This window comes from Macaca mulatta, chromosome 1 (assembly GCF_049350105.2).
Source record: "Macaca mulatta isolate MMU2019108-1 chromosome 1, T2T-MMU8v2.0, whole genome shotgun sequence".
NCBI lineage: Eukaryota > Metazoa > Chordata > Mammalia > Primates > Cercopithecidae > Macaca > Macaca mulatta.
In genome coordinates this window covers 25,144,916-25,433,273 of record NC_133406.1, presented here as the reverse complement: position 1 = coordinate 25,433,273, position 288,358 = coordinate 25,144,916, and the positions used below count along the sequence as shown (strand labels likewise).

The following is a 288,358-nucleotide window of genomic DNA, read 5'->3' as shown; positions in this document are numbered from 1 at the left end:
CCTTATTACATTGCAGACATTACACACTATGCATGTGTAAATATTACCCACATTATATCACAGTCCTGAGATATAGGCATCATTGTATCCATTTCAAAGATGAAAAACAAGATTCTGAGAGGTATAAGTAATGAGTAACAGCTAGAGTTATGGTTGGTGCTGTTAGTGTTAGCTTCTGCCTAACTAAACTTTGCAAAACTTAGAATTCTCACATGTCGTACCTGGTGGGATCATCAGCAGTTACACAATTAACTGTTTCTCAGCCTTCTTCAACCTAGGCCCACTTTTGATATTGTTAAAAATTTCCAAATAAGGCCAAGTGCAGTGGCTCATACCTGTAATCCCAGCACTTTGGGAGGCCAAGGTGGGTAGATCACCTGAGGTTGGGAGTTTGAGACCAGCCTGACCAACATGGTGAAACCCCATCTCTACTAAAATACAAAAATTAGCCAGGCGTGATGGCGGGTGCCTGTAATCTCAGCTACTCGGGAGGCTGAGGCAGGAGGATCACTTGAATCCACGAGGCAGAAGTTGCAGTGAGCCAAGATGGCGCCATTGCACTCCAGCCTGGGCTACAAGCGTGAAACTCCATCTCAAAAAAAAAAAAAAAATCCAAAGAAGTTAAATATTTTGTTGGGAAAAAAAATCAAAGTTATATAATACTGAATATTTTTTCTAAGTTAGCACCCAAGGAGTCTGATGTGTTATCCTTCTTGAGAAGGATGGGAACCCAGCCCCCTCTTGCATGCTGATTGGCTGTTAGAGAGGTGGGTCCCAGCACCTTTTTTTAGAGTAAGTCCGAACATCAGTGTGTTTCAGATAGAAAACAAACTGTATGTAGTATCAGGCGGAAATCAGCCTTGACAAATCAGTACAGCAGAGAGCGAAGATAAAAAATAAACTTTGATTGTATTACAGTCACTTAAAAGAAATGTGTGTCACTTATAGTTCATTTATACATATATTTTGTGTACGTGTCGTGTTATACAGTTAGACGTCTTCTGTCACTCGGGTACCAAAACTTTCATTTACCAACTTAAAAACAATGAGAGAAACTGTTGTTGGGATGGGATGTGTAACTGTCAAATGCGTACTTCTTTTCCCCACCCTCTGTTGTCTAAAATTCGACCCTAAGGGATTATTTTTAGTTACAGCTTCAATCTCTGCTAAAATGCAAATTATCCCAAAATAAGAATTATTAAAAGTATTCCCTGTTGCCCTTAAGTATACATAATTGAAGAAAAGGTAAAAATACCTTTGGGGACTGGTAGGACCATGTAGGGAGAAAAATGTTACAGACAGGCAAAAATTGGTGGTAGAACTTTCTAACTTTGGAAGAAGGGGAGTTTTGGAAGGCCCGAGCCCAAAAGAGGTATGCCATAATTCCTATGTAAAGTTTTAGAAGTGAGATTTTGCTCTGAGATAGTATAGTCCCACAAAGATTAAGATTTTTCCAAGAACCTGTGCTGCTGGGAAATAATCCAGAACTTCTTGTGCAAACCTATTCCTTGCCTTCTTGCCAGGACTGGCTGCTGGCCACATCAGCATGTTGGTCTTTGGAGATGAAACACACAGCCACTTTCTGGTGATTGGTCAGGCAGTGGACGATGTGCGTCTTGCACAGAACATGGCTCAGATGAATGATGTTATTCTGTCACCAAACTGCTGGCAGCTTTGTGACCGGAGCATGATTGAAATTGAGAGCATTCCAGATCAGAGAGCGGTTAAGGTGGGTGTGATGCCGCTACTGGCAGAAAAGTTCTGCCAGCCTGTAACAGAGGCACCCTGCCAGAACAGTCCCTGGGCACGCTGGTTTCATAAAGCTCCTGGGTTGGAGATTGGGATGGCGTCAGTCTGGGTTAGGCTAAGGACGCTTTAGTCCGGGGCAGCTCCTCTGGGAGGAGCCAAGGCTGGTTAGCTTGAGGAGGAAATGATTAGGCTTCTTTGTGGGTAACTGAGAATATGGAATTTGGGGATTGAGGCCTTTTGAGGGGCTAGTGACCTAGCTTAAGGAACCAGAAGGGTCTGCCAGTTCACCCGGGAGCAGAGGGGAATAGTTTTAAAGGCTGTCATTGATCCTCACTTTCTTTACCCAACACCCTCCTAACCCAGGGTGAGGGATCACTGAGGGTAAAGATTGGAGTTGAGCAAGTGTGGCGAAGTTCAGTGATAGAAGCGAGACTTTTCCTGTGGCTCTGCCTAGTAGAAAACATTGTGGTTAAGTTGCAGATTGACTATAAGCAGAACTGTCCCTGGGATATGGCCAATTAGAAAAGCTGTGCTTTGAGGGTATGAAAGTGGAAGAAAGGCCAGGCGCGGTGGCTCAAGCCTGTAATCCCAGCACTTTGGGAGGCCGAGACGGGCGGATCACGAGGTCAGAAGATCGAGACCATCCTGGCTAACACAGTGAAACCCCGTCTCTACTAAAAAATACAAAAAACTAGCCGGATGAGGTGGCGGGTACCTGTAGTCGCAGCTACTCGGGAGGCTGAGGCAGGAGAATGGCGTAAAACCGGGAAGCGAAGCTTGCAGTGAGCTGAGATCTGGCCACTGCACTCCAGCCTGGGTGACAGAGTGAGACTCCGTCTCAAAAAAAAAAAAAGAAAGTGGAAGAAAGATGTGCTGCTAGATGAACCAAAGGAACGGGACTACACGGCAGAAAGAAAGAAAAGACAAAGAATCTGTTCAGATGCTGGCCAAGATGGGAGGCACTCCCACACTCATGCATCAGCCTACAACCCTCACCACCACCACCCCCTCCTCACTCTTCCAGCAAGACATACCCAGCCTGCATGGCGTAGCTGGCTCATAGCAATAGCCCATTCCCATCCTCTTCAATCATTCTTTTTTTTTTTTTTTTTTTTTTAAGACAGAGTCTCGCTCTGTTGCCCAGGCTGGAGTGCAATGGCGCGATCTCGGTTCACTGCAACCTCCGCCTCCCGTGTTCAAGCAATTCCCTACCTCAGCCTCCTGAGTAGCTGGGATTACAGATGCCCGCTACCACGCCCAGCTAATTTTTTGTATTTTTAGTAGAGACGGGGTTTCACCATCTTGGCCAGGCTGGTCTTGAACTCCTGACTTTGTGATCCACCCGCCTCAGCCTCCCAAAGTGCTGGGATTATAGGTGTGAGCCACCGTGCCCAGCCTCTCTTCAATCATTCTTTATAACCTTTAAAAATTGTTTTAACTTTGAATTCATGTTAGACTTACAGAAAAGTTGAAAACATAATAGAGTTTCCATATATCCCTCACCTACCTTCCCCTAATGTTAACATCTTTCATAACAAGAGTGCAATAGTCAAAACCAGGAAATTAACATTGGTACAATACTACTCACTAAAGACCTTATTTGAATGTCACCAGTTTTCCCACTGTGGTCGTTAGTGGAATGTTCCAGGACTGTATGCATGATCTCACATTACATTTTGTTATTTTTGCTTAGTCTCCTGCAGTCTGTAATAGCACTTCAGTCTTTCCTTGTCTTTTATGACCTTGACACTTGAGAGTTGTCAGTTATTTTGTCAAACATCTCTCTGTTTAGTTTTGCCTGATGTTTTCTCTTTCTCTCTCTCTCTCTGTCTCTCTTTCTCTCTCTCTCTCTCTCTCTGTCTCTCTTTCTCTCTCTCTCTCTCTCTCTCTCTATATATATATATATATATATACATATTTTTTTTTTTTTTGAGGTGGAGTCTGTCACCCAGCGGGGAGTGCAGCGGCATGATCTCAGCTCACTGTGACCTCTAACTCCCAGTCCCAAGCAATTCTCCCACCACAGCTTCCTGAGTAACTGGGACCACAGAACTGTGCCAGTACGCCTGGCTAATTTTTTTTTTTTTTGTATTTTTGGTAGAGACAGGATTTCACCATTGTTACCCAGGCTGGTCTCAAACTCCTGAGCTCAAGCAATCTGCCCACCTCAGCCTCCCAAAATGCTGGGATTACAGGCCTGATGTTTTCTCTTTATTGGACTAAGTTTATGCTTTTTTTTTTTTTTTTTTTTTTGCAAGAATACCACAAAAGTGAGGTCGTGCCATTCTCAGTGTGTCATCACATGCGTCTCATGATCTTGATGTCTTATGACTGGTGATGCTCCTAATTTCTTTTTGGCCATCAGCCCCCGTCCTTTAACACTTATGAGAAAGAAATGGTGTGCAGTTTAACCAGGTTTTATTTGAATTAAAATGTTATGAAAGAAAAAAAGCAGGAAAAAGTTCTAAGGGTGGAAAAGTATAAGAGTAGTCCCCCTTGGAATGACCCTCTCTGTGCATATACCAAACATTGAGATCTGAGTGAATACTGTAATTGGAAAGACTTTTTAAATTTTTAATTTAAAATTTCAATTTTACAAAAGATTTTTGGTGTTTTAAGTGTGCCAATCACTGTGCAGTCAAAAGCATACTCTCTGACTTTCTGCAGAGAAATTATACTCCGAAGGATTAAACGGTTCTCAGAATAACTGAAAACTTCTCATTTTCTTTTATTTAGGTTAACTTCTTAAAACCACCCTCTTCTTTTAATTTTGATGAATTTTTCACAAAGTGTATGACCTTCATGAATTATTATCCTTCTGGTAAGCACAAAAGTAAGTACCCACCATGGAAAAAAGCCTTCGCCTCTACCAGTGGTCAGTAGGGTCTTATACCAATGCCAATAGCTTCATTACTAGTGGGTGAGCTCCTCAACACAGCTCCTGGTCCTTATCAGCACACAAAGGGTACCTACTTCTCATTCTCTGGGACAGCAGTTCTAAGTATGACACTCCCCATACCCTCCACCTCTCCCTAGGCACTGACTCCTTTCCCTCATCCATCAAATATTAATAAGTATCCCCTAGGATAAAAGAAAAAGTAAAGCTTCTTTGTGTGCTGCTTTCCCCTCCTAACCTTCACCAATAAACTTCTCAGAAAAGTAATCTGTAAATGTATTTATACCTGTTCTCGTATCCCCTTCTTTATTTATTCATCCAATAAATATTGATTGCAATCACCTTGATGTCTATGCTCACCTGCTCTTCAATCTTGCACCGCTGCCATCTATCTTCTGCCCTGGTCCTCTGCTGTCTACTGAGACTATTTATGTCAAGGCCACCAAGGACCATTAATTTGCCAAACCAGGTGACCTCTTCTCAGGCCTCATCCTAGGTGGTTGACTGTAGCTTACACTCTTCTTGGACACTACCTTCTCCTTTTTCCTTGGGTTCAAGAGTATTATTCTTTTCCAGTTTTGCCTTTACTTCTCAAATCACCTATTTTCAGTAATCTTTGCTTAGTTTCCTTCCAATTTCTTTTTTTTTTCTGAGACGGAGTCACACTCTGTCGCCCAGGCTGGAGTGCAGTGGCACAATCTTGGCTCACTGCAAGCTCCGCCTCCCGGGTTCACGTCATTCTCCTGCCTCAGCCTCCCGAGTAGCTGGGACTACAGGCCCCCGCCACCACGCCTGGCTCATTTTTTGTATTTTTAGTAGAGACAGGGTTTCCCCGTGTTAGCCAGGATGATCTCAATCTCCTGACCTCGTGGTCCACCCTCTTCGGCCTCCCAAAGTGCTGGGATTACAGGCGTGAGCCACCATACCCGGCCCCTAGGTGTCCCAGAGTCTCCTGACAACTGTAAAGACAGGACGGCCCAATGCCCAAGAGAATAGGGACTGGGAGACTCCTCTGGCTAGCACTGCAGAGCCAAACTTCCCTCTCTGAGCCTGCACCCTCCTTCTGCCTTCTTAGACCTCCTGAGGCTTGCGTGCACGCTGAAGCCTGATCCTGAACTGGAGATGTCCCTACAAAAGTATGTGATGGAAAGCATTTTGAAGCAGGTATTTTCATAATTGAATTTATAGGCTTTGGGGATGTCAGGGATCTGGACAGCTGGAGTTTTAAGATTTAAGTAAAAAACCCAGCAGCTACTAGTAAATAGTAAAATGTTCCATTAAAATAAAAAGACTTCCTTTTTTTTCTTTCTTTTTTTCTTTTTTTTTTTTTTGAGACAGAGTCTCACTCTGTCACCCAGGCTGAAGTGCAGCGGCATGATCTCAGCTCACTGCAACCTCCGCCTCCCGGGTTCAAGTAATTCCCCCGCCTCAGCCTCCCACATGTGCCACCACACCCAGCTAACTTTTTGTATTTTTAGTGGAGATGGAGTTTCACCATGTTGGCCCGACTGGTCTCAAACTCCTGACCTGAAGCGATCTGCCCGCCTCACCCTCCCACAGTGCTGGGATTACAGGCATAAGCCACCACGCTGAGCCTAAAAAGACATTCTCTATGTGTAGGTGACTGTGAAATTCATTGTTCAAATCTCAGTACTTTAAAAGAGGGCATTATTCACAATTATAATCTGACAACAGGCATAAAATAAGACTGCGTTGCTTATATAATTGGGCAAATGGGAGCTGTTGCAAGCATATAAGAACATGTGGGCACCCTTTCTGTATGCCACATTGCAGAAAGACTTCAAGTGGATGAACATTGGCACACTATTTCTCCAAGTCATTTGCATTAGATCTTAAGTTTTGAGATTTAACAATGCAGGTAATAAGTATACTCTGAGCTACCTCCACCCTCCAGTGTTTTCTCTTTTTATTCTCTTAATCTTGATTCTCTCAAATTTATTAATCCATGTGAATAATAACTGTCTCTGACCGCTCACCATATGCCAGTCACTCTGCTAGTTCATGTATTTATTCTTTACAGTCCTTGGTAGATATTTTTATCCCCATTTTATATGTATAAGAAAACTGAGACCCAGAGAACACTACAACCTTTCCTGAGGTTGTCAAGTAAAAGATATAGCTAGGATTTGAACCCTGGTCTGTCTGAATTCTACAATTTTTGACAGGCTATCCACCCTCCTAATATATGCCTGCTTTGATACTTAGTCCCATCAAAATGCTGTTGTGTCCTGGAGGAAATCTTTGTAACAAAGTCCTGTCCAGTGGGTAGCTGCCTTCATAAGTGAATTGGAGAGGTATCAGAATGCACCCTGCCACTTCAGCCCACTGTAAAAACATTACCCCTAGTGCCTGCAATTGCTTGATTCTTTATGGCTTTCGAAGCTTAAAAAAGTCACCCCATTCTCCCCTAGCCATTCTCAAGAGCTATAATACATTATGCTTCTTTAATTGCAACCAGCTGAAAACAAGGTCTTTAGCAATGGAATATAAGATGGACTCTGTGAGTCACTGGGAAAATTCCAGGTAGGAAAAATGTTTACCTGGTGAAGAGGTACAGCTAAGAGGGTTGAAAACAAGACCAAAGACAACCTTTTACAACTTTCCCAAAACCAGCCCCTGCACCCAAAGAAGAGAAGTCCTTAAAGATACTGTAGTCCTCTTTTCCAAGCCAAAACTCAGAATACATAGTCTGACAGAAGTTTTTTATTTACTTGTGAATGATTTTATTTGAAAAATCAAGGCCAGACTCATGCCTGTAATCCCAGCACTTTGGGAGGCCCAGACAGGTGGATCACTTGAGCCTAGGAGTTCAAGACCAGCCTTGACAACATGGCAAAACCCCATCTCTACAAAAATACAAAAATTAGTTGGGTGTGGTGGCATGTGCCTGTAGCCTCAGCTACTCAGGAGGCTGAGGTGAGAGGATCACTTGAACAAGGAGATGGAGGTTGCAGTGAGCCGAGATGGCGCCACTGCACTCCAGCCTTCGGGACAGAGTGAGACCCTTCTCGAAAGAAAGAAAGAAGGAAACCAGCACATTGGTTAATTAGAAATTATTAAATCCCTTTTATAAAAAGAATAAAATTACATGAAACCAGGACCTTCTAGGCAGTTAGGAAGCATGGCTGCATTATTCCCTATACCAATTCTTCTTTAATCTAGAAAATGTGCTTCACATTGTCGTTGGAGAATCTGACACTTCTGTGCTATTTCAAGGAGAAAGTGCAGTGATTTTCCCCCATTGGTTTGCTATGTACTTAATTAACAAAATTCAGGAGTGATGATTGGCAGGGATAATTTGGGAACATTCTCCTTTCTTTTCCTGTGCCTGTTGTGTTGGAGAGAAGAAATGAAATATACCATCACAGAGAGGCAGAAGTGTGTGGCAGATTAAATGTTGGATGAGCCAGGTGCGATGGCTCATGCCTGTAATCCCAGCACTTTGGGAGGCCGAGGTGGCGAATCACAAGGTCAGGAATTCAAGACCAACCTGACCAACATGGTGAAACCCTGACTCTACTAAAAATACAAAAATTAACCAGTCGTGGTGGCGCACACTTGTAATCTCAGCTACTCAGGAGGCTGAGACAGGAGAATCGCTTGAACCCGGGAGGCAGAAGTTGCAATGAGCCGATGTTGTGCCACTGCACTCCAGCCTGGGTGACAGAGCAAGACTCTGTCTCGAAAATAAATAAATACGTAAATATAAAAATAAATAAATAAATGTTGGATGAGGAGTCTGGAGATTTGGGTTCTAGTGTATTGTGTCCTTATGTGACCTTGGGAAAGTTGTGTTACTTCTCCATACATCAGTTATCTAATCAGTAAAATGGTGATAATGATACTGATTTCAGTTTGTTTGAACATAGTGTAGGATAGAATGTGAAAACATTCCAGAAAAAACCTAATGAAAATAGAAGGTTGAATTACATAGCATGCTATTCTTATTCCTAACTATAAAAATAAGAGAGCCAAACTAGCAGATGGCATCTGTGGACCTGTATGGGGCCTGAGGGAACTCGTCACCCTGAAGGGAAAGGACACGTGCCTGGCTGCCTTTGCCACCTGCTGATTGTAGAGCACTAGGGCCTTGAACAAAAATAGGTGGTAGCCTGGTAGTAGTCACAGTGGGCCTTGGGCAATATCCAGTGCTGTGCTGGCTTCAGGTCTGGCCCAGTGCAGTCTCAGTGATGGTAGCCACAAGGGTACTTGTGTGACTCCACCCCCAGCTCCAAGCAGCTCAGCACAGAGAAATAGAGACTCCGTTTGTTTGGGAGAAAGTAAGGGAAGAGAACAAAAGTCTCTGCCTGGTAATCCAGAGAATCCTTCTGGATCTTATTTAAGACCACAAAGGTGGTACCTCTATGAGTCTGCAAGAACTATAGCATTACTGCACTTGGGGTGCTCTGTAATGCAGATATGGCTTAGATCACAACACCCAAGTTTTTTTGAATATATGGAAAGCCTTCCCAAGGAGGACAGGTACAAACAAGGCTAAATGTCAAAGACTACAATAAATACCTAACTCTTCAATGTCCAGACACTGACGAACTTCCACAAGTATCAAAACCATCCAGGAAAACATGACCTCACAAAGGAACTAAATAAGGCACCAGGATAGAGAAACAGAGACATGTGACCTTTCAGACAGGTAATTAAAAAAAGCTGTTTGAGGAACTCAAAGAAATTCAACATAACACAGAGAAGGAATTTAGAAACTTTCAGCCATGCTAACTAAGAAAACAAGAGAAAAGACCCAAATAAATAAAATCAGAAATGAAAGAGGAGACATTATAACTGATACCACAGAAATTCAAAGGATCATTCGTGGCTACTATGAGCAGCTATATGCCAATAAATTGGAAAATCTGGAAGAAATGGATAAACTCCTATACACATGCATCCTACCAAGATTGGACCCTGAAGAAATCTAAAACCTGAACAGATGAACAACACGTAACAAGATCGAAGCCATAATAAAAAGTCTCCCAGCAAAGAAAAGCCTGGGACTCGAAGTCTTCACTGCTGAATTCTACCAAACACTTAAAGAAGAACTAATACCAACCGTACTCAAACTACTCTGAAAAATAGAAGAGGAGGGAATATTTCCAAACTCATTCTACGAGGCCAGTATTACCTGATACCAAAACCAGACAAAAGTACATCAAAAAAAGAAAGCTACAGGCCAGTATCTCTGATGAATGTTGATGTAAAAATCCTCAACAAAATATTAGCAAACTGGATTAAAAAGATCATCCATCATGATCAAGTGGGATTTTATCCCAGGGATGCAAGGGTGGTTGAACATATGCAAATCAAACACTGTGATATGTCTTATCTACAGAATGAAGGACAAAAACCATATTATCATTTCAGTTGATGCTGAAAAAGCAGTTGATAAAATTCAACATCCCTTCATGAAAAAAATTCCCAAAAAACTGTGTATAGAAGGAACATACCTCAACATAAGAAAAGCCATATACAATAGACCAACCGCTAGTATCATGCTGAATAGGGAGAAACTGAAAGCCTTTCCTCTAAGATCTGGAACACAAGGATGCCCACTTTACCACTGTTTTTCAACATAATACTGGAAGTCCTATGTAATCAGACAAGAGAAAGAAAGAAATGGCATACAAATTGGAAAGGAAAAAGTCAAATTATCCTTGTTTTCAGATTATCTTATTATATTTGGAAAAACCTAAAGACTCCACCAAAAAACCATTAGAACTGATAAACAAATTCAACAAAGTCACAGTATACAAAATCATCATACAAAAATCAGCATTTCTATATGCTAACAGTGAACAATCTGAAAAAGAAATCAAGAAAGTAATCCTGTTAACAATAGCTTAAAATAAAATAAAGTACCTAGTAATTAACCAAAGAAGTGAAAGATCTCTACCATGAAAACTATAAAATGTTGACGCAAGAAATTGAAGAGTCCACAAAAAAAAATGAAAGATATTCCATGTTCATAGATTGGAAGAATATTCGTACTAACCAAAGCAATCTACAGATTCAATGCAATACCTATCAAAATACCAATGACATTCTTCACAGAAATAGAAAAAAATTCTCAAATTTACATGGAGCTGCAAAAGACTCAGAGTAGCTAAAGCTATCCTAAGCAAAAAGAATAAATCAGGAGGAATCATATTACCTGACTTCAAACTATACCACAGAGCTATAGCAACCCAAACAGCATAGTACTGGCATAAAAACAGACACGTAGAGGAGTGGAACAGAACAGCGAACCCAGAAATAAATTCATACATCTACAGTGAACTAATTTTTGACAAAAGAGCCAAGAATATACATTAAGGAAAAGACAATCCCTTCAATAAATTGTGCTGGGAAAAACTGGATATCCATATGCAGATGAATGAAACTAGACTCCTATCTCTCACTATATACAAAAATCAAGTCAAAATGGATTAAAGACTTTGAGATCTCAAACTATGAAACTACTACAAGAAAATATTGGAGAAACTCTCAAGGACATTGGAGTGGGCAAAGATTTCTTGAGTAATACCCCACAAACACAGGCAACCAAAGCAAAAATGGACAGATGGGATAACATCAAGTTTTTTTTTTTTAGAATTATTTTATCAGATAAAAACTTAGTTTCATTTATGAGCTTTTTTTAATCTTTTATTTTTGTATTTTTTAAAATTATACTTTAAGTTCTAGGGTACATGTGCACAACGTGCAGGTTTGTTACATATGTATACATGTGCCACGTTGGTGTCCTGCACTCATTAACTCATCATTTACATTAGGTATATCTCCTAATGCTATCCCTCCCCCTCCCCCCACTCCACGACAGGCCCCAGTGTGTGATGTCCCCCACCCTGCATCCAAGCGTTCTCATTGTTCAATTCCCACCTATGACTGAGAACATGTGGCATTTGGTTTTCTGTCCTTGCGATAGTTTGCTCAGAATGATGTTTCCAGCTTCATCTGTGTCCCTACAAAGGACATGAACTCATCCCTTTTTATGGCTGCATAGTATTCTATGGTGTGTATGTGTCACATTTTCTTAATTCAGTCTATCACTGATGGACATTTGGGTTGGTTCCAAGTCTTTGCTATTGTGAATAGTACTGCAATAAACATACACGTGCATGTGTCTTTATAGCAGCATGATTTATAATCCTTTGGGTATATACCCAGTAATGGGATGGCTGGGTCAAATGGTATTTCTAGTTCTAGATCCTTGAGGAATCACCACACTGTCTTCCACAATGGGTGAACTAGTTTACAGTCCCACCAACAGTGTAAAAGTGTTCCTATTTCTCCACATCCTCTCCAGCACCTGTTATTTCCTGACTTTTTAATGATTGCCATTCTAACTGGTATGAGATGATGTCTCATTGTGGTTTTGATTTGCATTTCTCTGATGGCCAGTGATGATGAGCATTTTTTCATGTGTCTGTTGGCTGCATAAATGTCTTCTTTTGAGAAATCTGTTCATATCCTTTGCCCACTTTTTGATGGGGCTGTTTAATTTTTTTCTTGTAAATGTGTTTAAGTTCTTTGTAGATTCTGGATATTAGCCCTTTGTCAGACGGGTAGATTATAAAAATTTTCTCCCATTCTGTAGGTTGCCTGTTCACTCTGATGGTAGTTTCTTTTGCTGTGCAGAAGCACTTTAGTTTAATTAGATCCCATTTGTCTATTTGGGCTTTTGTTGCCATCGCTTTTGGTGTTTTAGTCAAGAAGTCCTTGCCCATGCCTACATCCTGAGTGGTATTGCCTAGATTTTCTTCTAGGGTTTTTATGGTTTTAGGTCTAACATTTAAGTCTTTAATCCATCTTGAATTAATTTTTGTATAAGGTGTAAGGAAGGGATCCAGTTTCAGCTTTCTACATATGGCTAGCCACTTTTCCCAGTACCATTTATTAAATAGGGAATCTTTTCCCCATTTCTTGTTTTTGTCAGGTTTGTCAAAGATCAGATGGTTGTAGATGTGTGGTATTATTTCTGAGGGCTCTGTTCTGTTCCATTGGTCTATATCTCTGTTTTGGTACCAGTATCATGCTGTTTTGGTTACTGTAGCCTTGTAGTATAGTTTGAAGTCGGGTAGCGTGATGCCTCCAGCTTTGTTCTTTTGACTTAGGATTGTCTTGGCAATGCGGGCTCTTTTTTGGTTCCATATGAACTTTAAAGTAGTTTTTTCCAATTCTGTAAAGAAAGTCATTGGTGCTTGATGGGGATGGCATTGAATCTATAAATTACCTTGGGCTGTATGGCCATTTTCATGATATTGATTCTTTCTCTCCATGAGCATGGAATATTCTTCCATTTGTTTGTGTCCTCTTTTATTTCATTGAGCAGTGGTTTGTAGTTCTCCTTGAAGAGGTCCTTCACATCCCTTATAAGTTGGATTCCTAGGTATTTTATTCTCTTTGAAGCAATTGTGAATGGGAGTTCACTCATGATTTGACTCTCTGTCTGTTATTGGTGTACAGGAATGCTTGTGTTTTTTGCACATTGATTTTAACATCAAGCTTTAAAAGTTTCTGCACAGCAAAAGAAACTGTCAACAAAGTGAAGAAATGGAAGAAAGTATTTGCAAACTACCCATATGACAAGGAATTAATCTCCAGAATATATAAGGAGCTCTAACAGCTCCTTAGAAAAAAGTCTAATAATCCAATTTAAAAAATGGGTAAAAGATCTGAATAAGGCCAGGCACAGTGGCTCACACCTGTAATCCCAGCACTTTGGGAGGCCGAGGCGGGCAAATCATGAGATCAGGAGTTCAAGACCAACCTAGCCAACATGGTGAAACCCTATCTCTACTAAAAATACAAAAAAGTACTTGGGTGTAGTGGCGGGTGCCTGTAATCCCAGCTGCTCAGGAGGCTGAGGCAAGAGTATTGCTTGAACCTGGGAGGTGGAGGTTGCAGTGAGCTGAGATGTGCCACTGCACTCCAGCCCGGGCAACAGAGTGAGACTACGTCTCAAAAAAAAAAAAAAAAAAAAAAAACTACATAGACATTTCTCAAAGAAGACATACAAATGGCAAACAAGTATGTGAAAAGGTGCTCAACATCATTGATCATCAGATAAATGAAAATCAAAGCTACAATAAGATTATCATCTCATCCCAGTTAAAATGACTTTTATCCAAAAGACAGGCAATAACAAATGCTGGACAGGATGCGAAAAAAAGGGAATCCTTGTACGCTGTTAATGAGAATGTAAATTAGCACAACCACTATGGAGAACAGTTTGAAAGTCCTCAAAAAGCTAAAAAATAGAGCTACCATACAATCTAGAAATTCTACTCCTAGATACATACTCAAAAGAAATCAATATATTGAAGAGATATCTGCACTCCCATGTTTACCGCGGTGCTATTCACAATAGTCAAGACTTGGAAGCAACTTAAGTGTCCATCAACAGAGAAATGGATAAAGAAAATGTGGTACATTTACACAACGAAGTACTATTCAGTCATAAAAAAGAATGAGATCTGTCATTTGCAACAACATGAATGGAACTGGAAGTCAATATGTTAAGTGAAATAAACCAGGTATAGAAAGAGAAACCGCGTGTTCACACTTATTTGTGGGTGCTAAAAATTAAAACTGTTGGGCTGGGCACGGTGGCTCATGCCTGTAATCCCAGTACTTTGGGAGGCCGAGGCGGGCAGATCATGAGGGCAGGAGTTGGAGACCAGCCTAACCAACATGGTGAAACCTCATCTCTACTAAAAATACAAAAATTAGCCGGGTGTGGTGGTACATGCCTGTAATCCCAGCTACTCAGGAAGCTAAGGCAGGAGAATCACTTGAACCCAGGAGGCAGGGGTGGCAGTGAGCCGAGATCGTGCCACTGCACTCCAGCCTGAGCAACAGAGCGAGACTCTGTCTCAAAAAAATAAAAATAAAAATAAAAAATAAAACCATTGAACTCATGGGGATAGAGAATATAAGGATGGCTATCAAAGGCTGGGAAGGGTAGTGGGGGATGAGGAGGAATTGGGGATGGTCAATGAGTACAAAAAATGAGAAAGAATGAGAAAGACCTAGTGTTTGCTAGCACAACAGAGTAACTATAGTAAAAAATAATATAATCATTGATATGATTTGGATTTGTATCCCCTCCCAAATCTCATGTTGAATTATAATCCCCAATGTTGGTGGAGGGGACTGGTAGAAGGTGATTGGATCATAGGGGTAGATTACACCCTTGCTGTTCCCATGATAGTGAATGAGTTCTCATGGGATCTGGTTGTTTAAAAGTGTGTAGCACTTCCCCCTGCTCTCCTCTGGCCATATAAGACATGCCTGCTTCTCCTTCATCTTCCCCCGTATTATAAGTTTGAGTCCTCCCCAGCCATGCTTCCTGTACAGCCCAGGGAACTGTGAGTCAATTAAATCTCATTTCTTTGTAAATTACCTAGTCTCAGGTAGTTCTTTATAGCAGTGGGAGAACGGACTAACACAACCATACATTTTTAAAATAACTAAAAGAGTATAATTGGATTGTTTGTAACACAAACAATAAATGCTTGAGGGGATGAATAATCCATTTACCCTGATGTGATTATCACACATTGCATGCCTGTATCAAAATATCTCATGTAACACATAAATATGTACATTTACTATAGATCTACAAAAATTAAAAAAATTTTAAATTTTTTTAAAAACTAAGAGAGCCAAAAAGAACAGTAGTTCTTTCCCTTATTGCGATGGCTCATATTGGCATGAGGAAGCCAGCTGTTGGGGTAATGGAGTGGTTGCTGGCCAAAAATTAGCACATGCATAAGTCCCCACTGGAAGAGAGGGATTTTGGTTCTATTTCCATCTGCTCGACTTCAGGCATGCTGGCTCTGTCACGTTTTACCTCACACATTCTGAGGTAGACATTCCCTAGATGATTTCAGGTATGAGGTGGGGGCAGTGTTGCGGGAGGGATCCACTGCCAAGGACACCTACAGAAAGCTGCTGTCTACTTTGCAGATTGATGACAAACAGCTTCAGGGCTATTTGTCTGAGCTTCGTCCAGTGACGATTGTGTTTGTGAACCTGATGTTTGAAGACCAAGACAAAGCAGAAGAGATAGGCCCAGCCATCCAGGATGCCTATATACACATCACATCTGTCCTGAAGATCTTCCAAGGCCAAATCAATAAAGTCTTCATGTTTGACAAGGTAAGTGTGAACTATGGGATGGGAACCTACCAATAGTTTGAGGTTAGCATTCATGGACAAGCACATTGGTGAGACGGAGAGAATAGACATGGGAAATTTAACCTAGAGGCTGGGCGTGGTGGCTCACGCCTGTAATCCCAGCTCTTTGGGAGGCCGAGGCAGGCGAATCACTTGAGATCAGGAGTTCAAGATCAGCCTAGCCAACATAGTGAAACCCTGTCTCTACTAAAAATACAAAAATTAGCCAGGTGTGGTGGCAAGTGCCTATAATCTCAGCTACTCAGGAGGCTGAGGCAGGACAATGGCTTGAACCTGAGAGGCGGAGGTTGTGGTGAGCCGAGATCACGCCACTGCACTCCAGCCTGGGCTATATAGTAAGATTCCGTCTCAACCAAACAAAAAAAGAAATTTAACCTAGAAGGCCAGTCTTTATAATTACAAATTCTATGGTGGATATGGCACTTACTCTGTGCCAGGCACTGTTCTCAGGACCTGATCTGTATTGACTCATTTCATCCTCATGACCACTCTGAGTGGTAAATGCTCTTGTCATTATCCTCATTATATAGATGAGGATGCTGAAACAGAGATTAGGATGCCAGGACAAGGTGAGATTACGTTTTGCTCATGATCATCAAGTTAGTAAAGGGGGAGGCTGGGATTCAAACCCAGGCAGTCTGCCATCCCTGTCTGAGCTCACTACGCTGGGCTACCTCTCACTACACGTAAGTCTCCAGCCCAGCGCATGATGTATTACCCAGGGGTTTCGGGTCAGAAGTCTAGCAACCTTCACACCCCAGACTTGTTTCCAAGAATGCCCACTTGCCATGTCAACACCTCCAGTTCCCCCTTTATTTTCATCCATGGTAGGGAGGGCACTGCCTCTGCTCCCAGGTGTTTTCACTCTGTTTTTTTTTTTTTTGAGATAGAGTCTTGCTCTGTTGCCCAGGCTGGAATGCAATGGTGCAATCTCGGCTCACTGCAACCTCCGCCTCCCGGGTTCAAGCGATTCTCTTGACTCAGTCTCCTAAGTAGCTGGGATTACAGGCATGCACCACCACAACCAGCTAAGTTTTGTATTTTTAATAGAGATAGGGTTTCGCCATGTTGGCCAGGTGGGTCTCGAATTCCTGACCTCAAGTGATCCACTTGCCTCGGCCTCCCAAAGTGCTGGGATTACAGGCGTGAGCCACCGTGCCTGGTCTTCACTCTGTTCTTAATCAATTCAGAGAAAAGTGATGTGATGAACAAAGGACCACAGATGCATATGTGAGAATTGATTTCCCATCTCAATTCCTTTTGTGTATTAAAAGCAGAGCACTTAATTACTGCCCTGCATCCACTCACTCACTAATACAACAAGCATTTACTGAGCATTTCATAGAAGATGAAAAACTAGGGCTGGGCAGCAGAGATGAGTAACACACACATTGACACCACTAGGCAGGAAGCATGCATTCCATATGAGACGAACTAACTCTGTGCTATGGGAGTTCTGGGAAAGGGATTACTTCCAGCCTGGTGCCTCCAGTATCTTCTTCAATATTGACTCATGGGTATCATAAGAAAAGAGTATAGAATCTAAGAGAACAGTCTTTCGTGTCTTGCAGACGTGGCTCCAAAGATTCCCAGCTGTGAGACTTAGCAAGTCATTGAACTTCTCTGAGCCTTGGTTTATTCCTCTTTGAATGGGGATAGTATTTGCCTCAAATGATTGTGGAAAGTTTTAAATAATGTAATATGTGTGAGGCACTTGGTGTAATGCCTATCTTAGAGTCAGCACGCAATAAATGAGAGCTGGGGATATCAAAAGCTCTTGCCAGGTCACTACATAAATTTGCTGGCAAAATGGGCTCCCTGCTTCCCCCAAAGGGGTGGCCCTCTTTACACATACCTAGAAGCAGGGTTTCTCCCTTCACGTCAAGGCAGATCCCAGTTCTTTTAAAGATCTAATAGTTGATCAAATTCTTTTGGACAGGGTTGAAGAAACTGAGGTTATTTTAGCATTCTTTGCATTTTATCAGGATGTAACATGTCAAAAACTCAAAATTTCAACCCGTCTTCCTTTATTCACAATGCCCTTTTCTTACAGACAACAGCACCTGACTGAGGTCATTTTTTAAGTGACTAATACTACAAATGCCAAGCTTTAGAATTGACTCATTGCATGGAACAGTTAGCTTTATGATAAGAAAACCTACTCGCAGCCTAAGCCTTTATCCCTAAGAATGATAACAGTATCTGCAAAGTACTTTATAGTTTACGATGACTTTTTGAATATATAACACATTAATTCTTTTAGTAGGCAAAAGCATCTCAGCAGGTCTACAGTATATCCATTTTCAGATAGATAAACAGAAGTTCCTAGATTGTAATTGACTTACTAAGTTTCCACAGTTGAGAAGTGGCTTGAGAACAGAGACTTTCTGATTCCACAGCTGGTGCCTTTTCCACTGCTCTGTGCTGCTGCTTCATAGACTTAAACTGAGCACCTTGCAGCATGGACCTTGGCCACAGGAGAGAGTAAGCTGGAGCATGCACACAGATAGCTCAGCCCTATTCACTACATCTGGAGCAAAACAAGCCCTTCTCCAGGGCTCAAGCCCTCCTGTTGATGATGCAGTAGAAGTGATTGAAGTGTACTAAAAATAAAATACTGTGAGAGAAATCATGATGAAATTTGATTCAGAAGCCGAAAATTGCCGCCGGCTCTCTGTTGAGCCTTCTGGCCCGTCAGTTGAAAGCACACTGTCCATCAGCTGTGGTTGCTGTCTCTCTCCCTCACAGGGCTGCTCTTTCCTCTGTGTCTTTGGCTTCCCTGGGGAAAAGGTACCTGACGAGCTCACTCATGCTCTGGAATGTGCTATGGATATATTTGACTTCTGCTCTCAAGTCCACAAAATCCAGTGAGTGTTGACCCTGGTCCCACCCAGTGGTCCCTGACCCTTTTGAGGCATTCGTAGGGGAGGGCATGCAGGGAACAGGAAAGAAAGAAGAATTAATTAAGAACTTAGTCCTGTGTCTTAAACTGTTGTTCCTCCCTCGCATCTCCGGGCCATGTAGAAATGCCATAAACTAATTCCAACGGATAGAGAAAATCCTTTCCCACCCTTTCCCAACCCAGGCATTATTTCCCACCCTTCCCACTTTCTCTATGCTCATTATCTTTGTCTCTTTCCCCACAAATCTTGTCTCCCCTGCACCAGAACTGTATCCATCGGCGTTGCCAGTGGGATTGTCTTCTGTGGGATCGTTGGACACACTGTGAGACACGAGTACACAGGTGTGCTGAGTCAGCTCATCTCCACTTTTCTTTCCGCAAACACAGCACCTTGCCACTGGGCTTTGTGGGAGGAAGCACAAAAATGAGTGAGACATGGGCCCTGTCCTCAGAAAGTCTTCCAGATGGAGCCAAGCCATGGAGCTCTCAATGCTTGCAGAGTGTGCATTTCTGGGGCTCCTCATGAGTATGAGAAATATGTAGTCATGGGAGGGGAGCAGTGGGAGGCTATATGTTGATGGAATGAGGGACTCCTGTAATAACTTCCTGTTAACAATAAGTAGTTACTTCTCTTAATTCCTGGAATAGGCTAGAACTCCTTAAAAATTATGAATGTTGATATTACTGAAAAATAGTGATACTCTCAAAAGAGAGTAGTAGTAAGTAAATGTTATCTCCAGATTTCACGACTCTATTACTTCCCTCTTCCATCCTATCAGGGTTTAAGATTTTCAGCAATAATGCGTCTAAAATACTGAATATATGTAAAATATCAAGATAGTTATGTCTGAAATGATACAATGCCTGAGATTTTCTTCAAAAGTACACAGGGTGGGGAGTGTATGGGGGTGAGGATGGGGCAGGATTGGAGATGGGCTAATGGCTTATTGGGATGGGGTGATGGGTATACGGAAATTCATTAAATTATATTTTATTTTATGGCCAAATTTCTCCACAATAAATAGTTTTTAAAAAGAGTATCTTGTTCAGAAGTATTCAAGTTTATGTTAAAGTGACACATTTGCTACCTTACTTGTAGTAATATTAATTGAGGGCTTACAAGCAGCCAGCCGCTGTTCAAAGTGATAAGCGTGTATTAACTCATTAATCTTCATAAACTACCCTCTGAGATAGATACTATTATCATCCCTATTTTATAGGTTAGAGAATGGAGGCATGAGGAGTTATTTAAAGTAATTGCCCCAAGTAATTTGCACATAGTTAGAGGTAGAGCTGGTGTTCAACCCTGCACAGTCTGCCTTCAGAGCCTGTGCTTCAATTCTCCATGCACGCCTCTTCTAGCCCATTTACTAAATCAAGAAATTGCCAAATGAAGGTTTATTCATAGGAGCATACAGACACGATTTTGTGTCTCATATGGGGATCAGTACCCCAGGCCCGAGCTTGTGTTTGTCCACCTTGTATTAGAAGACCAGTTCACACCTTCTGTGAGAGCCTTCAGTGCTGTGGCCATCCCACTTACAGAGCCTGCTCCATACTCAAGGCCCTTCCATCCCTGAGCAGATGATTCTCTTGGCCTCCCAGGTGAGGCAGAAACTTTGCTAATGGCTGATTAACTCCCTGGATATTTTGTTAACAGCCATTGGCTGAATATGGGTCTTGAGGCTAGACTTGTATGTCATTCATGAGCGACAAAGGGAGTAAAGGGTAAACATGCTATTTGGGGACAGTATGTTTCAGATTACATTCAGTTCAATGGCTGTTATTTCCCTGATCTTTGACTTTATCTTTCTTGTTATAGTCATTGGTCAAAAAGTCAACATAGCTGCCAGGATGATGATGTACTACCCAGGAATTGTGACCTGTGACTCTGTCACCTACAATGGCAGCAACCTACCAGCCTACTTTTTTAAAGAGCTTCCAAAGAAAGTTATGAAAGGTGTTGGAGATTCTGGACCATTGTATCAGTATTTGGGCCGTACTGAGAAAGTGTGAGTGTGGAGCATTAATTTTGAAGTATATTTTAGTAAAGAAGTCGGAGAATTATGATAGCAAAGCAATCACCTGTTTAAGATTTGGAGCCAATTCAAGAAGTTGAAATCTATGCTTTCCCCAGACCAAGTCCTAGACTTCAAAATCCTTAATCTTTCCTCCATCCGACTGACGCTATGGCATGGTGGAAGAACCCATTCTCTACTCAGATCTGAGAATATGAGGGTGATTCTTCAAAGTTGTACAAACCAAAGAAAAAATCCTCTCATTTGAGTATCTATTTGCACCCAAATGGGCCCAATCACCAACCATTAAATATTTACTAATTATGTCAACCATATGCCGAATAGGGTTAGAAGAGTGTAAGATATTTTTCCTCCTCTAAGTCTTTAGTGACATACATTCCCCAAAAGCTCAGCATCGATTTATGGGTGTCACTTTGAAGCTTAAAATCCTTCGATGGCTTTTAGTCATTTTCATGGTGATGTTCAAAATCTCTGCAATGACATACAGGGTACCACCTGCCTTTCCAAACTCATCTTCTCCTGTGCCCCCTCCTCTGGGTTGTTTAAGTAGATTGTCCTCATCAGCACCCACCCACTCCTGGTTTATTGGGAAAACCACAGTCAATTTTTGAAACCCAGCTCGAGGGATTCATAGACATTCCTCTATGAATTCCCCATCCCAGCTAGACAGTTAAGCTCTTTCCTCCTTTGTCTTCCTCCTTCCTCTTCCTTTTCTCCTCCTATAGCATATGACTCCATTAGAACACTCCTCACCCTATATCACAATTATTCACTTGCTATACTTTTCACTTGTTACACTGTGAACTCTTTGAAGATACTAATTATTTCTTTATTCTTATATCCCCAGTGCTTGATATACAGTAGGTCCTCAATAATGATGAATAAATGAATAGCACGGAAAGCAGAAAGTTGTTATTCTTTTTGTTAGCAAGCTAGAATCAAGGTCTTCAAGAGTCAGATAAGAGAACCAGGGCTGCAGTTGGGTCAAAGTGTCTTTATTATTCACTTCAGTATTCCTGAGGCTGAGCACTGTGCTTGGCGTACATAGGCCATCAAGAAAGTGCAGTTTGAATACATGAATGAATAATAATTTTTAGTGAGTACTTATTAAACATCAGGTACTTTACCTCAAAATATATAATTTAGTCTTAATATTGACCATATGAGATAGAAACTATTATAATTTCCATTTTATAAATTCAAAAACTGAGGCTCAGAGATGTTAAATGACTTGTCTATGGCTATATCTATAGTGTGCAATGGAGTCAAGATTCAGTCACAATAATGTGACCTTACGGGCAATCACAAAACCTCAGTGGTGTGCAAAAATAAACATTTGTTTTTCTCACAAATGTGGGGTTCAGTTGATCTTGGCTGGATTTGGTTGATCTTGTCTTGGCTTATTCACATGCCTGGGGTTCAACAGGCTATCGGCCAAGTTAGCGGCCTCAGTTGGGGTAATTAGGGCAATTAGGTTCTATGTGTCTCATCTTCCATCCAGTATGTTTGTCCTGGCAATATTGGAGGAGCAAGAGAGCAGGCCCAATGCAAAAGCATTTTTCAAGCCTCTTCTTGTCTTATGTTTGCAGACAGTCCATTGACGAAAGCATTCACAAGGCTAAGTCCAGAATGAGAGGACTCTGCCAAGTTACACGGCAAAGGGCATAGATACAAGTACTGGGGCCATTAATGCAGTCAGTTTACTATGCAAACCCAGGACTATCTTATCCCAAAGCCTGTACTCTTCATGATTTTTCTGTACCATCTCTGTAGATAAAAGAGTGTAGAAATACACATACACATATGAACAGGACCCAGTTCCTGCCTAGAAAATTCACAATAAAGTGGGGAAGACCAACATACACAAACTTAGCTGTACATTACATGGGAACCTTTGATATATGCTATAAGAGAGGCATAACAAAGTAGTATTGTAGTTCAGAGAAGGGCATAATCCATTTTGAGTAAAAGGCTTCTTCAAGAGATACTGTTACGGAGTGAGGAAACATATGCACCCTGGCCTATGCTGGGACACTGTCAGTATCCTGTGTTACTACCTGCTGTGGGGTCTTGTGCCTGAATTTCCTCACTGGCGAAATGAACATAATAGTCATACTACTTTTTTTTTCTTTCTTTTTTTTTTTTGAGATGGAACTTTGCTCTTGTTGACCAGGATGGAATGCAATAGCATGATCTTGGCTCACTACAACCTCCGTCTCCTGGATTCAAGCGATTCTCCTGCCTCAGCCTCCAGAGTAGCTGGAATGACAGGCGCATGCCACCACGTCCAGCTAATTTTTGTATTTTTAGTAGAGGCAGAGTTTCACCATGTTGGTCAGGCTGGTCTCAAACTCCTGACGTCAGATGATTCAGCTGCTTCAGCCTCCCAAAGTGCTGGGATTACAAGTGTGAGCCACTGCGTCTGGCCAGTAGTGCTTTTTTCTTTCTTTCTTTTTTTTTAGACGGAGTCTCGCTCGGTCGCCCAGGCTGGAGTGCAGTGGCGCGATCTCGGCTCACTGCAAGCTCTGCCTCCCAGGTTCACGCCGTTCTCCTGCCTCAGCCTCCCCGAGGAGCTGGGACTACAGGCGCCTGCCACCATGCCCGGTTAATTTCACTTTGTATTTTTGGCAGAGACGGGGTTTCACCGTGTTAGCCAGGATGATCTCGATCTCCTGACCTTGTGATCTGCCCGCGTCGGCCTCCCAAAGTGCTGGGATTACAGGCGTGAGCCACTGCTCCCAGCCAAGTAGTACTTCTGAGCAATGTTTTTGTCAGGATTAAAGAAAATGATGCATGTAAAGCACTTGGAACTGCACCAGACACATAGCATGTGCTTAAAAAAAGGTGCGCTATTATTGTTTAAGCAATTGGTGGAATTTTTGCAGAATGTGTGACTCTGCACCACATTGAAGTCTATTGGGCCGTATATCAGGTGTCTGATCTCCTTAGAAAGGGGTTTCCTCTACCAGTGCAGACTCAACAAGCATTTATTGAACAATGTGCCAGGTGCTATGGAAACAGATGCTTCCTGAGTTCTTTGGATTCTCCACTATCAAGTAAGACCTTCTCCTTTCTCCTTCTCTTGGCATTTGCAACCCTTGAGTCAGGGGATAGACTCATGTTAGCAATTGAGAAGGAAACTTTCTGGGGACTAAGAACTAGTCACTCTTGCTCTCAGTATTTCCCTGTTTTGAATCTAACATCTGTTTTTTTTTTTTTTTTTTTTTCCTTCTCTTCAGCATGTTTGGTATGGCGTGCCTCATCTGCAACAGAAAGGAGGATTACCCTTTGCTGGGTAGGTAGTAGGCCTTGATTTTAAACTTCTTTATTGAACTATAACAAAACATGCAGGAAAATACATCAATGATAAGTGTGCAACTTAATGAATTATCACAAAGTGAAAATATAATCATCGTTCAAGTTAAGAAATAGAAAAATAGGCCGGGCGCGGTGGCTCAAGCCTGTAATCCCAGTACTTTGGGAGGCCGAGACGGGCGGATTACGAGGTCAGGAGATCGAGACCATCCTGGGCAACACGGTGAAACCCCGTCTCTACTAAAAAAAAATACAAAAAACTAGCCGGGCGAGGTGGCGGGCACCTGTAGTCCCAGCTACTCGGGAGGCTGAGGCAGGAGAATGGCGTAAACCCCGGAGGCGGAGCTTGCAGTGAGCTGAGATCCGGCCACTCCACTCCAGCCTGGGCGACAGAGCGAGACTCTGTCTCAAAAAAAAAAAGAAAGAAAGAAATAGAAAAATAGCAATACACCAGGATTGCTCTTTCCTACTTCCTTTCCCCTGTTTAAAAAATTGATACAGATGGAATCATACATTGCATAATTATATATGCCTTATATATACTTTCTCTTACTCAATGGTGTGTTGTATAATTCATCCATATTGTTGGGTGTAGCTGTAATTCATTCTCTGTCATTACTATGTAGTATTCCATTTTTATACATATACAACAATTTACCCATTCTGTTACTGTACAACATTTGGGTTATTTCCAGTTTTTGGTTCTTATGAATAATATTGCTACAAACATTCTTACACAGTCTTTTGGTGAACGCATGTATGCATTTCTGTTGAGTACAATGTAAAATGTAGGACTGAAATTGTTGGGACAAAGGGTGCAATTTTGGTAGATGATGCCAAGTAGTTTTCCAAAATGGTTGTATTTCTTTCTATTCTGATCGAGTATGTTAAGAGAGTTCCAGTTGTTCTTCATCTTTGGCAACAACTTAGTTTAATTAATCTTTATCCTTTCAATAATTCTGTTGGGTATATAGTGGTATCTTGTTATGGTTTCCATTTGTATTTCCCTGATGTGGTTGAGCTCCTTTTTCATAAGTTTTTTGACCATTTGGACTGATTTATTTATTTATTTTGAGACAGAATCTCACTCTGTTGCCCAGGCTGGAGTACAATGGAGCAATCTTGGCTCACTACAACCTCTACCTCCTGGGTTCAAGTGATTCTCATGTCTCAGCCTCCTGAGTAGCTGGGATTACAGGTGCCCGCCACCATGCCCAGTTAATTTTTGTATTTTAGTGGAGATAGGGTTTCACCATATTGGCCAGACTGGTCTTGAACTCCTAGCTTCAAGTGATCCGCCCACCCCAGCCTCCCAAAGTGCTGGGATTACAGGCGTGAGCCACTGTGCCCAGCCCAGACATTTTTTTAAAGTACTTGTACAATTTTTCACCTACTTTTCAACTGGGTTGTATTTTGATTATCTTTTGGAATTATTTACACATTCTAGAAATGGGTCCTTTGTCATTTGTTTGTACTGTATATCACTTTTCCCACTCTGTACTTGCCTTTTTACTCTGTTATGCATTTAATATGCAGAATTCTTAATTTTAATGTAATCAAATGTACCTGTCTTTTATAGTTAGTGCTTCTGTATACTACATGAGATACCTTTCATTCCCCAAAAATCACGGAGATATTTTTCTAGCATTTTTTTCAGAAATTTTGTTTTTACCTTTTATATTTAAGTCTACAACCCATTTGGAAGTGATATTTTTGTGATTCCTGGTGATAGGGCCCTTATTGTACAAAAGATAATTCGAGATTAGACTGGAGTAGACCTAAAATGAGGCAGGGATATACCTATGAGAGAAGAGACCCAACGAAGATTGGCCTGTGGATTCTGAAGGCAGCCACTTCGAGTAGCACTTGTAATTTCCTTCTGTCAGACACAAACATCCCCAAAAGTCTTATCATAAGTTAAATCTTGGTCTTAACTGTGTTAAGGCAATTAAGAGAAGGCTCTGTCTCACACTTTGGAGAAATATCAGGCCACAATCTTGGTGTCAGCAGAGCCTGAAGGAGGGCAACAGTTCCAGAACTGCAAAAAACACTTGGGCCAGGAGAAATGCCTAACTTTCACTGCTTTCAGGTAGTTTTCAGGGTCTTCAAGCCAATCACTTCATTTAAGTCCAGATTCCAAAACTCCGGAAGCTAGAGAGAAGGAATACCCACTCTCGCCCTCCTCTGAGGCCTTGCTTGTCATCCTAGGATATACTTATTTTAATAACTGACAGCAACAGAATCCTAACCTTCTTTCTGTAAGACTGCAGACCCAACATGACAGTCACATTAGAACACATTATGTGTATATTTCTTTTTTTGTTTTTTTGAGACAGAGTCTCACTCTCTTGCCCAGGTTGGAGGCAGTGGTGTGATCTCAGCTCACTGCAACCTCTGCCTCCTGAGTTCAAGCGATTCTTCTGCCTCAGCCTCCCAAGTAGCTGGGATTACAGGTGCGCACCACCGCACCCAGCTACTTTTTGTATTTTTAGTAGAGACGGGGTTTCACCATATTGGCCAGGCTGGTCTTGAACTGATCTCGTGATCTGCCCGCCTTGGCCTCCCAAAGTGCTGGGATTACAGGTGTGAGCAACTGTGTGCAGCCTATGTGTATATTTCTCAGTCTGATGTAGTTGGCTTTTTGCCCTGATTCCACCAGTATGACAGAAAGATCAGGCCCACAAACCTTTCCTTCAAGCTATAACTAAACACAGATTGTCAGAGGCTAGCAGCATGGGAAATGCCCTTCTTTTACAAGAGCTGCTATAAATGCAATTGCAACAACATGGTTGACAACAAAACTATAATAAATAAATAGTGGCTTTTTAGGGTAAAAACTGCAGACAACAGTCCCCGATATTGAGGCTTTGCTTAGACAGAAACAAGGTGCAGGCATTTCAAGTGAAGGAGACCACCTCATTTGAGAATCCAGCTAAAGATAATCCATAAGGCTCTACCTGTAGGTGTTCTGTATGAATAGAACACAGGGAGCTGGAAGAGTCAGCTCGGCAGCCTTTTTTTTTTTTTTTTTTTAAGCTTCCTTAGGAAACTTTATTTTTTTATTTTTATTTATTTTTATTATTATACTTTAAGTTCTAGGGCACATGTGCACAACGTGCAGGTTTGTTACTTATGTATACATGTGTATATATGTGTGTGCAGCTATGCAGACTTTTAAGCCTCATCTTCTGAGTTCCTATGTGAGCTTCATTCAGGCCAAAGAAAAACGCAAAACATCTCACAAAATTGAGGTTCAAATGCATTTTCGGAAAGGGAATATTTCACCCAAAAGAAGCAATACGGTCTGCTGAGTAGTTCTCACTAAGCCATACTCAGAAATTTATATTACCAAGCAAAGCACTTAGCTTCCTTTTATTAAATATCTACACTTGGATTAATGGTCCTTCAACAAAGACATTAGATAATACCTGGATATTTATTTGTTCTATCAATGAATAACAAAATGGGCCTCCACATTCATCTGCCCAGCAAAGAAGGAATAGTTGGTTCTCAATGAGTCTCCACCTTTTTTGACAGAAATTGTTCACTGCTTAGAAATTACAATTCTTCCAACTCCTTCCTGTACACCCAGATTTCAAAGACTGTGAGCAGAGTTTCAGATTTCAGCCAGGGTTGTTACAGTATTTAAAAACACACAAGAAAGGCCGGGCGCGGTGGCTCAAGCCTGTAATCCCAGCACTTTGGGAGGCCGAGGCGGGTGGATCACAAGGTCAGGAGATCGAGACCACAGTGAAACCCCGTCTCTACTAAAAATACAAAAAAATTAGCCGGGCGCGGTGGCGGGCGCCTGTAGTCCCAGCTACTCAGGAGGCTGAGGCAGGAGAATGGCGTGAACCCAGGAGGCGGAGCTTGCAGTGAGCCGAGATCGCGCCACTGCACTCCAGCCTGGGCAACAGCGTGAGACTCCGTCTCAAAAAAAAAAAAAAAAACACACACACACACAAGAAAAATAAGGGTTGTAACCCAAGGTGATTTTTATTTTTTTCTTTTCCTTTTCCAAGTTTTCCATATTTTCTACAGTAAGCATATGTTAGTTTTATAATCAGAAAAAACCTACAATTTATTTTCACTAAGAATTTAAGTTGCTCTTATGATAGAAATAATCTGTACATGATTTCTGAAGGCAAATTGAATTTCATCCCTGGTAATGCTTTTTGTAGCCCTGAATTAAGTATAATTTTCATTTACAGAGGGCAAGTTTCCTTTATCACAGAATCAGAAATAAAAATATTTTATCCATAATTGTTTAATGTAGGAAACCTAACTTTGATAAATTTATTTCCTAATGCAATAGTCTACAGATTACTTCTAGTGTGTTGAAAACAAACAAACAACAACAACAACAACAACAAACAAGCTTTAGGGTTAGACAGCCTTGGCTTAATTCCTGATTGTGTAATCTAAGCACATCTCAGTTTTCTACACTATAATTAAACATTATAATGAGCGTTATAAGAATACTTTCTTTCACAGCTTCTAATCAAATAAAACTGCAAAACTACATGGTTAGCTTAAAAAGTGCATAAGGCTTGAAGAAAGTCTGTGAACAATGCCATGGAGAAATTCCAAGTTGGTTTCTTTTTTTTTTTTTTTTGAGATCGAGTTTTGCTTGTCGCCCAGACTGGAATGCAATGGCGCCATCCCAGCTCACTGCAACCTCCGCCTCCTGGGTTCAAGCGATTCTCCTGCCTCAGTCTCCTGAGTAGCTGGGACTACAAGCACCTGCCACCACGTCTGGCTAATTTTTTTTTTTTTTTTTTTTTTTTAAGTAGAGACAGGGTTTCATAATGTTGGCCAGGCTGGTCACGAACTCCTCACCTCAGATGATCCGCCCGCCTCGGCCTCCCAAAGTGCTGGGATTACAGGAGTAAGCCACCGCGCCTGGCCCAAGGATATTTTTAGAAGGAATGTTTCTATGTGCCTTTTTATATCTCTAGACTATTTTATGCTGATTGAGTTTGCTCTCTTTTAAAACTAAAAATAACAGGACGTAATAAAGAGATCAACTACTTCATGTGTATTATGAAGAAATTTTTGATGTCTAACAGCAGCCAGGTCTTAATGTATGAGGGATTACCGGGATATGGAAAAAGCCAGATACTTACGAAAATTGAGTACCTGGCCCAAGGTGAGAACCACAGGTGAGTGTCTTGGAATGATTGTTCTGTGTGAACCCATAGAATCCTGATTTATTTTGATGCTTCTCTCCTTCCTATAACTTGCCTTATGTAAATTATCCATAACCTACAATGATTGGATGCCATGACACTCGTGCTAAATAGATAACTAACAATAAACATACAGAGCTAAGAAAAAGAGAAACTGGGCTGACCCATGGATATCCTGATTTAATGCCAGGTAGGGCTTGGTTATTTAAAGTTTCCTAAGTAATCCCAATATTCAGACAATTGGCATATATGTTGAGATCAAGGCTAGATTTGGTCTGCAGAACAAACACGTAAGTTTATCCAGCTAGCTGACAGGGAATCACTAGTTCAAACCGTTTAGTCCTGAGACTGGGGATAGAGAATGAGAGGTCTTTGGATTTTTCCCTGGAAGACAGATCTAATATATTTATCTCATGTTGTTTATTTATTTTCATATAAGGAATATCATGAGGGCTATCTCTGGGACAATCCATTCTACTTCCTCATGGAAGTAGATAGTATGGTATTCAACAACAGTAGCAATGACCAGGACAATAATTACGGTGTCTCATATCCTTTCCCCAGCTAACCTAAACAGTATGAGGGGAAAATGCTTGTTAATCTTATAATATTCTTAACTATATCTCTATCCCACATTAAAGTTAGGCCTGAGAAAGGCCAGTTTTAAAATATCTTTACCATTGCTGAAGGGATAATTCACAACAGTCAGAAGACATTTGTTTATTCACGTATTCAATCATTTATTGAATTCCTACTATGTTCAGGAACTACTAAGTGCTGTATTCATTAGCCAGGGCCTCTGTAAAAAAAGTGCTACAAATGGGTGGCTTACAACAGAAATTAGTCTCATAGTTCTCAGGAGTAGGAGTTTGAGATCAAGGCATCTTTTCTTCTCTGGACCATGAGGAAGAATCTGTTTCATGCCCACCTGCTAGCTTCTGATGGTTGCTGGCAATCTTTGGTGTTTCAAAGATGGCTTGTAGAAGCATCACCCTAATCTCTGCCTTCATTTCACATGGCATTCTCCCCGTGTGTTGTTTGTGTCCAAATTTCACCTTTTTATAAGGGCATCAGTCATACTGGATTAGAGGCCCACCCTACTCCAGGATGATCTCATCTTAACTAATTGTATCTGCAACGACTCTCTTTTCAAATAAGGTCACACTTTGAGGTCCTAGAGGCTAAGAATTTAACATATGAATTTTGTGGGGACATGTGTCAACAAATGCCAAAGCCCTGAATATCAATAAAGTCTGCTCTCTGCTCTCAAGGAGCTCTCACAGAAGAGGAGGAGAGAGATAATGTGTTAGTCCGTTTTCACGCTGCTATAAAGAACTACCTGAGACTGGGCAATTTATAAAGAAAAGAGGTTTAATTGACTCACAGTTCCACATGGCTGGGGAGGCCTCAGGAAAATTAGAATCATGACAGAAGGCAAAGGGGAAGCAAAGCGTGTCTTACATGGCAGCAGGAGAGAGCGAGCAAAGGAGGAAGTGCCAAACTTTTAAACCATCAAATCTCATGAGAACTCCCTCACTATCATGAGAACAGCATGGGGGGAACCACCCTCATGATCCAATCCCTTCCCAACAGGTCTGTCTCCTGACACTCGGGGATTACAATTCGGGATGAGATTTGGGTGAGGACACAGAGCCAAACCATATCAGATAACATTAAAAGTTGAATGTAGTGAGGGCAATGATAGAGACATGCAATAGAGAATTGTGGAAGTTCAGAGAAGAAAGGATATGTAGCCAACCTTGGGACACTGATGACAGTTTCCAGGAGGCTACACCTGAGCTGAGACTTAAGATGAACATCAAATGAGGGGCAATGAGAAGTGATAGCACTCTGGGCTGAGGAGACAGCATAAGCAAAAGCATGGAGAGGAGAAACAGCTCTGGGTGTGCAGGGAACTCTCACCTGTTTGCTGTTGTGAAGGGTAGATTGCTCGGCAGAGAGTGGCAAGAAGGGATAGAATGAGGCTCTGGAAAGTCTTGTGTGTCACATAAAGGAGGCCTCGGTTCATGCTGTTAGGCAATGGAAGCTCCCAGTCAGAGTGGCTTGCTATTGTGGTAGTATAGGGTGGCAGTAGGACTAGAAAGGAGAGAATTAGCTAGGTTAAATTAATCAGGGCTTAGGAACAGGAGAATGAGGGAGTATATATATCAGAAGCAGCAATAAAGAACAATTGCCAGATAGGTTGGAAAATCTCCATCATTATAGCTGAATATGAGATGACAGAACTTTCCTTTAACCTTTATTATTTTCAAAAATATATATTTAAAAACTCTCTTCTGATTCTTGATTTTCTCACAAACAGGGTCATTGCCATTTCATTAACTAAGATCAGCTTCCATCAAACCTTCTATACCATCCAGATGCTCATGGTCAATGTCCTAGGCCTGGACACTTGTAAACATTATAAAGAACGACAGACCAACCTTCAAAATAAAGTCATGACACTGTTGGATGAAAAGTTCTACTGTCTTCTTAATGACATTTTCCATGTTCAGGTAACTAGCTAGTATTATACTTCTGCACGAATAACCATGGGCAGGCACAGCAACTCCTCTCTGGTACATTGTGACTCAGCATCTCTTTGGTCTGTATTTCTGGAGTATCCAGATGCTGAGTAAATGGCTCCCAATCCTCTTTGGATGTGCATCCACATTCTTCACATATTAGAGGTATATTGAAATACCATACTCAAAAAAATCCAAACGACCACCTGCTGACTCATTTTTTCTTACCTTTCTATCATAGCTATGCTAGCTACTCTGGGACACAAAGTCTCTCTGTTCCTACAAGTGATGCCAGTGCAGAGACTGTGCCCTGTCTTTTCCTGAATTATCTAACACAGGGGTCCCCAACCCCTGGTACTAGTCCATGGCCTGTTAGAAACCAGACCACACAGCAGGAGGTAACCAGTGGGTGAGCAAGTGAAGCTTCATCTCTATTTATAGCCACTCCCCGTTGCTCACATTATCACCTAAGCTCCTCCTCTTGTCAGATCAGCAGCAGCATTAGATTCCCATAGGAGCATGAACCCTATTGTGAACTGTGCATGCAAGCGATCTAGGCTGCATGCTCCTTATGAGAATCTAATGCCTGATGATCTGTCACTGTCTCCCATCACCCCCATATGGGACCATCGAGTTGCAAGGAAACAAGCTCAGGGCTCCCACTGATTCTATCTACATTACAGTAAGTTGTATAATTATTTCATCATATATTACAGTGTAATAATAATAGAAGTAAAGTGCACAATAAATATAATGCACCTGAATCATCTCAAAATCATCCCCCCTGCCCCAGTTCATGGAAAAACTGTTTTCCACAAAACTGGTCCCTGGGGCCAAAAAGGTTGACACCACTTATCTAACACATGAGGATTTTAAGACACAGAATAGTTAAGTGTTTTGCCCAAAGTCGCACAGCCAGTAGTTCCCTTTGCTATTTTCCCATGCTTCATATTCTCATAATTCTTTGTACAGTTTCCTGTTTCTCGGGAGATTTCCAGGATGAGCACCTTGAAAAAGCAAAACCAATTGGAAGTATTGTTTATGAAGATCTTGGAGCAGGTAAGAGCATCTGTGGGTCAAGAAGTTGGGGGAAGAAAACTGGGCAAATCACCACGAAGCCAGGTGGTTTGACTGCATTGGCAAGAGGTTTTTGCAGTATATGAAGGCTTTATCCTAAAGTACTTCATTCTCCTCCATCCTTCCAAACCTCAAGCTAAAGGTCTGCTTAGAATTTAGATGCCTTGAAAAGAGTCCCTTAACATCACTCCTAGGAGTCTGGCCTCTCTCAGCCCTCCTTTTTTCATGCTTTGTTGAGATATAATGTACCAAAGTGGTTACATATGCAGACTCTGTAGTCAGACCACTGAGATTTGAACCCCCAGGCCTATCACTTGCTACCTGAGCAACCTCAAGCAGTGACTTACCCTCTCTACGTTTCTGCTTTATCATCTATCAAATGGAGGAAAATAATAATACCTAGCTCACTGAGATGTAAGTTTAAATGACTAGATTATATGTAGAAACCCTTAGAACAGTGCCTCTTTCATAAGAAACACTCAACAAGAGTTAGCTCTCTCTCTCCCAGTAATATCATGACTGTCTGCTATATATGGATCACCAAATTTATATTTCAGTCCCCACCTCTCTTATAAACACTAAAACCATATTCCTAAGAACCTTCTAGATATTCCACTTGGATGTAGTGACTCACGCTGAGTTGAGTGTCTAATGCCAAATTCATTTTTTTACTATAGTGCCCTTTCTTCCTCATCCTGACCCTGATCCTTGATTTCATTAGTAGCAAATTATGCCATTCTGTATCATTTAAAGTTATCCTTACCTTCTTTGTCACCCACATTCCCACATTTACTCACGGCCAAGTCCTACTATTTTTACCTTAGAGAGTCTCTGGAATCTCCTTGTCCTCCCTTCCTATTGCCATAGTTCCAGGCTCTTATCATCTTTTCCTGGACTATTTCCATAGAGTTCCAAAAAACTCTGTGCTTCACACCTCTCTGCTTCAATTCATCCTTCATATAATTCTCAGAGTATATGCAAATCACACCAACCCATACTTTATACCCTCGAAATAAGTCCCAGTGGTAACAAGATAAAAGCCAAAAGATTTCTTTTTAACCTAGAGAAATGGTGCTCATCTTTCAATGTCACGTCTTTGGTGAGAACTTCCCCAGATCACTAGACATGACTAACTCTTCTTCCACCAGGCTTCTGTAAGGCTTTGAACACATTTCTAGTTATACTATACATTCTATACTATTACGGTATATTGCCATTCATTGCTTATATATCTGTTTCTCTCTCCCTCAGGAGATCGTGAGCCCTTTTTTTTGTGACCTAGTCTTGCTCTGTCACCCAGGCTGGAGTGCAATGGTGCGGTCTCAGCTCACTGCAGCCTCCGCTTCTGAGGTTCGAGCGATTCTCCTGCCTCAGCCTCCCAACTAGCTAGGACTACCGGCACGCACCACCACACCCAGCTAATTTTTGTATTTTTAGTAGAAATGGGGTTTCAGTATATTGGCCAGGCTGTTCTCAAACTCCTGACCTCGTGATCCCCACCTCAGCCTCCCAAAGTGCTGGGATTACATGTGTGAGCCACCGCACCCAGCCTGTGAGCTTCTTAAGAACAGAGAGTCTCTTAACATTTCTGTGTCACTATTGATGAGCAATGTGCCTCATAATTGTACATAATAAATGATCGATATAAGTTTATGGCATTATATCACATTTATAATACAGCTTTCTTCTTCTCCACTTCGGGTCATAGGCAAGACAATATCAGTAGTTTCTAAATGTCAGGCTTTAGACTGTTTGCATCACAAGTATTTACAAGAAGCTCCTTTAAAAATATGGATTTGTGAGTTCTAACTCTAAAGATTGAAAAAGTAGGATGTGGATTGGGCCTCGGAATCTATTTAGTTGTTTACTTTTGTTGTAAAACTTTTCAGTTGGTACTGAAGCAGAATCTTGTTTGGAAACTGCTACCAAAGCTGTGTTTGATTGTGTACTGACAAGTCTTTGGACCATTAACTATCTGTGTGACCCTGGGCAAGTTACTTAACCTCTCTGTGCCCAAATTTTCTCAGTAAATAGATTCAATAGTGCCACTGTATGTGGATGTTGTGAGGATTAAATGAGTTAATTATGTAAAGAGTATCCTGCAGTACTTGGAACATAGTAAGTACAATGTAAGTGTTGACATTTTTTTCACATTAGAGAGAACCCAATCCTCATTTTAAATTGGAAGAAACCAGGCCAATGTTTTATTATTGAATTCATGCTCTTTTGTTCCTGCTTTGTTCTCTTCAATTTATGAATAATTCATTAACAAGGCTATCCTAAGATTAAAACTTACATTTCTATCTCCCCATCTTTTTAAAGATACCAGTCAAAATCAAAACAATGTAGTGCTTACCTCCTCATTAAACTGTTCTCAGGGCTAGGCAAAGGGCTAAGTATCTGGTGACAGAATGGGGCTGCAGGAGTAGACTTATGTATATGTGAACAAGGCAGGTTGTAACACTTTGTAATGACTGTCAAGCACAAAGAGAAAGAATGGGTTAACTCAGTCTCTTCTCAGAGGGACACAAAAAGCAGCCATTAGCAGTCTGGAGCAGTGAGATTGGGGAGTGGGTTTTCTCCATTGTGACACCTTACACAGTGGTGAGGCAGAGCCTGTTACATAAGTGGTTGACACTAAAACATAGGCTCCATATTTTGTTTGAGACTGTATTCCCAGTACCTAGAACAGCACCTGACCCTCATAGACGCACAATAAATGCTTAATGAGTGAATAAATAATTCAGATTACTTAGGGAAGGGTAGTCTATGTGAGAAAAGGGACACATGATCTGTTTTTTAAGTGTAACACATACCACATTTCAAACTAGAATAGCATCAGCTGCCAGCAGGGCGAGGACTAGTTTTGTTTAACACCTAGCCCAGGGGGTGCTCAGTAAGCATGTGCTGAATATACGTTGGTTGAATAAATGTCAAGTAGATTTCCCCAGGAGAATTTTATTGTTCAATAGATTAAAATGACTCATAATTAACAAACCAGTTATTTTTATGTAATGGGCACTTCAGTTGGCTTTTGTGGGTACCCCTAAAACTCCATCTATCCTCCAAATTTGCACTATCTTTTTTTTTTTTTTTTGAGACAGAGTCTCGCTCTGCCACCCAGGCTGGAGTGCAGTGGCGAGATCTCAGCTCACTGCAAGCTCCACCTCCTGGGTTCACGCCATTCTCCTGCCTCAGCCTCCCGAGTAGCTGGGACTACAGGCACCCGCCACCTCGCCTGGCTAGTTTTTGTATTTTTTAGTAGAGACAGGGTTTCACCGTGTTAGCCAGGATGGTCTCGATCTCCTGACCTCATGATCCGCCCGTCTCGGCCTCCCAAAGTGCTGGGATTACAGGCTTGAGCCACCGCGCCCGGCCTGCACTATCTTTACACAAAGATTTGACGAAGAGTCCATTCCAGCCAGCTCTGTCCAAATAGCCACAAATTCTAAGTTAATGGAACAAAAAATAATACAAAGTTACTGGAAAGAAAAACTTGAACTTAGTTCTTTCCCTGCATCATAAGCAAACCCGGAAACTCAATGGATACATATGCATACCCATACATATGTAAAAAAACCTGACATCCTATAGTGTTTCTCTTTCTCTTTCTGTATCTTTTCCAGACAGTGAAAGAGGAATGGATTATTTTTATCATTCATGAGGCCCAGTTTGTGGATTTGACCTCCTGGAGATTTATGGAGAAGCTTATCCGGACTCTTCCTATCTTCATCATTATGTCCCTGTGTCCCTTCGTTGACATTCCCTGTGCAGCTGCCAGTGCCATAATGAAGAACAGGAACACCACCTACATCACCGTTGGTGCAGTACAGCCTAACGACATCACCAACAAGATCTGTCTTGACCTCAATGTGAGCTGCATCCCCAAAGAACTGGACTTGTAAGTAACCTCTTTCTATTCTGAACTCTTGACATCTGCATTCATTCCCTCGGTCCAGACTTCATCAGATTTCTTAGTATGTGTTTTGATGTGCCTATTTCAGTATCTTTCCTGGCCCCACCTTTAAAAAAATTTTTCTTTTCTTTTTTTTGTTTCCTTTTGCGACAGGGTCTCACTCTGTCACCCAGGCTGGAGTGTAGTGGTGCCATCATGGGTCACTGCAGCCTTGACCTCCTGGGCTCAAGCCATCCTCCTGCCTCAGCTTTCTGAGTAGCCAGAACTACAGGTGTGTACCCCTGGTAAATTTTTTATTTCTGTAGAGATGGGGTCTCACAGTGTTGCCCAGGCTGATCTTGAACTCCTGGGCTCAAGCAATCCTCCCATCTCAGCTTCCCAAAATGCTGGGATTACAGGCGTGAGCCACTGTGCTTGGTCTGGTCCACCTTTTGAAGGGGCCATTCATGATGCTTGGTAGGATGGATGTTGCTCACCTTTTCCATGTTGTCTCCCTGTTACACCTTCTCCAACTTTGCTTAGTGAAAGGCTCTGTTTCCCTTTCATCATGGGGGCTATGGGTATACTTACATTAACTTGCAGTGAAGAAGAGCATTGTTATGGGCAAGTGACAGGAAAGGCAAACTGGTAAGCGTTAAAGACTATGACCTGCAACTAAGCAAGGTCTTACCTGGCTGGCAATGGTGTGGTCTGGTATTGGTGTTCTCTGTCTATGGCAGATGCGGAAAGCTGACTCACTGGTGAGTGCTCTCTGAGCTTTTCAGTGGTTCCTCTCCTGGGTTTCCTTTGGGTTTTTTTCTTTGTTTGTTTTTTGTTTTTGTTTGTTTTTTAGACCTAGTTTCACTCTTGTTGCCCAGGCTGGAGTGCAATGACGCAATCTCGGCTCACCGCAACCTCCACCTCCCAAGTTCAAGCAATTCTCCTGCCTTAGCCTCCTGAGTAGCTGGGATTGCAGGCGTGCCCCACTACGCCCAGCTAATTTTGTATTTTTAGTAGAGATGAGGTTTATCCACGTTGATCAGGCTGGTCTTGAACTCTCGCCCTCAGGTGATCCGCCCTCCTCGGCCTCCCAAAGTGCTGGGATTACAGGCGTGAGCCACCAAGCCCAGTTCTCCTGGGGTCCTGACAGCAGTCACCTTAACAACATAGAATGTTTCTTCTTTAGCTGGCTGTTTACAGCCCATCTTAGTATCTGCAGTGAGGTTGCCGTGCTTCTGGAAGAAAGATGTCTTGAACAAAGGCTTGTTTAAGATCACTCCAGGCACCAATTTGGCCCTCACTCTCTCTGTCTCTCTCTCTCTCTCCCCCTCTTTCTCTCTGTTTAAATTGTATAGAACATGTATATCTTTCCAAAGCCAAAAAGATACATCCTTAGTCTTGCTTCCCTCCCTTATCCTATAGGTAACCATTTTGATTAGTTTTTGGTTTATCCTTCCAATGTCTGTTTTAAAAACTATAAATAAAGCGTGTGCACACTTATTGTATACACACAAAAGTGAAATAAAAAAACAAAGCAATGCCTCAAAATTGAAAACAAACAGAAACAAATGAAGAATGACAAGAAATTATTTTCGGCCGGGCGTGGTGGCTCAAGCCTGTAATCCCAGCACTTTGGGAGGCCGAGACGGGCGGATCACGAGGTCAGGAGATCGAGACCATCCTGGCTAACACGGTGAAACCCCGTCTCTACTAAAAATACAAAAAAAAAAACACTAGCCGGGCGAGGTGGTGGGCGCCTGTAGTCCCAGCTACTCCGGAGGCTGAGGCAGGAGAATGGCGCAAACCCGGGAGGCGGAGCTTGCAGTGAGCTGAGATCCAGTCACTGCACTCCAGCCCGGGCTACAGAGCAAGACTCCGTCTCAAAAAAAAAAAAAAAAAAAAAAAAAAAAGAAATTATTTTCAAGTGATTGAGAAGACTTAAATGTTTTTCCTTCCTAAAAGATGTATCTTCAATGTAAACAGATTGCCTTGTTTTCACTACAGGTACCTGGTGGAGGGAAGCTGTGGGATTCCATTTTACTGTGAAGAATTGCTTAAAAACTTGGAACATCACAAGGTACTCGTTTTCCAACAAACGGAGTCTGAGGAAAAGACAAATAGGACCTGGAATAACCTGTTCAGTAAGTCCTGCAGTGATGGTTCTTTCTTACTCTGTTCTGCCTAACTTAAGTTTTCATTCAGAGAAGGTAGCAAAAATGGGCTATTCCACAGGCTGCTTCCTGTAGAGTCAGAGGGTTCTGGGGAGCCAGGAATTATTGGATCTGATATTCCAGATTGTAAGAGAACTTAACATTGCCTGGGACTCACTGGACTTGGCTAAAGATTGTATAACCATGGCTGGGCACGGCAGCTCACGCCTAAATCTCAGCACTTTTGGAGCCCGAGGCGGGCAGATCACTTGAGGTCAGGAGTTCAAGACCAGCCTGGCCAACATGGTGAAACCCCATCTGTACTAAAAATACAAAAATTAGCCAGGTGTGGTGGTGGGCGCCTGTAATCTCAGCTACTCAGGAGGCTGAGGCAGGAGAATCTCTTGAGCCTGGGAGGTGGAGGTTGCAGTGAGCTGAGATTGCACCACTGCACTCCAGCCTGGGCAACAGAGTGAGACTCTGTCCCAAAAAAAAAAAAAAAAAAAAAGTAACTATAGTAGAAATGAAAGGACACTGACAAATCTTAAGGCCCAGAACTGAAGGGCCACTTTGATGTTATTTTCAAAAAGCTTTTCCTTTTTTGCCAGAGGCAAAATTTCTAGTATGAAGTGAGTTATCAACAAAGATCCCGTGCTACACAGATATACACGGGGATGAAATGTGAAGTGATGGCATGAAGGAGGCCAGTTGGAATTTTTAGGAAAATAATTTTATTGCAGGGAGAAGGGTGGGGGCCAGAGAATACAAGTTGGAAAGTAGAGAATTAAGGCTAAATAGAACAGGCTTTAAGTGGGACTTTTTTTCTTTGCACTCCCTTGGTGTTTCTGAGTTGCTAGACTCTTCAGCTCTAAGTCTCGGACATGTGAGGCAAAAAGAAAGCCCTGCCGTGGGACCCACTGCCACGTTTTTCCTTGGATCCTAAGGTCCCTAGCTGGTCTGACTTCTCTCCACCTTCAGTGTCATCTTCTGTTTGTTTTACACATAATGTCTAGGGGTTTTAATTATATTCAGCAGGAGGAATAGGGAAACGCATACCAACTCTCTCTTCCTGGAATCGGAAGCCTCTTCATTTTTTTGTGACTCAAATTAAGTGATAAGATGATTTAACAGCGATAAGCACAACGTGTATTAATATTACTAAACCTAGAGGGTCAAAACTTATTCCTCTGCGACTGAATTTAAAGACAAGAATATAGATGTGAGATCAGTGTCATGTCGAGGTGAATATGGTGCAATAAAGGACTTATGGTGCTGCTGTCTCTATGTAGCAGGATAGAAAATCACCACCTAAAGGTGACAATGAGGGACATTTCACAAAAAAGATTCCTCTTGCTTCCTAAAAACCCCTGCCTCCTGGGTGAATGAATGATGCTCAGATGTCCCTATCCATGTTTCAGTCTGTGCTGCATCTGTTGCCTCTCACTTCTTTTTTTTTTTTTTTTTTTTTTTTTTTGAGACGGAGTCTGGCTCTGTCGCCCGGGCTGGAGTGCAGTAGCCGGATCTCAGCTCACTGCAAGCTCCGCCCCCCGGGTTTACGCCATTCTCCTGCCTCAGCCTCCCGAGTAGCTGGGACTACAGGCGCCCGCCGCCTCGCCCGGCTAGTTTTTTGTATTTTTTAGTAGAGACGGGGTTTCACCGTGTTCGCCAGGATGGTCTCGATCTCCTGACCTCGTGATCCGCCCGTCTCGGCCTCCCAAAGTGCTGGGATTACAGGCGTGAGCCACCGCGCCCGGCCTGCCTCTCACTTCTTGTTCAATAGTATGACTACAGGACCATGTGGCCCCCGAGGGCACATCTGTAGGAGAAATGAGACAGATGGTTGTCTGAGAGAACAGGGCAAAGTTCCAACTTTTTTTTTTTAAGGAGCAAGAAACATAAGCTTGCTTTTTAAGGAAAGATCAATTTTTTTTTTTTTCTGAATGATTGTGATGCAAAAATAGAGAAGATTTTCTCTGGCCAAATTAGTTTTAAAGATGATAATGGATCATTATATCAGTAATGACTGCTATGATCATTATTTTAGACTAAATAATTCCATTATAATAATATTAAGATGTCAATGGATTAAAGGAAAGTGATATGTAAATATAAATACTGCGGAGTAAATATTATTTCTGAATTTTATACATTTGTTTACTTTGTTTATTTGTTCAATAAATATTTATGTAGTATCTGTTATGAGCTTTTTTTTTTTGAGACAGAGTCTCACTCTGTTGTCCAGGCTGGAGTGCAGTGGAGCGATCTCAGCTCACTGCAATCTCCGTCTCCTGGACTCAAGCAATTCTCCTGTCTCAGCCTCCCGAGTAGCTGGGATTACAGGCATGCACCACTACTGCCCAGCTAATTTTCGTATTTTCAGTAGAGACAGAGTTTTGCCACGTTGGCCAGGCTGGTCTTGAACTCCTGACCTCAAATGATCCACCTGCCTCGGCCTCCCAAAGTGCTGGGATTACAGGTGTGAGCCACTGTGCCTGGCCCTGTTATGAGCTTTTTAAAACATAATCAGGTGTCTTCTCTATTTAAAACCCTTTAGTGTCTTTTGTGTTTTAATTTTTAAAAATTGAAATTAAGGAGAGATTCTGGTTACACAATGTTGTGAATGCACTACAGGCCGCTGAATTGTATACTTTAAAATAATTAATTGCATGTTAGCTGAATTTCAGTTCAACTAAAAAAATAAATATGATACATAATCCTGGACTGTATCCTATACTGGAAGAAAAGAGAATGTTAAAGGATATTTTTTGGTCAATTCACAAAATTGGGATACGGACAGTAGACTAAAGTATTGTATCAATGTTAAATTTCTTTTTTTTTTTTTTTTTTGAGACACTCTGTCGCCCAGACCGGAGTGCAATGGCACGATCTTGGCTCACTGCAGCCTCCGCCTCCTGGGTTCAAACAATTCTCTGTCTCAGCCTCCCGAGTATCTGGGATTACAGGCAACTGCCACCACACCTGGCTAATTTTTTTTTTTTGCATTTTTGGTAGAGACCGGGTTTCACCACCTTGGCCAGGCTGGTCTTGAACTCCTGAACTTGTGATCCACCCGCCTCGGCCTCCCAAAGTGCTGGGATTACAGGCGTGAGCCACTGAGCCTGACCAATGTTAAGTTTCTTGAAGGTGATAACTATACTCTAGTTATATAAGAGAGTGTTGGCCAGGTGCAGTGGCCCACACCTGTAATCCCAGTTCTTTGGGAGCCTGAGGTGGCCAGATCGCTTGAGCCCAGGAGTTTGAGACCTTCCTGGACAACATGACAAAAACCCATCTCTACTAAAAATACAAAAATTAGCAGGGTGTGGTGTTGCACGCCTGTAGTCCCAGCTACCTGGGAGGCTAAGGTGGGAGGATTGCTTGAGCCAGGGAGGTTGAGGCTGCAGCAAGCTATGATCACGCCTCTCCACTCCAGTCTGGGCAATAGGAGTGAGACCCTGTCTCAAAAAAACAAAACAAACAAAGAGTGTCAATATTTTTAGAAAATACAGAGTTAAGTATTTGGGAGTATAGGGTGTGATGTGTGTGACTTATATTCAAATGCTTCAGAAAAATACGTACACCTAGAAGGAACCTAGGATATAGTAAATGGGGCAAAGGCTGACAACAGGCGAACCTGAGTAAAGAGTACATTCTGTGTATCACCCTTTTATTTATTTCACACAATTGAATTACATTATGAGATTATCCTATTAATGTATTTATCTATTGTTTAATGTTTGTCTCCCATTAGAATGTGAGCTTCATGAGCCAGGGAGTCTTGTGCTCTCCTGAATCCCCAATCCTAGGAAAATTCCTAGCACCTAGAGGCAATCAGTTAATACTGGCTGAGTGATGGAAAAAATGGTTGTGTCAGTGCGAGGTCCTGAAAGGGGAAATAAGCATAAAAGAGCAGGGACCACATCATACCCTTGAGCCCCACTCTCCTACTCCCAATACATACACATACCCACACACACACACACACACACACGGCCCCCTTTTTGGTATGCTATCCTCTCTTGGCTTCCCTGACCCCACACTCCTCCTGTTCCCCTCTCTGACTAGTCATCAGATGCTTCTTGGCTCTCTCCCTGGGTCTACTCCTCTTGGGACATTCTTCAAGTTCTATCCTTAACCCTCTCCTTTTGCTAGCTTGCCAGAATTAGAAACAACTCTTTCCCCAGTTGTTTTCATTTACTCATCTATTTCTCAGCCTTCGTGTGTGTGTCGAACCCTAACCTCACCCTTAGTTCCACACCCATATTTCCAATTGCCCACTGAACTATTCCACAGATTCCTTTAAACTTAATAAATCTAAAACTTCATGCATTATCCTCCCTCCTCAACCACCCCTCCTTCTGTACTCCATGTCTCTGTCACTTCTATCACTGTCTTGCTTAGGCCCCATTTCCTCCATGTCTTTAGTATTTGCTTTCTCCTTGCTGAACCACTTACCTGGTTCTATGCATCCTCACTTCTTGACATTCCATTATTATAACTCCTTACATAGTCTTCCCTGTCCTGGTCTCGCGCCTTTTCCATATGCTGCTTCCAGTGCTACCTTCCTAAATATGACTGGTTGGATTACTAGTATCTCCTCTTCAGAAATCTGTGATCTTTCCCTCTTGTCTATAAGGTCCAGTCTTCATATTATGGTGTTTAATGCCCTCCATGCTGTGCTCCCAAACTAGCTCTCTGAACACGTCTCCACGTCCCCCACATAGCACTTCAGCATTCCAGCCCCTGCACTTTGGCCACGCTGGGCCACTCCATTCCCCTAACTCACTAAGTACTCTGAGGTTCCCATGCCTTTGCATTGGCCTCTCCTCCACTTTCTGCTTACAATATCTCTTCATCCTTCAAGGATCAATCAAAGTACTTCCTCCTCTATCAAGTCTTTCTGAATCCACCAAGTCTGATTTAATTGTTATTTTCTGTTCCCACAACATGCTACTCTTTGCTCTTTAGCTCTTAAGTCACTCATCCTGGTGTTATAATTGGTTACTTATATATCTGTCTCCATAGATTTCTAAGCCCCTTGAGGGCCGGAAGCATGTGTTATTCACGTTTATAGCCTTCACTGGATATGATGCACAGAAAGTCCTTAATACATATGTCCTGCATTGATGTGAACTCTGGTGCTTACTGTTTGTGTCCAGTCACACGGCACTCATGTACTGCCTGGCAGTCCAGCTCTTTGCATACATGACTTAGAGCTCTAGGAAATAAGGAACTTGGTTTTATTCACCTTCCTATTTCCACCTCACCTAGCATAGTCTTGCAGCTATCAAGGACTGCATGAATGGCTCAAGGGACAGAAAAATAATGCATTTTGGAGTACTAGGAAACCAAATTACTAGGCACATTTACTATTCAAACTTCACCAATTAAAATATCTCTTTCTGATGTAGCCATGTCCTAATTAGAGTACAGTGCCTCACAGAATGTGTTTGTATCTGAGTGTGGGTATGTAAATGTATACATACAAATACATGTTTCTGTATACTGTAATACATTCTGATAATCTGACTGTGAATCAAATGTTTGTAAAGCCTTATATCCTATGGAAGACATCAATAGTGCCAGTTCCTTTGGTTGGGCAGGGTTGACAGAGGGAGACAAAACATTTTTGAGTACATCTAGATTTTCATTAATCAGTTTTACTTAGAACAAGGTTTCCAGCGGCCTCGTGCAGTGTGGCTCATACCTGTAATCCCAGTACTTTGGGAGGCCGAGGCAGGCGGATCACTTGAGGTCAGGAGTTTGAGACCAGCCTGGCCAACATGGTGAAACCCCATGTCTACAAAAATTAGCCAGGCATGGTGGTGGGCGGCTGTAATCCCAGCTACTTGGGAGGCTGAGGCAGGAGAATCTCTTGAACCTAGGAGGCAGAGGTTGCAGTGAGCCAAGATCGGGCCACTGCACTCCAGCCTGGGCGACAGTGAGAGACTCTGTCTCAAAAAAACAAAAAACAAAACAAAACAAAAAAAAGGTTTCCAGAATATTTGGTGAGCCAATATACATCTCCACACACTCTTCCTCACATGAGATTCATCTCAAAGTTCATTGGAAAATCAGACCTTATAAGACAGACTAATGACTCAACTTTTCTTCCCTTTTATACCCCTGTAGAGTATTTCATTAAGCCAATAGAGAGGTTAAACATGGTTACTCTCCAAAGCGATGAGGAAAGTGAAGTCTGTCACCTCGCAAGTGGTGTCAGACTGAAAAACCTGTCACCTCCAACATCATTAAAAGGTAAGAAAATCTGACCAGGCGCGGTGGCTCACGCCTGTAATCCCAGGACTTTGGGAGGCTGAGGCGGGCAGATCACAAGGTCAGGAGTTCGAGACCAGCCTGGCCAACATGGTGAAACCCCGTCTCTACTAAAAATACAAACAAATTAGCCAGGCACACGCCTATAATCCCAGCTACTTGGGAAGCTGAGGCAGGAGAACTGCTTGACCCCGGGAGGCGGAGGTTGCAGTGAGCCACTGCACTCCAGCCTGGGTGACAGAGTGAGACTCCATCTCAAAAGAAAAAGAAAAGAAAAGACAGAAAAGAAAATCTGACCTGGTATTTATTTTCTAGTCCCTAAACTTCACTTTGGTTTTCTCTAGGATGTCTGTTTTTAAAACGAAAAAGAAAAACAGCAACACAGGTTGTTTGTGTGTTTGCTCTGTACTGCTTGAAGCAGGGAGAAGGCTCCAGGGTAGGCCTGGCTTTTTTCCTAATTAAGAGCCATCTTTCCACCTGTGTATATTCTGGGATCTGCATAAAAGAATGAAATATTGTACATTTTCAATTAAACAGAAACCAAATAATGAGGGAGGAAATCTAATACTGAGATACTTCCTGCCATCCACTTTTATGAGAAATAAAGGACAAACAAGAGTTTATATGAAAGACATATTATTGGCCAGGTGCGGTGGCTCACTCCTGTAATCCCAGCACTTTGAGAGGCTGAGGCGGGCGGATCACTTGAGGTCAGGAGTTCGAGAGACCAGCCTGACCAACATGGAGAAACCCCGTCTCTACTAAAAATACAAAAAAAATTAGCCTGGCATGGTGGCGCATGCATGTAATCCCAGCTACTTGGGAGGCTGAGGCAGGAGAATTGCTTGAACCAGGGAGGCAGAGGTTGCAGTGAGCCGAGATCGCGCCATTGCACTCCAGCTTGGGCAACAAGAGCGAGATGGAAAAAAAAAAAAAAAGACTTGCTTAGTTTCTACGGTGTTTTTTGGGCAAGTTGAGAAGTTCTAATTTTGTCCCTAACAGAAGGACATCCTGGTCAAAATGTCCAGAAAGCCATGTGAGCTACGATATTCAAGCTTAGATGAAACGTTGGTATAGGAGCTGTGAACTTTCTGACAATTGGTCATGACACAGAGATGATAATGTATGTCATGAAAAGACATAAATTTCCAGGGCAGATTGAGAGAAAAATTTCCAGCAGAAAGGGGAGCCAGAGAAGAAGATACAGAAGGACCAGCTGAGGAAGTCAACAAAGCACAGGAATGGCAGGGCCTGCTCCTTCTGACAATAGTGATTACAATGTCCTCTCCTCTCCTCACACACGCTTGTCACACTTTAGCACAAAATCAGAACACCATGAAATCGATCTTAATTTTGTCAGGTCATTGTGCCATGTGTCTTTCCAGGCCATAAGGCTGCATCTTTAGTACTCTCAGCACAAGTGCTATCCACAAATTAGGTACTAAACAAATACTTCTTTTGACTTAGCTTGACTGAGTTTCTTTCAACAAGAACTGTAGAGCAGGATGGTTATATCAAATACAGCATATTTGATAAAGACAAATAACTAGTTTTCTACTGTGTGATCTTCTACCTGCAGAAATCTCTCTGATCCAGCTGGATAGCATGAGCCTTTCCCACCAAATGCTGGTGAGATGTGCTGCCATCATTGGCCTGACCTTCACCACCGAGTTGTTGTTTGAGATTCTCCCCTGTTGGAATATGAAGATGATGATCAAGGCCCTGGCAACCCTAGTGGAATCTAACATTTTTCATTGTTTCCGGAATGGCAAGGAGCTTCAAAATGCCCTGAAACAGAACGATACCTCATTTGAGGTGCACTATCGCTCCTTGTCTCTGAAGCCCAGTGAAGGGATGGGTGAGTAGCACCTGGAGTGACTCAGCTTCCTCTTAAGGACCCATCTAGATCAAATAATTGACCTGTGTTAGGTAGAAGGGGCTGATCTGTTGCCCACTGCCTGGCTGAAAAAACCCTTTTTGCTCTCTCCAGATCACGGTGAAGAGGAAGAGCTTCGTGAACTGGAGAATGAGGTGATCGAGTGCCACAGGATTCGATTCTGTAGCCCTATGATGCAGAAAACAGCCTACGAGCTGTGGCTCAAGGACCAGAGAAAAGCCATGCACTTGAAATGTGCCCGCTTTTTGGAAGAAGATGCCCACAGGTGTGACCACTGCCGAAGCAAGGACTTCATTCCCTATCATCACTTCACAGTGAATATTCGGCTCAACACTTTAGACATGGATGCCATTAAAAAGATGGCTACGTCTCATGGATTTGGAAGTAACCTACCTCATTTTTAAATTATCCTAACTGTTCTTGGGAAATCTAGAGACTAAGATCTAGAAGGAGTGGGTGTGGACCTTGAGGGCTTCAAGTCCCATAAGCGGCTTGGGCACAAAGAATGATGAGACTTCAGCAGCCTAGGCCAATGGTGAAGAGAAGAGTAAGGGAATGTACCTGTATTGAGTCTAGTGAACCAATCTCACTATAACTGTCAGGGATGATTTGGGGATAGGGGCTCTGGCAAAATGGGGTGTGACCAGAACTTAAACTAAAATATCCCACTTAATTCACACCAAAGGATGGAATCCAAAGGGGGGTACAAGCTGACATGATGACCCGGTGTTTCTTGGCAGATAAGAATATTATTGCTTTGTTGGTCTAGTTTGAAACAGGTTCCAGTGGGACAAGAATATGATTGAAAGAGAATTAGCCAGGGCTAAGCAGGTCAGGGCTCCAGAAAAGAGAGCTTGGTTTCAGGGCAGGAATTCAAGACCATCTGAGAAGCAAATTTAAAAAGTTACAAACCAATAACACCAATCAGCTATGTGATCTGAGAAAACATAGCAGAAGATTTGAGGGATGTAAGGACCCAAAGACTCAGTCACTGCGGGCATGATGGGTGTCAGACATAAAGCTATAATACCAATTCTAGCCCCCATTCATGGTGGCCAGGTAGCTCCTAACGGGCTGTCTACCCTAGTCAGAGGACCTTGGTGATTATGGCTAAATCTGGTTGGGAAATCAGAGGCTACAAGTAGAGGACTCCTATATTATAAGGATATTAAAAATCAGGAAGAAATGTATCTAAAGTGCCTAGCACATAGCAGGTGCAAAATAAAATTTTTTTTCTCATTCGTTCTCTATTTCATGTGCATTCTCAGTGGATCCTCGTATTAACCTTTTAAGGTTGATGAGGGTTATTTTCATTGTGTAGATTTTTTAAATTGTGGTTCTGGAAGCTTAAGTAACTTACCCAATACCACAGAATGAGTGACAGGCTTTATTCAATCTGCCATCAGTCTAATTCCTAAGTTCATCCTCTGCTCATTATACCTGAGCTCCCCCAAATGTGGGGTTGGACTTTTAGGTAATACTTGCCAGAAGACAGGAAGTTCATAGACACAGCATGAAGTAGAAATCAAGAGAGTGAGAAACTTGCAGCTTTGCACAGTGGGACAAGCATGTTGTTGAAACTGCACTCACACTAGTCCATCTCCCTTTTTGGAAGGCAGGAATCAGGCTGTAAGTTCAGAGCTTTAAGATCTGGACTATGAAGATTTCTAGTCCTCTGAAAACTTGAGTACAAAGAGGATAACAGGGCCGGGCACGGTGGCTCAAGCCTGTAATCCCAGCACTTTGAGAGGCCAAGACGGGCGGATCACGAATTCAGGAGATCGAGACCATCCTGGCTAACATGGTGAAACCCCGTCTCTACTAAAAAAATACAAAAAACTAGCTGGGCGAGGTGGCGGGCGCCTGTAGTCCCAGCTACACGGGAGGCTGAGGCAGGAGAATGGTGTAAACCTGGGAGGCGGAGCTTGCAGTGAGCTGAGATCCGGCCACTGCACTCCAGCCTGGGCGACAGAGCAAGACTCCGTCTCAAAAAAACAAAAAAAAAAAAAAAAAAAAAAAATGAAGAGGATAAGACTTCAGCAGTAGTCTCACCCTCACCGGGGCAAGGAAGATGTCAGGGGAATGTACACCTACCTGAGTTTAGTTCTATTACTAGTATGTATTAAATTCTCTCTCATCTGTTATATTTTTACAAAATTGGTAATATCATTATTATCATCACAAAAATGGTATGTGTGTAACATGATGTTGAAATTGAAATTTGTGCCAGAGCACCAAGATACAATGAATGCTGCAATTCAAACCTAGGCAGTGGATATACAGAATTTACCAAGGAAATAGCTGAGAATCAATTATAATCTTGGATCCTTTGCCCAGATGTAAGACACAGAAATGAGGAAGAGTGTGTAGAGGGCCAGGATTTGTGAAGAGCTCTCTTTGGTGAGAACTGATGAGGTGCTGTGTGCCCTCCTCAAGTGGGTTGTTTACTTCATCACCTCAAGCCTAGCGAGGTGTCTTCCTTAGAGTCAGAGGACATAGAACCCTGGGGCCTGCCTCCTGCCTAAGAAGGCTGAAATGGCCTGTGGCTGCATTGGGATCAAGCTGCCATCCCAGACTGTGGGAAAGGATGTGTGAGGGTTTCTCATGGATCAGATAAAACCCACCTGGGAGAAAGAGCAGGACTGGAACCATTTTAAGTTCTTCCCAGAGTGCCCTTGGGAGGGTGAGAAGACCCTTGGGTGTGGACTGCTAGAATGAGACAGGGGTAAGGGAGGCAGACTGTGGAGCACTGAGAAGATGTGCTGCCTGAATTAAGGAAGCTTTAGTGAAGGATCCCACACAGGGCCCTACTCAAAGAACCAATGAAAGTATCAGTAGGAGATGAAATGATGGAAAGAGATGAGGGAAAGGGAAAAGAAGAATATTCGACTGTATGGGGTCAGTGAGTCATACACATACACACACACATACACGCACATACATATACATAGATGTATTTTTTGGTAGATTGATGTTTTATTTGGGGGGATAAAATAAGCTAAAATACACTGACAGCTAGAAGACAGGTCAGTTTGAGCAGCTGGCCTGTAGCAGGCTGACTGTTGTCATCAAAGCAAACAATTTCAGTTATTTGCAGATTTTCCAATCAACTGGCAGTTCAGTTCTGGAGCATATGTGACCAAATGTCTCTGAATAATGTCTGCTGGTAGCCCTTCCATCAGCACCTCCACCTGAGTGAGGCCAAAGCTCTACTATTTCTCCTATCAGAATTTTTCACCCGTTCAGAAGGCTATCGACTAGACAAACTGTAGAGACTTTGTAAATTCCCTAAATGTTGTATCCTAAAACAGTAATCCCATGGCCCACTGTCGCACACACCTTCAGTAGTTCCAGTCAGGGGCAAACATTTTTTGTTTGTTTGTTTGTTTTGAGACGGAGTCTCCCTCTGTCGCCCAGGCTGGGGTGCAGTGGCCAGATCTCAGCTCACTACAAGCTCCGCCTCCTGGGTTTATGCCATTCTCCTGCCTCAGCCTCCCGAGTAGCTGGGACTACAGGCGCCTGCCACCTCGCCCGGCTAGTTTTTTGTATTTTTTTAGTAGAGACGGGATTTCACCATGTTAGCCAGGATGGTCTCGATCTCCTGACCTTGTGATCCACCCGTCTCGGCCTCCCAAAGTGCTGGGATTACAGGCTTGAGCCACCGCGCCCGGCAGGGGCAAACATTTTTAATTTAGCTACTCTTTCTAGTCGTTACCTCCATATACTAAATGGTATATTAATATTGCTTTTATTGATTTTTTAAAAAATCAAATTCTGACATCTGTTTTCTGGCTATGGCAGATGAGGATTTAACTCTGTTACACCACTCCTCGGCCCCTCTCCCCTATATTGTCGTATAACTGGCATTAGATAAGTCAGTGAAGTGTTTACATTATTAAGACTATGTAAATGTTGTCCATTACAAACCAAGTAATATACTGTGAATAGATTTCTTAACAAATGTTTATTTTTCCTAGAGTTACTAGGAGACTTTTTTTTTTGCAATGTCTTCCTTAAAACATCCTGCTTCCATCTATCCTAGACAGATAGATACTCTGTCTATCCATTATTCCTGAATCTCCCAAAGTGTGGAGTATAACCTTTAGGCAATACCAGTCAAGGACGTAATTGGGACCAAGTGTGGTGGCTCACGCTTGTAATCCCAGCACTTTGGGAAGCTGGGGTGGAAGGATCACTTGAAGCCAGGAGTTCAAGACCAGCCTGGACAACAAACTGAGACTCTGTTTCTACAAAAAATTAAAAATAAGAAAATTAGCCAGGCATGGTTGCGCACATCTATAGTTCCAGTTTCTCAGGAAGTTGAGGTGGGAGGATCTCTTGAGCCCAGGAGTTCAAGGATGCAGTGAGCCATGATCATGGCCACTGCTCTCCCCAAAAGGGAAAAAAAAAGACATAACTGGAGGAGATTCAGGGCCACTGCATTATGTGTGAATCAGATAGGGAGGAAACTGGTAGCTGGTTCCCTTTCAATTCTCTTTTGGTCCTCATGTCCTTCTTAAGAACTGTTATTTTCTAAGTTTTGATTCATTCCAATGGTTTACCCTCCTGGGCATTCCCTTCAGCTTCTTCCAACTATTTCATCAATGACTACTCTTCTCACTCCTTTATCTTCTACAGATATGTTGAACTTTCATTCAGCATTTCATTTACTCATTCCACAATTATTTATTGGGTTCCTACTATGTGCCAGGCACTGCTTACTGTTCTAGGCATCTGAACAAAACAGCATCAGTGTTTTGCATCAGTGAACAAAACAGCATTCTGTTGGGGGAAAGTAGACAGTGGAGAACAAAAACGTAATAAAGAAGTAAATTTCTGGGTGCAATGGCTCATGCCTATAATCCCAGTGGCTTTGGAGGCTTGAGGCCAAGGGTTCAAGACCAGCCTGGGCAGGAGAGCAAGACCCCATCTCTTCAAAAAAAATTAGCCAGGTGTGATGGCTTGTGCCTGTAGTCCCAGCTACTCAATAGTATTGCTTGAGGCCGAAAGTTTGAGACTGCAGTAAGCCATGTTCACCCTACTATACGCCAGCCTGGGTGACAGAGCAAGACCCCAACTCTTAAAAAAAAAAAAAAAAAAAAAAAAAAAGAAAGCAAGAAAGCGTATAGTATAAGTGATAAATCCCATGGAGGAAACAGAAAAGAATGTTGGGTAGGACAAGGAAGATAAGGAGCGCAGAGTCATTTGGGTGCCTTCACTGCAGAGCAAGATTCATGTAAAGACAGAGGAAGTGAGGGATTTTGCTGTGTGAGTGGCTGAGGAAGACTATTCTAGGCAGACGGGTAGCTAAGTGACCCTAAGACAGGAGCGTGGCCCTTCCATCCTATACATGTGGAATTTGTACTTTCAGAGATCATTTTATTCTTACCAAGCCCAGTGGCTCACCTGTAATCTCAGCATTTTGAGAGGCTGAGACAGGTGGATTGCTTGAGCTCCAGAGTTCAAGACCAGCCTGAGAAGCCTGATGAAACCCCCACTCCACAAAAAAATACAAAAAATTAGCTGGGTGTGGTGGCAGGCGCCTGTAGCCCCAGCTACTCAGCAGGGTGAGGTGGGAAGATCCCTTGAGCCAGGGAGGTTGAGGCTGCAGCAAGCTATGATCGTGCCACTGCACTCCAGCCTGAGCAACAGAGCAAGGCCCTGCCTCAAAAAAAAAAAAAAAAAAATCATTTTATTCTCACTTAGTTAGCTAAATGTCCTGAACTCGGGGAGATAGAAGATAAACCCAAGAGGTAGTCTGACATCTTGAACCTAAAGTCTTATTTTTAGTTATTTGAAACCATAAGGTGGGCAGGTGATATCTTTGCTTTTCTCTTTTCTTTTGAGAACTTACAGGCATTTTGTATCTTTTTTCTTTTGATTTTTACAGATTCTCCTTGTAGTAGGAAACTCTTAATATAGCATCTCCTTTGTAAATAAAAAAATGAGAATCAAAAATAATGTGATTCTGGTTGGGCACAGTGGCTCATGCCTGTAATCGCAGCACTTTGGGAGGCCGAGGTGGGGGGATCACGAGGTCAGGAGATCGAGACCATCCTAGCTAATACGGTGAAACCCCATCTCCACTAAAAATACAAAAAATTAGCCAGGCATGGTGGCACACACCTGTAGTCCCAGCTACTTGAGAGGCTGAGGCAGGAGAATCACTTGAACCTGGGAGGCGGAAGTTGTAGTGAGCTGATATCGTGCCACTGCAGTCCAGCCTGGGTGACAGAATGAGATTCCATCTCAATAAAAAAGAAAAGAAAAGAAAAGAAAAGAAAAGAAAATATAAAATTAGCCAGGCGTGGTGGTGCGGCCCTGTAATCTCAGCTACTAGGGAGACTGAGGCACGAGAATCACTTGAACTCAGGGGGCAGAGGTTGCAGTGAGCCAAGATCGCACCACTGCCCTCCAGACTAGGCAACAGAGTGAAACTCCATCCAAAAAAAAATAGTAATAATAATATGATTCACCCAAGCAATAAATGACATAATGACAAAGAGCATACTTTGTACGCCCTGACTCTGTTTGCTTTATCTATCCAATCTTCGCATTCCATTCTATCACCATTACAATTTATTTATTTATTTATTTGAGACAGAGTCTTGCTCTGTTGCCCAGGCTGGAATGTAGTGGCATGATCTGGGCTTACTGCAGTCTCAAACTTCCAGGCTTAAGCCATCCTCCAACCTCAGACTCCCAAGTAGGTGGGACTACAGGCACATAACACCACATGCCGCTAATTTTTTCTTCTTCTTCTTTTGTTCTTTTTGTAGACAGGTCTTGCCATATTGCCCAAGCTGGTCTCAAACTTCTGGACTCAAATGATCCTCCCACCTCAGCCTCCCAAAGTGTTGAAGTGTTGGGATTATAGGGATGAGCCACTGTGCCTGGCCACCATTACAATTTTAAACATAAAGTGTTGAAGGAAGAATAGCATTTTCATTTTACTAATTGACTTATTTTCAACAAATGTGCATGTATGCAACAAACATTTATTAAGCATCTACCCTGTGCCAGGAAGTGACCTAGATATTTGGACCATAGTAGTGAAAAATGATAGACATTTATTATTAATTTTTATTTTATTATTAATGATAGACATGTCTATTCTCATAACTTTGAATTTTAATGGCAGCTGACAGATAATGAAGAGATTAAGCAATAAAATCTTCAAGGGGCCTTGTAGACTTTGATAAATAGTCTAAATTTCAGTCTATGTGAATTGGAACACATTGGAAATATATCAGTTAGAATGAGTATTGGCTGCATATAATAAGGACCTAGCTAATGTGGCTTAAATTTATTTATTATCAAATGTATTATATTTATGTATTTCTCATGTAAAAGGCTTGCCTCATCACTGGGACTAGTATGGAGGCTTCATGATCATCACGGACCTTGGTCCAAAACAGCTGCTGAGGCTCCAGCCAGCACATTTAATGCCAGAAGGAGAAAGAAGCCAAAACATGAAAGGATGTCCCCTCCCTTTTAAAGGATCTTCTAAAAGTCCTACCCAGTATTTCCTCTTACATCCCATTGATCAGAACCTAGTCACATGACTATATCCAGTTGCAAGGGAAGCTGAAGAATTTCGCTGTCCTGAATAACATTGAATTCTATTACTAATGAGAAAAGGGACAATGGAGATAAGAGATGGGAAACCGGCAGTTCCTGCCACAGAGATCTGAATCATACTTTTTAAATGGTACTGCCTTCTCTACAGAAAAAGACTGAAAAGGATAGGAATAGAAGGGAGATTAGTTTTTTACAGTTGTCCAGGTAAAATTTTGGTGGTGGACTGGGATGGTGCTGTACTGAAGATGGACAGAACACGATGAATTCAGATATGTTTTTGGGTATGGTCAATGGGACTTTCTGATGGACTGAGTAGGGATGGGGGTAAGAGAAAGAAAATAATCAAGGATCTTGTGCAGGTTTTTGCCTTGAGAAAATGGATATATGGCAGTGATGCTTACTAAGATAGGAAAAGTTGTAAGTGGGTATAAGTTTCTGGAGGAGAGATTAAAGAGTTTCTGTTTGAATCATGTTAATTTTGAAATACCTATTACACATTCAAGTGGCAGTTGCCAAGGTAGTGTTTGAATATATGGGTCTGTAGTTAAAGTAGATGTCAAGGCTTAGATATATAAAATGGAAATCCATTAGCATATGAATGTAATTAAAAGTCATGGGCAGATGAAACTGCCTAGGGAGAAATTGTGAATGGAGAATGGAGCCCAGGACCAAACTGAGGTTTACCAACATTTAGAATGTTGGTAGAAGAACAGAAGCCAATTAAGTGGGCAACCAATTCCCTTATAACACACAAAGCAATGTGTGCTAAAAGAATGAGTGAAAAGAGAGAGTGGTCGCTTGTATTAAATGCTGCTGAGAGGTAATCAAGTGCAGACAAAGATGTAGCCTTTGGATTTGACAACATGGTGGCCACAGGTAACTTTAACAAGAGCAGTTTTAGAGAACTAGGGGGACAGGGTCATAATTCAATATATTCAGCTGCTAGTCACTAAGGAATCAATAAATAGTAATCTAGGAGAAGAGGTGGCCAAATTGATCTCTATGCAGTGCAATAAGGATTATGATACAGGTCTGCACAGGGTTGATGGGCACACAGGAGTTGGGGTACTTATCTATGGGGTACTTACCTATGGGGGCAAGGGCACAGAGGGGCTTTCAGAAGAAGGTGATAACTTCTTATATGTTCAAACTGTATCTATAAGATGTATGGAGTGATGCATTAGCCTAGGAGCCAGAAAACCTAAGTTCTAGTCCTACATCCACCACTAACAGTTATATGAGACGAGTTCCTTCCCCTCTCTGGGATTCTTTCTTCTGCCTGAAGGGAGAAATGACTGGACTAGACAAGCCTCATTTGTTTTCTGTTTTAAGATCATTATGGAATTTTCTAAACTATTCAAGTATGCTTAGACTGAGGTTTTTTTTTTTTTTTTTTTTTTTTTTTTTTTTTTTTTTTGAGACGGAGTCTCGCTCTGTCGCCCAGGCTGGAGTGCAGTGGCGCGATCTCGGCTCACTGCAAACTCCGCCTCCCGGGTTCATGCCATTCTCCTGCCTCAGCCTCCTAAGTAGCTGGGACTACAGGCGCTCGCCACCGTGCCCGGCTAATTTTTTGTATTTTTAGTAGAGACGGGGTTTCACCGTGGTCTCGATCTCCTGACTTTGTGATCCGCCCGCCTCGGCCTCCCAAAGTGCTGGGATTACAGGCGTGAGCCACCGCGCCCGGCCTAGACTGAGGTTTTTAATTTAAGATTCTCTGCCCTTCAGTTAACCTTTTGGGGTATTTCATTTCATTATCTATATTTCTCCATTGGAAACTGACGTCACTTTCTTCAGGCTTAATTCATAGTTTTTATTGCAGAATAAATTACTTAGGATAATGGTATTAGCTATCACAAATCTCAACATTTCTGTGGCTTAACACAAGAGAGTGATAATTTATTTCCACCTCGTGATATAATCCAATGCAAGTATTAACCAAAGGCTTTGCATGCAAAGGGACCCAGGCTCCTCCCAACTTGTGGGTTCGCTATCCTTCAGGTTCTTAGAATTATTTGCTTTCTTGTGGAAAGAGAAGGCAGAGAAGACACTTAACCATCTCAGCCTAGAGGTGACATATATTACTTCTGATCTAATTCTATTGTGAGAACTCATGATGTGGCTTCACCTAAGATGCAATGGTGACTGGGCATTGTGGTTTCTGGCTGGGCAGCAACAATTCCATAAAGGGAACAAAAGTCTCGGGTAGACAGCAGATATCTCCACTACAGAGAACATTTCAATGACCCATACAACTCATTTGTTTATTTTCTAGCTCAAGAAGATCTTATCCTGTCCAAATCAGAGATTCCTGAGACATCCGCATTATTTCCTGAAAATCCCAGGTAGAGGCATATATCATTGTTTAGGAAGTAGAGCATAAACAATTGTCATTAAATTCAAAACACTATTAGAATCATTTGTCTGGCCAGTACGTTTGACCTCTTAGATACAAGTGGGAAACTTCGGGGTGTATGCATGGTGAATTTAGTCAGTAGTATCCACACTAGGTTTTATTATCCTGCTCTTTTGTTTTTAAAGATATTTTATTTTATTTTGAGACAGAGTCTTGCTCTGTCGCCCAGGCTGGAGTGCAGTGCTACAACCTCAGCTCACTGCAACCTCCACCTCCCGGGTTCAAGTGATTCTCCTGCTTCAGCCTCCTGAGTAGCTGGGACTACAGGTGCCTGCCACCACGCCCGGCTAATTTTTTGTATTTTTAGTAGAGATGGGATTTCACCATGTTGGCCAGGATGGTCTTGATCTCCTGACCTCGTGATCCGCTTGCCTTGGCCTCCCAAAGTGCTGGGATTACAGGCGTGAGCCACTGCGCCCAGCCTAATTTTTGTATTTTTAGTAGAGATGGGGTTTCACCAGGTTGGCCAGGCTGGTCTTGAACTCCTGATCTCAGGTGTTCCACCCGCCTCGGCCTCCCAAAGTGCTGGAATTACAGGCATGAGCCACCGCGCCTGGCCTAAAGATATTTTAATATCAAAAGTGATACTGTGTAAGTTACTATTATTTATTTCTGCATATGGACAGTCCTGACAAAATAAGAGAAAAGATATTGAATTTCTTTGACGACGTGTTAACAAAAATGAAGACATCTGATGAAGACATTATCCCTCTGGAATCTTGCCAGTGTGAAGAAATCCTAGAGATTGTCATCTTGCCTCTGGCCCACCATTTTCTGGCGTTGGGAGAAAATAACAAAGCCTTATATTACTTCTTAGAAATTGCATCTGCTTATCTCATCTTGCATGATAACTACATGGTAAGCTGTTTCTACCCAGACCACCTCCACCCTAGAGACAATTCATGTAACATAGAGCCAGAAGGGAAGCTCCAGCATGCTTTCTGATTACTTCACATTGTATATTCCCGACAGCACCCCTTTCCACTGAAAATCACATTGCTTAGAAGGGAAATGATCTAAGATTGAGAAAAGAGAATTGGAATACATTGCAACTAGCATTGTAAATTATTTAAAATATTGCCACCTTTAGAAACTTGCCATGAATTGTCTACCTGTATGGGAGGTAAGGGGGCACATCTCATTCCCAAAATGATGCAGAGAGGACTCTTAGCATAGTCTTCCTCAAGTGGCATTTACCCTCTGTTAAGCCTAAAATACCTGTGAGTGCAAAATACCTATAGGTCTTTGGATGAGTGCAATTCTGGTTTTTTGTTTTGTTTTTGAGATGAAGTCTCACTTTGTCACCCAGGATGGAGTGTAGTGGCGCATTCTCTGCCTCCTGGGATCAAGCCATCCTCCCACCTTAGCCTCCTGAGTAGCTGGGACCTCAGACATGTGCCACCATGCCCGGCTAATTTTCTGTGTTCTTGGTAGAGATGGGGTTACACTATGTTGCCCAGGCTGGTCTTGAACACCTGAGCTCAAGGGATCCGCCCGCCTTGGCCTTCCAAAGTGCTAGAATTACAAGCATGAGCCACTGTGCCCAACCAATTCTGGTTTTAATCTTGTGATCCCCAAAGAGGCTCTCCCCACCTTCGTCATCATGTAATGTGTGCTGGATTATCGCACATACCCTTAGACCACCAAAGCACTAGTGAATGCTTCTCTAGGGTAATTATAAATAAGGTTCCAGGACAATATGCCCCTAGAAATGAGGGGATTTGATACACATAATGAAATAAACAGAATTCATTGTTAAGTAAGTTGGAAATCACTGAGCTGAATACAGGTAAATAGATTCCTTTAGATACTTCAGGGCCTTTGATATACTGAGATACATATAAATCTGTTCAGAGGACACAGAAGGGTAAAGGCCAGGCTAGGCTGAAGTTTCTCAAACTTATTTGCTCTTAGATCTCTTTTCATGGAGCAGCTGGCTGGGCTAACCTTCCATGAACTCACTTGAGGAAATGTCTTCCTGGGCCCTTGCTTCATCTGACTTCAGCCAGCTTCAGGAAGAGCTTCATAGACCTTCCACAATTTACAGTTGCTACTGGTCACAGCAGCCTAATCAACCCTCCTACCTTAGATTTATATAAAATTCTAAAATTAAACTATTAAAAATGTCACTAAGTTCCTGTCCTTGAAAGCATTTATGTTAAGAAGGAAAGTCTCCTGCATATTTCATGCACATATTCGGGGTGATGATGGGGATGTAGCCAATGAGTCCCAGGAGGAGGAGGCTTAGGTCGCCCTGGGGGCCAACTTTCTAAAACCTATGCATACCCGTTTCATTCGATAAGGAGTGCACAGTGATCAGGAAGACAATGATTAGAAGCAGAGCCCCAGTGCAAGGTCCCAGAATGTGCCATTTGTACCCCCTCTCCCATCAAAGAAATTCTGGTGGGACTGGGGCTGGTGGCCAACTCATCTTGTCTCCCTTTTTTTTTTTTTTTTTTTGCCTCCCACACATACCCAACGAGATGCATGAGACTGGGAGATATTGCCTCACCTTACTTTGTTCTTCAAGTCTGATCTTACCTTGATGTGCACATGTGCTAAGATTTGCCTAATGATGTTAGGAGGTGAAGATGAAGTGATGAGAGTTGTGCAGGGACTTACCTTCCTCATCCACCTCCCAAAATGGCCCTGGCAAAGGAAATGGGGGTGATTCATAATTCATTTCAAAGCTGAAGACCAGCTTCTCACAGATGTGGGGATGCTGGTCAAGGGAGGTGGGTGTGTGGTTAGAAATAGGGAGGCTGGGGATAGATTTACTGAGAGGAAGAAATTCGTTTGAGGGAAACTTCAGGTAAGGCAACCTAGATGATAGCATGAGGAAAGGCGATTTCCAGATTCATTGTCTTGATGGAGTGATCCAGCAGACAAACGTAAGCATGAAGGTGAGATCTTTACCCATCAGCTCCTGTCTGGAATTTGGAAGCCCATTTTAATCAGTGGAGCTGGGGATGGAAGTGGAGGTGGTCACTGAAATGGCTCCTGCATCTCTTCCTTCAGTAGAATCTGGGGCAATGGCCCTTCTGTGGGCTCAATCCCTGCTAAATCAACACATTTCTACTCCTTGGGCTGGTTACAGGCATATGTGTATTTAAATGAAGGAGAGAAGTTGCTAAAAACTCTTGAGAAGGACAAATCTTGGAGCCAGACATTTGAGTCTGCCACCTTTTACAGCCTCAAAGGTGAGGTAAGAAACCATTAAAGACTTGAATTAATCTGTTATATATCTTAGGCCTTTCCATAGAAGTAGAAGTCATCCCTATACTTTTTATACCCTCCTCCCATCTCTTGCCACAGACTTCTAGCCAAGACTCTAGAAACTCAAATTCCTGGGCTCCAGCCTCCTCACTATGGCTTACCAGCAAGATCTTCCCTGTCTTCCAGGTTGACATCTTTTTTTTTTTTTTTTTTTGAGAGGGAGTCTTGCTCTGTTGCCCAGCCTGGAATACAGTGGCACAATCTCGGCTCTCTGCAGCTTCCGCCTCCTGGGTTCAAGTGATTCTCCTGCCTCAGCCTCCAGAGTAGCTGGGATTACAGGCATGTGCATGTGCCACCACGCCCAACTAATTTTTGTATTTTAGTAGAGATGGGGTTTCACCATGTTGGCTAGGCTGGTCTCAAACTCCTGACCTCAAGTGATCCACCTGCTGTGACCTCCCAAAGTGCTGGGATTATAGGCGTGAGCCACTGTACCCGGCCCAGGTTGATACCTTTATGAAATATTTTTGTTACAGTCTCTAAAAATGGACCCGAATGGGTAAACATTGTCCCAGGGGTAGACAATGCACAACTAAGATGCTAAATCCTAGTCATTCAACCATGCTTCATGCATATATCCAATAGACATTTTCTATTATGCCAGGCACAGGAAGATTTCGTTTCTGGTCCTTAAATTACCTTTTTGATAACAATCCCCAAAATATGGATTGTGGGGACCTACTGATTAAGTTAGAATAATCGCTTTTCCTCTTTTCCTGTCTTTCCTCCCACCTCCCTGTAGGTCTGTTTCAATATGGGCCAGATAGCGCTTGCCAAGAAAATGCTCAGGAAGGCACTGAAGCTCCTCAACCGAATCTTTCCTTACAACTTAATCTCCTTGTTTCTCCATATCCGTATCGAGAAAAACAGACACTTTCATTATGTGAATCAGCAGGCCCAAGACAGCCCACCTCCAGGGTAAGGGAATGAGCTGGGGTGAGCAGACTGTTTAGTCTCACTCCCCTTAGAGCCCTACACATAATCCAAGTCAGCCCCCAAAGCCTGGCCTCCGGGGGGCACAAGGACTTCTGTCTGTCTCTGACCATTCACTGGGGAGGGGGCGAGTGTGGGAGGTGCTTCCAGACCAGGGTTGCCACAGAGTACTTTAAGGGCAGTTTTTGCAAAAGGGAATCTTGATGACACAAACATAAGGGACCTCATTGTAAGGTGAGTTCTAGGGTCCCTCCCAACTCATCTAGCCTTTTAACCCCCGTGGCGATCCGTGTTCTCATTGGATGGAACCTGCACCACCGCTCCTGGGACCTCAGTCACAAGCCCTCTTCCATTAGATGCTAAGACACTGGGTTTTGCCCCCCAAAAGAAAAATAGCAAGCCCTGAAGACGTTTGCCAAAGGACAAAACTCCCACCCATCTGTGAATCTCAACAGCAACGTGGGTTACATGGGGGTAGCTGTTGGTCAAAATTGTACTGTTAAGATTTGGGCATTTCAATATATATAAATTCTACCTATAGGATAACTATAATAATAGTGAGTGGGGAGAAATAGTGAGTGGAGAGGTCGATGAAATAAGCATGTTGCTAGTTGTTGAAGGCAGGTGTTGAGCGCATTTCGCTCATTATACTCTTGTTTGCTGTGTGTATGCTTGAATTATTCAAAAATATTCCACCTATCTAGCAATTCATACCAAAGGAGATGCCACCTTGTTGGGTACCTGGAGAGCTAACAGAAGACACCTCTTCCATCTTGGGAGAGCTCAGCAGCTATATTACTATAGGTTCTGCCTAAGATACAAACATCTATTCCTATAAGCAAGTTACCACAACTCTTTTGCAACCCCATCAAAAACTGCCTTCCCCAGCTTCCAAACGTGTTCCTTTAAATGTAGGGAATCCTGAGGTGAAAAGGAAACGTAATGGAGCTGAGTTCCTGTGCACGCTGGAGGTGGGCTCCTGGGACTACCTGGCTGTTCCTGGAAACCCCAGGAGGAAGGGGTGGGAGGTGTTCAGCAGAGATCTCTCTGAGAAGGCAGTGGTCTTTGCATTACACATAGGGCTGCAGGATGCCTCAGTTTGAATTTCAGATAAACAGTGAATACTTTTTTTAGTATACATCTATCATATGAAATATTTAGGACATATGCATTCCATAAAAATTATTAGTTTTAAAACTCAAATTTAACTGGGCATCCTGTATATTCATCTGCTAAAACAGGTAATTCACACATTTCACATTTTATAAAAGGAGTAAGAAGTACCTGCACAAAGGGAAAAGGTAGAAAAGTGTTGAAGAAGAAAAAACTGAGGAGTTGTCGGCTTAAAGTATCCGCAGGTCAAAAGGTTCTCATCTCAAAAATGAGTATAACATGGAACAACATTTAATGTCAGAGTGTCCATGACCCTCATGAATGCCCTATACGAGATTTTACCCTGGGCTAGGTGTTGTGGCTCACGCCTGTAATACCAACACTTAGGGAGGCTGAGGTGGTCGGATTGCCTGAGGTCAGGAGTTTGAGACCAGTCTGGTCAACATGGTGAAACCTGTCTCTACTAAAAAATAAATTAGCCGGGCGTGATGGCGTGCACCTGTAATTCCAGCTATTTGGGAGGCTGAGGCAGGGGCATTGCTCGAACCAGGGAGGTAGAGGTTGCAGTGAGCCGAGATCGCGCCACTGCACTCCAGCCTGTGAGACAGAGCGAGACTCCATCTCAAAAAAAAAAAAAAAACAGAGAGAGAGATTTTACCCTGTCCATGTTTCCTTAGAACCTTTAAAAAAGAAAATCATTTCCACATCATAATTTAGAAAGCTTATTTTGCCAGGGTTGAGGACACGCCTGTGACACAACCTCAGGAGGTCCTAACAACATGTGCCCAAGGTGGTCAGGGCACAGCTTGGTTTTATACATTTAGGGAGACATGAGACATCAATCAACATATGTAAGAACCAACATACATTGGTTCGATCTGCAAAGGCGCGACAACTTGAAGCAAAGGCAGGAAGTCGGGAGGGAGCTTCCAGGTCACAGATAGGTGAGACACAAATGGTTGCATTCTTATGAGTTTCCGATTAGCCTTTCCAAAGGAGGCAAATCAGACATGCATCTCTCTCAGTGAGCGGAGGAGTGACTTTGAATAGAACGGGAGGCAGGTTTGCCCTAAGCAGTTTCCAGCTTGAGTTTTCCCTAGCGATTTTGGGGGCCAAGATATTTTCCTTTCACAAATGCAATTGGTAACAATACTCATTTTTTGGCTGGGCGCAGTGGCTCATGCTTGCTGTCCCAGCACTTTGGGAGGCTGAGGCAGGCAGATCACCTGAGGTCAGGGGTTCAGGACCAGCCTGGCCAACATGGCGAAACCCCATCTCTACTGAAAACACAGAAGAGTTAGCCAGGCCTGGTGGCATGTGCCTGTAATCCCAACTACTTACTAGGGAAGTTGAGGCAAGAAAATCACTTGAACCTGGGAAGCAGAGGTTGCAGTAAGCTGGGATCACGCCACTGCACTCCAACCTGGACAACAGAGCGAGACTCTATCTCAAAACGAAACAAAACAAAAATCCTCTTTTTTTTTTTTTGTAAACTAAAAAGTACCTGAGGGGAGGGGGAAGGGATAGCATTAGGAGATATACCTAATGTAAATGATGAGTTAATGGGTGCAGCACACCAACATGGCACATGTATACATATGTAAGAAACCTGCACGTTGTGCACATGTACCCTAGAACTTATATAATAAAAAAGAAATAAAAAAAAGAATGCCCATTATTACTATTTCTATTCAGCATCATACTGGAGGCTCTGGCCAGTGGGGGGGGGGGGCGGGGCGGGAAGTACCCGAGACAGGTCTCAATCAATTTGTAAGTTTATTTTGCCAAAGTTAAGGACATGCCCAGAAGAAAAAAAACACAAAACCACAGAAACAGTCCTTGTTTGAGACTGCAGTATTTAAAGGGAAAAAGTGGGCTGGAGGAAAATGAGGGAGGGCATAATAATCCACATGTTGCAAGAGAAAAGGAGCAGCCAGGGGAATAGTCAATTATGTATTGTCTCACACTCAGTAAATAGGCACCTAAAGCAGGATAAGGCGGACACAGAGTAGCTGCCTGTGCAGGTACTTAACTTTTTATCTGGAGCTGTCTGCTAACGAACAAAAGGAAAGGCGACTTCTTGCATAACTCAGCTTTCAGCTTAATTTTTTCCTTTTGGCATAGTGAATTGGGATCCTGAGTTTTTGTTTTCCTTTCCCACTGTCATGTGCATCCATGTGAAGAGACCACCAAACAGGCTTTGTGTGAGCAATAAAGCTTTTTAATCACCTGGGTGCAGGCGGGCTGAGTCCAAAAAGAGAGTCAGCGAAGGGAGATAAGGGTGGGGCCGTTTTATAGGATTCGGGTAGGTAAAGGAAAATTACAGTCAAAGGGGGGTTGTTCTCTGGCGGGCAGGAGTGGGAGACACAAGGTGCTCAGTGGGGGAGCTTTTTGAGGCAGGATGAGCCAGGAAAAGGACTTTCACCAGGTAGTGTCATCAGTTAAGGCAAGGACCGGCCATTTTCACTTCTTTTGTGGTGGAATGTCATCAGTTAAGGCGAGGCAGGGCATTTGCACTTTTTTGTGATTCTTCAGTTACTTCAGGCCATCTGGGCGTATACCTGCAAGTCACAGAGGATGCGATCGATGGCTTGGCTTGGGCTCAGAGGCCTGACACCCACCTGTGTTGAGCTGAGAACTAGTTCCTGAAAGCAGTGTGCAATGGAGAAAATAATACACTGGGCTTTTGGGCTGGAGGTAGATGGAGTTTGAATCCTGGCACCACCACATTCCAGCTGTGTGTCTTTGCCTTAATTACTTAACCTGAGTCTCACCTTCCTCACATGTAAAATGGAGTCAGTTATTCCACTCTTTTGTTACAGGATTGTCATCAGAATCAAATGTGATGAATAATACCAATGGGCTTTTTAAATAGCTTCATTTAGCAATTACCCGACACAGGACAGACACTTTACATAAATTATCTTAATCATTATAAAGTAGGTATTATGATTCCCATTTCACAATGGAGAAAATGTGCTCCATAAAAATTAATGTGCTTGTTTGTCAGTCATGGAGACAGGCCTCAAATTCAAGTCAGTTTTGATTCCCAGGCCCATAGTAAGGACGCTGTGTACCTGTGTTCCCCTAAAGCATGGTAATAATGATACCTCTTATGTTCCATTTGTGTTGACTTTATCCAATAGGAAGAAGAGGCTGGCACAACTTTACCGGCAAACTGTCTGCCTCTCCTTGCTGTGGCGCATCTATAGCTACAGTTATTTTTTTCACTGGAAGTATTATGCCCAGCTGGCAGTTATGATGCAAATGAATACTGCACTGGAAACTCAAAATCATTTCCAGGTAGGGGGTTTTTGTAGCTGCTCCTTTAAGTTTCTGAATTTCATTTGGGAAGAAAAGCCTAGTGAAAGCCAATTAGGATTCAAAATTCTGAGGATATAATAATAGAAGGCTTTCTGACTGGCTTGTTTTGACAAGGCCAGCAGTTCTCAAACACTTTGGCTCCAAGATCACTTCACACTCTTAAAAATTACTGAAGATCCCAAATAGCTTTTATTTATATGGGTTGAATCTATTAATATCATATAAGAAACAAAACCCAAGAAAATTCGAAATTATTATTATTATTATTATTATTATTTTTTGCTGTTTTTCTTGAGATGGTATCTCGCTGTGTCACCCAGGCTGGAGTGCAGTGGCACGATCTCGGCTCACTGCAACTCCACTTCCCGGTTTCAAGAGAGTCTCTTGCCTCAGCCTCCTGAGTAGCTGGGACTACAGGCGCGCGGCACCACACCCAGCTAATTTTTGTATTTTTACTAGAGACGGGGTTTCACCATGTTGGCCAGGCTGGTCTTGAACTCTTGGCCTCAAGTGATCCACTCACACTGGCCTTCCAAAGTGCTGGGATTATAGGCATGAAGCACTGCACCTGGCCTACAATATTATTTTAAAATAAAGATAAGCTTATTACATATTAACATAATTACCATTTTCATTTTTTAAAACTGTGTTCCCCAAACAAAAAATGGGAAATGTGGCATTGTATTAAAGTTTTGCCAATATTTTAATGTCTGGCTTCATAGAAGACAACTAGATTCTCACATCTGCTTCGCTTTCACTGTTGCAATATCACAAATGTTGCCTCTGAAAGACTCCAGTATATATTCATGAGAGAATGAGGGTGAGAGAGAAATGTTAAAGGGTAATTCTTTTCTAAAAATATAGAATTATAAGTCATAACAAATATGGAAAGTACACATCAAAGATTTTATTTAACTCACTGAGTTGACTCAATCAAAATTAGTAAGATTGGAACCAAGTGGTTCCAAGGAGAATACAATTTACCAATGGATACAAAACTTACCTAGTAATGGTGTAGTAATTGCTTGTATTCCACTGAATATTTACATTTCTATGAAAAACAAATTATATCACTTATATTATTATCAGTTTTCTGCAACGTAGTTGTAAGATAGTCCAAAGAAAAATAGAGATGACTTTGATTAGGAAGCTAGGTAGGACCCCCATTAAGTTTGTATTTTTGCCTATTACAAGGTCTTTCACTATTTTTCCTGTCACAAATAATGTCTGGATATTAGCCGGGCACGGTGGCTCACGCCTGTAATCCCAGCACTTTGGGAGGCTGAGGTGGGTGGATCACGTGAGGTCAGGAGTTCAAGACTAGCCTGGCCAACATGGTGAACCCCATTTCTACTAAAAATACAAAAATTAGCCGAGTGTGGTGGTGGGTGCCTGTAATCCCAGCTACTCGGGAGGCCGAGGCAGGAGAATTGCTTGAACCCAGGAGGCGGAGGTTGCAGTGAGCCAAGATCGTGCCATTGCACTCCAGCCTGGATGACAAGAGCGAGACTTTAAAAATAAAAATAAAAATAAAAATTTTAATGCCTGGATATTATGGAACTAGCTTTGACCTCATGTGTTCTCTGAAAAGGTGTCAGGGATCCCTAGAGCTCCCAGGATGAATTGGGAGAACCACTAGTCTAGGTCATAACCAAGGAAGCCTTCGACTGGATGAAGAAGATATCAGGAGACATGATCAAGAAATTATTAAGCTAAATCGAACTCATCTAATGAGAGTGACCTTGCTCCTTTATGAAAGTACATTAAGTCTGGGTTTCTTCCTCCTGGAGTCATTCATTGTCAAGAATTAAGGGAAGGGGTCAAGTAGCACCGAAAATGGAGGAGCTTAGATTCCTAACCTGGAGTCTGTCCTCTACATTAGTTCCTTTTGGTGAACTTAGGCTGGCTCTTCTAGAATACAGAAGTATTTATAAAGCCCATCAAGATTGACCCCTGCCTATTTCCCATCCTATTCTAGCTCCGTAGGCCATGAAGGAGCCACAAGCCCAGCCATATTGGTCCTCTTTTGGTTCCTCAAACCAGAAATTTAATCCCATCTGTCACTGGATGTTCCCTCTGCCTGGAGGGAATGGGTCATGGCCACCCATTCACTTTCTAACTTGTCACTCTGTTTTAATAGGTATTATTACCATTTGACAATTTCTTGTTTGCTCCTGCATTGGTTCTTTGTCTCTCTCCCTTACCAGTGTGTAAATCCCACGAAATAAGGACCTCTTCAGCTGTCTTGTTCATATCCTAAGTTTCTAGAACAGTTGCAGTTGCTCAAGCAATTTATATTGACCGAAATACTTCTTCACACTTGGAGCTATATCCTAAGAACTCTGGTAGAGTTGGGGTGGGGAAAATTAAAAGTCAGGTTGGAATGTGAACCAAGACATTTGTCGTCAAGGTGACTGGGATTGAAAGCAGAGAAGCACTCGCCTCAGTGCTCAAAAGCAGGTGAGGGACTCAGCATAGGAGAATGGAAAGACCCAGACGGAGAGCCAGAGGGTGGTTTCCAGGACTCCGCCTATCTGCAGTGTGACCACTGGCAAGCTGCAGAAACACGGAGCTTTATATTTGCTCTGTAAAGTGAAGCAGTTGGGCTTCCATTCTCATGGTCCAAATCCAAGGCTGTCCTTTATTACAGCCTTGGATTTCTCATACCCAACAATTCTCTCTCCCCCACCACCATTTCTGGCTATCCTTACCTTCTGGTAGCATTTTCTGGAGCATGTTCCAAACCAGGAAGAAAGGAATTCTCTAAGACTGACTATGGTTTAAGTATCCAGGGACCTGCCTATAACACAGAATTTGTAGGCTGCTTATTTTGTCCCATCTGAGGAATTCCAAGAAAAAAGCCTCTACTCTAAAATACTTCCCCTACCCCAATACTCCCACCACTAGAGATACTATATTTTTCCTGTTTGTATTTTGCAAAGTAGTTTATGTGTATTCTTTTGTTTTTGTATATATAATAAAACTGCTTCTTTAGAAGGAACTCTTTTCTCCTCACTATTCTCTCACCAGTTTCTCTTAAATCTCCAAATTAGATTTATTTGTTTGTTTGTTTTTGAGAAGGGTCTCACTCAGTCACCCAGGCTGGAGTGCAGTGGCATGATCATGGCTCACTGCAGCCTCAACCTCCCCTGCTCAAGTGATCCTCCCAAACACCTCAGCTTCCTGAGTAGCTAGGATTACAGGCTTGTGTCATCATGCTGGCTTTTTTTTTTTTTTTTAAATCTTTTGTAGAGATCGAGTCTCACTATATTGCCCAGGCTGGGCTCAAACTCCTGTGCTCAAGTGACCTCCCGTCTCAGCCTCCTGAGTAGGTAGGACTACAGGCATGTGCCACCATGCCTGGCTAGTTTTTGTTGTTGTTGAAACAGGGTCTCGCTTTGTGCCCAGGCTCATCTGGAACTCCTGAGCTTAAGCAATCCTCCTGCCTCAGCCTCCTGAAGTGCTGGGATTATAGATGTGAGCCACTGCACCTGACCTCCAAATTAGGTTTAAAACTAGTCCTTGGCCAGGCGCGGTGGCTCAAGCCTGTAATCCCAGCACTTTGGGAGGCCAAGATGGGCGGATCACGAATTCAGGAGATCGAGACCATCCTGGCTAACACGGTGAAACCTCGTCTCTACTAAAAAATACAAAAAACTAGCTGGGCGAGGTGGCGGGCGCCTGTAGTTCCAGCTACTCGGGAGGCTGAGGCAGGAGAATGGCATAAACCCAGGAGGCGGAGCTTGCAGTGAGCTGAGATCTGGCCACTGCACCCCAGCCTGGGTGACAGAGCCAGACTCCATCTCAAAAAAAAACAAAACAAAACAAAAAAAAACCAACTAGTCCTTATTTAAAAAAAAAAAAAATCCAAACAAACCAAACCAACCTTTCTTTCTTTTTTGTTAAATTACAAAAGTTATACATGCTTGTTATAACAAACACCACAGAGGTGCATAAAGTAAAATCTCTCCTCCCACCCCCAACAAATAGGTAACAATTGTTTACACTTTGGAGTGTATCCTTGCAGACTTTTTGCTCTGCAATTATACATCTAATATGTAAGCTATTGCTTTTATTTTTCATAGAAATTAAAATGTTTCTATTTCATTTAAGGACTACATGGGCAAGGGGACATCAAGCTTATCCTGAATGACTCAATAAACAGGTAGCAGAAACCCAATATGATTTCTGTATCTAAGCCCATGGCTTTGGCCAAATGTCCAGCTCTATTCCCAAGCTTAATAAACAAACGTTTACTGGCAGACATTGAGTGATGTTCCTGAGCTTTCTGCTTTGCATTCTACCTCAGTCTTCCTCCACTCTGCCATTTCAGATCATTAAGGCTTACCTAGACTATTCGCTATACCACCACCTGGCTGGTTACCAAGGTGTGTGGTTCAAATATGAAGTCATGGCCATGGAGCAGATCTTCAACCTCCCCCTGAAAGGCGAGGGCATTGAAATCGTGGCATACGTGGCCGAGACACTGGTCTTCAACAAGTTCATAATGGGACACCTGGACTTGGCCATTGAGTTAGGTAAGGGCTGGCTGGGCAAGATGGGACATGAGGATACAAGGAATGCCCCACAGTATACTGGAATTGTTTTCTTCCCAGGCTCCCGAGCCCTTCAGATGTGGGCACTGCTCCAGAATACCAACCAACACTATCTGTCCCTCTGCAGACTTAGCAGATGTCTCCTTCTGAATAGCAGGTATTTACCTTAAAGCATTTTCCAAAATTAGGGGGAGGAGGCCATATTATTGAATATTCTGGGTTCAACTTTAGCCTGGTTGTAGGGTGGGGAAGGGAGTAGAGTTTGATGTAACTGATAATTGTCGTCCTTTTTTCTTTTTTCAGACAGAGTCTTGCTCTGTCTCCCAGGCTGGAGTGCAGTAGTGCGATCTCGGCTCGCTGCAACCTCTGCCTTCTGGGTTTAAGCAAGTCTCCTGCCTCAATCTCCCACATAGCTGGGATTATAGGCACGTGCCACCACACCCAGATCATTTTTGTATTTTTTAGTAGAGAGGTGTTTTCACCCTGTTGGCCAGGCTAGTCTTGAACTCCTGACCTCAAGTCATCTCAGCCTCCCAAAGTGCTGGGATTACAGGCATGAGCCACTGCTCCAGGCCTTGTCTTTTTTTTTTTTTTTTTTTTAAACAGAATTCTTTGCCATGCATCATCTCTAATCTGGTTGCTCCGGCCAGTGATCAGAGGGTAGTCAGACAGTCATCCCAGCTGTGGGAATCGGGCCTCCACTACTATCAGGTGGGGACAAAGGGAAAGGTCTTCCAGGGAGGCAAATGGCCAGAGAATAGCAACCAGGACTAGAGGCCAAGGTCAATTTGTTCTGACTCTGGTCACCCTGATATAGAGGACCCAGGAAAGAACAGTTTGAAAAAAGAGCCAATTTGAGATTGAGGTTTTAGTCCTGGGTAGGGGTGTGTTTGAAGTCTGTTTAAGAGGTATATTTGCTTCCAAATTACTGAGAAGGACCAAGAATAGACCAGGAAGGGACTTTACTGAACTTCATCCTATCTACTGCTTTTTTCATTCAATGGCTTTGGGGGTACAAATGGTTTTCGGTTACATAGATGAATTTTATGGAGGTGAATTCTGAGATTTTAGTGCACCTGTCACCTGAGCAGTGTACGCATACCCAATATGCAGTCTTTTATCCCTCACTTCTCACTTCCCTCCTCCCCTCCCCCCCATCCCCAAAGTCCATTATATCCACCGCTTTTTTTTTTCCCCCCCGAGACGGAGTTTCGCTCTTTTGCCCAGGCTGGAGTGCAGTGGTATGATATTGGCTCACTGCAACCTCTGCCTTCCGGTTTCAAGCGATTCTCCTGCCTCAGCCTCCCAAGTAGCTGGGATTACAGGCGCCTGCCACCGTGCCCAGCTAATTTTTGTATTTTTAGTAAAGACAAGGTTTCACCATGTTGGCCAGGCTGGTCTCAAACTCCTGACCTCATGATCCACATGCTTCAGCCTCCCAAAGTGCTGGGATTACAATATCCACTGCTTTTTAGTGGCCACTACCTTTTCTTTTCTATAGATACCCACAATTGATCCAGGTGCTGGGGCGGCTGTGGGAGCTTTCTGAAACACAGGAACACGTCTTAAGCAAGGCATTTTTCTATTTTATCTGCTTGGACATCCTGCTTTATTCTGGTAAGTGTGGGTTTGGAATGTAAAAGAACTTGGGGGTGTGGCACCTGTGCTGGTGTGGTGTGGCAGCTCTCAGGTTGGGGCTTTGGGACCATTAGGTTTCTGGCTGGGTGGACTTACAGGGCAGGGATGGAGAGAGGCTGGTGGTGTGAGCTGAAGCACTGTCTAGCAGGTGCCGAAACTGTAAAGGCACGGCAACAAGGAGAATTAAGTCTGAAGGAACCTGATGGATATGAGCTGCCAGTTGAACTGTCAGATCAATTTGCACCTAAGTGATAGTGGCTGACTGTCTTACTATGTGCCTCTTACTAGGGGTTTTTAACTTTTAGCAGGATGTACTTAGAGACTTCATGCTTTAGAATGAAGGACTAGATTGCTTGAGGTGAGAGTTCCAGGCTGGTAGCTATTGGTGATTTGGAAAATAAGTTCTTTCCTGATAACTTCAAGTGACACCAAGTAGGTCACTTGAAGTGTACACACTAAACCACAGGAACCAATCTGGGAATTGCTTTCCCCACACATGATCTTGAAAGGGGATGCAGACATTGCCACCAACAAAGGAAGCATGTGTGGGGAGACAGAGAAGTCCTAGACTGCATTAAGGCCAGGAAGGATTAGTTTAAGCCCCACACCTGCCTGGTCCGTACTGTGGAACTGCAGTATATATCCATAACACTCCCCAATAGCTCGGACTCAGCAAACGCACGGCGATCCAGTCATGAGGTTGTTGCAATCCACGGGACGCTTTGGATTCATACAATAATCAGAGGCTACTCTCCCTGCAGTGGGCAATTCAACTGAGAGCGATTAGGCTAGAAAGATGATCACCCACACCTACCAACAACTCTCACCCATTCCTCTCTCTTAGGTTTTGTTTATAGAACATTTGAAGAATGTTTGGAATTTGTATACCAATACGAAGACAACAGAATCCTCAAGTTCCAGAGTGGACTCCTCCTGGGACTTTATTCTTCTGTAGCTATCTGGTAACAATGTGTGGCGTATCACTAAATTCCCAAAGTGAAAATGTTGAATCCCAAGGAAGAGTTCTTCAAAAATCTTTTAGAAAGTATTCATAATTTATACCTGAGACAGCTTAAAGGTGTCAGAGGATATTTACACTGAGAGACATGTTAGGGATCAATTAGTTCATCCCCCTTGGCCAAGAACAGAAAAGTAAAGTTGTCTCAATTACATTCCATGCAATAAACATTTATTGCAAACATATCATGTTGTGGTGATACAGGGATAAATAAGAAAAGACTGCTTTCTTCGGAGGGGTGCTGGGGTTTGAGGAAGACTAATGAATAGTACCACTTGCCCACCCCAGCATCTGCCCATATCTAATCACATGGATTGATAAAGCCAATGTTGGAAGACATGGCTTATATCTTCATGAAAGTGGGCTTCATAATATCGAGCCCTGGAATTAGACTTAACCAACTCAGCAGCAGGCAGTTCTGGAAAACTGTAGGTCTACTCACATGGAGGCAGGCCTCTTGTAGCAAAGAGATCACACTCCCTGTTGGCTTCACTGGCTCTCAAGACAGAGAGAGACACAGACGGAGTTATACTTGCCCAATTCCTCTCCCAAATCACCAGCAAGATCTCTCCTTATCATTGAAGGGGCAAGTGAAGCAGGGAAAGAGTTCTGGTGCTTTGCACCAAATAGAGGCCCCTCACATGGAGGGAAATTTCAGGAGTGAGGAAGAGGCATTCTCCTCACACCCCATTAACTCATTAAGCATAAGGCTTAATCACTTTAACCTATTACGTTTTTAACTCAGTTAAGCATGTAGCTATTACGGTCATACCCTTTAGAAAGGAGATGAACGCTAGGGTTCTAAAATGGGTCAGAACAAAACATTCATTAAATTATTTCCATGACTATCCCCAAGACTGAAAATCACCCCGTTATTTTATTTCCTATCTTAATTAAATTATATGCAACCATATGGTCTAGCAGAGGTTTGTGATGAGACTAAATGACAATATGAAGACATTCCTATATAAAATGCCACAAGCTTGAACAGCTCCAAATTTGAATAGAAATCCTCCCCTTCCTTCTTTCTGAGACAGTCTTGCTATGTCACCCAGGTTGGAGTGCTGTGGTGCAGTCACGGATCACTGCAGCCTCACCTTCCCAGGCTCAAGTGATCCAAACACCTCAGCTTCCTGAGTAGCTGGAGCTGCAGGCACATCCACCACACCTGGCTAATTTTAATTTTTTGTAGAGATGGGATTTCGTGATGTTGCCCAGGCTGGTCTCCAACTCTTGGGCTCAGGTGATCCGTCTACCTCAGCCTCCCCAAATGCTGGGATTACAGGCATGGGCCACTGCACCTGGCCAGAAATCCCCTCTTATAAAATTAATGGGAGGCTGGGCGCAGTGGCTCACGCCTGTAACCACAGCACTTTGGGAGGCCGAGGCAGGTGGATCACCTGAGGTCGGGAGTTCAAGACTGGCCTGACCAACATGCAGAAACCTCGTCTCTACTAAAAATACAAAATTAGCTGGGCCTGGTGGCACATGCCTATAATCCCAGCTACTAGGGAGGCTGAGGCAGGAGAATTGCTTGAACCTGGGAGGCGGAGGTTGCGGTGAGCCGAGATCGTGCCATTGCACTCCAGCCTGGGCAACAAGAGTGAAACTCCACCTCAGAAAAAAAAAGAAAAAAAAAAAATTAATGGGGAAAAAATTAAAATCCAAAAATTAATTACTCTTGCCAATTAAAGTTCAAAATCTAATAACTTACCAATGTGAGTTAAAGGTTAAGAAATCTAAAGTCCAAAAATCATCCAAATTTATTTTTCTTGTCTGTCTCAGCAGGAGAGTTTCTTTTTTCTTTTTTCTTTTTTTTTTTTTTTATTATACTTTAAGTTCTAGGGTACATGTGCACAACGTGCAGGTTTCTTACATATGTATACATGTGCCATGCTGGTGTGCTGCACCCATTAACTCGTCATTTACATTAGGTATATCTCCTAATGCTATCCCTCCCCCCTCCCCACAATAGGCCCTGGTGTGTGATGTTCCCCTTCCTGTGTCCAAGTGATCTTGTTGTTCAATTCCCACCTATGAGTGAGAACATGTGGTGTTTGGTTTTCTCTTCTTGCAATAGTTTGCTGAGAATGATGGTTTCCAGCTGCATCCATGTCCCTACAAAGGACACGAACTCATCCTTTTTTATGGCTGCATAGTATTCCATGGTGTATATGTGCCACATTTTCTTAATCCAGTCTGTCACTGATGGACATTTGGGTTGATTCCAAGTCTTTGCTATTGTGAATAGTGCCGCAATAAACATACATGTGCATATGTCTTTATAGCAGCATGATTTATAATCCTTTGGGTATATACCCAGTAATGGGATGGCTGGGTCAAATGGTATTTCTAGTTTTAGATTCATGAGGAATCGCCACACTGTCTTCCACAATGGTTGAACTAGTTTACAGTCCCACCAACAGTGTAAAAGTGTACCTATTTCTCCACATCCTCTCCAGCACCTGTTGTTTCCTGATTTTTTTAATGATTGCCATTCTAACTGGTGTGAGGTGGTATCTCATTGTGGTTTTGATTTTCAGCAGGAGAGTTTTTTAAACAGCTGTGTCCTAGGCCAATGCTGCTCAGACTTTAGTGGGCATAAAAATCACCTGGAGAGCTTGTTAACTCAGAGATGCCACACCCCCAGAGCCTGTCTGATTCAGTAGACCTGGACTGAACCAGAGAACCTGCATTAATGAAAACCCAGGTGATACTGATGATGCCAGTCTGTGGACCACGTTTTGAGCAGTACTGGCCTAAATCATTTCTCTTTGGTATTGCAACAATTTCTTCAAGCCCCAGAATCTACAGCTCTAAGTGTCTGATCTCCCTCACTTTTTTTTTTTTTTTTTTTTTTTTTTGAGACGGAGTCTTGCTCTGTCACCCAGGCTGGAGTGCAGTGGCCGGATCTCAGCTCACTGCAAGCTCTGCCTCCCGGGTTTACGCCATTCTCCTGCCTCAGCCTCCTGAGTAGCTGGGACTACAGGCGCCCGCCACCTCGCCCGGCTATTTTTTTGTATTTTTTAGTAGAGACGGGGTTTCACCGTGTTAGCCGGGATCGTCTCTCGATCTCCTGACCTCGTGATCCGCCCATCTCGGCCTCCCAAAGTGCTGGGATTACAGGCTTGAGCCACCGCGCCCGGCCTCTCCCTCACTTTTTATTTGAAAAAGCCAAAGTGGCTGGGCATGGTGGCTCAGCCTGTAATCCCAGCACTTTGGGAGGCTAAGGTGGGTGGATCACCTGAGGTCAGGTGTTCAAGACCAGCCTAGCCAACATGGTGAAACCCCGTCTCTACTTAAAATACAAAAAATTAGCTGGGCGTGGTGGTACGCACCTGTAATCCCAGCTACTCGGGAGGCTGAGGCAGGAGAATCGATTGAACCCAGGAGGTAGAGGTTGCAGTGAGCCGAGATCCTGCCATTGCACTCCAGACTGGGGGACAAGAGCAAGACTTTGTCTCAAAACAAAACAAAACCAAAGCCAAACAGTTCAATGGTGGCTAATATTACCTGGGTGTTTCCAAGGATTCTATTCATCTCAAGTCATCAAAAAAATCTGATTTCCTTACTCTGTATCAGATAATTTCCTGCTTTTTTAGGGAGAGTGAAGCAGGGGTAGGCAGGAGACTACACACTTCCAGAGACCCAGTAAAGGAAGCTGCACATCCAGAGAGCCATTTCAGAAAGCCAGCCTATTCCATGGGTGATACTGATTTTTCTTATTCTTTTGTGGTAATGCAGGTATGCCAGACTTCAGGAATGGGACAACTTTTACATATTTTCCAATAGAGCTAAAAATCTTTTGCCAAGAAGAACCATGACACCTATTTATTGTGACGGAATATCTAGGTACATGGAGGGGCAAATTCTTCACCTTCAAAAACAAATCAAAGAACAGTCAGACAATGCCCAAGCCAGTGGGGAGGAGCTACTCAAGGTGAGGCCTATTCTCCAGCTTCCAGTATAAAATACACCTTAAATGGATCTCTATCTACTTCCTGTGCTAATTATTTTCTCATTATAGAATTCATATGTTTATAAAAATAGAAGTTTTTGAAGGCACTTCCCCAAAGAAAGAAAATATAAATTGCAAATAACCTTACTACTTAAAGTACTTTTTGTATATTGAGATCCCACTTGTCAAGTATTTTTCTGTGTGTGTGCATGCACATTTCTCTATTTTGTAATTTGCTATTAAATATATTATGAATAATTTCCTGTCATTAAATTATTTTTCACATCACGATTTAAAAGGAAGCATGGTATTTTATCTTACAGATATACGATTGCATGACCTAATTATTCTTGGATAGAACTTTTCTGTATGATTTTATTGCTATTGCTATGATAAAGCATCCTGGTAGACAAATCATTCCACACAATTTTAACAATTCAAATATGTATTAAGCATATTAATACAAGAGTGCTGGGGTGCAAGAGTGAGCAAATTAAACACTCCAAGAGTTTACAGCCTGACATGGGCAAGCCCCCTAAGAGAATAAAGGGCTAAATCTCTGGTGTTGGGTTGACGTGTTTGCCTTGTTCTTGTAAACACGGAGCACCGGTGTATTAGTTTTCTATTGCTCTGTCACTCATTACCACAAATTAACAGCTTAAAACAACACCCACTTCTTGACAGAGCCTCACTCTGTTACCCAGGCTGGAGTACAGTGGCGCAATCTCGACTCACTGCAACCTCTGCCTCCCGGGTTTCTCGTATCTCAGCCCCCCAAGTAGCTGGGATTACAGGCACGTGCCACCATGCCTGGCTAATTTTTGTATTTTTAGTAGAGATGGGGTTTCACCATGTTAGCCAGGCTGGTCTTGAACTCTTGACCTCAAGTGATCCACCCACCTCAGCCTTTCAAAGTGCTGGGATTACAGTGAGCCACCATGCCAGGCCCAAAACAACACCCACTTCTTAACTTACAGTTTGGCGGGTCTGAAGCCTGGGTGGTCTGGTCCAGGATCTCTGCTTAGGAGATGTATTTACATAGGCAGACATAATTGAATAATTGAACACATTGTTGCTGTTGTTATTTTGAACAAACTGTCATCTGTTAGAATAAGAAAAGGAAAATTTTTATTTTACCTCCACTTACTCTTTCTTCAATGCTTGCTTTCTTTATGTAGATCTAAGTTTCTGAACTATGTATTTTCCTTCTCTCTAAAGAATTTCTTTAACATTTCTTGCAAGTCAGGGCTATTAGCAACAACTTCCTTCAATTTCAGTTTGAGAAGTCTTCATTTTGTCCTCAATTTTGAAGGATAATTTCACTGGGTAAAGAATTCTAGGGATTTTTTTCCTGTCAACAGGTCATGGCACTGTCTTCTTGCTCGCATGGTTTCTGAGGAAAAGTGAAAGGCAATTCTTCTTTTGTTGTTGTTGTTCATCTATAGAAGTCCCTTGGGCTTCTTTAAAAATTGTTTTTCTCTTTTTTTCTGAAATGGAGTCACTCTGTCACCCAGGCTGGAGTGCAGTGGCGTGATCTTGAGTCACTGCAACCTCCACCTCCTGGGTTCAGGCAATTCTATTCTCCTGCCACAGTCTCCTGAGCAGCTGGGATTACAGGCGCCTGCCAACAGGCCTGACTAATTTTTGTATTTTTAGTAGAGACAGGGTTTTACCATGTTGACCAGTCTGGTCTTGAACTCCTGACTTCAAGTGACCTGCCCACCTCCACCTCCCAAAGTGCTGGGATTACAGGTGTGAGCCACCCTGCCCAACCTAAAATTTTTTGTTTATCTTTGATTTTCTGTAGTTTACAAATTATATGCCTATGTGTTGGGGTTTTGGGGCATATGTCCTACATGGTGTTCTGCGAGCTTCCTGGATCTCTGGTTTGGTGTTTGACCTTAATTTGGAAAACATTTCAGTCTTTCTTGTTTCAAATATTTCTGATGTGTCCTTTCTTTCTTCTCCTTCTGATATTTCTATTATGCATCTAGTATACTGTTTGTACTTATCCCACAATCCTTGGATATTCTGTTATGGTTTTTCTTTTCTAGTCTTTGTTCTCTTAGCTTTTCAGTTTTGTGGATTTCCATTGATATCCCCTTGAACTCAGATTCTTTCCTCAGCTGGGTCATGTCTACTAATAAGCCTATCAAAGGCATTCTTCATTTCTCTTACAGTGTTTTTGAACTCTAGCATTTATTTTTTGTTCTTTCTTAGGATTTCCATCTCTCTGCTTATATAGCTCTTACATGCTCTCTACTTTATTCATTAGAGCTTTTAGCATATTAATCATAGTTATTTTAAATTCCCAGTCTGATCATTTCAACATCCCTGTCATGTCTGGTTCTGACTTGTGTTTTCAAACTGTGTTTTTGCCTTTTAGTATGCCTTGTAATTTTTCTTGATAGCCAGATATGATGTACCAGGTAAAAAGACTTTGTCTAAATAGGTCTTTAGTAATGTGATGGTAAGGTGTGAGGAGAGGGAAAGCATTCTACAGTCCTATGATTAGGTCTGAGTGTTTTAGTGAGCCTGTTCCTCTGGACTAAGAACTTCACAAATGCTTTTCAGTCCCTTTTTCCTTAAGTGGGACATAATGGCTAGAGCTGGGTTTAGTTGGGTATTCCTCTTCCCCAAGATCAGTTAGGCTCTAATAAAACTAACCAGAGGTTAGGCTCTGGTTACAGAGTTTCTCCTGAGGGCAAACCTTGTTAAGAAGAACAGAGTACTCTGGCGTGTTTCAAAATGGTTCCTTTTCCTCTTCCTCTGCTGAAAGAATGAGGGATTTTTTTTCCTCCAATATTTACTGAGAGATCCTGGCTGAGCTTCTGGAGGTAAAACACACAAAACTGTGGGGGCTCATCTGAAAGTGTTTGGGGTTTTTTTGGTCTAATTTTTGTTGTTGTTGTTGTTGTTGTTGTTGGACACAGAGTCTCACTCTGTTGCCCCGGTAGGAGTGCAATGGCGAGATCTCGGCTCACTGCAAACTCCGTCTCCCAGGTTCAAGTGATTCTCGTGTCTCAGCCTCCTGAATAGCTGGGATTAGAGGCACCCGCCATCATGCCTGGCTAATTTTTGTATTTTTGTAGAGATGGGGTTTTACCATGTTGGCCAGGCTGGTCCTGAACTCCTGACCTCAGGTGATCTGACGACCTTGGCCTCCCTAAGTGCTGGGATTATAGGTGTGAGCTATCATGCCTGGCCTAATTTTTTTTTATTGTGATCCAAATACACATAGCATAAAACTTAACATCTTAATCATGTTTAAGTATGCAGTTCAGTGGTATTAAATACATTTATAATGTTGTGTATCCATGTCTGCCCTCCATCTCCATAACTCTCTTCATCTTGTAAAATAGAAACTCTATACCCATTAAGTGTATGTTTGTTAGATTTAGTTGGTTTATTGTGTTGTCTAAGTCCTCTATGTCTTATCTTTTGTATAATTGTTCTATCCATTACTATTAGTGAAGTCTCCAACTACTATTACAGAACTGTTTATTTCTACCTTCAATTTTGTCAGTTTTTGCTTCATATATACTGATCTTATTATTAGATGCATAAATGTTTGTAATTGTTATATTTTTATTTTAAAAATATAATTATAAAACATACATTTTTGTAATTGTTATATATATTTTGCTGTATTTAAATTTTTATTAATATATAATATTGTCTCTTGTAAGTTTCTTTCTGATTTAAAGTTTATTTTGTCTGACAGTAGTATAGCCACCCTTATCCTCTTTGGGTTACTATTTGTATAAAGTATCTTTTTCTATCTTCTCACTCTCTATCTATTTGTACAAGTCTTGGGATCTAAAGTGAGTCTCTTTTAGTATATAATTAGGTCATGTTTTTAAAAAATCCACTCTGCCAACTTGCTTTTTTTTGTTGTTGTTGAGAGTTTAATTCAATTACATTTAAAGTAATTACTTGATAAAGAGGGACTTGTGTGTATCATTTTGCTATTTGTTTTCAATATGCCTTACAGCTTTTTCATTCCTCATTTCCTGAACTAGTCTTATTTTGCATTTAATTTTTCATAGTGAAACATTTAAGTTCTTTCCCTATTTTCTTTTGTATATATTCTATAGCTATTTTCCTTATGGTTACCATGAGGATTACATTTAGCATCCTAAAGTTAACTTCAGTAATGCCCAAAGAACTCCACTCCTTTAGTAGTTTCCCACCCCTTTCAGTTGTTGATGTCACAGAATTACATTCCCAAAACATAAATGAATAATTATTTTAAATGATTAGTCTCTTCAATTATGTAGAAAACAAAATGTGGAGTTACAACCCAAAGTTACAATAATACTAGCTTTTGGGCTACTAAATTTTTTTTTTTTTTTTTTTTTGAGACAGAGTCTTGCTCTGTCGCCCAGGTTGGGGTGCAGTGGCCGGATCTCAGCTCACTGCAAGCTCCGCCTCCCGGGTTTAGACCATTCTCCTGCCACAGCCTCCCGAGTAGCTGGGACTACAGGCGCCCGCCACCTCGCCCGGCTAGTTTTTTGTATTTTTTAGTAGAGACGGGGTTTCACCGTGTTAGCCAGGATGGTCTCGATCTCCTGACCTCGTGATCCGCCCGTCTCGGCCTCCCAAAGTGCTGGGATTACAGGCTTGAGCCACCGCGTCCGGCCTTGGGCTACTAAATTTTAAAAACGTATTAATCTCTTAAAAATGTAGAAAACAAAACAAGTTACAAACTATTATTACAATAACACTTAATTGTCCATGTATTTACCTTTGTTGAGATCTTTATTTCTTCTTAGAGCTTTGACTGTCCTTTCATTTTACCCTACAGGGCTCCTTTAGGCATTTCTCTTTTTTCTTTCTTTTCTTTTTTTTTTCTTTCTTTTTTTTAAGGCATGGGCATTTTTTGGAAGAAAGTCCTGGTGGTAATTAACTTTGTTTTTGATTGTCTGGGAATGTCTTAATTTCTCCCTTATCTTTGAAGGACACTTTTGCTGAATAGAAGACTCTTGGTTGACAGGGTTTTCTCTTTTAACATTTTGAATGTATTGGCTCACTGCCTTCTGACCTCTAAATTTTCTGATGAGAAATCTGCTGGTGATCTTATTGAAGATGTATGTGATTAGTTGCTTCTCTCACTGCTTTCAAGTTTCGTGTCTTTCACTTTTCAAAAGTGATTATATTTGTCTCAGTGTGTATCTCTTTGAGTTCATCTTACCTGGAGTTTGTTGAACTTCTTGGATGTTTATATTCATGTCTTTTACCAAATTTGGAAAGTTTTCAACCATTATTTCTTCAAATATTCTTTCTAGTCCTTTCTCTCTCTCTCTTCTTCTTCAGGGATGTCCACAATGCGTTTATTGGTTCACTTCTTGGTGTTCCACAGGTCCCTTAGGCTCTGCTAACTTTTCTTCAATCTTTTTTCTTTCTGTTCCTCAGACTCAATAATTTCCATTGTCATGTCTTCAAGTTTGCTGCCTGTTTAACCCTGCCTTTGAATCCCTCTAGTGGTTTTTTTTTTTTTTTTTTTTTTATTTTACTTATTGCACTTTTTACCTCCAGAATTTCTTTTTGGTATACTTTTAGGTTTTCTGTCACTTTACTGATATTTCCATTATTTTCATACATCAATTACTTGACTTTATCCACATTTTCCTTTAGTTCTTTGATTATCTTTAGAGTTGTTTAAAAATCTTTGTGTGGGATATCTGCCATTAGTTCTTTTTCAGGGACAGTTTCTCTTGATATTGTTTTCCCTCTTGCGATGAGCCATGCTTTCCTGTTTCTTGGTATGCCTTTTTGTTATTGCTGTTGAAAACTAGACCTTTGAATCTAATAATATGATAGCTCTGGATATCAAATTCTCCCTCTTCCCGAGTTTTCTGGGTTTTGTTGTTGTTTTTGTTTTTTATTGTTGTAGGCTGTCTCTATGCCAAGGATCAGCCTGAGGTGCAAACTTAAGGCCTTCCCAGATCTTTTCTGAGCCTGTGCCTTTCCCTAGGCATGCACAGTCACTTTCTAATTTTCCTTTTATAGGCAGTTGCTTTTGAACGTCCTAGTATTTAAGGTCTAGCTGTCAAGGTGGTGGAGGGTGGGTGGAGAGAAAAAGTTGGGGGAGGAAAGGGCAATAGCCCTTTAAATCCCCTGGAAGTCACTTCAACTGGAGTGGGAGGGGCTTGCAATGATGGGGAGAGGTGCAACAATGACTGCCTACCTCTTCCATCAGAAGCAGCCATCGGTGATCAGAGCACAGATTCCTGATATCTCAGACAGGGTCCTTTGTGCCCACCCTTGTTACCACAAGTTGTGTGCAGGTTCTTCAGGAGCATGTGCACAACTGTCTGCCACAGGTTTTGAGGCTGGGGGACAGGGAGCTGTTCTAAGAGCTGAAACTGAAATTAATCTCAGTTTACCATCCAAGCCTTCCTCTGGCATTTACAAGCCTTCAGTAGACTCCGGAGTTCTAAAATAGTTACATTCTGACAGATTCTGCCAGTGTAATGATAGTCTAGGTGGGGCTACAGATAGTTGGTACTTCCTACTCTGCCGTCTTTCCAGAATCCTCTTTTCCCAAGAGTTTTTAACTCCTAGACCAGTCCACTCTGAGTTTCTAGCAATTCATCAATTACAGTTCAGGTTTTCCTAGCCTGGCACTGGTTCCCACAGTGGTTTCCACTGGTGAGTCTCCATCTGTTTGTCTCTCCAGTCTTAGGGGCAGCAGTTTGCCCCATGTTCTCACTTCTCTTATGGATCCAAGAATAGTTGTTGATCTTCCAGTCTGTTCAGCTTTATTTATTTATTTATTTTTGAGATGGAGTCTCGCTCTGTCACAAGGCTGGAGTTCAGTGGCGCAATCTTGGCTCACTGCAACTTCTGCCTCCCTGGTTCAAGCAATTCTCCTGCCTCAGCCTCCTGAATAGCTGGGACCACAGTCACACACCACTACGCCCACCTAATTTTTATATTTTTAGTAGAGACAGGGTTTCACCATGTTGACCAGGATGGTCTCTATCTCTTGACCTTCTGATCTGCCCACCTCGGCCTCCCAAAGTGCTAGCATTGCAGGCGTGAGCCACTGTGCCTGGCCTGTTCAGCTTTTTACTTGTTTCTAGGACCAAGTGGTTATTTACAAGCTCCCTACATGCAAAAATGGCCAATTTTTGTTCCTAATTTTTCAACAATTAACTTGTACTGCCTGAATAATTATAATAATCAAAATAATTTTTAAAAAAGTAATTGTAGAGAAGTAATGATTGGATCTTTCAGGTCAATTCCTGATCTCAGTGGACCATGGGGGCTACTCCACCAGACATTTATTATCTTATCTCCAATACCTACTGTGTATGTCTCTATAATGTATTTTCTCACTTGATCGCTTAAATCCTTGAAATGTTCCCAAATCATCTGTGAAGGAAATAACTTATAGTCAAGGACCCCTGTTTGATTCTAATATACTGTTGTGGGTTTTTTCCTTTAGAACTTGGAGAATCTGGTGGCTCAAAATACCATTGGCCCTGTCTTTTGCCCAAGGCTCTACCACCTGATGGCTTACATCTGTATATTGATGGGAGATGGGCAGAAATGTGGCGTCTTCCTGAACACAGCCTTGCGACTCTCTGAAACACAGGGGAATATGCTGGAGAAATGCTGGCTGAACATGAGTAAAGTATGTATCATCAGCTAGCAAACTGGGGTGGGAGATGCTCACCCACATGAAGAAGCCCGGAAGCCCACTGCCTGGTTAGGTTTCCCCAGGCCTGGAAGGTCTTAGTCTATCCAGGCTGCCGTAACAAAATATCTTAGACTGGGTCGTTGATAAACAATGGAAATTTACTGCTCAGTTTTGGAAGCTGGAAGTCCAAGATCAAGGCTCTGGAGATTCTCTGTCTGGTGAGGTTCCATTCCTCACAGATGGTGCCTTTTGCTGTGTCCTCACATGTCAGAAGGATGGAAAAGGAAAATTTGCTCCCTCCAGCCCTTTTATAAGGGTGCGAATTCTATCCATGAGGGCAGAGCCCTCATGACCTAATTACCTCCCCAAGGCCCAACTCTTAATATCATTACCTTGGGGGTTAATTTTCAACATATGAATTTCAGGGGATGCCAACATTCAGACCATAGCAGTCACAATAGGCCTTTCTGGATTCTTACCAGAAAGAGTGACATGTCCATATTTTAGGTTTGTGAGCTTCCTCTTCACCTTTAAGTTCTCATGGTCTCTCTCCCTCATCCAAATCCCCCTTAGCATGCCTTTCTCTGCCCTTCTTTGTGGCCACTTTCCACTTTGTGTTACATCTGTCTGCATGTCTTTCCTCTCCTTCAGAATGTGAACTCTTTGACAACAAAAACCACACTTAGTGCCTAGCACAGAGCCTTATACTCAGTTTTGTTGAATAAGTGAATGAATGTATGAGTATACGTGTTTATTTAAAGAGGGCTGTGTCAGTATCCTAGTTTGGACAGCAAGATTCATTTTTTTTCTATGGGTTCACATGGTTTTGAAAGCTCAAAGATATTTTGCCTTGTTTGATATTGCACTAACCTTGACTACGAAAGTCAAGAAACACTAATGATTTCTTTGTTCTGTTTCTTTCCTCTCAGGAATGGTGGTACTCAACCTCTGAGTTAAAAGAAGAACAATGGTTTCAGACGATCTTGAGTCTCCCATCATGGGAAAAAATTGTAGCAGGCAGGGTAAACATTCAGGATCTTCAAAAAAACAAATTCCAGATGAGAGCTAATACCGTGGACAATCATTTCTAACATGTCAAAGAAAAAAGATTTTAGTAAGCACTATGTCCTTGTGATTATCTATTATTGACCTTTCTCCGTGGCTGGCCCGCTCCAGGTTCCTACATAATCTCTTCTGTTACAGACACAGAACCAGACATGTTGATTTCTTCTCTTTCTGGAGGGTCTAAAAGGGTCAGGAGTGTCATGGTTTACTTCCTCCTAATGTTACAAAAAATTGCTTTTACCATTCATGTTGTTTTAGCTTGACCTGTTTATTTCAGCCCATGCAAAACTGTATCATATTAGAAATTATTAATCTCAAGATGGTATGACATCATGTGTTACAAAAGACATGTTTCTAGTTAGTATATTAACTGAAAATACTTATTTTTAAATGTCCAATTGTTAAGTCTTTTGGAGGCAGCACAATATTACAAATAGCAAACATTTGTCATGGTCTACAAAGACAGAATTAGAAAAGATACATGTTTGTAGGGCCTGACTGCAGCTTCCAAAGCCAGGGGGATGTCTTAGCCCCTCTAACCACATGCATCAAATATCAAATAAAATTTTAATATCAGATAAATGTTTAATATAAAATAAAGATCAAGTTTTAAACATTAAAATATTAATAATTTTTACATGGGTATATTTTACATATTTAGAGTTTGCATTTTTTTATATTTAAGAAATAACAAATTCATTCTTCATCATTTCCCAGATGCAAAAGCAAGGCTGGGCATTTTTTCTCCTAATCACATAACTGAGTTCCACAAAGGAGGTTGGACAGAACCAGATGATACCACGAGGTTAGCCACAGAGGCGTGGTGGCCTGGCATGGAGCGAAGAGCTCCAACCTAAGAAATCGGAACATTATGTTCTAACATGAGCTCTGCCATAAGCACAGTTTATTCCTGCCTGATACATATATCCTGCCTGATCCACATAACCTCCCTATGTTAGTGCACATTTGTGAATATTGAATAAGATAGTGAAGGTTAAAAAGTGTTGAAAATTATAATGTGCCATACAAATAAAAACAAACTAATATTAGATGACTGATTTTAAAATAAACACATCAAATACTGAACTTCGATTAAGTATTGTCCCCTTCAAAGCTGTCATCCTGGAAGTTGCATGCTCGCCCCATGCTGCAATATAGTAATCCCTTGCTTTCTACTTGCCTTATTTTGTACTTTATTCATTCTCTCACTTATTCACCCCACTACCATTTTCCAACTCATTACTGTATACTAATCCCTGATTAAGTGCTGGAGATTAAGATATAAAAACATGAAGGACACAATTCTTGACCTCAGCAGGCTCACATGTCCAATAGAAAAAACAGATGCACATGTAAACCTCACTGAGCCCATTCTACTGTAAGATAATAGAGCTGTGTTCAAATTCTGCATGGTGGAAGGAGAGACACATACAAAACCTGGACATCTTGAAGACTCAGCTGAACAGCTCTGAGTTCAGATTCATTTCGATTACATTGTCATAATAAGCTAATGCCTTAATCATAACAAATCCTTACATTTGTGCAACTCTTTATAGATACAGAGAGTTCTGGGACCTGCTCTTATCTTCTCCCTGCAAACCCTGAACAGTGAGAATGGCAGATGCTTTGGCTTGGCTGAGATAATCTGGCCAGTAAGTGGCTGAACTGGAGCCTAAATCCAGAAATTGTGTGCCCTTGTCCAGGCATATTCAAGTCCACTTTTTCTGGCTCTCTGTCTGTGCTTCTGTAAGCCATCAGGAAACAGTGTTTTCTGTCTTAAAAATTGCTCTGACCATCTAAAGATTCAAGTTCCCTTTAGCTTCCAACAAATGGACCTAGTTCTACTCTTTGGAATCATACAGAATCAATTTAAGTCTGTTCCTCACTGACCCCTTCAAACCCTTGAACATACCTCTCATGGTTCTCTTGAGCCTTCTGCAAGCTAAATATCTCTGGTTCCTTCCGCTTCTCCTAACATCTCCTTGTTTTCGGTTCCCTCAGTATCCTGGTCACTTGTCTCTGAATAGATTCAAATTTATCTCTATTTCTCTTATATATGAGCTATAGAATGGTCAATCTGGAATAGGAGAGGACTCTTACTTCTTTTGTTCTACCTAGAAGAGTCCTATGAAAACCACCCATGTGCCTTCACTTTAGCCATTTTTGGAGTCACTGTGGACATACTCCAATTATCTGGAAGATAATCCCAAGTTGGCTACTTACTTTCTGTGCCTTAGTTTCCTCATCTATAAGTGGAAATAATAGTAGTATGTACTGCATGGAGTTTTGTGGGGTTCTTTTTTTTGAGAATTACATGAAAAACACTGCCTAGAGCTGGGCGCAGTGGCTCACAACTATAATTTCAGCACTTCGGGAGGCTGAGGCAGGTGGATTGCTTGAGCTCAGGAGTTCAAGGCTGGCCTGGGCAACACGATGAAACTCTATCTCTACCAAAAAAAAAAGCAAAAGGTTAACTGGGTGTGGTGGCACACACCTATAGTCCCAGCTACTCGGGAGGTGGAGGTGGGAGGATTGCTTGAACCTGGGAGACAGAGGTTGCAGTGAGCAGAGATCATGCCAGTGCTCTCCAGCCTGGGCAACAGACAGAGTGAGACTGTCCCAAAAAACAATTTTTTAAAAAATTTTACAAAAACCGCTGCCTAGTATACAGAAGGAGATCAATAAGCATTAGCCTTTAATACTGTCACATGTATTCTAACAAGTTCTCCCCATCCTGTACTCAGACAGTTTGGTTTTTTTTTACTTTAAAGAGAACAGACGGTGCAGACAGGAAACAAAGAAGCACACTGTGGTCTGCTATTAGCCAGTGAGAGAGAAGTAAACTAAAACATGTGTCTAAATGCTGATGGGCAAAGGAAGGTAGGCCTTTGAGCACTCTCTCTGGATGGTGGCCTTTATCTTTAGCCTATGCCTTCCTTATTGGGTTATACTTGTTCCTTCTCTTTAAATATCCTGCACCCTGTGTTAGGCCTTCCTGGTGGTAACTGCAGGCAGTGATCATGATAGAGTCAAGCCATCTCCTTCGAGCTTAGCATCCTCTGGTTGCCACTCTGCATTGCTTGAACATAGACTCAGGGGACAGTACTCTGGGGTTCTGTCCCAACCACCTTAGTCTGGTTCATACTCAGCTGCCCCACCGCTGACAAAAGCACGAGTCTCACCCCTGTGCCCTTTGTGAACTGCAGGCAAGTATTCACGTTTTCTGTAACTCAACACCTCCAGGCTTCCCTGTGATTTTGATTCTATAGGTAGATAGTGCTAACGAGTGTGAGGATTTCTGAAACTAATAGTTCATCTCCCAACTTACTGAAAAACTAAAGCATACCACACACCTATGAGAATGGCCAAAATCTAAAACACCAAATGCTGGCAAGAGCGTGGAGTGAGGGGAACTCTCACTCGTTGCTGGGGGGAATGTGAAGTGGTGCAGCCATTTTGCAAGACAGTTTTACAGTTTCTTACAAAACCAGACATATTCTTACCATACAATTCAGCAATTGTGCTTTTTGGTATGTACCCAAATGAACTGAAAACTTATATCCATACAAAACCCTGCACATGGATGTTTATAGCAACTTTGTAATTACCCAAACTTGGAAGCCACCTCAGTAAGTGAATGGATAAACTGTGGTAAATCTGGAATGTTATTCAGTACTAAAAAGAAATTAGCTATCAAGCCATGAAAAAACAGGGAAGAACCTTAAATGCACGTTACTGAGTGAAAGGAGCCAGTCTGAAAAGGCTACATGCTCTCTGGTTCCAACTATGTGACCTTCTGGAAAAGGCAAAACTATGGAGACAGTGGTTGCCAGTGGGGTGGGAGGAGGAGAGATGAACAGGAGGAATCTAGGGGAGTCCTAGGGCAGTGAAACTATTCTGTACATTACTCTGAAGGGGGATTCACATCATTATACATCTGTTCAAACCCATAGAACGCATAACAGCAGAGCGACTCAACGTAAACTACGGACTTTGGGTCAAAACGCTGTGTCAATGTGGGTTCGTCAATTGTATCACATGTACTGCTGTAGTGGGGAATGCTGTTAGCAGGTGAGGTTGTGAGTATGTAGGATCAGGAGCTATACGGGAATACTCTACCTTTCACTTAACTTTGCTATGAGTCTAAAACTGCTCTATAAATAAAGTTTATTAAAAACAAAACCAAAAATACCTAAAGCATATGTTGACCAGCTCCCTTTCCCTCCACAGAGCTAGGCTGCCTCATTCCCCAGTGCTTCTCCTGCCCTAGAAGTGCAGTGATGAGAACTGGTTTAAAAAAAAAAAAAAAAAAGAGAGGAGAGCAGAGGGGAGGAGAAATGGGAAGAGGAGGAGAGGGGAGGAATGGGGGGGAGGGGGGAAGGGAGGAGAGAGGGGAGAGGAGGAAGAGGGGAGGAGAAAGGAGGGGGGAGAGGAAAAGGGGGAGGATCGAAGAGAGAAAGGAAAAAGCGAGAAAAGAGTATACTGCAATTTGAAGGTTAAGTTCCATGTGCCTGAATCCAGAGGACCGTGGATCAGGTTTTGCAGAAACCCTGTACTTGGTTCCGGTTCTGACTATGCCACCACTTACGTGACCTTGGGCAAGTCCCTTTTTCATCAGTTTCCTCATCTCTAAACTAAGCGAGTTGTGATAAAATCCCTTCCCTCCTACATCTGGCTGTGATTCAGCCTCCTAACAGGATGGATGTGGGCGAACCTGCTCTTGGCCAGCAGGTGGCAGCACTGGCTCCTTACTGTGGCTGCAGTCAAACGAACCGTTCCTGGTCAAGCTCTGGAGGCTTTTGTCTTCAGACCTGCAGCCTCAGCACTTAGCACCACTGGGGCGCCCTTGGTTACCTACAGGAAGCTTCCAGCATGACGTCCTTGGGGCATCCTGGATAGAATTATTTTTAGGAGAAGGCAGACATAAATAATCCACCAAGGATTCAGGAACAGGAATGAAAAAGTGATTTTTTTTGTTTTGTTTTGTTTTTGAGACAGAGTCTCACTCTGTCGCCCAGGCTGGAGTGCAGTGGCCGGATCTCAGCTCACTGCAAGCTCCGCCTCCCAGGTTCATGCCATTCTCCTGCCTCAGCCTCCTGAGTAGCTGGGACTACAGGCGCCCGCCACCTCGCTCGGCTAGTTTTTTGTATTTTTTAGTTGAGACGGGGTTAGCCAGGATGGTCTCAATCTCCTGACCTGGTGATCCGCCCGTCTCGGCCTCCCAAAGTGCTGGGATTACAGGCTTGAGCCACCGCGCCCGGCCGATGATCTTTTAAAAATATTTTGTTTTATTTTTGTCACGACCCCCATGCCTGTCAACTCAAAGGTAAAGGTATTGTTCTCATTCTCTATTTCTCACACTATGACCAGTGTTCCTGCACAGTCTTCAGAAAGTGTAAATTAACAAGTTCATTAAATATTTTCTTTTCTTTCTCTTTTTTTGTTTTTTTTGAGATGGAGTTTTGCTCTTTTTGCCCAGGCTGGAGTGCAATGGCGCGATCTCGGCTCACCACAACCTCTGCATGCCGGGTTCAAGCGATTCTCCTGACTCAGCCTCCTGAGTAGCTGGGATTACAGGCGTGCGCCACCATGCCCAGTTAATTTTTGTATTTAAGTAGAGACAGTGTTTCACCATGTTGGCCAGGCTGATCTCTCACTCCTGACCGCAGGTAATCCACCCGCCTCGGCCTCCCAGTGTTGGGATTACAGGCGTGAGCCACCGCACCTGGCCAATAATGTTTTCATTTGATCATTTCAAGCTAATTCTTACAGACTACCTTGGAAGTAGAAACCTAATATTTATTGAATGAGTAGACAATATGGAGGTAAACAAAAATCACGTAACATCAACTATACTAGTCAGGCTCTGCACTAGGGTTACAAAGAGAAGTAAGAAACACTCTGCATGGTGGTTACTGATGTGGGCCTGGGACCTCACTGGACTGGTTCCAGTTGCTACTTCTTTGTGTCCTTGGGTAAATGATTTAACCTCTTTGTGCTTTCTTTCCCTTGTTTGTAAAATGGGGATAATAATAGTATCCACCTCATAAGGTTGTTGTGGGTTAACAAGGTCTGGCTCTGTGTCCCCACCCAACTCTCATCTGGAGCTGTGATCCTTAGTGTTGGAGGAGAGGCTGCGTGAGAGGTGATTGGATCATGGGGGCAGGTTTCCCCCATGCTGTTCTCATGGTAGTAAGTTCTCGCGAGATCTGATGGTTTAAAAATGTTTGGCACTTCCACCCTCACTCTCTCTCTCCTGCTCTTCCATGGTAAGAAGGTACTTGCTTCCCCCCTTCGCCTTCCGCCATTGTAAGTTTCCTGAGGCCTCCCAGTCATGCTTCCTATTAACCCTGTGGAACTGTGAGTCAATTAAACCTCTTTTCTTAATAAATTACCTCGTCTCAGGTAGTTTTTAATAGCAGTGTGAGAATGGATTAATAGAACAGGTAAAGCACTCAGAATTCTGCTGGGGGAACAGATAATTAAAACACATAGTTATGAAGGGGCCTGGCACGCACCCTAACCTGGCTTTGGAAGGCTGGAGAAAGCTTCCTGAGAGAGGAAATAGGACTTAGCCAGGTGAAGAGCTTTACAGGTTTGGGACACAGCATTTGGTGCTAGAGAAGTTTTGGAGCCTCGGTCCTCCCACTTGGTCTGGCTGGAACTCTCCTCAGCAAGGGGAGTTGTGTCTGATGACTAGGGGGCAGGCAGGAGCTGCATGCCCTCAGGCCTTATGGGCCAGGTGGTAGAGTTTGGGACCTTATCCTGCCAGCATTAGGAGGCACTGAATGACTTTCCCAAGTGCATGGACCATATTTCTGTTTTAAAAAGACCACCACTCTTGGCCAGGCATGGTGGCTCACATCTATAACCCCAGCATTTGGGAAGCTGAGGCAGAAGGACTGCTTGAGTTCAGGAGTTAGTGAACAGTCTGGACAACGTAGTGAGGCCTCATCTTTTCCATTTAAAAAAAAAAAAAAAAGTAGGGTCGGGTGTGGTGGCTCACGCCTGTAATCCCAGTACTTTGGGAGGCTGAGGCAGGTGGATCACTTGAGGTCAGGAGTTCAAGACCAGCCTGGCCAACATTGTGAAACCCTGTCTCTATTAAAAATACAAAAACAAACAAACAAACAAAAAATTAGCTGGGTGTGGTGGCACACACCTGTAATCTCAGCTACTTGGGAGCCAGGAGAATTGCTTGAACCTGTGAGGCCAAGATTGCAGTGAGCTGAGATCATGCCACTGCCCTCCTGCCTGGGCGACGGAGTGAGACTTTGTCTAAAAAAAAAAAAGTAGAAGGACCACCATTCTTTCTCCAGAATGGGTTAGAAGACAGCTGAATCAAGATGAAGACTGGAAGATAGTTGCTGTTGCAAGCTTGGAATTAGGGTGGCCTGCAAGAAAGAAGTGTCAGTGGAGACAGAGATGAAGGTGTTGATTTGACAGATAATGGAGGAAGAACATATTGAAATCAGAAGTGGACTTTTTAAGGAGGATGCTCAAAATTAACCAATACATTCAGAAAGGCTAAGTAAACTAAGGACTGAACAATTTCAAGTATTTGCATGGTTCTCGTTACTTGCTAAATGGACTGTTATGTTTGTCCCTCCTGCTGCACTCCGAACCCCAGCCTTTCACCCCCACCTTTCCCTGGTCACCTGCTCATGATGTTTCCTATTTGTTAATGGTACCAGCCCCTGCCATCAAGACTCCTCTCTTCAATCCCAGAGCCAGTCATATTTTGCCAATGCTCTTGAACATCTTCCTACATATTTCTTACACCCCTCCTATCCTCTTATTCCCATTGCTGCTGAAAATCCATTTCCTTCATCTCTGACTGAGCTCTGGAATGGCCACATAATTAAGTGGTCTCCTGATTTCAAACTTCCATCTGATTTCAGATTTTCAGCCATTGGTAGGATAAGCTTGCTAAAATACCAATCCCCATTTATTACTCTACTTCAAATCTGGCCTTCAGGATACATACCGATTTCTTAGCCTGGAAGGTGGGCTTTTAAGTCCTGGCTCAACCCAAATCCCCATGCTACAACCACACTGGTCCCACTCTCCTACCCTGACTGAACCCTTGTGACTCGTTGCTCCGGCTGGAATGTCTGTGCCAGAGTCTCACATGTTTCTGCCTCAAAGCACCTGCTTCTGACTGCCATGGGTTGGGTTTATCAGTTGGTCCCTGTTTTTCCCCCAGGCTCTTCCAGGACTGCCGCTGTTTGGGGCTGTCTCCTCTTTGAGCTCATCAAAGGCAGGGATGCTGTTGCTCTCATCTTTATTTTTAATTTATTTTTATTTTTTGGAGACAGGGTCTCGTTTTGTCACCTAGTCTGGAGTGCAGAGGCACAATGATCATAGCTTACTGCAGCCTTGACCTCCCAGACTCAAGTGGTCCTCCCATCTCACCCTCCCGCCCTTGCCCCCAGCCCCCACCACCCACTATCCCTGAGTAGCTGGGGCTAATTTTAAAGTTTTTTTCTAGAGATAGAGACCTCATTATGTAGCCCAGGCTGGTCTCAAACTCCTGGGCTCAAGCAGTCCTCCCACTTTGGCTTCCCACAAAGTGCTGGGATTACAGGCACGAGCCACCACGTCCAGTCAGCCCTCATCTTTATATCCCAGAACTTGGCATAAGGTCAAAGCTCAGAAGATCTTCAGCAAGCTCTGTCTTGTTCTCAGATGCATCGTAGCACTTTGTAATGTGTGGGACATCATAGGCTATAAATTATATTGAGTGAGTAAAGAGTGTATGCTGTCCACCCACCAGAAAGTGTCAGCCACCAGACCACTGCTGTGAAGGGTAACTCCATCCCCACCATGAAAAAAGAAAAAAAAAAGGCTATGGAGGATTCTGAGCTTGTGTGCGTATAACCTGACACAACTATCTAAAACGCTGCCAACCCCTGCGTGGTCTGCACCAGTGTCATCCAATAGAACATTCTGCAATGAAGGAAATGTTCTGTATCTGCACTGATCAATACGGTAGTCACAAGACACACATGTAGCCGCTGAACACCTGCAGTGTGGTTAATGTGACTAAAGATATACATTTTAAATGTTACTAATTTTCATTAACTTAAGTTTAGCTGCGTGCGGTGGCTCATGCCTGTAATCCCAGCCCTTTTTTTTTTTTTTTTTTTTTGAGATGGGGTCTCGCTCAGTCACCCAGGCTTGAGTGCAGTGGCACAATCACGGCTCACTACAGCCTCCGCTTCCCGGGCTGAAGCAGCCCTCCCACCTGAGCATCCTGAGCAGTTGGGACTACAGGCGTGTGCCACCACACCCGGCTAATTTTTTGTATTTTTTTTTGTAAAGACAGGATATCACCGTGGCAGGCCAGGTCTCACTAACGCAGGACTCCATTACAACTCTCCCAGTTCTGACCGAGTAGCTAGGTTAAACGTTAAAGCTGATGGAGCCAATGCCCTTATACAAAGGGTGGAATGTAACAAAGAGCCCACCAAGAGTTGTGTCTAGGCTTTTCCTGGGCCTTGAAGCATGACAAGATAATGAAGGAATTCCTAACAAGACCCTTTTACAATTAAGCACGTTTTATTGGGGGTCTGAAGAAACTCCCCGGGCCTCCACAAACAAGTTTACTGGGGTCTAAAGGAACTCCCCAAACCTTCATGATTTAACAGGAGACAAGATAAGGGTAATCACCCCAGCAACTATACCTATTTAGATGAAGTAAATTTACTGAGGCTCCAGAAGAAGGTCTTCAGGATTCAGACCTTAGTTATAGATAAAAGTAGTTTATCACTTATGTCTTTAGATGAATGCACACTTACACATAGACATATAGCTTAGAAGGTATATACGCTCTGAAAAACTTTGTGATTTTGAGTTGGTCTGGCGATAATTTCCAGGCCTTCTCCCTGTAACTGGTTATAGAAATAAAAACTCTCTTCCTCCCCAGTTCATCTGCATCTCATTATTGGGCTGCGAGAAATAGCAGCCTGACCCTCAGTTTGGTTTGGGATCATTACCATGTTGCCCAGACTAATCCCAGTGAGAGGAGACAATATGCTAGCAGCCCTCACTCTCAGGGCCTCCTTGGCCTCCGGCCTCCACGTCCACGTCCACGTCCACTCTGGCGGCGCTTGAGGAGCCCTTCAGCCCGCCACAGCACCCTGGGAGTCCCTCTCTGGGCTGGCTGAGGCCGGAGTCTCCTCCCTCTGCTTGCGGGGAGGTGTGGAGGGAGAGGTGTGCGTGGGAACCAGGGCTGCCCTCACCATCCGGTGTGAGTTCCGGCAGGCGCGGGCGAGGGCTCGACGCCCCCCGCACACTGTGCAGCCGGCCGGCACCCCCAGCCCAGGGCAGTGAGGGGCTTAGCACCCGGGCCAGCAGCTGCGGAGGTTGTGCGGGGTCCCCCAGCAGTGCTGGCCCGCCAGCGCTGCACTTAAATTCTCGCGGCGCCTTAGCTGCTTCCCAGCGGGGCAGGGCTCCGGATCTGCAGCCCGCCATGTCTGAGCTCCCCACCTGCAGCGGGCTCCTGTGCGGCCTGAGCCTCCCCGATGGGCGCCGCCCCCTGCTCCGTGTGCCGGGTCCCATGGACAGCCCAAGGGCTGAGGAGTGCAGGCGCCGCTGGGGACTGGTGGGCAGCTCCACCTGCAGCCCTGGTACAGGATCCACTGGGTTAAGCCAGCTGGGCTCCTGAACTGGATGGGGACTTGGAGAACTTTTATATCTAGCCGGCGGATCGTATGTGCACCAATCAGCACTGTGTCTAGCCCAGGGTTTGTGAATACACCAGTTGGTACTCTGTGTCTAGCTCAAGGTTTGTAAATACACCAATTGGTACTCTGTATCTAGCTAACTAGCACTCTGTGACTCTGTCCAGCTCAAGGATTGTAAATGCACCAATCAGCACTCTGTCAAAATGGACCAATCAGCTCTCTGTAAAATGGACCAATCAGCAGGATGTGGGTGGGGTCAGATAAGGGAATAAAAGCAGGCTGCCAGAGCCAGCCAGAGGCAATCAGCTGGGGTCCCCTTTCACACTGGGGAAGGTTTATTCTTTCGATCTTTGCAATAAATCTCACTGCTGCTCACTCTTTGGGTCCACGCTGCATTTATGAGCTGTAACACTCACCACGAAGGTCTGCAGCTTCACTCCTGAAGCCAGGGAGACCACGAACCCACCGGGAAGAAAGATCGAACAACTCCAGACGCACTGCCTTTAAGAGCTGTAACACTCACCACCAAGGTCTGCAGCTTCACTCCTGCCAGCGAGACCACGACCCACCATAAGGAAGAAGCTCCAGACACATCTGAATGTATGAAGGAACAAACCCCGGACACAGCATCTTTAAGAACTGTAACGCTTACCGAGAGGGTCTGCAGCTTCATTCCTGAAGTCAGTGAGACCAAGAACCCACCAGTTCCGGACATACCAGCACTTTAGGAGGTTGAGGCAGGAGGATTGATTGAGCCCAGAAGCTCAAGACCAGCCTGGGCAACATAGCAAAATTCAGTCTCTACAAAAAATTAATTAAAAAAAAAATGTGGTGGCATGCATCTATAGTCCCAGCTTTCAGGAGGCTGAGGCCGGAGGACTGCTTGAACCCAGAGTTTGAGGCTATAGTGAGCTGACTGCACCACTGCACTCCAGCCTGGGCAACAGAGCAAGACCCTGTCTAAAACAATCAAACAAAAAAATTAAATGGCCACATGTACCCAGTGGCTGCCAAATAGCACAGTGTAGGTCTGTGCCTAGCTGCATTAACCTTAACATGCCAAAACAGAACCACTGAAGGTTGAACTGAGATGTTTCTATAGCACAGAATGATATCAACTTGGATGAGAAGGGAGTTACCAATATATAAGAGAAAATATATCAGGCTGAAGAGGCAAACCCTTTTATCAACATGTAGTTATCCAGTTCTTGTGATTCCAGGATGTCAGATTAGTACTTAGTAACAGATTAGATATTAGTCTAATGCACAGGTACTACACTGGCTAAGCTGCTCCTATTTCTCTATCCTCTTTCATATGACCTTTTTGCCTCTACCGGAAGAACCTGCATTTTGCCATGACTTTAATGCTTGCCTACTGATGGGAGGAGGAGGTGTGAAGGGTAGCCATAGAAGAACCATAATCTAAAAGCTTGAAATGAATTTGAATTGACACAATTTACAATAGAAACCTCAAATTTTTTACTTTCTCTTACAGTATTTTTTAGAGAGGATATGGAAGAAGGCCAGTTATTTCCAGCCAAGTACAAGCTCTCCTCCTAAGTTTATTTCATGTATCTCCCTCGGGTATTTTTCTCTCTTGCTCAACCTCAATTAGTCAGCATTAAATGACTACCACGACCTCCTCTCCAAGAGCCTGGTGTGTCAGAGGGAGTCAGGCAGCACTCAGCCCTGTGGTATCCTTGCCAGCGAGGCAGTGTTGCTTCGTATTCCTGTAACCCCATGAGCTTGGTTCAGCTTCCTTGGCTGTAGGACACTGAGCAGTGTGGGACTTGCTGGCTGCTGGGAACTGTGTGTTCCACAGATGCTTGACATTCTTGGGACCCAGGTACTTGAGCAAGCTTTTCAGAAAGTTTTCCCTTCTTCAGGAATAGCTTTACAAGACTAAGGCTTTTTCTCAGATAGGAACGTCCAGATGCGTTATAGACAAACATCTGGGATTCTGTTGGGCTGGCAAGATTGTGGACAAGGTTTTGTAAAATGTTCCACATCCTTTTTTTTTTTTTTTTGAGATGGAGTCTCGCTCTGTCGCCCAGGCTGGAGTGCAATGGCGCAATCTTGGCTCACTGCAACCTCTGTCTCCTGAGTTTAAGTGATTCTCCCACCTCAGGCTCCTGAGTAGCTGGAACTACAGGTGCGTGCCACCACACCTGGCTAATTTTTTGTATTTTTAGTAGAGACGGGGGTTTCACCATGTTGACCAGGCTGGTCTTGAACTCCTGACCTCAAGTGATCTGCCTGCCCCGGCCTCCCAAATTGCTGGGATTACAGGCGTGAGCCACCGCACCTGGCCAGATGTTCCATATTCCTATGGGTCTATTGTACATTCTAAGAGATTCCCTACAAAATATATTTAAAAGTTGTTTCTTTTCAAAGAAACTTTGTAATTTAAAAAATAATTCTATTCAAAGGCAGAGAAGGAACCAAAAATGTACTCTAGTATTGAAATTCAGTTTCCTTGGAGTCTTTATCAGAGAATGAGAAACCTCCGGCCTTAAGATGGTTTTTAGCTGTTCTATCCCCGACTCTCATAGCAGAGCAGTGACTCAGGTAAAAATACATGAAATTATTTAATGCCCTGAAGGGCAAAATAACCGGAATTTTGTCAGCCCTACAGCACGGAGGGCAAGGCTTGAAAGCAAATCTGCAAGACATCCTCTTCACAGAGGCAGGGAGATTTTAAAAAACAAACAAACCAACCAACCCAGTCCTTCCTTATATTCTGGAACACTGAAGGCTAGCCCCACAAAGCCCACAGTGAAGAAATGGATGGACAAACAAATCCAAAAGCCTGAGCCAAGAAGGGACAATAGCTTCACATTCTGTTTGCAGGAGGAAATGGAAGCTGGAAGCAGCAGTTCCCTGTGGACCCCTTTGAGCTTTACGTCTATGTTTTCTTCTTTGCAAACACAGCTAGGTCTCCCGTGGATTCTAGAGCTCCCTCCTGCCTTCCATTCCCAATTGTTTTTCTAATAACCCAAGACTCAGTCAAACTTGAGAGCAGCCAGTGTGCTCTGTGGCCAGCTCCTGATGGCTTTAGGAAGGATGTGAGGAGGGCAGGGGAGCTTGAGAGCCACTTTCATCGCTCTCAGATATTAGATCCCATTTCCAAGGCCAAGGACGTGACTGATTCTGGGTTGCCTCTCTGAACCTGCAAATTATTTATATTTGGCTTTTTTTCCTTAAAAGTTCATGAAGGCAAATGACAATTACAGCACTACTTGTAATAGACAGTAACAAAACAACTGGAAACAACCTATCCAGAAGTTCAGAAATGGTTTAAAATGCAAAGGCCGGATGCAGTGGCTCACGCCTGTAATCCCAGCACTTTGGGAGGCCGAGGTGGGCGGATCACCTGAGGTCAGGAGTTCGAGACCAGTCTGACCAACATGGAGAAACCCTGTCTCTACTAAAAATACAAAATTAGCCAGACGTGGTGCCGCATGCCTGTAATCCCAGCTCAGGAGGTTGAGGCAGGACAATCGCCTGAACTTGGGAGGTAGAGGTTGTGGTGAGCCAAGATCGCACCATTGCACTCCAGCCTGGGCAACAAGAGCAAAACTCAAAGAGAGAGAGAAAAAGAAATGGTTTAAAATATTCCAGCGCATCTACAAAAGAGAAAGGCCTGTAGGTACTATTATTTAATGACCTAGTTCTTCATGCTGAAACTTCTCTGCCGTAATGCTAATGAAGAAAGCAAACTGCACAGCACCATGATCCCATTTTGGGTTTAAAAATAGGCAAAAAAAAAAAAAAAACTTTATCAGAACCATGTTTGGATCCTGATTGGAAGAAACCACTTGTAAAATGCCATTTTTTGAGATAAGGGAAACTTGAATACTAACTGGATAATAATATATAAAACCAAGGATTTTGTTTTTAAAATGTGTTTTAGAACAGATTTTTGTTAAATGTGACAAGATATTGTGATTATGTAAAAAAAAGTCCGCATTTTTAAAAGATGCACAATGAAGAATATAGGGGTGCACTTACATGATTTTGGGATTGGTTTTAAAATAATTCAGAAAAGAGGAAAAAAGAAAAAAGGGGCTGGATAAAATAAGTATTGAAGATAAGCGTATGGAGGTTGATTTTACCATTCTCTCTTCTTTTGTATATGTTTACATTTTTCTTTTTTTGCCATCTCACCAATTTAATAAAAAGTAGAATTTTCAATCAATCATCAGTCAATCTTTTCATTTCCAAAAGGATCAAATAACCTATGGGGCATAACAGGATCCATTTTTTTAATGTCTTCAAGGAACAACCAGAACGTTTTAAGCAATTTTCAGTATGATGATACAAATAATTGAAACAATTTTCTTTCAAGTTTCCTGTCTAACTGGGTATTTCAAACAAAAATACTAATATTGCTGAAGTGAGTTGATACAGGCTCTGAAATCCCCACATCACTTGACACCTCTGGGAAATTTAAGTGGCCTTCATATTTCAAGCTCATTAATACCAATGGAAATCACACCTGCAATAACAGAGATGAACGTTCAGCACATAGGAACCTGGCTTTCCATCACTGATGGACAGGGTATAACAGAATGGTGACTCTAGGCTGTTATGTGAGTTGTAATTCCTGTCGTGTAGTTTTGTTACACTCAGCCAGTCATATACTTTTTTTACCTGTTTTGGGCAACAATAGGAATTTCTGAAATGGTTTTTGTGGAGTCAAGAGTAAGTCTGTGGTTGGCATTATGAAGCTCTCTGATGCCATGGCCAGAATCTCTACCTACCTACTTTCTCTGTCTAAATCAGGATACATCTATTATTGTATCACTGTAAAAAACTGAGACAGATCATAGAGCTGAACATAATCCAAGATACACATAAAGCTATGAGTAAAGTTAATGTACAAAGTGTATATGGAGTGTACAATCTGTGTACAGTGGTAGAAAATGACCCACAAATTTGGCTAGGACCTAGAGATTAGCAAAAGCAAAGAGACAAATACAATCAGTTACAAGTCAGTGCACACGACTAACATGAAACAAAATTTTCATAAGGAACAGTTTTCCTGGTATGTTAGTTGTTTTCACACTGCTATAAAAAATTCCGGAGACTGTAGGCCAGGTGTGGTGGCTCACACCTATAATCCCAGCAGTTTGGGAGGCCGAGGTGGGTGGATCATCTGAGGTCAAGAGTTCGAGACCAGCCTGGCCAACATGGTGAAACCCTATCTCCACTACAATACAAAAAAAATTAGCCGGGAATGGTGGCGCATGCCTGTAATCCCAGCTACTCAGGAGGCTGAGGCAGGGGAATCGCTTGAACCCAGGAAGTGGAGGTTGCAGTGAGTCAAGATCGCGCTACTACACTCCAGCCTGGGCGACAGAGTGAGACTCCATTTAAAAAAAAACCAACAACAACAACAAAAAACAAAAACAAAACCTCAAGACTGGATAATTTATGAAGAAAAGAGGTTTAATTGGCTCACGGTTCTGCAGGTTACACGGGCAGCATAGTGTCTTTGGCTTCTGGTGAGGCCTCAGGAAGCTTCCAAACATGGCGGAAGGCGAAGTGGGAGTGAGGCTTCTTGTAGGGCTTCTCATGAGGCATCCCACGTGGCAGGAGGAGGAGCGAGAGAGCAAAGTGGGAGGGTGCTGCATATTTTTAAACAACCAGGTCTCGTGAGAACTCACAATCACGAGAACTTCACCAGCGAGGACGGGTGCTAACCCATTTGTGAGAAATCTACTCCCTGTGATCCAGTCATCTCCCACCGGGCCTCACCTCCAATGCTGGGGATCGCAATTCGGCAGATTTAGGCTGGGCCACAGATCTCAACCCTATTATCTTGTGTTAAATCCAGAGAGATATTTGTGCTGTAGGTCTTTATAAAATTGAAAAATGTATGACAGAGAACAACGTTCTCAAAGGCATCCTGGCAGTAAAGTACAATAAGTAGCTTGTTTCCTAGGACTCTTTTTTATGACATACTTCAATGTAGGTTGATAGAATTATGTCAAAGAGGCTGGGCATGGTGGCTCACACCTGTAATCCCAGCACTTTGGGAGACTAAGGCAGGCATCTCTACTAAAAATATAAAAAATTAGCCCGGTGTGGTGGCGCATGCCTATAATACCAGCTACTTGGGAGGCTGAGGTGGGAGAATCGCTGGAACCTGGGAGGTGGAACTTGCAGTGAGCCAAGATCACGCCACTGCACTCCAGCCTGGGTGACAGAGCGAGACTGTCTCAAAAAAAAATTTTTTTGTTTTCAAATTATGTCAAAGGGCAATTTCATTAAAGTAATTCTTAAAAATACCAAAATATATTGAAATTTTTCATAACAAAATATCTTGACTATGCGAGAGGAAAGTGCAGGAGAAAACCCACCATAAGTTCCTACCACCAGCTCTACCAGTGCCACAGATGCCACTTTTCTCCCTGTGGCTGCTCCCTCTCCTTCCCTACACAGTGGGAAGATTAAGTCAGTGGTTCTCCAGTCCAGTTAGCACAGGAACCACCCAGAGGGGTCAGAAGGGAGCCAACTGGGATGAGAGAGTATCTGAGTTTCCTCTAAACACTGCTCAACTCAGCTCCCTCAGGGGTGGAAGCTGCTCTCATAAATAGTAAGTACATCTTTGGTTGGCAAGGCCCCGATGTAGCTTGGAAACCAGAGCCCTAGCAGATGGATGCCCTCTGACACTTACTGCTGACTTGGAAGGAATTGCAGATTTGACAAAAATGTGATTCTGTCACTCACTGCTGCCCTTGTGTGGTGGAGGACGCATCCCTTTTCTTTTTGTCACATCACACAAGATGGATGCTGTTCGCATGTGAGAATTACTCCCAGGGGAGTTCCTGCCAGCTGTAACTCGTCCACTCCCACTCAAGAACGCATTAGGTTTTGCAAGCCCGAAGTTATGCAAGGCAGGAGCTCCTTGTGAATCCATGGTAATTTACAAAATTACTAAGTCACTGTAAAGCCTCAATGTTTTATTAGTAACACATTATTTGTAACATAGTTCTCAACAAATTAAGTCAGCATATTGTCTTCCAGACTGAGGTTAAAACTCTCAGACATCTGTGCCTACCACCTAGACTACACTACCCTCTCAAGTTTGTCCCTAACCAGCTCCTAAGGGACTGGGAGAAAACTGCAACTGCATTTCAGGCACGCAGCACATTTATTTGAGTAAGTGAGCAGTTTGGTTCTTCCCCTTGGTGTGAGAGCCCACAGGACATAGTGGCTAGGAACAAGGCTTTGATCAAACAGCGGCCCCAGGCCCAGCCCCTCTTCTCTGTACCTTATTAGCTAAGTGGCCTTGGGCAAGCCATATAATCTTTCAAACAATGGGATTAAGATTAGTACAATTACTATGAACTCACAGAAATAATAGAGCAAGAAATGCAAAGTGCCTGGCTCACACCAAGTATTTGGTAACTACTAGTTATTTCCATTCATGTCACCTGTCACCTCCGCCCTGTGGCAAGCTCCTTGAGGAGCTTTGTTTCCTTATGCTTAGCACAGTGCTTGGCACAGGACTGTTCTGTGTAGGTTGCTGAATGGATGAATCCTTCCACACTCATCCATCCAGGTAACATGTATTGAGCAGCTAAGTGCCAGGCACTGTTCCCCTTACTGCAGACGGAGCAGTGAACAAAACAGCAAGGTCCTGGCCTCGTGTTGACTATGTTCTAGTGGGGGAGAACAGACAAGTTAAGTGTGTACTGGGAGAGAGGGAGAGAAATAGAGCAACCAGAGCGGAATTGAGGGGGCTAGCAAGGCTGAGGTGGTGGGGGCGGGGGGCTTGCTCTTTTATATATCACAGAAGGTCTCCCTGAGGAGGTAACATCTGAGCGGATGCTTAAAGGAAGTCAGAGAGCAAACCACAGGATTATCTGCAGAAGGTGCTTCAGGCCCAGGGAACAGCATGTGCAAAGGCCCAGAAGCAGGTACATGGATGGCATTTTTGAAGAGAAGGCAGGTGTAGCTGGAATGGTATGAGTGAAGGGCGTATCTCTTTTTCTATTTTGGTCAAAATGAGCACACAACACAATCCAGAAATTGAAAAAGATGTATTAAAATATTCACAAAAATACAACTGAAAATCAAAAAATAATAATGAGCTTGATGGTTTTTCCCTAGCTGATACATTTCCATTGAAAAACTACAGATAGTTTGAAATTTCAATCTCTAAGTAATGTCTTTTGCATGCTCCCGTACAGAATTAGCGCATAATTTTAAGAGGACTCTTTTTGCCAGGACGAAGACACGGAGAGGGCAGATCTGCCCTTTAGGCAACCCCAGTTTGTTATCTGCAGCCAGGCAAGGAGTGCTGAGGCACGGGGAAAAAGGGGAGCCAAAAGGGCTGGGTGTGCGGGGCTTGGGAAGAGGTCCTGCCCTGAGAGGCTCATCTCAGTGTGAGCAGCTTCCTCCAGGGAAACCCATCCTGGCAGAGTGCCAAGCTGGCAGCTTCTCTTGCCTGGGGAGAAGGTTGGTGAGAACTGGTGAGGATTCTCTGCCAGAATGCCAGGGCGCTGACAAGAGTTTGAGGTGTCTGGTTGGGCAGGAGGCCAAAAAGTCAGGCTGGGGAAGGGGATGATCAGGGAGGAAACGGCCTCCAGGTGTCATTTGAGTGAGCGGCCCCCAGAGCACCAGCTTCACCAACACATGGTGCCGGCACTGCAAGAAGAAGTGAGGGCTCTTGCTCTTAGGGAGCACCGAAATGTTTCGTTTATTCACAGGAACTGTTGAGAAAGAAGTGAAAAAACAATGCCCCTTTTCTCTGTAAAAAAACGACTGTAAGGAAACATGACACAGGCCTGTCTACAATGTGTGTCCTCTGTACCTCAAAGCACAGCCTTGGTCCGCTATGTGGTTTTCACGGTGGCAAAGGCTCACCACGAGTCTCAGCTTGAAGGATGGTGACAATCTAACACCCTTCCCCTCCAAACACACATAAGACGCCTTCCAAAGTCTCCCATAGTTTTCAAAATAGATGCCCAAAAAGTTTTAGGATGCAAGGCAGAGTTGAGCACTTTGGGGAAATGTTTCAGGGCCAGCACTATGTCACTGTGTGTCACTCTCTCGGGCTGGGCTTATGAACATGGAAGGCAGCAGGGCAAGCATATTTTTCTCCATTCCACACAGAACAAAGAGCAGACGCTGGCCAGCTTCAGATGTATGTGGTGACCAAACCTGATCCCTGTTGACTCACACGGATGTGGCATGTAAGGTGGAGCGTTACAAGAATAACAAAAATAGCTCCTCAAAAAACAAAAGGCTTCATGTGTGGGACAGTTAGTTTTGAAGCTCATATGCCCTTTATCTTATCACCTTGTGCACACCTCGAAATCTCAATCCTGTTTTATTTCCTTTACGAATTCTCTTAGAACTCAGCCTTCAAACATCCCCAGAAGATGACAAGATGAGAAGAAAAAGCAGCAGTTCATAGTGGACTCCAAACTAGAGGGGAGGAAAGTAACATTGCCCCTCACTCCCACTCACCCCAAACACGTTCTGCAGACCATCTAGACCGTATTCTTCCCGTAACTGTGGGCTTTAGGACAATTTTAAAAGGGGGAAAATTAAAAAAGAAATCCAGAAAATGGGAGAAATGACAACATAAGTGTTTAATGATCTTCACCATGCTTTCCATTCCCAGTAAAAAGTAAAAACTCATAGATTTTAAGTGGGGTGGGGAGTAGTGAATGGGAGAAAACAAGTTTTAGGAAAGGACAGCCAAATTATCTAATCTAGGCTCTCATTGGCCTCAACAGTCTTTGAGGCACCATGAAGCTGTTATAAAGCCATGACTGATGCTGCTTCTTGCTGGAAGCATGACTGGCGCTTTATAAAGAAGGTGACTCTTGCCAGCTGCGGTGGTGCAACTATAGTTCGTTCCAGCTACTCGGGAGGCTGAGGAGGGAGAATCACTTGAGCCCAAGAGTTCAAGGCTAGTCTGGGCAACATAGTGAGACTCTACCTCAAAAAAAAAAAAAAAAAAGAAAAGAAAAAGAGAAAGAAAAAAAGCAAAAGAATGTGATTCTCTAGAGAGCAAGCTCTAGGATATTGGCGAGTGGCCGAGTGGCAACATAATGATCCCATTTCTGCCTACTTAGAAGGAAAGAAACTCCTCTCCTTTAGCTGTATGGTAACTGTTATTTCAAGCAGAAAGGACATCAGCAAAGAATAAAACCGATACCTTTTACTCTCCATTTTACAAAAGTTCTCAAGCAAAGCTTGGATTTTTCTACTTAATCAGTATTGATCCAACAGTATTCAGAATGAAGTGACCTTCGGCATTTATCCTTTGCTAATCTTGCATTATGAATCCAGAAATTGAAAGGACACATTTCAAGGGTGCAACTTAAAGTAAGTCTACACAACATGTAAGGCTAAAAATTGCCCCATATTTTAGTGAGAAAAACATCAAAAAAACTTCTCAAATTGTTTTCAAGTGGCATAGCCAATGGATGTTTTTTAAAAGCTGCAGACAAATAAATGGTACTGGTACTGTGTTAAAGGCTCCTGGGTATGCTTCCATCATAGCATCCCCATCCTCCAACTACAATAAATGCTAAGACTGATTAAGCCCTTAGATTAAAAGGCCATGTCTACTGCAAATACTACAGGATCTGCTATTGTCTCCATTAAGGCAAACCATTTCTAAATGATGGTGAAAGGAATGTTTCTGAAATCTCCCAATTGTAAATGACCTGAAAAGAAAGTACGAAAACAGCAAGACAATGGGTACATATGTAGAATCATATCATCTTTTCATCATGCAACACTGGCTCCTCACATGAGGAAGATTAAATAGAATATTTATACGTATCCTTTGTACACATCTTTCTCTCCCTCCGTGAGTACACATGGGCTTGTCCTTGCCTGGGTCTCCAAGGCTGCATGTGCAATGGGCTACATTTTCTGCACGAGAGTCCAGTTTGGTTTTGTTTCTTGCTGAGGATATGTTCTAGGTCTTCTCTTAATTTTTTCGGATATCCGCATACACCACAGACTCTGACTTGTTAATCTTGTCACTGTGATGTCCGCCGGAGTGGTCTAACTGTGCATATATGACTGGGCCCTGGAAAAGGGATGCAGAAGGATTAGAGGTTTGAAAAAGCTGGCGGTTCCTTCAGCTACAGGCATAGAAGCAATGATTAAAGTGATCACATCAGGGTTCCAAAGCAAAGACTTCCCTCTTTTGAATGTCTTCAGGAAGACTTCTTATGGATGATATGTCCAGGACTGACTTTGAAACAAGATTGGACATACGTTGACAATAGTTAAAGCAGGTACATGGGGCTTTGTTACATTATTCTTTCAAACCTTTTTATTATATTTTATTTTTATTTATTTATTTATTTTTGAGGTGGAGTCTCGCTCTGTCGCCCAGGCTGGAGTGCAGTGGTGTGATCTCGGCTCACTGCAAGCTCCACCTCCTAGGATCACGCCATTCTCCTGCCTCAGCCTCCTGAGTAGCTGGGACTACAGGCGCCTGCCACCACGCCCGGCTAATTTTTTGTATTTTTAGTACAGACAGGGTTTCACTGTGTTACCCAGGATGGTCTCCATCTCCTGACCTTGTGATCTGCCCACCTCAGCCTCCCAAAGTGCTAAGATTACAGGCGCAAGCCACAGTGCCCGGCCTCAAACCTTTTTGATGTTTGAAAATTTCCGTAATAATATAATATTCCTTCTTAGGAATATCTCTTATCTTTTTTTTTTTTTTTTTTGAGACGGAGTCTCGCTCTGTCGCCCAGGCTGTAGTGCAGTGGCCGGATCTCAGCTCACTGCAAGCTCCGCCTCCTGGGTTTACGCCATTCTCCTGCCTCAGCCTCCTGAGTAGCTGGGACTACAGGCGCCCGCCACCTCGCCCGGCTAGTTTTTTGTATTTTTTAGTTGAGACGGGGTTTCACCGTGTTAGCCAGGATGGTCTCGATCTCCTGACCTCGTGATCCGCCCGTCTCGGCCTCCCAAAGTGCTGGGATTACAGGCTTGAGCCACCGCGCCCGGCCTAATATCTCTTATCTTAATAGCTATTACAGAAATCCTCACCTCTTTCCATTGGGGTAAGAGTCTTAAGGACTAAGATGGGAACTTCCACCCACCTGAGACCCACAGAAATCATGAGCTTCAGAATGATCAATCCATGCAAGAAACCAACATATTTGGTGCCACCCAAAGATACAATCAATTTAATCTGGTCACATTATACAAATAGGTATAGTTTTAAGCAAATAGTTTAAAAGCATTTCAAATATTCTTCAATACAACTACTTACAGCATAATTCTTTTAGTCTGAGCCTATCGTGACCAATACAAATATTGCTTCCTTGATTTCTAATATTAGATAACTGTTCTTCCTGTTTTAAAATAAAATTAAAAAGAAAAAACAAAAAACCACAATCTACACAGATAGAAAGAAAACCCCTAAATGGAGTAAAGTAGAAAAGATCCTCTTCTTAGCCTCAGCAGTAAGGAAGAGGTTACAATTCCAGGGAATTGTCAGGGTCCCATCCAGGAGAGCAAGGGAAGGCTGGATGGCCTGGGGGCAGAGCGAATTCCCTAACTGTTGGGGGAAGAGGTCAGATAGGTGGCTGCACTTCATGACTCTTTCCGTTCAGACTCTTAAAATCGTAAACAACAACAAAATAGCCCTGGTTTTAAAAGAAAAATTTAATATTACCCAGTGTCAACTTTGCTCCCAATCTAGAGGAACTCTCCTTGAGAAGTCTAATAATGTGCTTAAGCTTTCACTTTTGAAATAATAAGCTCAGTAGCCAAAAGCACATGGTTTAAAATAAACACACTTGCCCTCATCCAGGAGCCCTAACAACCTGTGTCCTTAGTGTGTAACCTGGGGTTCTGTGGAGTTCAGGTACTCCAACGTCTACAGAAGGGACAGGCCCAGTTGTAAGGGCTATACAATGGTGCATCGAAAAACAGAGTTAGAAAATAACACTCGAGGACTAGATCCATTTGAATGTTGGCAGATCTGCAGTCTGAATTACGATATCGTCTTTGTTGAACCTTAGAGAAGAGCACTGGTCATGTGGTCCTGGGCATATTTGTAAATTTCTAAGCACAAGTTTCTTCATCTCTAAAATGGTATTACTAATAATATCTACATTTTTGTTTTTTGTTGTTATGAAAATTAAATAAGATGATACCTATAACTTAGGCAGTGTCTCACAGATAGCACTTAATACATGTTAGTTATTATTATGAACGTCTTGTTACACAAATACATTTTAAAATGCACTAAGGTAACTGATCAAGTAAATTAACTGATCAAATAAACAAACTCTGTGTGTTTATCTTTAGTCTACAATGGCTGTCATGGGTAATATTAACAGATCACATGGTTAATAATCATACAGACCCTCTATATTCATCTCAGAAAGCTGCAAGTTAAATGCTAACCCCACCAACAAACAAAAGGAAGTTAAAAAGACTGTTTTCGGCCGGGTGCGGTGACTCACGCCTGTAATCCCTGCACTTTGGGAGGCCGAGGCAGGCGGGTCATGAGGTCAGGAGATGGAGACCATCCTGGCTAATATGGTGAAACCTCGTCTCTACTAAAAATACAAAAAAATTAGCCGGGCGTGGTGGCGGGTGCCTGTAGTTCCAGCTACTTGGGAGGCTGAGGCAGGAGAATCGCGTGAACCCGGAGGCGGAGCTTGCAGTGAGCTGAGATCACACCACTGCACTCCAGCCTGGGTGACAGAACGAGACACCGTCTCAAAAAAAAAAAAAAAAGACTGTTTTCTACTAGGAACAGAATGAAAACTAACTGTTCCCTGGTAACAGCTATTTCAAAGAATAGGACAGACCTCCCAACATTAAATTATATACATTTTTAGATAATAAAACCCCATATCATAATTCCTAAAAACTCACCAAGAGTTTTAGGGTATGTTCATGGGAGAAGGGGTTTACAATGTGTGACTGACTGCACAAATGGCTACAAACTCTTTCCTTCACTGCATCTTACTCTTTGCAACATAATGCTGTAGGTCCTTCCATCAAGAGTAGAAATCTGTTTCTCTACCCTTACTGAATCTGGGCTGATCTTGTGACCAGCTCCGACTAACAGAATGAATGAGGCAGAAGTAACGCTGTGCAGTTTCCATACCCAGACCTCAACAGACTTTGCCGCTTCCACTCTCTTACTGATCTTAGGATCCACATAGCCACTATGACCATGTGAAGATGCCCAAGTTAGCCTGATGGCTGATGAGAGACACATGGCCAAGCTGTCCTCTCTCTGCCTGGTCAACAGCCTGACAATGGTTAGATTTAAGTGAGAGACTACTGTAGACTGTCCAGCTACCATTCAAGCTTCTAGCCAACTGCAGATGCACAAGCGAGCCAGCAGAGATCAGCTGAACTCACCCAGACCAGAATCTGCTCAACCAATCCATAGAATGGGAAGTCAAATAAATGGTGGCTGTTTTAGGCCACTATATTTTCAGGAGTTTGTTATGTGGCAGTAGATAATCGATATGCTATGTGAGTAGAAAAGAATGAGAACAGAGAAAGTAAAGAGGAAAAAGAACACAGAATTATCTCTTAGTCTGTAAACGTTAAAATATCAATGAGGTCTTTCATGTAAGACAGTACTGTCTTTCATGTCAAAAGAATACAACTATCTGTTGAAAGTAAATGGAAAACATTGAAGAAATCCCTTCCTGCTGATGGACTTGGTATTCTTCAAACTGTTTACCACTGCCTGTTATCCTCATTCCTCTTCCCCCTTAGAATAAAATAAGGTCTTAAGTCAGGAATTTGCTTAACTTCCTAGAACTTGACAGAACGTAGGTGCTAGATGAAGGGATGGATGGAATAAAGGATGCAGAGAAATTGCGGATGTAGGTTGAGATTCGGGTCTGCTGACAGATCACGCTCGATCTAGAACACCTCCATGAAGTCTGATTCTGAGTGCCCTTTAGAGGTGGAAGGAGCCCTGAGTCTCTATGGAACATGCCTCAGCACCTCGATTTTGAGGGCAAATTAGGCTGCTGAGGAATTCAAGAGGATCCTCTGAACCACGATCAACTTTGAAATGAACCCACCATTGCTAAGACGTTCACTTTTGGGTATGCAAGAATAAAGAAGGAAAACAACAACAAAACCTACATTAACCTAGCTGTTTTCACTCTACCTCTTGGTACTCACCCTCCCCACCCTCCACCTCATTTATTTATTTTTGCTTTTACACAAAGAATTACAACAATAAAGTGAAAAACTACTCGGAATATGTTTTCAACTACTTTCTACATGAATAGGCCTGAGCTACTGAAAATGTTTCAAGAAACACATTGCTTAATATAGGCCTATTATTTTAGTTACAACTAGAGATAAAATTACCTCTGAAGTTTCCTTGTACCAAAACTAATTATTTATTCCAATAAAAAACCATACTGGTGAAGGTTGGAGGAGAATGTCCAGGAAGAAAGGATTCTAGAAGAGCAAAGAGACCTGCTTCTAGATACAAATTAACTGCTCAGGAGTCATTATGCTGCGTCCTGTAGTACACCTTTCATAGTCTCTGTAGCTTGTAGCCCCATTTAATTTGATTCTAGTCCTTCAGGTGTTAGAGAATCATTCCCAACATCCTAGCATGAATCACTAAGAGAGAACATCTGCTTTTACCATATGCTCATTGACTGTTGACAGAACACCTTTTTTTAGTATTTATTTCACTGTTTTTTAAGTAAAATATAAATATGAAACACAGCTATGTATTCTGACTTTCTTTGAGATAAATGAGACAAATACTGATGATCAAAGTGGAGGTGAAAAAAATTGGACAGGATAAAATATACACGTGCCTTAGAACCAGACAGATCTGGCTCAGCCACTAACTACTGACCTTGAGCAAGTGACTTGCCTAACTAAGCCTCAGTTTCTTCATATGTAAAATAGGGACAACAAAAGAACTTACCCTGGAGGACTGTTGTGAGGACTAAAGGAAAAATGCACAAAACTACTTCTTGAAACATTACCCTATCTATGCTATGCACTATAGTTGACAAATACATAAATATTCCATTCAATCACTGTTTAACAACATAACCCAAAAACCTACCTTCTGCATACAAAGCATCAACGATATCCAGAAAAGGATCTGGAAAACCAACTATTCATCAAATACATATACAAAAATTACTTTATACCAATCTCATTCAAAACTAAGCTTCACAAAGAAAAAAAATTTTCTTATCTTTTCCCCAATGCCTTAACACTCTAGGTAGTGCCTATCTAACACAACACCTTCCCAACCCGGCCTCCCACTCCACTTTGCTGGAAGACCCCTAATTTGGTTCTGATCTTTACTCTCCCTTTGCTCAGGTAGACCCCACCTTCCTCTGCCCTAGGAGTGAATCAGAATGGCATCAGCTTCTAAGCCACAATGCTGGAAGCCAGAACAATCAGCAATGCCTCAAAATGATGAAGGAAAATGATTTACAACCTGGAATCCTACCCAACCTGATTAGCAATCAAGTTTGAAGGAGGAGAGTAAAGATAATTTTAAAGGTGTTAAAAACGTATTAATTATCTCACAGTTTTACAGGTCAGAAGTCTGAAATGTGTTTCACTGTGTTAAGATCAAGGACTGCATGCCTTCCACAGGCTCCAGGAGAGGATCCGTCTCCTTGCTTTTTCCAGCTTCTGGAAGCTGCCTGTATTCCTTGGTTATGAGTTCTTCATCTTTAAAGTCAGCAGTACAGCATCTTCCAGTCTTTCTCTGATGCACACCATTCTGCCTCCCTCTTCTAACGACCTTTATGGTTACCATGGAGCTACCCAGATAACCCAGGAAAATCTCCCCATCTCAAGGCAATTTAATCACATCTGCCAAGTCCTTTTTGATATGTAAGGTAACATATCCTAAAGAATCCAAAGATTAGAATGTGAACCTCTTTGTGGGGCCATTATACAGTCTACCATGCAAGGTCTCAGAATTTTTTTACCTCCTGTGCATTTTTTTTCTCACAGGCACAGGCTGAAGAAATACAAATCTTCTCATGAGTAAATGTATTTTAAATGAAGACTCAATCAATTTGTACAAAGTGCCAAGAACATAAGTATAGTCTTCAAATTATAAAACCCCCATGAGATGAGAAAATAGCCACCATTAGCAAGAAATACAGAAACAAAAACCGTAGTCAGATCAATAAAGACTACAGACACTGAAATGATCAGTTTTGAGGTATAAAATAAGAATATTTAATATGCTTAAATAAATAAGATAGTTGAAAATATAATGAAGTTATAAGGAACTATCAAAATTAGTCAGGTATATTTAAAAAAGAACCAAATAAATTTTCTAGAAAATAAACCTATAATATGAAATTGAAGTTTAAAAACTTTAAAAAGGGGCTAAACAGTAGACTAGTCACAGCTAAACAATTAGTGAATGAGGGCAGATGAAGAAATTATGCAGAAAATGGCAGAAAGACAATACGATGAAAGATATGCAAGAGAGGCTAAGAGACTTAGAGCATAGAGGCAGTACAATACACATATAATCAGAGTTCCATAAAAAGATAAATAGATAAAATGCAGAAAGGAGAAATTCAAAGAGATTGTGACTGGAAATTTTTTATAATTTATTAAAGATATCAACCTTAAGACTCAGGAGGTCCAATGAAATTACAAGCAGATGCAACAAGGAATAATTTATAATTAAATAGTATATAAAATGCAGAACACCAAAGGCATAAAGAAGATCTGAAAAGCAGCCAGAGAGAAGAGACAGATTACCTACAGGGAAACAATGAGAATGTCAGCCGATTTTTCCACAGCTCTTCTCTTAATTATTTCTATCTGTTTATGTTGGGTTTAATTTGCTCTTCTTTTTCTAGTTTCTTCAGACAGAAGCCTAGATCATCAGTTTTAGAGCTTCATTTTTTCTAATATAAACAGTTAATGCTACAAATCTTCAAAGTACTTCTTTAGCTATATCTCACAAATTTTGATATGTTGTTATTTTCACTCAGTTCAAAATATTTTCTAACTTTTCTTGTAACTTCTTGTTTTACTCATGGGTTATTCAATTTTGAAATATTTAAGACTTTCCAGGTATCTTTCTATTGTTTTCTGTTTAATTCCATTGTGGCCAGAGAACATACTTTATATGATTCCAACCCTTTTAAATTTAATGAGAATTGTTTTATGGCCCAGAATATGGTCTATATTTGGTTAATTTTCATGTGTACTTAAAAAGAGTAAGAATTCTGCTCATCCATCTGTTTATCTGAGATAGGGTCTCACTATATTGCCCAGGCTGGTCTTTCACTCTTGGGCTCAAGCAATCCTACTTTAGCCTCTCAAGTTGCTGGGACTACAGGTACACACCACTATATCTGGCTTATGTGTTTTATTTTTTGGTTTCTTTTTATGCCTGGTAGTTTTTGTTTTTTTGTTTTTTTTTTTTTTTTCTGAGATGGAATCTCACTCTGTTGCCCAGGCTGGAGTGCAGTGGTGTGATCTCAGCTCACTGCAACCTCCGCCTCCCAGGTTCAAGTGATTCTCCTGCCTCAGCCTCCTGAGTGGCTGGAATTACAGGTGCACACCACTACGCCTGGCTAATTTTTGTATTTTTAGTAGAGATGGGGTTTCACCATGTTGGTTAGACTGGTCTCTAACTCCTGACCTCGTGATCCGCCTGCCTTGGCCTCCCAAAGTGCTGGGATTACAGGTGTAAGCCACCGTGCCCGGCCATTCCTGGTAGTTTTTGATTGGTGCCAGATATTATAAATTTTACATTGCTGGGTGCTGAATTTTGTTGTGGCATAGAGTGTTGGACTTTGTTGTAAAATGCAACTAAATTACTTTTGGATTCGTTTGATTCTTCAAAGTCTTCCTTTTAAGCTTTGTTATGGTGGGTCCATAGCATCCTGTATTCTGGTGCTAATTTAGCCCATTTAGGCATGACCATTTTGAGAACCCCAACCAATATCCTGTGTATTTTAAGTCTGTCTACTCTGGCTCTTAGGAACACAAACTAGTCCCAGACCTGTGTGAGCCCCAGGCATTGTGCAACCCATTGCATTTCAGGTACTTCTTCCCCTAGTTTCAGAGAGTCTTCTCCTCTGTGTATACAACTCTGTAATCAGACAAAGACTCAAGGGGACCCTGCTCCAGATCTCTGAAGTGCTCGTGCTCATCCTAGCACGTTCTCTCTATGGTTCCTTCTTTGGTACTCAGCCTCATAAATCCTAGCCTCCTTGACCTCCCCAAATTCTGATTTCAGCCTTCTCAATTCAGTGAGACAGCTGGGCTCGGTTTCCATTTTCCCCACCTACACTGCAGTGTGGGAACTGCTTCAAGGCGGTACACTGGGGCAATAACACAGCTCACATTGTCTGTTTCCCTTCTCTCGGGGATCACAGTGCTGCATAATCCGTGTTCCACTGTCTTGAAAACCATAGTTTCTTTTTCTTTTTTCTAGCTTGTTTTCAGCAAAAAAGCAACTTCCATAGTGCTTCAAGGGCGGAAGAAAAATGTTACAAGGCTTTTTTAGATGCTATGCCTATGTGTAACTTTCATGTCTTCATTCACAACCCTATTCCTGTTCACAACCCAAATTAGTAGACTGAGGTATCTGATGCATATTATGTAATCTGAGAGAAAGACAGACAGATAGACTGAATAGGAACAAGTAATGAGCTTGATGCTGTGGTAGAGAACATAATGTCTGGACACCTGGGTTCTAGCCCCAGTTCTGTCACCAACTAGGTGTGTGCTTTTAGTAATTTAACATCACAATGCCGTAGTTTCCTCACCACATATAACAACTATGGAGTAAGACTATGGGCACTTTCCCCACAACACTGTTACTCTCTTTATTTCCTCTAAAATCCATTCCCACCAGCTAACACCTTTTTAGGACAAAGCTATAACTGGCCAAATTCTTTAGCATGCATTCTACCCCAGAAGAATCAAACTGAATGAACAAAGCTATGGAATTTTTGCCAAGCCACAATTATAATTAAAATACGATAGCCAAAACACACAAAGCTAGATTATATGCCAACTTCCAAATAAAACCTGTTTCTCTTCTGTACTTTCCACAAGTAGAAACCAAAACCATTCCTTGTTCATCAAGCCTATTAATTATTCAGATAAATGCTTACTTTCCATTTTTTCTAAAGAATCTGTAGGAAATAATTTTTGTTTTATTATCAATACTAAGAAAACCAACTTTTCCCTGCTAATTTCTTATCTTACAGAGTACCTCAATACAGAAAGAATCTCGTTCACTAGATTCATTTCCTTGGGCAATTAAAGAAGAATCTTTTACTGACAAGCCATTTCCTAATTCTGCTTGGGGCAAGGAAGCCACATTGTTAATAAACAATTTATGTTATTGGTGGTTTCATGGAAATCTTTGCTCAAGCAGATTTTTCACCACATACTTTCCTGTGGTATTCCTAAGCCAGCCCTTTAATTCCTCACTCCCACCCTTTCTCTTTCTGTCTCTGTCTGTCTGTCTGTCTCTGTCTCTCATAGCTCAGTATTCTTTTCCACACCCAGGGAAGTGACAGAGCACCAAGCTGTAGGGAACAGTGCAGTGAGCAGAATCGCAATCACCCATTACCTGGTGAGATCCAGAAGGCAGACTCTTTACAAGACCCTCAGTGTCGGAGGGGGACTTCCGAGGAGCCTGCTTAACTGGTGACAAACTCTCTGATGTACTGCAGCTGAAGAATTGGCAATTTGAAGAACAAGTGTAAAAAATAATAATAAATAGAAACAAAAATATAGAAATGCAAGTGACGGCAAGATGAAGCAACAGATACATAAAAACAAAAGACAACGTAACAATGGGTATCAAAATGATCACATATTTTAAAACTATTTTCTATTCCTGACACTCACTCATTCTTCTAAGTCAATGAACTCATCACTGGGGGAGGCACAGAAACAAATGTGGTGGTACAACCTCTTCAACCCAGTTTACAAAAATCATATTGAGATTCTGGTTACAGTACACATTTTTCCTTTTGCTGTTTGTCTTTTCCCCCTGCCATCAACCCTCCTTTGGGATAAAGGTTTAAGGGAACAAGCTCTATGGTACCTTTTAATAGTTTAATGGCAATTCACTTTTGTTACAATCAAAGGCAAACCCCTTCTGAATGTATGTTTTAAATTACAGATATATATCCAGGCAAGTCTTGGCTTATCTTGTTCTCTCCATAGTTTTATTCCTACCAATACCACAATCAAATCCCCCCAAAAACCCAGGAAGTCATGAATGAGAAACTAGGGAATGCCACGTCACACAGGCTGAACCTTTTCACGGGGACAGGAGTCTTTAACAACAAGCACTGTCTCATAAATGAATCAGGGAAAGTGAATGCCAGGAAGTAAGCCAGCTGGGGTACAGCGTAGGGATTTTCCAATGCGATGTGTCATAAGTACAGCTTAAAGCCTTATGATGTATACTTTTTAAAACTTAGGAGTTTGGGGAGAATCACATTTAAAGCGTCATTACTAAGACCAAAGCATACCATGCATTCTGCAAACTGTTCCTTCTCTGAAATGGGAGGCTACATGCTCTGAACCAAAATTGTCTAATTATTCTAAGACATAATCAGTCAGGATCTTACTTACTGATAACACAATACATGTATGAAAAAAGAAAACTAATGCACACACACACACACACACACGCAATGGCATTTTACACGAAGAGCACAAATATTCAGATGTGCATAAAAACTCTATGTAACTTGACAACCCAGTTTCATCCGGATGGTTTGCTCAACATGTTTCCAATACAAACGTGTGACATACTCGTGGACAAATCATCATAGCTGTTGGGTTAGCTCAGAGCTAGCTGGTTAGTCATTAACAAGGGAGAGGGGCTGAATACGTACACAGGAATATTAACAGCAACGGGCAATGTGATTAGTTACCATGTGTCTAGTGGGAGTGGAAGAGGAGACCCAGCCCTGTTATAGTCCCAATGTGTCTTCTATGTCAGCTTTTCTTAAGAAGTGGAAGATAAGCAGGATCTGATCCCAGCACACCAAGGTAGAAAAGGTAGGGGAGGAGGAAAAAAACCAAAGTAAGAAGAACAGCAGCATTCACGATGCCATGCAGGAGTCTAAGGAACTTGTTCCTGCCCCTCATTAACCCCAAAGCAAGAACTACAAAGACTGGCATGTCACCACCCTGGATTAGTCTCATGTTGAAAATCAATAGTCCAGCTATATTTAATCATAAAACACTCACCATGCAAGGGGGGCAGATACAGTCAGCAGAATAGAAGCATTCCAAGCAAGTAATATCTGAATTTGAACACTCAAACTTGTTAAAACACGGCACTCCTAAAAACTCTAGATCAGCAGAGCCCATAGATAGAGGTTCCCACCATCCACCAGCAAGAGTTCAGGACATGCAATCCTTTCACATCAGAGTCCCTTCAGGATGGTTAAAGTTAGATCTGTGCACCTGCAACACTGCTCATGCTACATCAACTTGAATCCAGTCTCTGCTCCCAGTCTTACCACATGAGTTCTACATAGCTTATATGGGTTAGCTTTCCAGCTGGGGTGGGGAAAAGAGAAGGTTCTTTAATTAGACACGCACCCTATGCTTAAACGTGTTCCATTTGAGAAGCCATAAACAAAAAGTCTATTTTTCTTTATTGCTGATATATTTTGTTATCAACTCATTATCCCATTGTGGGTGATTCTAGCTAAGAATGATCAAAGCAATAAAGATACTTAAGCTTGGAGTAGGGTAGGGGAACTACAAAAAGGAAAATCCCTGCACCATCATCACATTGGACTGGGGGAGGTAGTTTATTAAAACCATTTCTTTGTCTTCTTCTTCTTCTTCTTCTTTTTTTTTTTTTTTAAAGAGACAGGGTCTTGCTCTGTTGCCTAGGCTAGACTCAAACACTGGGGCTCAAGCAATCCTCCCGCCTCAGCCTAAGTAGCTGGGACTACAGGCGCATGCCACTACTTCCAGCTCACAACTTCTTCTTAATTAGGGTTTTATATTTCCCAACTGGAAAGAACCACCTTGTGAGTTTATTACCAAGAAATTGAAATTAAACTCTTAAATTGGGTAAGTGACTTAAGACTAAGTCTTAAGTCTTAAGACTAAGAATACTAATTGCATAGTGCATATATTGAAACACAGAGCACAAACTGCTGAGCAACTCATCTCACCAAACCTAAGAAGGAAACTGGAACAAAGATTAGAATCATTCCACATTTCATAGCAGGCCCACTGATTTCTGCTTGCCCATGTTAGAACACCTCCAAAGGAGACTGCCTGATTCTGACATGAAAGAAAACAGTAGTTAATTCTTCAAAATCCTTTTTTCATTAAATACATACGTTTTTATAAACCCTGATTCCCTCCCTCCACCCCTGCCCTAAAAAACAGTGTTTCTTACCCAGTGTAATCCCGTTTAGAGTTTTTCCTTCTATAGAGGACAGCCAGAATCATGCTGATGAGCAGAGTGAGACCTAGGACCACAGCAGTAACTATGCCCACCACTACCCAAACTGGAAACACAGGCAAATTCTCTAGAGAAAAAGAACAAAATAGTTTGGTTTTTGTTTTGTTTTGTTTTTTTGAGACGGAGTCTCGCTCTGTCGCCCAGGCTGGAGTGCAGTGGCCGGATCTCAGCTCACTGCAAGCTCCGCCTCTTGGGTTCACGCCATTCTCCTGCCTCAGCCTCCCCAGGCGCCCGCCACCTCGCCCGGCTAGTTTTTTGTATTTTTTAGTAGAGACGGGGTTTCACTGTGTTAGCCAGGATGGTCTCGATCTCCTGACCTCGTGATCCGCCCGTCTCGGCCTCCCAAAGTGCTGGGATTACAGGCTTGAGCCACCGCGCCCAGCCAAGAACAAAATAGTTTTAAGGTACATTGCTACACAGAGAAAACATGGAATTTTATTAAATTAACAAGCAAGTATTTTCATTTAGCAGTTACTGTACCCTCTTTTATTATACAAACTATGAGATCCCACTGTCTATCCTATTACTATGTAATTCATGACATGTGAATATTAGATGAGAAAGAATGAACTACGGAACTAAGCATTTCTACACCTACAATCCCTCTCAGTGCTCTAACGAAAAACTGGAGGTATGAATTTACCTGGATCTACTCTCCGACAAAGCAGACTTTTGTCTCAAAAATGAGACACCAGAACCTGCATTTCCTGTTTGTTCTCAAAATCAAAAGGGAGAAATAACTGTGCTGTTGTTGAAAACTTTCTCCTGGAGAGTATAAAACAGTATGAATCTCCTTTTTTCCCACTGTCCATCACATAATGAATTTGGTCTTTCTTCTGATTAACACTGAAAAATTAATATTCCTGAAATTAGACTAATAGGCTCCAGACGGTAGGAATAAAAATGGAGAACCAGCCACTCTGGGTCAGAATGAGCAACAGTTCCCCAATTCCAAGTGTGTTTGGTAGAGCCACAGGATCACGGCAACAGGGAGCACAACTGTACGGCAAAAATCCTCCCTCCAAACCCACCATGAAATGCAACTCTGGTTCTCCATCCAAACATGAGATAAAGGAGACTGCATTATTACTGCGAAAATACTCAAGGAAGTACCTTTTTCTACGACATAGAGCCTAATGTGTCCAGGCTGGACAACGATGTCAGGAGGGTTTTTGACATCACAAATATAGGTGCCATTGTGTATAAACTGCATATTTTCTATGTTGATTGATGCATCTTTCTTGTCAAGGTCTCCAGCCCAGCTGATTCTGTCTTTAAATGGTGGATAATTCCCAGGGTACACTTGCCCTTGGGAGTAGTGGAAAAACTGCAATTAGAAAAAAGGAACACATGAACTATTCTCAAAGGCAGAATTCCTAAACTCTGTAATGTGCATGCTATGAAAGGTTCTTTTAAAGACTTCATACTGAAAGAAATGCAACATCATACTACAAATCACAAGTTATGGAATCTAAGCCAGACAGAAGTTTAGAGATCATGGGACTCAACTCTGCCAGGTTTCAATGAAAGAATCAGACTCACACGTCATCTCGAATCCTCTCAGTATTTCACTGATATAATTATTACCACCCATAATTTTATAAAAGACAAAATGGAGACTTAAGAGCTGCCATTTTCCCAAGGTCCCAATGATAGTAACTGGGGACCCAGAGTAAAATTTAGACCCATCTGAGTCTTCAAAGTCAATGTTCTTCCAATAACACCATAATTGAGCCCAGTGATCCCTAAGGCTTCAGAAAGCTTAGTGTTCACTTAGCTTACCACTAAGATACACAAAGGCACAAAGGAAAAGAATCCTAAATATCTCAGATCAGCTAATCTGAGTTTCTCCCTCTTCCTTCTGGTTTCCCATGGAGAAGTCATGGGTGTGTGAAAGGAACAAAGTCCAGATAACACAAGATACTCTTTTGAAAGTTCAGCCTTTGACCCCTTTCTCTTTCCACTCCTCACTCTCTCCTCAGTCCTGCTTTCAGCAAAGGAACTGTCTTCTCAAAGTAACCTTGTCAAATTCAGCACCTGGAAGCAGGGTTAAGGCCCAGTGGGAGGGGATCTATCCTCACACTTGGCTCTAATCCAAGCAGCTATGCTGGAGGCCTGATGTCTGGTTCATGGCCCGGGTGATGGTGGAGCTGGGGATAGAAACCAGCTCTATTAGCAAAGCAAACAGAACATTTTCAGAACTGTTTGAGCATGCTGAAAACACCAGTGCAGACTCATCCATTCCCATGATTTAATGATCATCTGGATTTTCTTAACTCCCAGACCTCTCATCAATAGCGTCCCGTAAGCTCTAGACTCCTCGCCCAACTGCCTACTCACTTTACCACCTGACTGCCCCTCTCCCCCAAGCTTGTCACCTTCTCTTACAAACTTTATCTTCCCATCTTCATGTATCCCATCTTCACTGATGGCTACCGTTTCTTTCCCAAACCATAAATCTTGAAGTAATCCTTGATTCTCTTTCTTCCCATCCAGTTAATCCCCCAGTATTGTCAATTTGTCTCATTAGTTTCTCTCAGTTCTCCTTTCTCTCTATTCAGTTCCCAATGACAATGTCTGTTTTTATGCTTTCATTATCTTGGGCCTCTTAACTGGTATGTCTAACTCATCATCTTCCACAATGCCTAAATGATCACTGATAAAGAATAATGGTTATTATTATAACATTTATCAAATATTTACCCTGCATTTCATATGATCTAAATGCCTGTTAAGAACGCTGAAGGGTCTGGGATTTTATCCTACTTACAAGCTAACAAAGTTAGTTGGCCACATGTTCATACATGGCTGACAGAAGACACAGACTCCTGTGAAATCTTCACTCCCATGAAGAAGACTCAGAAACAAAGAACCTTATGAGCAGAAAGCATGTGTTTGTTCCCCTTGCCCCCCAAGTCCCACAGCCATGACATGGAGGGGCTCACATGGATGTTGTGCAGGCAGGGGCATTATATCACAGCGGAGTAACCCCAAGCTCAGGGAACACAAATCTCTTACAAGGGGCAGAAGACATGTCTGACTTTAGCCCTGAATGGAGACACTACCTTCACTATACTCAAGAATAAACAAACCTGTCCTCTGCTCCAGAGGGAAATATCATCTCTGCTTTCCAAGGCTAGTTACTGCACAAACAAAGTCCAGAACAAAGGCAGCCAGTGCCTTTGCTAGCAAGGTGTGCAAAAACGTGAAAGACCCACGGAAAACTGTCTCCCAACAACTCTCCAACCCTCACAACCACCCTGCAAGGTGAGACTCACCTACCTGATATTTCATCAACAGGGAATGTGAGGCTCAGGAAACCTTGGTTACTTTCCCAAAGTTACAAGTTTTAGAGATGGAGTTCAAACTCAGCTTTGATTTCAAAGCTTATGCTATTTTCAATGTTTAATGCCTCTTGGGTGAGATCATGTCTTATCTGTTCAAAGTCCTTCACTCTCTCTTCTTCACCAGAAAAATGAACCATAAACTCTCAGCTTTGCAAACGAATCCTTACATCATCAGCTCTCTGCGTTCCCTTCCCACAACATCTCCACATATTCCCTGCCTTACATTTGTGAACCAGCGGGGATGAGCTACATGATGCTGTTTCCCAGCACTGGGTCTAAGACAGCTCCCTCAGTCAGGCTTCCTCATTGACTGGGGGCCATTTGAAGGCAGGGGATAAGTTGTATTTATCTCTGTACTCCTTAGCACTTTGCACACAGCCGGAACTACATAGTTTGCTGAACCAAACTGAGGAATAATGCCTTGGTCAAACCTTTGAGAGATGGAAATAAAACAGTGAAAATTCACAGAAAAGACTAGAATCATTATCAATCAATATTTTTAAAGTACAAGCCATGGTGCTAAAGCTATGAGGTATACTAAAGATGTAAGATAGGCATGTCCTCTTAAAACACCCATATTCAGGATGAAGAAGAGGAAAATTGTCATATTAAGGGATCTGTATTACAGGAATGGCCCAGATAAGGGTAGTGAGTTTTAAGGGCTAAAAGGTTTTTTTAAAAAAAGAGGCATTATGGAGGAGACAGAAGGTAAAAATGGCGTACAGCTTAAATGACAAGTGTTCAGAAGTAGGAAAACAAAGCACAAAGCATTTTTACTAAACTGGAAGTGATGCCGTAAGAGAACAGAAGCGTGGCTAAAGTGGTAGGCTGGGCCAAACTGTAATGAGCTTTTAATTCTAGACAAATGTTGTCAGCAATGGGTATCTAAGTTTCTGACAACTTGCAGTGGAAAGGTGAAAGAACTGTTATAAGACTACGCACCTGCTGGCATATGAGGGTTGGATTGAAAGATGAAAACACAGAAGCAGAAGATAACAAGGGGTTACTGCATGAGACCACGCACACAGTTAACACTGCTCAATAGACAGCAGAGACACAGGAAGGCTGACAAAAAGCTAGATGCTAGAAACAAAGTAGGAAGAACCAGCAAAGGTTCTTATTTCTTGGGGACAGAAGGGAAGTGGTAAGGGACAGGGAAGGAAAGGGCAGAAAACACAAAACAAAACAAAAATTGATCACAAAACTCATCTCTAGATGAACATAATTACACGCCCCCCCTCCCCCCACCAAAAAAAAAAAAAAAAAAAGGCAAAGAAGGGAAACAGAAGGGAGAAAAAATGAGTTCAGTTTCAGATATGTGGATCCTGAGGCCATGGGACAAAAAAGCCATCTACAGTATGGCTTTTGAATATACTGGGTTTGAATATACTTTTCCTGTAAAACATACAAAAACAAAAAAGCAACCCACTCATCTTATTAAATGTGTCCCGACATTTTGGAATTAAAGGATCCTATGTCAATAACTGAACATGCTCGGATTAACTGCAATCAGACTCGTGTGTAAGTATAAATTGATTAGCTAAAAATATTAATCAGAATTACAGCATGTTCTGAATAGTAAGCCTGAGTTATGTAAACCTTCATGGACCCACTTGACCAGACTGTTTCCAGCAGAAATGGAACTGCTCTTTAAAAGAAAGTTATTACCTCTGGTGTCTTCCTGATGACTGCTTCATTTTCTGTGGACTTAAATAATGGCCCTCACACCAACTCTTGCAAAAGACTTCAGTGGGAAATCTTTAAATGTTTAAATAGTTCTTTGGATTCTCTTGAGTAAACTTATGTGTTTAATCTTGCCTCTATGGGAACATTAGTGTATGTTCTATGCTGATGCCATATTTATGTGAAGCAGAGAATGCCTTTGTATGTCTTCCCACGATATCTGTATGGATCTCTGTGCTCACCATTATGGTTACTGTAAGGGAAGGCCTCTCTTATAAAGACCTCTAGACTATGCATTCTCCATAGGGCAGATTCTCCCCCAAGGGAGCAAACACTTGCTCTTGGGTGGGAAGCTTTGAGAAAATCTTACTCTGTTATATATAAAACAGATACAGAGGATATCTACCATATTAAAATTTCATGGAAGGGGGCAGAGATTAAGAAAAAACGTCAAAAGGCTCCTTTTAAAAATAAATTTTAAAAAATACTGAGAAGCACTGCCTTAGGTAATCCCTAAAACCTATGAGGCAGTAAATATTATTAGCAGAGTTTTCTACCTGAGAGAGAAATAATATATAAGGGAAATCATACCGTATTGAACTTTCAACAATTCTAACCTGTGTGGTGTGGCCACTGGTGAATAATCTTGAGTCAGTGTCTCCCATCCTCCCCACCCTGTCTTCCACATAGAGCTGTGAAGAGTAAATGGCATAGGCATATGACGGGCCCAACATCTAGGTGGTGATCAACAAATGTAACTCACCATTCAGAAGAATTGGGTATTCTTTTTTTTTTTTGAGACGGAGTCTCGCTCTGTCACCCAGGCTGGAGTGCAGTGGCGCGCTCTCCACTCACTGCAAGCTCCGCCTCCCGGGTTCATGTCATTCTCCCGCCTCAGCCTCCCGAGTAGCTGGGACTACAGGCACCTGCAACCGCGCCCGGCTAATTTTTGTATTTTTAGTAGAGATGGGGTTTCACCGTGTTAGCCAAGATGGTCTTGATCTCCTGACCTCGTGATCTGCCCGTCTCGGCCGCCCAAAGTGCTGGGATTACAGGCGTGAGCCACCGCGCCTAGCTGGGTATTCTTAAAGATAAATGACAGACTGTCCTTGCTAAGTACTAACAACCTGAAAAGTGCAACAGTACTAAAATATGTGCCAATATGTGAAGGGCATTCAACATGCTGGGAGAGCAACAGTAACAACAAATTGTGTATATTAGTAACTCAAGAGCTAGACACTTTCCTGAGCACTTGTCTTGTATAATCTTACTTTATCCTCCTAACACCCTTGTGTGGGAGGTTTTATCATCTCCATTTTACAGACCAGAACCAGGATAGTCAGTTCATGTTTAATAAACACCCACTGCATAACCAGCACTCCACTAGTTACTAACTAACCTTTTTTTCAACCCTCTGGTGCTGTATTTCTGTTACATCCTTCATCTTACTCCAAAGTCAAGTATATATCAGCCTTCCTTCTAATCATCTCTGGGTGACAGCAAGGATTGTTTTAGACATTTTTGAAGGCCCTACGTAACCCACTACATAGTAAGCTCCCAATCAATATTGCTAAATCAGATGGACTATATGCTAAATTTAAAAAAATAATCAAATCAGAAGGTACATACACACACATATATATAAAATCTGGTAATATGTAAAATAAATATCAATAAAAATGGGGCAATGAAAGATGAAAAGATGCAGGATAAATCCTGATTAGAGTCAATTAAGATCAATTTCAGAATGGGATTTGATGGTGGAGAGGAACTGAGCAAAGACAAGGAAACCAGCTGCATTTAAGACATGCTGAACTTATTTTATCCTGAAGCAAGAGAAGGGCCTTGAAGTCTATAATAGATAATAAATACACTCATTTTAGAAATGAACCATCAGAAAAATGGATCACTAATTATACAGCAGTAAAGAAACCTGTGAGGTAGGAGTAGCCAAGAGCAGTCGAGCATTCTTACCGACACGGTAGTGTCAGCCCCCTCTGGCTGGAAGCTCCACGTGACTGAGGTCAACCCGCCAGTCTCATCAGTAGACTTGAACTTGCAGGTCAGCTTCCCTTGTGTACCATTTGCCACGAAGATTTCTTTTGGTGTATATACTTCCAAGGCTGATACTCCAGCTGTCACTGAAGAGAGAGGAATAAGGGTAGTTAAAAGTAGGACTTAGCATGAATACCACTGCACATTTTTGCCAGACAAGAAAAGATACAGCAAAGTTACTAGATATATACAGTAATTCATTGCCATTACATATTTCTGGCAGAATATTCTATAGCTAAGTTCAATCAGAATAGTACCATAAACAGAATAATTGCTGATAGTTTAGGTTTGTATTGCTTTTTAGTTAAGATATGCTTATTAGTTTGGCTATATTGAATATTTATTTAACTAATAGACTTTTTAAAAGAGCAGTTTTAGGTTTACAGAAACATTGAATGGAAGGTAGAATTCTCATATTCCCTCACTCCCCCATGGCCATCCTGTTTCTCCTATTATTAACATCTGGCATTAGTGCTATACATTTGTTTTAATTGATGAGCCAATATGGTTTTATCATCGTTAACCAAAGTCCATAGTTTACATTAGGATTTGAGTTAGTGTTGTAGATCCTATGGATTTTGACAAAGGTATGTAGTGACATCTCCACCATTACAGTATCATATAGAATAGTTTCACTCCCTAAGCGTCTCCTGTGCTACACCTATTTATTCCTGCCCTCCTTTCCCGCACATCCCTGGCAAACACTGACCTTATACTGTCTCTATAGGTTTGCCTTTTCTAGAATGTTATCTAGTTAAAACCATGCAGCATGTAGCCTTTTAAGGTTGGCTTCTTTCAGTTAGTAATATGCATTTAACTTTCTTCCATGTCTTTGTGTGGCATATCTCATTTCTTTTTATTGCTGAATAATATACAAATTGTATGGACGTACCACAGTTTATTCATCCACCTTCTGAAGGACTTCTTGGTGGCTTCCCTGATGGTCTATTTTTAATGACGTGATGGGCGTATTTTTACTTCTTTAAGTAGTTCTGATGCGCATCTGTTACGCAATTATCACACTGAACTCTTCTCATCATCCATGTATAATGCAATTAAAACTATCCTAAGATATAACTTGATTTTAAAGCCACATTTATTATTTAACTGATCCTTTTCTTATAAAGAACTTAAGGAAGAAAAATGCTTATTTTGGTTTTGTTAGTGAAACCATACCTACCATAAGATTTCACTGTGCTAGGTAAGTAAACAGCTGATTACACCGTATATCACATTTTCATTTTACCCATCAAGTTTTGTCAGTTAGCCTAAGCCCAGGAAATAGTAATTAAAATGTGTCTACCACTTGGAATATAAAAATGGCTCTTTTTTCAAGATCTGCAATCACAGGCAACTGCAGGAATTGTTAAGGACTGTTGCTAAAAGTATTTGCCAAATTGTTAAAGATTGCTAACTTGAACTTGCTGCTATAAAAGCAATGCTTTCACAGACAAAATGAAAGTCAGAAAAAGAAAAAACTTATTTGGCCTAAAATTGGTAACTTAAAAATATCCATCTTCGATATTTTTTAAAGAAATAGTTTGGAATAAATATCTGCAGTGTTGCAATTATTCTTAGAATGTAACAGATGGGCAGAATAAGGAAGAGTATTGTCAGCCAGGACTGATGGTCATTTTCAGAATTTTTTCTCCTTGAAGACTTAACTGACTCTCAGCCAAGGAGAACAAGAGTACTCCCCCATTACTCCCAACCATCTTGCAAATGTTTATTCTCAGGACACAATGGGCACTTTTGGCTATTCTTTTAAATAAACTGATAGCCATATTGCATCAAGCAGATTTTTTTTTCTGCTAAAGAGGGTGGATTATTATTACAGGGAACAACAGATTATTATTTGTGGTCCAAACCTCAAAACAAGCATTTCTTTCAGAGGAGATGCAAACAAAAGAGTTCCTTGCTATTGTGGGTAGGCAGAAAAGTAGCCCCAGGGCACTTGGGTTCAAAATGAAGGACAAAGCACAAGACTAGACTAGTGGACCAGCTTATTCCAGGAAGCAGCACTGGCTTGCAACCCTTATTCACTCTGTGTGATTTTGACTAGTTTTCTCCATGGTGATGAGTACTGGAAAGCCACAGTCTCTAAAGTCTATAAATAAGGTTTCTTAAGGATTTTCTCTTTCTTTCTTTCTTTTTTTTTCTTTTCCCGAGTCTCAATCTTGTGACCCAGGCTGGCGTGCAGTGGCACAACCTCCGCCTCCTGGGTTCAAGCAATTCTCCTGTCTCAGTCTCCTGAGTAGCTGGGATTACAGATGCCTGCCACCATGCCTGGCTGATTTTTGTATTTTTAGTAGAGAAGGGGTTTCACCATGTTGGCCAGGCTGGCCTCGAACTCCTGACCTCAGGTGATTCACCGGCCGGCCTCGCAAAGTGCTGGGATTATAGGTGTGAGCCCCTGCACCTGGCCTTCTCAAGGATTTTCTTAAACCAGATCCCTTCCTCAAGGCCTGGTTGCAAGACTTGTCATCCTGAAACATTATTTAAAGATGGAATTAGACCACGCGTCCACATTTACAGTCACAGAATTTTGAGCAAAAAGACTAACCAAATTCCCAAACAGCTTTTAGGCATCTATTTTAAGACAAAGATTTCGTTACACCAAAGTTAGTTAATAAACAGGTGACTTTTTAAAAAACACACAACACTCTTTGGCTAATTTGAACGTGTAGCTCTTAGCCAGGATTATGAAATCCAAAGCTAGCCTATCAGCTAGCTCAAGAAAAAGAAAACGACTCCACACACTGAGAAATTAGCTTCTTCCATCCCTGGCTATCTACGCTTTTCTCTAATACTACTCTTGTCATCATTTTTGGAGATTTCATCAGTCGTAAGATAAACCTTCTAAAACCTTAGTCTGTTTCTCTTCTCCAACAACTCATTTCTACGGTCATACCTGTTCAATCAAATTTAGCCTAAAGCTGCCTCCTTACATATTTTAAGTTCAGCATAAGGGTTTTTCTGTACACTGTGAACTATAACAAGTATAGGTGTAAACAGGCCATAGCCAATCACCTTGTGCCAATCACCAAGTTTTGGCCAATCAAATGTAGCCAACTGTTCAGATTGTGTTCAAATAAGGCAAATGTCAAGCTATAATCAATGCAGCTGTTTCTGTACCTCACTCCCGTTTTCTGTACATCACTTTCATTTTTCTGTACATAAATCTTCTTCCACCACATGGCTGTGCTGGCATCTCTGAGACTACCTTGGCTCAGAAGGCTGCCCAATTCGCAATTCATTCATTGTTCAATTAAACTCCGTTAAATTTAAATTCAGCTGAAGTTTTTATTTTATCATACCCTAAACCAGGGCTTCTCAACCTCAGCACTACTGGCATGCCTTGTAGGATGCTGAGCAGCACCCCGGCCTCTACCAGATAACAGCAGTATCTCCTCTACCTCCAGTTATGACAACCAAAAACGTCCCCAGACATTGCAAATGCCTCCTCAGAGGCGAAACCCCCCCCCGGCTGAGAATCACTAGCTCTAGACCCTATCATCAGTACCTGCACCCACTCCAGAATCACAGTTTCAGGCTTCTCTACTCCCTAACTGACCACCTCTTAGCTTTCCAATATCCTCCAAAACCCTGAGTTCGTTGATCCCTAAGCTGCATCAAAAACTAAAATCCCAGCATGTCTTCATTTGCTTTACTCAGATTAAACCCCATAAGCCACCATTATACTCACAGCCTAGAATACACAATCAGCTTTCTTGCTTCTCCCTTCAGGGCCTTCATGTGGCCAAACGTCTATCCTGGTTAAATTCAATTCTTTACCCACTCTGCATCTCCATCAGGGTGGCTGACCACAGCTGGACAAAAGCACACAATCCCACTGACTATTTTCGCCTTAAATGTATGGTCATTAATCTCAAAGGGACTCAATGCTGTCTGGCAATCCATCCACATTGCCCTAATCCATCTGCTTTCTATTTCCCTAGAGAACTATTTTAAACCTTCCTCTCTAACCTCAAATTTCCACTTCCTCTGGTTTCTCACTACCAGCTAATGACTGAGCTGCTTATTTCATTGAGAAAACAGAAGCAATGAGAAGAGAACCTCCCTGTGTCCAGATACCATAGCTACCCACCTCCCTGCATCTGTGCCCATTCTGCTTTCCTTGCACTCCTATGAAGAAAGTGTCTGTCTGCATTCCTCTCAGGATGAACCTCTCTACTGCACATTGCATCTCATCTCTTGCCTACCTAAGGACATTCATTGATCCAGCAATTCTCCCTCTTCTGAATTTTTCACTCACTACTGAATTACCACCAGCAGCAATATAAACATACATATTTATATTTATACCCCAGGTTTAGAGAAAAAAATCTTGACCCTGCATCTCCCTGTAGCTCTGGCCCCTTTGTCCTCCTTTATTTTACCAATCTTGAAAAACTGTCTGTACACATGGTGTCCAATTTCTCTCCTCCTCTGTTCTCTTGAATAAATCCAATTTAGGCTTTCATCTCCGTTACTCCATAGAAATTGTTTTTGTTAAGGAATGCAATGACCTCCATGATTAATTCTCAAGTCTTGTCTTATTTCCCTATCTGAAACCTCTGACAGTTACTCCCTCCTAAAACTTTTTGTTTTGTTTTTTAACAGTTTAGCTTTTGGAATGCCTCTCCCTCTTGATTCTCTTATCTCATTGACTGCTCATTCCCTGGTTCTCCTGACTTCTATATGATTAAGAGCCCAAATCATTTCTCTGACAGCTTGTCTATTTAACATTCCTTCTCTTGGTGACCTCATCCAGTTTCAAATGCTCCCAAATGCTGATGACACCTGTATGTGCACACACACACACACACACACACACACACACACACACACACAGCCTATTCAACTTCGCTTGGATATAATTGGCATCATCTCAGATTTAATATGTCCAAATTAAACTCCTGATTCCCAACCCCCAAACTTCCTTTTCATGGGCTTCTCCAAATCAGTGAATGGCAACACTTGTTTTCTAGTGGCTGAGACCAAAATCCTGAACTAGTTTGTGACTCCTCTCATTTGCACAACTTTCCTCCAAGCTGTCAGCTACACATGTCTTCTCTACTTAGAAACCTATCTAGAAACTGCTCTCTCTCTGCCTCATTTAGTGTCACCATCTTGGTCCAAGTCACTGTCATCTTTCACCTGGATTAAGTATTGAGAGCTTCCTAATTGGTGTCTGCCTCCTCCAGCTTTCCCCACTTCACAGCAACTAGTCCACAGAGAGGCCAAAGAAATCTCGTAAAAATTCAGGTCGGATCATATCACTCTTCTACTGAAAATCCTCTAAGGGTATCCCATCAGCCAGATCAGGCCAGTCCTCATGTGGCCCACAAAGTCCTACATGAGCTAACTCCTGGCTACCTTCGGACCTCACTGTCTACCCTGACCCCCTCAAATATGTTGCAGCAGCCACCCTGGTCACCATGTTTTTCCTCTGCCTATGGTGAGTGTACCCCAGATAGAGAATGCTATGGACAAAGAGACCAAAGGTATCCTAGGAAATCATGACGCATGGCCAACTGTGTCAAATGCTGAGAGCTGGGTGCTCTACGTAGCTGACGGTAGGGAGAAATTTCAGTGAAGATCCTTGCTTAAAACTGCACATGGTTTCCTTGCACACAGCATCTAAAATTCAAATCAACTTTTGCCAAGCACAGAGCAGCAGTTTCTGACCAACTACGACAAGCACGAATGGCATCTTGTTAGAACTGTTCTCCTGTGTGGGTCAAGAGAGAAACGAAATCACAGGTTTCCCTCTCAGGCTGTATTCCATGCAGTCCGAGCAAGGGATGTGCTCACTGGTTTCTTAAACAATTGGGAATGGTTGGCTTTGTCCATTCCCCTGTCTTTTTTTAAATGACTAGGAGTATTATGGGAATACATAGTAAAATTATTGTTGAATTCAGACAGCTCATCTGCAGAGTCATAAAAGACAGTTTAAGGGGCTAGTTAAAATGGCTAAAAATGCAAATGTAAAGACCATTGAGATATACAGAAACTATTGTTCTATATTCCATGTCACTAAAGACTAGAATCTCAATCTGAATAAGATATTAAATAGGTTTCTTTGAGGCCGAGGATTTATAATTATGGCATAGTGGCAAAAATGGCTGTGAAATGTATTACTACATTTGGTTCAAGCTTTGGTTCAAATACTCATAGATGGATTTTAAAAAGCCTGTTGATTCCTGAATAAAACCAATTGCTTTGGGAATAAAAACACAGAAATGAAATGAAATAAAACAGATTAAATGATATACAAACGTTTTCATATCCTGCCAACTTTGGATTCTGAGCTCCACATAAACTTGCAAACAAACATCAACATGGAAATGAGAGTTACCGAGCTTACTTTCTCTCTGGGGTACGGTTTTATAAGGAGGGGAGAATCCTGCTGAGTTATGCTAGAGTTTAAAGGGCAAGAATATAAACAAATAAAATCCAAATAACCCTTCTCTTAGAGTACTCTGGGGAATAAGCTTTCTAAAATGTACTGCGTTACTCAGAGGTATCATTTAGCAATGAAGTAAGTGATATACTGACTCTTAAAATGGGCGATCAATTCAAATGAAAAAAGCCCGCGAAGTCATTTGACAAGTAATCAAAAAGTCTATGGAATCATCTGACTAGAGGTCATTTTTACAATAATCAAAGGATATTCAAAATGTAATATTCTTACAATTTGGATGGACAACCAGAACATTTCAGAAAGAAAAAAAAAAAAAAGTAAAGATGGAAAACAAAACAATATCCATCACAATCACAAAGAAAAAGGCAAATTCAAGAATGGTTCACCTAAGAGGCTATTTCCTGACATCACTGACCTATTTCAATATTCTGAATGACTGAAACAATAGTGTAAATAATGTCTCCCAACTACATGCCAAGATGATCTTACTCCAAGTAAATTCAAACTCTCATACCATAAAATCATTTGAAATACACTGTGGCAGCATTATTAGGAACAAATAAACACGTTCACAGCAGGAAACACAGGCAGGGATATTGAAGCTGTTACTGGTTGAAGCAATTCCATGTCATGTTACTACTGGGTCCATTTATAGCATACCGGTTTGTAAAAAACTTTACCTTTTTTTTTTTTTTTTTCTTTTTTTTTTTTGAGACAAAAGTCTTGCTCTGTTCAGGCTGGAGTGCAGTGGAGCAATCTCAACTCACTGCAACCTCCGCCTCCTGGGTTCAAGTGATTCTCTGGCCTCAACCTCCTGAGTAGCTGGGACTACAGGTGCGCACCACCACACCTAGCTCATTTTTCTATTTTTTTAAGTAGAGACAGGGTTTCACCATGTTGGTCAGGCTGGTCTTGAACTCCTGACCTCAAGTGATCCACCCGCCTTGGCCTCCCAAAGTGCTGGGATTAAAGGTGTAAGCCACCTCACGCGGCCCCTAGAAACCTTATCTTTTTAACACACCTCGTTAAGGTTTTCCTTGTAATTGAAAAAGGCTTTTGTTTTGAAATTTTTTAAGCACTTTGATGTTAACAGTATAAACTCCTGCTTAAAAGAGTACAATCAAGCAATCTATTTAAACAGCGTTCTGACCTATCTCTTGTTCTCTCTTGGTACACAGCAAGAGTCTGATATTGTAATATTTCCTAGTAAGCAAAAATATGACCTTTTAAAACATACTAAGAGAGAGGAACAAAAGAGAATACTAAATATAAATTCAGGGTAGTAGTTACAACTGGAACAGGGTGGAGGAGGCAGGAAGTGAAAGGTACACACTATTGGTAATGTTTTATTTCCTAGGCTGGTCATGAGTACATGGGTGCTCATTTTAATACTGACAGTGTAAACTGTACACACATACACTCTTTGTATATATTTTACTTCTTACAATAAAAATTCTACAAAAGAGAGAGACAGGAAGACATTAGTAAAGCAATAAAAGATTTACTTTTTAAGTTTCAGAATGCTCCAGTGAAAATTCCACACGATTCCCTCACAGTGTCTACTGTGACTTCTACAATCAGGCTGGATGAAGTAAAGCTGACTCGATGACGTGTGCTGTGGAGATAATGCATGCACAGAGCTGCCTTGCTGCCACTGTGGGGTCAGACTCAAATCTCTCCTGGGAACAGGGCCACCCTGCAGCTGAAGTGGGCTCTTTCCTCCCGCGAATCAGGGCTGCTATTGTAGACCTCTCTCGGCTGGATGGCACAAAGTAGGGGAGGGCTGCAAAAGTATACTCCATTCAACAAGCCCTAAGTATTAATAAACTAAGCTTTTCATTAGTCAGGAACACACTCTTCTGTACTCTTTGTCTAAAGTTATGCTTCAGGCCTTAATCTCAGGGACTTCCTCCTAGCGTCTGCCCTACACTCCCCACCCTGTGCTCCCAGGCATCCTGTCCTTTCCTTGTCAATGCTCTCCTCACACCCCACTTAAATGACCGGCTGCCTGTACCCCTCAGAGGGCAAAGGGCTGTGTCTACCTTGTTTACCATTATATCCTCATTACCTGACAAATGCCTAGCCCTTTCACAATGTGTTCAACAAACATTTGTTTGAATGTCAGGAAAAATGAATGAATCAGTGAATGAATGAATGAATGAATAAATAATACAATATATCAAACTAAACTCAGATAAGCTCAGCCATAAAAATCAACTTGCTCTACAACAAATGGCTTCAGCATAATGCCCAACATAAAAAGTGTCTGAGGAGATGATTTGGGGTCAACTTTGAACGCTGACACTACTTTGGAGGATGCCTAGATACGTTTCCTCCAAGAATCATCTTTCTGTGTGAGAGAATCATCCCAAAGGAGACTTACCTTTTGAAACATTTGATTACAAAAAAAAAAAAAAAAAAAAAAATCCAGCCAGACAAGGTGGTTCACACCTGTAATCCCAGCATTTTGGGGGACGGAGACAGGAGGATGGTTTGAGCCCTGGAGTTCAAGACCAGCCCTCATCTTTACAAAAAAATATTAGCTGGGCATAGTGACTCAAACCTGTGATCTCATGATCTCAGCTACTCAGGGGGCTGAGATAGGGAGGATTGCCTGGGCCTGGGAGGAGGAGGCTGCAGTGAGCTGTGATTGTGCCACTACACTCCAGCCTGGGTGACAGAGTGAGACTGTCAAAAAAAACAAAAAACAAAAAACAAAACAAACAAACAAAAAAACCATGTACTTTTACTAACACACAAGATTACCAAATCCCTCTCAGAGTCAATTCCTTCCGCTCATGATCGATGTCCAGCTGGCCACATATCTATCCTTAACCTTTTTTGTACCAACAAAGATCTTTCTGTTTCTCAAATGAGAAATGCTCAAAGGGTCCTGAATCAGGCCAGTCATTGAACTAATCACTTGACTTTTTAAAGCCCTGGGATTTCTTCTTGCCCTCCTCTATATATGTACTGTTCATCTCTCTCTCTCTCCTGCAAATGGTCTCCTTTCTTCAATCAACCATTCATTATTTCAACACACACTGAGACTCAGCCTCTACTCGAATGTACTGACAGTCTAGTGGAGACAAATAAACAAACATCTACAGTGCGGCTGCAGAAGCACCGTGCATGGCCGCTGGGATGCACAAAGTGCATTAGGAGATTTTCCACAGCGCAGGGCTTCCATTAAATACTAAAGGCTCAAAACACGAAGCAGGCAACACAAATGCCCCAGTTGCAGTTAGCTTGAATTGTATCATCTGCATAAAGCATCCAAACATTTCTCAGTTCTTAGCAAGCAGATGAAAATAAGGAACTTTTGGTAGGAAAAATCAGATTTTACCTCTGCTAGAGTACAGTGGGCTAAAATGCTTAACATAAAGAACATGTTGAAAGCTCTGGAGGCACAGCTGATAGATAGGAAAATAACACTCTCACATATTTTACACTTCCCAGGTGCTGAAATGGCATATTAAAAATGCTCTTCAGGAAAAAGACCACTGTACCTTAAATCTATCTTTCTGAGCTCTCAAATCTTATCAGGTTTATAGTATGTTTGAAGATATATGAACCAAAATTTAATTGAAACCAGAAAAGGCCAATACAATTATTACTACAAGGACAGAACAAGAGATTGGAAACAATACGCCTATGGTTGATGGCAATAAGAGTATATTCCTCTCCTCCAAAATACAGCAAACTTTTTAAAAAATTTAAAAATATTGCCTACTGAAACTACTGAAAAAATATTAAATTACTCTATATGATATCATAATAATAGATATATATCATTGTACATCTGTAAAAACCCATACAACGTACAACAGAAATAACGAACCCTAAGATACATGCAATGGTCTTTGGGTGATAATGATGTGTTATCATCATTATCAACTCTATGTTCATCAACTGTAACAATGTATCACTCTGGTGAGGGATACTGATAATAGGAGAAGCCATGCAGGAGATAGATGGGAAATCTGTACCTTCTGCTCTATTTTGCTGTAAACCAAAAACTTCTCTAAACAGTCTAAGTCTTAAAAGAATAGTAGTGCCTGGGTCCCACCCTTACCTCCAGGAATTCTGATTTAATTGGTAAGGGGGATGGCCTGGGTATCAGGAATTTTAAAAGGCCCCCAGGTGATTTGAAACATGTAATTACTACCCAGCACACAAATGAGATGTTGGGACTTCACTTATGATGCTATTATACAATAAGACCATGCCTGAAGCAGATGAGCCACACCTTGCCTGGCATTTGACTGACTGCAGGTATAGGTATGTTCACTTGTAAAATTTGTATTAGTGCACATGCATGAACCTGAACTTTTCAAAATACCAGGGCAGTGCTCTACTCAGCTTCTTTTTTTTTGAGACGGAGTCTCTGTCACCCAGGCTGGAGTGCAGTGGCCAGATCTCAGCTCACTGCAAGCTCCGCCTCCCAGGTTTACGCCATTCTCCTGCCTCAGCCTCCCAAGTAGCTGGGACTACAGGCGCCCGCCACCTCGCCCGGCTAGTATTTTTTTGTATTTTTTAGTAGAGACAGGGTTTCACCGTGTTAGCCAGGATGGTCTCGATCTCCTGACCTCGTGATCCGCCCGTCTCGGCCTCCCAAAGTGCTGGGATTACAGGCTTGAGCCACCGTGCCCGGCCTTCAGCTTCTTAATCAATAACACACTTGTATAAGTTTCCATGTCGACAGAGAAAAATTACAAAAATCTACTTTATTCTGAAGACTGCACTGGCAGCCTGAGTTAACACAACATTGGTGTCCAAAGTCCACAAATTATATATAAAACCACCCACAAGTGTGTGTGCTATTTTTTATTGTGATTTTAATGGTTTAAAATGTACTTTGGAAACAAATGAAATATGCACTAAGCATTTGGAAGCTCTGAAGTGCAGCTGTGCCAGGTGCCGTGGCTCACGCCTGTAATCCCAGCACTTTGGGAGGCTGAGATGGGTGGATCGCTTGAGCTCAGGAGTTCAAGACCAGCCTGGGCAACATGGTGAAACTCCATCTCTACCAAAAATACAAAAAGTTAGCCGAGCCTATGGCACACACCTGTAGTCTCAGCTACTTGGGAGGCTGAGCGGGGAGGATCGCTTGAGCCCAGGAGGCAGAGGTTGCAGCAAATGGAGATCGGGCCACTGCCCTCCAGCCTGGGTGACAGAGTGAGACCGTCTCAAATAAATAAAGCTCAGCTGCTAGAATCTACTGAAGAGAGCTTGAAAATCTCTGTTCTGCTTGGTTTTAAGAAATTCAAAGGCCGGGCGTGGTGGCTCACACCTGTAATCCCAACACTTTGGGAAGCTGAGGCGGGTGGATCACCTGAGGTCAGGAGTTTGAGACCAACTGGACAACATGGTGAAACACTGTCTCTACCAAAAATATGAAAATTCGCCAGGTGTTATGGCGGGCGCCTGTAATCCCAGCTACCTGGGAGACTGAGGTAGGAGAATCGCTTAAACCCGGGAGGCGGAGGCTGCAGTGAGCCAAGATCGCATCACTGCACTCCAGCCTGGGTGACAGAGCGAGACTCCGTCTCCAAAAAAAAAAAAGAAAGAAAGAAATTCAAGTTTACTTCACGGTGTAAAACCAGTCTGCTGCAGCTGGACAAACGGCCTAACCACAAACCAATCACCCAGGGGAAGGTAAATTAAATGGAGAAAGAAATACTTCGCCTTCGTTACAGCTGTGAGTACTTTCAAGATGTGTTTACGGTAGAGTTATCCTTTGGACACGTTCTTAATGAGATCTGAACTTAACGCAGATTTGTCCATGACAATTTCCTATTGAAAATACATTTAAAAGCTCCTCCATTGCATCATAAAGTCCATAATTATCAGCATGGCACACTAGGCTTTTCAAAGTAACCCTCCTTTTCCTGCTTTACATTTGGCAAAGCCTGTTGGTGGTGAGCTGGTATCAGCTTGCTCTCACTTCCCTAACATGCCACGCAGCCAGCATATCTCGGGGCTGCACTAACACAGCTTGGAACGAGGCCGACCTCTGAAAGTTTACAGAATTTCAAGACTCCACCTGAACGTGATTTTGGTAAAGCCCTCCCTGATCTCGCCACCTCTTCTTCTGCCACACTCTTCAGTATTTCTCGCACGACTCTGGCTGCAGTCTACTGAAGACACACCTTTCAGTGAAAAGCACAATCTCCCCTGCAATTAACTCCAGCTCCCCTGTTAGACTCACAACTCCTTGAGCCATGGAACTACACCTTAACTTGCCTTCGGTGTGCCCAGCACCTACTACACTTCCTGGTGGTCAGAGAGCTCTCAAAGAACATTTCAAAAGGAGTGAACAGATAACACCAAATTTTTTGGTTCCCTGGAAAGTGAAGTTATAATTAATGAAACATATAAGCACTATTTTTTTTCCTAAAATAAGGAAACCAATCTGCCCTTAAATGGATGCCTAACTCCAGTCAAGCTCTCTCTGGCTCCTAGAAAAATCTGGCAAAAAAGTACAGGTTAATCAGCACTGATTTGTCACTGCCAGAAAGAGTTCAAAGGGTAAACACTCACCCTTGAACAGAAAGTAAAATATGAGTAAGGAAGGGAAACATCTGCCCCTGCTTCCTATTGAGATGCTGGCTTTATCAGAATTTTTAAAAGACAGTATCAATTGAACAATTCATTTATTGAATAGATAGTAAATCCTAAGTTCTGAGTGGGACGAGTCTCATTAGATACTGTACATGGAAATATACACAACAGTGTATATAACAAACTTTGTGTCCCTACAGTATGCAGGGTATGGCACAGTGCAGGGCATGGGAAAATGGCCCTCCAAGCAGGCAGTCGGCACTACCTGGTCTGTATCTTATTGTTTATGCCACCTTACCTTCCCTAAGATAAGTTCCTACTAAACTATCCCCCTAAAATAGCAAACAGACTGTAGGTAGCTAATTAAAGTCAAAATTTGAAAAATGAAGAGGTCAGGGAATATTTTATGAAAGATGCACTTGAACTTTATCTGGTATACTGAGAAGACTCAAAATAGATCGAAAGGGCATTTTGCAGAGACAGGAAAACGTGAGATGATGTTGAAAGATGAATTATGGAGATTAATTTGGCTAGAAGAGAGGAAAAGTTTTCAGATGAAAAGGTAGTCTGAATTCAGATGAGCTAGAACTTGATCCTGTAGGAAGTGGGCACCACGGAGGATTCTTAAGCAGGCCTGATATAGTAACAGTGGACTTTTTGGTTGAGTCGTAAAGATACACAAAAAAGGGAGGAAAAGAAGAGACATTTGGAATAATTATTGGAAAATTTATTGGAATAATTTTTTCCCAAAGGATTTTTGTTAGTTTCATTTTGCCTCCAATACTGGAAAAACAGAAAAATTTCCATGAGTTGACTCATCTCTAAATCTTTCAAAAACAACACTACTAACAAATGAAATTATTTTTACATGTATAAACCTGCAAACTGACTTTAGATATGTGAGGGATATTTTTAAAAACTTAAGTATTGCATACATTTAATTTCTTTTTTTTTGAGATGGAGTCTTATCCTGTTGCCCATGCTGGAGTATAATGGCGCCATCTCGGCTCACTGCAACCTCCGCCTCCTGGGTTCAAGCGATTCTCCGGCCTCAGCCTCCTGAGTAGCTGGAATTACAGCGTGAGCCACCACGCCCGCCTAATTTTTTGCATCTTTAGTAAAGACGGGGTTTCACCATGTTGGCCAGGCTGGTCTCAAACTCCTGACCTCATGATCCACCCGCCTCAGCCTCCCAAAGTGCCGGGATTACAGACGTGAGCCACCACACCCGGCGCATACATTTAATTTCTAATAGTAGGTAATTCTACATGATTATATTTGTCAAATAACTACCCCATGTTCCTTGAAGTTATTTTTTTAAACATCACAACCATTTTGATGGGACTTCTACTAAAATGGTATTATTTTCCTTCTGTCTTCATAAAAAGATAATATTGTGCGTGAAAGTTTAAGGAGAAACATGGTAGTTGCCTAGCTTCAAAGAATTACCCACAAGATAGTTATTAATTACAAAGGGGGAAAAAAACAGTTACTTTAGAGTGGAGAAACATGGCAGACAACACCTTAACCAAGGATCAAAGTCAACATTACCAGTAATGGAACAAAAGAGCAGCACCTTTCTCCTTAGGTCAGGCACTGAGAAGAACAGAATATTACTGCCAAACATGGATAGCCTAAATCATCAGACACACCTGAATGAGGGGCAATCTACTATGTAAATGGCTTATATAATATACATTAAAAATATTAATGTTAAACTTTAAAGAAAACGACTCAGGAAATGCTGCAGACTACAGGTAATGAAAGAGACATGATGGCTAAGTGAATTACGTGATTCTGGATTTTCTTCTGCTCTAATGGACATTGCTGGATCAATGGGCATCATCCAAATAAAGTCTACATAGTAGATAACAGTACTGCTACTGTTTCAATATTCATGTCCTAATTTTGATAATTTGATAATTACACCATGGTTATATAACATTATGTCCTTAGTCTTCAGGAAATACACGTTAAATTATTTAGAAATAAAGGAATGGCATTTTTACTGCTCTCATGTGGAACAGAAACACATATACAAGGTGGGAGGGGGAGGAAGGGGAGAGAAAGATTTAAGCAAATGTAATAAAATATTAACATCTGAAAAACCTGGGGGGGCCGGGCACAGTGGCTCACGCCTATAATCCCAGCATTTTGGGAGGCTGAGGCAGGCAGATCACCTGAGGTCAGGAGTTCGAGATCAGCTTGACCAATATGATGAAACCCTGTCTCTACTAAAAATACAAAAATTAGCCGGGCGTTGGTGGCATGTGCCTGTAATCCCAGCTACTTGGGAGGCTGAGACAGAATTGCTTGAACCTGGGAGGCAGAGGTTGCAATGAGCCAAGATCGCGGCATTGCACTCCAGCCTGGGCAACAAGAGCGAAACTCCATCTCAAAGAAGAAAAGAAAAGAAAAACCTGGGTGAAGGATAGATGGTATTCTTTGTGTTCTTTCTGAACCTTTCTGTAGTCAGAAATTTTATCAAAATAAAACTGCAAAAGAAAGAACTACAGTATTCCATTTAACCTTTATTTGGTAGCTCAGAACTTGTGTGGACATTAGGGACATAATATAACTTAGTGTGCCCTCTGGGGCCACTAAGGTATGTCGGACTATTTGCTCCTAGCCAGATGTCTCCAGCCATGGTTATTTTTGAACTTTTGTAAATACTTTTAACATTCTTATTGTCTACTCCATGCAGATCAGGCCAGGCCACTGCTGATTGCAGCTTGCCTCCAGTAGCCTCTCTTTCACTTCAAATTAATTGTTCTGTTATAGGCTTGAAAACTCATCTAGTTCACATTCATTTTACAGATGAAAATACTCTAGCCCAAAAACGTATTGAAGTTATCCAGATCATAAAGAACAGAAACAGGATTTAAACAATTCCGAAGTTCTTTTTTTGTGATATCATACTGATTTGATCAGTGTATAAAATACAAATAGTCTCTTGGTGAAGAACTGTGTTACAGGTAAAGCTCAAGAACTTGAAGGAATGGGTTGTGCCATACTAATCTTAGCTTCCTATTAGCCTTTTTTTTTGTTTACTTTCGAGTGGCCAAATATGCCTCTGCAGATTAGTAAAGTGTTGATGTATTTCAAGATTTTCCCCTAAGCCTGCTCTTTAACAAAGAAACCTACATGTTTCATAATCTCTGGATATTTTACATCTTACTGAGTTGGCTGCCTGTATTGCCTGAAGTTTAGATTACTACTCGCTTTGATTTATATACACAGACAACAATTCAACAAAAGACTAAAAGAACACATGCCATTAAGTCATCTGAAACTGACTGTAGCTTAGAATGTACAACAAAATTTTAGAGCACCTTGTTCCTCCAAAAGTATTTTTCCATATATTTTCAGATAATTGAAAGAACTTTTTGCTTCCTGACTTACTGTAAACATTTAATGGAATGAAGTATCTTGAATTTCTTGGGGTCATTCTACCCAAAGGACTGGGATTTATTCCAGGGCTTCTGAATGGCAAGAGTTGCCTGGAACAGCCAAATCCCTGAAATGGTTGAAACTGCATTTTGAAAAGGGTGATATGAAACAACTTTCAAGCCACAATGTCGTTTTGAGATAATTTCCAAACCCAAATGTTTGTGTAAATTTCCATCAATGAGGGACTGTTTAAAGTAGCTATAATACATCAACATAAGAGAATACCATAGTATCATAAGAAAAACTGAGGAAATTCTTTAGTGCTGGTATAGAATGATCTCAAGACATTATTAAATGAAAAGTACAAAATGTAAAGCACATCATATACAAAAATTAACTCAAATAAAACACAAACTTATATGTAAGAGCTAAAACTATAAAACCCTTAGAAGAAAACATACGAGTAAGCTCTGTGATCTTGTATTAGGCAATGGTTTCTTAGATACCACACCAAAGCATGAGTAACAAAATAAGTAAAAGGTAAATTGGACTTACCCAAAATTTAAAACTTTTCTGCTTTAAACTACCAAGAAAGCAAGAAGACATCCACAGAATGGGAGAAAATATTTGCAAATCATATATAAGAGACTTATATTCAAATATATAAAGAACACTTATAAATCAACGATGCAAAGATTAAACAATTTAAAAATGGATACTGTACATGAATATCGTTTCTCCAAAGATATACATAGCCAATAAGCACTTAGTGGTGCTCAAGGATCACTAAGTCATTAGCAAAAAGGCATATTGGAACCACAATGAAATACTACTTCACACTCACTAGGATGGCTATATCAAAAAGATGGCACTAACCAGTAGCTGGAGAGGATGCAGAGAAATTAGAACCCTCTATATTGTTGATGGGAACAGAAACGATGCAGCCTTTTGAAAAACAGTCTGGCGGGACCTCAAATGGTTAAACACAGAGTTATGATGACTCAACAGCAATCCTAAGTACGCACACAAGAGAAAAACATATCCCTCATCTTATGAATGGATAAACAAAATGTGGTATATTCACACAATGGAATATTATGGCTATAAAAAGAAATGAAATATTGATACATGCTACATCATTAATGAAAACTGAAAATGTTATGCTAAGTGAAAGATGCCAGACAGAAAAGGCCCATATTATCTGATTCCATCCATATGAAATTTCTAAAACTTGGAAATTCACAGATACAGAAAGTAGATTAGTAGTTGCTAGGGGAAGAGAGACTAAGCCCTAATGGATGTAAGGTTTCTTTATGGGGTGATGAAAGTGTTCTAATATTATATAATGATGGCTGCACCACACCGTGAATACACTGAAAAACCACTGAATCCCACTTGAAATGGGCGAATTCCACAGTACGTGAATTATATCTCAACAAAACTTCTGTTTAAAAAAAACAAGGCAGCTGTAGAACCATGTGTATGGTATGCTATCACTTATGTATGGATTTGCTCACATCTCCATAAAATATCTCTGGAACCATACACAGGATACTAACATTGGGTTCCTCAGCAAAGGGACAGGGGACTAGGAGGAAGACTTTTTATCATGTATTCTTTTTTAACTTTTGAACTATGTCAACATACTACTCTCTAACATTTTTATTTAAACGTGAAATACAAGATCTGGTGTGGTGGTTCACTCAGCACTTTGGGAGGCTGAGGCAGGAGGATCACTTGAGCCTAGGAGTTCTAGACCAGCCTGGGCAACATAGTGAGACCCCTGTTTCTACAAAAAATTTTTAAGGAACTTGCCAGGCATGGTGGCTCATGCTGTAAATCCCAGTTATTTGAGAGACTGAGGCGGGAGGATTGCTTGAGCCTGGAAGGTTGAGGCTGCAGTGAACTGAGATCGCACCACTGCACTCTGGCCTAGACGACAGAGTGAGGCCCTGTCTCAAAAGAAAAAAAAAGGGAATGAAATTAGAAAATGTTTTTAACAGACTAGTTCCTTCTACTGGCTTAGCAATGCAAGGCTCTATGCAAAACAATACACTTGTGGGCTGCAAATGGTAATGAGTGTTAAAATTAGGCTGAAACAAGAGAAGTATTTGTACAGTTTTCTTCTTCTATTGTATAATTCTGGTTCCATTAATGTTTCCTGATTGATCTTCTAACTCTCTATATATCTCACTGGCTCTCTGATGAACAAATTTTCTGTCTCTTGTTTGGAGACCCAAACTGAATAAATTTCTGCTATGAAGGATCAAATTCCCAAATTTCTTATAAAAATAAAACCACAGCAAGAATAACAAACCTATTTTTTCTTAAATTTTGTGATAAAGCTTCTCTCTACAAAAAGTTGTATTTTAGAGGAAACTAAGAATGGTAAATCACCCTTAATTTAAGAATATATAGCCCTTAGGAAAAACCGGCTTAGAAACACATGTTCCACTCCTAAATTTCCATCCAAATGAATTAATATTGCCCTCTGAAAGCCATTCCTCATTTTTCAACAACTTTGTCACAGAGCTCGCCCACAAACAGGCTTCTAAAACAGGCCACTGAACCCCACCTCCACTCACAACAGGGGCAGAAGGAAATAGCACCCCCTTGGTAAAGTTCTCCCTTCCATCTGATTCCAGGGTGCAGCCCTTTCCATTTTGGAGAGCTCTGTGCTACAGATCTTATTCAACGTATGGACTGTCTTCACTCTTCTGTTATTGGTGCCGATGCTGCCCACCCCTTTGCTGATGCAAACGGGGAGGGAGAGCTGCTTTACAATGCTGCATAACATGCCAAGACAGCCTCAACTCCCTCGCACGGCACACAGAGCCTTTCAAAGGCTGGCACCAGGTTACCATTCCAGCCAGTTTATCGTTCTCATCTCACCCCAGAGCCTACATTTCTGCCACATCAAACTTCTAGCCCTTTCCCCAACACAGCACACTCTTTATAATATGCTTTATATGCTCTCTCTCAGTCTGAATGCCTTCTCCACCAACCCACTCCCGTTGGGCCAACTCCCACTCTTCCTTCAAGGCAACTACCACTGCAAAGTCCTCCCTAACTCGTGGTCTCATCATAGATATTTTTTCTGAAGTATAAAGGAATTTTTTATTTTAAAAGACTTATAAAGGCATAAAAATTGGCATAGTTCATGTAATCGAAGACACCACTGATGGTAAGACGCATTATTTTCTGTGTCACCAAGAAATAAAAATGCTGGCTATGACTCGCCAACAATTGTAGGGCATAGCCCAATGTCAGAGATATTAAAATGTTAAAAACTGTGTCAGAATTAATGCAAGGCAGTAAACCACAAACCTGAAAGGTATGTTGTCTTCCAACTATCAGTTAACCTATAACACATCTCAATAATTGTTTTCCAGAGTCTCCCTGGCTTCTGGCATCTAAGACTCTGAATTTCACTCAAATTTGGTTCTTCTGTCTCTCGGTTCTTAGCTCAGAACTTAAAATCCAGGATATGCATAGGAAAATGAGTCCTATTTATTAAGTTTGAAAATAAGAGTGCCCATTTATTCAAAACATGTTTAATAAAATACAAAAAGAATATGATAAAATATAGAAATCAGTAATATCATGAAACTAAACAAAAACAAAAAAAGCTTCTTTGCCCAGAGTGACCCAGGCAATCAATACCCAACATTTCAGCATCAGTGTTAACTCAAACTTAATAGAGACACTAAGCATTTTCAGTGTTTTTAAAAGACACACAGGATATTCCCTGTGGTCAAGGTTCCAAAAACATTCTTGACATTAGTCTGCTGAATCTTCTATTCACACTACTAGTAACATGGCGTTTAGTACAATGCAAGGTTTTTGCCCCATAACATAAACAATGACAAGCACTTAAAAATATATTTGTGGCCAGGCATGGTGGCTCACGCCTGTAATCCCAGAACTTTGGGAGGCCAGCGTGGGTGGATCACGAGGTCAGGAGATCGAGACCATCCTGGCTAACACGGTGAAACCCCGTCTCTAATAAATGTACAAAAAATTAGCCGGGCGAGGTGGCAGGCGCCTGTGGTCCCAGCTACTCGGGAGGCTGAGGCAGGAGAATGACGTAGACCCGGGAGGCGGAGCTTGCAGTGAGCTGAGATCGCGCCACTGCACTCCAGCCTGGGCAACAGAGTAAGACTCCATCTCAAAAAAAAAAAAAAAAAAAAAAAAAAATATATATATATATACACACACACACACACACACACACACACACACACTTGTAATAAAGAGTCTGACATCATTTTTGGTATTTGACTGCCAAGAGCTTTCAAGCTGTACCCCTTTCCTCAGGGCAAGCTAATAAGAAAGCCCAGGTGAACCATCCTTTGGAACAGGTGGGAAGTTGAAACCAAGACCTGGCTGAAGAAGCACATAAGGACCTTCACTCCAGACTCAGCAACTTATCACCATAAAAGTAGAGCCAGTCTCCTTTTCCTGCTTTCTCAAGCCACTCTTGTACGTGCATAGGAAGCCTGCCCTGCTCTCCCCAGAAAGCCACAGTAAGTCAGTCATAAACCCTTTTCGTACCGTCCTGGTACACATGTGGTATCATCAATTTACATATCTTAACCAAATTTTGCAGTGGAGGGGAAAAGTAGTGGATCCATCCGCCTGTGCAGAATAAACACAACATTTATTCTTAAACTGATGACAGTAAACATTATTCTGTTTTGATCTTATTCCCAATTTAATGGAAATAAATTTAATGAAACAAGTGGATAAAAATATTTACTAGTTGTTGGAGTCTGTAACTTTTATTAAGGTCTATATGTGAACTTAGAAGGAGAAAATGGGCAAACCACTGTCTATCTGGAAGTTCCTGGTTTTTTTTTTTGAGACGGAGTTTCGCTCTTTCGCCCAGGCTGGAGTGAAGTGGTGCAATCTTGGCTCACTGTAACCTCTGACCCCCAGGTTCAAGCGATTCTCCTGCCTCAGCCTCCCCAGTAGCTGGGATTATAGGTGCACAGCACCATGGCCCACTAATTTTTGTATTTTTAGTAGAGACAGGGTTTTGCCATGTTGGCCAGGCTGGTCTCGAACTCCTGACCTCAGGTGATCCACCCGTCTCGGCCTCCCAAAGTGCTGGGATTACAGGCACGAGCCATTGCACCCGGCCTTTATTTGTTTTTTAAAGAACACTTAGACTCTGTTTGGACACACTTCCTAATTGTTTTACACATCAAAAGTTGTCCCCTTAGTAAGTTTTTAACAAGATGTCTAGAAAGGTTTCCTGAAAAACTTCCAGTGTGACCATGTGGTCTGCAACTATGTGAAACACAGGGTTACCCGAGACAAGAAAGAATGATGTGGGACCTTGTGCAAAAAGTCCTCCATGTCTCAGTTTCTCATACTTTCAAGTTTATTCTAATAGTAATGACTTCAAAGAGTTATTACAAGAATGAAATGAGTTAATATTTGTAAAGGGCTTAGAAGAATGCCTGTCCATTACATACCTCAATGTAATAAAAGCCATCTATGACAAACCCACAGCCAACATAATAATGAATAGGGAAAAGCTGAAAGCATTCCCTCTGAGAACTGGAACAGGACAAGGATGCCCACTCTCACCACTTCTCTTCAACATAGTACCGGAAGTCCTAGCCTGAGCAATCAGACAAGAGCAAGAAAGAAAGGGCATTCAAATCAGTAAAGAGGAAGTCAAACTGTTCTTGTTTGCTGATGATATGACTGTTTACCTAGAAAACCCTAAAGACTCCTCCAGAAAGCTCCCAGAACTGATGAAAGAATTCAGCAGTTTCCAGATACAAAATTAATGAAAACAAATCAGTAGCTCTTCTATACACCAACAGCTACCAAGCTGAGAATCAAATCAAGAATCCAACCCCTTTTACAACAGCTGCAAAAAAAAGTAAAACAAAATACTTAAGAATATACCTAACCAAGGAGGTGAAACACCTCTACAAGGAAAACTACAGAACACTGCTAAAAGACATCACAGATGACACAAACAAAAGGAAACACATCCCATGCTCATGGACAGGTAGAATTAATATTGTGAAGGCCAGGCACGGTGGCTCATGCCTGTAATCCCAGTACTTTGGGAGGCCAAGGTAGGAGGATCACGAGGTCAAGAGATCGAGACCACCCCAGCCAACATGGTGAAACCTGTCTCTACTAAAAATACAAATATTAGCTGGACTTGGTGGCGTGTGCCTGTAGTCCCAGCTACTAGGGAGGCTGAGGCAGGAGAATCACTTGAACCTGGGAGGTAGAGGTTGCTGTAAGGCAAGATTACGCCACTGCACTCCAGCCTGGCGGCAGAGCAAGACTCTGTCTCAAAAACAACAACAACAACAAAATTGTGAAAATGACGATACTGCCAAAAACAATCTACAAATTCAACACAGTTCCCATCAAAATACCTCCATCAGTCTTCACAGAACTAGAAAAAACAATTCTAAAACTCATATGGAGCCAAAAAAGAGCCTGCAAAGCCAAAGCAAGACTAAGCAAAAGGAACAAATCTGGAGACATCACATTACCTGATTTCAAACCATATTATAAGGCCATAGTCATCAAAGCAGCATGGCACTGTAATAAAAATAGGCACACAGACCAAAAGGAACAGAATAGAGAACCTAAAAATAAACCCAAATACGTACAGCCAACTGATCATTGGCAAAGCAAACAAAAACACCAAGTGGGGAAAGGACACCCTATTCAACAAATGGTGCCGGGATAATTGGAAAGTCACATGTAGGAGAATGAAACTGGATCCTCATCTCTCACCTTATACGAAAATAAACTCAAGATAGATCAAGGACTTAAATCTAAGACCTGAAACTATAAAAATTCTAGAAGAGAACATTGGAAAAACCCTTCGAGACATTGGCTTAGGCAAGGATTTCAAAAGTGAATGTAATAAAAACAAAGATAAATAGCTGGAACTTAACTAAAGAACTTTTGTGTGGCAAAAGAACAGTCAGCAGAGTAAACGGACAACTCACAGAGTGACAGAAAATCTTCATAATCTATACATCTGATAAAGGATACTAATATCCAGAATCTACAACGAACTGAAAAAAATTAGCATGAAAAAAGGAATAATCACATCAAAAAGTGGGCTAAGGACATAAATAGACAACTCTCAAAAGATATACAAACGGCCAATGAACATATGAAAAAAAGCTCAACATCACTAACGATCAGGGAAATGTAAATGAAAATCATAATGCGTTATCACCTTACTCCTGCAAGAATGGCCATAATCAAAAAATCAAAAAATAGATGTTGGCATGGATGTGGCAAACAGGGAACACTTCTACACTGCTGGTGGGAATGTAAACTAGTACAACCACTATGGAAAACAGTGTGGAGATTCCTTAAAGAAGTAAAAGTAGAACTACCATTTGATACAGCAATCCCACTACTGGGTTTCTACCCAGAGGAAAAGAAGTCATTATATGAAAAAGACACTTGCACACACGTTTATAGCGGCACAATTTGAAACTACAAAAATGCAGAACCAACCCAAATGCCCATCAATCAATGAGTGGATAAAGAAACTGTGGTTCAAGCAATTCTCCTGCCTCAGCCTCACAAGTAACTGGGATTACAGGTGTCCACCACCAAGATTTTTTCATATTTTTTTTTTTAGTAGAGAAAGGGTTTCGCCATGTTGGCCAGGGAGTGCAGGAGTCAAGATCGTGCCACTGCACTCCAGCCTGGGTGACAGACCAAGACTCTGTTTCAAAAAAAAAAAAAAAAAGGAAGCTGTGATATATATATATATATGATGGAATACTATTCAGCCATAAAAAGGAATTAATTAATGGCATTCACAGCAACCTGAATGAGACTGGAGACTATTATTCTAAGTGAAGTAACTCAGGAATGGAAAACCAAAAATCATATGTTCTCACTCATAAGTGGGAACTAAGCTATGAGGATGCAAAGCATAAGAATGATACAATGGACTTTGGGGACTCAGGGGAAAGGGTGAGAAGGGGGTGAGGGATAAAAGACTACCAATTGTGAGCAGTGCATTCTGTTTGGGTGATGCATGCACCAAAATCTCACAAATCACCACTAAAGAACTTACTCATGTAAGTTCATGGGTGGGAGGGCTGGGTGGGGCACAGGGGAGAGCAGTGGACCAAGAAACTATCTCTGGGAGGCAGGGAGGTGGCAGGAGGCAAGACTTCATGTGAGCTGAGGCTCCAAGCCTCTGTGCATACTCCACTGCTTCATCTACTTTCCCATGGAAAATATAAATTGAGAGATAAAATAATTAAGAATTTTAAGTCAATCACTGTAGAACATTAAACCTCAAGTTGGTTGTGAGTGCAAGGCCCATGTTACTGGTTGCATGCCTATAAAATCATTAAAAATTCTGCAAAATGTTCTCACAAAATGTCTGATTTGAGTGATAAAACTTATTAGTAGGCCAGACACAGTGGCTCACGCCTATAGTCCCAGTACTTCGGGAAGCCAAGGCAGGTGGATTGCTGGAGCCCAGGAGTTTAAGACCAGCCTGGGCAACATGGCAAAACCCCATCACTATAAAAAGTACAAAAATTAGCCAGGCATGGTGGTACATACCTGTAGTCCCAGCTGCCAGGGAGGCTACGGTGGGAGGATCACTTGAGCCCAGGAGCTGGAGGCTGCAGTGAACTGAGATCATGCCACTGCACTCCTGCCTCGGTGAAAGCGTGAGACCCTATCTCAAAACAAAACAAAACAAAACAAAACAAAAACAAAAAACGCAAAAATACTTAACTATAATCTACCAACTGAATGAACTGAAAAACATATTTCTCTGTCACATTTATAATTCTATATCCTAGCAAATAAAGTACACGTGGTTTAAAGTTACCACTACTACCACTATCACTATCTGACAGGAGAAGTTTCGATGGAGTGGCAGAGGCAGCTGAGGGATGGCTGGACAGAAGAAAGTGGGAAGGGAGGGTGTACATACAAAGAAAGGAGTATAGTCCATTTTTGTAAAAATTTGCTAAGAGTTACAGCCCAGAAATGTAGCTAAAGAGGATTGTAGAACCAACAGAAGGCTTTTAAGATTAGAAATTCTAGCTCACGTTTGTATTGTAGTAAGAATGATCTAAAGAGGGCAATTATTAAAGCAACAAACGCTTCAGGATGTAAAAAGAGACGGTAGGGTTTTCCCAAGGTTGTGGGATTGCCAAGTAAGTGCAATGATGGCACAGAAGGGCTGGGGAAGTAGGAGCCTTTACAAAGGAATGATTATAACAATGAACTATGGACTCCAAGTTGGAGCGGGAGAGGGAAGCAGCCAGGAAGTAACGAATGCAAAACAAAAGTAGGGAGGGATGGGAAGAGTTGATGAGTTCCAGAAACTCTCCTAGTGAAACTATAAAAGGAGATGGCGCTTGAAGGGTGGGATAAGATGTTGGAGTTGCTACATGTTCTGGTAATGAGGTTCTGAGCAGATAAGAGGGGTAAGGAAAGAGAGCCAAAGTAGAGGTTTAGAGTAGTGACTGTAGTTAACAGGGATATGACAAATGAGGGGGCAAATCCAGACACTTTTGAGAGTGAGGTACAAAACAAAAGTTCTCTAGCTGTATTTCCCGTGTATATGGCTGCTTACCAGGCTCCCTCCCTGGGGCTTCTCTGGGTGTCATGGCAATGTTTAATGTTTATGGGAAGGCAGCACGTACAGAGAATTTGAGAGCTCAATTTCTACATCTGTATAAGGTAAACTACATATCTTAGAATTTTTGAAAGCTTTAATTATTATTGAAAAGTTCCAAAGCTCTTCTACTTAAAAACTTTCAATTAGCAAACGAACAAAGCACGGTAATACTCTGCACACCACCAAATTCATTCAACAAACACCTGAATTCCTTCTATGTCCCAGTCACTTTTCTAAATCCAGGGAGGTGAGGTAAGGAAAGGGAAGGATTCTAGGATGAAGACCAAATTTTTGGCTTGGCTGACTTGAGGGAAAGACAAATAGGACAGCAGCAAGCAATAACAATAGCGAGTGGCGTGCAGGAGGAAGCATCGTTTGAAGAGGAGAGATATATGGAGTTGAGTTCTGAGCATACAGAGTTTGAGGTGCCTCTGGACATTCAAATGGATATGTCTAGTGGTATGTAATGGTCAGTAGGTAAGATTCTGCAGTTCAGAGCACTGGGGATATATTTGGGAGTCACCATTTATTCAACAAATACGTAGCTGCCACATATTCGCTATCAACAAACAAAAATGGATGAAATTACCAAAGATAAGCATGCAGTGAGACTAGCAAAGGGCTGAGAGCAGAACCTGCCTAAGGAAAATCAACACTGGGGCACAGGTAGAGGATGAACACGTGAAGAAGACAGGGAAGGGAGATGAGAACCAGGAGTAATGTCACAAAGGCAAAGGAAATGAGATCAAAGTGGTCAACAATGTCAAGGAAAGCAAAAAGGTCTGGAAAGAAAAGGCTGAAACAGGTTAGTTGATTTGGCAATATCAGGTGCCCTTTATCAAAGTGTCAAATAGTGAGAGGAGGAGGAAGTCAGATAGCACCAAGCTGAGATGTGAAGAGAAAATGCTAAAATAGAGACAACAAAGAATAGATTTGTTTATGATCATGGGAAACCACAATTTGAGATCTCCACATATGGCTTCTCTTTTAAAATTCATTAGTTATTTCTGTGAAGTTGCTTTTTGTTAAGATTAACATTACAATTGGGGACTCTGAGTAAAGCAGATTACGCTCCATTATAATGTAGGTGTGCCTTATCCAATCAGTTGAAGGTCTTAACAATAACAAAGACTGACCATCCCTGAAAAAGAAGGAATTCTGCCAGCAGAAGGCCTTTGGACTTGAAATGCAACTTTTCCCTAGGTCTCCAGCCTGCCAGCCTACCCTACAGATTTAGGACTTACCAAGCCTCCACAATCATGTGAGCCAATTCCTCTCTTTCTATCTATCTATCTATGCCAGCAAAATATAGATAGGTTATCCATCTATATTTATATAAAGAAAAAGAGAATGCACACACATGCACATCCTGCTGGTTCTGTTTCTCTGGAGAACCCTAATTTTGGTATTGAGAGTGGCTCTAAAGGAGTAGAATCTTAAGGATGAGTTCTCTGAATTGATTCTAGGCTTTCAGGACTTGGCTCTCTAATGGATTAAAGGACACTAATTACTATTTCCAGTAGTAAAGAGTGCACTTACGGGTATGATGTGGCAATAGAGATATGCAAAATATCGCCATTGGGTACTTTTAATCAAGCACATATAAGAATACGGTTCTGGGTGACCACAAATACTATACCTTTAAAGATTTTTGTCAAACTAATGAGTATAATGAGATTTGTTGGTTACTCCTAATGGCAATGGACAAAGTGAGAAAAGAAATGGATGAGCTCAGGGATTCAGATTCCCAGCTTGAGCACTACATATCTGACCAGAAAACTTTATGTCTGAAAGATACCCTTATCTCCATTAGCCGCAGAGCTGAGATTGCTGAAAATCAAATCCAGAATCTTATTCTGCAAATGACTGAACAACAGCACAAATTGAATTCCCAACCTCTGCAGGGTGTCTACTACTAAAGTGAGGGCATTGATTGGGAAAGAATGGGATCCTGAATACTGCAATGGAGAAACGTGGGAACTCCCTTATGGAGCTGGAAACATTGAATCCCTAAATTCTTATGAGTCTTCTTTGCCAGTGGAAGCAGCCATCCACCCACATCTGAGGAGATTAAACCTGCTGTGCCTGAGGAAACTTTAACAGCCTCCCCTGAGGCAGCTGCATTGCAAGACACTGCTGATTCTCCTCAGGACCTACCCCCAACACCTCTCTTTGCTTCTAGATCTATAACTAGACTTAAGTCTCAGGAGGCTCCCAAAGGTGAGGTACAAAGTGTGAACCATGAAGGTGTACATACTCTAAAAAAAGACTTGATTTTTCTAATTTATATAAACAGAAATTTGGGGAATATGTGTGGAAATGGATATTAAGGGTATGGGATCATGGTAGAGGGAATGTCAAGTTGGGTTAGACCAAATTTACTGATATGGGCCCACTAATTACAGATTCTGCATTTAATGTTGCAACTCAGGGAGTTAGAAAGTGCTCTAACAGTTTGGTTTGCTGGCTGAAACATGGACCAAAATGTGGCCCTCAGTAAATGAACTTGAAATGCCAGGCCTGCCTCGGCTTACTCTGGAGGAAGGCATTCAAAGGTCTAGGGAGATTGGAATGTTACAGTGGGTTTATCTTTTAAGATCTACTTACTCACCTGTGAGTGTCCAGAGGACGTTATCTTTTTTTTTTTTTTTTTGTGAAAGAGGGTCTTGCTCTGTTGCAGGCTACAGTGAAGTGGCTCAATCATAGCTCACTGCAGCCTTGAGCTTTTGGGCTCAAACAATCTTCCTGCCTCAGCCTTTCACGCAGCTAGGACTACAGGCTCACACCACTAAGCCTGGCTTTTTTTTTTTTTTTTTGACAGAGTCTCACTCTGTCACCCAGGGTGGAGTGCAGTGGCACTATTTCAGTTCACTGCAACCCCACCTCCTAGATTCAAGCCATTCTTGTGCCCCAGTCTCCTGAGTAGCTGGGATTATAGGCAAGCATCATCACGCCCAGCTGATTTTTGTATTTTTAGTAGAAACGGGGTTTTGCCATGTTGGCCAGGCTGGTCTCAAACTCCTGACCTCAAGTGATCCACCCATCTCAGCCTCCCAACATGCTGGGATTACAGGCATAAGCCACCATGTCCAGCCAGAGAACACAACTTTCACCACATGACTGTGAAAAGCAGATCTGTGAGGGGATTCCCAGCATTTTAAAAGAACTTTGTGACACTCTTATCTATAGTCTAGAACTTACAGTGGGAACTGCTGTCACTAAATTGGGAAACATAAATGCAGTGGGAATAATTAGATCGTAGGATGACAGGGGCCAAGTGGCAGCACTGAACTTCTAAAAGCAAGGTAGGCATGACTACCATTATGGACAGCAGAGTCAAGGCACAGTTCGAAGTCTGATTCTCACAGATCTATGGCACTGATCGGTTGGTCATGGTATTCCTACAAGTGAAACAGATAGGAGGCCTACTAAATGGGGAAGCCTACTAAATTCTCACTTGACCTATATAAGCAGAAAAGTTCTAGGGCAAGTGAACAAAAATCTAATGTGGATCATAAAAACAGAAAGTCAGGACCCTTCAATCAATTCGCAAACTTGTGCCAGTTCACAGATTTAGAATTCCTTGAATAAAACACAGGCTGAGTCCAAAGTAGCATAAATATCTAAAGGAGTTTCAATGAACGCTCTTAAGTGGAAAGCACATTAGCTTTATTGACCAAAACATTTACAGAATTAAAACGACTTTGGGAGGCCAAGGCAGGCAGGTCACCTGAGGTCAGGAGTTCAAGACCAGCCTTGTCAACATGGCGAAATCCCATCTCCACAAAAATTAGCCAAGTATGGCAGTGCATGCCTGTAATCCCAACTACTCGGGAGGCTGTGGCAGGAAAACTGCTTGAACCCAGGAAGCAGAGGTTGTGATAAGCCGAGGGCACACCACTGCACTCTAACCCGGGCAACAGAGCTAGACTCATCTCAAAAAAAAAAAAGGAACTAAAATGAGCTGGGTTTGACACACCTATAGTCCCAGTTACTTGGAGGCCGAGACAGGAGGATCACTTGAGCCCAAAAGTTTGAGGCTACAGGGAACTTTGATCATACCTGTGAATAGCCAGCCACTGCACTCCAGCCTGATCATCATAGTGAGACCGCATTTCTAAAAATGAAAAAATAAAGAACTAAACTGTATTTTGTAGTTTTTTGTTTGTTTTTGGGACAGGGTCTCCCTCTGTCGCCCAGGCTGGAGTGCAGTAGCGTAAACATGGCTTACTTCAGCCTCCATTCCTAAGTAATCTTCCCAAAGATGGGGTTTTGCCATGTTGCCCAGGTAATATTTTGTAGTTCTTAGTACTTACTAGAAGGAAATTTCTGAGATAAGATATTGTACAGGCCAGCAAGCTAATCAAAAATCCTTAAGGCCAGGTGTATTTCAGAATATAGAATTTTTCGGATTTTAAAAAATTAATACAATACCTATATTATATGTTACGTAATAGTCCCAACAGAGTATAGGGCAGCATCCCACAATCAAACATATTAATATCTCTGTGGTAAAAAATACAATTAATCATACCAAATAGGATCACAGTTGTAAACAGTATCTTATTACTCCAGGTTGAATTCTGCAGCCAAAGAATTTGTATCAAGTTTGGAAAAAACTTAATTTTCAAAGTTTTTATGGCTTTGGAGTTACAGATAAAAAACTGTGGACCTATAATTTGTTTTTTGGTTTATTTTTACTTTGTAAAGATGGGGTCTTGCTATTTTGCCCCAGCCAGTCTTGAACTCCTGTCCTCACGTGATCCTCCTGCCTCCTTAGCCTCCTTAGCATTTTCTGATCCTTTTTCTTTTTTTGAGACACAGTTTCACTCTGTCACCCAGGCAGGAGTGCAGTAGCACAATCTCGGCTTACTGCAACCTCCGTCTCCCAGTTTCCAGTGATTCTCGTGCCTCAGCCTCCCAGATAGCTGGGATAACAGGTGCGTGCCACCACATCCAACTAATTTTTTGCATTATTAGTAGAGATGGGGTTTCATCATGTTGGCCAGGCTGGTTTCAAACTCCTGCCCTCAAGTGATTCGTCTGCCTCGGCCTCCCAAAGTGCTGGGATTACAGGCATGAGCCACTGCACCTGGCCCATTTTCTGGTCTTAAATCCATATTATTCAACTTGATTATAAATTAGCATCACCTCTGTTCATTATTAATCCATTCACCAATTTCTTTAGTGTGCAAGATTCAGCAAGCCTCACTGGAGTTCTAAATTTGCAGTCACTGAAGAAAAAAAGAAGAATTAAATTCCTAATAGCTGAAAATGATCAAGACTCAAAGTTCCCAAGAGTTAACAGACAAGTGCTAGACCTCTGACTTGTGGCAGATAACATGGCTACAGAACCTCTGTCAATGGGGCAGAGGAGCCAAGAAGAGGTACAAGTGAGGAGTCTCTGGTTTGGATGCCTGGGCCTGTTTGGACATTCTGTAGGGCAAGCATGCCAGGAGTCTAATTGCAAAAGGACCTGCACAGCCTCCAGAGAAGAATTCATCTCAAAGGAAGAGAGTCAAGGCTTAGTGGCTTCTTCCACAGGTCATGTCAGCTAATGAGGGGCAAGGAACCATTCTGAGCCCAGTATGGTACCAGACACTCAGTATAATGGATTCATGCTTGTGCTCTTGAAAGCAGGAGAGGTATGAGTGAGAAGAACCTACAAGAACCACATCAGCTGACGCGGTGGCTCACATCTGTAATCCCAACTCTTTGGGAGGCTGAGGCAGGTGGATCACCTGAGGTCAGGAGTTCAAGACCAGCCTGGCCAACATGGTGAAACCCTGTCTCTACTAAAAATACTAAAATTGGCCTGGTGTGGTGGCAGGAACCCATAATCCCAGCTATTCGGGAGGCTAAGACGGGAGAAAGGCTTGAACCAGGGAGGTGGAGGCTGCAAGTGAGTGGAGATCGTGCCACTGCACTCTAGCCTGGGCCGTATCGACTCTGTCTCAAAAAACAAAAAACAAATAAACAAACAAAAACCAACATCATTAAAAATCCCTGAGGAGCATTCAGAGTACTGGGTGGCACAAAGAGATTCTGCATGGTTGGTGAGGATGGCTTCAACACGGCAGCTTTATTTCTCTTTGACAGAGTCAACAGTATCGAGGCATGAGGGATCTTGGCACAAACAACATTACTCCAAAGAGGAAGAAATCTGGATGCCCCAGGACAGCTAAAAAGCCACTCTGTAAACACTTAAGATATTCCAGAATCTTCCCCAAAATGTTTAGAGACTTTGAAGAAAAAATTCCATAATATAGGAGAGTGGTTGCAAACATGTGCTTTGGAGTCTCAACTCTACCATATATTAGCTGTGTGATCTTAGACAAGTTACACAATCTCTCTGAAACTTAGTCTTCTTATCTATAAAATTAATAAAAAATAATTACTGCACAGAGCTGTAAGGAGTATGTAAGTAAATTGCTTAGCAGAGGCGTGGCACATAGTCAAGCACTCAATAAATGAGAGCAGAGCAGAAGATATAACATGAACCTAGTTCTATGCCCTAACTTCTAAGGGCTAAGAAACAGAAAAGGGAGAGGGAGAAGTGAAGACATCTCCGTAACTGCTCACTCACTCTCTTTCTTTGCCCTTTTCAGACATCTAGGAGATTTCAAATATTTGCATTTTACTACATTTCTCTTAGGAACCTGAGTCTTCTATCTATGCTTCCTATTCCTCAGCAACACCCTTTGGAAGAACGTATACAGCAATGATAACCTGGACTTGACTAGAGAATAACTATTAGACACTGTCTGGCCACAGGGTCACTAGGTTCTCATTGAAGCTAAACTGACAATACAACACCTTATAACTTTTCATCTTTTCAAGTTTACCAAGTGTTATCTGGAAGAAGCACATGATTATGTTAAATTTATATAACTTCACATTGTAAACTTAATGTTTGGAGAGAAAAGAACACATTTCTGAATTTTAATAACAGCGTCTTTTTTTTTTTTTTTTTCTTTTGAGACAGGATGTCACTCTATCACCCAGGCTGGAGTGCAGTGGCATGATCTCAGCTCACTGCAACCTCTGCCTCCCAGGCTCAAGTGATTCTCATGCCTCAGTCTCCCGAGTAGCTGGGATTATAGGCATGCGCCACCACGCCCAGCTAATTTTTTTTATTTTCAGTCAAGATGGGGGTTTTATCATGTTGTCCAGGCTGGTCTTGAACTCCTTAGCTCAGGCAATCCATCCGCCTCAGCCTCCCAAAGTGTTGGGATTACAGGCATGAGCCACCACGCCCGGCCGATAACAGCATCTTTTATTTATTTATTTATTTATTTTGAGACAGAGTCTTGCTCTATTGCCCAGGCTGGAGTGCCGTGGCCGGATCTCAGCTTACTGCAAGCTTCGCCTCCCGGGTTTACGCCATTCTCCTGCCACAGCCTCCCAAGTAGCTGGGACTACAGGCGCCTGCCACCTCGCCCGGCTAGTTTTTTTAAGTTTTTTTTTTTTATTTTTTAGTAGAGACGGGGTTTCACTGTGTTAGCCAGGATGGTCTTGATCTCCTGACCTCGTGATCCGCCCGTCTCGGCCTCCCTAAGTGCTGGGATTACAGGCTTGAGCCACCGCGCCCGGCACAGCATCTTTTAAAATGCACATAATAAACTCCCTAGATCTCCAAGTAGAATATCAGGGTCCCAGTATAAAAAAATGTTCATTGCAAGTTCATCGAGGTTTGTTCAGTTGGTTGCAGCATGCTCCTAACAAAACTTAAGTCACGGATTTCATTCTATGGGGCAATCTTATCTGCAATACAGAGGATAGGCAAAGACATACTGCCATTTCTAACCCCAATCAATTAAACCTAAGTACTGGATTCAATGTATCACTGTTGCTAAAAAACTACTCAAGCTCTATGTTCTGAGAGTAAGATCAGAGGTATCAAAAGGTATCACATCTAGAGACTCTGAGTTTAGAAGAAAAAACCTACTGAAGGAGGATTTATCAATGAAATCATCTTGGATAAAGGCCTAATGGGATCAAGAAAAAATTATAAGTGAATAAAAAATTACAGTAGCCACATGCATTGAAAGACAATGAATAGGTTGGGCACGGTGGCTCATGCCTATAATCCTAGCATTTTGGGAGGCCGAGGCGGGTGGATCACCTGAGGTCAGGAGTTCCAGAGTAGCCTGGCCAACATGGTGAAACCCCATCTCTACTAAAAATACAAAAAAAAAAAAAAAAAATTAGGGCCGGGCGCAGTGGCTCACGCCTGTAATCTCAGCACTTTGGGAGGCTGAGGCGGGTGGATCACCTGAGGTCAGGAGTTGGAGACCAGCCTGCCCAACATGGCAAAATTCTGTCTCTACTAAACATACAAAAAATCAGCCAGGCATGGTGGCAGGTGCCTGTAATCCCAGCTACTTGGCAGGCTGAGGCAGAAGAATCACTTGAACCTGGGAGGTGGAGGCTGCAATGAGCCAAGATCATGCCACTGCACTCCAGCCTGGGCAAGAGGAGCGAAACTCTGTCTCAAAAAAAAAAAAAAAAAAATTAGGCGTGGTGGCTTATGCCTGTAATCCCAGTTACTCAAGAGGCTGAGGCAGGAGAATCACTTGAACCTGGGAGGCAGAGGTTACTGTGGGCCGAGATTGCACACTGCACTCCAGCCTGGGTGACAAAACGAGACTCTGTCTCCAAAAAAAAAAAAAAGTGATAATGAATAAATAAAGGGGTTTAAAGGCAAAGATATAAATATCCCAGGAGACAACTACGATTTATCAATTTATGCACTATGGTGAACGGAGTCGACTGACCTCTGCTTTCTTACAGCAGCAAAAATTCCAAAGACTTTTGTCTGGACTCTAGGGCACTGCTAATGTCAAAAGACTTAGCAAAGTAAGAGTGGAAAAGGAAAAAAGGAATATCACTCAAGATACATGAAGGCTTAATATCACCAGCCTTAGGGGTTAAGTCTCAGAGCCATATGACACTTGAGACCTCAGGAGATGCTTCTAGTTCTTCTAATAACTATATTGCCTTCGATGGGGCTAAAGACTAATTTATAACAAATTATATGCCAAAGCTTACCATTTTACTCTCCCTTTTAAAATGACATCTGTGGTCTTAGAGAGCAAGATAGAAATCTTTCCAAGGTTGAGGTACACATGAGATGTCTTACACAAATAATTCAAATTCTCAGATAAAAGATACAACTCAAAAACACTCAGGCTCCAGTTAGAAGGCTGTAATTATCCAGAAAAGACGTGATTGTGGGTGTACTATATTAGCTTCAGTGCGGATGCAAAGGGGATGGTGAGAAATATTTAGGAGGTACACCAGCATCTACTGGCTGGAGGAGAAACAGCAATATTTCTGAAAAGCTGTTTTTCCCAATTAAATCACATTTTTAAAACTCAGTGGGAAAGATCAACCTTTAAAGAAATCCTACAATATATCCCTTGTAAGTTTTAAAAATATCTTGTAACACAAATAAGATGTTCCATTTTTTAAAAATTTGCTGCAAATTATCATATTAAATCAATCATATTTTCTTAAAAGTTATGACTGTCGGGAATTTAATCTGTCCTTTGGCATTATTTATTTGAGTAGATGTTTCCTGTCTGTCACTTCTCACTAGCATCTAGGCTCCCGGCTGCATCCCATACATAAACAGTGCCTGGTGCCTAGTAGGTGTTCATTTAAGTTGAATAATAAATTAGACTTAGTAAAAACACAAATTTGCATTTTATGTACTTTTGCATATAGCTGTCTTTCACTTAATATTTATCTTTTTCTTTTGGCAGCATCTAAGCCTAGTGGATATCCTGGAGTTGGAGTAAACAAAAATATATTTTATAGGACTAAGTTTCTATTTTACTATCCCGACTAGTAAACAAGTAAAAGGCCAAGGGAACTGATAATGAGAAATAATCAAGCAATGTTCACACTTGGGAAAAATTCTTCTTGCATAAACACATATTGAGTACCTACTTATACCATGCTAAATCATAACTACATATTGCAAACTCCTACCAAACTGTTGTCAAGACATGCCTATGCCTCACTGCCATTTAACAAATATTTTTAGCATCTACCATATCCACTATGTTAAGCACTAGGAAACTTCTATGAGCAAGACAGATGCTTTGTCTGTCCTAGATTCTGATGGAGGAAAAAAAAGAGAAGAAAAACCAAATAGAAATTACAATAAGGAGGTAAACAGCAAACCAGCAAAGAGTAACAGGTAAGTATCCTAGAATAAGGTGGTCAGAGAGGTCTCCCTAAAGAAGTGAAACTTAGGTTAAAGCCTCCATGATGAAAGGGAGCCAACCCTGGGCAACATCAGAATAGCTAGTTCAAAGGCCCTGAGGTGGGATGGGCGTCACAGAGCAGAAAGATGGCAGGGTGGCTTGAATATAGTGAGAAGGGGGTGGTGGGTGGTACAAGTTGAGGTTACAGAGGTAGGCAGAAACCAGATCACAAAGAGCTTTTTAAGCTATGGGAAGTGTAGATTTCATTCCAAGTGCAATGGGAAGCCATTAAGGATTTTAAACAAGAAAGCAACATGATCTGATTTGCATTTTAACAAAATCATTCTTGCAGTTTTGTAAAGAATGGATTAAAAAGAACCAAGCGGGGTACTGGGCGTGGTGGCTTATGCCTGTAATCCCAGCACTTTGGGAGGCTGAGGCAGGCCGGTCACTTGAGGTCAGGAATTCCAGACCTGGCAAACATGGTGAAACCCTGTCTCTACTAAAAATAAAAAAATCAGCCAGGTGAGGTGGCTCACGCCTGTAATCTCAACACTTTGGGAGGCCAAGGTGGGGGGATCACGAGGTCAGGAGTTCGAGATCAGCCTGGCCAACACTGTGAAACCCAGTTTCTACTAAAAAATACAAAAATTAGCCAGGCATGGTGGCATGCACCTGTAGTCCCAGCTACTTGGGAGGCTGAGGCACAAGAAGAATCACTTGAATCTGGGATATGGAGGTTGCAGTGAGCTGAGATTGCACCACTGCATTCCAGCCTGGGCAAGACAGAGCAAGACTCCATAACCAAAAAAAAAAAAAAAAAAAAAATCCCAGAGGGGGAAAAAGAGGAAGAACAGCTGGGAGGCTATCACAGTAACATAGGCAAGAAATGATGGTGACTTTGACTAAAAGGCTAGGAGTGGAGGTAGAAAAAACATCAACTCCAGATGCATTTTAAAGACGGGAGAACTGATTGGATGTGAAGGACAGGGAAGAATCAGGCATGGACCCTAGGTTTCTGGCCTGCACAATTAGATGTATGCAGGTTCCATTTACTGAAATGGATGGTACAAATTATGGAGATTTAGTCCTCATATACTGTGTGCTCATTTCAATTGCCAAATTCAGTGAATTCTTATCACATTTAATCTCTCTTCATCTGACAATGTTGAAATACCAAACTCGCCTGGTTTTTCTCTTAGTCACAGAGCCTCTTTCTCAGGTTTCATATACCCCAGAACTCTGTCCTTGGCTCTCTGCGATGTTCTTCAGTGCATTTTCCCTGGATGACCTCATCCAAACAATCCAAGCTTTAACTATTAGCCACGTAATTCTCCAAATCTCCATTTCCAACCAGAACTTTCTCCTCACCTCCAGAACTGTCTATCCAATTGTTTTCTGCCCATCTCCATTTGGCTGTCTTACCCGCATCTCAAACTCAACATGTTCAAAATTATCTCCATCATCTTCTTCCCCCAAGACTCCTATTTACCCATCTGTGAAAAGGCCAAAAATAAGCCCAGCTTCCCAAGCCCAAAATCTATGATCATTTTATCCACCTCCTCTTTCAAGCCTGCATCAATGTTTCCAAGCTCTATCAAATGTACTTTCTTTTTTTTTTTTTTTTTTTGAGACAGAGTCTCGCTTAGTCGCCCAGGCTGGAGTGCAATGGCACGATCTCGGCTCACTGCAAGCTCCGCCTCCCGGGTTCACGCCATTCTCCTGCCTCAGCCTCCCGAGTAGCTGGGACTACAGGCGCCCGCCACCTCGCCCGGCTAATTTTTTGCATTTTTAGTAGAGACGGGGTTTTACCGTGTTAGCCAGGATGGTCTCGATCTCCTGACCTCGTGATCCGCCCGCCTCGGCCTCCCAAAGTGCTGGGATTACAGGCGTGAGCCACCGCGCCCGGCCTCAAATGTACTTTCTAAGTGGCTCATGAATATGTGTCCTCTCTTCATGGCCCAATGCTTGAATTCAGATCTTCATCATCCTCCCCTGGATTATTACAATAGTCCTCTGCCTTCTCTGGCTTCAGCCTCACCCCACCCTAAGCCATCCTTCACATCTCAATAGACAGAGAAATCCTCATTGGATTAAGTGTGGCAGACAAGGCCTTTTGTAAGTTGGTGCCCTTGGCAGGCTCTCCTGCCTCAACTCCCACCATCCCCCTTATATACAGTCCAACCTCCCACTATACTGAACGACCAACAGGTTCATTCATAACTCTGTATGTACTTCTGCCCCTCCCCCATGCCTACTCAGTTTAAACTCCTTTCCTCCAGTAGCCTGAACTACAGTCTGAGATAATGACCCTCCTTCAAGCTTCCACAGTACATCTTTACCAATGTGCTTCTGATCCTACACAGTGGCACACACCTGTAGCCCCAGCTGCTTGGGAGGAAAAGGCAGAAGAATCACTGGAGCCCAGGAGTTTCAGCTCCAGAGCAGCCTGGGCAACACAGTGAGACCCATCCTACCACCACCTGCTGCAGGGGAAAAAAAATAGACTTCTTATAGCACTTTTCACAGTGTTTCTCTCACTGAATTGCAAATTATTCAAAGGTGAGGACTCTTTTTCCTAGAGCAGCTTGGTGCTTAACACTTAAAAGGTGCTTGGTAAATGTTTGCTGAATAACTGTCTTGATAAAACTTGAGAAGCTTTCCTGTAAAAGATGAACTCTTATGTGCAGTATCCATGACCAGAAAAACGGTGATTTGGCAACAATTTTAGATACAATAATTTTCTAAATTGAACCAATAACATCAGCTGTTGATTTGTACATATCAACATTCATCTTCATTACTGAAGAATTACGTCCAAGGTGTATGGGGCTATTACTCTAGTGACCTTTCCACTACTATGTAGTTTTGCACTCCTGCTACGTTTAACACCCCGATTTTAATTAAGATCACCCTAACTGCTTTGTCCTCCATAGCAATGTCTGACCTCTCATGCATAATAATTGTCTGAAGCATATTTCTGATGAACCTTAATTTTAGGCTATTTTCTATTTGTTTGATTAAACACAAATACCACCACCACCAAACACACTTTTAACCTTTTTTTCTAAGACAAAATACAGAATGGATTGTGTCTTATACAAAGTGTGTCATCATCTGTCAACCTCTGGAGGGTAGGGAGACTTTACCTTTGCGCTTTACAGCCCCTGGAATCACTGTTTATAAGTGGAACAGTTGGTGATCCAACAGAACTTCACCTAGTTTCCCTGGTCCAAGGATTATATTAAGAACTTTTCCATGAAGAAAGAAATTACTGAGTAAACTCTGGTATTCAGATACTGAGATGCAACTGACATTTTGAAAACAAAGAGAATGAAAAAAAATCTACGTGGTTTCTTAGCAGCTGGCCCTCTTTATAACTATTTTTTAACCGAATTCGGAGACAGCAACAAGTACTTTGCTTTGACCAACACAGAAAAGTCCTGTGGCAGATACCACTTCAGATGTCCATAAAACAACTCATCCAATTCCCATAAATTGAGGCCAAGGTTTACCTTAAGCTTGAGTCACAATATTTGGTAAGAAAAAGGAGCTTTTTTTTTTCCTTTAGGAAAATTATGCTTTTTAATGCTCTGTATGTTGTCAAATTATGGTGGCTACGTCTGGAATTATGATGGATTTGACCAAATTCTTTTAAGCCAGGCCATCTCACTGGTATTCCAAGCTCTTTGCATTCTAACCTTGAAGTAACAATATTTTATATTGGCGTTTTGCAGACCATGGAAATGAGGCAAATGAGATTCCAGGACTCTTATTACGGAGACTTAAATCTGAATGAGAGCATGGGAAAGGCAACTTACAAGTACAATAAAACCCCGGCTTAACAGGAAACGAACCAACAAAGGCCCTACAAATGAAAAACCTGCAACCTTCCGCCACCTCCCAAAGGTGGAGAACGCCAGAACCCTAGTTCCCGAATCAGAATCCGGGAGGGCCCAGACGATCCAGAGTCACCGTGAGGAGAGAGCAGGTGGTGCCGCGAGGGCTCACCGCAGCAGCCCGCCGGGCCCGCTCCCCCGGACCGCCCCCCGGGAAGGAGCAAGATAGAGCGCTCTCCCCTCCTCCTCCGCACTCGAGGATCCAGGAAGGAGAAGAAAGAGGCTCTGCGCCTTCCTGGCCGGTCGCAGGGGCCCGCGTTCCCCATGGGCTGGGTTCCCTCGGCCCCAGAGAGCGCAGGCCGCGCCCCCTCCCCACCTGGGGTCTCAGCACGCGCGCCTGGCCTGCGAGGGGCGTGTGCCGGGCCCGGGAGCCCCCCTACCCGGCCCCAGCCCTGGTCCTGGCATCACTCACAGAGCCCGAGCGCCGCCGCCAGCACCGACCACAGCCAGCGACTACTGTCTGGGGCTGCAATCACCGCCCCGGCTCCGGCGGCCGCTGCCATCGTCCAACCGCTGCAGTCGCCGCCGCCGCGCCCCTAAGCCCCGGTCCCCGCTGAGGTTGGCTCGGCTTGGGGAAGACTGTTCTGATGATCTCTCCGCCACCCGCGCCGGGTGGCACCTCCACGCTGCGCTCCCCACTCCGGCCCCAGCCGCGGCTCGCCAGCTCTGCACCCAAGCCTCAGCCCGGCTCCGGCCCTCGCTGTCCGCTCATTGGCCTGCCCTCGCCCTTTTAAGGACGCGATTGGAGAGACAGTCTGTCCATCACCCGTCCACGGGGAAGGCCCCGCCTCCTCGGTCCCACCCAGGCGGCTTGGCCCCGCGCGGAGGCCGGGTCTGCAGCGGTCCCAGGCCGAGCCGAGCCCTCCGCCTGCCTGCGTGGCTGTCCGCCTGCGGGCCCAGCCAGCCAGCGTCTCCTTTGCCTTTCTCAGGGTCCAGTCCCATGGTCCTCTTCATTGTCTCTCCTCGCCACGGGTCTTTGCTGGGTACTAACCTCGCCTCCGCTTCAGCTCTTCTTGGTCTCTGCCGGCCTCACCTAACGAAAAAGAAGCAATTCATTTACCTTAAAAAGAAAGAAAAGACAGAATGAAAAATAGTGAGGCGTTCAATTGATGGGGGAGAGACTTCTAATTCAGTCGTGCAGGTGGAACACGTTCCCCTTGCCCTGTCCCCAAGGCCTGTCCTTTGCGTGGACTAGATAATGTATGTGTCGCAATTTGCGAAATCTGCTAGTTTAAAAAGAAGTCTCCATCTTGTCCTAACCTCCTCTTAGGAACCTCCCTCCTGGCTTCAGAAGGATGGGAATCTGGAACTCGGGTTTCCTACTACCTGGAAAACAAATAAAAATGCTTTTTGATTGTTTTGCTTTTGCATCTCAGTGTTCCTGTCTGTGTCCGTGAAAAATAGAATGCCGAAGTTCCCCGACACTGATTCTGAAGTGCCCTGCAGAAGTTCCCGACACTGATTGCTGGCCCTGCTCAACTTGGTTACCTTGGCCCAGAACAGTCTGCCACCTACGGGTTGTCCAATCAGTAGGGGAAGTATTTGGAAGGATTCTTATGAAAATGACTTACAAAAGGGAAAAATGGAGGGACAGGGGCACAAGAAAGATGAGTGTGAAAGAGGAACAGGGAAGATTCAGGTGGGAGGCTGATACGGTGAGGAAGGGAAACAAGCTTTAGACAATTAGGACAAGAGCCGGGGAAGAGTATGGTGAGAACCCAAAATGCAACCTGTCACTTCAAGGTTTTGTCTAAGGTCAGTCTTAACAATGCCATTCCTGATAGCTGTGCTGTTTTAGCTAACACTGTAGTACAGCAAAATTATAAGAACATTAGAAAAAAAACTAAAAAAAAATACCAGAACCACTTCGCCCTATTTCTCTCAGCAGATCCTTTTGAAGTGTGTCTTACATGCCATAGGTTGGAAAAGATACCAATGCATTAATTGAACCATGGATGTAGAACGCCTGGGCTTTACTCTCAAGAAGCACATCCTCTACTAGGGGTACACAAACAAGTACTCGAGTAAAAATGAGGGCTGGGCGCGGTGGCTCACACTTGTAATCCCAGCACTTCGGGAGGCCGACGCAGGCAGATCACGAGGTCATGAGTTCGAGACCAGCCTGGCCAACGTGGTGAACCTGTCTCTACTAAAAGATACAAAAAAATTGGCCGGCCATGGTGGCGCGCTGCCCGACTATACCCAGCTACTCGGGTGACTGGGGCAGGAGAATCGCTTGAACCTGGGAGGCGGAGGCTGCAGTGAGAGAAGATCACGTGCCATTGCACTCCAGCCTGGGCGACAGGGCGAGACTCCGTCTCTACTAAAAATACAAAAACTTACCTGGCGTGGTGACGGGGGCCTGTAGTCCCAGCTACTCGGGAGGCTGAGGCAGGAGAATGGCGTGAACCCGGGAGGCGGAGCTTGCAGTGAGCCGAGATGGCGCCACTGCACTCCAGCCTCGGCGATAGAGCCAGACTGCGTCTCGGAAAAAAAAAAAAAAGCGGGGTGGGAAGAGTGAATAAGGATGAAACCCAAAGCCAGCAGAGACAGTGACACTCAGCAGTGTTTAAAGCTTCTCTGCTGATTGTGATGTACCTCAGCCACATATACCTTGCTCTCCCAAAATCCACTGGCCCAAGAAGCATCTAGAAAGATTCACCAAGGATGAATAAAAGTTCACCAGAGAGAAAACAGGAAAAGAAAAAGAAAACTCAGAGAACCGATGAATAAAAGTTCACCAGAGAGAAAACAGGAAAAGAAAACTCAGAGAACCGAGAAAACAGGAAAAGCACACTCATCGAGAAATGAAACCACCTACCAAGTGTGAGAAACATCAGGTTTGCAACTTGAGGGGAGTGAGGGGAGGAGGGGAAGACAGAATGCCAGGAAAGGAGGCTGCGGTCATATTTTGAAGAGCCTTGAGTTGTTTTTTCTGGAGGCAGTGGAGAGTGGTGAAAGGGGTGTAGGAAGTTCAGATCTGTGTTTTAAAAAGGTAACCACTGCAGCAGGGCAAGAATGAAGAGGGCAGGAAATAAGGTATTGACAGTGGGGATAAGAAGACAGGATTTGAGAGACATTTCACAAAAAGAACTACAGGACTGGATGTAAATTGGATGAGAATATAATGAAGAGAAAAAGAGTCTCAATTTCTAGCCTGTCTATCCTTGTCTTCAAGATCTGTTGCCAGAGGAAAACTGGAATGTGAGTGTTGTTCCAGGAACCCTGAGAATTTGACTCCTCACAGATAACAATCAGACAGATTCAAAGAGGAATCCCGGGCCACCTTGAGAAAGATTTGCCTGTAGCCAAATCAGTTTCACAAAGAATGTCTTAATCCAGAAGCATTGTTGCTAGAAAATTTTGAAAATTGGAAAATTAGAGTTCTAGTGTCTCCTGCCCCTGGGCACAGAGACACCAATTCGGGGGAACAAGGGTAAAAGGGTCCTTAGGGAGGTGTTAATTCTTACAGGAGAAGGCTGTGTTGCCAGACTTCTAAATTCACTGTAGCTGGGATAGAATTTTCCTCAAGATACACTGTCTTCCTGGGCCCTGCAACCATCTGTGTACTGCATCTGCTTCACAAGGACCTAATTCTAGGGAAGCATGTGCCTGGACAGATAGCGCAGGCCTTTCTGCTACCAAATAAGGATGTTTCCCACTGTCAATGAAGCAATCGATATTCTGAGTTTTGTTATTGTCAGTCTTTCTGCATCATTGTTATGACAGTCAAATGAAATACTCAAGTATTTGGTCTGCCGAGTAAAAGACAAGTTCCTTTTAATGATTAGAGAGAAGTAGAAGTTGGGGGAAAAAAACCTAAAATGATAATAGCGATAGTAAATTCAAATGGGAAAAGAGAGCGAGCAGGGACACTTCTTGAGACTGAGGCTTTCAGATATCTGAAGTGGTTACATTATTTTCTCTAACCAGTTATATTCTATGGCTTCCTCATTTTAAGGAGAAAAGCAGTATAAACTTCTTAGGTGTCCAGGGCATATTTTTTTCCAGTTAGATTTTGATGAATACACAATCCTGGCAATCTAGAACTTGTTAACATTGTACAGGGTATTCTTATCCTCCCTCCTTTCCTGGAGCCCTAAGAACTGAAGACTCAAGTTAGGGCAGTTTGAAATGAAACAAAGAAGGGTGAAGACAGTGCTAGATTTTCTATAATTTTCTGTTGTCAAACCATAGGAAGAAAGTTGACAGTTTGAAGTCGGCCACACAGTACTTGTCGTTAAATGTTTGTTGAAAAATGAGCAGGCCGGACGCGGTGGCTCACGCCTGTAATCCCAGCACTTTGGGAGGCCGAGGCGGGCGGATCACGAGGTCAGATCGAGAACAGCCTCGACAACATGGCGAAACACCCCGCTCCGCCCCCACCGCCCCGTCTCTGCTAAAAATACATTTGGTGCCGGCCTTTTGTAATTCCAGCTACTGGGGAGGCTGAGGCGGGAAAATTGCTTGAACCCGGGAGGCGGAGGTTGCAGTGAGCTGAGATTGCGCCACTGCACTCCAGCCTGGGTGACAGAGCAAGATTTCTGTCTCGGAAAAAGATAAAAAAGAATGAGCAATGAATGAATGAACAAACCGATGAATGCATGACACATGAAATAAAATTAATGAATAGGTCTATTTAGGATAGTCACTCTGTCTACTCGTTTCCTATCTGGTTGGTTATTTGCTAGAATGACAATTCACAATTACTGTTTATCAACGTGTTTGTCAACGTGATATGGAAGCAGAATTCTAGGAAAGCTAGAATAACGCCATTTTAAGTTCGGCTCCATTTTAGGACTAAGAAGGCACACTCCTTGCCTGCCACGACCCATAGTCATGGGATGTTTATAGTTAAGTAAACAGCCTGAAGATCTCTAGGACCCACTCCTACAACAGCAAGAAGTCCAAATGTCCTAATATCCACAGCAATACATGCCTTTAAGATATCATAGTTATGCTTTTATGTATTCACACACTAAAATGTCAATAATTGTCTTCTTTAAATCAATAGAGTAGGCCGGGCGCGGTGACTCAAGCCTGTAATCCCAGCACTTTGGGAGGCCGAGACGGGCGGATCACTAGGTCAGGAGATCGAGACCATCCTGGCTAACACAGTGAAACCCCGTCCCTACTAAAAAATACAAAAAACTAGCCGGGCGAGGTGGCGGGCGCCTGCGGTCCCAGCTACTTGGGAGGCTGAGGCAGGAAAATGGCGTAAACCTGGGAGGCGGAGCTTGCAGCGAGCTGAGATCCGGCCACTGCACTCCAGCCTAGGAGACAGAGCCAGACTCAGTCTCAAAAAAATAAATAAATAGAGTAACAAATTTTGTCATGTTGTCTGCTCACCCGCATGTAGGCACAGCTTAGCTTAGCTTTTACATAGGTAAGATCACTATGTAAGAAAAACTTAAGGACAGGGTGTTTCTCCTCCTACTTTCTGAGGATGTCCTGCTCTGTAAGAGTAGTTTCCAATAAACCTGCTTCTTGCATTACGCTCTGCAACTCAACCTGAATTCTTTCCTGCACGAGATCCAAGAACCCTCTCTCTAGGTCTGGGTGAAGATCCCTTTTTCCGGTAACAAAAGTACTAAAATGCAGTGAGCCATGATCATGCCACTGCACTCCAGCCTGGGTGACAGAGTGAGACCCTGTATCAAAAAACAAAACAAACAAACAAAACACCTAAAATTTCTATTGTTAAGGAATTTGGGACAAATTGTAGCCATTCAGAATTATTCATTGAGCGCTAGCTTTCCTATGGTAAGCCTCAATGCTAAGTATTTAAGAATTTAGGGCCGGGCGCGATGGCTCACGCCTGTAATCCCAGTACTTTGGGAGGCCGAGGCGGGCCTCGGGAGATTGAGACCATCCTAGCTAACACGGTGAAACTCTGTCTCTATTAAAATACAAAAAAACTAGCCGGGCCTGGTGGCAGGCGCCTGTTGTCCCAGCTACTCGGAAGGCTGAGGCAGGAGAATGGCATGAACCCAGGAGGCGGAGCTTGCAGTGAGCTGAGATCTCACCACTGCACTCCAGCCTGGGCGACAGAGCGAGACTCCGTCGCAAAAAAAAAAAAAAAAAAAAAAAAAAGAATTTAGGCGGGGGGCAGTGGCTCACGCCTGTAATCCTATTAGGGAGGCCGAGGACGGTGGATCAGCTGAGGTCAGGAGTTCGAGACCAGCCTGGCCAACATGGTAAAACCCGTCTCTTCTAAAAATACAAAAATTAGCTGGGCGTGGTGGCCTGCGCCTCTAATCCCAGTTACTCCGGAGGCGGAGAATCGCTTGAACCTGGAGGGCGGAGGGGGCGGAGGTTGCAGTGAGCCGAGATCACACCACTTAACTCCAGCCTGGTGAAAGAGCGAAGCGAGACTCCGTTTCAAAAAAAAAAAAGAAAGAAAGAAAAAAAAAGAATTTAAAATATAGTTAAGAAGCCATGCCTACTATATCTAATTAAAGATATTGGGACAATCGAACAGCAATCACACAATTGGTTACCAATTCTACAGTACAAATCAGTGTTGGTGTAGGTGTCTTGCACTCTAGGAAGTTACAGTTAGAGGAGATAAGATTGAAACCCAGTTATTTACCACATACAATTGGTTTTGATATGTTAAAGGATCTTTTTCTGGGAAGGTTAGAGTTTGGGATTTATCCAAAAGCAAACAGGTTTTCCAGCTGAAGAGAACACTGAGTAAAAACAGAGATGAGAATTCTCAAGGCTAAATAGGTGGGGCTTTGAATACTACAATAAAAAATATCGGCAAGAAACCGAGATTTCAACATTACAGAAAAGTGCGAAAGAGAACGAATGAAACATCCAGGACCCAGTAACGGAGAGAGTCTGGAATCTGCCACAGTGACATTGTCCCACACTCAGAGCCATTTATTAGCCATGAATAGAAATAAAATTACAGTTTTCGAAATAACAGGTCGATATTATACTGATAGTGACAACTACTTTGCTTTCTTCTGTGTTACTGATTTTTAAAGAGCAAAACAGAAAAGAAAGAAAATTGAAAACGCATCATCTCTAGAAAGCAAACACAACCGAAAGATCGAATCCTAACATGCGAACAACCACATGAGGGCGCCTGACTAAATAGCTATGCATTCCTCAGCGATGACGGCAAACCAGAAGCATGTCGGCTCGTTGGTCTAGGGGTATGATTCTCGCTTAGGGTGCGAGAGGTCCCGGGTTCAAATCCCGGACGAGCCCTCTTTTACGTAATAAACACAGGTTGACCAGAGTAAAACACAAAATTGAGACTTTTAGAAACTTGGAGCACACTCCACGTTGGAATACCATTAAAAGGCCTCATTTTGAAAATGCAAAAAGTTTGCTAGTAATGTAGTATTGTACTATGAAAACGTTGTTCCTACCTGTCTATTCCTGGATGCAGCGCATGTACAGAGACATCGGGAGATCTGCTCTTGGTTGCCTATGGCGTGGTTTAAACTCATCCACGACAGTGCCCAGCACCGGGGGGGTATCTCCCGAGCGCCCCTTTCCTCGGAAATGCTCATTCCCGAACCCCGGGACCTGCTAATCCATGACGCCCCCTGCTCGTTTGGAGGAGTTAAAGGCGTGCACAGGATTCCGCACTAGGCGTCTGTTTTTCAAGTGTGTGTTTTACATGGTACAAAGCAATTTGAATGCGTTGCCCTTGGGCGTACAGTAACCATATGTTGTATTAATTGAGCTCACATGGTCCTTCGCTTCAAAACACAAAGGGGATCAACATTTGAGCTCATGGGACCAGTATGCTTTCATTTAAGTTTCTGAATGGAATATGGGGGACAGGGGGGAAAAATCTGTTTTTAAATTTTGGGTGTAGGTGGGTGGGGTAAAAGCCTGGGCTCGTCCGGGATTTGAACCCGGGACCTCTCGCACCCGAAGCGAGAATCATACCCCTAGACCAACGAGCCGCTCTCGGCAAGGGCGCTCTCAGCGCTTCCCTTCAGCCTTGTTCCGCCTCTCGCCTCACGTTCCGAACAACCACAACCTGCGACCCTTCTGCTGCGTGTCCTCTGATTCCCTAAGCCTCTGGTCCGGAGCGCTTACCGCCCAGCCGCGTGGAGGAGCAGGGAGGGACAGGCTTTTGCCTGGTCCGGCCGTTCCAACCCCCCATCGCCGGCAGGGCCTCCACGTTCTCACGCGCTCCCGGAAGCCGCCTTCCGGAGCCCGGGCTGGCCCCGGCGGTTCTACTCGCAGTGTTGGCGGGCGCCGGGAGTACCGGCCGAGGAAAGTGCGCAGGGGGCAGGGCGCCTCAGTACGCAGCCCGGTGCCAGGTCGCCCGTCCAGGTGAGAGGGCAAAACACCACAAGGACCTGGAAGAACGCCCTGACCAGGCTACAGAGCGATGGATTCCTTTTACGCTGAACTGAAAGTAGCCTAAGAATGCAGGAGTGTTTTCGAAATAAGGGACCTCTGCACTTGGCCACGCCCCGCCCAGCGCGTCAGTGCACGCAGAGCTGGGCCTGCTCGCTCCGCGACTGGGTCGGTGAATGAGGATGGGGAACTCGGGCGAGGGAAGGGAATACCCGAATCCTGGCTAAGAAAGGGGTGGTGGGAGACTAAAGAGTGAATATTAAGTTAACTCCCCGAACCTTCATTTGGGGGTAATGCACTCTTTTAAGCCCTTTGCTTGTATTGAACTCACCTGATATTCGTAATAATCACCTAGGTGCCATTGTATCTCCATTTGCAGATGAGGAAACTGAGGCTCAGAGATGTTAAGTCGCTCACATACGTCCACAGGGCTAGGAGCTGGCGGTGGCGCTGGTCTAGGAACTCCCGAGGTCCTGGAGGGTGGGAGAACTGGGGGCTGGGGCGTATAAAAGGGACTGGAGAGTGGGGGAGAAGATTGGTACCTTGGTAGGTTGGAGGAGAGAGGGCAGTGGCAGTGGGCCCGGTCTCCTCCCTCCCATCCAGCAGAAAATCTGAGCCTGCCCTACGGCCCTTCCGCCCAGAGGAGCTGGAGTCCGAGTGCCGGGTCTCCCGCGGGTGTGGTTTCCCGGCCTGGGGGTCTAGCTCGTCTTGCCTGCTTTCGGACTGCTCTCACCGCTTCCCCCCGCCCCACGACTCCCGCCCGCCACCCTGCACTCCGGCTCCTTGCAGTTTGTGGCCAAGTTGCAGAGGTCCCTTATTTCTAAAACACTCTTGCATTCTTAGGCTACTTTCAGTTTAGCGTAAAAGGAACCCATTGCTCTGTAGCTTGGGCAGACCGTTCTTCTAGGTCCTGGTGGTGCTTTTGCCCTCTCACCTGCTAACCGAGAGCTTCCCACGTGCACCCGCTTCTCTGCTCTTTTCTCTCTCTCCCTCCCTTCCTTTTAATGTCAGTGAGCTTTTGGGACGACACTTAGCCATAGGAGGTCAGGACCAGGGTTCATGCCCGTAGGGAGCGTAACAGGGGAAATGCAGCGAAGACACCTCAGAACAGACAGCGAGCACTGAAAAACCTTTCTTTAGCCCACTCTGGCGCTGTAGAGAGCAAAGCCCTGTCGCTGGCTGGTACAGGGCCCAGGTCTAAGGTGGGCAGCCCTGGCTACGCCTTCTATTTGTTTGGAAGTGCGTAAAACTATTGACACCCTCTGCTTGTCTGAGACCACTTTTCTTCCTCCCACTGACCTAAGGTGTGAGAACTGGATATTGCTTTTTTTCTTTTCTTTCTTTCTTTCTTTTTTTTTTTTTTTTTTTTTGAGACGGAGTTTCGCTCTTGTTGCCTAGGCTGGAGTGCAATGGTGCGATCTCAGCTCACCGCAACCTCTGTCTCCCAAGTTCAAGGGATTCTCCCCGCTCAGCCTCCCGAGTAGCTGGAATTACAGGCATGGGCTACCACGCCTGGCTAATTTTGTATTTTTAGTAGAGACAGAGTTTCTCCATGTTGGTCAGGCTGGTCGCGAACTCCCGACCTCACGTGGTCGGCCTTTCTCGGCCTCCCAAAGTGTTGGGTTGAGCCACCGCGCCCGACTGGATATTGCTTTTAACACAGTTTGGTAGGTTGAGGGTGGTCAAGGGTGGGGAAGGTTGGGGAGAGAGTTTTCATTAGGGCAAGTCCTGAGCAGCTAAAGTGTCACCCTCTTTCCCTTTGAGAGTGTGCGTGCCTTCGCTGGGGCTCTCTCTGCCTTGCCTGAGCTCATCCCACTCCTGGGAGCTCTGACTCATTCCTGCCACTCACCATATGCGTGGTACATGACAGAGCTGGACACTTCTTTTATCTTTGCTGAGTATACACTCTCAAGTGTTTTTTGTTTGTTTGTTTTTGTTCGTTGTTGTTTTAATTTCCCAAGCCTGGGGAGAGGGATAAAAAATGAAAATAAGTTCGCAAGTCTGCTTTTCCATTCCTTTAAGTTGTTTGTAATGGCTTCATAGTATCCCATCAAGTTAATGGCACATCCTTTTCTTAATTATTCTTCCACTGTATGATAAGTAAGTGGTGTCAAACATTTCATTGAAATTTTGTGTATATAATTTTTTTTTTTTTTTTTTGAGACAGGGTCTCACTCTGTCACTCAGACTGTAGTGCAGTGGTGCGATCATGGCTCACTGCAGCCTCAACCTCCTGGGCTCAAGTGATCCTCCCACCTCAGTCTCCCAGGTAGCTGGGACAGGCATGTGCCACCTACACCTGGCTAGTTCACCGACACCTGGCTAATATTTTTGTATTTTTCTGTAGAGATGGAGTTTCACTATGTTGCCCAGGCTGGTCTCCAACTCCTGGGCTCAAGTGATCTGTCCACCTCCGCCTCCCAAAGTGCTGGGATTACAGGCATGAGCCACTGCACCCGGCCCCTTTATATGTACTTTGGATTATATTTCCCTAGAACACAATCCCAGAGTTGGTCTGGTCACAGGGATAAACACTGGTCCTTGGCCACTTTTATAATTCTTGATGCAATTATGTGCTAAGGAGCGTGGCTTGGCTGGTTAACAAGTAAGATGGAAATGTGGAAGAAGAGGACCAGTGGCTCTTGGAGAACTTTAAAGCCCATGATTTCATCTTTTAATTTCATTTAAGGGTTTTGATGGCATCAAAGCTTTTGAGAATGGTGATAATGTTAAAAGTATTATTGACAACAACAATTTTGACTTGGGGTCAGAGGTGTAAAAGGGAGTAAAAGAAATTAGAAAACTAGTAAATCCATTAGGAGATGATTAGAATAACTCCAGGATGACATTATTGAAACTGTGAATGGGCATTTAAATCACTTGTAATGAGGATTCAGTGACTATTTAATAACTAAGATTTGCTGGCCACTGAATTCTTACCCAATTTAGGCTTAAGTGGTGCAGACTTGGCTCTGTCTAGCAAGGTCAGTCCTTAGAAATGAGAATACAATTAATTACATGGGTTCACTACTCCAAGGAACCTTCTCGCTAACTTGGCACACAGGACTGGCCTCATGCTCATATGCTGAGCCTTGTTTGCTGCTTGTGTACGAGAAGGCCATGGCAGTTGTCTTGGTAGGCTTGTGTCACCCACAGCAAGCCTTCCTCCAATTTAAACAGAAACTTGGATCTGACTGAAAATTCGTGTCTTTTTCCAGATTCTAGTCCAATATCCAGCAAAAGCTTCAGCTACGTGTTACTAAATACATTTCTATTTGGTTTCCCTCAATGATCCTTTTTACGAGGTTTAGATCATGTGTCCCTCTGAATTTTGCAGTCCCTTCATTGAACCACTATTAATGAATTCTTGGAACTCCCTCAGCCTCTTCATTTTTCATTCAAAAGGTTTTGCTTGTTTTTAAGTTTTGAGAGTACATGAGGTCGGAGGGATAATATGAATCTTAGATCTAGATTGTGAAAGAACTGCTCTCCACTAGGACACCTTCACTTCTACCAGGGAATCTTATTACCTGTTTATCTTATTACCCTCTGTTTTATACAGAGCTAGTTCTGGTCAGATGTTTCTGGTTAACACAAAAATGTATCGTTTTCATGATCAAACTTGTGATTCTTTATGAAGACATGCTCATGACAGCATGTTACAAAAAAGAAAGAGAAAATTAGATATAGTAAAATCCCAATTTTGCACCAACCAAGAATTAAAACAAACGTATATAATGCACTGAAAAAAAAAAAGAAGAAAATCCATAAAATAGTAACATTAGTTATCCCTGGAGAGTGGACTTAAAAATACTTTTTTATTTGCTTCTTAAAATTTTTTCTTTCCCCCCACCAATTTTCTAAAAGAAAGATGCATTGCTTTTACAATGAGAAAAAAATAAGGATAATTAACATTTTTAAGCCACAAAGAAAACAGGGGTCTTAAAACTGCATTTCTTTTTTTGTGGTAGAATGAATAGAGACACAGAATTAGAAGCAATGTAAAGCAGGCCCTGTTGTGCTTCTCCATCCCTTCTGCTTCCAGAGGTGGTCAATGAGCCTGTTTGTATCACTCCTGAGAGGCCAGGTGTAGCTGTGATGGGGATGTGCCTGGCACCGTCTAGTACGCGTGGCTTCCTTAGATAGTCAAACAGCAGTGACTAGTGTTGGAGGTCCTATTGTTTGAAGAGGCTATTGTTTTCTTGGAGAGGAATGAGTATCTGTGTCTTGGTAATATCCATCCTTTGAGTACCAATCACATAATTATTCTAGAATTTTGTTTCTGCATGCTGGTTAAAGTGCAATTCAGTCTACTCATTCTTTAAAACAGAAGAAACTGGTAAGTGTGGTAACTGACTTAAGGGTTTACCCAAGTTAGAGTAACTTTCTCTAATTTCTTTCTTTTCTTTTTCTTTTTTTTTTATTTAGAGACAGTCTCACTCTGTCACCCAGGCTGGAGTACAATGGCACCATCTCGGCTCACTGCAACTTCCACCTCCCAGGTTCAAGCGATTCTCCTGCCTCGGTCCCTGGAGTAGCTGGGATTACAGATGTGTGGCACCATGCCCAGCTAATTTTTGTATTTTCAGTAGAGACAGGGTTTTACCATGTTGGCCAGGCTGGTCTCGAACTCCTGACCTCAGGTGATCCACCCGCCTCCGCCTCCCAAAGTGCTGGGATTACAGGTGTGAGCCACCACGCCCGGCCACTTTCTCAAATTTCTATGTAAAATTACATCATGAAGGACTAGAGTCATTACTTACAGGAGTACTCAGGGGGAATCCTAGCCTTCTTTTTTTTTTTTTTTTTTTTTTTTTTTTTTTTTGAGACCGAGTCTTACTCTGTCATGCAGGCTGGAGTACAGTGGCATCATCTCAGCTCACTGCTGCCTCCAACTCCTGGGTTCAAGCGTTTCTCCTGCCTCAGAGTTCCCAGTAGCTGGGATTACAGGCACACCAACAGACTCGGCTAATTTTTGTATTTGTAATAAAGACGGGACTTCACCATGCTGGTTGATCTTGAACTCCCAGCCTCAAGTGATCCACCCACTTTGGCCTCCCAAAGTGCTAGGATTACAGGCATAAGCCACCGCGCCTGCCCAGAATCCTAGCCTTTTCTGACCTCTTCCTTCATAGTGTCTTCCTGGCTGCTCCAGCTCCCATGGAGAAGCCCCACAGCTTTTCAGGATTAGGAGGATGTGTAAGACGTCTCTTAGTTCCTGTTTTGGATGTGGGTGGTTTTACTCTTTTGGCTTCCTTTACCCTCTGAGGCATGTAATACATTCATCATGTCTTCCTCCTCTGAGGAGTCTCAAAGAACCAGTTTCCTGCCCCATTTGACCACAGTGAGACTTCGCTGGAATTCCCACAGCTCTCCTGGGATTTGAGGGCAAAACTGGAATAATGGTCTCTTGTCAGCATCCATAGCCACTGTGATCAGGACATCCAGCACAGGGCTCGTGGAGAGCCTGGGTTACCCCAACAAAACTGGGAAGGCAGAAAAGTGTGTCTCCTGACCCTAGAATTTTGTGCACTTTGCTCCTCTTTTGTGACCCCCTCTGGGAAGGGTCTCAAGAAACTTCTCACACCTAGGTATAAATGACAAAGGAGGCTTCAAATAATGATCTCTCTCAGAAGTATTTGCATATTGAAGGAAGCTAATGAGGACATTTCAGGTGTTTGCTATCAGTTAAGAGAGGTGTTAAGCAGGGATGATTGTTGAAAAAAATCCCATCTCAGCTCTTAAATCAATTCAGTCATTCATTATTTAACAAATATTTATTGAGTACTTACCATATCTGAGGCACTGTGTACAATGAAGAATAATACAAACACATTGTACTCCCCTAGAGCTACAGGTTAGCTCTGGGCACAGTAATACATTATTATATAAAAAATGAGACTGATTTTCTTGGGTGGCTTATGAAACCTAATCCCATTTTATGTGAGCATTTGGATTTTGTTCAGTGCTTTTGACATCTTCATAAACCACCTGATCATGCATTATATAGAGACATTCTTTTTATCCTTTTCTTCACCTGGTCCATCGAGCAAAAACTTGACTGGAATTAGTTGGGGTCAAATAAAATTTAATTTTGAAGCAAACAATGGAATTGGGTGTTTCGGGTTTTGTCCCGTGGGAAACAGCTGTTGTTTTTTGCCTGCCTTCATAGCTTCTTTTGGTAACGGCACTCTGATTTCACTTTGGGGAATCTTCTTGCTTGCCTTTGCAGGCCTTGTAGAGACAGTGCAGGATTGACTCACCTAGCTCCTAGCTCCAGGAAAGGGCACGCAGTCTCTGCATCTCCTTGGTTGTAACGATTGATTCAGGGCATAGGGCCTATGGAAAGCCTCTACAGGATTTTTTCCCCACAGTAATGGGGAAAGAGTAAGCCCTTTCACTGGGTTTGCGGACTGGGAAGAACCTGCTTAAGAATATGACCAGCTGGACGTGGTGGCTTATGCCTGTAATCCCACTTTGGGAGGCCGAGGCGGGAGGATCATTTGAGGCCAGGAGTTTGAGATCAGCCTGGCCAACATGGTGAAACCTGGTCTCTACTAAAAAATACAAAAATTAGCTGGGCGTGGTGGTGCATGCTTGTAATCCGAGCTATTAGGTTGGTGCAAAAGTAATTGCAGTACTTGGGAAGCTGAGGCACGAGAATTGCTTGAATCCAGGAGGCAGAGGTTGCAATGAGCTGTGATTGTGCCACTGCACTCCAGCCTGAGTGACAGAGTGAGACTCTGTCTCATGTCAAAAAAAAGAAAAGAAAAAGAGAGAGAGAGCGCGCGCTCGCGTGAGCGAGCCTTGGCTGCAGCTATTAAGGAAAATTCATTAAATAATTTAAAAAAAAAAAAAGAATACGGCCAACAAGAGGGAAAGCAGAGACCAATGCCATGAGAGATTCCTGGCATCACTTGGGTGACTGTACTTAGGTTTGTTTTTTTCAGATCTATGAAACTGAAAAAGGGGGAGAGATTCATTGATCTGTATAGTTCTGTTTTTCATCAACTAGTTTGAGTTGGGTTTCTGTCACCAGCAGCTAGGTGAACTTATTCATTCGGCTGTACTAAACACATACCTAATCAAGAAAACCTAATCAGAAGATGATGGACTGGTCGCCTTTTCACGCATTTATTTCTTTGACATATATTTATTGAACATGTAGTTAACTGGTCATAGGACAAAACCTGCATGAAAAACTGGGCATTGTTCAGGGTGACATCAGTGAGGAGCATGGAGTTCTGAGGCCCCTGAAGCTTACCTAGTTCCACATGCAGCTGAAACAGAATCCCAACCCCCTTTTAAATAGTGGCAGATCCCTTCAAAGCATCCAGGATTTTTTTCTTGCTGCCTCTCTGGAATAAGGAAGGACACAGTTTGAAATTCAAGCTAGACTATAAAGATAGTGGAAGAATGACTCTGACTCTTTCTTTAGCTCTGTTGATGTAGAAGGATCAGTGTTTTCTTTCAAACCCATTAAGAAAGCCTGAAAGAAACAAAGTCTTCCTGGCCTGTTAATAACTTTGTGCTACTTAAAACACAGATGAATTTCTTTAATCCCAAATTTAGAAGTTGCAGTTTCAACCATGCAAATAAAACACCTGATCATGGTTGCTTCGAGAAAGGAGAGTTTTAAGCAGTGGGGCTGCAGCACTAAGAAAACTCAGTCCCTGCACTTCGCGAGTTCCCTGCCAAGAGCCCCCTTCATTGATGAACAAGCCCTAGGAATGGGGCCTCTGTTTTTTTCACAAGGTAGACCAAATAATGTGACTAACAGGAGACCTGGGGGATAGAAAGGTATTTTGATGCCCACAAGCATGGTCCCGCAATGTCACATTCTTGTCATTTTTACTGCCCCTTTCTTGTCTGCTACTATGTTTAGACCCTCCAGAAGAAAAATGCAGTTTCTGGCCGGGCGCAGTGGCTCAAGCCTGTAATCCCAGCACTTTGGGAGGCCGAGACGGGCGGATCACGAGGTCAGGAGATCGAGACCATCCTGGCTAACACGGTGAAAACCCGTCTCTACTAAAAAATACAAAAATCTAGCCGGGCGAGGTGGCGGGCGCCTGTAGTCCCAGCTACTCGGGAGGCTGAGGCAGGAGAATGGCGTGAACCTGGGAGGCGGAGCTTGCAGTGAGCTGAGATCTGGCCACTGCACTCCAGCCTGGGCGACAGAGCGAGACTCCGTCTCAAAAAAAAAAAAAAAGAAAGAAAGAAAAATGCAGTTTCATTTTTCATATCTAAATCTCATACTTTCTATTCCATGCCTTCCTCAAGTAAAGTGGCCCTTTTCATCACACACTCATAATCATGCACACATTCACAAAGTACTTGCCCAGATAGTGCATGTGTATAAACAACCCAAAGACATATATAAATAAAACCAAGTATTGTTTAGGGGTAGACTTCTCTCTCAATAAATGGATGGTAGCTAGATTGATAGCAAGCTAGCGAGCTAGCTAGACAAGTTTATAGATCTCAAAATAATTGACACACACATTTCCCAAATTCTGCTAATATCCAAAGTTTATCATAACTATGACAATATCAGTCTCAACCAGGTTACAAGTTTGTTACAAATTACAAACTACTTAAAAATAGTTTTGAAAAAAAAAAAATCCCAAATATTAACACTAAACACTACCCTGGAGTTAGAAAAACTGTAAATGGGATGAGGAAACTGAGGTACCAGTGGTGACATAAGGCCTTTTTGTCTGAGAGACTGTTTTCTGAAGTCAGCGTAGGATGTAGTCTAACAGCCCTCCAGAAGAATAATTCTTCCAGCTACCAAATCAGCACATTGAGACATTAAAATACTCAGATCAGAATAAGGACCAACACTAAGTTTAAATGTGTATTTGGATTAACATTTTTCAGCAGGAGTGCATGAAGATGGGAGAGGATATAAGTCAAAGACTGGGTAGTCAGGCGCCCTGTCCCTTGCAGAACCTCCTACACTCACCAAACAGAATATTAAAGCAAGAGCTACCCAATAAGAAGAGACTAAAGACCCCAACTCACTCCTCCTGTGTTGGCCAGAAGAACCTGGGCTGTGAGTCAAGAAAAGCTTCCCAGGGAAACTAAGAAAAATGTTTTAATTATGTAGCTTGCACATCATGGTACTCAGGGCACCTCCCAGGAAACATCTAATCCACACTCAAGGATTCTGGAAATGCAAATTCATCCTCACAGGATCAATTGGGCAGCTGCCATTATTCAGGTATCACTGCTTTGCTTTCAGGAGGAGATGCAATGCGGGACATGAAACCTCCTGCCATTCTGCCTCTCCATGGGAGTTCTCCACATTCTCAAGGGCAGGAGAAGGGAGTGAGCCAAGGCAGCAACCTCCCATGGTGGTCACCAACTGGAAAAGCACAGGGCAGGAAAAGCTACTGCGAATGGAGCAGACACTTTTTTTTTTTTTTAAATGTTTTAATCATTATCTCTTCCAGTCCAATGTTTTAAAGACTGGTTGGCCAGTTCAAATTTGGACCAAGTTGAAAAGTTGTCTCTAGGGTTTTGATACAATTTAGGGTCTTCTGTAACTTACAGGATTTCTATTTTATGTTTATGGCCACCTAAAATTAGTTTTTAACTGATATTTGAGAACCGTAAACACTTTAGAACAATAAAAAGGAACTTTACCCAAGCAAATCTGATAAGCTAAATCAGAGCTCAGGTCGGAGGTCAGAGGTTGGAGGTCGGCTGCAGGGATGGGTGAGTGTGGATAGCGTCCAGGGCTCCACAGGCTGACCAGTGCCCCTGGGACTCATCGCCACACGGCATTGTTTTCAGTAAGTTCCATCAAATGACATAAACTCAAACTGATAAAAGTCTGCTGCCCTCAGATCCAGTCTCTATCTGCCAGGGAACATTTGGTGTGGAGGCCAGGAAATAATCCACCCTGTGTCTTCAGGCTGACTCCAGACTCTCAGCATATTCTGCCTCTGCAATGCCTTCGTCTGCTGCTGCTACGACTGTTGCTGCTACTTGCAAAGAGATGTGTCCAGCAACTTCATCACTGGGGCACAATGAGCTGTTCTTCACATTTTAGTGTCCTGGACAGGAGTGTCATCCTGTGAACAGGGGAGGAAAGAATTAATTAGGAAAATGGTGAGGAAATCCTGACACTCAGTATCTCTCCTCAGGGATGCTGGATCAGGCAATAGTAACAGTAGGAGTAGTAAGAATGATAGTCATAAGAATGCTATGTGCCTGACTTAGTTTTATTTTTTAATGCATTGACTTATTTAATCCTCACGAAAGCAATATGAGGTAGCTACTTCTATTAACTCTGTCATAGGTGAGGCAATGAAAGCACAGAGAGGTTATATCCCCTAGGTCACACAGCTAGTAAGTGGTGAAGTCAGGATTTTAACCTAGAGATCAGAGCTTGAGTCGTCTAGTACCAAGTGACCCCGCCCACCCCTTGATGCCTGAGTTCCCTCTATCTTGGCCTCTTACCTATTCACTCATTCCCATTCAATGTGCTCTCCTGAAACTCTGCTCAAGATTCTTTGGCAGCATATAAATGGAAAAAGGACAGAAAGAGTTGAAAATAAAAGACTAACACTTGAGTAAAAGGACAGTAAAGTAGCTTTTTATTCAACAGTCATTCAGAAGGTATTACTTCGAGATCCTTCTGTGCTAGGAGCTGTACCAGGACTCCAGCCTCGTCTCCATCAGTTCTTTAGCCGAGAAATGGAAACATTTGGGAATGTAACCACAGTACAAGGTGGGGTGTGATGTGGACCATCCTAATGGATTATACTGAGCAGGGGGGCATTTGTCCTCAGAGCAATCAGAAAAGGCCTGTGGAGGGAAAGATAGAGGTGTGGTGAGAGGACTTCCAGGTACCAGTGAGGGCTGGGTTTAAGTGGACTGCTGGCAATTTCAGCTGGCAGTGCAGGCATTTGGGCAAAGAGGCTGAGGGAGTGGATGAGGGGATGCCTTGCCTATTGTGGAATGGTGGAGGGTGCAGGCTGGCTGGAGCCCCAGCCACGCTGTTAAGGGGCGTGGAGAGAGCGAAGGTTAGGCAGGTGGCAAAGCCCAGCCTGTGGAGGAGCATGAACTCCATTTTTCAGTGGGCAGTATCAAAGGGTTTGGGGTAGGAGAGCAGACAACCTATGGTATTTATAGGAAGAAGAATATGGCAATGATGTGTAGGGTGAGTCTGGAGACCAGGAATTCTGTTAGGAATGAGTTGTGATTGTAGAGATAGAAAAGAAAGGCTAGCACTGGTATCATCATAGAGATGGGGTTGTGCCATGTTGCCCAGGCTGGTCTCCAGCTCCTGGGCTCCAGCGATCCTCATGCCTCGCCTTCCTAAAATACTGGGATCACAGGTGTGAGGGACTGTGCCCTGCCACAATTCCATTACTGATTGAGCTCCCACAAAGCACTGGTCATGTTTGGGGCTGGGGAGGGTCAAGGAGGAGGAGGGGGAAAGGGGAGAAGAAGAAGGAGAGGCAGAGGGATCTCTGGGGAGGACAGTTAATGTGTCTGAGGGATGATGGAGGTGGGAATGCAGGGAGTGCGTCCCCAGGAGAACTGAGAAGAAATAAGGGCCAAGAACTGAGTCTGTTGACCTGCCAGTTAACCAGGAGGGAGAAGAAAGAAAGAACAAAGTAAACACTGCAAAGTTACAAAGGTAGGGGATTCTCAAGAGAAGGATGTATTTCATCAGCTCAGGGAGAAAAGAATTTCAAATCAAATGTTGAGAAACCAAGGGGAATGACTTGGAAAGCAATTCAATCAGGCAATTAAGAAGTCAGCACTTATCGTTAATACAACAAAGTCTCAGATTTGATGTCCAAACATTTCGAATGTCTTTGTTTGGGTAAGTTAGTCTCTGGCATAGCTGAGTGCCCTACACAATACTGGATACATAATGAGTGTTTGAGAAACATTTATTTATTTATTTTTAAAACATTTATAAATTTATTTTTAGATGGAGTCTCTGTCGCCCAGGCTGGAGTGGCTCGATCTCAGCTCACTGCAACCTCCACTTCCTGGGTTCAAGCGATTCTCCTGCCTCAGCCTCCTGAGTAGCTGGGACTGCAGGCTCGCACCACCACCCCTGGCTAGTTTTCGTATTTTTAGTAGAGCCACGGTTTCACCATGTTGGCCAGGCTGATCTCGAACTCCTGACCTCAAGTGATCTGCCCGCCTCAGCCTCCCAGAGTGCTGGGATTACAGGCGTGAGCCACCGTGCCCAGATAACACTTGCTAAATTTATTTGAAGTATTAGAGTTGTATCTGATTCTGGGCCCTCTTTCCAGGGTGACTTTTCCTTATAAACAGAATCCTAAGTGCAGTGACTTGATATGTCCAGCCTGCCTGTGATCGAAATCCCCACAATGGCTCCTTCTTTCAGAATGACATGTTAAAACACTTGTGAGGGGCAACCTAACAGTAAGGGAACCCTTTATAGTGCTTTCACACATCTGATGCCTTCGGCGTACTTATGGAACTTTCCTGTTTTCTCTCGAAGAACAAATTGCTCCTGCCTTTGTGCTTCACATAGCACCCTTCGAGGGCAGAATCCCATTTATTCCACTGCCTTGTCGTTATTTGTTTATGCCTCTGTCTTTTTCACTTTTGACTCCCGGTATCTCACATACTGGTAGGGATAACGGGTGCTTATTAAATGCTGATTGCATGAATGCAACCATAATTAGTTTGTCTGATCAATCTATTTCTACCACCAAGGAACAAGATGGGAATTAGGTTGGGGGTTAGAAAACTGCTTAGAGGTGTGTGCTGCCTCTGGGGGATCCAGGAAAGACCTGGGACAGGCATGGGTGCCTCAGGAAGCCTATAATTCAAGGAGTCAACCTTGTAATTGTTTTCACTGATGATTCCTTTTGTACTAGTGACTCAGGCATTTTGATTCTGACCTTGACCTGGTTTAAGAGGAACAGGGAGGACTGGAGAACCAGTGCCCTCTTCCAGATTAAACAAATTATGCACACGTGCACAGGTACTTTGTAAGCAGTTTATTCTGATGATGGGGCAGGTGCCTAATATATCAACATTGATAGAGCTCTGTGACTATGGACAACTCCTGTCCTCTCTCAGAGCCTTGGTTTCTTTCTCTCTCTAGACTAGTCTGGGCGTGGTGGCTCACGCCTGTAATCCCATCACTTTGGGAGGCTGAGGTGGGCAGATCGCTTGAGGTCAGGAATTCAAGACCAGCCTGGCCAATATGGTGAAATCCTTATCTCTACTAAAAATACAAAAATTAGCCTGACATGGTGGTGCGGGCTTGTAATCCCAGCTACTTGGGAGGCTGACGCAGGAGAATCACTTGAACGCAGGAGGCAGAGTCTGCAGTGAGCTGAGATTGTGCCACTGCACTCCAGCCTGGGTGACAGAGCAAGACTCCATGTCAAAAAAAAAAGAAAGAAACTAGGCAATTGGGTTAAGTGGCATCTCAGAGATGACAAAAGGAAAAGCATTCCTTTCATTCCATTCAGAGGTGGAAGTGGAGCTACTCTTTCTCAACCTGAGCTGCCTGTTTGGGAGGAGTGCGCTCCTGAGGGTGCTGGGCATTCTCTTCCTCTGCCCAGGGCTCTGTCGGGAATATGGAAGTGGCAAGGCTTGAGGGATTACCAGTGAGCCTGCCCCAGAGTTCCTGGAGTTCCTGCAGGAAGACTTCTTCTATCTGAGACCTCCCTGAAGCAGCCCTCTTCCCTACTAGCTTTTCAACCAACGCGACTTTTCAACCCTTCAGGATTGGAAGGTGCTGTCAGTGAAATGGGGAGGTCTCCTGGCAAGGCACGTGTCTCCTAACCTGAAAATAAGATGTGGCAACCCCTGGCAGGTGACTACTTGGACCCAGTGACTTCATCCTCAAAAAGGACTAACAGTTTGGGGCATGTATTTGCCTTCTGTAGAGCTGGTGGAATCTCTCAGTTCCAGAAGATTCTAAATCTAAAGACTGCTTACGTAGAATGGAAAGTGTTAAAGAAATCTGGAGCACCTCTGCCTGACAACTTAACCCAGGGGTCTCAGTCATACTTTATGAGTCTTTGGGACTCAGACATTTTTCTCCCTGATCTAGCATGAGTGAGAATAATGTGAGGGTCCTAGGAGATCCCCTAAACACATCAATTCCTCTTATATGTGTACTTCTATCATTAGAGAGTATTTCTTTTGGGTCAATTTCTGTCTTCCTTCAAAATTCATTCACTCAGTCAACAAAGATTTTTTAAAGAACCTACTATGTTCCAGGTTCTGTAGCAGGTGCTGGAGATGCAGGGAGGAAAAGGAGTAGAGAAAGACAATTAAAAAATACACAGGAGAATTTCAAATAGTGATGTGTTCTGTGATGACGAAGTAGAATCGTGGGAGAGAGTAACTGATGGGGTGGAGGGAGGTCCGCTTAGACTGAGTGACACAGACAGGCCTCGGTGAGAAGGGACCATCTGAGCTGAGCTCTGAGCCATGGGTAAGAAGTGGCCCTGTAAGGATCAGAAAAAATGTCCCACACAGAGGGGACAGCAAGGATAGAGCTCTGAAGTGGGAATGAGCTTGCTGTATTTGAAGAACAAAAAGACCTCAGCATGGCTGGAGCACAGTGAGGGGGAGAGTCAGGGAGAGGTAGGTACATCCAATCCAAACCCCTAGTACCGGTGAATGTGACCTTATTTGGAAAGAGGTTCTTGGCAGATGTAACTAAGAATCTCAAGACAAGATCCTTCTGGATTTAGGGTGGACCCTACATCTAATGACTGACATCTTTATAAGAGGGAGGAGGGGGACTTTGAGACACACAGTAACAGTGAAAGGCCATGTGATGGAGATGGAGGCAGAGACTGGAGTGGTGCATCTATACGCCAAGAGATGCCATGAATTGCAGCAGCCACCAGGAGCCGGAGGAGGCAAGGGAGAATTCCAAGGGTTGCAGGCAGCCACCAGAACTTAGGGGAGAGGAACAAATTCTCCCCCAAAACTGCTAAAGGAAACCAACCCAGCCAACAACTTAATTTTGGAGGCCTGAACTGTAGAACTGTAAGAAAGTATATTTCTATTGTTTTACGCCACCAAGTTTGTGGTAATTTTTTTTATGGCAGCCCTAATACAAGAGGAGAATAATTTTAGCAAAGAGCAGTTGATCTAAAAAACAAACCAAACCTGCTGGTTGCTGTCCAGAGAACGGATTATATAGGCAGGGGAAAAAAAAAAAAGTGGAAGCAGGAAGCCAGAAAAGAGGCTACTGTAGCAGGAAGCTGATAGTGGTGTGAGTAAATGAATGCATGCATGAATGAATGCACTAACAAAAGTGAAGGGGGAAACAATTGTGGGTGACTGACTTGATGAGATTGTTAGGGACTCTGCAGGGCTGGTTCTGCTCTTATTTATTTATTTATTTATTTTGAGACAGAGTTTCGCTCTTGTTGCCCAGGCTGGAGTGCAATGGCGCAATCTCGGCTCACCGCAACCTCTCTGCCTCCCAGGTTCAAGCGATTCTCCTGCCTCAGCCTCCCTGGTAGCTGAGATGACAGGCATGTGCCACCACGCCTGGCTAATTTTGTATTTTTAGTAGAGATGGGGGTTTCTCCGTGTTGGACAGGCTGGTCTCGAACTCCCGACCTCAGGTGATCTGCCCACCTTGGCTTCCCAAAGTGCTGGGATTACAGGCATGAGCCACCGCGCCCGGCCTGGTTCTGCTCTTAAAGCATAGATAGGTGGGCTCAAGATGGGCTTCCTGGGAGTTGGTGGGGAGCAGACGGGTGTAGGGGAAAGGGCCAGTTAGCGCAGGCCTAAGCAGAAGGGCACGGGCTGAGTCACTCCGTCCTCCTCATGTGCAGCAGATGCCCAATTCCTGAGAGAGAGAGTGAACGTCCCAACGTCACATACAGCCTCTTTCTCTGAGGGCCAACTCAAATGCTACCTTGGCCCTGAAGCATCCCCAACTTTTTGTCCCATCCACACACAAATTGTTTCTGCCACCCTTGCACTTTGGGCTTCCCTAGGAATGCCCCCTGTCCACTGCCCGATTCCACCTTGTTTATGCACGTGAAAGAGCTGCTGGTCTCATGTGCTAAACTGAGATGATTTTTAGAAAGGAGCTCCTCTTTCTTTTTCATCTCTGGATCCCCTGCAGCAGCCCGCCCAGGCTCCTGCACTCAGCAGGCTTCCATAGAAGCCTCAGTTACTGAGCCTTGCCGAGGCTCGGTCATTCCACACACACCCAGAAGCTTGCCAGAACTCCCAAGTCAGCGAGAAGCTGGCAAGAGCACAAGACACACTTCCCCTTTGTGTCCTTTTGTCCCCTCAGCCTCAGCGACAGCCTTTCTCCAACCAGTTGGCACGAGGCAGGAGCCTGGCACCTTTGTTTCTGCAGATTGAGCTGATTTATGAAGGGATGTACGGAACAGGGCATGTGACAGACGCACTCCCTGGTCCTGGCACTGACTTCTGCGTGTGAACGAGCCAGACCACCTACCTCTGGCCTGGGGACCGCTCGCTCGCTCTGGACCTCACTGCTGGTCTCCAGCTGGTCAGGGGCGGTCTGGGGGCTGCAACCTGGCTCGAGCACTGCCCCTTCCTGTTGTTTTTCCTTGCCTTTCTCCTGCTTGGGGACATCACCGCCCTTCACTCCTCCAGGGGGACTATGGGGGGTCTCCTTCCCTGCAGCTCCCTCCACCGGCTTCTTTGTTTCTTGGCTCTCATGTTCAGGTCCCGCCTCTTCATTTTGCACCGTCTCCTCCTTCACCTCTGCAGCCTTTTCCATCTCTGCTTCCTCTCCAGCTGGCTTTTCCTCCCTGGGGCTCCCACACCTATTTTCTGCCTCTGGGCCAGAGGTCTGGGGTGCTTTCGGGGCCTCCTCCTGGGCCGGGTGCTGGCCGTCCACGTCCTCTGAACTCCGCCTGGCCTTTTCGCCGTTCTTGGCTTCCTCTGTGGCCCTGTCCTCCTCCTGCTTCTCTGTCCTGCTGGGTGACCTCCTCAGAGGAGGCTTTTCAGCGGGCCCCAGGGTTCTCACTCCCTCTCCTGCTGCCCCCTCACTGGACGAAGGGGATCCTGGGGCCTTGCTCTTGGATGGGAACACCTCATCCCCATCCTCTTCCTTAGCACCATTCTCCTGAGATGACTCCGCCGCCCTGAAATCTCCAAGTTCCCCACAGTCTGACTGCGACCTTCGGAATCGCCTGGAGGGAGGGCGCCTTTTGATTGAGCCCCTCGTCCGCACCTGGAAGAAAGTGTTAAGGAAAATTATCCAAAATCCATTAAAAAAAACGCCAAGAGGAGGGCTGTATGAGCTTTCAATGTCAGTCTGGTGCACTGCTTCACAAGTCCATGCAAGGACCATTTAATTTTCCAGGAGAACGAATCATTGTTTGCTATTTATTATAGGTTAGAGTCGTGTGGGATTGTGAAATCACATGGTGACCTTATATTTTGTGAAGATGAAAATGCTTTCCATTAAGTAAAAAACAAAAACAAAAACTCATGATGTTATTACACTGTAAAACACTAACCAGTTTGGTGTCTAATTTAGCAATTTTATTCTGACACTTAAAAAAAATTGCTGCCAGGCATGGTGGCTCACACATGTAATCCAGCACTTTGGGAGGCTGAGGCAGGAGGATCACTTGAGCTCAGGAGTTCAAGATCAGCCTGGGCAACATAGCAAGACTCCATCTCTACTAAAAGTAAGAAAAATTTGCTGGGTGTGCTGATGCACGCCTGTGGTCCTAGCTACTTGGGAGGCTGAGGTGGGAATATAGCTTGAGCCTGGGAGATGGAGGCTGCAGTGAGCTGTCATCATGCCACGGCACTTCAGCCTGGGCAACACAGCAAGACTCTGCATTAAAAAAAAAAAAAAAAAGAAATTGTCTAATTGTCTATAAATAACCAGTTCTTCAAATGCCGTTTCAGTAAGTTTTACCATCTTACAAGTTTCCTCATAAATTGACATGTTGAATAAAATCTTTCTCTATTTTGCGTAAGAGTCAGATTTTTATCTTGTGAAGATGCAAAAATGCTTTCTATCCAGTAAAAAAGATAACTTATGATTTTACTGCACTGTAAAATTTTGAAAAATTTGAAAATTGAACTTTTGAAAATTATACTTTGACAAAGATGAATCGCACCGAGAAGAGTGTTAGAGACCTGCTGACGGTCAGGTCCTGGTGCAGGGACCTCAGGAGTGCTGAGCTGGACACCTGGTGACTAGCTTCCTCTCTTGCCTGACTGTGCCCTTCCCATCCCCCATGAAGCTGGCTGATACTGGGAAACCTGAGCAGCCAGATTCCTTTGCTTCTGGAACTCAGGTCCACCACGGTCAGAAGCTGTTCCCCAGGAGCACCAGCAGAGCTGCCTGAAGGTGGTATCTCTGGGGAGCATGTGAATCTCAGAATCGGGCCTCTTCTCAGCTCATCAGACTTAGTCAAAGGTGCAATGGAAATGTTCACATCAGATACCCTATCTACTAGAGTGATGCATCCTTTAAAAATTAGTATGTAAGTGGGCTGGGCGTGGTGGTGCATGCCTGTAATCCTAGTACTTTGGGAGGCATAGGCCAGCGGACCACTTGAGCCCAGAAGCTGCAGGAGCTGGTTGAAGACATGGCAAAACCCTGTCTCTACAAAAAAAAACAAAACAAGGCGTGGTGGTGCGTGCCTGTAGTCCCAGCTACTAGGAGGCTTGCTTGAGCCCAGGAGGTGGGGCTTGCTATGAGCCAACATCTCACCACTGCACTCCAGCCTGAGTGACAGAGGAAGACCCTGCCTCAACAAAACAAAACAAAACAAAACAAAATAATTAGTTTGTAAAATAAATTTTTGTAAATGTTATTTTCCCACTGATTTACATTTTGGTATTTGTCAATCCTAGTTCCCCATCTATGAGGTTTGGAATGAATACTTGGTTTATCAGGGCCTCCCAAGCCCTTTCCTGAGACCATGATGGGGTCAGCTCTGGAAGGTATCAAGGCCCCAGCCCTTAGGACCAGCAGGGTTCCAAAATCACTTCCCCTTGCTGCTGTCAGAAGGCCGAAGCCTCCAGGCATTATGACCAGGTAGCAGCTCCTCCCTCCCTGTCTTACCCTGTGAGAAGGTGGCTCTCTGGGAAGGTTCCTCTCTGCCTTCAGGGGTCTCCATCACCCTGGCTGGGGAACTTCTACTCTGCCCCTAGCCCACAGGCTCAAGCCTGCCCGAACCCCTCCTTACCACTAGTTTATTTCCTTGAGCCCTCCCTGTTTTTACACATTTGACTTTTTTTTTTTTTTTTTTTTTTTTTTTTTGCTAGCTGGACTTCCTAGAATGGCCTAGAAGATCTCATTTCTCCATCATTAATTTTAAAGCTGCACCCATTTAGCATTCCCTGGCACCAGACCCCCAGAAGTCTTGGCTCCTGCTTGGCCCTGGCCCACATTTGTTGGCTACCTGCTTGGCCCGTACCTCTGATCCTTACTTCCTCCCAGCAGGGCCAGGGATGTGATGAAAGCTCACACAGAGGACCAGGGTTGCATCTGTAGAAATGCACCCTGCCGTGTCATTTTTGCAAAGGGAACAGTTTGGATGTTCTTTAACTGGGCCAAGCTGCAGGAAGAATGATTTGAATCCACACTGGGACACTTAGGACTATTCACACCAGGCCAGACAGGATGTTTTGGAGTTCTAGGGATGCTGCCCAGCATTCTGTGCGAATCACTGATCAGGCCTTTAGCTTTTGTGTTCAGCTTTTGACATTAATGAACCATACAGCTGGGATCAGTCGTGAATTTCCATACCTCTCTCTGCAAAGGAGAGAGCACACCATCCCCCAAGCTTGTCTTGGGGCCGAATGGCATAGTTATAGGGAGAGAAGATGAGCCAGTCAGTCAAGGAAGGTTATCCTAGTTCAGGAATCACTTGCAAAGGAGGGGAGAAATTTCACTTGGGTTAAAACGCAGCTCTGAGAATAACTCCGAACATTTCCTCCTTTCCTCAGGACAAAAGGGTAGAGAAAATTCAGGGGTGCCAGAGTCCACATTTCCACAGACACACTGCCATAATCTGGAGCTAGAATTTACCTTGTTGTAACAGGGCAGATGACTGCCTTCAGGGGGCTGGTCGAAGCTGACAGGCACTTCCTCTGCCTCGCTGGGCCGAGATCGCACACCAGGGCTACTGGGGGTAGAAGGTGGGCTATGAAACGGCGACACCATGGCCTTGAGTCCAGGACTCTTGGGTGAGGCCCCAGGCAGCAGAGCAGCTGGGTCAAAGGTTAAATTGGCCTGTCAAGGAAAGATGAAAAACTTCAAATAGGACTGGGGAGAAGATGAGAGCCTCTACTTTAGCTTGTTGCTTACCTGGCCTCAGGCCTGGTTGAGACTAGGTAACACCCGGCTTTTCATGCTAATTCCCAATCCATTATCCACTGTCCCATCACCGCCTGCTCTTGGAAAGCATCACCTACTCTGTCCTCCTTCCGCTACCTGGCTTGCCACAGGCTGCATTCCAAAATGCTCAGCCAGCACTGATGAGGATCCAACAAAAATGTCCCAGAACAAGCCCAACTTATCAACAAAGTGGTGAAGCAGCAGCTGCCAGGAGCACCTGTGGTGCCAGGATCTCACAGGAAGTCAGGCTCTGTGATCGCCTTTCTCATCAGAGTCAATAGTACTCACTCCCACTGGATGCCTACTATTGCCGGGCACAGGTAGCCGTGTCCTCCACAGCAACCCCACACGTTCAGCTGTGTTCTCATTGCACAATCAAGAAAGTGGCTAAGGGATCTGCCCTGAGATTCACACCGGGTCTGATTCTCCCTCAGCCTCCAGGTGTCAGGTTCCTTCTTAACAGATGGCAGAGCGGTGAACACAGTAGGCCGCTGAGCTCCTCTAGGAAGAAGGCAGCAGGACACACCCTAGTATGAGCCACCACTTGGGGTATCAAGGTACAGGTATGACCCGATCAAAATGAAAGGTGGCCAAATGGGAGAGTCACCCAGAGGTAACGAAAGCCTCAGGGAGTCTTGAGTTTGGTTGGGGAGGAGGCAGATGGTCCCAGATGCCCGAAGGTGTCCACGGGGGGAACGTGCGTGAGTGTCCAATCCTCTTTAAGGCCATCTAGGGGCGCTTCTCCTGCCCTCGGCATTCCTGAATCACCGCAGAGCTGCATCCCGCAGACCCTGTGGCAGTGCCGAACCAGGAGACAGAGCCACTTTGAGACTTCACAGAGAAGGGACGGAGTGTGAGGGGCAGACGGTGCAATGGGAAGTTCATGGGTTTTCCACACCGACAGATCTCACTTTAAATACTGGATCTTTCAGTAGCAGTGTGACCTTCAGGCCTTCAACAAGCCCAACAGCCTTTCTGAATCTCAGATTCTTTGTCTGTCCAAACCTCTTGTCCTGACTTCCAAAGTCTTTTCTGTCTGGTCCCTGGGTACTCTTTCCTGCCCCACACTCACACCCTCTCCCTCCCGGCTCCCCTTGGCCACCTTCCCACCTCCCACCAGCCAGACTCTGCTGTCCTGGAAACCTCCTATGTATATTTTAGGACTTGTAGACTTGAAAGCATTGCACACGTTTAGAAGGGTGTTAGCGTTTTCATTGTGATCTTAAGAAAGAAGGTATCATACAGACAAGACTGAGTCATGGTAACAGTTCAAGATATAAAATACGAAAGTTAAATAGCATACTAGCCCAAACTATGTCAAAAAGCAGCATATGAAGCTGGGTGCAGTGGTGTGTGCCTGTAATTCTTACTACACAGGAGGCTGAGGTGGGAGGATTGCTTGAGCCCTGGAGTCTGAGAGTTTGAGTCCATCCAGGGCAACAAAGCCAAGCAAGACCCTGTCTCAAAAAAAAAAAAAAAAAAAAAAGGCAGTATATGGGGAGTACCAGGGAAGGATTTGCAGCATAGTTGCTGTGCAGGTTGATGTGCTAGCATGATTGAGAGGGCTTCATGGCAGAGGGGGTTCACTGGACCTTAAAGGAAATGCCCTTCTCTAAATTTCAAGCAGAGAAATTCCCTCTGTAAGACTGCTTGCAAATAAAATGAATGTTGACAGTCAGCAGAAAAGCTGAGTTGTGAATTTTGGACTATCCTAAAAAAGAAAATCCCTAGTTCACAATTCATTCAGTAGAATAGTTAGAAGAAAATCTAGCTGGTGATGCATTTCTTAGCTCTTTCTCCCACATATTCCCAAGAAAGTAAGGTTCCTGTGAGATTTGGCTAAGCTGTCGTTCTATTGCTGACAATCTCAATGAGATTGAACAGCTAGACATCCAAACCACATTCTCAAGTTGTTGTGTTTCCCCAAAAGACTCACTAATGCCTGGAAAAAGGAATGGGTCCAAAACTACAGGGTACACAACATTTGGTAACTGGTTTCTGGCACTTGAATGAGGACTAGGGTGGGCTGCTGGGAGCCAGAGGTAGGAGTCTGGGGCTGCATCCCTTAGCTGGATGCTAGGAGGGGTGCTGGAGTTCTGGGATCCCTTCTGAGAGATCCCTGTTACATATTTAGGGGCCCTGCAGTCTCCCAGAGTGACAGGTAGCACCACCCTATTCCTGCAGCCGGGTGGAGGGCTTCTCAGCTTGAATTAAATTTCAGGTAGACACTGCAGAGCCCTCCCCACCTTCCACAGGGTAGGCTCATGGCCAGAAACCAGAGATGCTTGCCTTAACCCCCAATCAGGCTGGGATCCAAATCTCTAGGCTCTTCCATGGCTGGGAACTACAGAGGCTGTGGCTATTCGTCTTGACACCTTTGATGCCTTCAGAATGAAGTTGGTGAGCCAGTGCTCTTAGGTGAGCCTGGATGGGAGGCTACAGCACACAAGAGCCTTGTTCCTTCTCCTGGGTGGTTGGAAAGAGGGTGGGGTGAAAACAGGAGCCTCTCCTACAGCCCCCGCCTGGACATAACATACCTACCTCTCCTCTGCACTTTAGCTTCTGCCATTCCTCCACGGGGAACATCTTCCTCCCTCCTTTTCAGCCACCCATCCCTTAAGGACGGGCTCAGGACATAGGTGTTTCATAAGACATTCATTAATTACTCTGGGCCACTCCATTCTCTTCTTGCTCTGAAATTCTAGAATGGTGGGTCTCACCTGGGGTCGGAGATGGGAGACGATTTTGCCCCCAGGGGACATTTGACAATGTCTAGAGACATTTTTCATTGTCACAACTTGTTGGAGAGTGCTACTGGCATCAGTGGGTAGGACCAGGGATGCTGCTAAACATCTTGCAGTGCACAGGACAGCCCCTGCAACAACACTATCCAGCTCGAGTAATACCAAGGCTGAGAAACCCTGGTCTCGAGCAGCAGGAGCTGGGCAGTGACCCACCGTGGAGATCTCTGGCATTAGCTCCTTTTATTATATCACCTGTGAAAGCTCTCTCTCCACAAGACTGTGAGCTCAGGGCCAGTGTCTTCCGCTTAATTACAGTCCCAGGGAGCCAACCAGCCCTGGGCATGGTGGGCGAGGGCTCTGGGCACACAGGATTACTGGTGGAGGGGTTGGACAGCATGCTTCCCAAACAACAAATCTGTCCATACTGGTACAGTGTGCAGCAGCTGAACACCAGCCCTATGCAGGGCTGAAATGGTGTGTGGCTGCATTCAGGCCTTGGGAGAGAGGGCTTGGCTATTTTGGAAATGTTTCTTGCAACTATGGTGTCCTTTCCCATAAGACTCTTTTTTTTTTTCTTTTCTTTTCTTTTTTGGAGACAAGAGCTTGCTCTGTCACTCAGGCTGGAGTGTAGTGAAGCGACCTCCGTTCAATGTAGCCTCAACCTCCTGGGCCCAAGCAATCCTCCCACCTTGGCCCTCAGAGTAGCTGGGACTACAGATGCACATCACCATGCCTGGTTAATTTTAAAATATTTTGTAGAGATGGTGTCCCACTATGTTGTCCAGGCTGGTCTTGAACTCCTGGGCTCAAGTGATCCTCCAGCCTCAGTCTCCCAAAGAGCTGGGATTATAGGCGTGAGCCCAGTCGCATAAAGACTCTTGAGGCATCCCATTATCCATCAACCCCCACTAAATGTCAAATACATGAGTTTATGCTTGATGTGGTCCTTATGTTAATTCTTTTCCCTCAGGCAGGGCTGTGAGATCCTCATGGTTTACTACAATTTGATTACTGGCTGATTATTGGGGTCAATTATCCAGGTGACACATGGGCTACCCGATGAGCCTCAAAGTCATGCAAATTTTGGATAAGAAGTGGAATTAGATAAAAGGTAGCAATGGACAATGAATTTTGCACTTACCTGAAGCTTCTCAATTAGAGGCGAGCTCTTGACCTTGAACTTAGGAGGGTGGCTCGCATTGGGTGGTGATTTCTATGGGGCAAATCAACCAAAACAACCAGATAAGTAAGGTGAGGAAAGTGGGGTTCTGGTTGGAACCCGGAAGCCACAGGCAGAAGGAGAAGAGAAGCTGGTGTTGCCACTTTCTCATTAGTTCAGTAGCCCACATACCTCATCAGGGCCTGGGTGACGTGGACTTTCCCCCTCCCTCCCTCCCTCATCCCACCACAGCAAGATCTTCCAATCAGATCAGAGAAGTCAGCACCGACGTCCTCAATACAGAAGGTCTCTCCCAGGAAGAGTGACTTCATTGTCGTTTTGAGGGAAAACTATGTCTGAGCAAGATCTTCACCTCATGACCTTCAACACTGTGAATCAACAATTTGGGGAATTTCAAAGATAAAGGGCAAAAATGACCATCCTGTTTGTCACACACACAACAAGAAACCAGACCAGGATGACAGAGGTCAGACTGGAATTCCTCCCTGGACCCAGTGATATTTTGGAAAATCCCATTGATGGCATGATTTATAAATTACGATTTTCCAAAATGTTGAATATTCTTTTTTTTCTTCTTTTTTTCTTTTTATGAGACGGAGTCCTGCTTGTTGCCCAAGCTGGCATGCAGTGGCGCAATCTTGGCTCACTGCAACCTCCACCTCCTGGGTTCAAGCAATTCTCCTGTCTCTGCCTCCCAAGTAGCTGGAATTGCAGGCATGCACCACCATGCCCGGCTAGTTTTTGTATTTTTAGTAGAGACAGGGTTTCACCATGTTGGCCAGGCTGCTCTTGAACTCCTGACCTCAGGTGATCCACCCATCTCGGCATCCCAAAGTGCTGGGATTATAGGCGTGAACCACCGCGCCCAGCCTTAATATTTTTTTTAATCAAGTAACCATTTACTACGTTCCAGACATTGTGTGGGTCATAGAAAGATGAGCATGATTCAGTCTCGGCCGCAGGAGCAGTCCGTGGCTAATACATGTGCTACATAATCACACATATTCTCTGTTAGTTGTAGATATTTTTGTGACGAATGTATGCCAGGAATCTTGTCTGCCTTTGGGGTCTATATCACGTAAAAATATTACCTCTGTTTTGCATAAAATCCCCACAAATATGTGGGAATGGTGACAGTGATAGGATGATGATGAAGAAAAGGAAGAGGATGACTTCCATGTGGTGGGACAGAGGCCAAGGCAAAGAAAGGATCTCCCGATAGTTTGGAGACCAGTGTGTATGATCTGCTCCTTGACCCAATGTACTAATTTACCTGAACCATAAGAAGAGGAACCACACTGATCTCTTAGAAAGATTCTGAGATATTTATGATGTGAGATGATTGTATTTTAGGGATGGAAGGAGGGAGGCTCACTCAACTGAACTGCTCGTGATCTTTTTACAGCCCAACACCAAGGGAGAGCATGGGCTGTACTCACAAGATCCCCACTCCTTCTAATTCTAATTTTGGCAGGAGCCAGACGATACCCCTGGCTTCAGCCTCCTCTACCAAGATGCAGCTGGGCAGGAATAAATGATTCTAAGGACTCCTGCTGCCTCTGCCTCCATGTGTCTTCAATGTCGGGTATGTTCCTATAGCAGTCTTTCAAGGAGCTTTTTATCTATAAAAAGTATAAAGAGCTTCCAGCTACAGTGGAAGTGTCCTTAGTTTCTGTGCTTTACAGGGAAATTTCAGATGGGCTGGGGTTTTCAGAGAAACTTTTAGAGACTGTAGCAACAATTTTGCTGATAAAGCTCACTTCACGTAATACTGAGTTCTTCTCTTCCCCAGCTGACCACTGTCTTCTGAAATCTGTGGAAATTCAGTGGACTCTGCCCCTTAACCACAGTATAGTACTGGGGACCCAGCTGATGCTCCATAAAACCCTATTGATTTGAATTGCAAAGCAGAAAGAATCCTAAAGAGCCTCTAGTGCAGTTCCTAGAAATGACAGCAGGTGGCATCATTTCCTTTACAGTTTAACAAGGGGCTTCAGGCAAGTGGCTGAGACTAACAATTGGTGGAGAAAAACCAGCTTTCCATCCCTATATATGTATATATATAGATGTATCTACATGACATTCTTACCACGTCTAGAAACTACGGACTAATTTTCAGATGGGAATGCTTTTCGAACTTTTCTGAGTAGAGGAGGTAGGATCTGTGACTGCATTAAACACCCTTTGGCTGGTTCTTCTAGAGAGGGGTAACCCCCATCAGGAGGGGTCCTGCAGTCAGCAGGTGCTGTCAGGGGGCTGACCCCGCTGTCTCAGACCTGAGCAAGCATAGCGGGGCAGGGATGAAATTTCTGGCACTGTGCATTGGGAACCGAGGGGTAGCCTGACTGGGGCCCTCCCTGCAGGCCCCCAAGGTTTCCAGCATTAGGACCTCTGCAGGCTGAACTACAGGAGTTTGGAAGGAGAAATTGTGGACAGCAGCCTCCAATTAGCCCTGTAAGACAAAGCTGGCTGCTCATTTTATTTCTATGTGAATTTGGAGGCCACAAAAAGTCATTGATCCCTGGAGGTAGTGTCCTTTCAATGTGCGAGAAGCTTGTCATTCCAGGCAGGACTTTCTAAAATCCACCCTTGGACTTATCCAGCCCTTGGCCATTATAAGCCATTTAACTTCTGGGTGACGTGCCCCATGGGGTGAAACCTGCGAATGCATTTCCACAGAGCTGCCAGGATGGAGTTATTTAACCCAATCACTAGCCTAACTCCCTGTGCTTTTACTCCAGGGGATAAAACTTCCCTAGCCAGCCTCCCTGATCTAGCTGGTTAGTGTTTTTGTCCTCATTTCACAAACAAGAAAAGAGATTCGGTATGGTGCGGTGACTTCTCCTGGGCCAAGCCTGGGCTATCAGGGGGCAGCCTCATATTAAGCTCTGAGTGGCCATAGCCTCAGCCCATTGCACAGCAACAGAGACACCGAGCCCAGAGGATGAGGGTTACAAGGAGAAGCTGACCCTCTGGAAAGAGAAGTTGTTGGTATGTGTTTGGTTACAGCATTGGCTGATGACCCCATAAAGCCACAGAATCATATTGTTGGCACTTGAAGAGACCCAAGGAAAACCTCAGTATTTTTGAACTGTGCTCCTTGGGGTTCTCGTCCCAGAATAAGACCCTTGTTGAGTGGGGAGAGAGTATTCTGAGAGCATTTGGGGCTCCAGGCCTCCCCTCCCCCATCTCACTTGGCCTGGGCCAGCGATGAGTTTCTGCTTTGTCTCGTGGGTTTCTGCTTATAAGCCTTAGGTTGACAAAAAGGCTTGAAAACCATTGATCGGCCGGGCGCGGTGGCTCAAGCCTGTAATCCCAGCACTTTGGGAGGCCGAGACGGGCGGATCACGAGGTCAGGAGATCGAGACCATCCTGGCTAACACGGTGAAACCCCATCTCTACTAAAAAATATAAAAAAACTAGCCGGGCGAGGTGGCGGGCGCCTGTAGTCCCAGCTACTCGGGAGACTGAGGCAGGAGAATGGCGTGAACCCGGGAGGCGGAGCTTGCAGTGAGCTGAGATCCGGCCACTGCACTCCAGCCTGGGCGACAGAGCGAGACTCCGTCTCAAAAAAAAAAAAAAAAAAAAAAAAAAAAAAAAGAAAACCATTGATCTACTTCAGCTGTTTCACTTTATAGATGAGAAAATTATAGGCATTAAGATGCTTGCCCAAGTTCACATAGGGGTACCTAATGGCTATTGTCAGGATGCTGGTTCCCCAAAAAGAAGGAGAGAATAAAGAGGTTGTTGAAAGAGGTTGGGATTCGGGGATGAAATTGTCTTTGGCTTGCTTGCTTTATTTTGGGGTTGGCCTCCCAGGTCAGATGACAGAACATGCAAATCCATTTCTGGCACATACCATGACCACAGTGAAGGTTCATGGGTTGCTGGCATAGGTGTGGAGAAGACACTCCTGCAGCTACAATTAGATAAATAAAGATAGTAGAATATGCAGGCTAAGAACCTATTACTGGCTCTGATCTATGATACCAGAGCCTTTATTATGTTGGTAACATTGGCTATTTATATCTGAGAGCAATGAGGCCTCCTGTGTGCTCTGGTTTTCTTCCAGTGATCTTGAACAATAGCCAGGCTTTACAAGGATGTTGCAGAACCACGGGGTTTTCTCACGCTTCCGTCCTACCCCATGTGAGTGTAGCCCCCTTTCCAGGTCCCTTCTCCACACCTTATTCCAAGATCATCTAAGTCAGACCTGCGAATAAAACAGAATGTTCCTGGCTCCTGAATTGGGTCTGTTAATAATATATGACCCATTCTCTTTGCTAAAATTCTCAGGCTTGGAAAATAGTGTTCCTATCCTTGACAAATCATAAAGGAACCTCAGTACAAAGGAGCAGGGAGGAACCTAGTCTCCAAAGTAAAGGATTCAGGAAACATTTAAGAGGAGATTCACTCTGAAATGGAGACATTCCTCGCATAGAATCTGAGCTTTCAAGTTTGAGTTTGGTGCCCCCTCCTCCAAGAAGGCGATAGAACCCGTCACAGTGTCGTCTGAGCCCCAACAGCAGCACTTACCTCCTCACCATTCTGGCCCAGCTCTACCTTGGGGGGGAACAGGGGTAGGGAACAGGGCGGTTTCCTTCGGGTTGGTTTACTGGCTGGTGTCTGGAGGGAGGGCGACAGACAGACACACAGAGAAAAAGAGAGCACTGATCAGGCAACAGGGAGGAAGAGCAAGGAAGTGGAAACTGGTTTCCGGAAGGTTTAGGGATTTAGGAACGTTAGGATGTTAGGGAAGTGTAGGAATATTTAAGAATGGAGGAAGGGAATTGCGTGTCATTAGGACAGCCCGCTTACTATTTAAATTAATTCTGTTTACCATCTACCCATTTTGACTTTCATCCTCTCGGCTCCATTTCCTTTCCTGCTAGAACGTCCTCTTTTACTTGAGATTCACTGACTGAGTCACATTCAGTTTTCAGACAGTGCCAGCACCTGAGATCAATGCTATCTTCTTTATCCTTTATAACATGCCTACACTGTCTAGAAATTATGAACCTGATTTTTCAGATGGGAAAACAAAACCCCAAAATAGTGCACTTAAAAACGCAGGGCAAATAAGTACTCACTTGCCCCAAGGGGCCATGATAGATTTCTCTCCACCTTGGGGCACCCTTCTCTCCTCTCACTTCGTATGTAGGTATGTATTTATTTATTTTGAGACTGAGTTTCGCTCTTGTTGCCCAGGCTGGAGTGCAATGGCACAATCTCAGCTCACTGCAACTTCCGCCTCCCAGATTCAAGCGATCCTCCTGCCTCAGCCTCCCGAGTAGCTGGGATTACAGGCATGTGCCACCACGCCAGGCTAATTTTGTATTTTTAGTAGAGACGAGGTTTCTCCATGTTGGTCAGGCTGGTTGTGAACTCCCAACCTTAAGTGATCCGCCCGCCTTGGCCTCCCAAAGTGCTGAAATTACAGGGGTGAGCCACCGTGCTTGGCCCTGTCATCTCACTTCTAATGAGCTTCTCACACTGCATGACTCAAGAAAATCTAGCCCAAATCTCTCCAAAGTTAAGACCCTCCCTTGTCATACTTTATTCTACTGGTGACCGGACGCTCTTCCTTCCTGATCCCTGGTTTCCCATCTGAATGTGCTTTCCTTCAAGTCCTCTCTTCTTTCTCAATTCTCAGTTTGGAGTCTGCCTCACCCTTGCCTTGCTCTGACTACGGGGCAGGAGCTGGCTGTAGGAACTTCTTTGTTCTGACCCCAGTCCAGGCCTGGCACAGCTGTGTGGGATCTAAGTCTGTATAGGTGGATGATCAAGATGGAAATGGATACGGATGCCCATCTCTGCCCTGTGTCTCATCCCTCCTGGCCACAGTGCAAGCCTCACCCTGGTGGGGACAGATTCTGCCCAGGCACAGCAGCCATGAGACATTCCTCACATTCAGAGAAACCCCTCCAGCCCTTGGCTTCTCTTCCTAATTTGGTAACTCCCAAGCCTCCTCCCTCCCTCTCTGCTGGGCCTGACCAGGTTTCCCCTTCCTCCTGCCCCCTGCCGAAGAGGCTGCTCTGAAGCTGCCTGACTCACCTCCTTGGCTGCAGCCGCCTGCTCCCTAAACCGCCCGGCCAGCTGGGCCACCGAGGGGGACGCTGAATTGTCCACATTGGCATTGGTCTCTGCCGGTCGTTCCTGGCAAATCGAGGAGAAGCAACAGTTCATCAGCAAATGGGTACCAGATGCCATGCAAGGCATTTGTTTTGTGGCCACAAGCAGGAATGCTGTGACAATGAGGTATTTTAAGAGCATTATCCAACGGGCTCCTGCATTCAAGGACTTAAAAAATTCGGTCAACCACATTTAGTGAACATCTACGATGCTCTTAGCCCTGGGTGTGGCTTTGGGGACCTGGAGACGAGCAAAACCTGGTTCTGTCCTGGAGGGATGCCCAGGGATCTTAGAGGCAGTATAGGTCCAATTTTCTCATTCCTCAACGACCCCACTGACAAAGGATAATGTCTGCGACAGTGTACGAGTCTCCTTACCTCCTGAATGAGGGTGAGCAAATGCCCTTTACTGAACTTGAAACACACATATATGTGTCTTGTGTTCCCTAGTTGAGTGCTATGGGTAAAGAAGTGTTCAGTATATATTTGTGGAATTAATAAATAAGTGACATGAGAGCAGATAGCACTGTGGATGGGAGCCAAACTGCCTGGATTCAAGTACTGACTTGCTCCATCGCTTACCAGCTTGGGGACCTGGGGCAAATGGCTTAACCTTTCTGTGCCTTGACAAGGATGGTTGTAGCGCATCCCTCATCCGTTGTTTTGTGGATTAAATGATTTGCTATATACCCAGAGTGCTGGGACAAGGCCTGGCACGTCGCAAGTGCTTTGGAAGGGTGGTTGTTACTGTTACTGGTGATGAGTCTTGCCTCCAGTGCGGTCATCAGTTTACCGCGGCTGTCCCTCCATTGAGGTGCCTCCAGGTTCCCTGAAGAGGCCAAGATGCACCCCAGGACACCATTTATTCTTATGTACCATTTGTCACCAAGACACACAGTAAGTCGGTGACGCTGGAAATGGCCAGTTCGTTTCTGCCTTGTTATAGGAGGCCTACATAACCACTTGGTTTGAATCAGGTTTTTTACATGTCCAGTCCCAGAGACATTAGGTTTTTGTCTGTTGTCACCACGATGGCAGCATTTCTTACACAGACTTCGAACTCCCCCGTCACTTCCCCTCCTGACTTCTAGTCTGAAAATGGGAGGATTTGGGCAGTAGTTTGTCTGAGAAAGTCCATCTCTGCCTTTCCCTGGCTCTTGTGGTCTACAAAACAAGAGATGCTTCCCTCCAGCAGCGAGCTTACTCCCTCGTCCACACACAAACACACACACACAAACACACACACACACACTTCCATGGCCCTCCTTTTGTGCTGAAAGTGGTATCTCCGAGCTTTCTTATTTGGGTGCTCCCTCCAAAGTAAATAACTTTAGTCATTCTAAGACGCTGTCCCCTTGGAGCAAAAGAGGGGCAGATCTCCTCACCTCCCACCCACTTCCAGCAGGGAAGTTAAGTTAATGGGGTCAAGTTTTGAGAAGAAGGCTTTGACAGGCCAGGCACGGTGGCTCACGCCTGTAATCCCAGCACGTTGAGAGGCTGAGGCAGGTGGATCATTTGAGGTCAGGAGTTCGAGACCAGTCTGGCCAACATGGTGAAACCCCATCTCTACTAAAAATACAAAATTAGCTGGGTGTGGTGGTGTGTGCCTGTAATCTCAGCTACTCGGGAGGCTGAGGCAGGAGAATCACTTGAACCTGGGAGGCAGAGGTTGCAGTGAGCCAATATCGCGCCACTGTACTCCAGACTGGGCAACAGTGAGACTCCGTCTTTAAAAAAAAAAAAAAAAAAGGCTTCATTTAGGGATTTGAAGGACCTGCTGGGACCATGGACTTTCCGATCTGTGAACGGCTGTTCTGGAGGAAAAGACAAGTACCTGTTTACTGTGGGTTGCTCTAATTCAAGCTCATCTCCATCCCAGCCTAAACACCAAATACTGATTTCATATAAAGATATAAAAGGAGTCACCTCTATTCAAGATGCCAGATTTCCACATGATGCTGGGGGAAAACCGGGGAGTGCAGGGCCCCACCCTGATGAGTTCCCCACTGGGGAGGGCTCCTGGACCTGACCCGTTTTACTCTCACACTTGCCACATAAGGAGGTCAGAGAATGGAACAACGAAGAGAGGCTTGGGGACAGTGTGTGATTAATTGAGCTGTTCTTGGCAAAGACGCTGGCTGATTGGTTTGTCCATCTGTCTAACTTCCTGCCCACATCACAGATCAGTCTCTCTGTCCCCTGCTATTTACGCTTGGGTCCTGCTGACAGTGCGCTTTACCTCAGCTTCAAAGGCGCCAATCGCTGGTGGAGCAGGAAGATAAATTCCAGTTAAAAATAGAGCTGTATAGGAATCAAAAGCTCCTCCCTTACTTCCCTGTCTCAAACTGGCCTTGGCAAGGGGCTCAGAAGTGAGAGAACTCTGAGGTTTCTGGAAGCGTTTAGGGCTTAAAAGTTGGGTTGAAGGAAATACTCTAATACCTCTGAGTTTGTTTTCCTGGAGCCTAGTGAATGGGTTTTCTTTAGACCAAGGACTCCAGAGCTTGTTGAAGCTTGGCAGATCCTCTCACCATCAGCCCCTCTCCAGACACTTCCCATCCTCTTTTGTGGAAGACTGATTGATTATTACCGTCTGCCCTCTGGGCACATTAAACCCAGAGAAGGCAAGTGACAGCCAGAGTCACACAGGACAAACCAAACAGGATAATCTGTGAAACATCTGACTCCAACTCCTGAGACTCCAGTAATGGACATCGGTTAAGTAGCATCGTTTGTGAAAGTGCCTTGGCAACTGTAAAGTGCTATACAAATCTCACCATTATTATTAGCCTCTGAGTTGCATAGGTGCAGTGGAAGAAGCGTGGTCTTAGGGATGAATTGGGGCTGGCAGCTCAGCCTGTTTGACGCTTGGCCTGGATTTCTGCCTTGCAATTCTGGCAGGTACAGCTGCTAACCCCACTGCAGTGTGCTCAGTGCCACACCACCTCGGCCATGGGCCAGGAACTCTTCACGGCAGTCTTGCTAAAGCCATACCCTCACCTTGACTGTTAGGTCTGAGAACTTCAGTTTCTCTACCTATTCCCAGACTTTCCTGAGACACCCTTAGCCTCTCTGGATTAAAAGTTCTTTCTCTGTTCCTGTGATGTCCATAAAGCACTTAGCACAGAGCCTGAAACATAGCATGTGCTTGGCTGGGCACAGCAGCTCATGCCTGGAATCCCAGCATTTTGGGAGTCCAAGGCAGGAGGATCTCTTGAGCTCAGGAGTTCGAGACCAGACTGGGCAATAAAGAGATACCCCATCTGTATACAATATTAGCCTAGTGTGGTGGCATGTGCCTATGGTCCCAGCTACTCAGGAGGCTGAGGAGAGAGGATCGCTTGGGCCCAGGTAGTCAAGGCTGCAGTAAATCATGCTCACATCACTGCACTACTGCACTCCCGCCTGGGCAACAGAGACTCTGCCTCAAAAAAAAAAAAAAAAAAAAAAAAAGTGCTCATCTAAGGTTGGTTTCTTCCTCCTCATTCCATCTGACCTGGTCTGTTGGTGTCAGGACCTGGGGACCTGCTGCCAGAGTCACTGACACCCTCAACTCACCCCTGCGGACCATACCCAGATGTAAGTCCCTCCCCTGCCAGCACCTACCCTCTAGGTCTTGGTCATTGCCTTGACTTTAGCTTGTCCTTTCTTCTTGGGCCATTTTCCATGTCTTAGATCTGTTTTCTGTACTCATCTCCCTTTGTGCCCTGCTTTAGCTCACACTTGTCTTTACAGATCGCAGGCCTGCACTCCATCTTCCTGGGCCCAGGCCTTGCTTACGAAGCCCTCCCTGCTACCTTCCAGCTGGGCCATGCCAGGTAACTCGGAAACCATGGCTTTGGTTACTGTCTGGTCTGACTTTGCCAAGGCCAGGAGAAAATCACCTCTGGTGTTTACTTTCTATTTCTATGGGACTTTCTTCTGAGAACTGAGGAGCCCCTTTGTCTGGACAGCATGGAACTTCCCCTCCGCTGTTGCCATGTTGCGTAAACACAATTTGGATACTGCTGACCATCCACATAATGAGACCTTTATGTACAGGCCAGACTAGGCTCTACCTGCTTCCCAGGCTCTGCCCTGTCTCTCCACCCTCTACGCTGGTCCAAGGTCTCAGTATCTCCCAGCCTTTGGGCTATGGTTTAGGGAAACAAGGCACCAGGGAAGGCCTCATCATCTACAGTTTAAGAGAAGATGCAGTGAGAGAGCCCAGCATGGGGCTGGAAGAACTATGCTCTTAGCTAAAAGGAAGTTTCTCTCTCTCACCAGAAATAGGCTAGAGCCCAGAGCCTCAAAGGTCTGAGGTATGTTTGCTTCTTCACACCTCCAGAACTGAAGGGGATCACCCCTTCCAGTGTGACCATGCTTAAACCATCACTTCCAAAGGACCACCACAGAGTCTCTCTGAAATACTGCAATGACTCTAGAATCTTCCTTTATGTCCTTACTTATCTCTAGTTCTTCAATTTATCCCAATGTTTGACCATTACCATCCTAGAAGGAGGGAAAAGGTTCTGGACTGGGAACCAGGTAGGTCTTTTGACCTACTTGTCTATCAGAGTACCTCCTATGTGAGAGGCACTGTCCTTACAGCCTTCGATATATTTTCTACAATTCTTACCTCTCTAAAAGAGGAAACTGGGGCCCAGAGTTGCTAAGTAACTTACTATTCAAGTCAGTAAGTGCAGGCATGAGAATTTTCTGGATTCCAAAGTTCTAGCTCTTTCCACACCAACATGCTGTACTAACTCTGTACCTTTACTGGAAGAGTTAACTTACTCAGTCTCTTGTTAATAGACATTTACTGGTCTAGGCCCTGAGATACATCAGTGAACAAGACAGTCCTTGCCCTTCAGAAGTTGCTACTTCAGCAATAAACAGGCACACAGCGAAACCATAAGATACTTTGTTATATTCTATGAAGAAAATAAAACAGGGCACTTATTTTATGGGAATGTGGAAAGACATCTCTGAAGAGAGAGCACATGAGTTGAATCCCAGTTGGGGAAAAGAGAAAAGGAAAATTGTTCTGAGCAGAAGCACAGACAGAAACAAAGGTTGAGAGGCAGAGAAAAGAGAAGGGTGGCAGGGACAAGAGGGGGCGGGAAGATGCGAGAGGTGGTGTGAGGCCAGCTACATTGGGCCTCATGGACCAGAAAGCGCAGTTTGTGTTTTATCTTGAGCCAGCGGGATGTCATTTGGAGGATTTCAAGGAGGGATGTGACCTGAATCACACATCAAGGGGCTGTCTGTGGAGGAGGGACAGGAGTGGAAGAGGGTGAGCAGAGGCAGGTGCTGGCGGCAGTCCAGCTGAGAGTGGGTACGGGAGTGAACCGGGCTTGTGCAGGGGGATGGGATTTGAAGGTCAGGCTGCCAGGAATTACCAATGCATGGGTGTGAGCAAAGGAAAGAGAAGAATCATGGATGACTCCTGAGGGTTTGACTTGGATAACAGGATGCATGGGGTATTTGCTTCTGGGTTGGAAAGCCATGTTGGGGAGAGAGGAGTGGGTGGGGCTAGGTGGGCAATGAATAGTTCTTTCTTGGTCATGAAAGTCTGACATGTCTATTAGACATCTAAGTGGAGATGCAGTGCAGGAGGTTGAATATATACCCAAGTCTGGAGTTCAGAGAAGTGTTTCAGGCCAGAAACCAAACTTGGAGAGTCACTAGCTAGAGATGGTAGTTGATGTTACAGGACTGCATAAAGTCAGAGGAAATAGAGAATAGGGAAGAGAAGAGGCCCAAAGACTGAGGTCTGGGTTGTCTCCTTAGCCACCCTAATCTGCCTTTCATTCTCAATGTGAGGGGACTGGTCCTGTTATTCCAGTGGGAGCCTGGAGGGCATTTTGGTGTAGAATACAGATGGGATGGGCTTGAAAGGAAAATAAACCTCAGACCCCAAAATCACTAAGCCAAAGGGAAAAGTCAAGCTGTGAAATGCATCAGGCAAATCTGCCTCCCACTTTATTCCTGAATAAGATAGACAAAGATTACAAAGCGACATACCCCTCTCATAATTTTCCCACTAGAAAATTCCTTGTGGCCCCAAGATATTTACCCTAAAACAGTTTTGTTGAATTTTACCCTGATAATGTAAATTAATAGCTTATCTTCACAGGTGTGGGACAAAGGACAGAACTCTAAGTCACTCTCCTGCTCACCTGAGACAAATTCATACCTGAGTCCTTCCTCTGATGTAAAAATGCAGATTCACTGAGCTATGGAGGCAATAGGTGGACCGTTTCCTCTACTCATCTCTCACATGTAAATTGTGTATCTGGTGAAAGGCTGATCAAAGTCTGAAAAGAATGCAACCATTTGTCTCTTATCTACTCACACCTTTTTAAAATTTCTTCCTCTTTCCCCAATATTCATCCTTTCCCCTTTAAATATTAAAGCCCTCAACATCATCTTTGGAGAAAGGCACAGACCTGCCTCCTGGGGGTACATCCTTAACTTTGGCAAAATAAACTTTCTAAATAAAGACCTATCTCAGATACTTTTGGTTTACATGGGTTAGGGCCAGAAGATTTCTTTGGCTAAAGTGATAGAGGGTAAGAAATCCTGAACGTCATTCGTGAATGTTGCGTGCCCCATCCATATGGTTGGGTCATTTAATCATCCCTTCTGAGCATCTGTAGACACCGTAGAATGCATTGGGGTAACCGTGATGGCCCTCAAGGAGTGAACAGACTTTTTCAGGGGTGGGGAGAATACAGAGAGATAAAGAAGAACTGCAAGAAATAGATAACGTACAGGAATTGAAACAAGTATATATTAACAAATACATGTAATCAGATATTTCACACAAAAGCAAAAAAGTCCCACATGTCCCCTACCTAACCACTTGTAGACTTTAAGGATCTGAAAATGGCAGGTCCTTGGCCACTGCAACTGGCTCCCAGGGAAAATCCCACCTGAGGTGCTCCACTCACACAAAGGACCCACACACAGGCACTGACCCCGGGAGTGTGTCCCTGTTTGGAACCTCCAGGGCTTCCCAATTGCTCCCAGGACTTGGCATTGTCACCCAATAGTCCGGATAGGGTTTAGCCATCCTCACACTGTAGGGAACAGTCCTGGCTGCTTCAGTGGTTTTAAAATCAGCATAGTTCACAGCCGCTGGTGCCTGGGAGGGTCCTCCAGGTGAGGGTCTGTGGGTTTAGTAGTGATGGCTAGTGTCTGGGCAAATTCCCAAGTGCCAGCAGGAAACCACAGAGGCAAGGGAGATGTTCATCCGGAATGCCATTGCAGTGACAGTATTTTATCAGTGTAATATGGGAGATGATGGTGGGAAATTTGTCTCTAAAATGTGTTAACAGTTGTACAAGCATAAAGAAAGAAAAGAAATTATTTTGAGTCTGGTGGGGGGTTGGGAAAGCACAGAGAACAACAAATTCAGAGTCAGATCTGGGTTTCAGTCTCACTTCTGATATATTTTGGGTGTGAACATCTCTGAGTCTCAGTTTCCTTGTTTGTAAATGAGGCCATTAATATCCATCATCCTTTGGTCCAACCCAATATGCAAACACTCATCCTGTTTTCTGACAGTGGCACCGCCCTTCTTCCATGGGTGGCAGGAAGGAGGCTGATGCACTGTCTGCCCTGGAGGGTGCACTGTGCTTTGAACTGCTTTATGAAGGGAGGAGCACAGAGGTGAGGCTTTGAGCCAGACTGCCTGGGTTCAGATCCCAGCTCTACATTTACTAGTTCTATGGCCTTGGACAAGTTACCTAATTTGTCCGTGCCTCAGACTGCCTATCTGTAAAACGGAATGATGGTGATAGTAGCTATGTTACGGGCTCATTGGAAGGATTTAATGAGTTTTTGTATGTGAAATGCTTAGAACAGGGCCTGGCATGTAGGAAGTGTTTGATAATTGTTAGCTATTACTGGATGTTGGCTATGGGGCTAGCAGCATTCCTGAATACTCTGAGGGATGTCTAGGCTTGCATCCTAGATGTCTAATCTTCTCCTGTCCTTCCATTCCCTCTTGGATACAGAAGTCCCAGACAGAGCCCCAGCTAGCTAAGATGTGCTCCCTGCTGCTTGCAGCCATTCTTTGCTCAAGAATGGACCATCTGGACTCAGCCATCTTGGTGGGCTCTTTTGTTACTAAGGCAGGAGCTTAACAGACACTCTCACCCCATCCCTGAGCTCATATCATCCCTGAGAGATGGATGTGCATGATATCTAGCAATTGAAAAATAAATACAGCTAAGTTTCACTTTATGGCTTTTAGGGTCTTGACAAGGATTTTGAACACTCGCACATCCCAGCTGTCCAGAGCCCTGGGTCAAGTCAAACAGCTGAACCAAAATATCAAGTCCATGTCTGGCATGGTTTGGCTGTGTCCCTGCCCCAATCTCATCTTGAATTCTAGCTCTCCTAATTCCCATGTGTAATGGGAGGGACCAGGTGGGAGGTAGTTGAATTACGGAAGCAGGTCTTTCCCATGCTGTTCTCATGATAGTGAACAAGTCTCACGAGATCTAATGGTTTTATAAAGGGGAGTTCCCCTGCAAAATCTCTCTTGCCTGCCGCTGTGTAGGCCGTGTCTTTCTTTTCTTTTGCCTTCCACCATGCTTGTGAGGCCTCCCCAGTCATGTGGAACTGTGAGTCCATTAAACCTCTTTCCTTTATAAATTACCCAGTCTTGGGTATGCCTTTTTTTTTTTTTTTTGAGATGGAGTCTCACTCTGTCACCCAGGCTGGAGTGCAGTGGTGCGATCTCGGCTCACAGCAACCTCCATCTCCCGGGTTCAAGCGGCTGTCCTGCCTCAGCCTCCCAAGTAGCTGAGACCACAGGCACATGCCACCATGCCCAGCTAATTTTCTGTATTTTTAGTAGAGATGGGGTTTCACTGGTTAGCCAGGATGGTTTTGATCTCCTGACCTTGTGAGGTTCACCCACCTCAGCCTCCCAAAGTGCTGGGATTACAGGCGTGAGCCACCGTGCCTGGCCGGATATGTCTTTATTAGCAGTGTGAGAACAGACTAAATACAATGTCCACTCACTGACAAATGGAGAAACAAAATGTGACACAGCCACACAGTGGAATATTTTTCACCTATAAAAATGAATGAAGCTCTAATATATAGTAAATGTGATGAACCTTGAAAACATTATGCTAAGTGAAAGAAGCCCATCACAAAAGACCACATATTATGTGATTCCATTGTTATGAAATGTTCAGAATAGGCAAATCCAGAGAGAAAGAAAGTAGATTAATAGTTGCCTGGAGGAGATGGGAAGACAGGAGGTGGGGTGATAACTAAAGCCTACAAGCTTTCTTCTTTCTCGGTGATGAAAATGTTCTAAAATTGACTGTGGCGGTGGTTGCACAGTCTGTGAATATACCAAAAAGTATTTCATTGTATACTTTAAATAGGTGACTTGTATGTAAATTATATCTCAATAAAACTGTTATAAAAATTGTCAAGTTCTTACAGCCAGTCTGTTGGATTGTGGGTAGGAGGGGCCAATGGAGGGAAATTGGCATTGCTTCCATGTTCGTGACTTCCCTTCCCTCGTGCTCAGCACCCTCCACCCCCAGGCTCAGCCCTTCCCTGCTCCCAGCATGCCTTGCAGCTGCAGACACATCTGAGAAGTCTCTTCCAACCCTCCACTGGGAGGGCTTACATGTCTGTGAGGAAGACAGAGTGAGTTTCATGTCAAGTACCTGTGAAGGGTCTGGCTTGAGGGGGCACTCAGTCCATGGCTGTTCACTTATTCATTCATTCAGTGAATATTTATTGAACACCTAATGGGCCCGACACTGGTCAGATGTGGGGATATAAAGATGAAGTTTCATGGTCCTAGAGCTCAATGAGCTTCTACTCTAGTTAAAGGCAGACTTATAATAAAACTATCAGAATGAAAACAGGCCATTGCTGCAATTGGGACATGCATAACACTGCAATGGAAGCTCAGGAGAAGGGGTACTTAACCTGCTTAGGTGAATCAGGGAACACTTCACGAGGAAGTGATGCTTATGCAGAGTCTTGAAGGACAAATAACAGCTTGCCAGGAGAGAAGGTGGGCATGAGGGGAGAAGGAGGAAGGCATGTTGTAGGCACAGGGGCTAGCTGGTACGTGTAAAGTGTCAAAAGCATGGAAAAGCATGGTGTCTATGGGAAACTTTAGTTCGATATGGTCTAAGCAAAAAGAAAGGTAGAGAAATTGAAAGACGTGGCTTGTCCAGAGTAAAACATATACAAGTTATAATTCAGGCTCCAGAACTTATTAGCTATATAGGTGACCTTGGGCAAGTCACTTGATTTCTTGAGTCTCAGTTTCAACATCTGTAAAATCAGGTGGGCAATCCCTGTGTCATTGTGTGGTGATGAGGAGTATCTAAGATGATAGCAGCCGTCATAGCCACCACTCACCGTGAGCTTCTTCGGTGCTGGCTCATACCTCAAGTGCCCGCTAAGCATGTGGGAAGTGCTTGGTAAAAGCAGTTATACTGAGGCTGTGCTACAACATGTGGACTTCATTTCTTAAGCCGGGATGATGAGGAATTATATTATTATTCTATATATATATCTATATTATTTGCTATTTAGAAGGATTACCTGGAAGCAGATAGGTATCAATCTACGTTTCAATCCATTCTGAAAACCTTGGGCAAATAGAGGGAATCTGCTGTGACTCTTTTAAGGCAGTGCTATTAAAAAGGAATTTGTCATGTCCTCTTCCTCCTCTTTTTCTTCTCCTTCTTTTCTTCTTACAATTATGCTTATTGCTATCTTTCATATGCTCTCCCATTGCCTAATGCAGGGAGCTCTCAGAGGCTTGCTGGTAAGAATGCAAGGTTAGTCCTGAGCATCATCTTGGATCTGTCTCTTTCCTGAGTGTCAGATCACATGAGCTCTTGCAGTCTCAGCCTCCTCATCTGTAAAATGGGATCATAACACCTGCCTTACCTACCCCAACTATCATGGGATAGTTATGAGGCTCTAAAGACACAATGAATGAAAGCACCCTGGATGAGACATACACAGAGAAGGACAGGATGAGTACAGTCTATAACTCTGGAGTTTATGGCCTACTGTGGAACAGGGACAATAAAGCAAGTACGTAAAGTATGATAAGGTCAGTCAGTATGGTAGCAGAATAACGGCCCTCAAAGATGTCCATATCCTAATCCCTGGAACCTGTGAATATGTTAGATTAAATGGCAATTAGGAATTAAGATTACAGATGGAATTAAGGCTGCCAATCAGCTGACTGGATTACTTGGTGGGTCCCATATTATCACATGGGCCCTTAAAAGTGGAAGAGGATGGCAGGAGAGTGAGAGCCAGAGTGATGGGAGGCAAGAAAGACTCTACCCACCATTGCTGTCTTTGAAGATGGAGGAAGGAGCCACAAACCAGCAAAGGCAGGCAACCTCTAGAAACTGAAAAAGGCAAGAAAATGGTTTCTTCCTTAGACCCTTCAGAAGAAATGCAGCCCTGCTAAAAACTTGATTGTAGTCCATCTTGAGCTTTTGACTTCCAGAACTCTAAGATAATAAGTTCATACAGTGCAAGCCGCTAAGTTGGACATTTGTTACAGCAGCCATAGGAAACTAATACGGTCAGTGGGTCAAGTATTTGCAAGCACCCACGTTGTGTTCTGAGTTCTGAGAACATAGTGGGGAAGAAGAGAAAGTCACTGCTTATCACTGGAGCTCACATTCCAGTGGAGAGAGCTAGCTAAGACTTCCAGGAGGAAGTAACAAACTGGCCAAGCCTGAAGGGTAAGTAGAGTTGGTCATTCTCACGAGGGAGCTGCACAGGTGAGGAGTTCAAGGCCGGGGAAGCCTCAGGGAATGACAAGTTCTGTCATGTAGGCATGCGTGCAAGATGAGGCCAGAGCATGAAAGGCTGCCTAAGTTGGGACTCTGGCCTAAGGGCCATCTGAGGTCACTGGAGGGTTCTAAGCAAAAGGCAAAACCACAGATTCATTTTTGCAAGATGCCTATGGTTGCAGGGTAAGAAGTGTGTGGGCTGGGGGTCAGGAGTAGGCTTCAGGGGTGGAGAGCCCAGTCTAGAGGCCACTGCCACTGTCATGGAAGGTAAAAAATGAGCAAGTTGGCAACTATGCCACCTCCTGCAGAAGGTGGCAGAAGATCTTTTCATTGGGCTGAGCTTCTTGTGGGGTCTGCATCTGCCAAGGGAACTGGGAGCCGCATTTGGGAAGAGTGAGTGTGGAGGAGAGCAGGAGCAAGGAGAGCTGAGAAATGGATAAGGGCTGACCCCTTCTGGGGTGAAATGGCAAGAAAGAAAGAACCTCTGGCAATGGGATGGCTGAAAGGACTGTGAGGATCAGAATTTCAAATGCTTGATTTAGAATTGTTAGCTGTGTGGTGTCAGCACGACCTCTTCCTGCAATCTTCAGACCTTCAGTAAAAGTTGAACTGTGTGCAGCAGCCTTTTTATTTGTGGGTGCTTTTTAGACCTGTAGAGTGAGAATCAAGAGCGTAGTCCACATTTAGAGGAGTAAAGGAATAGCTTCAAGATGTGGAGTTTGTTGAATGAACTACTTAGTAGATATTAATGAGGCCCAGAACATGCCAGACCCTAGGCCAGGCTCTAGGGATTCATCAGAGCAGAGCAGAGCAGAGCAGATGAGGCTCCCTCCTTATAGGAGAATCGAGAACAGAGATTCAGCAGAGGCAGAAAACTGGGCCCAGTGGTGACCATGAGCAGGTAAGTCCATCTGAGAATAAATAGAGATCTTAAGGATGGCTTGGATCCACAGGGTTGGAGTCAATATTCTGTTGATTTCAGGAGTCTTTAAAACTAGAAAGGATGATGGCCTAGATGGGGGTATGGTTAGTGGAGGGGAGATTATTGATAGGACTCAAAAGCAATTTAGGAGGAAGGACTGACCAGAATTGGGGACTGAAAGGTGGGGGCAGGGAGGAGTCAAAATTATGCCCAGATTTCTGGCTCTGGCTTCTGGGTGGAGATGAGTGTCATTTACAGAGACGGGGAGCTGAGGGGAGGAGTAGGACTGGAGGAGTGCTCAGACAGGGTGAGTTGCCAGAGTGGAGGGCCCAGGGCAGACCCTGAAGCACCTGCTTGGGATTTGTGGAGTCAGACAAACCTAAGGGTGAATCTTGGCTCAAATTACAAGTTGATGGCAGAGCCTGAAGACAGGGAGGGTGAGCGAAGGCTGCAAAGGAGATGGAGAGGGTGCTGGGATGAAGAGGCAGAAGGCAGCAATGCCTCAGGGGGTTACACACAACCATTTTTGTCTTCTTCCTTTTCCCACCAGCAGGCATGCAGGGGCAGAGGTGCCGATCAAACTCAACCTTGTCAGTCTGGCAGCCTCTGAACAGCTTGAGTGTCTTCTTCTTCTTCTTCTTCTTTTTTTCCACAAAGGGCAAGAGCGGGAAAGAAGTGTCTCTTCATAGCTGGCATGGGTGATTTAGATGGATTTACTCACCTAGGCCAGCAAGTAAATGTATGATTTGTTACTCTCTAAGGTAAGTTCAGAATCTCCCTGTCATGCACTACTCTGACTCTCTACTGTTGGTTAGTTCAATAATACAATTGACTTCACAGAGAGCTCCTCTAAGTCTGAAGGGCGGTTGGGCTCCAGGGAGCCACCTTTCCAGGGTTGCCTGGAGTCCTGGGGTATGTTACAGCCACCTGGAGGCCCACACAAGTACCCTTCACTAGGGGCCATTCCTGCCTCCCAGGCAGGAGTCAAGTGACAGTGTGAGTGTGCGTGTGTGTCCTGAGGTCTGGGACACTTGTCCTTCAGGCTGCAGCAGGAAGCCAAGGCATACCTTCTAAGATTAGAACAAATTTCCCAAGGACCTGGCCCCCGGTCTGCATCCCAGTCAGCTGTAGCCTATCCTGTTACAGCGTCTCCCAACCCTACCTCCCTTGCAGTCAGGAGTGAGCATGAGCAGGACATGGTGCTGGGCCCTCTGGTCCCTGCCCTTGCAAGCCTCACGAGGGGGTACTGGAGGCAGACAGGAGAGGACCATCAGTTAAGACAAATTTTTGCATTTGACTTGTGGATCCAGGTCACATGCAGAAGAAATCAATGATAATAATTCAGTAGCTGCAACATCCTGAGCACCTAGTACATGCCAGGCCATCTGCATGCACAGTCTTCGTTAAAGTATGTAACAAAACCCAAAGAGGAAGCCACTTTGCCTAGTAGCCCATGTAAAGTGAAAAGAGCAGATGGGGCAAGGGCTATGCTGGAGACCAAAGGAGGCCCTGCCTGCTGCAAATAGACACAATTTCTCATGGTTCCCAGGCCCATTCTCAGAGGCTCAGGGCTGGCCTTGAAGTGACAGGTCAGGCAGGTTCAAGCATGCCCAGAGTACAGCCTAGGGCTTGTCCTGTGGAGGCCAATGGGCCTTGGCTCACATTATCAAGGCAATGGCAGAGCAGGAAGCTAGGAAGAAAAAAAAGAATGTTTTCCACTTTAATCAGTCTGTATCTGCACCAATGGTTTGACATGGCCACTTGATCAAATTGCCTATTGTTATTTGTCCATGATCCCTTGAAAATTCTAGATAACCTTATTATCCACAAATCAAGGTGTTTTCAGTGTTTAGATGTCACAGTCATTAGATTATTAGCAAAAAAAATTAGAAATTTTTCATGCGCCTCATTTCCTTACTTAATCTTTGACTGTACTTGGAATTAATGCATGGGGGAAGTGTCTAATTTGGAGGCAGAAGAAAAATAACTGGATTCAGAAGAACATTAGAAGAATACAAGCTTAAGTTTTTATAAATTATTGAATTCGCAAATCTATTTAACTATATTTGCAAAATACTACATAAAGTTCTAGAAGAATCTACGAGTGCCTAGATATACAGAGAGCACAATCTGAAAAACTGACATCTGAGCTTCCTTCAGGCACAGTTTCACCCTGGGCACTTCCAGAAAACGCCCTGTGAAGCTCCCCTTCCCCACCATGCACCTTCCCCCATTCAGGCAGAATTGGCAGCTCCCTCGTTTTTTTTTTTTTTTTTTTTTTTTTTTAGTACATCTTGGACATATTCATTCATTCATTATTTCTGTATTCCAGGCCCTGCACTGAGTGCTCAGGGTATAGGAATGAGCCAAATCAAAAGGGTCCTATCATAATGGAGGTTACAGTTTAGTAGGGGAGACATATATTCCATAGCCATTATTATCTTAACTCCAGCTTATTATTTATTAGGGTGATAAATGCTGAAGAGGAAAAGGGTTCTAGGAGGTCATGGGACAAGAAAATCTGACCCAAAGATGTGACATTTAAACTGAGGTCAGTAGAAGTGATCCAGGCAAAGTGTGAGGTTTGAGGGATGAGAAGGGTTAGTCAGAGGGCGGGCAGAGGTAGCCAAGGGTATTCCAAGTAGAGTTTACACAAAAACCTCCTGGAGGAGAGACAGGAGGTGTTCGAGGAACTGAAAGAAGGTGTTGCTGGGACTCAGAGAGTTTTTGCTTTTGTTTTTGGAGATGGAGTCTTGCTCTGTGCCCAGGCTTGAGTGCAGTGGTGCAATCTCAGCTCACTGCAACCTCCGCCTGCCGGGTTCAAGTGATTCTCCTGCCTCGGCCTTCCGAGTAGCTGGGATTACAAGTCCCCACCACCATACCCAGCCAATTTTTTAGTTTTAGTAGGGACGGGGTTTCACTATGTTGGCCAGGCTGGTTTCGAACTCCTGACCTCGGGTGATCCACCCGCCTTGACCTAAATTGTTGGGATTACAGGCGTGAGCCACTGCACCTGGCCTGAGAGCTTTTAAAATACCCACATTTTTTCATGTTTTTCTCTTTCTACTGTAAATGCTGAGCACAGAGACCATGTGTTATTCATGGCCCCATCCCCTAGCCCATAGTAGGTACTCAGTAAATGCTGGTAAAGTGAATGAACGAATAAATGAGTGATGCCTCCATAAACCAATACCACTGGGACAACATTGTGAAGGCTTGATAAATATAGATCCAGACCTTGAAGTGAAAATGGACACAAATTGTCATCCAGGGAGGCTCTGAGCATGTCAGGCTTGAATATTTTAATTAAGGTTCAGTGACTTGTCCAAGCTCCCTACAATAGTAACCAAAGGGCAAAGAATGAGGCTTTCTCCTGCCCAAGCCATTACTTAACAGTCTGAGCCTCCTGTCTCTACTTGGAGCTATGAAATCTATTATAATTCCATATCTCTATCCATGGGTATCTGTCTTCTCCAGTTTTAACAACCCAACCTATCCTAGAACATGACACATCGAAAATACTTAAAATTTGTTTCTTTATCTAGAGTGGTTGAATATATCTGTTGGCTGCTTGATATTTTCAGACCCCTTTCAGCAAGGAGAAAATTTGAAGAAAAGAGAGGTATAATGCAGAAGGTAGAATTAATGTATTATGAATATAGTAGAATGCTGTCTGCCCCGGGTCCGAAGTCCACATCTCTGGTCTGGTCTCAGTATCTGCCTTCAGTCACTAAGGGAGAGGCTCCACGCCTCCAGGCCCCTTCCAAGGGGTCCTCTGCTGCCCAGGGATACTCAAGGCGGGATTCCACAGTCTCTAGTATATCAAGAGGGCTCCATCCAAAGTACGGGATAGACCCCCGCTCCCTTGAAGCCTACTCAGCTACAATGGGACCAAAGGGGATCTTGGAGCTGACTTTTTAAAACAAACTTTTCCATCTCCTCTCACCGACCTGCTACAAAAAGGGAAAAGAAACAAAAGCCATCCAGCTGAGTTGAGTTGCTTCCCTTGAAAGTTCGATTGCAGGGTTCTTCAATCTTTTGGCTTCCCTGGGCCACAGTGGAAGAATTGTCTTAGGGCACACATAAAATACACGAAAAAAAACTCATGATGTTTTAAGAAAGTTTATGAATTTGTGTTAGGCCACATTCAAACCACTCCCCTTGGCCACATGTGGCCATGGGCCGTGGGTTGGACAAGCTTGTTCTATTGGGTTTTACAGAGCAAGGCAGCTAGGCTCCTGGCATGGCAGGCGAGATTGTTGGGTATTCAGCCTGTAAAGGCTTGCTGATGGCCAGCCCTCTCTCTTCCACCCACCCTTTCCTCTGGATGCTCCCTTTGGGCCTTGAGCTGATTCACGGTTACTGTCCCCTCCCAGGGCTGACAGAAAGCACTCCAGGGCATTGGTCCCATGAGAATTCAGACCTGCGTGTGGGGAATGGCTGCCGGGCACTCAAGTCCCCTCTGTAACTAGCATCATCCGTATACTCAGGAATTCTCTCTACACTTCCTTCCTGCTCACTGTCTCTCTTTAGAAACTGGTTTTGAATTAGTAATAGTAGGCGTTCGTAATGTATTTTTCAACAATAATAAAACAGCCAATTTACTGAATGATTATTGTGCCAGGTACTGTGCTAAGATGATCTCATTTAATCCCCATGACACCTCTGTGACATGGATTCATAATTATCTCCTTTTTACTGAAGAGAGTTGAGACTCAGGAGCCCAAGTAACTGAATTATGGGTTGCGGAGCTACGGATGGGAGATCTGGAAACCATGCTCAGTTGGTCTATTAAAGCCTGTGCTCCCGACCACAACACCACACTGCGTCCAGCAGGAAAAGCATAGAGAGTTTACATTTTGGGATTAAAAAGTGCTCATGTGGCCACGCACGGTGGCTCATGCCTGTAATCCCAGCACTTTGGGAGGCTGAGGCAGGCCGATCACTTAAGGCCAGGAGTTTGAGACCAGCCGGGCAAACATGGCAAAACCCCATCTCGACTAAAAATGCAAAAATTAGCCAGGCGTAGTGGCACACGCCTGTAATTCCAGCTACTCAGGAGGCTGAGGCATGAGAATCTCTGAAACCCAGAGGCGGAGCTTGCAGTGAGCAGAGATCGTGCCACTGCACTCCAGACTGGGCAACAGAGTGAGACTCTGTCTCAAAAAAAGAAAAAAAAAAGAAAAGAAAAAAGGTTGCCCATCAAACTTATCAATAATGAGACAACAGTAAAAATGGGCAAAGGATTTAAATAGACACTTCACCAAAAAATACATATGAATCACTAATAAGCACATTAGTCATCAGGTAAACATAAATTAAGGCTACAAAGAGATACCACCACACACCCACAAGAATGGCAGAATTAAAATAAACTGACAATACCAAACGATGGTGAAGCTGCAGAACAACCGGATCACTCCTATGTTATTGGTGGGAATGTGAAATAGTATAGTCACTTTGAAAAATATTTTGGTAGCTTCTCATGAAGTTAAGCATACACCTACGCTACACCTACCAACAATCTCACTTGTATTTGCCCAAGAGAAATGAAAGCATATGTTCACTTAAATACTTGTATACAAATCTTCAAAGAAACTTTATTATTAATATTGGAGACCTAGAAATAACTCTAATGTCCATCAACAGGTAAGTAGATAGACAAATTGTGTTATACGTGCATTATGGAATACTATTCAGCAATAAAAAGGAACAAACTACACACAACAACATGCATGAATCTCAAAAGCATTGTGCTAAGTGAAAGAAGTCAGACAGAAATGACTTCCCGTATTATTCTATTTACATAACATTCTTTAAAAGGCAAAACTATAATAACAGAAAGAAGATCACTGATTGAGTGGGACCAGTGGTGGGGGCAGGGAATTGACTGTAAAGAGTGTGAAGGGTCTTTTGGGGTGATAGAAATGTTCTATATCTTCTTTTTTTTTTTTTTGACACAGCGTCTCACTTAGTCACCCAGGCTGGAGTGCAGTGGTGTGATCTCAGCTTACTGCAACCTCCAGCTCCTGGGTTCAAGAGATTCTTGTGCTTCAGTCTCCTGAGTAGTTGGAATTACAGGCATGCACCACCACACCTGGCTAATTTGTATTTTTAGTAGAGACAAGGTTTCTCCAGATTGTTCAGCCTGGTCTTGAACTCCTGACCTCAGGTGATCCACCCGCCTTGGCCTCCCAAAGTGCTGGGATTATAGTCGTGAGCCACTGCACCTGGCCAATTTTTGTATTTTTAGTAGAGACAGGGTTTTGCCATATTGGCCAGGCTGGTCTCAAACTCCTGACCTCAAGTGATCCGCCAGCCTCAGCTTCCTAAAGTGTGAGGATTACAGGCGTGAGCCACAACACCCAACCAGAAATACTCTATATCTTGATCATGTTCTATACATCTCGTGCTGGTGGCTATATGACTGTATACATTTGTCAATACTCATCAATGTATACACTTAAAATGGTTGAATTTTATTGTATGTATATTTTACCTCAAAAAGGTGATTAAAACATTTTAAAGTGCTCATGATAGTTCAAATACAAAAGTTGAGGTGCACTCAGCCTGCAGGAGGTCTCCTTTCATTTGCCCTAGGGCTAGAAGCCTGGCTTAGTCTCAGGATGCCAGTTCTGTGTGCCTCAGGGCGTCAGCAGGAAGGCACTGTGGCTGCAGGAGGCTGGCAGCCTCTGGCCGCTGCTGGGGGCAGGCCACATCCAGCCACTCCTGCCCTGCCCAGGGCGGCTGCCAGGCAAGACAGTAGAGACAGCACAGAATTTGGAGTTTGATAAGACCAGGTTTGGATCCCACTCTATAATTGATGGGTTGTGGGATCCTAGGCAATTGACTTAACTGTTCAGACTCTCATTTGTAAAATGAGGATAATAACACCCCCTACAGGGTTATGGGGACACTAGGAGATGGTGTTTGATTAGACAGTTTGGGTTCACATCCAGACCCTGCCTTTTACTAAATGTGTGATCTTAGGCAAGACACTTGACCTGGTTGAGCCTCAGTTTCCCGACTTGTAAAATAAACATTTATAATAGCACTTATTTTTTAGGATTGTGATAAAGCCCAAATGAAATATTGCATATAAAGCCCCAGCACAGTGTCTGGCACATAATAAGATCTCCCCTTATTTTAGCTATTGTTGTTGTCACCTAAGATACCAACTGACACACAGTAGGTGTTAGTCAAAATGTGGGCTGCCTCGCACTCCTTGTAGAGATACCAGGCTGTTGCCAGTTTGGCCCTGAAGGATTGTAAGGGGGTGGCAGGGATCTGCTACTGCCAACTCATTTTCATTCCCATCTTGCAGAATAGGTTGGCAGAGCAGATGGGCTGGTACTGCATCTTCATGTCGGAGGAATTTACAAATGGGAGTCTTCTGAACCACAGGAGCTAGCTGGAGTGTGTTTCTGGCCTCCAGCCACAAGGACACTCACTCAGAGCAGGGCCGTTCATGTGCGGGGGTCATTTGGATGTCTCCAGGCTGTGGGGTAGGGCAGTGGGGTCAGGATCAGCCTTCAGAGGGAAGACTGCTTCTGGCTTCTGCAGGTTGGGGAGGGTCTTGCCGTTACCCAGGCGTATGGTATGAAGGGGCCATAAAGAGCAAGTCCCGAACGCAGCTGGCCTCAGGGGTGTGGCCACAGTTTGAGGGTTGTGCCTGCCCCTGCTGGGGATAATTTCTCAAGTGAGGGCAGGGGCTCTCAGAGGCTTCCGTGGGTGAATGGCCTGAGTAGTTCTCCAGGGAAGGTAATGGTCTAGGGAGTGGGACTACGGGGTTAAGTCTCTGAGCAGACAAGCCCTGTCCTGCAAAGTTAAAGGGGAAGGTCCAGATGAGTCATTTCAAGAGCTGAGCAGCTGGGAGGCGGGTGAGGCCACTGACCCAGCAGTCAGAGGAGCGGCGTGAACTCACTGGCCCCCATGCCCTTCCGCTTCATCTGTGAGATGAGGGGCTTGCAAAGGACCCACGCTGCTAAGACCCATGCTGCTGGCTCGCTCTTCATTTTCAACATAACGTAAGAAGAAAATTGGAAAAACTTGGGTTATCTTTCTTATGTAGATGAAAATAGAGGTGGATAATGGATAACCTAATTAAGTTCAGGCAGAATCGGAACAAACTCTGCCAGGAAACTCAGGGATGCCAAGCAAACCCAGCGATTGCTACAGACCCAACACCTTCACACTCAGCTCTTCCAACTAAAGAATCCCATCCCTCCTCCTCCTCCTCCTTCCTAAGCTTTTAGGAGTGGAACTCCCTACCTTTCTTAAATCAGGAATAAAATGCACAATATGATATGGTCCTTTTATTCCAAATTAGCAAGCTGAGGCCAGCCATTCTTTTGAAAAGGAGAGTTTCAGGAAAGCAGATGGCATGGCTCAAATAGCCTAGGAGGTATCCACAAGCACTTATAGAGGAAAGTGGGTGGAAAACTGGTAATGAATAACAGTGACCAAGATGGTCAAAGGATACAAGGTCAGAAGAAGTTTAACTGTGAAAGGGAAAAAGAAAAAAAGAAATGAGGAGATAGAAAGAGAAAGAGACAGCAAGATCAAGAGAGCCTGCATATGCACACATACACACACGAGTGTGCTGCCTGCACACCCCAACTCCCCCAACACCCCGGGGGATTGCTGCCACCCAGCTAGGGAAACAATAACCTTCACTTTGGTTTTATCAGAAAAGTCATACAAAGAAGGAATGAAGATGTTGTTTTCTTTCCTGTTACTTTTTTGCCATCTGCTACACCAAGGGCACAGGCCTAGCCCCTTGGCCAGCTTGAGAGCCTCATGGTTCTGAAGCAGGAAGGGTCCAAGCAGGAAGCAGGGACTCTAAGAATAGAATGGGTCATCTAGGGAGGCTTTTGGAGTAGATACAGACTGGGTTTCTCACTAATCCCCCAGGGTGAGTTACTGGGGCCCTCCTGCCTCCCGCAGGGGGCTCCCAGGCTCTAAGCAGAGGTTAACATACAAGGTTGCTGCACAGATCAATCTGTGCGTTATATTCCTCATGGGAAACCCAAGAAGGGTTCTCCTTATAGTGAGCACAGAAATATAATGGCCCCCCAGCCCAAGAAGCAATGCATACAAGATCCAAGATACAAATAATTCAATCTCCTTTTGCTACACTCCTATCAGCATCTGTACTGTCCTCCACCAGATGCATGAGAAATCTTTTTGGATACTGGCCAATCTGCTCCTTGTATAGTTATTTGAGCAGATGACTCACAAGATTTTATATATATTAATTGACAGCAGAGTTGTGGACAGCCCAGGCAGTACTTTATCCCACCACCTCAGCACATCCACATCCACTTCCTAGTGGCCTCCAGGAACCCAGGATGGTGGCTGCTGTGGCTTTTGCAGGAGAGGTGGCGCCACTCGTAATTTGGCTTCCAGCCACTTCACCCAGAGAGGATGGAGGATTGCTAAAGGACCTTCTGGATCACAGAAAGCAGAGAGTAGAAATGGTGTTCACTTCCACCCCAGGGTCAGCACAGTGCTGGCAGTGAGGTCAGACTGGCCCATGCTGGTCTGTCTGGGATCAGCCTAACGTCCAAGCACAGCCTGGCATGGAAGATCCAGAACTAGGCCCTGAACTTGGGACTCCACAAGGGGAGGATGTGGAATTGGAAGTGCAGGGTCTAGTCCCAGACCTACACTTCACAGCAGGGACCCTGGACAAGCTACCTATCTTTTCTCAACTTCATTTTCTTCCTCTGTAAATAGGGATGATATCTACTACATAGGATCATTATGAAGATAAGTGAAATAAGGTGTATGGTAAGTGCTTTATAAACCAATGTTTATTTAAAAATAAGGAAATCCCAACATGTATTATTCCCATTTTCAACTGATTTTACTTAACATGGTTAGGGGCTGGCCCATGTTGGGGCTAGAACCTGCTTGACAATCAAGATCAAGCAGGGACTTCTGCAGGCCCCTAGTTGAAAGCAATGAGATTTAAGAAGATTCAGTCTCCCTATAGAAGTCTTAGCTAAGCCTCATTTTGATGGAGGCCAAAGGAAGTTCCTGAAAAATAAGATACTATCAACTAACAATTTGGTGGTGGGGAGGAGTTTACAGAGAAATTAAGTTGTGATTCCTCTGTATTGAAGTTGACAGACCAGTTAGGGAAATATGAAACCAGGGTACACCAAATGCAAGAGTGAATTAAAGCGGGCCACGGCGGCTCACACCTGTAATCCCAGCACTTTGGGAGGCCAAGTCAGAAGGACTGCTTGAAGCCAGGACTTCGAGAACAGCCTGGACAACAAAATGAGGCTCCATCGCTACACAAAAATAGAGAAATTAGCCTGGCATGCTGGCATGCACTTGTAGTCCTAGGTATTCAAGAGGTATTCAAGAGGCTGAGGTGGGAGGATCACTTGAGCCCAAGACTTCAAGGCTGCAGAGAGCTATCACTGCACTCCAGCCTGTAACAGAGTGAGACCCTGTTTCTAAAAACAAACAAACAAACAAACAACAAATAGCGAGTTAAGGAGATAATGGTATAGAAGTTGTAACTGTAGGGGCATGATTCATAGCTCAAGGAGCAGCACAGGCTGTAAGTGTGGCTGTGGCTATGGGCCCAGGAAGGAGAAGTGATGGGGTAAGGATGGGGGTCAGATGTGATCAAAACGTGATTATAGACAGTGTTCTGGACATGGAGTGTCTGACTGACATCTCCATTCTGTTCCTTATGTGACCTTGGGCAAGTAACAACCTCTGTAAGCATCCGTGGCCTCATCTAAAAGTGAGGACAGGAACACTTAACGTCATAGGCTCATATAAGAATCAAACGAGAGAGCACATGTAAAATGCTTAACACAGAACTTGGCACACGAACAAGTGCTCAAAAAATGCAAGCTATTAAGCATGGAGCCAAGGTATTTGGAATCTATCCTGAAGGGGTAAATATGGCGAGGAGTTTAAGAGAAAACACTTGTCCTAAATTCTTACATGCAAACCAAGATTGCAAAAAAGAGGCACATGAGCAGCCCCCACAGTGATGCAGACATCCTTTTGGAGAGAGAGTTCGACGTCCAGGGGAGGGTGGGTGACCTGGCTAAGATGGCAGGAAAAGACCCTGTAACCCTGGGAGGCCCTGGAGTAGGGGCACAGCGAGTTCAGGGACATTCCATATCTATCCCGCCAGAGAGGAGGGCAAAATATAGAAGAGAGCTGAGAAAATGGAAGGAAAACTTCTATTTAAGGAGCAAATGGGGGAGGGGGCTGACAAGGGAGGAAAGAGATGACAGAAGCTAAGAGCTGGAGCTAGAAAAATTCCAGACTCGTATCAGCTACAAGATCTGGCCAGGGAATGGACACGTGGTCCAAGGGGAGCCTGTGATCACAGTTCCCAGCATGCTTTGCTGGATTCCCACGCCTGGCTCCGCAGTTCATGGCGTTCTAAAGGCAAATTGAGATTACTTAATTGAAACATAGGATGCAGTGGCAGAGTGTAGAATGTGCCCAAGAGGGTGTTAAAATGAATGTATCCCTTTTTAACTAAGGGAAAACTCCCAGAAGCTATTACAATTTTAAAACCCCAGGAAAAAAAGCCCTCCTGACTATGAAGGAAAATGTAAAACTTATTTACATATAGAAATACTATCAAAGAAGTCAAGAGAAAACTAGAGACCTGGAAAAGTATTCTAAAACAGATGAAAATGAGGTAGTGTCTGTTATATAAAGCACTCTCACATAATGACCGGAACGATACATAAGAAAGGATATAAATAGGCAATTCATAGAAAAGCAAATTCAAAAAGCCAATCAACATAAAAAGATGCTCAAACTTACTACAGTAGTTGTCAGGGAAATGCAAATTAAATTAACACTAAGATTTCTTTTTACGCTTATCAGATGATGGGTGATGGGAAGGAGAGGGAGAGAGAGAGAGGAGAAAAAAATAGCAATTGCGGTTGGGGAAATGGAGATAAGGAACCCTCATATATTGATATATTGCTGGAGTAAATGTGACTTGTTACAGCCTTTTGGGAAAGTAATCTGGCAACATCGATTAAATTAGATTACACAAACCCTTCAGCTCACCCTACATTCCTGAGAATCTACTCCATAGACATAAACGCCAGCGTACACAGCCATGGGGGCTAACTGCAGTACTGTTTACAGCAGCAAAACACTGGAGACAAAGTGAATACCATAAAAAGGGAAATGGTTTATGGCCCATCCACTTAACGGGTTATTAGGAAACCATTAAAAAGAATGAATTAGGCCAGGCACAGTGACTCACGCCTGTAATCTCAGCACTTTGGGAGGCCAAGGTAGGTGGATCATTTGAGGTCAGGAGTTCGAGGCCAGCCTGGGCAACATGGTAAAACCCCGTCTCTCAAAAAAAAAAAAAAAAAAAAAAATTAGCCGGGCATGGTGGCGGGTACCTGTAATCCCAGCTACTCTGGAGGCTGAGGCACAAGAATCGCTTGAACCCAGGAGGCGGAGGTGGCCATGAGCCAAGACTGCACCACTACATTCCAGCCTGGGCAACAGAGTGAGACTTCTTCTCAAAAAACAAACAAACAAGCAAACAACAACAAAAAACTCCAAACTGCCAGGAAAAATTGCAAAGTCAGAATTGTAAGATGCAGATAAGTTTATATAATATGACACCAGTTTTATAAATCAACAGCCAAAAAAGCTTACCCCTTATGTGTGTGTATCTCTATGTACACATATGCACACAATGTATATGTAATTATATAGTTACGTGAATATAAACTATCCTACAGAAAGGTATAGATGAAGTTTCTGGAGGCTGGACACAGGGAGGGGGGCTGATCTGGGGGAAGCAAACCAAAAGAAAAGCACTGCTGCATAAACCCAGTGTGTCTCATCCCATCTCAGTTATGTAAAAGTGTGCGTAGCCAGGTGTGGTGGTGCACACCTGCAGTCCCAGTTACTTGAGAGGCTGAGGCAGGAGGATCACTTGAGCCTGGGAGCTTGAGGCTGCAGTGAGCTAAGATGACACCACTGCACCCCAGCCTGGGTGACAGAGTGAGACCCTGTCTCTAAAAAATTAAAACAAAAATAAAAGCATGTGCACGTGTGTGTGTGTGTGCGCGCACACATGGGTAAACTAGAACTGATTTTATAGGGCTGTCCATGATATATTTTCAAGTGAAAGGAAGCAACAAGATACGTAATATGGAAAACATCAAATAAAGAAAAAAAAATTTTAATGCTGAAATGAAAATTTCAAGCTCTGCTCTCAGGACGTATGATTTGAGCAGGGGAACAAATACCAGGAAAACAACGCTGCAGTGAGCTGTCAGTCTTCTCAGAATATCAAAACCAAGTCCTGGGTGTCTGGGGACTGGGCACATATGCCCAGAGGGGAGGGGAGGAAGGAGGTGAACTTACTAATAATACCATAAGGATATTTCATTACTAAATTTAAATGTATGCACCTTGAAGCTGTTTTTAGGAAGCATGAGGCTTACTAAAATTTAAGTCACTTTGCCCCATTTGCAGCCAGCCCTAAACATATTTTTTAAAATGCTGTCCCTTTGCTATTGGCAACTATTTTCAGCTCAAGGAAATGATCAATCTGAAGTCAAAATGGGCCCTGTCATCTCAGCATATACTCTTAAAAATCCAAATCACAAGACAAGAGAAAGAGAATGGGAACATAGGTGATTTCCTTTAGGCCTCACACCCTGGATTTTCTGTAGGTTTTGGACATATCAGCATAGATTCATCTATATCCCTGGTGATAAACAGACTGTATCTCCAAAGGAGTCACGTATTCACCAGTTTCGGAAAAACCAGGAGGACGGGAATCAACATCTATAGATTGAGTGCTTACTATGTGCAAAGCACATCACAGACATTGGCTCACTTAATCCTCTTACTACCCTGTGAAGTAGACATTCTTGTATTATCAGTCCCATCTAACAGGGAAGCATAGAGAGAAAGTGGCTTTCCCAACCATGGTCACATGCTGGCATAGTGAAGTTGGGTTCAAAATGTGTCCCAGTCTGACTCTGAACAAGACACAGCTATCCTCCCTTCTATGAACTCTCTTTCTACTCTACGTCAGTGATGTAAATTCTGAACAGGAGCTCCTATTCCGAGACTGCAGTTTGACTCCTGGGAGCAATGACCCCCTTTTGGAGCAGATGGAAAAGGGAGAGCTTCCCAATGTGCAAGACGCATTTTCATCCAGGCCCACCTTTTAGCTTGTTTCCATGCCTCCCTCTGCCATCATTTAGAGGAGGCGTTGCTAACTCCAGTGCCTTTAGAGGGCGGGCAGGCAATGTAAATGAACATGTGGAAAGCGTCCTGTCCTGACCCCACCCAAATGAATGGAGCTGCTGTTCCTCAGCTCTAGCTCACTCTCTGCCTGTGTTACACTGGGTCATTTTCCAAAAGATCATTCAAGGCCCAGCGTCACCAAATGATCGGATTTTTCAAAAGAAGATTAAAATCCAGATTAAGCGCAATCTGTTGATTTTTAAAATTTGCTCAATTAAAAAAGAAAAACAAGGAAGAACCTCAATAGTGGAGAAAATTTTTGCCTGCTGCATTTTATCCCAATAAAAGCACTCCGTTTGCCTGGACAGGAGGTGTCTCTTGGTTTAACATATTAATTTCTTTTTAATTATTATATGCATATCATTATACCACTGTTCTTAATGTGAAATAATATCAAAGGTATCATTACCTCCTCACTGAATTCTAGGGAGGATTATGACATAGAACTCGAGACAGGATGAAAAGACCTGGGTTCAAGTCCTCCACTTGCGCCTCAGCAGCTACTCAACCCCCTAACCATCCTGAGCCGTAGTTTCTTAAATGAGTTCACAATACCCACCTCACAGAATGCCTGTGAGGGTTTTAAAAGATAGGCTGTATAATTAAAATATTCAATAAATATTTGTTCTGTTACTTCTAAAAGACAGATGTGAGGCTCCATAAATCCTTGTATATTGTAAACAGATACATTTAGAGAGATTATGTTGTTTAACTAATAGTTTCTTCACTTTAGAGAAGGATTTCCCATAATGGGCTTCTGTGGTGCAAGGAGAACATGGTGTTTTTCCCAGAGTTTTAGTTTATGTATAACATTTTTCTTGCCTAAATGAACAAGTATTCTGCCTTTTCAACAGCGAACGCATCCTCACCTGTTCTATGGGGCTGCCATCTCTGGTTGGGATGGAGAGTTGTCTTATATATGAGAAGCAAAGAAGATTCTATTGCAGCTGCTAGCAGTAGCTAGGAACTCAACAACCACAGAGTATTGCTGGAGACCAAAGGCTTCCTGCTCTCCTAATCTCTGCTTTTGTACCTCTTATCAGCTGGTACTAAGAGAGAGCCCTGCTATGCACCCCTGGGTGACTGGTGGAGGGCACAGAGCAGGTTATGCAGCAGTGGTGTGCTCCCTTCGCCTTGCCCAGAGGGGGTTTGGGATGGCACATGCAGGTCATAGCAGGGAGACTTTTTGATAATCTCAGGAACAAAGCTGATTCTGTGACGAGCTCTGTCCTTTCTGACAGCAATACCATAGGAAACACCTGTATACAGCAGGAAACTAGAGGAATTAAAAATATTTCCCTGATCCCTAAAAAATAAATAAAAGAGGAGAGAAAAAATGGTCTCTCTTTTTCACAGGGAAAACAAACAAAGCGATATCTGGTTTGAGCCATTTCCTCTCCGCAAAGCACATCCCTCCTGTGGGCCAGCCCTCCCCAGGCAGAGATGGGCCTGGACCAGACGCTTTAACAAGCTGTCTGGATGCCTAAGGGTGATCGTCAGTGCGGGTCTTGGGGCAGGCTCCAAGTGTCCAAGCTTAAGATTTCTTTTCCAGGAGGGAGGTTTGGGGAAGCTGAGCTCATTTCCTTCGGGAGAGGTGCAGCCTCCATCCAGCTTCAGAAACAAGAGGCCCTTGTACTCTTCCTCCACAGCCTTCTCAACCTCAGGAAGTCAGTCCCTGGGAGGCAGGAAGAGCAGCAATGACAGGCTCGTCTGGAGTAGACATGACGGCTGGGTCTGCAGGACCTAGCTGAACTCAGGAGCAGATTTGGGGATGGCAATCAGGTGATGTCGGACTCTGTCTCCCCTGCTTTCTCACATCCAGTAGGTCACTAAGCCTAGTCCTGTCTTCTAGATCTTTTATTACTGGTCTAGACTCTTCATCCTCACTGTAGTTACTGAACTTCAGGCTGCTATCATTTGTCTCTGGACTGTGGGGAGAGATTATGGCTACCTAACTGATTTCTTTCTGCTCTCCTCCTTCTTGTCTATTCTGCCCTCTTCTGCCCACATAACCTTTCTCAAATAAAAGTCTCATCATGACTTTTCTCGGTTTATATGCTACCTACTAAGTAATCAAAACATCTTAGTAGAGAATATAAGGCCCCTGTCAATCTCTCCTTCCTGAAAGGTAACTGTGGAGGCTAACATAGCACTATATTGACTTCTGCTTAACCCTGGTTATAGGAATGCCTCTGAAATGTCCAGTTTAAGTATTGTTCCTTGTGTAAGAGCACAAACTTCCTGTACATCCTGCCCTTACATACAATCATCCTTGATAAACTTGTACTGACTTAAATCCTGCCCTTAGATCAAATTCCTACCCATTCCCTCTGAAGCACGTGTACCCTTTCCCTATGGTATATAATCCCTGGTCTGAGGGGTAATGGTGCAGAGATCTTCCTGTCTTGCAGCCACCCAAGACCATACTTCTGTCCATAAGTTCCCCAATAAAATCACCCTCCAATGGCAAGCTGGACTTCTTTGTTGCTCAGTTGCCTCTGCATTTGGGAGTCACTTTGTGTATATGACCCTTTCACCAAACAGTAACACTTCCTCAATAATGGCGAACACTTATTAAACATTTACCATGTGCCGGATACCATGCTTAGCGCTTAATGAAGATTATTTCATTTGATCCTCAAAATTACCTTTTGAGCCAGCCAAGCATTATGATCCGTATGCTGTGGATGGTGGAATTGGAGCTCAGAGAAGCAAAATGACAAAGGTGACAAAGCTGCAGTAGAGCTGGGGTTTCAACCCTGGCAGTCCAATTCCAGGCCCCTGCTCTTCCCACCAGGGACTTCCTGCAGCCTTCTGAACCTATTATGCATTTTCCTGCCTCTGTGTCTGCAGATGCTGTTCTTCTACCTCAAATGCCTTGATCCTTATTCCCTTCACCCGGATAGCTCTTCTTCATCATCCAAGACCCAGCTCCTTCCTGCCTTTTTTAAGAAGCCTTCATGGACCTCTCCCCGGGGTTATGCCATCACAGCCACTCCATGCAATTCTCCCTCATAGCACTTATCTTGCTATATTGAACTATCTGTCCCTTTAACAGAGTGTGAGCCCACCTTGAAGGTAGGTACCCCCTCACCTTTACCTTGACATCCCCATATTCCTAGCAGAGTGGCCAACACATAATAGGTGTGCAATATTTGTGGGTTTAAAGATATCAGCCACTGGACACAGACTGAGGGTCTGTCTTCTGGATCAAGTAACTGGGCTACTGTGCCTAGGGGATCTCCATCTGTTAAATAACACTAGCAGTCTGTTCAGTTCCTCAGGTGTTGAAATTTTAGAAACTCTCCCCACGGGACTCTAACAGGCATCCAGGGTTGAGAACCACTGCTTTCATCTAAAGCAGATTCGGTGGAGGCAAGGGCTGCAGGGTAGAAGCTTGCTAAGGAAAATTACACAACATGTTTATACATGCGAAATCTGTGTAAAATAAACACCAGAAAGCAACTAAAGGAGATAAACTTCCAAAGCATGGGAGAAAATACCAACCCAAAGTTATCGTTTAGGAAGACCCCTGACATTGACAGTCGTTAATAAAATGCAAAGTAACTCTAAGGTATGGTTGCACAATTGTGAGATGGTCAGAAATCTGTAATAATGATAAAAAGTTGCCAGGATTATGGCGAAAACTTTTCCCTTAAAAACTGCTGTTAGCATTACCCATTGATTAATTCTACTCTGTTTTGAGACAATAATCTGCGACTGTGTAACCAAAGCTCCAAAAGTCTTTGTTCCATTTTTAGAATATACACTAAGAAAATCAAGGAGAAGAATGCAGTTTATTCCAAATTATCTGCAGCAGTGGCATGACATAAAGGTGAAAAATTAGTAGCCATCTAAATACTACATTTTGAAGAGTAGTTGAAGTAAATTATGGATCACAAAGTAAATTCTGGAGCGTAATAACACATTATGCTCCCATTACAGAATGATGAATATCCAACATTTCTCACACATGGAGATGTGTATGAAACAAGAAAAAGGCTAGAAAAAATCCCCCGTGCTTTGTACCCCATGATGAGTCACATAACAGCAAATCAATATAAATTCACAAAGACTGGAAGTGTGTTTGACAGACAGGCAAAAATGTACCGTTCATTAGCCTTGAAGTTGTTTGACTTTCTCGTAATTAGAAAATAATATTTAGAAAATGTATGTCCTCTGCTGGGGCAGCAACTGTCTGTCTCGAGGGAGCAGCAGGCCTGGTTCCAGCCTGACAACTGCTTGTCTCTTTACCTAGGCCTCTGGCTGAAAATATACTCAAGTATCTGGGCCTGGTGAGGTTTCATCTTTAAAGGGCTCAGTTCCTTTCAAACTTAAACCCTCTCCAGGCTAGATGCTAAGAGGAGAATCATGGCTCCAGGAGGAATGAAAAGTGAACAGAGGCCAGGTGTGGTGGCTCACACCTGTAATCCCAGCACTTTGGGAGGCTGAGGTGCGCAGATCACCTGAGGCCAGGAGTTCGAGACCATCCTGGCCAACATGGTGAAACCCTGTCTCTACTAAAAATACAAAAATTAGCCGGGCGTGGTGGTGCACGCCTGTAATCCCAGCTACTCAGGAGGCTGAGGCAGGAGAATCGCTTGAACCCGGGTGGCAAAGATTGCAGTGAGCTGAGATCGTGCCACTGCACTCCAGCCTGGGTGACAGAGCAAGACTCTATCTCAAAAAAAAAAAAAGGATGAGCAGAGGCAGGAGCCGGGGCTGGGGGAACCTCCTCCCATCTCAGGCCTGGAAACAGGGCTTCTGCCCTCCCATGGGAAAAGGCACTGTTGACTGTTTGGGTGAGAAGAAACACCTGGGCCCAACCCCCAGATAATGGTGGAGGTCGGGGAGGAACGCAGCCTCCCACAGGAACAGCGGGGAGAAGGCCTATCAGAGGCTCATCCCACCCTGTTCCCTGCCATGCTTTCCCCGTATCTATACCCTCTTCTCCTCTGTCTTGGCTGGGAAGACCTAGCACCCCAAATGGAATAATCCTGGGACGGTAAGAACCCAAAAGGACCAATATTACTCGCAGGATGGCAGGGAGGTGTTGCAGGTAGAGGGACCAGCAGGAGCAACGGGCCGAGAAGACAGAAGGGCAGGAAGACACCTGGTCACAGTCCACAGCATTGCACTCTGTGTTAGAAAGGGGTGACACGAATTTATCAACCCAGAAGGAGGTGACATAAGGGTAGCCGGGCCCAGGTTGGCGTGTGAGGAGAGCTGCACAGCAACAGTGCCAGTGCAGATGCAGTGTGCCCTGGTGCCTGGGATGCTCTTTCTAGGATATGGCCCAGAGCAGGCATGACAGAAGGAGCTAGGCATGAAGGGAAAGGTTGGACCCAGAACTCCAGCACGGATCGGGTGTTCAGAGCCCGTGGCATTCCGTGGTTGGGAGTGGTGACCTCTGCTGTGACTTTTCCATTCTCACCCACAGCTGGAAGTGAGGCTCCAGGCTGGAGGCATTGTCCTGGGCTGAACTGTCTCCTGAAATTTCCATGTTGAAGCCCTAACCCCTAGTACCGCAGAATGAGACTGTATTTGGAGGTAGGGTCTTGACAGAGGAAATTAAGTTAAAATAAGATCATTACGATGGGCCTTGGTCCCACCTGACTGGTGTCCTTATGAGAAGAGACGAGGACACAGACACCCACAGAGGGAAGACCACGTGAAGACACAGGGAGAAGATGGAGAGAGGCCTCAGAGGGAGCCAGCCCCACTGACACCTCTATCTCACATTTCTAGCCTCTAGAATTGCAAGGAAATAAAGTTCTGCTATCTAAGCCATCCAGTCCATGGCACTTTGTTACAGCAGCGCTAGCAAACTAATAAAGGCATTGAACTTGGCCTTGGGGAAGCTGCTTCTGGGGCTGCCCCCCTCCTCACGCCATTGTACCATGCACGCTCCTCTCACCCCTCTCCCTACTCCATTGCCAACCTCACACAAGCAGAACCATTGGCTCCACTCCCTGCTCTCTGCTTAATTGGTGCTTTTGTTTCTAAACCTCAAAATGCTTAACCAGACAGAGGGTAGTCCCTATAGCTCCTGGACTTTGGCCTTGGCTGTGGCTGGAACAGAGCTCTTGGCTGAAGGGATGGGCAGCGGTCCTTCTGGTTAGAGCGCACAGGCCTCCTGGTAGGCCTCTGGTGTACCAGGCCAGAGCTGGACCCAAACACTCGAGAGTCAGGAAATCCTGCCTACCCGCTGGCTGGTGGCCTCAAACACAGCCTCTGCTTCTGAGTGAGTGGTCTGGGCCTGACCCAGCCTGGCCTTTCATCTGTAACAGCTGCTCAGAGCTTCAAAGGGAAGCCACAAGACGAGGAGGAAGCAGAGGCCAGAGGGGAGGTGAACGCCCCACAGATTGACCCTGCCCCCACCCCAACACATGCACATCCGGACTCCAGAGCACCTGCTTTTCTTTGAGGGACCAAGCTGTTTCTGGACATTTCCCCATGTTTTCCAAAACACAGTGGAGACAACACCTTGCTTGCATCTGTGGAGTCTTTTATACTCTTTCCAAATCCTTAACTCTGAATTCATTATCTCATTTAATCCTCCCAATAAGCCAGGCAGGGATGAGATGATCATCCTGGTGAGGCCCCCAAATCTTGTGCCACGGATTCAAGATCCCACAGCAATTTAGTGATGGGATTTGGTTCAGAGCCTTGAACTCCTGTTGGCCACTCTGCCTAGCTTCCTCCTGCAACCTGTTAATGCTTGCTTGGTTCCCGTCTGGCACACACATGGACACACACAGTGCATCTTTACAGCTGTCCTAGAGGCACAGGTGAGCTGTTTATTATTATGGACACAAGACACCCAGGCCCTGGTCTGTCTGTCCTTTAAATGTTATGCCTACACCCAGGCATCCCCATTAACACACAGGTCCCTTGGAACAATGCTGTCCCCTCCCTTAGTCATCAGCTAGGCCTTAGAAAATGCTTGTCCCTGTGAGGAAGGGTCCTCCTCTCAAACTCCTTTCTCTTTCTCTGCCCCCACAGTCCCTTCTGAAGCCCAGCTCTCCTGGTCTTTAGTCCATATGAATGACCAGCCTCCTAAAGGCCTCATACCATGCTCTCTCCAGTCCATTCCCTGAACCATGGCCAGAGCCAACTTCCTGAAATTCAAGTCTGGTTATGTAACTTTCTGCCCCCCCAGCACTCTGGGAATAAAACAAGTGATGAGGTCAAGCTGTGGTTTTTGAGAGCTGTAACACCCCATAATATCATCAGCCACACCAAATACATATTCCGTTTTAGGCAAAAAGTATGTTTGTTATACAAATAACAGTGTCAAGGCTAGCCCTTTGGACTCTCGCCTTGCAATTAGACTGTAGCTCCAAGCGCCTTCTGTGTAGAAATCCTGACACCTTCTAGATCAAGTCCTGAAGAGGCTCTCAAGGTCTTGCCTGGCTTACCAACTCAATCAGGTTGGACCCCGCACACTGTTCTCTTTCATGCTATTTCCTCCAGCTAGAACACCCTCCTCTTCACCCTTCAACTATCCATTCCCTCTTTGTCCTTCTGGATTGAGCTCAGGTATCACCGCCTTTAAGAAGCCTTTCTTTCCCCCAGCCCGTCCCCACTCTAGGCAAGATACCCAGGTCGTACTCAGATCTGTGTTCTGAGCATAGATCTCTTAGAATACTTAACCAAACTGTTTCAATCACTTGTTATTCTGATTGTCTTACTAGACTGCAAGCTCCCTGAGGGCAGGATCCAAGTTTTATTACCTTTTGTGTCCAGAATTCCCAGCAGAGAACCTGACATAGCGGGCACTTTAAAAATATTTATTAAGCAAGTGAGTGAGTGATTGCTTCTACTCTCAAACCCGGGCTATTCTTGCTCAGGACTTCAAGGGATTTCCTAGAGGACAAGCCCATCACCCTCTAGAGTTCAGCCCAAACCCTCAGGTGCTCTGCCTCCACCCCTGACTCGTGGGTGAGATTCTTGGTGCCCTGGTGTCCCCGGGCTCACTGTTGCCTACACCCCATCACTGGTATGTAACTTCCCCCTATCTACAGCTGCTCCAGCGGGAACTACCATATGATTGCTTCATTTCCAGGGTGTCCACACCCCTTTCCTGTGCTACCCTCCTGTCCGCTCCCTGCTGGTGGAGGGGGAACCACAGGACTTGCTGGAATGCACTGGGAGGAAAGGGCTCTTTGCTAAACAGGCTTAGTGGAGGGCTCTCACCTCACATCTCCTCCCTGGCACATCTCGCTGAGCCTGCAATTGTGCACACCAGGTACATACAGTGAGTCTTTGCAAAAGGAAGGAAGGCCAAGGCCTTTTTGGCAATGCTCATCAAGAGACATTCATATCCTTTGACCTAATAATTCCACTCCTGGGAATTGGTTCCAGAGAAATAATTCAAAAGAAGAAAAAGGATACATGTACTGTTTATAGCTATGTTATTTGTAATAAGGAGAAAGTAAAAGCAAATGCCGTGTTCCAAAATAGAAAAATGATTAAATAATTATGATATATTTGTATAATGGAGTGTCATGAAGACATTTACAATGAAAACATGACTATGAGGAACAAGAATACTGACCTGGAAATAATGTTAAGAGAAAAGATAGAGTACAGAGTTGTATATACACTGATTACAATTATGTAAGAATTATGTATTTGGCTAAAATTAATAAAGATATGGAAAACTGGAGGAGTTATATTATGCAGGATTGTCTTTTTAGTCCAACTTTAAAAAATAATAAAAGAGATATAATTAATGGTTTCAAGGAAGCAAAAAAAAAAAAAAACGAAAAAGAAAATAGTTATGTTAAGATGATGAATTTCAAATCTTAAAATATTTAAGATAAGCTTAATTTTAGATAATTAATATTTTAAAACAAAGTGACTAGAAACTACAGAAAATGTCTTGAACAGAGTCCTAGGGCTTTCTAGAAAGAATTTTTATTGGTTGCGGTCTTATCGTTGTTTTGTTTTATTTTATTTTTGAGATAGGGTCTTACTCCGTCACCCAGGCTGGAGTGCAGTGATATGACCACAGCTCACTGTAGCCTCCATCTCCCAGGCTCAAGCAATCTTCCTGTCTCAGCCTCTGGAATAGCTGGGACTACAGGTGCACCACCATGGACTGCTTTTATTTTATTTATTTATTTATTTATTTAGTTAGTTAGTTAGTTATTTTAGAGATGAGGTCTCACTGTGTTGCCCACGCTGGTCTTGAACTTCTAAGCTCAAGCAACTCTCCTTCCTCAGCCTCCTGAATAACTGGGACTACAGGTACACCACCATGCACTGCTACTTTTTTTTTGTAGCGATGGGATCTCACTATGTTGCCCAGGCTGATCTTGAACACCTGGGCTCAAGTAGTCCACCCTCAAGTAGTCCAAAGTGCTGAGGTTACAGGTGTGAACCACCATGCTTGGCCCCTTGTTTTAAAAATAAGAACATGCCTCATGCAGGCCCTCCCAATGCATGGGTTATAAATTATTTGCTGTGGAACCCACAGCCTGATTAACACTAAAAGCACTTAAAGACATGTGCCTAATGAACAAGTAATTCTGTTGCCTCTACCCCCTTCTCTCTCTCTCTTTTTTTTTTGAGATGGAGTTTCACTCTTGTTGCCCAGGCTGGAGTGCAATGGCACGATCTCAGCTCACTGCAACTTCCGCCTCCCAGGTTCAAGTGATTCTCCTGCCACAGCCTCCCAAGTAGCTGGGATTACAGGCATGCACCACCATGCCCAGCTAACTTTTGTATTTTTAATAGAGATGGGGGGTTTCACCATGTTGGTCAGGCTGGTCTCGAACTCCTGACCTCAGGTGATCCACCCTCCTTGTCCTCCCAAAGTGCTGGGGTTACAGTGAGCCACCACACCGGCCTCTATGCGCTTCTCTACTTGGCTACCACTACCCCAGCTTTCGGGCTATGCCCCGGAAGTTCCGAGGATCCTATTTCTCTTGAGGCGTCCATTCCCTGAGCCTGAGAAAGAGCTCTGGAAAGGAGGGGGTCACAGAAAGGAGAGTCCTGGGGAGAACGCCTAGGCAGGATTAGAAACTCGAGCATCAGGACAAATAGCTATGGCATGTGGGGCTTAAAACCTAGATGACGGGTTGATAATTGCAGCAAACCACCATGGCACATGTATACCTATGTAATAAACCTGCATGCACGCATCCTGGAACTTAAAGTAACATAAGAAGAAAAAGAAAAAAAAAGAAACTCTAAGTCTCACACAAAATTGAGTCTTTCTACTTCTTTTTCTTCTTCTTTTTCTTTTAGAAAAGTGTTAGCTTATGGTCGGTTATAACTCCCAAGCCCTCTTTCACTGTCCTTAGTCTTCTTGCCATTCCTCAAATGTGAGGGCCGTCCCGAGCTGTCCTTGGCCTGCTTCTCTCCTCATAGCCGCCGCTCACTACCCAGGCCTGCGGTGAACCACTGCTGCGCAGATGACCACCCAGCTGCGCCTCAGCCCAAAGCCCTCCAAACTCCACTTCGGAATTTCCAACGGGGTGTCCTGTCAATGCCTCCACCAAAACTCAGCCTCTTCCGCACCCCCAACGAGTAACATTCTCCACGCTCCTAGATGGAAAACGCAGTCATTCTGATCGCTTTCTCTCTAACTCTGCCCCTGTGACAGTCTCCAACCAAATACCAACTCTGCACTGTGGATTCTTCCCACAGCTGGTTTCGCAGCTTCATTGCCTTTCCATTCTCAAGGCCACCTTTCAGCGGTGCCTTGGCCTCTCAACTGGTATTTCGGCTTCTAGATTAATCAATGGCCCTCCAGTGCTCCTTCCATCGCGTGAGCCCCACTCTGCAAGGACCTTCATTACAGACTGAGGGAAGTAGGCAGCATCAGTGCTGTCTCCCTAGTGTGTGCACCACCTCATTGCATCCAGTCCTTCCAACAGTGTTTACCCTCCCACTCCCCATCCGCTGTGCACACACATGCGCACCCACACCCACACATGTGGGTTAAGAGGTCCTCCACCCTGGTCACTTAGGGCACTCACAGTTCCCCATGGGCCTCCTTCATTCCTTCTCATCACACTAGCTTCTCACCACCATCCCTTTCTTTGCCCCTTCATTACTAATACCTGTTTAAAAAAATTCTTCCTAGTTTTTGGTGGCCACTCTGATGTCACCCTCTCCCAAGAAGCCTTCTTCAATTGCACAAGTTGAGAATGTCCTTTCTCTGTGAAATTCCCCAGCCTCATGGTCTTGTTCCTTATATAATATTTTAGCATATCCTGTGCCCTGCTTTATCTAGGGACACATCTTATCTCTTGGCACCACCAGTACTAAACTTCCAGCTTATTGAGATACTGTCTTTATATTTCACTCCCTTCAGGAATCTAGACAGCATCTCTCATACAGTAGGCCCAATAAATATTTGTGGAACAAATGCATGCATATTTCTAAGCCAGGTCTGTCCTACGCTGGTGCATGAAATTTTCCTAAAGTTAGGCAGAGGATTTTACATTCATCCCTGTTTAATTTTATTATGTTGGTTTTGGCCCAGCATCCCATCCTGTATAAATCATTTTGAACTTGAGTATGTCACGTAGCATATCAACTGTCCCAGCTGTGGGTCATCTGGATTCTTTCTATTTTTCATCCAAGTCATTAACAAAAATGTTTAACAATCAAGGCCAAGGATAGAGCCCTGTGGCCTGCCACTGGAGACTTTATTCAGGAAAGACCTGGGGTCCTTAATCAAAATACTTTGGGCAAGGTAGTTCAACCTGCACTGAATACATCTTGTCAAAAAATCCTTTGTAATACAAGTAACGTGACCACATGAGAAATCAGAATACCCTTGTTGGCATAGGAAAGCACTCAACTCCTTAAGCCCAGTTGGAAAGATCAGGACTGATGTCAGCTTAGATAGGGAGAGGGGCTCTGGTTTGAATGCTTAGCCTCTTACTGTTCAATCCTTGCAGCTGTTTTAGCAGTCTCCGAATCCCACGCTGTTCAGCTCCATAGCAGGGGCCTCCCCACAGAGGTGTGAAAGGTAAGGAATTGTCAGGGTACAGGCAACCCAGGTATGTGAGGGGAGGAAGTGGAAGGGAAGCTCTACTCCACACTGCTCTCCTTCCCATTTCTTACCTCCTCCTCTCACTCATCTACCACGGTGAACCCACAAAATACACTTGCCATCTGCTCTCCTTCCCTCCCTTTCTTTGAAATTTATTTATTTATTTTATTATTATTATTATTTTGAGATGGAGTTTCACTCTTGTTGTCCAGGATGGAGTGCAATGCTGCGATCTTGGCTCACTGCAACTTATGCCTCCCAGGTTCAAGCAATTCTCTTGTCTCAGCCTCTCGAGTAGCTGGGATTACAGGTGCACGCCACCACACCCGGGTAATTTTGTATTTTTAGTAGAAACGGGGTTTCTCCATGTTGGTCAGACTGGTCTCAAACTCCTGACCTCAGGTGATCGTCTGTCTGGGCCTCCCAAAGTGCTGGGATTACAGGTGTGAGCCACCGCGCCCAGCTGAAATGTATTTCTTGAGCCAAGGAGACTCTCTTTTTCTTGCAGGTCTTGGCTGCCCATAAGCCTGACACTTGGATTTGCTATTCTATGCCCAAGGCTCCCCTAGTCTCCCAGGTTCTAGTATGGATTTGTGTGGGATACTCTTCCAGCATTGCCCCCAAGACCCAGCCTCCTACAGAGATTTCCCAGCAGAGTTTTGCATGCAGGATGCAGTAACCACCCCTCTGTGAAACTCTCAGGCTGGAGGAGAACTTCAGACGTCCTCTTGTCCATCCCATGTCCCAGTCAGAGCTGCACCAAAAGCACAGAGGCTGTTCTCTTCTAAATGATTATAAAAGCCTCTTTCCTTAATCAATAAACAATTACATTACACCTAATATGTACCAGGCACTAAGCACTTTACACAACTGCTAACTCATTTACACCTCATAACAACCCTATCAGGTAGGTGTTATCATTATTTCCATTTTACAAATGGAAAAACCAAGCCACGGAAAGGTCACAAGCTAGTAAATGGCAAAGTCAAACTCAAACCCAGCCATATGGCTCTCTGTGCTCTTAGCCCTTAAGTTATTGCGCTGCCTCCCCATGAGGCATATGAAGCCTGCATTCCTGCATCTACTCACAGGATGTGTTGAACATACATTATGCTCATCACAGGCTGTTAGGACCTATGATGGGGATTTGCAGAGCTTACAGTTTAGCTGACCCGATATGAGAAAGTACTTTGAAAATAAAGTGTGGTAGAAGTGTAAAGTATTTTTCCTATTACTGTTGCACAGCTTAGAACTTCCTTTATGCTACAAAAAGCCTCTTCGTCCTATATTGGAAAGGTTCACTTTGCTCATATGCACCAATGCCACCCTCTTTGCCTTTCCTTCTGCCACCTTTCACTAGGCACAGAGAGTGAAGACACACTCAGGATTGTTACAATTTTTCACAATATCAGTTTTAATAAATACTAATAACACCACCATCATGCATTTGTGAAAAAATTGAACATTTCAAGGTACTTTCATAAGATATTTATTACATGCATGATCTTACTTCCTTTTCAAAATAACCCTGGAAAGTAGGTAAAGCAGGTGTCAGTTTTACAGAGTGGGGAACTGATCGGGATCCTGAGGCTAGTAACTGACCCTGAACCTAAAACCCAGGATTGATGGTCTTTCTCTGCATGGCATCCCCCTTGGTCTATTACAAATTCAATAATGAGGCAAAGACAGCCTTAAGGGAGCAGAGGGCAGTCTGTTGCTACCATTTCTTCAACTTCTACTGCCTAATTCCAGTGTTACTCACAGGCTTTCACCAACTCCTTCCTTAGGGACAAAAGGTAGGGCTTATGTACAAGGCTTATGGGAAAGAATGGTGAGTCTAAGTGTTATGTAACTACATGTAGAAAAAAGGCATAGATTCCCTTTCACCAAGGAGGAGGGCGTTCCAGTCAAAAGGTGTGTGGACAATTCTATGCTGCTCACATAGCAATAAAGACGTCCACCTCCCAGGAGCCACCTAGGCTATGAGCTGTAACTCCTGGAGGCCTGGTCCATGGAATTGGCTGTTCCAGGGCTAAGAGGCTTGAGAAACAGTCTAAACAGAGGCCCTTAATGGCTTATGTTTACATTTCTCTGATATGTTTTCCTGCATATCTGCACCCCCAGCTTCTTGTTCAAACCTACTTGACTCTCTCAATCACCCCCAAAGCACGAAGAACAGTTGACATCATTGAAAACATTATTTGTGCTTGTGAAGCAGTTTTCATTTCAATCTGCAAGAACATCTCCGACCACAAAAACTGTGTAAGACTCAAGCGAATGAGCCCTGAGTGGTGCAGATACACGCTTTCTCCCTCAGCTTTTCCCCCCTTGTCAGCCTGAAAGACACAGTCTTACTTCCAGACACAGCTCAAAGATCGCCTGCTTTGTGAAGGCTTCTAAGACTCCACCAGGCCACTAACAATGTTTGTGAAGTACTTCTAGCTCTCATCATTTGGAGTCCATGAGTGGATGGTACCTTCTGCCCCTGTGGTTAAGTGGAGCCACGTGGATAGTTAGCAACTTTCCAAGAGAGAGCATTTAATGGCCAGTACGAGTCCTTCAGAACTTTCCTTCCTTCTGCCACGACAATCAGCAAAGGGGTAGCTGCTCCCACAGCTTAGGTCTCACAGGGAGGACAAGCAATGACCCAGAGCAGAGCCCAGCTAACCCTCAACAGACTTGCCGCAGACGTGAAAAGGAAACCTTTGTTGTTTTCAGCCACTAAGATTGTGGCATGGTTACAGCAACACTAGCCTGTCCTGTGATTTATGAAACAGGACCGTTTACTCACTGCCTTTTCAGAACCAATCACACTGTTTTGTAGTTATTTCTTTCATTTATGTCCCTCTTTACCTTCAGACTGTATGGATCTTGAGGGCAAGGATTGTGTCTTATTATTGTTATTTTTTTAAGACAGAGTTTTACTTTTGTTGACCAGGCTGGAGTGCAATGGCGTGATCTCGGCTCATCGCAACCTCCGCCTCCCAGGTTCAAGCGACTCTCCTGCCTCAGCCTCCCGAGTATCTGGGATTACAGGCATGGACCACCATGCCCGGCTAATTTTGTATGTTTAGTAGAGACGGGGTTCTCCATGTTGGTCAGGGTGGTCTCGAACTCCCGACCTCAGGTGATCCACCCGCCCGGGCCTCCCAAAGTGCTGGGATTACAGGTGTGAACCATGGCACCCGGCCAGGATTGGTCTTATTAATTCGCATTTGGTAGCTTCTTGGTACATGTCTCTAAATAAATGAATGAAGGGATGAATGAAAGAATAAGATAGGTGAGAATAGGATTTTATAATCTTGCTAGGCATAATCCTTTACAATGGTGGTGGTGATCCTAGATAATCTTGAGTGGCTCTTTCCAGCCTGCTTACACCATAGTTGTCTCCCTGAAAAGGGACCAGATGAGTTGGGGGTGATCCTCATGGCTTCATGGAAATGCTCCATGGCGGCCTGGAGACAGACTTTCCCTCCCAACTGCAGCTCTCTGAACAGAGAATTATAGCTGAGACCCAAGCCACTAGGGGTATGGAGGATACAGCTGTGTATACGGGCTACCTAATAGGCAGGAAATTAGTCACACAACAGGTGTCAATAAATATTCCTTGGTAATTTGCACTCAAGGCACTAGTGGGGGCTCGCAGGGTGGTTATAATATAGCTTAACAATAACCCGGGATTCATTCCACCAATCCCCAAGTCCTTTACCTCTACATAGATAACATGTTGCCTGCGATAGTGGAGTGAGTGGTGACCCCCTAAAAGATATGATAATTTCCTGGACAGACACAGTGTCTCACACCTGTAATCCCAGTGCTTCAGGAGTCTGTGGTGGGAGGATCACTTGAGTCCAAGAGTTCGAGACTAGTCTGGGCAACATAGTGAGACCTCGTCTCTATTAAAAATACAAAAGTTACCTGGGCGTGGTGGTGCATGCCTATAGTCCCAGCTACTCAGGAGGATGAGGTGAGAAGATCACTTAAGCCCTGGAAGGTTGAGGCTGCAGTGAACCATGATTGTGCCACTGCACTCCAGCCTGAGCAACAGAGCAAGACCCTGCCTTGAGAAAAAAAAACAAAATAAAACATATGCTCACTTCCTAATCCCTGGAACCTGTGAATGTTACCTTATGTGCAAAAACAGTCTTAGCAGAGGTAGTTACCAATTTTGAGATGAAGAGATCATTCTGGCTTATTAACGTAGGTCCTGATCCAATGACCCAGGTCCTTATAAGAGACACACAGAGGAGAAGGTGCGGCAAAGATGAGGCAAAGACTGGAGTGACGTGGCCACAAGTCAAGGAAGCTGGCAACTACCAGGAGCCAAAAGAAACATGGAATGGAGCCGCCCGTTGAGCCTTAGTGGGGAATGAGGTCCTGTTGACTCCTTGCTTTTAGACATCTGGCCTCCAGAACCGTGACAGAAGACGTTTCTGTTGTTTTCAGCCGCCCAGTTTGTGGTAATCTGTTACGGCAGCAGCCCTTGCAAACTCATACACCTGCCAACTCCAATGGCATCAGATTCTCCACCTGGGCAGCATTTCCGCACTCTATAGCAGCCTGGAGTGCCAGGCATCTCTTTGAGTCTCCCATTTGTTTCCACAAGGAAAACAAGCATTTGGAATCATCCTTGTTCTTCTCCTCTCCAGTACTTAAATTCAGGCCTTTGTGAGGGGATTCAGGCATGACTGGACAACAGGGGCCAAGGGGCTCCCCCAGAAAGATCCCTTGAGGGCATCAGAGAACGTAAGCCTAGTAGAACAAGGTGTGGCGCTGCAGCTAGGGTAGCTGGGCCCTCCTAGCTTCAACTCTGGGTCTCTTGGCATTTGTTAAAACAATGAGAATGGGCTGGGCATGCCGGCTCACGCCTATAATCCCAGCACTTTGGGAGGCTGAGGCAGGTGGATCACCTGAGGTCAGGAGTTTGAGACCAGCTTGGCCAACATGGTGAAACCCTGTCTCTACTAAAAAATACAAAAATTAGCTGAGCGCAGTGGCAGGCGCCTGTAATCCCTGCTACTTGGAAGGCTGAGGCAGGAGAATCATTTGAACTGGGGAGGTGGAGGTTGCAGTGAGCTGAGATTGCACCATTGCACTCCACCCTAGGAGACAGAGCAAGACTCTGTTTCAAAACAAAGAAACAAAGAAAAAACAAACAATGAGAATGAAAACGGTTCTTCTCCCTGCCCACCCTATCCCCACAGAGAGTGGTCCTTGCTAGGGAAGACCTAGAGAGCTGAGCACTACTACGTGGAGGACTTCAGAGAGCCAAGAAGACAATACACAGAAATGCGAAGTCAATAAAGTCATTATTTATGAGTCCATTTAAACAGGCGGATCAAAGGCACCCTAGTGTGCTGGGAGTCAGAGGACCTTGTTTTTTTTGTTTTTTGTTTTTTTGTTTTTGCTTTTGTTTGTTTGTTTGTTTTGAGATGGAGTCTCGCTCTGTCTGGAGTGGAGTGCAGTGGCGCGATCTCGGCTCACTGCAAGTTCCGCCTCCTGGGTTCACGCTATTCTCCTGCCTCAGCCTCCTGAGTAGCTGGGACTACAGGTGCTTGCCATCACACTCGGCTAATTTTTTGCATTTTTAGTAGAGACAGGGTTTCACCATGTTAGCCAGAATGGTCTCGATCTCCTGAAGTCGTGATCCGCCCACCTCAGCCTCCCAAAGTGCTGGGATTACAGGCGTGAGCCACCACGCCCACCCAGGACCTTGGTTTTAACTCTTGACTTGGCTACTAACTGACTTTAAGTACGACCATTGGTAAATCACGTATGTTCAATTTCCTCATCTTTAAAATGAAGGGGATGGAAGAAATTGCTATGGTTCTCTCTTGCTCTCAAAACTCCAAAGTCCCAAAAATGAATTTGGAAAAATCTTCCTGGTTTGCTTTAGGTATGGGCAGCAGTTTCACCCACAGACACAACTGGAGCCTTTCAGAAGTCTTTTAGCTGTGCAGAGGAGGGCTCGGCGTAAACCTGTGCCAGGCCTCACAAGCGCCAAGCCTTGAGCTGGCTGGCCTCCGCCGTGGCCTGGCCTGAGCTGGAGGAAGACTGGCCAGGCTGAGGGGCATGTTGTCTCCCTGAGAGCCCACACAGGCGCTGTGGGGGAAGCCAGAGTTTCTCCAGAGCAAGAGAAAGAACAGGGGTCACAGGATCCCACTCGATAGGGTAGGTTCAAATGTTAGAAGGTTGGTAATTACCTTCTAGACCCTGGGCACATTATTTAAGCGTCTCAAAGCCTCAGCATCCTTTCCTAGAAGACTGACATAATACGACTTTATGAAGATTAAAAGAAATCAATTTGTGCATAGCATCTATATATAGTAGGCATTCAACAAGTGGTAGTAATTACCATGACAACAAGCTTTAGGTCTCTCCCACACTGACATCGGTGTGGCTGCTCAGAAACGAATTTCCCATTATTCATCAAAACATCTCTAAAGCATGACAAGCCAGGAACCTGAGGCCTGGGAATATGCTTCAGATATGGAGGTTATGGTGGATGGCCCAGCACGGTGGGAAAAGTGTATGTTTAGCTCATGTGTTGGGAATGAACTATTGAAAGTCTAGGGTCTAGGCTCAGAGGAGGCCCAAAACCTGCTGCGGCACATTGTGAGATGCAAATGCTCTGTGACCTGTGGCGTGGGTGCCTGGATTGTGCAATAGCAGCCACAAGGCCCAGTGGCACTGCTTACTGGGTTGGGGCTGATGCATGTGGTTGGCTGCTGCTCTACAGTCCACCCTGGTGCATGCCTTGGCTGCCTCTGGGCAAGCAGGAGACACGCTGGCTTTTCCGGGGGTGTAGAGAGTGTGTAGCCATAGGGGAAGGAATGAGCGGAGCTGCAGGTGGAGGTGTGCGTGGGAACAGAAGAGAGGTGTATGCGTGTGTGTATGGTCTATTCCTAGAGCTCTCTTTCTGTCAGAGAGGGTAGGAGGACTTGGGGTGGCTTTTGGTGAGCTTGACCAAAGGCATTCCCTTGGGACCTGGAGCCTATTTCAAATCAACTTCTCTAGCTGGAGCCTTTAGGGCAGGCCCCAGGCAGACACGTGCCCGCCATTAGATTGAGGTCTCCTGTGTGTTCTGCACCCTAGGGCTGCCAGGAGGTGGGGGAAGAACAGCACTTGTGGAGGAATCCCCAGCACAGGAAACCAGTTTTCTCTACCTTGTATTAGAGGAGCTTTAGAACGCCCACGCACCTTAGAACTTACCAATATTCTATCTTGCATGTTTTTATGTCATGTCATTTGGGTATATCTTGTTTCCCCAAATAGAAGAGAGCTCCTTTTAGGGCAGGAACTGCAACTTACATTTCCTGTACTCCCCACCTAGTTCTCAAATATCTTTATCTTGCTTTATCCTCCAGGGATGAACTACTCATTATCTCCCATGCACACCATGCTGTTTCTTGCACCAGTAGCTTTGCTCTTGTCACTCTCTCTGATTAGAATGCTCTTCCCAATTTTCTGCCCTTGGTTAGCTCTTACTCACCCCTCAAGATTCAACTCAGAAATTATTTTTAGCAGGAAGCCTTCCCTGAGCCCCAGGCTGATGTTCCTCCTCTGTGAGTGTAAGCTCTCATCCCTGCTCTGCAATAATCTGTTTAGGTGTTTGTCTCCCCTCTTAGACTGCAAGTTCTTCAAGGGTCAGCAAGCTGGTAGATATGTACCCTTTTAGATCCGCAGTGCCTGGCAGGCAGTAAGGACTCAGTGTGTGCTTACTGAATCTAACTAAAAAGCTAGTGCATGGGCCAGGCGTGGTGGCTCACACCTGTAATCCCAGCATTTTGGGAGGCCGAGGTGGGTGGATTACCTGAGGTCAGAAGTTCAAGACCAGCCTGACCAACAAGGTGAAACCTCGTCTCTACTAAAATACAAAATTAGCCGGGTGTGGTGGTGCATACCTGTAATCCCAGCTACTTGGGAGGCTGAGGCAGGAGAATCGCCTGAACCCGGGAGGAGGCTGCAGTGAGCTGAGACCATGCCATTGCGCTCTAGCCCAGGTAACAAGAGCAAAACTCCGTCTCAAAAAAAAGAAGAAGAAGAAGAAGAAGCAGCTAGTGCCTGGCATGCTGTGAATCATTAATGATTAATGATAAAAGATTCAGCCTGGGAAAGAGTAGTGATTGCTCTCCCGAGTCCAGGAGGTTGGCCCTGGCATGGTACAAACAGGTTCAAAACAAAGGGCTGGAGACATCTGTGATGCTGACTCGAATTTTTTGCTGGGGATAATGTCTGTTCCAAAGTCCAGAATTTCTCAGTGCCCCCATCTGACAGCTCCAGCTTGGAGGCTTCTAATACTATTCATTAAAGATAGACTCTAATGGCAACTCAGACAGGTCTCTTACAGAGGTAAGGGCCCTGCACCCCTCTTAGGGAGTCATTGGGATTTGGAATTGCACTGGCTGGAGGCCCTTCCCATGGAATAGGATTTGATCCATCCAAATAAATGGCTCTACAGGGTTAGCCTCACGGGCTTAGCCATCTGTTTCCACGATTACCAGGAGATAGGTATTCAGGAAGCCCCAAAGGGAAAAAATGGCAGGCTGACTGCCCAGAAGACCAAAGAACCAGGAGAGTGTTCATTCGGGTCTGGCTCTGGTGATGAGCTTCAGGAGATTCCTAGGGCAATCCTGTCGATGGTGGCAACTCAGTGTTCATCCTGTGTCCGAAGCATTACTGAAACTTTGATACTACAAGAACCATCCTTCCGCCTTACTTCTGAAGGCTTGGGCTGAACTACTCCTCAGGTAAGAGAAAAATTGCAAGCTGTTGACTTTCCCAAAGTCCAATAGTGCCTAAATCCTCAGGATACTTCTTGGTGAGTTGGTTTATCCCTTTACCTTATGGCAGAGGGCAGTTAAAAATTGTTTTATTTCACCCAGAGCTCTGAGATTTTTAGATTCTAATGAGTTGAATAGGGGTGGTCAGGCTGGCTCCACAGACTTAAATATTATTACTGGAGGAAAGCGGAGCTGCCTTCAGATTTCTCTGGAACCAAAATGCTTTCTCTTGCGGCCCTGATAAGATTACCGGGCTGCTGAGCCGCCAGTGTTCAGATTTCCCACGGAACCGCGCTCGCCAAGCTCTGGCTGGCCATGCTATGAGGAGCCACGCTGCGGATCAGGCTCTGAAACCCGACTCCTTTCCAGGAATGCACACTCACCCCCTCCTGTGATAGGGCCTGGGCTGGGCCCTTAAAGTCTCACTCCCCAAATTCCCCCTGTCGTCGCAGTCCAACAAATGGAAGATGTCTGCTGAGTGGGGGCCAGTGTGACAGTGAGGGTCCCACAGAGCACGTGGGAGCCAGAGAAGAATGTGGGGTATTTTGGCATGCCGCAAGTCCACCGAGCCAAACTCTAGCTTTAGAGGCTGTGCAATTCCTAATTACGGCCGATCAGCTCCAACCAGCAGCCAACATATGGCTCAGGGAGAGGGTGGGTGGGTCAAAACACAGCGAGGCCGTGGGTGTTTCTCCTAGTGTTTCACGGTGAAATATCAAAATAATCTTTTTAAGACTTGGATTCGTTACATGTTTCTCTTCTATCTCCTAGCCCCATAATTTAAAAAAAAATGTGGTAGAAAATGTTTACTGAAGTAAAAAGATACGGATGAAAAAGTAGGTTACAAAACGAACACATCATATACACCAATATGTACACACATACATGCACGCACACACACACAGACTCTCATCAGAGTAATACTGACAGTCTGTGAGAATGAAAAGACATGAGAGCTCCATAATTTTTAAGTAACATTTAAAATACAAGATCCAGTATGTAATAAGGGCCCAATAAATACTGAGATTTGCAGTTACCCCAGAGAAAATGATTCATTTATTGACTCCACCTAAGTTAGAAATTCATGATTTTATCAGTGCCATGATGTGCCTACAATTTAGTTGAACAAACAAAGGATTTAGTCAGTGAAAATTATACTTTTTTTCAAGTGACCTCAGGCTATTGGCAGTGCACACAATTTATATTTAAGCGACCAAGAATATTAATTTAAATGTGACATCCTACGCCTCCAGCTCCTTCTTTACACACTTCTGTCCTCTGGGTTCCTATCCACAATAACATCACCTATTATCTCTTCTAGAAGAGAATCACATTTATAACATAACAGGTTTGTATTTCTTAGGGAGTGGTGGATATTCTGCTTAGAACAATCAAAACCAACATATCTAAACCCTGCTTGTCAAAAAAAAACCATGATCTTTCTACCGTCTTCAATATTTGCTCATGCAACAAGCCTTTCTTGATGCCATTAGGCTCTAAACGTGTAAGACATGGCCCCTGCCCTCAAGGAGCCTTCCAGGGTGACAGTCAGGGAGGCTGACAGTTCCAGTTCTGCCTAGTGTTCTGATAGTGGCTTGAGCAAAGTGCTCTGAGAGTGCTGGGGGCATCACAGAGGTTTCCAGAGGTGGAGACGTTTGAGCTACAGACCGAGAGGGGAAGGAGTTCCTTATTTCTGCTAATCATTTATTAAGCAAACTTTTATTGAGAAATTATATGACTATATGCCAGGCACTGTGCTCATTCTGGAGACTCAAAGACCAGTGAGACAATCCCTGCCTGCAAAAGGCTTTGTATGGAGCTATAAAAGTTGGTACTGCCATTTTCCCTGGCACCATAGAGAACTTCACTCTTCTGGGCAGCTTGGTGACTTCTGACTTCCCTTCCAGCACATGGTCTTTACTCTTTTCCACTCTCTCCATTCTTATTGTATCCCGAAGTCAGAATATACCTGGACTCAAAAAGATGCTTTCTCCCCTGGTTCCCTTGCTCACTCCATGAACTGGCATTTTTGCTGTATCATCCCTGCTACATCACTGCTGCCAGCTGCCTCAACACCTCTCAGAGTTTCCTACTGTCCATGGAGCAGAATCCAGGGCCATACACCTCTGGCCTTCAAGGGTTGCAGATGGCCTCTGCATGAATTAGAAAAAGCCACCCAACAAACAACCCCATCAAAAAGTGGGCAAAGGATATGAACAGACATTTCTCAAAAGAAGACATTCATACAGCCAACAGACACATGAAAAAATGCTCATCATCACTGGCCATCAGAGAAATGCAAATCAAAACCACAATGAGATACCATCTCACACCAGTTAGAATGGCGAGCATTAAAAAGTCAGGAAACAACAGGTGCTGGAGAGGATGTGGAGAAATAGGAACGCTTTTACACTGTCGGTGGGATTGTAAACTAGTTCAACCATTATGGAAAACAGTATGGCGATTCCTCAAGGATCTAGAACTAGATATACCATATGACCCAGCCATCCCATTACTGGGTATATACCCAAAGGATTATAAATTATGCTGCTATAAAGACACATGCACACGTATGTTTATTGCAGCACTATTCACAATAGCAAAGACTTGGAATCAACCCAAATGTCCATCAGTGACAGATTGGATTAAGAAAATGTGGCACATATACACCATGGAATACTATGCAGCCATAAAAAAGGATGAGTTTGTGTCCTTTGTAGGGACATGGATGCAGCTGGAAACCATCATTCTTAGCAAACTATCACAAGAACAGAAAACCAAACACCGCATGTTCTCACTCATAGGTGGGAACTGAACAATGAGATCACTTGGACACAGGAAGGGGAACATCACACACCGGGGCCTATCATGGGGAGGGGGGAGGGGGGAGGGGGGAGGGATTGCATTGGGAGTTATACCAGATGTAAATGACGAGTTGATGGGTGCAGCACAGCAACATGGCACAAGTATACATATGTAACAAACCTGCACGTTATGCACATGTACCCTACAACTTAAAGTATAATAATAATAAATAAATTAAAGAAAAAAAAAAAAAAAAGAAAAAGCCACCCGTGTGAGGCTCAACTAGGCAAGGAGATTTTGTATGAACAAAAAGTAACCTTTTCCTTCAAGTGATTTGGATTTCAGCTCCCACTCACCCACTTAGCTGGGCATCTACTATACTCAGTGACCTTGGATTTATCTTAATACTTTCATTTTTTTCTGTTACTGCTTTCCTACCTTCCTTCCCAGCCGGTTGGACAAAGCTGGCATGTTCTCCCTGTGCCCATTCCTTATACCTTCTCCTCCTCACCCACATCTTTCTTCCAAGGCTTCTTCTGAACCTAATCTAGTCTAAACTCCTGCAGAACTCATGATCTGCAGCAGTATTCAACTGGCACTTATGCATTTGAAGATTATGTATATGACAGGATATAGTCAGTCTCATTCCCTTTATTGGGTTGTGAGCTTTTAAAAGGCAGGGATCAGATGGCATCTATACTTTGTTTATTCCAGAGGGCTTTATGAGGGCTGAAGTAATGATTGATGTTGTTGATAATGGTAACAGTGACTTTAAAAAAAGATCTCTCAAAGACTTCCAATGGGTACATGAGCTTTAGAGAATGAATGTTGAGTAACCCTTGTTGGTCTGGTTTGGATTCCTAATACTGAGAAGTAACATAACTTCATTTCTTTCCATATACAGTAGCCCTTTCATGTCCGAAAAGTGAGTTTCACCTCTCAAAAGAGGGTTTTACTCTGAGATTTTCAGAAACCCCCAAGTCCCACTCCTGCATAACATGCTTCACCATGAAAAGTTTACTTCCTGGCTAAGAATTGTCACTTCCCTGGCCCCTAGTTTTCCTTTTTACTTTCTTCACTAGCAGTTGCAGGGTTTTTTTGTTTTTTTTGTTCCCCCCCCCCCCCAGGCATTTTGACAAAGAAACTTCAAAAGCAGCCACTGTCCAACCAATAAATTGACACCCTGCAATAGATGCAGGGTGATTTGTCAGGCCTCTGGCTGGCTGAGCGATTCCCTCCCGTGTCCCTCCCAAATCCTAGCACGGGAGTGATTTTGGTATCTTGTGGAATCCTGCATAAGTTACTAAACATCTCAATAAGGAAGGGCCTTCTCTTTTTTTGCAATCCCCTCCACCCCCCAAGCCACACAGGAAGTTGCTCAGCTGATAGTTTCAGTGCCTCTGCCATACACTATCCCTTCCTCAACTGAGGGGGGACAAAGTGCCTCTGTGGAAGGAGACCCTCCTTGTTTTCCTAGAACAAAGTTGACACTTGCATTTGGCCCTCCAGTAGCAACCTGCTTGAAGTCTAAGAGTTGCTTTCCTCTTATCTCCAATCCGTTTCTTCAAGAGGTTAGACAGGTCATACATCATAGTGAACCTGCAGCCTGGGGCCTAAGGCACTTCGTACACTTCCAGAAGAGGGAAACCACTTCTAAAACAATATCTTAAGGAGCCTTCACCCAACCCAAGAAGCTGGGCGTTGCCTGGGCCATTTCCCTCCTCTGCCCTGAAGCAGTGGCCAGCTCAGAGAGAACCCTGTTGTTTTGTGCTTGTGTGATCTTTGGGTGGATGTGTGCACACCACCTGCTGAGCTTCGCTGTGTGCGTGCCTCACCCCCAGCCCTAATCTGCCTGAGCTTCCTGGCCTTGCAAATGTTTCTATGGAGGGTCCATCTTAGACTCCAGTGGTTCTTGCACTCTATAAAGTCTCCTTGAATGTAATTCCCTGTTCCTTGAAGACAACTGGTTGGGCTGGATGCCTGGATACAGCTCCGTGATTTCTCTAAAGTACAAATTTATTGCCCCTTTAGAGAAGTCATGAAGCTTTGCCGGCAAGCACAGTCTAGCTTAGAAAAGACAACCAGGACCAGGAGTGGTGTGGCTCATGCCTGCAAATCCAGCACTTTGGGAAGCCAAGGCTTAGAGGATCACTTGAGCCCAGGAGTTCAAGACCTGCATGGGCAATATAGTGATAACTTGTCACTACAAAAAAATTTAGAGCTAGCTAGGCATGGTGGTACACACCTGTAGCCCCAGCCACTTGGGAGGCTGAGGTGGGAGAATCCTTCCAGCCTGGGAGGCAGAGGTTGCAGTGAGCTGAGATTGTGCCACTACACTCCAGCCTGGGTAACAGAATGAGACCCTGTCTCAAAAGAAAAAAATAAAAAGACCACCAGGGCCCAGGCACAGAGCCTGGAGCAGGGAAGAGATAGCGGAGTTAATTGTGAATCCTGATTGCACTGACCACAGTCTAGTGAGCAACACAGGTTTCCTTTTGAATATGAGTGGGAATCACCTTTAAAACTATATAACATTAGCATCTTCTCAAAAGCCCCAGGTTCTACTAAGATTGACTTAGGGCTACATATCAGGTCTTATTTGCAAGGGGGAAACATACCAAAGCCTCAAGATGTGCAGAAGAGAGGGATGTGGGGAATACACCCAACCGCTCCTCTGCTGAGGTTGGAACAGAACAAGGAAAGTCCCCAGACCTCCTCTCAGCAGGCAGAGAAGTGCGGGGCCTGGCTCTGGCACAGCCTGCATATGTGGCCAGCATACCTCCGGACACACAGCTTCAGAGGCAGGGGTGTCCAAGGGAGTCTTAAGTTTTATCAGAAATAATGTCATTCGACTGATCAGTGAGGGGAACTTTTCAGAAAGTTATGGAAGAAGATGCGACAGATCCAGGAAGGACTTCAGAAGCAAGAGGACAACTGGACTCTCTAAAATGCCACTCCGAAAGCGAAAAGGGAAGCCCACAGACCCACCAAGGCGTGCTGGCCTCGTGTTGCCACTTCTGTTTCCCTTTCAATACTCATCTCTTCAGATTCAAGGGCTTCTGCCTTCTTGCAAAGTTTTTGCTGACACGTTTACCCGTTTACAAACCTTGGCTGCACCTAACTTTTTTTTTTTTTTTAGCATTTAAGTTCCTAACCAAAATACCCGGGCCTCTAGGAAAGCCGTTTTCTCTCCCTCTGATGTCTTTCTTTACCAACCCCAGCCTGCCCACTCGGGTGTCCTAGGTGGGACCAGGGATGATCCTCCGGAGTTGGCCAAGGAGGCATCGGAACAGCAGGCATTTGCCCTTCTAGTTGGCAGCAGCGATGAGCCGCGTGCTCCATGCTCAGAGCAGGGGCAGCCGCCCGGGGAAGGGGCGCCCGGTACCCCGCTCACTGCCCAGCCCCGCGTCCCTCTCCAGGGTCCTTTACCTCCATGTCCTTCAGGTGCCGACTCTGAGGCGGACGCACCCGCTCGCTCGGGTCGGAGCTCACGATCCCCGCTGTCCCCTCCACTCCCGGCCGTGGCCAGTTTCGGGCTGCGGCGGGCACAGGGCGAGTGGGCGGCGGCGCGCGCCCGGCTGCGCTCGGCTGCGGGACTGCCCCGGCCGCGGGGGCCCTGCGCGAGAGAACGAGGAAGGAGGAGGAGGGAGGGAGGGAGGAAGGGGAGGGGAGGGGAGGGTGGGGAGCGGGGAGGGAGGCCGACGATCAGGGTTTAAATTTAGACGCAAATCTAAACAGATACTGTCCCTCCCAGGGCAGGACTCAAGAGCGGGAGCCACGACTCCATGTGCCCAAACATGGGGATGGGCAGCTGCAGGGCCCCTCTGTCTCGCGAAGTTTCTCAGGACCCTGGGCTTTGCCACGGTCTCAGTCCTTCTCAATGTCTCCCTCCCTTAATGCGTCTTCTTTCTTTTTCCTGTCCCTTCAAGAATTAGAGTGGTCCTTTAATTCTTTTGATTTCCTCTCTTTTCGATTTCCTTCTTCTGTGTCCATCCGTCCTGCTTTCCTTCTTCCTCTCCCTCTTTTTAAAATTGCATTACTGTCGTACCTGGTTTCCCTGCAGTTCTTGGGTGGAGTTCGAGGACCCTAGCTAGTGGAAGGCGTTTGTGTTCCCCCAAAAGAGGAGCCCTTCAGACGGAGGCTTCAGAGCTCAGCTTGGCGCCGTCTTTTCCCTTCGCACGTCTTTTCCTTCGCACGTCTTTTCCTCTCCACCTTCCAGGAAAACACTATCTATCCATCTATCATCTGTGTACGAGGAGAAGGAGGAGGAGGAGGAAAATGAGGAATCCACGCAAAGTTTTCCAAGCTCCCTGAAGTGATAAATCTGTTCTTCAAATCTTGCTTTGACTGATGCATTCGGTTTTTTGGGAATTTTGGCTCCCACAAGCTGCTTGCTAAAGGGCCTCGTCTCCATTCCTGTTAAATATAGTAAAGGGCAGGATGCTCAACATCTGATTCCCACGGGGCCCAGCATAGCAACCTTCCTTTGGGGCCATCCCGGCTGGGCAGCAAAGAGACCGCGTGGGAGGGATGCGGGGACTGGAATCTGCACCAGGGCAGATCCGCTCCCTGCTATCCGGATCCCTGCTCCCTTCGGACCTTTTGGCAGAGAGAAACAGGAAAATGCCTTCAGAGACCTGCGAGTGTCAGGGTATTGGCTGGATATATGACGCCTCTGGGTTATCCCACAGCATTCTCACTGGCCCGACCCCAACTCAACCGGGGAGGGGAGCCCCGTCAGAGGCGGCCAATGGGACAGGTTATGGTGAGCGCTGTGAAGAGACATGTGGAGAAAGAGTAGAGAAAACAAGCTGAGAGTCTGCTCCTGCTACAAAGACTGCCCTGATTCTGCTTATCCAGGCACCATCTGTGCACTTTCAGGCACTTAGATTGTTGCTTTGGGTACCAGTCTTAGAAATATGGCGTCCTTCATGTCCTAGAACTTTCTAAGGCCCAACTTTCTAAAACACTGGCAGCCCTAATGTCAGAGTGGCTTCTAGTTCTTTAGCTTAGCTAAGTATAGAGGAAGACCCCTGGTTTTAGAAACAGACTGAGGGCTTAATTCCAGCTCTGCTACTTTCTGGCTGTATTTTCTTTCTTTCTTTTTTTTTTTTTTTTTTTGAGACGGAGTCTCGCTCTGTCGCCTAGGCTGGAGTTCAGTGGCTGGATCACTGCTCACTGCAAGCTCCGCCTCCCGGGTTCACGCCATTCTCCTGCCTCAGCCTCCTGAGTAGCTGGGACTACAGGCGCCCGCCACCTCGCCCGGCTAGTTTTTTGTATTTTTTAGTAGAGACGGGATTTCACCGTGTTAGCCAGGATGGTCTCGATCTGCTGACCTCGTGATCCGCCTGCCTCGGCCTCCCAAAGTGCTGGGATTACAGGCGTGAGCCACCGCGCCCGGCCCTGATATTTTTTTATTTAGAGCCAGGCACTCAGGGACCTAGTGAAAAGAGCCCTCACTCTCAGGAATTAATGGTGAGCCGCTCCCAGTCCAGCCACATGGCTGCTCAGGTGAGGACTCTGGAGCAGAGTCGGCAGTAAGGAAGGGTATTTACTGGTAACCTGCAATGCACGCTTTTGCTTGTGATATTTTCCGTTCTTCTTTTTAAAGGTTCAGGACATAGTGATGACTGCATAGTCTACTACCAGGTCTTCTAACTCTGCTCCACAGGGCCTTTTCCTTTCTCCTTCTACCTAGTCCTCCTTTGTGCTCAGAATGGGGCTGCCCCAGCACAGGTTTCTGGCTTCACAAACAGGAGGGCGGAAGTGCTTACCCAGAGGAAACCGTTAGGCCCAGATAACATCACAGTCACCCAAGGTGACTTGCAGCTGCTCCCCACGCCCTGCTCAGGCCTCCCTTGGCTGAGAACAAATGACCACAAAGCAAACAAGCTTGGCCTCCACCATGCTCCTGGGTCCCCAGTGCAGAGCTGAATGCTGCTCCAGAGCTATCTGGGCCCCAGACTGGGACTCCTCCTGAGGGAGGGGCTGGAAAAAGGGGAGGGAAGGACCAAGAGGTAGCCCGAGCTGTGTTTCGGCAGCCACGAGTAGGTGTGGTATGTGTATTCCTCTCATCTTCTTCTGTCCCTACAGAAGATCTCCAGGAGCCAGAATAGCAGTAACTCTGCTGATAAACACCCAGGTTTGCTGGGTTATCTTGGATTGTAACTGGCTGCTCTGGGGGCTGGGAGGAAACAACAGCCCAAGGGGAAGGGAAAGTGACTTTCAGAGGAGTTGGTTCCCCTCTCTTTCTGGGGGTCTGGCTAGCTAACATGGAACCACTTCCTTCACTCCACCCTGGGCCCTTACCCTTCATATACCCTGATAGTCAGAACCAGCCACACAATAAGTAGAGGTCATCAGGTAACTAACAATAAGAACACCAGGCTGGGCGCGGCAGCTCACGCCTGTAATCCCAGAACTTTGGGAGGTGAGGCAGGTGGATCATGAGGTCAGGAGTTAAAGAGACCAGCCTGGCCAACATGGTGAAATCCCATCTCTACTAAAAAAATACAAAAATTAGCTGGGCATGGTGGCGTGTGCCTGTAATCCCTGTCACTCAGGAGGCTGAGGCAGGAGAATTGCTTGAACCGGGGAGGTGGAGGTTGCAGTGAGCCAAATTCTTGCCACTGCACTCCAGCCTGGGTGACAGAGCCAACAAGACTCTGACTCAAAAAAAAAAAAAAAAAAAAAAAAAAAAGCCAGGCGCGGTAGCTCACGCCTGTAATCCCAGCACTTAGGGAGGTTGAGGCAGGCAGATCACGAGGTCAGGAGTTTGAGACCAGCCTGGCCAACATGGTGAAGCCCTGCCTCTACTAAAAATACAAAAATTAGCTGGATGTAGTGGCATGCGCCTGTAATCCCAGCTACTTCGGAGGCTGAGGCAAGAGAATCGATTGAACCCGGAAGGCAGAGGTTGCAGTGAGCTGAGATTGCGCCGCTGCACTCCAGCCTGGGCAACAGAGTGAGACTCCATCTCAAAAAAACAAAAAAACAAGAACAAGAACAAGAACACCAGAGATACAGCTCAGCCAGGGGAAGGACGTGTGGGGAGGAGCCAGAGGTTCCTCCAGGCATATAGAAGGCCCTCAATACATATTTAGTGAATGAGGCCAGGTGGTAGCTCACACCTGTAATCCCAGTGCTTTGGGAGGTGGAGGATGGTTTGAGCCCAGGAGTTCAAGGCTAAAGTGAGCACTGTAGCCTTGGCAACAGAACAAGACCTTGTCTCTAAAAAAAAAAAAAAGTAAAATAAAAATAATTTGGTGAATATGTGCATGAATGAATGAACAAGTGAAGCAAATTAGGATTTTCCCCTTTAAGTCAAAGACAGAGTCTTTCAGAGATGGGTCTCCCACGGGAATAAAGACCCAGTGGGAGAAAAGATCATGAAAGGCCACAATAAGTAGTAACTTAATTAGCTTTCAAGCAGAATTGCAAAGAGCTCCAATCAATCAGCTGTTTATAGTGGACACATTTATTTTAAAAATGAAGAGCAAGAAGCAAATATTCTTTTTTGACTACAAATACTACCTAGTATGGTATAGGCAAATGCATATATAGGTAAAAATTACCTAATATGGTATTAAGCAAAATATCATCTATATAATACAGTTATATTAATAGAATGTATAAATATATACAATATAAATATATAAAATAATATAAACATATAATATATATAACATTTTACATAATACCATTCATTCCTAAATTCTGATAAATTGGCAAAACAAAATATAATGAAACACACACACACACACACACAGGAGTTTGAGAACAGCCTGACCAACATGGTGAAACCCCGTCTCTACTAAAAATACAAAAGTTAGCCAGGTGTAGTGGTGTGCGTCTGTAATCCCAGCTACTCGGGACTCTGAGGCAGTAGAGTAGCTTGAACCTGGGAGGTGGAGGTTTCAGTGAGCCAAGATCACCCCACTCACTTCAGCCTGGGAGACAGACCAAGACTCCATCTCAAAAAAAAAAAAAAAAAAGAAAAGAAAAAGAAAAACAAACAAAATGCCAACTAACATGTGTAAAAAAAATTTCCATCTAACAACCATCATACTTAATTTTAGGAAAGAAATAAAGTTGTGTGCTAAATCTATTGGGTAAAAGTGGGGTAAGGAATGAGGTTTTACATAATTTAAACCAGCTCCCTCAAGTCACTGATTAATTACAATAAGGAGAAAAGCAACCTTACAGAGAAGAAACTTTAATAGACATAATATTAATCAAGTGACCAAAGTCAACATCACCAGTAATGAAACAAATTGACGTCACATGATGGGATGCAATACGAATGCACCATCACTTCTGTAATATTCTGGCCAAAAGGGCATAACTTGAATCTAATCATGAGGAAACATTGGACAAACCAAATAGGAAGACATTCCTCAAAATGACTGGTCTGTAATTTTCATAAGTGTCAATGTCAGGAAAGTCAAGGGAAGACTGAGGAGGGGTTCTGGTTAAAGGAGACTACAGAGACATGATAACTGGGTTAAATGAGTGGTTTGAGCCAAGCATATTAAAGGAATTATTAGGATAATTGGCAAAACTGAAAGGAATTCTGGGTGGGAGGCTATATGGGAGTACTTTGTGTTAACTTTACAACTTTTCTCAAAGTTTAAAATTATTTCAGGCTGGGCACAGTGGCTCATGCTGGTAATCTCAGCACTTTGGGAGGCCAGGGTGGGAGGATTGCTTGAGCTCAGGAATTTGAGACCAGCCTGAGCAACATGGCAAGACCCTGTCTCTATAAAAAATAAAAAAAATTAGCTGGGCATAGTGGTATTCTACAGATTGTAGTCCCAGCAACTTGGGAGGCTGAGGTGGGAGGATTGCTTGAGCCTGGGAGGTCAAGGCTGCAGTGAACTGTGATCATGCCACTGCACTCCAGCCTGGGTGACAGAGTCAGACCCTGTCTCAAAAAATAAAAATAAAATAAAAATAAAATAAATAAATAAAATTGCTTCAATTTTAAAAATTAAGAAAAAAGGTAGTTGGGGGGAGGAATTGAGCCCTCACACTGCTTTGATTCTGGACTGACTCCTGTGCCAGCCTTCTGTCACCCCCTCCTCCTTACCCCCACCACAGAGATCCACTGACAAGCCGGGGCCTGAGGACACTGGCCGTGGAGAAAGACAGGCCCAGAGAGAGCCTCATCTTCTGGAATAATAGAGAATGGATACAGGAAGAGGAAGATTATTCAACTATTTCTTGGTAAAAATAACTTTGTGCTGTTTGAGTGGTTACAGTAAACACATGTATTTTCATAATTTGGGGGGAGAGATTTAATTTTTAAAAAAGAAGAAAACAAAAGAGTCCCAGACTGGACCGAAGAAAGGGTGGCTGTGAGGATGGAGACTGCACTCAGCTCAGGTGCTCTGAGGAAAGGGGTGGGTGGTCTCCAGCTGAGAGAAAGGCCAACGATGGATGGGGCTAGGAGAAGACTCTGGTCTAATAACTGAGGCTAAAAAACAGTGTTGATGGAAAACCCAAGGGGATGACTTAGAGATCCCAAAAGATTACAGCCTTCTCCTTCTAGCACATTTTCCCAGGTTTTAGGAATGACATTTGGTAAATCTACCAAGGAAGCTCGAACCTTCTTAAACCTAAAAAGTATATCATGTAGGGCACCTGCACAACAGTTTCAACTCAGGCTGTAAATTAGAATGACCCAGGGAGCTTTGGAAAAAATCTTTCTTGACTGGATTCAGTGGCTAATGCCTATAATTCCAACACTTTGGGAGGCTGAGGCAGGAAGATCGCTTGAGGTAGAGACCAGTCTGGGTAGTGTAGTGAGACCCCATCTCTTAAAAAAAAAAAAAAAAAAATCTGTCCTAGCTACTCAGGAGGATGAGGTGGGAGGATCACTTGAGCCGAGAATTCGAGGCTGCAGTGAGATACGATCATGCCACTGTACTCCAGTCTGGGCAACAGAGTGAGACCCTGTTTTAAAAAAAAAATCTGGGCCTGGGCCCCATGCTAGAACAATAGGGAGCGGGGCCTGGTGTTAGTGGGTTATTCCTGAATAGTCTAAGCCAGTTTTAGAAATATCATTCCCCTTGCCAGAAACTGTTTTAGGGAGGGATAAGTGAGGAATGTTGGCTAATGAGACAAAAGGGGGAAAGCATTACCCTTTCTGATAAAGAAACACACAGGAAGAGATGCCCTGTAAATATTGGGTGTTATCCTACCTTATAAGGATGCCTGGAACTGCAACAGCCATTTTGCTACCATGAGGCAAAGCTGCGAAAAGCTAGAATGTAAACTCCATGAACACAGATATTTTTGTTTCTTTTCTTTCACTGTGTATCCTGTGTGCCCAAATCAAGGCCAGGCACAAATAGGTGCTCAGTGAACATTCATTGAATTAAAAACCCAATAACTTTGTTGAGGTGCTGAATCAAGCAACCCTGGGATGACTTCCCCCTCTGGACTTCTTGTTATGAGAAACAAGTGCTTCCTTCCTCCTCTCCCCTCCTCTCCCCTCCTCTCCCCTCATGTCCCCTCCCCTCCCCTCCCCTCCTGTCCCCTCCTCTCCCCTCCTGTCCCCTCCTCTCCCCTCCTGTCCCGTCCTCTCCCTTCCTTTCCCCTCCTCTCCCCTCCCCTCCCCTCCTCTCCCCTCCTCTCCCCTCCTGTCCCCTCCTCTCCCCTCCTGTCCCCTCCTCTCCCTTCCTTTCCCCTCCTGTCCCCTCCCCTCCCCTCTCCTCCCCTCCCTTCCCCTCCCTTCCCCTCCCCTCCTCTCCTCTTCTCCTCTCCTCTCCTCTCTTTCTTTTTCCTGAGACGGAGTCTTGCTCTGTTGCCCAGGCTGGAGTGCAATGTCTTGATCTTGGCTCACTACAATCTCCACCTCCTGGGTTCAAGCAATTCTCTGGTCTCAGCCTCCTGAGTGGCTGGGATTACAGGTGCAAGTCATCACGCCCAGCTATTTTTAGTGTATTTTTTAGTAGAGACAGGGTTTCACCATGTTGGCCAGGCGGATCTCAAACTCCTGACCTTGTTATCCGCCTGCCTCGTCCTCCCAAAGTGGTGGGATTACAGACATGAACCACGGCGCCCAGCAGAGCAATACATTTCTTTATGCCTTAAGCCATTTGAGTTATAATCTTCCCTCCCCCACCCCCGGAGACGGAGTCTCGCTCTGTCACCCAGGTTGGAGGGCAGTGGTGTGATCTCGGCTCACTGCAACCTCCGCCTCCCGGGTTCAAGTGATTATCCTGCCTCAGCCTGCTGAGTAGCTGGGATTACCGGTGCCCGCCACCATGCCTGGCTAATTTTTGTATTTTTAGTAGAGATGGGGTTTCACTATGTTAGCCGGGCTGGTCTCGAACTCCTTACCTCAAGTGATCCTCCTGCCTCGGCCTCCCAAAGTACTGGGATTACAGGCGTGAGCCACTGTGCCTGGCCGAGTTATAATCTTTTGTTATAGCTGAAGGTATTCAACTGAGTCAGATAGATACAAACTTTAAGAAGACAAAATCAGACACATATATCAGTACAAAGAAAGAAGTTGACCCTCAGAAAAATGTGGAGCAGAGATGGGGAGAAAGAGACTGGCAGGGAAGGGTAGAGAGAGAAACACATGCGCGCGCGCACACACACACACACACACACACACACACACAGAGAGAGAGAAAGAGATAGAAAGATGGGAGAATGCAACACAGAAAAAGCGAGTGAGAAACCTAACATCACTCGTGGAGGAAAAACAATTTTAAATTGAAAAAAATAAGAGTAACCATTATCAGAATTTGAAGTGTTTTAATTCCTATCTAAATTTTAAACAGAAATGGGTATTGATAATCCTTTTTCTCATTCTTAACAAAGAACTAATTTCTTCTAGAAAATGAGGTGATGTTTAGTTAAAATTAAGGTTCTTTGGATGTAATTTCTTTAGGATATTGTTAGTAAGGTTAAGCGACTTTGCAGTTTTGCCTCTAAGGGCATTTGCTAATACAAATGAGTATCTTGAAGTGGGCAAGAACTTGTCCAAGCTCGAGGTTACCCACTTGGCCTTAAAACAATTATCTCCAATAATTCTATACAAATAAAGTGAAACAGACTATAAGAAATAAGAGTATCCAAATCCCACCTATGACTCATCCTCCTTTGTCTTTTTACACGGATAACAGGCAGAGAAGTATGTCAAAAGTTTTCTGCACAACGTGTTCTTGTTTTTGACTTTGGCAAAGTACTCATTTGCAAAAACATATTGAAAACCTGGGTCCCCACCTGATAGTTTCTCTTTCCTTCTTGTAGTGGCCTCAGTATCCATCCATTTGCTCATGACAGAAACCTGGGAGTCACTCTTGATTTTTCCTTCATCTTTAGCAATCAGGTGCTGCAGTTCTAGCTCTGAAATACCCTGACATCATCGCCGCTCCCTCCCTCACTGTCACTGCCGTCTTACATCAGGATTATGAAAACAGTGTCCTAGTTCATCTCTGCATCTTCTAGTTGTTCTCCTTGCCTCCAACCTTGACTTGTACTCCCCCCCACCCCATCTATTTTCCACTCCACAGGCGGTAATCTTTCTAGAACGTGTAACTGGCTCCCAGGAGCACTCAGGATAAAGGCTGACTTCTTAGATGTCTCACTCACACCTTTTCCTGACATGGCTGCACTTATCTGCCTGGCCTGTTCTCAACAGAGAACAGCCAGTATTCCAGACTCCAGGCATTCTGAGCTGCTTTCAGGTCCCTGAATGGGCTCTTCCCTCTGCCTGGAATACATTTCCTGATTTGCACAAAGTGAACTCTTATTCATTTTTGAAAGAGTTCTTGGTTTAGGGTTTCTCTAGGAAGATGATCCTGACCGCCACCCGTTTCTCCAGTCTCCTACCGCCTGGGAGAGAGACGTTTCCTATGTGCCACTCAACACCTGTGCTATTACTGCCATTGAAAGAATTATTATATAATTGCCCATTTACTTTCTTTTTTTTGTTTGTTTTTTTTTGAGACGGAGTCTTGCTCTGTTACCCAGGCTGGAGTACAACGGCACAATCTCGGCTCACTGCAACCTCCGCCACCCAGGTTCAAGTGATTCTCTTGCCTCAGTCTCCCCAGTAGCTGGGATTGCATGTGCCCACCTCCATGCCTGGCTAATTTTGTATTTGTAGTAGAGACGGCGTTTCACCACGTTGGCCAGGCTGGTCTTGAACTCCTGACCTCAAGTGGTCCATCCACCTCAGCCTCCCTCCCAAATTGCTGGGATTACAGGTGTGAGCCACTGCGCCCGACCCCATCTACTTTCTTCATTTTCTCATGAAACTGTAAGCTTAATAAAGGCACATTCCACCCTATCTTGGTCAAAGTTCTATGATCAGTGTCACCTTCAAATCTGGTGAATCAATACATGTTGGATGAATGAGTGCACACTAGCCCCATGCAAAAAGGTAGATAATTCATTTTGTAATCCATTCTCACATGCCCACTTAAAAATGCAGTAATAACATAGGGAGTTGTAATATACAATATACCATAGCACAGTTAAAGGCCTGACCTTTTTTCCTAATTACCACATATCAACTAGTTTACGTACTATCATGTCCTTGTATAAAGTCACAGCTCCTGGTGCTGAAATCTCTTGCATGTTTTTACAGTTTGGGAGTATGTTATAATTACACTGTCTGCTTCCTGCTGTGTGATAATCTTTGAGACTTTTAAAGACTTTTCTCATCTTGGTGTACCTAATACCACTCTAGGACCCATGAGGCAAGCATAGAGTTCATACCTTGTGAGTGTCATTTATCTGAAAAGGCAATAATAGATCCTTGAGCCTTTGAATCAGAGTACAAGCTAAATACTAAATGTGTTGAAGCAGTGTAAGACTGGATGTTGCTGGATACTGAGGAAGGCCGGAGGGACAAGGATGGAGTGCCAAGGAAGGCCTTGGGGGCAAGAGGAAGAAGGTGTTGGCTTAGGTGTGCTCAGTGCAGGGGCTGATGGCAGAGCTTTGTGCCGAAGGATCCTGTGAGCAAAGAGCCCCAGAAGCCTGCGGAGGGGGTAGAAGAGAACGTGAGCTATTGCCAGAGCCAGCTTCAGTCCTCAGGTTTGCAGGGCCCGCTCCAACAGGGTGCACATCAGCCCTTTGAGTGGACACAAAGTTTGGAATCCATTTCAGTCTCCTTATGGAGATCCTGCTGCACTCAGCATGTTGTTCTGGGAGAGTTTTGCGCTTGGTGTTTGCCTCGGTGAAAATGGGTGAAATCTGCATTTTGAAGATGATTGAACTTGAGTAGAATGGCTTCTGATTTGTATTTTCTGCTTCTGTTTCCTTCATTGCACATGGAAGGGCTTTTAGGTGGCAACAAAGAGAAAGAGCTGGGATGAGAGTAACCAAGGGAAAGAAAGATTTGACAACAAATTACCTATAGATAACCTGTAGGCAAAGGGGCCAAAGTGAGGCCTGGGGATTCGAAGATCCTACCAGATAGGTGACTTGCAGAGAGCAAAGTGACTTTATCGTTCTCCTTTTCTAATTTGAGGAGAGTTCTCATCAGTCACCCAGGGATGTGGTAAGGAACTCCTAATCAAAATGACCATAAATCTGAAACCATAATGAAATGGGTTAAGCACTAATCTGACCCCTCACAGCCAGGCTGGCAATGAAGCAAAGGACGCAGACAGCCCCTGATGGAAGTCACACAGGGAGATGAATGCTTTGCTGCAGAAAGGGGAATGGTGTGGGTGGCAGCTGTTGGGGAGAGGGGTGGGGGTGGGGTGGAAAAGGAATTTGCATCTCATGGCTCAATCAGATCTGAAACCTAACATCCTGTTTTTCTGTAGGTTGGGCACATCAGTAGCTGAGAGACTCCTCTGACCATGGTCAGCCTCAGGAAGTGAGTGCCAACAGCCTTGCAGATGGGAACTCAACTCCTGAGTACCCATGCCTGAAAAGACATAAGTCCCGCTCCCACCGGCACCAGACCCCCTGCCCTCCCTCTACCCCAATACTAGAACTCCAGACCTCACCCCTCCTCCCCAGAGACATATCAACAGGAAGTTAAGTCAGCTGGAACACTCTGTTCCCTTGACATTTCTGTTTTAATTCTGCAGCTGTGTTTAAGGCTTCATGAATGATCTGTCTGGCACGGTCTGTTTGTCTGCCTGATGCTTCTTCTCCCTGCACCAGGTCATGATTACCCTAAGGCTGGCAGAGCAAAACTAGAACTAGGGTTGGTAAGAAGGAAGTGGGATGGTAAGAAAGGGCATTAGGGACTGTAGTATTAGCTGTTGATGAGCTAAGGAGGATGATCTGATTGCTTGCTCAGGGAGAAGGAATTCCTAAATCATTAACAGTGTGCATTGCCCATAGCTCTCTTTCCTCACCCCCTTATGGTATTTATCTCTACGTCACATCATAGTGATGTATGGGTGTGTCTTTTCTCCTCAGTATTCTATAGTGCCTACTTACATGCCCTATTCATGCTTATTCATGTTCAGGAAGTAGTTGGTAATTGAAGGAATGAGCCTTCTCTCCTTCCTTTTATCTCGTCAGCTTATCACTTAAAAACAAAAACAAGCCATAGCTTCCAAATTCAACTTGGTCCTGCTCAGGGTGGTATTTCTTAATTTCTTGTAGCTGCAAATCACAGTTCTGTATCCTTGCTTGCCAATGTCTGTTTTGATATTCATCTAGTTGGTTCTGAGACATATCAGAGCACTATTTTGTTCTTTCCTGGCTGCTTTTTCTTCTACTGCCTCTCGTCGAAGTCTAGAGAGAAACTTAGAGATCTTCAGTTTCTAAAGCCACTAAGAACCTAGAAGGAAAATGGTCTCTCCAAGTTCTTCTTCCTCAACAGACCCAAAAAGAGTCTTCTCCATTCACTGGTCCATCGGGCTCACATGTGTGAAACATCAAGGCTGGCTTTAAAGGACCACCCAGCAAATGGCTTATTGTTAGTTACACGAGCTGGATATGCTTTGTCAGTCACTCCGCTTGAAACCTAAGCATGAGAGAACATAGCTCACAAGACAGGTATAGCCCCATATGTCTCCATAAGCCCACATCTAGAAAATACATATGCAGATTTTTCTGTTGACAGTTGGTCATCCTGGGCTATCATTTCTAATGCGTGACTAGTTTCAACCAAATTTAATATTTTAAAACCAGTCTCAAAGCCCTATATTTTAAAAAGTAAAACTAGAAGTGGGCCAGGCATGGTGGCTCATGCCTGTAATCCCAGCACTTTGGGAGGCTGAGGCAGGTGGATCACGAGATCAGGAGTTCAAGACTAGCCTGATTAATATGGTGAAACCCCGTCTCTACTAAAAATACAAAAATTAGCCAGGCATGGTGGTGCGCACCTGTAGTCCCAGCTGCTTGTGAGGCTGAGGCAGGAGAATCACTTGAACCCGGGAGATGGAGGTTGCAATGAGCCAAGATCACATCACTGCACTCCAGCCTGGGCGACAGAGCGAGACTCCATCTCAAAAAAAAAAAAAAAAAAAAAAATCTATATAAAGCCCACAGTTAACATTACAGTCAACAGTGAAAAACTGAAAGCTTTCTTTTTTTTTTTCTTTTTTTGAGATATAGTCTCACTCTGTCACCCAGGCTGGAGTGCAGTGGAATGATCTTGGCTCACTGCAACATCCATCTCCCAGGTTCAAGTGATTCTCTTGCCTCAGCCTCCCAAGTAGCTGGGATTACAGGTGCGTGCCACCACACCTGGCTGATTTTTGTATTTTTAGTAGAGGCGGGGTTTCGCCATGTTGGTCAGGCTGGTCTCAAACTCCTGACCTCAAATGATCCACCCCACCTCAGCCTCCCAAAGTGTTAGGATTATAGGCATGAGCCACTGCACCCAGTCAACTGAAAGCTTTCTAAGACCAAGAACAAGGCAAGCTTGCCTGCTCTTACCACTTGTATTCAACTTGGTACTGGAAGTCCTTGCCAGAGCAATTAGGCAGGAAAAAGAAATAAAAGGGATACAAATCAGAAAGGAAGAAGTAAAATGATCTGTTCACAGATGACATGATCTTATATGTAGGAAGCCCTGAATATTGTACACCAAAACACAGTTAGAGTTATTACATGAATTCAGCAAAGTTACATGATACAAAATTAGCATAAAAATCAGTTGTGCTTTTATTGTACTAACAATGAACAATCCAAGAAAAAAATTAAGAAAACAATCCCATTTCCAATAGCAACAAAAAGAGTAAAATACTTAGGAGTAAACTTAACCAAGGAGGCAAGCTGAGAACAACACCTATACACTGAAAACTACAAATCATTGCTGAAAGAAATTAAAGACACAAACAAAAACACACTCTGTGTTCATAGATCAGAAGACTTAATGTTGTTAAAATGGCCATACCCCCAAGGCTGTCTGCAAATTCAATGTAATACCTATCAAAATTTCAATAGCTTTTTTTTTTTGCATAAATAGAAACAAATTTAAAATTCATATGGAATCTCAAGGGACCCCAAACTGCCAAAACAATCTTGAAAAAGAACAAAATTAGAAGCTTCACACTTCCCGATTTCAAAACATATTATAAAGCTACAATAATCAAAACAATGTGGCACTAGCATAATGACAGACATATAGACCACTGAAACAGAATAGAGAGCCCAGAAATAAACCCTCATGCATATGGACAAATGATCTTCAAAAAGGTTACCAAGACCATATGATGGGGCAAGGACAATCTCTTCAATGAATGGTGTTGGGAAAGCTGGGATATCCACATGTGAAAGAATGAAGTTGGACCCTTACCTTACAGTACATACAAAAATTAACACAAAATAGATTAAAGACCTAAACCTAAGGCCTGAAACTATAAAACTCCTGGAAGAAAACAGGGGGAAAGTTTTATGACATTGGATTTGATGGTAACTTCTTGAATATGACACCGAAAGTGTAGGAAACAAAAGCAAAAATAGACAAATGAGACTATATCAAGCTTAAAAATTCCACCACATTAAAGGAAACAACAGTGAAAATGCAATCTATGTAATAGGAGAAAACAATTGCAAATCACATATCTCATAAGGGGTTAATATCTAGAATATAAAAAAGTCCTACAACTCAACAATAGAAAAAAAAAAAAAAAAAAAAAGAAAAACAAGTAACCAGCCAGGTGTGGTGTCTCATGCCTGTTAGCCCAACACTTTGGGAGGCCAAGGCAGGAGAACAGCTTAAGCCCAGGAGTTCGAGATCAGCCTGGGCAGCATAGCAGAACCCTGTCTCTAAAAAAAAAAAAACAAAAAAATTAGCCAGGCATGGTGACATGTACCCATAGTCCTAACTACTCAGGAGGCTGAGGTGGGAGGATCATTTGAGCCCAGGAGGTTGAGGTTGCAGTGAGCCATGATTGTACCACTGTACTCCAACCTGAGTAACAGAGCAAGACCCCATCTCAAGAACAACAGCAACAACAAACCAAAACAACAACAACAACAACAACAAAAAACAAAAACAAAAAAACAATAACAAAGGCAGGAAGGAAGGAGGGTGGGAGAGAGGGAGAGACGGAAGAAGAAGGGAAGAAGGGAGGAAGGGAGGGAGGGAGGAAGGAAGGAAGAAAGGAAGGAGGGAAGGAAGGTCCGTTAAAAAAAATAGGCAAAGGACTTGAAAGGACATTTCTGCAAAGAAGATACATGAATGACCAATAAGCATATGAAAGGATGCTCAACATCACTAATTACTGGAGAAGTGCAAATCAAAACCACAATGAGATAGTTGAGCATACCCCATACTCATTAGGGTGGCCACTATCAGAAAAAAAACCCCAGAATTCTCTAATTTTTTATGGAGAAATTAGAACACTGTGCACTGCTGGTGGGAATATAAAATGGTGCAGTCCCAATGAAAAACAGTATGAAGTTTCCTTTAAAAACTAAAAAGAGAATTACCATATGATCCTGTAATCTCACTTTAGGGTATATATTCAAAAGAATTGAAAGCAAGATCTTGAAGAGATTATTTGCACACCCACGTTCATGGAAGCATTATTCACAATAGCCTAGAGGTGGAAGCAACTTAAACGTCCATTGACAGATGAATGGATAAAGAAAATGTGTTTGGCTGGGCACGTTGGCTTACGCCTGTAATCCCAGCCCTCTGGGAGGCCAAGCTGGGCAAATTGCTTGAGCCTAGGAGTTTGAGACCAGCATGGGCAATATAGTGAGACCACATCTTTACAAAAAATACAAAAATTAGCCAGCCCCTGATTGCACCACTGCACTCCAGTCTGGGTGACAAAGCAAGACCCTGTCTCAGAAAAAAGGAAAAGAAAAAGAACAAAAACAGAAAATGTGTTATATGCATTCAATGGGATATTATGCAGCCTTTAAAAAAAGGGAATCTTGTCACATACTATAACATGAATAAACCTTGAGGATGACATTTATGCTGAGTGAAATAAGCCAGGCACAAAGGACTGCATGATTCTACTTGTGTGATATGTCTAGAGTAGTCCAAATCATGGAAAACGAAAGAATATTGGTTGTCAGAAACTCGGGGAAGGAGGAAAAGAGGAATTGCTTGACAGAAAGTTTCAATTTTGGAAGATGAAGAAGTTCTAGAGATCTGTTACACAACAATGTAAATATAGTTACCATTACTGAACTGTACACTGTACATTACTGAACTGAAAAAAACGAGAGGGCAAATTTTGTAATATGTGATTTTTTTACCGCAATTAAAAATTATTTTAATAAAACAATAAACACCTGAATATGCCTGACCATAAATTGCCACCATCAGTGTCACTCCTCTGGGTTAACTTCTAAGTTCAGGTTTGTGACTAACTGGGTAAAAATTCTAAGAAAGCAGATTTGGCATCAATAAAGACAACACTTTTATAAGCCTTCTAGCTGTGGCCTCTTTTCTAAAGATGTGTGTTCTCCAGTACTGAACATCACAAACAAATCTCAGACAGACAATCACTTTTGGGTTGTTACGTCCATGTTCTGATAGAGTCTAATGATTTGACTTTCAAAGTAGTTTCCACTGTGGAGATTCGGAGGTTAGAAACCATACATTTGGGCTGAGAAGTGGTGATAGGAGAGGTAGAAGGCCCTTTGGCTTTGCACATTATCTCCCTTTCTGTGATTAGTAATGATATTAACTGCTGAAGCCACAAACTAATGTCACACTTGAGTGGATGAAATGTAGGACATCTATGACAATGTGTGTCTGGTGGATTGGCTGGGGGAGGCGATGTGGTATGTGGGCATTGACAAGGGGGCAGGAATACAGCGGAAAACAAGCAAAGTCCTCAGGGAGTGAAAGGGAGGAGGGCAGGTGAAAGGTGGGTAGCATCTTTCAAAATGAGGCAAGAAGACATTACGCCCATCCTGATATGATGCAGTAAGGACACAGTGCCACCTATGATGATGGGATATTTGCAAAAGTAAAAAAATATAAAATGAAACCAGAGACTAATCAAGCCTCTAGCTCTAACTTTCAGTTTACAGGAAACATGGCAGATGGCCCAAGTACATCCCATGAGGATTTAATCAGCAAAAACTAGAATGTGGGAAATTTCTATAGATCAAATGAACTGGTTTCTTTAACAAATAAACAACATTTTAAAAAAAGAAAGAGAAATAATTGTTATACATTTAAGGAGACTTAAGAGAAGTATTAGCAAAATGCAATGTGTGGATCTTCACTGGGTCCTGATTCAAACACACCAATAATTTTGAGACAATTAGGAAAATTTGAACACAGATGGTATTAGATGATGTCAAGAAATCCATGTTACTTTTCCTAGGTGTGAAAGTGATGTAGAGATTGTGTTAAAAATAAAATATTTTATCTGCCAGAGATATATACTGAAGTACCATGGCTAAAGTTACATGAGGTGTGAGATTTGCTTTAAAATCTTCCAGGGGCAAAAAATCCTTAAGGAGATAGATGAGGCAGGATTGGGAATGCATTGATAGTTGAAACTGGGTGCAGGCATGTGGGAATTCATAGCACTATTCTCTCTGGACTTGTATATCCTCATAAATTTCCACAATAACAACAACAACAACAACAACAACAAAAACAGTGAGTAGACTCAAGGTGATTGGATAACCAGGACAGGCTCTTGGTGTTGGAGAGAGAAAGGTCATTGAAAACTCTGAGATCAGTAAATACATCTTTATCTACTTTAGAGGTTTGCTTCAGGGCAGCATTCTTCATATAGCTGTTGGAAGAGTTTATTCATTTCCTGAAAAATTGTTGACTCTGCTCCATGAACCAGCAATTCCAAACCTAGGCATGCTCCCAAGAGAAATAGGTAGATATGCCTTCAAAAGACACATACAAGTCTATCATAATGGTACAAATCAGTTTTATCCATGATAGTACAAAACTAGGAACAATCCCAATGTCCAAGAACAGATCAACAAATTGTGGAATATTAATGCAGTATTAATGACCACACTCAGCAATAAAAAGAAACAAAATACTGACACACATGACAGAGGTGAATTTCAAAAACATAATGCTGAGCAGAAGACAGACACAGAAGAGTATGTGCTATGACGTTTAACAATAGGCGCAACTAATTCAGAGTGACGGATGTTAGAATAATAGCTACCCCTGAGGTGGGATATTGATGGGGAAGGTGCATGAGGGACCCTTCTGAGGTGATGGAAATGTTTTACATCTTGATCCAGGTGCTGGTGTATACAAATACAAGAACTCATTGAGCAGGACATTTAAGATCAGTGCACTTGTGCACTCTATGCTATTTGTATTGTATAACTCAAAAATAGTAATCATAATGAATAAACAATAAAAAAGGAAAATTAAAAAAAACCTGGAAATGTTTTGAATTTCCAAAATAAATCTAATGGTAGCAAAATTTAAGACAATATTTTTAGGGTCTAATGAAAATTGAGTTCGTGACTCAGAAAGCTAAAGTCTTATGCTAGGAAAATGTTGTCTGGAATGTTCTATAGTCCAGGGGTCAGGGAAAGGGTTCCAGTTCTATTGCAGACTTCCACCCTGCCTTTTTCTTTTTGCAAAATGCGTCAGCCCTGTTTAGTCAGTTCTTTGCCCCAGTAGCAATTAAAGAATCCAGTCTTTTTTTCTATTTTTTTTTTTTTCCTGAAAACATTCATGAGAAAATCCTAATAATCACCAGGTCAACACATTAAGCCAAAGGAAGTTGTCATCTACAGAATAATGAGCATGCAGCCTGCAAAGAAGAAATGGTTTGTTTCCCAGGACCTCCTCCTGGGGTACAAGGTCTGAGGGAGAGGGGGATATGAGGTAGGATGAGGTGGGGTAGGGTGGTCGAGTTCAGTAAATGGTACTAGGCTGGTCTTCCTACTAAAAGACTTGGGTCCTAAATATAGCTATTTTTCGAGTGTGTTTGGGGGCAAATCATGCCAACTTCTCTTGTCATCAGTTCTTCCTATAAAAATTCAGGGTGATGAAATTGCAGGGATATCGTGAGGATTAAATCAGATCATGTGCACACAGTCGCACAATCAACAGAGACTTAAATAGAAAAGAAGTAGGAGGAACCAACATTTTCTGGTTTTTTCTTTTCATCTTTGTACTAGTTCCTTTTCTCTTCCTCTTACCTCCTGGTGCCTCAGAGGACCTCAGGCCCTCCTGCTATGGTCAGTACCACACTCTGGCACCTCCTCTCAAGTGCTCCACTACAAACCTGAGATATAGTCTTAGATGTAGCCAGTGCCCTTAGCCTGGGGCAGAGATGGGACAGCAGTGAGAGCTAAGGTGCTGAGGAGGGGTCACTGAGGACTGAGCACTGGGATTAATAACAAAGACCCATGTCAGATTTTTCCAGGCTGCGAAGCCATCAGGAGCAAACCGGAGGACACACAAAGTGGTGCACTGTACAGAGGGAAAAGCAAAGTCCATTGTGACGGGGATGAGAGAGAGGAACAGGGGCTGGAATTGGACATGCAAAGTAATTTGGACTTTGTCAGTAGGAGAAAGGGCAACATCTTAAGAGCTGTTTTGCAAGAGTAAGATTTACATTTTAGGAAGATGATTCTGACAGCAGAAGGAATCAGAGGCAATTTTGCATACAGGAAAACAAGTCAGGAGAGTTGAAGACCTAAACTGGAGAGGAAAAAGAGGGTTGAAAGACACTACAAGGTTGATTTTCCAGGGGTTACATACATACGAGGATGTGGGAGTAAGTAGGAGGAGCCGAGATTAACTTAAACTTTCAGAGTAAGGCTGCCAGGTTTATCAAATAAAAATACAAGCCATCCAGTTAAATTTGGACAATAGACCATTGATAAGTAATTTTTGGTATAAATATGTCCCATGTGTATTAGTCTGTTCTCACATTGCTATAAAGAAATACTTGAGACTGAGTAATTTATAAGGAAAAGAGGTTTCATTGGCTCACAGTTCTGCAGGCTGTACAGGAAGCATGACGGCATCTGCTTCTGGGGAGGCCTCAGGGAGCTTTCACTTATCGTGGAAGGCAAAGCGGGAGCAGGTGTCTTACATGGCAGGAGCAGGACTGAAAGACAGGAGGAGGTGCCATGGACTTTCAAACAACCAGATTTTATGAAAACTCATCATTCTCAAGTTCAAAGTTCCACAGATACTTAGGGCAGGGGCATAATGCCTGTGAGTTCTTTGCTAATGCATAACAAAAGTGACCTTCGCTCCAGTTTCCAGTAAGTTCCCCATCTCCATCCGAGTCCTCCCCAGCCCGGCCTTCACTGTTCATATCACCATCAGCGTTTTGGTCACAATTCAAGCAGTCTCTAGGAAGTTCCAAAATTTCCCCCATCTTCCAGTCTTCTGAGCCCTCCATACTCCTCCAACCTCTGCCTGTTACCCAATTCCAAAGTCGCTTCCCTTTTCAGGTATTCTTATAGTAATGCCCTACTTCTCAGTACCCATTTTCTGTATTAGTTCATTCTGGTACTGCTGTAAATAAATACCTGAGACTGGGTAATTTATAAGGAAAAGAGGTTTAATTCACTCACAGCTCCACAGACTATCCAGGAAGCATAACAGCATCTGCTTCTGGGGAGGCCTCAGGGAGCTTTTACTTATGGCAAAAGGCAAAGCCAGAGCAGACATCTTATATGGCAGGAGCGGGACCAAGGGTGGGGGGTGGTGCCACACACATTTAAGCAATCAGATCTTGTGAGAACTCAATCCCTAGCATGAGGACACCAAGGGGATGGTGCTAAACTCTTCATTAAAACCCTGACTCCATGATCCAATTACCTCCCATCAGGCCCCACTTTCTTTCTTTTTTTGTTTGAGATGGAGTCTTGCTCTGTCGCCCAGGCTGGAGTGCAGTGGCAATCTCGGCTCACTGCAAGCTCCGCCTCCCGGGTTCACCCCCATTCTCCTGCCTCAGCCTCCCAAGTAGCTGGGATTACAGGCACGTGCCACCACACCTGGCTAATTTTTTTTTGGATTTTTAGTAGAGACAGGGTTTCACCGTGTTGGCCAGGATGGTCTCGATCTCTTGACCTCGCGATCTGCCTACCTCAGCCTCCCAAAGTGCTGGGATTACAGGCATGAGCCACTGTGCCTGGCCAGGCCCCACTTTCAACACTGGAGATTACAATTCAACATGAGATTTGAGTGGGGACAGATTCAAACCATATCACCATGCAATAATTAATCCAAAGTTCAAATTGAATTGAGTGTCCTGTATTTTACCTGGCAACTCTATTTCAGAATCACCTCCCTAAAATGCAAAGCTGATCTGTTTTATCTATTGCTATCTTAATGTGACTTCACAGGTAAATAATCTTCCTCAAAAGAGACTGTATTTGTCAGCTGGAAGGAGTATTTGGGTCAATTGAAAAATCATATTTCTCATTTTCAACCAGAGAATCAGCATAGTGAAGGGCATTTTCCCAGCACCATTTTTGTTTCGGTGCCATGGGCCATCCCTACCGTGATTTTTTCAGTATATTTTAGATCTATATTAAATTAATTTACTTTTTAAATTTTGCATTACACTAAGTAATGATATCCATGAAATTACCACTACAATGGGCTATTGAGTTTCTATACCTATTACAATACACACAGGGCTATAATAAATTTTTATTCCCATATTATCTAAAACTTGCATGTACACTTTGGGAAATACCAATAGAGGAAGGAGAGCTGTGCTGGCGCTGGTCTGATCTGACTCATACTCTACCAGCCCAGAGGCCTCAATCGCCATCTGGATGGAGAGGAGAATGCTGTGGTGTGCTGGCAAACCCCGAACTTGATTGGATTAGATTAGGATGGAGGGACAGGACAGTCAGGCTTCTGGTAAGGATGGGCAAATGGGAATTGGAGCTCAGCCTCCAGGAATCCCGCAGGTCCCATGGTAGTGGAGCCATATATATATGTGGGGTCCCACTACCAAAGAAGAGATACATGGGGACTGGTGAGGGCCAAGAATGTGGCTGGAGGTTGTGCTTGAGGAGTTTAGGACCCCAGATGAACAACACCTCTCTCCAGGGGCTGTAAGCAGATACTTAAGAATTCTTCTTGTGGGATTTGGACACCGACTGCGATCTACCTGCCTGCACAATGTCTCATTGTTCTTGACTTGTTAAGAAAGCTTCTCCTGATACTTGGTAGCAGTTCAGGTTGATGTCAGTCCCTGGGCTGTCCAGCAGAAAGATTTTCCCAGGTTTCTCAGTGGAGACTGGAGCCACCAGAACTGTGACACCCTGAACTTGAACCAACCAGCCAGTCTTGCCTAGGCACCTCTGACCCTAAAGGTCATGCTGAGAGCCCAGAGGCTCTGATCATGATCTCAGCACTTCATCCACATAATGAAGTCCACTGTTGTGTTGCCCAAATGCTGCAAGGCTCTTTTGCTCCGGCTTTCACTGATCTGCCCCTCCTTTTAAAAAGACTCTTGGATTCTGCCAACATTACTCTGGGTCCCCACTCTCTGCTCACCAAAGCCTAAGCCCTGAAGTATGGGCCGATGAGTCCTTAGATACATTTCCCAGTGTGTTTTTCCTTGGTGGGCTGCTGAGACAAGAGATGATGGGGGTCTGTACTTGTGTATGTAACACAAGGCTGTTCTACAGAGGGGCTGGGCAGGAGGGAGAGTATGAAGTGTCTGTTATGTGCCAAGCATTGAGCCAAGCCAATTGTCACAATAATCCTGGAGGCAGATACCATCATCTTCAGTTTATAGATGAGGAAAGCTAAGCTCAGAGAGATTAAATAACTGTGAACGGGAGAAAAAACAGAGCCAGAATTAGACTTCGGGCCTTCCGACCTTAAGTCTGGTGCTCTTTGAGTCACACCACCTGAAATCAATTCGAGAGAAAGGGCAATTGTTGGCTCAACTTTGATGAAATAAGAGTTTGAGGGGACACCCTCTGTGTGCCTAAGGATGAGGCCCAACACAGGGAACATAATTCAGGAGACTCTGCACGGGCAGAGCATACTGGTAACACATCCTGCAGGCTTTAACTCCTATTCTTTTTTCATGATTGTTCCACAGTCTTCTTTCCTAAGGGCTATTATCAGATCCATATATCGATGTTAGTTAGAGTAAATGTTAGGCTTCTGTAACAAATAAACCCAAAATAGAATGGCTTAAGCTTATCTCTCTCACACAGCATTCCAGGTGAGTGGTTCAGAGCTGGCGCACAACAAAATGGCTTCCTCAGCTCCTACCATCACATCCTGCATCCCTGCCATCAAGATGGAGGAGAACATGCAATTTCTTTTTAAGAATCTGGCCTTGAGGATTGCACGTATCACCTCTACTTGTATCTCATGTTGTCCCAAACAATGACATGAACAATTGTAGCTGCAAGGGAAGTTGGGAAATAGAGTCTTTATTTGAGTTACCATGTACACAGTAAAAACTTCTGTTGCTATAGAAAAAGAGGAAAAAATTGGAGAAAACAGAGAGGAGCCACTACTACAATAATTTGGGACACTCTTACATGAACTGAGAGCTCATTTATGTTTTCTTTAAGAAGTCTGGGCCAGGCACGGTGGCTCACACCTGTAATCCCAGCACTTTGGGAGGCCGAGGCAGGCAGATCACCTGAGGTCAGGAGTTCAAGACCAGCCTGGCCAACATGGTGAAACCTTGTCTCTACTAAAACTACAAAAATTAGCTGGGCATGATGGTGGGTGCCTGTAATCCCAGCTACTTTGGAGGCTGAGGTGGGAGAATTGCTTGAACCCAGGAGGCGGAGCTTGCAGTGGCACCACTGCGCTAAAGCCTGGGTGACAGAGTGAGACTCCATCTCAAAAAAAAAAAAAAAAGTCTGGATTATGTGGCTTAGAGTCACCACTCTGCCACTTAGATGTGATCTTGGCAAGTTGTATAACTTCTCTGAATCCCACATTTTTCCTCCGTACAATGAGGTGATGGAATTAGCCTGCCTACCAAACTGGGATGTTGGGAGGCCCAAATAAACTCACATCTTTGAGTACTGCATGTAGGCTGCAAGGTCCCATGAAAAGTGAAGTGCTACAGCATCGGGCCACCCAGAGGGGGCTTTTTTATTTTTGTCTGTGTATTTGTTAAGCATTTGGTGCTCATTCCTCAGCTTGGTTTAGGGTGAAAACCACATATCCAAGTCTTCTATATTGTATTTCCACTCTCAGGGGAATACTTTAGCACATCCTATTCACTTCTGCTGGTTAGCCTGCCTCTCTCCCCAGAGCCCTGCCACTCTTGTGGGCTCCCATCCTTCCCTTGGGTGCAAGTCACTGCCAACCCACCCCCACTGACCACTTCTGATCTCTAATCACATACGGGTAATAAAGCCTCCGAAACTTACTCCTCCTGGAGTGGATTTGGGTGGAGGCCCCCGAAACAGGGCCTGCAGGAAGGAGCCCAGGAAACGGCCCCCAGCAATGCTAATCTGAGCCATTTTTCCCAAGCATATGCAACAAACCTCAAAAGGCCACCTGCATGCTTTCACACCCCTAGTTGAGTTTGTTTGACAGTCTGCAGTGTGTGTTAGTTACAGCAGAACCAGTTGTTATCTATTAGCCTCTAAGCTCCTTAAGGAAGGAAATAAACCTTTTCTCAGCATCTATTATGCCTTAGGCTCATCAACAACTTGCCAGCATTTATTCCTCACCCAACCTCACTGCCAGCAGGAATTATGACCTCCTTCTTGTAGACGAGGAGTAAGATGTTGAAAGAGTACCTTGTTCAGTACCAGACAGTCATCAAGTGAAGGAGGCAAGATTTGAATCCAGGATCTGCTGCCAAGTCTGGCTCTCTCCTATGATACCGTGATTAATGTGTCTTGTAGTTGAGTGTGAAAAGGTGGAAACTGCGTGTTCAGCCATTGTACCTTCCCTTGAGCACTAACACAATTTCATGCCGGTAGGGCCTCAAAAGGGTTAAAGAGAATGGCATTTTTCACTCGTTTATCTCTGACAGTGCACAGCACAGTTCCTGACACGCGAAACAGGTCATTATGATATTTCTTGGACATACCGAAATTGTTGGATTGGTATTTTAAAAAAAAATCATAGCTGCATTCATTCATTCCAAGAGCGGAAGGTGAAAGTGCCTTGCAAAGCCTTCCTGGGAGTAAGGTTGTCATGCAGATAAGACAAGCGAGTGAAATCAGGGAAAAGATTTCCTGGACACGACTGTTCATGCCTGGCTTCCTGGCAGAACCACAGCAGGAGTTAACCAAGGGCCTACTGTGGTTAGTGCCTGGGCCCCACTCACAGCCATGAATCTGTGGCAAAAGCAGATGGCACTTCCGGCAGACATCCCCCAGAGGAGAGAATTTTCCATGAGGTCTGTGTATGGCAGCCGTCCATCCTGGGTTTCCTGGCATGGTCCAATTTCCCATCTTTTGTCTCAAAGTCCTTAGAAGGACATATGTATGGGGCGGGTAAAGTCCTGCTCTTAGTTATTTAATTTATTTATTTTTACAGGCAGCCTCTCAAACCAGAGTAGGCTAGAGAGACTCCAAGCTCTGCTTTTGAATTTGGAAAATACGGTTATAGCAGGCACGTGGAAAGTGGCTTTTACTGCCTCCCACCTGCAGATCAAAGGCAGAGGGGCCGGCCCGCCCAGGTCAGCCTGTTTCACCCGGGAAAGGGAGGGCCATCTGCTCCAGTCAGGAAGCCCTGGGAAACCTTCTAATAGAAGAAGCCCACCAGGGCCAGAGCAGGGCTATGTCCTAAGAATTCAACAGTCCCCAAAAAGTCAAAGAAAGTGGTGACAGGAAAGAAGCAGCAGCAGAGGCAGAAACCGCTCTTTTGATCTCATTGCGCAAAGGAAGGAGGTGACCCAAGGCCTCTTGTGACACACACAGAAGCACATAGAAGTATATTTGGGGAAGTGCGTGAGAGCTCGCCCCAAAGATGTCTTCAGATTAGAGGCCAACTCTGGGTGGCTGCCCTGGGGCAAACTGGGATGCCCTTTGTGGTTCAACTCTTTCCACACTCAGATGGGGTCACTGCTGGGTAACTGTACGCCTAGCAAGCACGGGTAAACCAAGCCAAATGCCTATTTGTTTTCTAGGATCAGTCTGTTAACCCCTCAACTCCCAGCCAGGTCAGGCAGGTCCCTATGGGTTAAGCTTTGTGCTAGGCCTCAGGAGACCTTGGGTCTCATCCCGATTCCCTAAACAGCTCTGAAGCCTGGGACACATCACTCTTTTCCTCTGACCTCAGCATTCTCACCGGTTCAGCTGACGAATCAAGAAGACTAACAGAGGTTTAGAGGGCTTCCCGCACACTGGCTGATCGCTTTGCCCTGAAGTGATTCAACACTAAAAAAGCTCGAAAGTGTTCGTTTTCTTCAGTTTGGTAAAACCTGTGTGATTCTACACACCCTATTCATTCACTCACTTGCTTAAACTTGTCCTGAGCATCACTATACATCAGCACTGCTAAGTAACAAACACTATTAGTGTCTCCTTATTGAGTTCCTACTAAGTGTCAGGCACTTTATACAGATTACCCCCACTTAATCCTCCTCACAGATCCATGAGGTAATACCTCCATTTTTATTTATTTACTTTTCTTTTTTTGAGACAGGGTCTTACTCTGTCACCCACGCTAGAGGACAGTGATGCAATCATAGCTCACTTCAGCCTTGACCTCTCAGGCTCAGTTGACCCTCCCACCTCAGCCTCCCAAGTAGCTGGGACTATAGGTATGTGCCACCATGCCCAGCTTATTTTTATATTTTTTTGTAGAGACGGTGTTTCACCATGTTACCCAGGTTGGTCTCAGACTCCTGAGCTCAAGCAATCTGCCCACCTTGACCTCTCAAAGTGCTGGGATTACAGGCGTGAGCCAATGTGATCAGCAATACCTCCATCATTAGAGCAAGAAAAGGTTAGGCAACTTGCTCTAGGTCATTCATCTTTCATTCTCCGTCAGTCTCCAAAGCTGGTGTTTTAACACACTAGTTCTATCCCCGCAGAGATAAATGAGATGCGGTCATCCTCATTTCAAGGAAGTTCCAACTAGCAGCCCTGTGGTCAGAAGGCCAGCTTGCAGCCCCGAGAGTCCTGGCATTGTTCATAGAGTACATTAGGACATGTCACACTTGGAAAACTTGGTGAGCCTAGAACACATAGCAAACCATTTTTCTCAGCATGTTCCTAGCCACGGTTCTGCAGACCTAGCTTCCCACAAGAATTTCTGTACCATGAATATTATAAACTATAGAAATAGTGCCCTCATGTGTCAGGAGCACAACACACCTTTGAACTCTGGAGAAAGGCACATTTTAAACATTCTTAAAACTAAACACTTTTGTTTTTGCTGCTTTCATTTGTTTTCGCTTTTGCTTTCTATGTCTTTGAAGCATGCTGGGAAGAAATGATGAAAAATTGCTCAATCTGCAGAACTCCACCCAGAGGCAAATTACTAAGTACTGGGACCTGCAGGAGAAACCAAAGGGAAGTAATCTTGGAATGGCTGGTATTCCATGAGTTGTCCATCTGTGGATTCAACCAACCGTGGATCAAAAATGTGTGAAAAAAAATTCCACAAAGTTTCAAAAAGTAAAACTTGAATTTGTGTGCACTGAGTACTACATTAAATCCAGGCAAGTGAAGTGATATATAGGCATGGCATCAGGTAGTCTAGATGTGATTTAAAGTACTTGGGAGGGTATGTGTACATTATATGCAAATACAATGCCATTTTATATAAGGGACTTGGGCATTGATATGGTTTGGCTCTGTCCCCACACAAATGTCAACTTGAATTCTATATCCAAGAATTCCTACATGTTGTGGGAGGGAACCAGGAGGAGGTAATTGAATCATGGGGGCTGGTCTTTCTCATGCTATTCTCCTGATAGTAAGTCTTATGAGATCTGATGGGTTTATCAGGGGTTTCTGCTTTTGCTTCTTCCTCTTCTCTCTTGCCACCACCACGTAAAAAGTGCCTTTTGCCCTCTGCCATCATTCTGAGGCCTCTGCAGCCATGTGGAACTGTAAGTCAATTACACCTCTTTTTCTTCCTAGTTTTGAGTATGTCTTTATCAGCAGCATGAAAACAGACTGATAGAGTAAATTGGTACCAGTAGAGTGGGGCGTTGCTGAAAAGATACCTGAAAATGTGGAAGCAACTTTGGAACTGAGTAACATGCAGAGGTTGGAATAGTTTGGAGGGCTCAGAATAAGACAGGAAAATGTGAGAAAATTTGGAACTTCCTAGAGACTTGTTGAATGGCTTTGCCCAAAATGCTGATAGCAATATGAAAAATAAAATCCAGGCTGAGGTGGTCTCAGATGGAGATGAGGAACTTTTTGGGAACTGGAGCAAAGGTGACTCTTGTATGTTTTAGCAAAGAGACTGGTGGCATTTTGCCCCTGCCCTAGAGATTTGTGGAACTTTGAACTTGAGAGGGATAATTTAGGGTATCTGGTAGAAGAAATTTCTAAGCAGCAAAGCATTCAAGAGGTGACTTGGGTGCTGTTGAAGGCATTCAGTTTTAAAAGGGAAACAGAGCATAAAAGTTCAGAAAATTTGCAGTCTGACTATGCAATAGAAAAGAAAAACCCATTTT

General features: G+C 43.8%; 3 protein-coding genes, 1 long non-coding RNA gene and 2 other non-coding genes across 27 annotated transcripts in view; 3 read left to right on the top strand and 3 right to left on the bottom strand.

Annotated features, from left to right (window-relative positions):
• The window catches only part of ADCY10 (adenylate cyclase 10), a 90,091-nt gene extending 4,181 nt beyond the window's left edge, over nucleotides 1-85,910 (top strand). For 3 of the 6 annotated variants that reach the window (XM_015125126.3, XM_015125139.3, XM_015125146.3), the window contains 28 exons: nucleotides 1,524-1,729; nucleotides 4,486-4,582; nucleotides 5,721-5,809; nucleotides 15,647-15,838; nucleotides 18,626-18,744; nucleotides 19,045-19,121; nucleotides 20,602-20,791; nucleotides 24,058-24,113; nucleotides 29,142-29,295; nucleotides 31,646-31,838; nucleotides 32,820-32,906; nucleotides 36,551-36,825; nucleotides 38,824-38,960; nucleotides 45,102-45,227; nucleotides 46,825-47,103; nucleotides 47,236-47,526; nucleotides 56,996-57,065; nucleotides 57,763-57,994; nucleotides 60,234-60,341; nucleotides 61,155-61,330; nucleotides 65,605-65,761; nucleotides 70,116-70,320; nucleotides 70,399-70,495; nucleotides 71,840-71,955; nucleotides 72,821-72,938; nucleotides 76,739-76,934; nucleotides 84,406-84,594; nucleotides 85,530-85,910. In XM_015125126.3, the coding sequence (XP_014980612.2) occupies nucleotides 1,524-1,729; nucleotides 4,486-4,582; nucleotides 5,721-5,809; nucleotides 15,647-15,838; nucleotides 18,626-18,744; nucleotides 19,045-19,121; nucleotides 20,602-20,791; nucleotides 24,058-24,113; nucleotides 29,142-29,295; nucleotides 31,646-31,838; nucleotides 32,820-32,906; nucleotides 36,551-36,825; nucleotides 38,824-38,960; nucleotides 45,102-45,227; nucleotides 46,825-47,103; nucleotides 47,236-47,526; nucleotides 56,996-57,065; nucleotides 57,763-57,994; nucleotides 60,234-60,341; nucleotides 61,155-61,330; nucleotides 65,605-65,761; nucleotides 70,116-70,320; nucleotides 70,399-70,495; nucleotides 71,840-71,955; nucleotides 72,821-72,938; nucleotides 76,739-76,934; nucleotides 84,406-84,594; nucleotides 85,530-85,691 (4,394 nt within the window). In that variant the 3' untranslated portion in view covers nucleotides 85,692-85,910. The remainder of the gene's footprint in view (nucleotides 1-1,523; nucleotides 1,730-4,485; nucleotides 4,583-5,720; nucleotides 5,810-15,646; nucleotides 15,839-18,625; nucleotides 18,745-19,044; nucleotides 19,122-20,601; nucleotides 20,792-24,057; nucleotides 24,114-29,141; nucleotides 29,296-31,645; nucleotides 31,839-32,819; nucleotides 32,907-36,550; nucleotides 36,826-38,823; nucleotides 38,961-45,101; nucleotides 45,228-46,824; nucleotides 47,104-47,235; nucleotides 47,527-56,995; nucleotides 57,066-57,762; nucleotides 57,995-60,233; nucleotides 60,342-61,154; nucleotides 61,331-65,604; nucleotides 65,762-70,115; nucleotides 70,321-70,398; nucleotides 70,496-71,839; nucleotides 71,956-72,820; nucleotides 72,939-76,738; nucleotides 76,935-84,405; nucleotides 84,595-85,529) is intronic. The other 3 variants (XM_077999172.1, XM_077999180.1, XM_015125132.3) reach the window with 2 other exon arrangements.
• Nucleotides 85,911-104,385: 18,475 nt separating this feature from the next.
• On the bottom strand, nucleotides 104,386-175,454 carry MPZL1 (myelin protein zero like 1). 9 transcript variants are annotated; one of them, XR_013416190.1, is made up of 9 exons: nucleotides 175,134-175,454; nucleotides 168,058-168,099; nucleotides 126,831-126,997; nucleotides 120,940-121,153; nucleotides 119,761-119,893; nucleotides 119,531-119,642; nucleotides 118,268-118,366; nucleotides 116,947-117,049; nucleotides 104,386-107,418 (listed from the first exon to the last, which is right to left on the bottom strand). XR_013416190.1 is itself a non-coding variant. In XM_077999367.1 (7 exons), the coding sequence occupies exons 1-7, from the start codon at nucleotides 175,198-175,200 to the stop codon at nucleotides 107,317-107,319; spliced, it is 828 nt and encodes a 275-aa protein (XP_077855493.1). In that variant the 5' UTR covers nucleotides 175,201-175,454; the 3' UTR covers nucleotides 104,386-107,316. The 9 variants fall into 9 exon arrangements, 5 of the variants coding, with proteins under 5 accessions (XP_077855493.1, XP_077855530.1, XP_001089242.1 ...); XR_013416189.1 differs by having other exon boundaries at nucleotides 118,268-119,642; XR_013416194.1 differs by lacking the exons at nucleotides 168,058-168,099; nucleotides 175,134-175,454 and adding an exon at nucleotides 167,479-167,736.
• On the top strand, nucleotides 174,216-174,287 carry TRNAP-AGG (transfer RNA proline (anticodon AGG)). The gene has a single exon. It is a non-coding gene; the product is annotated as a tRNA-Pro (tRNA).
• TRNAP-CGG (transfer RNA proline (anticodon CGG)) lies at nucleotides 174,926-174,997 on the bottom strand. Its single transcript has one exon. It is a non-coding gene; the product is annotated as a tRNA-Pro (tRNA).
• An 8,457-nt stretch (nucleotides 175,455-183,911) lies between the features above and the next one.
• On the bottom strand, nucleotides 183,912-260,024 carry RCSD1 (RCSD domain containing 1). Of its 9 annotated transcripts, none has more exons than XM_077999310.1 (9): nucleotides 259,827-260,024; nucleotides 248,728-248,870; nucleotides 205,714-205,815; nucleotides 204,196-204,285; nucleotides 199,621-199,692; nucleotides 195,427-195,630; nucleotides 191,857-192,600; nucleotides 186,034-186,215; nucleotides 183,912-185,479 (listed from the first exon to the last, which is right to left on the bottom strand). In XM_077999310.1, the coding sequence occupies exons 2-8, from the start codon at nucleotides 248,743-248,745 to the stop codon at nucleotides 186,051-186,053; spliced, it is 1,395 nt and encodes a 464-aa protein (XP_077855436.1). In that variant the 5' UTR covers nucleotides 248,746-248,870; nucleotides 259,827-260,024; the 3' UTR covers nucleotides 183,912-185,479; nucleotides 186,034-186,050. The 9 variants fall into 9 exon arrangements, with proteins under 9 accessions (XP_077855436.1, XP_028705930.1, XP_077855456.1 ...); XM_028850097.2 differs by lacking the exon at nucleotides 248,728-248,870 and adding an exon at nucleotides 198,025-198,201 and having other exon boundaries at nucleotides 198,277-199,692; XM_077999330.1 differs by lacking the exon at nucleotides 186,034-186,215.
• On the top strand, nucleotides 252,953-271,872 carry LOC106994908 (uncharacterized). Its single transcript, XR_001441592.3, has 3 exons — nucleotides 252,953-253,559; nucleotides 265,497-265,622; nucleotides 271,193-271,872. It is a non-coding gene; the product is annotated as an uncharacterized LOC106994908 (long non-coding RNA).
• The last annotated feature ends 16,486 nt before the right edge of the window (nucleotides 271,873-288,358 follow it).

Excerpts from the sequence above, each read along its gene's own strand:
- RCSD1 (XM_077999310.1), bottom strand. Across the intron at positions 192,601-195,426 it reads ATCTGCCCTGTTACAACAAG|GTGCGGACGAGGGGCTCAAT; the intron begins GTAAATTCTAGC and ends ACTTTCTTCCAG. Across the intron at positions 186,216-191,856 it reads GAGCGGTCCCCAGGCCAGAG|GCCTTTTCTGATTGCTCTGA; the intron begins GTAGGTGGTCTG and ends TTCCCTCCACAG.
- MPZL1 (XM_077999367.1), bottom strand. The coding sequence starts at position 175,200 with ATGGGGGGTTGGAACGGCCGGACCAGGCAAAAGCCTGTCCCTCCCTGC. Across the intron at positions 119,894-120,939 it reads GCTCTATGTCGTAGAAAAAG|AGAATTTGCCTGTGTTTCCA; the intron begins GTACTTCCTTGA and ends CTTTTTCTCTAG. Across the intron at positions 107,419-116,946 it reads TGCCTTCTGGATCTCACCAG|GGCCCAGTCATATATGCACA; the intron begins GTAATGGGTGAT and ends TCCCTTTTCCAG.